The following is a 231,012-nucleotide window of genomic DNA, read 5'->3' as shown; positions in this document are numbered from 1 at the left end:
TCTTTCTGCTTCTCTCTAAGACGACGTGGAAGCATGTGGGTTGGACCTCTTCGCGAGTGCCAGGGGTTCATTAGGTGAAAGGAACGTTAAAGTGATAACTAAATAGAAAGATACTTTCTGTTGTAATTACAGTGCTGTCGGCTAAGCAGCAGCAGTCGGTGCTTATTGGTACTTGTTAGGGGTGCGCACGCGTGTTTTACAAAACCCCTGCTCCCCGGCAGCTCCCCTCGCGGCTGAAGAGGAGCTGCCCGGTTTGGGGAGTTACCGCAGCTCCGGCCCTGAACCCGGATCTCGGCCCCCGCCTGCGGGCTCTGTTCAGCCTGCTCGCCCCTGGCCCCTCTGCTCTCTCGTGCTTTTCCGTCCTGGTGAGGCCCGCTTAATTTCCCTTCCTCTTGTTTTCTCGGCTTCAGGACACGTCCGGAGCCAGCAGATTTCACGTTTGAAAGGGCAGTAGATCAGTGATACATTTTCTAAAAATTACCTCACACAGTAGGTCTCCTTCCTAGAAGAGACGATCGCGCACAGTGATTTTTCTCTCTAATGGTAATAGTGTTGGCTTTTAACCTGGTAAATTATATCCGGTTTTCTTCAAGACTCTTCATTATTTCCCTGGCAGAGTGCTGAGTAACTCTTGGCTGGCCTTTGGGGCTAGAGTCTGCTAAAGTTTAGCCCCTGCCACTACCGGCTGCCCCATGCCAACGTTGTTCCTGACGAACAGAAATGCTGGCTAAGTCAACTGGCCTGTTTTTTAAATTTATTTATTTTTTAGATTTTTAAAAAATTTATTTGACAGAGAGGTCACAAGTAGGCAGAGAGCAAGGGGAAGCAGGCTCCCTGCCGAGCAGAGAGGCCGATGCAGGGCTCGATCCCAGGACCCTGAAATCATGACCAGAGCCAAAGGCAGAGGCTTAACCCACTGAGCCACGCGGGGGCCCCAGCCGGCCTGTTTTTTAAGGGAAAGGTAGATTCTGCGTATTTTTTTTTAGACGTTGGCAGCACGAACAGCCAACAGCCAGAGCAATCACGAGTGTCTTCGGTTAGCCCACCGTGGACGTGGCGGGCCTCCGCACGGCTCCCGTCAAGGATCACGAATATACCTTTACGTTCAGATGCTTCTTCCCCTGGGGTGGAGGTGAGCGAGCGTTCAGTGACACCATGGAGTGTCCAACCCTTCTCCTCACGGCTGTCCGTTTTAAAAACGCCTAGAAGGCCCGACTCAGTGGTTTCCATTTCCCTTATTGGTGTGCGCGCCAGCCGGCAGCTGCAGGGAGAGTGAGCTGTGTCTCGGGTCTCCTGGTAAACTTGGAACCGCTCTTTCTTGAAGCTAAAAAGGCTTCTTGGAGTTAAGAGCTTCCCGTCTGCTCACCTGATGTCTGCTATTTAAAATGATCACGGAGCAGGTGAAACCCGACTCTCCTTGCGTTGCGTGAAGACCAGTTTGCTGACTCTGGAGTTGCTCCTGAGGGTCCTATAGCGTCTCTATCCTGATGACAGAGCCGGGTTTTTCCGAAGATGGGGAGCTCGGTTCCGAGGCGCTGATGAGACCGGTCGGCGGAGTCTGTAGACAGGATGAAGCCTCCCAGCTGCCCATGTCCTCTGTTTTAGAGCACGGCTCTTCCTGAAAACGGGCAGGAAACCAATCAGTTTAACGGGGCAATGGCTATAGAAACGTCCCGTAAAGAAGTTAGTCCTTTTGTTGCCGGACTCTTTATCTGGTTAGGTGATTCCGCTTTTCTTACCTTGCGTTTTTTGTTACAATACACCTGGTGGGGGGGGGGGGTCCTAACATACACACGGGGCATTATATGAATTTCCAACTTAGGGGCGCCCTTCCTTCCAGGCTCGCGCGCAGTTGAAAGCGAAGATGACAGTCTCCTGCCGGCTTAAAGGTGCGGCCGTCCGCGCGAGACGCTGCCGGCGGGTTGGGGAGACGGACGTGGCAGAACGCTAAATCCTGTTATTTCCGCAGCGAAAACGTGCTCGCCTCACCCTGAACTCCTGTCGCTGTCACGGAAAGGTCCTGTCAGGCGGCTGGACTGGATGGTGTAGGAGGCGGCGATGGCTTGGAGGCACTTCTGCTTTCTCCGTTTCACATCTGCCAGACAGGCTGCTGGGGGCTCGGGTGGGTTGTTTTTGGTACGAATGCAAAACTAAAAGCAAAAATGCATTATTGGGTCTTTTTAAAGACTTTGACTCAGATTTGTACTTCATGAAAGGAGCCTGAATATCAAACCGGTTTCTACAGAAACGAGACTGTAGAGAAAACTAAGTGTGTGTTGTGTACGGTGATATTTTATGTTTACCCGATACCTGTGCTAATCTTTGTGCTCAGCTTTGAATTACATGTATGTTTACAGAGGACATTTTTTTAAATAAAAAGAAGAACGGGCGTCTGAAAACTTAAGGTTTTAGAAAGGAGAGAGTTTCTTATTCTTACCATCGGATTAGGTGGTGTGTTCCAGACTTTTGGTGTTTAAATAAAACTTGTAAGAATAAAAGCGCCTTCTGCTGGAATAGCCCGCATCCAGAGAAGTCGGCCGCTTCCCTGCGCTGTCGCGTGTCTATACACAGCGGCCGTTACTCGGCCGTAAGCTCCTCGAGGGCGGGAGCTCTCAGCTTCGTCTGGGTTGCTCTGCAGCACCCGCTGCGAAGTGCCTGGCCAAGGGGGTGCTCCCGACTCACACAGTGACGCACTTCCTGCCACCTCTAACATGGTGCATGGTTCCCTTTTCTAGCACATTCAGAACCGCAAAGACTAAGGACCCGAGGAGGGCCAGGTTCCTTCCTGGGTTTGAGCAGAGGGTCCCTGGTCGAACAGGACCGTGCCGTATCCTTAGCACGACCTAGGCTTCTTTTCCTGAAGGTCCCGCACCGGTGTCGTGAGTTTTTAATACTAGGACAGAGGTTGCTGGAAAACATTCGAAGTGGAGATGATCATAGAAAAAATGAAATGGAGACTTTGGAGGGGGTGTCTGTGTCCGGACGGCGCCGCGGGGCAGTCTTACCTGAGTTTCCGCCCAAGAGAAAGTGACAGGTGCTCAGTCGCTGCAGCAGGCAGCTTGTCGGCCGGTTGCCCAGTTAAGGAAAGACCGCGGGCGTTGCTTTTCCCCACTTTGGACCCCTCCGTGGCTTATACGGTTCTAGCGCTCAGAGTCCAATCCCGTCGCTGTGGGCCTCCAGCGCCGCACACCTGGCAGCATGTTCTGTGATCACGGGGTGACCTCAAATGTGTCGTGTTTGTATGTGGAGCCACTAGTATCCTCTTGGCCACTTTTTTACTCAAATAAATAACAATTGTTTGCATATTGTTTGCATCTCTTATCGGGTTCACATGGTTCGTAGCAAAGTTTAGAAACCACCTTAGGGCCGACCCTGTCCGCAGCGAAGGCAAGTAAGGCCCAGACCTGAGCAGCAGGGGCAGGAGCAGCTGCGGGCGTGAGGACAGTGGCCAGGGGCGACTCCATGAGTCGGGGCGGGGGGCCTTGGGTTTCTTCCAGAAGGAGGGACAAGGAACGTGAGGAAGGAATCGGTCGAGGGTCCGTAGCACATGAAGCCTCGGGTTCTCAACACCGTCCCTTAAATCGTGTCTGCCCAAGACGTCCTACATGAAGTGGCGCCCCGGGGCTTCCACGGGGACGTCCCCGTAACTGTCCTGCGGGAGCCCCCAGGAGAGCGGGACCCAGAACAGGATGAGCAACCAAGCAACGGGGCTCGGTGTAGTAGTAAAACTGCCCGAAGCCGAAGGCAGAGAGAAAACTCATAAGGGAAGACAAAGACAGGTTCCCTTGCAAGGAGGTGTAGTAAGACCCGAGGAGGACTTGCCGAAGGCGATGGCTCGGAGCAAAAGCGGCAGACACTGGCGCGGGGAAGGAAAGGAGCCGCCAAACTGAAAGGCAGAATGCCGCAGGCTCGCCTTTTAAGAATGAAAGTGACGTTTTCAGGCAAACATGGGAAATGATGCATCACCGCAGACCAGCGCTAACGGAGGTTCGGGTGGGCGGAAGGCAGGTCCGAGGAGCGGCCGGGACGGGGCGCGGCGGGGACGGGGCGCGCTGGAGGCCAAGCAGGCGGCAGCCACGCACGCGTGCCAGTCACGCAGGCCCACGAGGCGCTCCGTTCCCTCGACCCTTGCGTGGCCTAGGACCAGGACAAGCGAAGCCGTGTAAGACTCCAGAGTTTTCTCTAGAGTCACCACGTGGAGAGTAGAAGGGTCTATGATTAAGCTAATGCAGGGTGAAAATTAAAGCATGATTTTAAACAACCCGAAATGTAAGAAAAGAGAAAAAATCAATCTAGACGAGGCTGGGAAAATGAAAAGCAAATAACGTGGTGGATTTCTGCCCCGACCCAGCACTAGTCACCATAATTGTGGACAAGCAAGTGGCCCACACAGAGCAGGGACTGTCAGGCTGAGAACGCGTGTCGCTCGTGAGTGATAACCACAAAATGCTTAGTTTATGAACATGCAACATCCAGGAAGTTTGAAAGAAAGGCAGAGGTAGCCGATGTCCCATTCACACCCCCAAGCTTCGTGCCAGATTTCTACACGCGCAAGCCACCCGACACACAAAGCCACTGTTTGACACACTCACTTGTCTTCGATCTGGCGTCCGTGACCAAGTACCGTGGGTGCTCACGGGGATTCCAGACGCCGGTTCCGGAGCCTGGCAAAGGCAAGATGAAGGTGCCAACAAAACCAGCTTCCTTCTGGGGCTCCTCTCTGGGCTCGTGGGTGGCTACAGGCTGTGTGCTCCCTGACCTCCCCCCCCGTGGGTGCGCAGCCCCAATCTGAGTGTGGGGACCCCACCTCCATGATCTCTGATCTTCTCCCGTCCAAGCACCAGCATCACGTTGCTGGTGATGAATTTGCTCTGCTTTTGTTTGCCTGATTAATGTATTTAATTCTCTTTTTAAAAAGTGGTTTGCAGGGGCGCCTGGGTGGCTCAGTGGGTTAAAGCCTCTGCCTTCGGCTCAGGTCATGATCTCAGGGTCCTGGGATCGAGCCCCGCATCGGGCTCTCTGCTCAGCGGGGAGCCTGCTTCCCCCTCTCTCTCTGCCTCTCTGCCTGCTTGTGATCTCGCTCTCTCTCTCTGTCAAATAAGTAAAAAATATCTTTTAAAAAAAAAAAGTGGTTTACATGCATTTTCCCCCATTCTTACGTTTGGAGGGTATTTTCACAGGATATGGTGAGGAAAAGAAGTTCTGTTTCTCGCTTACCCCCAGCACATTAAAACTCTGGTTCCGCTGTTCTCCGGCCTCCACTGTCAAGTTACTTTCCCTACGTGTAATGTCTTGTCTTCTGCCTCGAAGATTCGATTCGAAGATCACATTCACCTCCTTGTCCCTTTGTCGGCACCAGTGACCCAGCGCGGGGCGGGCGGGGTAGCTTCCTGCCTTGGGACCCCTCGCACCTGTGGGCCTGGGGCGGCTCTCCCGCCGTGCCCAGAGGTGGGGGCGAGCTGCAGCCCCCGGGGGGCCGTGGTGTTTGCGGCTGCTCAGGGCTCCCTGGTGTGAACCAGCTTCTCCGACCGGGAACCAGCTCTTCACCCCCATGTCCAGGTTCCCCCTTCCCCGCCTCACCTTCCCCCTCCTCTGTGCTTGCAGAACCGAGGCAGCCTGTTGAGGGGATTCAGGAGTGACAAGGGAGGTCGGAGGTGGCGTGGTGCTGGCGGGCCGCCGGGAGCTGGCAGCGAGTGTGCCTGCGGGCAAGGTCTCCTGGCCTCGAGTCAGCCTCCTGAGGCGAACTCAGACATGGGACGGGGACTCGAAAACGCCGCATCCCTGAATTCCCAGGATCCCAGTGGCCTGCGGACCGGTCCCATGCCCCCGGCTCTAGGAGAGCATCTCCGACGACCAGGAGGCCACCCTCGGGTCACCTGCAGCCTCACGGGGTGGCTTCATCTGCACCAGCCCCCCCGCCCCTCCAGGTCAATACCAGGGTGACTTTCAGCCTCGCCCACGTCGGGAGGGACAGTCCCTGCCGCGGGACCGGCGCTGGCAGAAGCCGGGGAGTTCAGCCGAGACGGAGGAGAGCAGAAGCCAGATGGGGAGCCTGTGATGTGCAAGGGCTCTGGGGCCCCCGGGCGAGGACACCTGTGTCAGGATGACGGGCAGCTGAAGCCTATGGGGCTCAGACGCAGAACGGCGTCCCTGGGAGGACAGAGGTCACTAGCGCGCTAGGACCGGTTCTGAGAGGCCAGAGCCCACCAGCGACCACGTTCCCCAGGAGACCCCAGAGGATGCTCCTTCAGCTCCACAATGGCGGGGCCGTAGGGTCAGTGAGCAGCTTGGTGGGGACTGTCCCCTAGGCCAAGAGGGACTATCAGAGTCCCTGCCAAAGAACTGGACTTGCTGGCGTCAGAGCAGGTGCCGTGTGGGCAGGGGGAGGCCGGGCCAGCGGGTCTAAAGCTTGGGAACTTTGTTTACCACATTCGGCAGTGACAGCCTTGTCACACAGGCTCCGTAGCCGTGGCTCCTGGACCAGGTGAGACAGCTGGGCAGTGCAGGTAGTGTCTGGTTTTAGCCAAAGCTGGGGAGCCAGTGGTCTTCTGTGGCAGTTTGGTGGTCCTTTCCCGAGTCCTGAGTCCACCTTCGGGGTGGATCTACCGAGTGTCCACTCTGGCCCCCACAGCTGGACCAGGCTTCTAGAAGCCCCTGAAACCACTGCCTAAAGCGACACGGGAACTCTGGTGGGTCATAAGGACGTCTGCCACCCTAACGCCGTCTAGGCGGTGGCTGTGGTGGAGGCCAGGGCAGGGGTGACACTCCAGGGACCCGACGCTGCTTCCCTACTGGGCTTCTCTGAGCTCCGCCCTCTGCACGTGGCCACAAAACCTCCCCAGAAGCAGGGCCCCGGCCTGGCTGCGCCCACAGAGGCAGGAACTCAGGGGGGCCGCCTGCTGAGCCCATCAGCTCTCGGGCACCGCCCCCCGCACTCCTCCAGGTGACCCCGACCGATGGCACTTTCCCCACCCCCGCAGCCCTGCCCAGCTTCCTGGGCTCCACGTTATCAACAACGGGCGAGGCAGGCCTCCCATCGCTGCCGGCGTCAGAGCGGGCAACACCACCCCGTCGCGTGGCCACCTCCTGGCCGCCAGCACAGCCGCGCCGCCTCCGTGGGCTGAAGCAGCCCTTCACGCTTCCTCCTGCGGACACCCGATGGCGTCTTCCTCCCGGTTCTCCCCAGTCACGCGTGTGTTCTGCTTAGGCTGATTTCACACATCTTCTGTTTTAACCGTGAACATGGAACACATCCCACAGAGGCCACAGACCGTTAAGCGTGTGGCTACGACATGTGAGCACTGCACCGCGACAGCTCGGGGCTCCCCCCGGAAGGCCCCCCGGCCCCCCGCCTCAGCCAGGCCCCCCGCGGGTGACTTCACAGTCTCTGGTTTCTGCGAACAGTGGACGGATCTAGAGGGCACTGTGCCAAGCGAAATAAGTCAGAGGAGGACTGACCCCGCGTGATCGCGCCGGTGGAATTTAAGAAACAGAACCAGTAAAGGGAGAGAGGGGGGCGACCCCAGAGACAGACCGTTAACCAGACACAGGCCCCGCTGGTGACCAGAGGGGCGGCGGGAGGAGGACGGGCGGCAGGTGCTGGGGATCCGGGGCGCGCCCGTGGTGATGAGCGGTGCCGAGCGTGGGGTGAGGTGCGGAAGTGCTGAGTGGCTGTGTCCTGCACCCGAAACCAGTATAACACTCTATATTAACTAACTGGAATTTAAACTAAAACAAAACCAACCGTGGGAGACTTCTGTGGTTTCCTGTCTGAGGCTAAGACGATGAACAGGACCCAGAACCTCCCTGCAGAGCCTTTTTGGGCCGTTCTCCTGGGGACCCTGGGAGAGGGACCTGCGGGTCCGGGTCGTGTGACACGGGGGTTCCAGGTGCCCTGAGCCACCCCTCGGGGACTGAGCCCTGAGCCCTGGCTTCCTTTGAAGTCTCTCCCGCCTGCTCACCCAGCTCCTGGGCACCTGTCCACGCTAGTCCTAACCGCACCACTGTGCCTGAGAACCTGGTCTGACACTCAAGGCCAAAGAAGGGGAGCGTGCTGGGAGGCCAGGGGCCCCGAGGGCCGACATGGGACTCAGGAACCATCAGAAATAAGGTGGTCTGTCTTTGTCCCTCATCTGTCTTTCTCCATCTTTGTAAAGCAGAAGCTTCGCGATGGCACAGTCCATCCTCTCCCCTTGTCTGCTGTCTCCCCAGTGCCGGGCACACGGGGGGCGCGGGGATGTGCTGAGTGCATGAGGTGGTCACCTGCCTGCTTCCCGCTCTGCTGCCCTGCTGGGCTGCGCCCGGGCCAGGCGGAGCTCAAACAGGCCTCCCTCCTGCAAGCAGCAAGAAGAGAGTCACCCGCCGCCCTTGCTTCTCCTCCCGAAGTCCCGGGACAGAGAAGCCGGTGGGCCCGCTCAGGGTGAGCAGCAGGTGTCACCCCGGTCCCACAGTAGAATCACCTGTGAAGGCTGTGGGTGGGGCTGGCAGACACCCCAAAGGGGCCTCAGCACCCCTGGATCTCCGCTGCCGGGGGAGTAGGGAAGGGAGAGGACAGGCAGGAGGGCCGTCGTCAGCCACGCTGGGAGCCGAGCGCAAGTGAGAGTCTGCGGGACGTTAGATAAAAGATTGGAAATGACCCCAGCAGCTGCTTTAATGGAGATAAGGTCGAAAGCGATCCGTGCCTGCGCAAGTTACCCGATTCAGACTCCGGGTGACCACACGCGCCCTGATCTAGAAATTCGCGAGCCGTTTGCCCTCCAGCCCCAGGGGCCTGGGCCTCTCGGGCCGGGAAGCCCCAGAGCCGGCATCGCCGGGGCGGGAACTGGATGCTCGCACAGTCCAGCCCAGCCGCGCGATTAGACCGGGAGCTGGAGCCGAGGGCTGCAGTTGGGGGGGCCTGGCTGGCGGCAGCCCCCCAGCAAGGAGTGAGGCAGCGTGGCTCTGCAGAGTGACGCGAGGGCCGGCGGGGGCGGGGAGGAGACGACGGCCATTCACTGGGGCCGTTTCGGGAGACCGATGGACACGAGCCGTAGCACACGAGCCGGAGCAGGTTGGGCCGACCCTGCGCTGTGCCCCAGCCCGCCGCACACCCCTCTCGAGGGGTGCGCCCTGGAATGCCCCCCAGTGCATCTCAAGGAAGCCCACGCTGTTCCCCTGGCTGTGGCAGCGCCGCCCGGCCCAGCCCCCCCGCTCCTGAGGAATCCAGGGTGTGGGGGGACACGGGAGGCAGCAGGGACTGGCAGGGACCGGCAGGGACCAGCACAGCAACCCTAGTCCCTGGGGAGCCCCTCCTCGGGGCCATCCTGGCGGTGACGGTGGGGAAAGCAAGCGCCCTCCCCTACCCTGGGCTCAGGTGGAATTCGGGGACCCGGAGGGTGCATGTGGGCGCTGACCCCTCCATGTCACTTGCCACCGGCAGCCTCGGACAAATCATTTAACTTCCCTGGGCCCCGGCATCCTGGTTTACGGTAAAAGCAGCACTGACCTGTGGGGGAGTGGTGGGTTAGGTGAGCTGGAGCCAAGGCCTTCCTCCCCGCGGACGCTGGGCCCTATTTCGGCCTTAATCTGCATGCACTAATCCCCCATACTTGCTCAGCATCGTCCACAAGGCAATGACTGTTTTGCTCATTTTGCAAGGATCCAGAGAGGTTAAGTAACTTGCCTGAGATCACACAGCCACAGAGCACCCAGGCTGCTTGGTCCCATGGCCCAAGCTCTGGGCAGACATCACCTGCCTCACAGAACAAAAAACGCTGATGGGCCGGCGGCGGGGGCAGAAGAGGAGCCGTGGTGTGGCCAGGCCCCGAGAGCCGGGCGTCCACACAATGAGGGTTAGTATGTGAATAAATGAATGTTCTGTGTCTTTGGCTAAGGATTTACATCCAGTGTTTCACCGGAGAGTTCCAGTGCAGTGAGACCACATTCTCTGGGATCTGCAACGACACGCAGAGGAGGAAAGTGGGGGGTTGGGGAAGCCAGCCTCGCCAGGCCAGGGCTGGCCACCTTCCTGGGTTACTGTATCCTGTGATCTGGGGGTGCTGGGCGTGAGCGGGCAGAGTCTCAGCACGCATGGGCGCTTGCAACCTGGCCATGTGGTCTGTAACTGGGGCGACGGGCAGGAGCCCACTCTCGGGGGACTTTCAGGGTAGAGACCCTCTTCCCTATGGGGGTTGGGAAGAAGTGGGGTCTGGGAGGGGAAGGCCCCTGGTGGAGTTTCGGGAGGTGGGACCGAGTGCCTGAACGGGGCAAGGAGCGAGGGTTGAGGGCTGGGTTGCCCAGCAGAAGTCACCCCTGGAGAGAGGGTCCAGGCCTGTGAGGCCCGGCCAGGGTCAGGGTTACGGTCACATCAGGGCTGGAGGGGTTTGGGCCACGCCAGGGTGGAAGGGCCTGAGGCCTGAGGCCCAGAGGACCGGGGCATCCTCAGAGCAAGAGGCTGGAGCTGCAGTCTGGGCCCCAGCCCGGCCTGGCCTCCCGAGGGCCCATCGGCAGAGGGTCCCAGAGCACCGGTCCCGGTGCAGGCGGATCCAGGAGATCAGCAAGTCACTCACCCTCTGTGGCTTCAGCGTCCTCCTCTACAGACGGGAGGTCACCCGGGAGGTGGGAGGAGGGGGAGCTCACGGAAGAGGGTCAACGGCTTGGGCTCCATCAGCCTGGGGTGTTGCTGTCCTGTCCCCCCGGTGTCCACGCCCGTGTACTGCAAGCAGTACAGAGGGGCCGTTTCCCCGGGGCCTGAGAGCAGGCCTCCTGAGGGGTTCTGGCACTTTCTGTTTATTTATTTATTTATTTATTTTGAGAGAGAGAGAAAATCTTAGGCAGGCTCCAGGCCCAGCACGGAGCCCAACAAAGGACTCGACCTCACGACCCTGAGATCATGACCTGAGCCCAAATCAAGAGTCAGACATTTAACCAACTGAGCCCCCGGGGCACCCAGGTTCCGGCACATCTTCAGCAAGAGTTAAGTGTGTCTGACCCCACTGTCCCATGAGGCAGCCAGGAAGCCACCATGGCTATGCCTATTTAAATCAGTTAAAATTAAGTACAGTTTAAAAACCATCCCCTCGGCCGCACGGGCCGCGTTCCCCGCGCTCAGTGACCCGCTGCGGCTCGGGGCGCTACGGCGGGCAGTGCGGGGACTGCGTGCCCAGCAGCGTGAGACGGCGGCTCTGGAGAGGGGCGTGTTCGACAACTACATTTCCTGAGCACTTGCCATGTGCCCTGCACTGGGCCGAGAGCTCTCCTCGTGCCCCAGGGGCAGGGACCGGCACGACCCCTGCTTCGGTCGTAAGCGAGGCTCTGAGGGCCGGTGCCGCATCCCTGCGCCCCACTGCCTCCCTGGGCTTTGTCCGTCCCGGGGCCGCAGACCCCGAGACAAGGCCGCCGTCTCACCAGCTCACCTTGGGGACACGCGACTGCACCCAGCACTCTTTATTGGCTCGGCTGAGTTCCCAGGAGGCCGGGGAGGGCATTAACTCATTTCCCTGCGGGACACCCCTTGCTCGGAGCCCATCAGGGGACTTTCTTGGGCAGAGGATTGACGATCCCGCTCTCTATGTGTTCGAACACCGTGTACGGGTCCTGGTCGGCGTTGAGCGCGATGGCGTGCGTGTAGAGCTCCTCCAGCTCCGAGCAGCTCCGGTAGAACAGCTCCATCTTCAGCTTGACTTGCTCTTCCGTGTCCTGCGGGTTCTGCAGGAGGCGCGCCTGGATTTCCACGGTCGGAGGGGGCTTGTACATGAGATGGTACCTGCGACACGGGGGAGCCGGTGACCTACGGGCTGGCCCGCAGCGCGAGGGAAGAAGGAGCTCTCTGTGGCAGCGCTGACCCGGTTGGCCACTGTCCCACCAGCAGCAAACACGGGCGGTGCACCAGCTGGGTGCACAGCCTCGGCCGGGCCCTGGCACCGCAGAGACGCAGAGCGTGGGCCCTCCCCGGGGGAGGGTGCGGGTCCGCGACAGGTGGGCCGAGCAGACTATTGAGCCCCCACTTGCTGTCTTTCTTTCCTCCCCTTCCTCTCTCCCTCTCCTCCCCCCTCCGAACTCTGCTTATCAAGCGTCTGCTCTCTGCCCGGCATGAGTCTGCTCCTGGCAACGCAAGGCAAGACGGACGAAGTGGGCTCTGTGCTCCGAGCGCTGGGAGCCGCCGGGGGAGCGGCCGTCGCAACAGCGAGTGTGAGCACAGAGGCCAGCGAGGGCCACAGACGGTCCCTGCAGGGAGGGCCCCGGGGCAGGGCAGCACGGAGGCCATTGGACTTGACGTGGGTCAGCGAGACCGTCCCCGGGCAGCAAGGATGAGAAGTCAGCTTGTAGTTTAGAAAAATCCCGGCTTTTCTTTCCCGCCCCTGCCCCCGCCCCTCCTGAGCCTCTACCCAGAAACGTGGCCCTGGGTGCCGGGGACGATGGAAGCTTCTACCCCTTCGTGACTGTGGGCACTTGCGACTACGTTTCTGCTCCAACACGGTGATTGTACTCGGTCGGCCTGGGACTCAGGGTCAGCCCCCAGGTGAACTGGTTCCCGCGACAGCCACCTCGGCGGCGGGCCTCCCCGTGAGAGCAGAGCTCTTTGCGCGTCCCCAGGACACCCGCCTGCCCAGTCCAGCCACGTCACATACTGGGGTCCGAACTGCTCCTCGGGACAGAGTGGGACGAAATTCCCGGCTACTCTTCCAGGCAGAGGGTCCACAGGCACTGCCCAGAGGAACAGACGGGAGGAACCCCCTTTCTAGAGCCTTCTGTCGGTGTCGTCCCCAGACCCAGCCAGCTGTGGCATCATCGGACAGCTAGACGGACAGGGGAGGCTCCCCAGCAGGCCTGAGCCCCGGAGCCCTCAGATAGCCAGCCGCAGGGAGGGAGCCGGGCACCAACCTCTCTCCCGTGACGGGATCGATTCTCCTCAGGGTCAGCCGCTCAATGACAGAATCCAATGGCACATTCAGGAAAAACACCCTACGGGGAGAGAACAGCAACACGGTCAGCCGGAGGGGACCCCGGGCTGGACTCTGGGCCCCTGACACCGGGGCTGGCGTCTTCCCTGCACATGGCTGGAGCCTCAGGAACCCCCTTTCAGGGGCTCCGGCTACCAAGCTCTCCAAGGTCGCCAGGGAGGGCGGCAGGTGGAGGCCTCCCCGCCACGGAAGCCTGGGCTAGAAGGCACCTCCAGCAGGGACGTGCCGCATGACCTCGGGCCACTCATACAGCCTCTCCGAGACTCAGTTTCCTCAGCTGCAAAATGGCTAATGCCGGTTCCCTGGTGTTGGAGATCCGAGGACGGGAAGCGTGTGCTAAGCTCAGCGCAGGGTTTGCTCACTAGAATGTCCCTCTTGACACAGGACAGCCTTCCCGAGAGTTCAGGAGCCCTGGCAGCCGGGCCCTCCCAGAGAGCTGGGGTTGTTCTCAGCGCCCCGACTTTCTCTTTCGCACGGGAACCCTGGACCCGGGGGAGCAGGGCCTTCGACAGCAAGCAGCCGGATCAGAGCCCAGCAGAAGAGACACGGGGCCGTCTTCTGCTAACCTAGTGTCTCCTAAATCCTTACTGCAAATGGCCAAATACAAAACCTGAGGACAGGGTTTCTCAGTCAAGGTGATTTTGCCCCAAGAAGACGTCTGGCACTATATGGGACATCCGTGATGATCGCAAGGGGCAGGGGAGCTGCCAGCATCCAGTGGGGGGAGGCCAGGGACAGCGCTCAGCATCCTGGGAGGGACGACAGCCGCCGCCACAAAGACTCATCCGGCCCCAATGTCAGTGGTGCCGGGGTTGGCAGGTGGGATCGGGCGAAGGCCGGGCTGTCTGGGTGGGACGGTGGGTGGGGGTGATGTTCACGGCGAGCGCCCGCAGCTCTAATCCAGGCCGTGTCTTCTAGCGTAGAACCATCCCGTTTGTTTTTAAAGAATTAACTTCTGGGGGCGCCTGGGCGGCTCAGTGGGTTAAAGCCTCTGCCTTCGGCTCAGGTCATGATCTCAGTGTCCTGGGATAGAGCCCCACATCGGGTTCTCTGCTCAGCAGGGAGCCTGCTTCCCCCCTCTCTCTCTGCCTGCCTCTCTGCCTTCTTGTGATCTCTGTCAAAAAAAAAAAAAAAAAAAAAAGAACTAACTTCTGGAATATTCCATTGCTCACTCAGTGCTCACTCATTCATCCTTTAATTAATCCATGCGTGCATTTATTGGATGCCTGCTGTGTGCCAAGCACTGCAGTAAGCTCCCAAGTTTACCAGCCTGCCATGCGGAACTGGAATACCAGATTCAATGGGGTCATTGTCACGGACATCTGGGTTCAATGACCAATGTGTGCACCTGCCGGGGGGATGACATTAGTGACAACAAGCGCTCCCTGTGTGCCCAAAGCCTTGTTCGCTTCACTTTCAAGTAAGTAAACGCAGACAAGAAGCAGCTCTAAGTGTGAGAAAAATGCACACAGATGAGATTTCCTGCCCTCCCTCTTGGGGTGGAGTCTCTTTGGGATGGCCACGCTGCCTCCTCCAAGTTACAGAATGAAGAAGGCCTCCACCCTGGCCCAGAAATGCCGATTCCGCAGGCACCAGAAGGAGCCCAGTATTCCCCGAGCCTGGGATCCGCTGCCTGGGGGGACCCCCAGCCCAGGACTCTGTGCCGGTGCCCTTGCGGATCCCGTGTCCCCTAGAATCAGAGGCAAACGGTTGACCAGGTGTATTTTCCGGGAGGGGATGTGTCCGTGAGTCTCAGATTCTCAAAGGGGCGCCATTTTTTAAGAAAATAAATGACTTTTTAAAATTTTTAACTGGAGCATAGTTGACACACAATGTTATGTGAGTTTCAGGCCACAACAATTAGAACTATGCTGTGAACCATTCCTACAGCGAGCGAGTCACCACCAGAAGCTCTATTATGACACCATTGACGGTTCTCCCTACATCGATTTCTCATCCCGCACACTTGCGGTTATTGTATAACTGGAGGTTCGCGCCTCTCCATCTCCGTTGCCCATTTCGCCCATCCCCCCTTCTCTCCCCTCCCCTCTGGCAACCACCGGTTTGTTCTCTGCAGTTAGGAGTCTGTTTCTGGGTTTCGTTTGTTCGGTCATTTCTTCTGTCTTCTTTTGTTTAGATTCCACACATGAGTGAGATCATACGGGACCTGTCTTTCTCGGATTTATTTCACTTAGCATCGTTCCTTCTAGGTCCATCGGTTGTCATGAATGGAAGGTTCCATCCTTTTCTCCGGCTGCGTAATATTCCACAGTAGGTCTATAGACCACGTTCTGTATCCAGGCGTCACTGATGGACACTTGGGCTGTCTTCGGGTAAATACCCAGAAGCAGAATGACCGGGCCCTCTGCTAGTCCTATTTTTAATTTTTTAAGGAATCTCCATTCTGTTCTCCAGAGTGGCTGCACGAGCTTCCGTTCCCACCAACAGTGCGCAAGGGCTCCCCTTTCTCCCCTACCAACACCTGTTGTTCTTGTGTTTTTTATTTTAGCCATAATGATAGGCGTGAGGTGGGATCTCCTTGTGGTTTTGATTTGTGTTTCTCTGATGATGAGTGATGTGGAGCTCAATCATGTGTCTGTCCACCATCCGGATGTCTTCTTCAGGAAAATGTCTGTTCAGGTCCTAATGTCAGTTTTAATTGCATTATTCATTTATTTGGTGTGGCGTTGTGGGGGTTCTTTAGATATCTTGGACATTAAGAAGGGCTGACAAGTTTCTTTCTTTTTTTTTTGAGATTTATTTATTTATTTTTAAGAAGATTTTATTTATTTATTTATTTGACAGAGATCACAAGCAGGCAGAGAGGCAGGCAGAGAGAGACGAGGAAGCCGGCTCCCTGCCGAGCAGAGAGCCCGATGCGGGACTCGATCCCAGGACCCTGGGACCATGACCTGAGCCGAAGGCAGAGGCTTTAACCCACTGAGCCGCTCAGGTGCCCCTAAGATTGATTTATTTACTTGGGAGAGAGAGAGAGAACGGAGCAGAGGTGGAGGGAAGGTGTCTCCAGCGGACTCCCTGCTGAGCAGGGCTGGATCTCACAACCCTGAGACCGTGACCTGAGCTGAAATCAAGAGACGGTCCCCAAACCAAGTGAGCCATCCTGGCGCCCTGAAGGGCTGCCATTAAAATCTTGTAATGATTTTACTTATGTGAGAGAAAGAGCATAAGCGAGAGAGACACATGGGGTGGGGTGGGGGAGAAGCAGACTCCGCATTGAGCAGGGAGACTGATGTGGGGCTCGATCCCAGAACCCCGGGATCATGACCTGAGCCAAAGGCGGACGCTTAACCGACTGAGCCACCCAGGCACTCTGAGGGGTACCAATCCTTAAAGATGGTTCTGAGTCACTGATGTGAGTCAAAGCCTCCTGTTTGCTGAGCTGAAGGACACGCCTAGGCCGACTGAGGAGGGAGCACAGCTGGGCCGCTCCCCATGCCGCTCATGGACGCTCCCTGTTTCCCTGGCCTTAGAGATGCCTGGCGATGGGCCTGATGCCCCTGGGGGCCACCCTGGTCCTCTCTCATCCCTGTGCTGTGTGTGAAGTTAACTCACCCCAGGGCTACAGGGCTGGGCATGGAGAAGGCCCAGGTGTGGCTCCTCCTGCCCACAGGAATTGGGTCAGGATGCAAGCTGATCCAAGCCAGGCCAATGAGAGGCTGCACCATGGCTTGCCACAAAGGAGTTTCCTTTTTGCTGGGGCTGCTAAGCTGATGGTGTGGGGCCTGGGGCTGTCTGGGGTCTGCACCCTGAGAGAGCCTACCTGAGAATGAAGCCCACCCCAAGAGAGAGGAGGGACACTGTTTGGGGCCCTGGATCAAGCTGTACCTGAAGCTGACACATCCCTCACTATTTCTCGGACATGAATACATAAACCTCTTCTTTTGCTTAAGCTGGCCTGAGTTTCTGCAGTTGTCCCCCAAAGGACACCTAATAGTCTCTTTGATGCCACTTGCTTCTGGAAAATGTGTAAATTTTTTAAAAATGTGAGTCCCTGAGCCAAACACTGTCTCCTTCAAGGCACGTCCTCTCCCCCCGCCCTTCTTCTCTCAGCCTCATTTTGCCCACACTGTTTGCTTAGGTTTGCTTCTGTCCAGCGGCCAAGAAGCCCCTCTGGTTCCCACTGAAAGCTGCAGCTGCCCCTCCACAGAGCGGGCGCGGCAGCTTCCCCTGCAGCCTGGGGGGCCAGGAGCCATGAAAACCCACTTCTTCCCAGCGTTCTTGATAATGATTTCCATTCACAACGTGCTGCAAAGCAACAGCCACCAAATAAAACATGCGAGATCGGGGAGCGTCTGAACACGGGAGCACCGGTGTTTCAACGAGCTTTTATCCCCCGCGCTCCAAACACGCTGGGCCCCCCTCCCGCCCCCGAGACTTGCGAGGCCCCAGCAGCAACACCGAAACACGGCTGTCACCGCGGCTGGCGGCTGGCGGCGCGGCTCTGGATGCCGACGCCAGTAGAAAGGAAGCCAGTTTGGAAATCCCTGATAATTGATGCTGTTTCGTAAACAAACAAGCCCCAATTGAAAGATTTTTAACCCAGCATATCAAGACTGCTTGTCGTCATTCAAGGGAATGGCTTGTGAAAGGCTGGCGAGATCAGAAGCACAAGGACACCAAACTGGTACTTGAAACAGGCGCTGGGAACAGCCTCGCTGGAGAAGGAGCCGTACTTCCGTGCCGGAAGCTTCTGCTCGCCCGGGGCCTGCAGCCGCCGTGCAGGAGCCGGGTGGCGGGGCGGAGTGGGGAGCCCGAGCCGCTCTGCGGGGACGCGCGGTCCTGTGTGCACCTCGCCTGGCCGGGGTTTTGCGTTCTGCTGCTCGTTTCCTGTCCCACAGCCAGGAGAGGGGGAACGGAGACCACCAAGACAGTCAAGAATGCCTACAGCAGGGTGGCGGGCAGCAGCACCCCTGCAGGGAGTGTGGGGGTGCTGGGACTCACCAGGGGCGGGATCTCCACCGCTTGAGGCCAGTAGAGGCCTCGGGAGGGAGGCGGAAGGTCCCCTGGGAGGCTTCTACTCCCTCGCTACTCAGTGAGGTCCCCGATTCGCAGCCCAGCCCCAACTGGGAGCTCAGCACCACCGCCCGCCCGCCCGGCCGCTGAATTGGGAGTGGACTTGTTCACAAGATCCGCAGTGACTCAAAGACACAACCAGGTTGAAGAAGTGCTGCCCCTTTCCGTGTTTCCAAGATTTGTGGTCACGCCTCTCAGAGCTACCAAACCAAAGCCTCCAGGGGAGGGCCCGGGGGACCTGCCTGACCCGTATTTGTAAATACAGGTGCCGCCTGTGCTCAAGCAGGAGTGGGAACCACAGTGCTAATAATCCCAGGTGTCACCCTTGGCCACGCCCTGGACGCATTAAAGGAGCTTCGAGAACACGGAGGTCTGGTCCCCAACCTCCCAAGAGATCCAGCTGTAATCGGCCCAAGGTGAGACCCGGGAGTGGAGATTTTTAAAACCTCCCCAAGCAACTCTAGTATGTGGTCAAGGCTAAGAACCAGTGCTCTGATCTGATCTGCTCAGTGTATAAAAGGGGGAAACTGAGTCCCAGAGAGGCCAGGGCTCATCTTCCGTCACCCAGGGCAGCTGGGATCTCTTGACTCACCCTCATGATGCCTCCTCCAGCCACTTTGTCTGAGGCTCTGTGTGGGGAGCAGAGAAAGCGTTTTTCTCAAAGGCCTTGACACTTATCATCTGAAATTTATCCAGAGCTAAATTCTCTGAAACTTGAGGGATGGAACTTTCTGGGAACCCATGCACAGATTCGGTAAATTGAGAGGCTACACAGCGACAGACAGACCCTTGTTAACTTCTTGATTCCAAGCTATAAGGCTCCACTGGGGGCAAAACTCTACACAAAGCATCACGGTTTGACCATAACGAGACTCCACTTCGCCCTCGCCGGGGCGGCCAGCACAAAACCCAGCAGGTAACGAGTGTCTCGAGGATATGGAACACTTGTGCCTTGCGAGTGGGAAGGTGAAATGGTGTGTCCACTGTGGACGTCGTCCTGGCCGACACAGGGTCCTGTGAGTCCACCAGTCCACTGCGGAGCGCATATCCAGAACGAGGGAAAGCGGGCGCTGCGACAGACCTCTGCCCGCCCACGTCCGCAGCGGCTTTATGCCCAGGAGCGACAGCCGGGCATTACCCAGACGTCCGTGGGCGGGTGACTACGTTAACAAAATGCAGGGTAGACACACAAGAAAGTACTATTTGGCCTGAAAAGGGAATGAAATCCTGGTACCTGCTACCGTGTGGATGAACTGAAGACACGACCCTCGGCGAAGTCGGTCAGACGCAGGAGGATGTCTGCTGTTTGGTTGCCTTTCTATGAGGCATCCAGGAACCCAACGCACAGAGACAGAACACACGGCGGTGGGCGCCAGGGGATGGGGAGCGGGGCGGGGGGTTAGTGTCTGACGGGGACAGAATTCCAGCTGAGGCAGCGGAGAGCAGCTCCGGGCGTGGAGGGTGGTGAGGTCACTCCGCACCGTGACTGTCCTTCCTGCTATCCAGTCGGATACTTAAAAATGGCTAAAAGAGGGTGCCTGGGTGGCTCAGTGGGTTAAGCCGCTGCCTTCGGCTCAGGTCATGATCTCAGAGTCCTGGGATCGAGTCCCGCATCGGGCTCTCTGCTCCGCCGGGAGCCTGCTTCCTCCTCTCTCTCTGCCTGCCTCTCTGCCTACTTGTGATCTCTCTGTCAAGTAAATAAATAAAATCTTTTTTAAAAAATGGCTAAAAGAGCAAATTCTACATTAAGTATATTTTATCTCAGGAAAACATAAGTGCTATGATGCACTTTATAGATGTGATGGTGAAGGCAGGGGAGGGGTGGTTCTTTGGCCTTGAATAAGCTTATCATTTAATGAGGTTCTTTTTTTTTTTTTTAAGATTTATTTATTTATTTGACACACACAGAGAGAGAGAAAGAGAGAGAGAGATCACAGGTAAGCAGAGAGGCAGGCAGAGATAGAGAGGGAAGCAGGCTCCCTACTGAGCGGCGAGCCCAATGCAGAGCTCAATGTGGGGCTCAATCCCAGGACCCTGAGATCATGACCTGAGATGAAGGCAGAGGCTCAACCCACTGAGCCACCCAGCTGCCCCTAATGAGGTTCTTTTTTTTTTTTTTAAGATTTTATTTATTTATTTGACAGAGAGAGATCACAAGTAGGCAGAGAGGCAGGCAGAGAGAGAGGGGGAAGCAGGCTTCCCGCTGAGCAGAGAGCCCGATGTGGGGCTCGATCCCAGGACCGTGGGATCATGACCTGAGCCAAAGGCAGAGGCTTAACCCACTGAGTCACCCGAGCGCCCTCTAATGAGGTTCTTAATATGCACCTGGGGACAAATAAATGGACAGGCCAAAGAATATGAACCATAGGATAGTACTAATTCTAAAGTAACGATGGCGCCACTGCTGCACAAACACTCAGAAACCAGAGGAGGAGGGAAGAGAATCTGCTTTTTGGGGCAGCCTTTTCCCGATACCCCAAACCAGACAAAGACTGCAGGAAACCATAGACCAGTATCACTCAAGAATACGGAAGTGAGAACACTCCATAAAATGTTCACAAACTGAATCTAGCAACATATGAAGTATGCAAGTAAGTGTGGGTTTGCCTGGGAATGAAAGTCAAAACATCCAAAAATCAATCAGTGTACTTGACCTGACTATAGTAGAGAAGAAAAACTGTACACTCATCTCAACAGGTGTAGGAAAAGGACTTAACAAGATTTTCACAGCAATTCCTGATAAATACTCCAAGCAAATTAGAAATAGAAGGTAACTTCCCCACCCCAATAAAGGATATTTACAAAAAAAAAAAAAAAAACAAACCCTACAGCTAACATCGTATTTAATGGTGTAAGACTCAATGCTTTCCTCTAAGATTGGGAACAGGGCAGGGTTGTCCATTCTCACCAGTGCTATTCAACATCATGCCAGAAAACCTGTTTAATGCAATATGACAAGAAAAGGGAATAAAGTGCATTCAAGTTGAAAGGGAAGAAATAAAATTCTCTATTTGTAGATGACATAATCATCCTAACACAAGTACCAAAGAATCTTCACAAAGGTTACTATAACTAATGAGTAAGTTTAGTGAACTCACAGGGTACAAAATCAATGTGCAAAAAATAAGTTGACTCTCAAGGTACCAGCAACAAACAACCGGAAACTGAGATTTTAAAGTACATTTACAGGGGCACCTGGGTAGTTCAGTCAATTAAGCATCTGCCTTCAGCTCATGTCATGGTCTTAGAGTCCTGGGATCTAGCCCCACATTGGGCTCCCTGCTCAGCAGGGAGTCTGCTTCTTCCTCTCTCTCTGCCCTCTCTCTCTGCCCTCATTCTCTCCCTCAAATAAATTTTTAAAAAACCCCTTTAAAAAAAAAAGTACTGGGGCGCCTGGGTGGCTCAGTGGATTAAGCCTCTGCCTTCAGCTCAGGTCATGATCTCAGGGTCCTGGGATCGAGACCCGCATCCTGCTCTCCGCTCAGCGGGGAACCTGTTTCTCCCCTCTCTCTCTGCTTGCCTCTCTCCCTGCCAAATAAATAAAATCTTTAAAAAAATAAAATAAAGGGACGCCTGGGTGGCTCAGTTGGTTAAGCAGCTGCCTTCAGCTCAGGTCATGACCCCAGCGTCCTGGGATCGAGTCCCACATCGGGCTCCTTGCTCAGCAGGGAGCCTGCTTCTCCCTCTGCCTCTGCCTGCCGCTCTGTCTGCCTGTGCTTGCTCTCTCCCCCTCTCTCTCTCTGATAAATAAATAAAATCTTTAAAAATAAAAAATAAAATAAAATAAAAAGTTAAAAAGTACCATTTGGAATAGGATAAAAATGAAATACACGTAAAGCTAACAAAATAAGATCTGTGCGCTGAAAACGACAAAACTCTGATGGAAGAAATCCGACTTAACTAAATAGGGAGTTATACCATGTTCATGGACTCAGAGATTCAATATTGTTAAAATGTTAATCCTCCCCAAATTACAGATTCAGTTAATTCTTACCAAAATTCCAACAAGGTTTTTTGAAGATTCTACACAAGTTCACTCTCAAAGCTACGTGCAGAGTGTTTCTGGAAGAGACCTGGCTTCAGTGAGGTAGAAGGAGAGCTAATTGATTTCAAGGTCTTCAAGGATTTCAAAGCTGTATAGTCAGGATAATGAGTGTTAGTGAGAGGTTAGACACATAGATTCAAGGAACAGAACAGAGTCCAGTAATAGACTCTCAACAAATATGGCCAATTACTTTTCAGCAAAAGTGCCAGCACAGTACAATTCAATGGATAAAAGTGGTTTTTCACCCAGTGGGGCTGGAACAATTAGACGCCCAAATGCAAATAATGATAATAACAATCTTGACCCAAACCTCATACCATACCCAAAATCTAAGTCAACACAGGTCATAAACCTAAATATAAAACCCAACACTACGGTACTTCTTGGAGAAGATCTTTGTGACCTTGTGTTAAAGATTTCCTAGACAGGACAGCAAAATCATGACATGTAAATGAAAAAAATTGAAGTTAGAGCACATTAAAAATTTCTGCTCTTCAAAAGACATTAAGAAAATGGTAGGTCTACCACAAACCAGGAGAACATATTTGACAAATGTAGACCTGCAGAAAGGATTTGTACCCAGAATACGTAAAAGCGTGATTACGTGCACGATGAATGACATACGGAAGGAGGCACGCACAGATCCCTAACTGCCCTGTATTTCCAGATTTGATCCTGAAATTGGGAAAGTCTGATCTAGGGAAACAGTTTCCTGATAAAAGCTCCAACTGCCTCCCCTGTCTGCTATTTCTGTTCGGTCTGCTGAGCCCACGGGGAGGCCGCGGTGCCATCCTAGCTTTCTGCGAAGCCTGGCCTCAGCCTCTTCCCAAGGCTGGGACACTGGCAGAGCTCACGCTTCTGTGACTGCTTCTATGCTGCAGTGACTTCCGTGGCTTCAGTATAATCGAGTGGACTTCCCTCCAGGGGAATTTGGCAAAGGCCACCCCTGATGCGGGGAACCAGAGAGAAGAATGCAAAGTGACACCGCGCCTTAACACTTGCGACGGTCTGCTCGGCTTTAACTAGAACGTGTGCAAGGGACGCCCCGAGAGGTGCAGCACTGAAGCCGCTGCAAAACCGTCCTCGTATGCCGGCAGCCCATGGGGTGCTTGTAGGGCACAAAGTGGAGTGACCACTTTTTACAGACATGTCAAGACAAGACCTCCTCGTAGTCTAAGGGCAGAGAGAGGTGGCATCTGTGTCTTGAAACAGCCACATTGGGGGCTGGGGAGAAGGAGCAAGTGAATTATGCAGAGACTATCAAAATCTAAAAAAATGAAAGCTGGGCCACCTGTAGGAGGAGTCACACCTCCGAATACGCGAGGCCTGAGCTCTCTGAGGGCAGGCACTGGGGTTGCCTTGTCGTCAACCTTTGTCCAGGACATGTGCTAAGGGCCAAACAAGCACATAGTGAATGGGCGGCGGTTGATTGCAATGCAGGGGATGCCTGACGGAGAAGCACCCCGGCATGGTGACTGCCCCCCGACCCCGTCCTGAGTCACGGAGCCAGGCTGCAGCTGCCCGCACAGCTGTCGTGCGATGCGCCCAGGGGAGCACAGTGTGGGAGAGTTTGGACACACACCCTCCCTGGCGTCTCCAACGGTCCATGGCCAGAGCAGTACAATTTTCACTCTGTGCATTTTTTATTCCGACACGTGTCCAATTTGAACACGAAAGGCCAGACATCGCCGCCGCATCTGAAAACCCCGTGCATCGTGCCTCCTGCCCTCAGGCGGCAGCTGCGGGCTGCCCTCGCTGCCTACTCCCCACTCCTTCAAAAAAGAGGCTCCCGCTGGCCATTTTTTGTTTAAAACTGTGCATAATTGATGATGGCAAATCTACCCGGCTGGGTCTAAAATCTCTCCGGGGCAAGAGAACACTCTCCATGGCTGTCATTAACTGGGAAATTAGCGGCTCGCCTGGCAGCTTCCCAGGCGCGGCACAAAGCGCGCCGGGCTGGATTGAGCGGAATGACCCAGGGATCAGATCCCCGCATAGCCGCTCTCCATTTTAAAGTCGTCTTAAAATTTCTGCCTCCTTCACTACCGGGAAAAAAGAGTAATTCCTTCGCACACCGCCACCCAGATGCTCCCGCGACAGTCATGAAGTGCAAATCACTGGAAGCAGAAACTTCGGCAAACTTGTCCCAAAGAGAAAGGTGCACGCGCCGAGGGCAAAGACGACAGGGGGCGCGCGAAACGCTGGCGGGAGCTGGGCCCGGGCGCGCCAGCCACGACCCGCTCCGTGTCAGCCGCTCTCAGCCTGGACACACAGGGACGACCTCTCTACGGGGTCTTTCTGGCTGCAGGCAGGCCCTGAGTCCAACTCATGTCCAAACGCGTCCCCCGCTCTGAGCACTCACCCGCGCCACCCGCGCCCACGCTGCCCCAGCCCCCGGCCATCCGCTCCAGGTTCGCAGTGTCGCGTGGCCACACGTGTCCACGAGTGCGCTCCGGGTCCACACGGGTCACTCCCTTCTCCCCTGGCCGCCCTTCTGCTCCGGGTCTGTGTTTGAGAGGGCCTGGCTCACGACCCAGCTGGTTTCCTCCGTGCACTCACGACACGATGTTCCTGAAAGTTCCTGGAAACCCGCCGTCTTCCTCAGGCACTGCCGGACCACACCACACCTTCTAGCTTGTACCCAGAGCGTCTGCGTGTGGCCGCACCAACCACCTGCTGGCTCAGGGCCCCTCCGACAGGGAAGGGACATTGTTCCACACTGACTGGCACCGAAGCCCGCCAGCGTGGACACCCGTCCAGACTCCCTGGTCGGCAGCGGTCCCAAAAGAACATCCGAGCTGGCGGACTTTGTCGGTGCCCCGTGGCGTGGCTGACACATGGGTCTCATTCCCTCCTATGGCCAAGCGGTGTTCCGTATGGGCAGACCTCGTTTCGGTCAGCCTTTCAGCAGCTGGTGGACACTGGAGCCCACGCTTCTGAACAAGGGCGTACGGTTGCGGGCCCGGCTGTCCCGCCCGGTGCTGCTGCCCTCAGTGCGAGCCTTGCCCTGGAGCTCGAGGCTGGGCTGGTGGAGCCCAGGCAGGGCCGGCCTCCTGACCCCATGGCTCCCCTGCGCCATCCTGCTTCAGCCCCTCGTCCTGGTTCAGCTGTCAGCGTCTCATCAAGCTTTCTATCATCTTGACTCGGTCTCAGCGTCTGCTTCCTGGAGAACCCAGTCGGTGACATACGGCCCGGGAGGGGTCAGGAGGCTGGCCGTCCTCAGTCCTCTCGAATGAGCGGCAGCTTCCCATTCCCACGGGGCCCCCGCCACACTGTCAGCTCCCAAGGGTAGGGGTGCAGCGCTCCTGGGGCAGGAGAGTGTGGGGGGCGGCCGAGACGTGGGCTCTCAGAGCAGGAAGATCGGGGTTCAAATTCTAGCCTCCCCTTCTGGGTCACCGCAGGCAGCCCTTTTACCCTCTGAGTGTCCCTGTATGAGGATGACAAGGACATAGGACCTCACAGGCCTGTTTCACAGATTAAATACGAAAATCCACGCCCAGTTTTGAGTATACGGCAACAAAATTATATCCATCCACATGGGCCGACGTGCCAGACGCTCTTCTGAGACCCGACGGACCTGTGGTCAGCTCCTCACACAGCCTTACAAGGGGGACATTATCCTGTCTGCCAGCGCAGCTGAGAAAACGGACGGACAGAGAAGCTCAGTCACCCGCCAACACCAGCTACGACACGGCTGTGACGGCTGATTTTTTTTTTTTTTAAGATTTATTTATTTGACAGACAGATATCATACTGGGTGGGACAGGGGGGAAGCAGGCTCCCCGCTGAGCAGAGAGCCCAATGCGGGACTCAATCCCAGGACCCCGAGGTCATGACCTGAGCCGAAGGCAGAGGCTTTTAACACACTGAGCCACCCAGACGTCCCAATAAAGATTTTATTTATTTGAGAGAGAGAGAGAGAGTGAGCGAGCAAGAGCGGGGGTGGGAGGGGGAGAGAGAGAAGCAGACTCCCTGCTGAGCAGGGAGCCCAATGCGGGACTCAGTTCCAGGACTCTGGGATCCTGACCTGAGCTCAAGGCAGACGCTTAGCCGACTGAGCCACCCAGGCGCCCATGATGGTTGATTTCATGTGTTAGCTTGAATGGACCACAGGGCACCAGATATTTGGTCAAACATTTTTCTGAGTGCAGCTGTGAGAGTGGTTTGGAGATTCTCATTTACACAGCAGAACAGAAGGAAGCAGACTGCCTTCCCGGCTGTGGGTGGGCCTCATCCAATCAGCTGAAGGCATGAATAGAACAAAAAGGTTGACCCTCCCGAGTAAGGGAGAATTCCTCCTCTCTGATGGCCTTCAAGAGGGGACAGGACTTCTTCCTGTCTTCAGATCCAGTGAGGTGGGGTGGTATCCACACTTGTGCAACCTCATCCCGCAGGCTTGCGGGACCCTACTTCGGACTCCTTCAGAACAAAGTCTCTGTCTTCTGTCTCTTCCTGGGTCTCAAGCCTTCCAGCTCCTGCTAACTCACCCCACAGAGCTTGGGAGTTGCCAGTCTCTGTATCACATGAGCCAAGGTTCTATAATAAATCTTTTTTCTCTGTGTCCAGGACACATCTTCTTGGTTCTGTTTCTCTGGAAACCCTAACGCAGTGGCAGAGCCAGGATTCAAACCCAGGCAGCCCACTCTGGTGTCCATGTGGCTGACCGCCTCAATCTGTTGTGAATTTGCTAAAAAAGGAAGGAAGCGGGGGGGTGGGGGGGGAGAAGGGGAAAGGGGGGGAGGAGGAAAAAGAGGTGGGGGGGAGGGGGAGACGTAGGTCTCGGCCTCCCACTGCTCAGCACAGACCACAGACTCTGAGGCGTGGCTGAGCTCTGGTTCTCTGGGTTCAGAGCCATCTGGAGTCAATGGCATCTTTCTCCGCTTCAAGCAGGCCAGTGAAAAGGGACTCGAGTCAGGGAACGGGGCAGATGCCAGGCAGGCCGCCTCTGTGCTCGCAGCCCAACCCACCGCCAGACCAGCCCCTGGCGCTGCTCTAGGAGCCGGACTTGGCTTCAAGGACCAGAGAGCTGGGTGTGGAAGATCTGGACCCTTGGGCCCCCTCCTTGTCACCAATCCCCCGAGACAGGGAGGAGAGGGAGGAGCAGGTGAATTCATTTCGAGCTTCCCTTTCTCAGAGCCACTCTCTGCCAGTGAGGAACACGGTGTTAAAATGTGTCCCTGGTGAAGCCTCAGCCTCGCTGCTTCTCTGCCCGCGGTCAGAAGCTCCATTCTGGATTCTCCCACTCTACATTTTAAGGGGCCGCAGAGAAGCTTCTGTTTTAACCCCTTCCACGGCTGGGGTTTTCCTCCATGAATCTCTCCCTCTAAACGTGGTTCACTAAGTAGATGCAATGTTAAGCCTTTGGCTTTCCTTAGTTACTATCCCCATCATCATAGCTACTATCCCATCATCATCGGGACCCTGCCAACGCTTACGTACTCGCTGCACACCAGGCAGCTGCACGAAGCATGTGACACACACGCGTTGTCCCGTGTAATCCTCGCAGGAAGCACATGACCCAGTCCTGTGATCCTGCCCATTGCAAGGGTGAACACCTCGCAGGCCCCCGGGGGGTTAGGTAATGCCGCAGGCTGGGCTCCAGGTCTGGCCGCGCTAGGACCCTCCTTCCTATTTGTAAAATAATTCGGCTTCATGCCCTGCGGTTTTAGAGTATCAGGAGGCTTCTGCTGAGAATCAGGGCCCCGGAAAGTGAGCCCTGGAGCAATTTAGGAGGTGGGGGGCACCCCGGCCTCAAGGTTCATGGGATCCGCCTCAGACCCCCCATGGACCGAAGCCACCACCTCATGTGTGTGGCCCCCCCATTCCCCGGTGCTTGGACCCCCCTCCTCGGTGCCTCATGGGGACACCAAGCACAGCTGCCTCTCAGGGTTAAAGATAAATCACGTGGATTCCAGAAGCTCCTTCATCCCCAATCACAGCTGCCTTGCCTAAGGAATCCGCCACCGTGTTTGTTAAACCCACACTTTAATTACTCCAAAATTATGTTAAATCCTTGCATAAATACTGCAGGGGCATCTTCCGAAGAATTTCATTACAGCGCGTTGGGTTACTGCCAGAGCTCTCAGTGAAAAAGTAAGAGGAGAACAGACACATGCAAAAAAGATAGATATTGTTTTCAAGATAAAAAGGCAAGGGGGTTAGCCTTTGTCAGATCACCCAGGTGTCAAAGAGAAGCTGACTCCTGGGAGCAGAAACCTCCCATTTTACAGACTGAAGGGGAAAAGCAATCCCCTCTGTCCTCCGATCTAATAGGTGTTTACTTCTCGAAAAACCTGAATCTGATTAAATATTAACCGCCAGTGGTATTAATTAACGGGGAAAAGTCCATCAAGAGAACCCCAATATGTTTACAGTGTCCTCGGGAAACTGGGAAAATTCACAATCAAGTGTGTAAATGTTCTAAAAAAGGGTCCTGAATATTTTATGAATATTTGTCATAAAACAGAAATAATAACCACTGTGCAGAGCTATTAGAATTAATATTTATGCTGCCCGCCATGAAATATTCATGGGGACAGAGAAAGGGGGGCCCGTAAGACAAGAATTAATTTACATTGGGCTCGGTTTACCCGCTGGCTTGATGTTTAAAGACGGTTGACAAGCCTCCGTATGAATCCGCCAGTCACTTCCCGCCGTCGGTGGAGTGGAGGGGGTGGGCGCCGGGTCCGGGCGGCTGACAGCTCACAGATTGAGTTTCTGACAGCCCTTAAAAAACCTAAACGGCCCCCCACCTTTTCTTCCTTATCCCATTGCCCAAGGCGCTCTGTTCTGCCACCGTTCACCCGTCTCCCCTTCCATCTGCTGAAATTAACGAATTAATGAGCGCGATACGCTTTACAGTGGGGCCCTATGAATGTTTACAGGCGATTAAATTATAATGCGGGACGGCTGTATAATTCATGAACCAATTAAAGGAAGTGTTAGTTGATTTGATGGGATGAGGACGTACAAAATGCATTTAACTAATGGGGAGCCACGGGCTGCCGAGGGCCGGCTCCCTCTCTCGGATTACGCGGCTAATTGCTGCACTTTATGGGGCTGTCACTGATAGCCATGCATATTTCATTGTTCTCAAATACTTCAATTGTGTGCGTCCGTGTCGCCGCTGTAATACGGAGAAGCTGGGCCAAACTTGGCTGTAGTTACAGTGGCCCGGCGGAGGCCTCGGCTTGGAACCCGAGCCCCGGCGTCGGGTGTCTCTGCCATTAGGTGATTAAAAGGGCTCAGGATGCGACCAGCTTTTGTTTTACTGACAATTCCGGGTGCTGACTTCATGACGGTGGCAGCCCTGGGGCCCTGACCCCCTTCTGGTGCGGGGAGATGGGAGAAGTCTGAAGCCCCTGGATTGTTCCCACCACGTCCACGTCCCGGGAGCAGAGCTCCAAGAGTCCCGCAGAAGTTGAGGGCCCTGGGGGAGTCTCGGGCTTCTGGGTGACCTGGGGGCCCCTGCACCCTGGAAGTGGGTGCGAGCCAAGGGTTTCCTCTGGGCCGACCTTGTCCATCCATACAAGGTGACCACACAGGGCTTCATTAAACACAGAGGCCAACTGCGACCCTGTTGGGGTCTGTTGGCAGAGGTTGGCGCGTGCCCAGAAGGACACTGCAGAGAAGAGGGAATGAAGGACTGAGGTTGTCCTGGTTCTCAGAAAGGCAGAGCACGCTCCACGATCCTGTGGCCCAAGGACAGAGAGGCCACCGTGCCCGACTGCCCGGCTGGGACAGCTGCCCCCCGCCACTGCATACTGGATGCTGAGCTGTGGCAGGAAGCCAGAAAGTGAGATATCCAAGGAGGCCTACGGAACCCCAAGAGCCTCTCATTTGAGGAAGAAAAGGCTGCAGGAACCCCGGGACCCCAGGGGAGAAGGGCCCCAAAACCGTCATCACTTCCAAGGATGGAAGAAGGGCCAACTGTAGATTAGCAGAAAGTAAGCTACTTAAATACCTAGAATATATCTCTTTGGGGCACAAGCTTAGATGGGAACTTGCAGTGGGTAGCAGAGCTAGGTGTGATGCATTCTGGTCTAAAATAAAACAAAGTGCCTACTGTGTGCAACCAACAGTCTTAAGTATTTGGCAGGTGGGATGTTATATTATCTCGCAAGACAGAAATTCATATTCTCGGGACACCTGGGAGTCTCAGTCGGTTAAGCGTCTGCCTTCGGCCCAGGTAATGATCCCAGGGTCCTGGGATCGAGTCCCTCATTGGGCTCCTTGCTCGGCGGGGAGCCTGCTTCTCCCTCTGCCTCTGCCTCTGCCTCTCCCTGCTTGTGAGCTCTTTCTCTCTCACACACGAATACATAAATAAAATCTTTAAAAAAATTATTCTCTGCGCACAAATGGGGAAACTAAGGCCCAGAGAAGCCAAGCATCTTTGTTCAGGCATTTCTTCAGAGTAAACACTAGTGTAAGTGCGAAGATACATAAATAAGACTTCCTGCCGCTGAATTATCTGTCACAGAAGGACACTGGACACCTCATAAATGGCCACAAAAAGAGGAAGTCTTGACAAATGGTGAGACAGCAACATTCTACAGCTTTTAAAAGAAATAAGGTATATCGAGGGCATTGAAATGGGAGGAAAGTGTAAGACACAACCTTAACTCAAAAAAAAAGGATCTGTAACAACCAGGATCATATGCGTCTACTTAGACTTAAGAAGACAAGTAAATCTAGAAGGATCGGCAACAAACCGGCCATAGTGGTTATTTTGGGGGAGGAATCGGGGAAAGAAAGTGTTCTTTACACATGTCTGCCTTTTTTTTTTTTTAACAATGAAAATGTACTATTTTTATAAATAACAAAAACACTAATTAGGGGCACCTGGGTGACTCGGTTAAGTGTCTAATTCTTTTTTTTTTTTTTTTTTTTTTTAAAGATTTTATTTATTTATTTGACAGAGAGAAATTACAAGTACACTGAGAGGCAGGCAGAGAGAGAGAGAGAAGGAAGCAGGCTCCCTGCTGAGCAGATAGCCCGATGCGGGACTCGATCCCAGGACCCCGAGATCATGACCTGAGCCGAAGGCAGCGGCTTAACCCACTGAGCCACCCAGGCGCCCAAAGTGTCTAATTCTTGATTTGGGCTCAGGGTCAGGAGACTGAGCCCTGCCTCGCCTCAGGCTCCATGCTCAGCAGGGAGTCTGCTTCTCTCTCTCTCTCTCTCTCTCTTTTCCTCTCCCTCTGCCCCTCCCCCTGCTCATGCTTTCTCTGGTTCTAAAATAAATAAATCCTAAAATAGAAAGAAAGAAAGAACTTAAGAAAGAAAGAAAGAGGGCGCCTGGGTGGCTCAGTGGATTAAGCCTCTGCCTTCAGCTCAGGTCACGGTCTCAGGGTCCTGGGATCGAGTCCCGCATCGGGCTCTCTGCTCAGCAGGGAGCCTGCTTCCTCCTCTCTCTCTCTCTCTGCCTGCCTCTGCCTACTTGTGATCTCTGTCTGTCAAATAAATAAATAAAATCTTTAAAAAAAAAGAAAGAAAGAAAGACAAACACTAATTATAAAGTCACAAGAAAAAGAACACTAACTATAAAATCACAAGCACAAGGTTATTTTAAAAAAGGAAAAGCATCCCTTTTCAACTAATGGACCAGCGTCACTGGGGGAACACGGGTGCCTGGGCCAGACATTCCCACGTGGATCTCACAATGCACCGACGATGGATTCCTGTGCCTGAGCCTGACCCCCTGACAGCATCGCAGAGTCCTCACTGCATTTCTCGAGTGGGCAGAAGGGGACAGGGACACAACAGGTGCTGGCCTCTGAGAAGGACATACGGCAAGGGGGTCCTGTGTGTGGCCAGAAACTCTTACCCACATGGCAGCCTGCCAGGTGCCCCCGTGTAAGAGGAGCCGGGCGAGAGGGTCTGAATGGCTCAGCCAAAGCCTTCGGTTTAGGGAAATGTATGTTCATTCATTCACTCAACACATGCTTACCCAGTGCCTGCCCTGTGCTAGTCACCGACGGTCGCAGGTGCGTGGATCCGGCGGTGAATGAGCCGGACTTGCTCTTGGCCTGGCAGAGCTGACGCTGTACCGCTCTGACCGAGCGGAGAACGGCACCTGTCCATGGTACTTGGGGCCGATTGGCCGCTCACAGACGAGAACATACCAGCAGCGCGGGGACGAGATGCCAGATGTATTCGGGACACGTGATGGGGCAAGGCAGAAGAAATGCAGCCTGACGTCCTGGGCAGAGTGGGTAGTTTTCCAGCAGCATGGGTGCATTAATCAGATACAATTCACAGCGTTTGCTGTGGGCTAAGCACACCGTATACGTAACGTTCTCTCTCGGAAGTTTCTCCGGGGTGATGGAGGTACCACTACGATGCCCCGTCTGACAAGCGTGCAAACTGGGGCTCAAAGCCGTTGGTGAGCTTCTCAAGGTCCTGTTCATAAGAACAGCAGACTTTGTAAGCTCAGGCGGGTAGAACGCCCCCGTCTGGGCTGTGGCCGCTGGGTACACTGTCTCCCTGCACGCGCGTGCGCAGAACACCTTGTACCGAGCTGTGCCAGGCTCCTCACGTCTCCAGCCTGGCATCTCCCCGAGGATGCAGAGATGCCACCCCACTACAAGCCTGGGACGTGGCTGTTCGCAGTGTCCCTATTCTCCAGATGGGACAACTTGTGCCCTTACTGGCTAGTGAGTGACACAGGGCGACTTGGGACCCACAGCCATCGGACTCTGGCATCTGGGAGCGCTTACCAAGTGCAAGGACTTCTCTAAGTGCCCCACCTGTATTATCGTATTCACTCTTTTTCCGGAGGCAAGTTTGTTCATTTGTTTTTAATGTTTTAATCGAGAAACTCACACAACATAAATGAACTGTTCTAAAGTATGTGATTCAGGGGCTTTGGGGATGTTCCGTGTCCTACAACCATCACCTCTCTGTGGTTCCAGAACATTTTCATCTCCCTGAGGAGAGAGTCAGTATTCACTAACCAGCCACTTCTGATCCCCTGGGTGGCCTAGTCTACTTTCTGTCCTGCTGGACTAGCCTGTTCCGGACATTTCGTTGAGGGATATCATGCAATCTGTGACCTCTTGTCGCTGGTTCTTCACTTAGCATTATGCCTTTGAGGTCACAGTTGTTCCTCATGAACAATTTTCTGAAGCTTTTCTCTAACTCGGCACCCGTTTTACTGATGAGAAAGTGGGAGTCTCGGGGAGAGGAAGCCGGAAGCGTCTGACTCAAGAGCCCATCATCCTACAGCTTCGTGATGATTTCTTAAGATGATTTTTTTCTTAAGGTGATTTCTTTCAAAATGGATTGAAGGAACACTCGCACATGCTTAGCTCAGGTCCTGGGGTGTCGGCTGCTTGCAGACCTCATCCCCTCCCGTGCCCCTGGCTCCTGACTCCCCCCCCCACCACGGCCTCCTTACTGTCTTGGGGCCCACCCTCTGCACAGGCTGGCCCCGGGTCTCGAACGTGCATCTCTTCAGTGGCCACGGGGTCACCCTCACTGGGTTCAGGACTCTGCTGCAATGTCTGCTGCCCGTGCCCCCAGCAAGGAGTGGCTCCCCAGCTTCTCACGCGTCTGCTTTGTTCTCCTTGAAGCCCTCCTTCCTGGGAAACCATTATGCTCATTGTCTGCCCCCGAAGGCAGGTGCCTCCCCTGTCCGTGTTGTTCTCTGCCCTAGTGTCAGCTCCTAGAACCGCGCTGGCACACAGCCGGGGCTCAATAAATGTTTGAAGACTAAACCACGTTGTCCTCAAAAGCCTCACCCTCCGAACGGAGGGAGACTCTGGAGGGTAGGCTGGAGCTGAGGGCCACTGGAAGGATGAATGGGACAACCACTGCCAAGGCCACGGGGAAGCACCGAGACGGACGAACTGCTGAGGAAGGCGGTCACGCGGGGCAGAGAGGGTCGGACCGGCGCCCGCCATCTTTTCAGTCCTTCCGTGACCCACGTCCGCTCCTTCCTTCACTTGCGTGATTGACAGTTGAGTTTTGCCGCTGTGTGCAGGCTCCGGGCCCCTTCCTGTCGCTCCTGTCCCCTCTGCAGCCGGCCTGTCCTCCACCTCCTCTTGGGGCCTTGACGGGCCTCGAGTGCTATCATGTTCTCCAAGCATCTTTCTCTGCAGCATGCAGCAGCAGGGGCCCTACAGGAGACATCTCTGCAGCCTTCCTGGCACAGTTCAAAGGACTTTCTAGAACATTCCATCTCAGGAAAATCCTCATGAGCTACAGTCCAAAAGACCACCCTCTCTTCTCAAATGTCTAAGTTCTGACTTGTGGGCCAGCAAAGACATAGATTCAGATCACCAGGTCAAACAGGCTCCAGCTGGTAAAACCCCCAGAAACCACCCCACCCCCATGGGAGCAGCTTCAGAGAGGGGCTTCCTCAGACCCCAGACCCTCCCGGATCTGCTCCCCCCCTCCAGCTGCATCTGGAGACGCTTAACTGTAGGTACACACTGCACCCTGGACTTCACTGATCGCACTTGGACGGCACTGCCTCACCCAAAGGCCAGTCCTGCAGCGGTGCCAAGAGAAGACTGTCCTAATTGCCCACTGAAAACAAACCCAGGGTTAAACTGCTTATCCGGGTAGGCTCCTGGGTTAAACTTCCTCATGAACCTACCTAGGAGGTGAAACCTGAGATTCTAGATAAAGCTTTTCCACGTCCTTGGCTGGGGACATGGGCCTGCAATTTAAAACTTGTGAGTTTGGGTCGTTGTCTATGAATTAAATCTGTTATTTGAGTCCAGAAGCCTAGGAGTTCTGCGGAAATCTACCCTGAGGGCATCTCTCCCTGTGGTGCCATGCCCAGGCGCTGGTGCTGAGCAAGGCCACGATGGTGGTGCCGAGGGGGGCTGCCGTGGGGGCTGGGAGCATGTGCGGGAGTGCAGCTGGGAGCCTCCTCCAACGGGCCTTCCCCAGTGCCGAACTTGCCACCTCACCCTCCTCCCGTGCTGCTGTGGACCCCGCCCGTGGGCTCCTGCGGAAATGTCCTGCTCCCCCGCCAACGCCCCAGCATCTGGGCCAGTGGTTGGCAATAAGCAGCCCACAACCCGTACTTGTGGGAGAGACAAACAGCCCGTGGGTCCCCGCCAGCCTCCTGCTGTACATCGTTCCCGTGAGGAAGGAGGCAGTTTTCTCCTCTCTCAGCCTTGAGGAGGTAAAGTCACGCAAAGTCACCCGCAAAGTCACACCCCCTGGAGTGTTCTTGTCCTTACCCCCTTACCGCCTCCCCCCCATCATGCACCTATACTACAGAGACCCCGGCAGCGGGCAAACAGGCCCTGCGGGACAGGACCAGAGCTTGGAGGGGGCAGCAGGCACTGGCCCCTGCCTGGCCCCAGTGGTGCCAGAAATTCTACTCGGGAAGGGCTTAGGGCTGCGCCGTGGCTGGATGTGCTCATGGGTCTGCGCAAGGAGCTGCTGGTGGCTTGGAACTCAGAGGGAAGGGGCTCAAGGCATCCTGGGGTCCACCCCGGGCGTGCTCCTCCTTGGAAGGGAAGCCCCCTCTGTGGACTCCAGGACAAGCAGCTTCCTTCCAGGAGGAAAGGCGGTGACCCTCGGTGGGGGGGGGGGGAGCCCAATCCGAGTGGGAATAACTGCCTGAGTGAGTGCAGCTGGGAAGGGCTCCTCCCTCTCTAGGACCCACCAAGGGCACACCCGGTTTAGGGCTCCCTGAGGACCCACCCAGCTCAGCACAGAACTGGGGACAGGGGGAGGATACAGATGCCTCCCTGCAACACCTGCTTCGGATGGCAGAAGGCGGGGGTCGGGAAACGGGAAGTGCCGAGCCGGTTACTGTCTGCGACGTTCCTGCAGGACCTGGGCCTGCACCTCGGCTCAAAAGAGCAATGGCCACTTGCATTTCACTCTCTTTGAGCGGGACAGCAGATGCAAACGGGCCCCACGAGGGCGCGAGTTCTGCTCACTGCCATGGAGCTGGCTCCAAGGACAGGAGGGGCGCGACGGCCTCGGCGGCAGCACCCAGCTCCCTCCCCCCGCGCACGGACTCAGGTTTTGCGGGAAGCCCAGGCCCCATGCAAATGAGGCCACGCGTGGGCCACGCCCTCCCCCTGATTGGACGCCGTGTCGTTAGCCCCGTCCCCTCCCCGGAGCAGGCCACCGTCTCGGGTCCAGCCTCGACCTAGGTCACCCCGCACAGCCAGCCCCCAGCGATCCGCGGCGCGGGGACCCAACGCAGCCTTCGCGCTCCCTCCCCGGCCACACCGGCTCACATCGGGGCCGACTCTCCGATTTAACGCGTTTTCCTCCAACCGCTTACGGGAAAGGACCTGTGGCCAAGGCATTACCGCTGCCCGAGGAGCCCTTCCTTGCTGGTGTTTTCATCAGCGTCCGCCTTGCTGTGGCCGCCAGGAGCCTGCACGCGGTCCTGCCGGATCTCCGGATCGCGGACCGGCTGTCTGAAATACTTCACACTTTTCCTATTTTCTGTGTCAGGGAGCTGATGCGCCACGGTGGGCACGTCCTGAAGGGGGTGTCTTCCTGGCGTCGTGAGCCCTACCCTGCACCCCAGGACCTCCCCAGGAGACCCCGCTGAGGCCGGTGCCCTGGATCCTCGTCTGAACGACCTCGGGGGAGCGCCCACAGGCGGCAGGACCGAGCCTCACTCATCTGCGCGTCTGGAGAGCCTGTGCCGTGTGCAAGAAACACCCGTGCTAGGGCGGAACCACAGTTCACTTTAAAACTTTCTCTGCTCTTAGTAACAAGTTCCTTTCACGCTCCCTCTCCACCAGCTACAAACCACATCTTGCGGGGGGGGGGGGGGGACGGTTGGGGGGGGGTGTTCAGCTCAGGGGCCACACTCCAAAATGTAAACCGAACCTCAACCACCCTCTGACGGGACTCACCGCACCCTGCTGACGTTGACTCCCCAAATCCTGCCGGCCAAGCGCAAGGGCCATGATCATCCCATCTTTGGAGCTTCTGTTTGCACCGGACACGTATCACAGGGCTCACACCACTGTCACTACGTCCACTCTGTATGGTAGGTATGTGACCTGCCCAAGGCCCTGTAAATGGCAAAGCAGGATTTGAACCTGGCCAGTCTGGGCCCCTAACTACTGTTGCGGGGGGCGGCCTCCTCTTATCCTCTTATCCGGCGGGCTGCAGGGACCGCAAGAGATCTGGGGTTTCGGAGCATGTTCTCCACCCGGCAGCCTCCCCTGCACATGCCAGCTGCTTGTGGGCTGACTCAGTGCTGGGTTCCCCCTGCTCCCGATAGGCCAGGGGGACCCAATCCCCAGCCGGCGGCCCCTCCAGCCGCTCAGTGCAGTGATCTGAAGGGCAAGCAGCTCAGCGCCTGGTCTGACGTGGTTCCCCAAAGCGGGGCAGCACTGCGGGCATGTACTCATCAAATTAACGTCTGCACGCCCATAAAGTGGCTCACTCAAGATCATTACCAGTTCTACATATATAACTCACCAGATTGGTATCTGGAGACTTCCGCCTGGCCGACGCTCTCCGTTCTCCTAACCACTCCACAACTAAATGTTTCACAGAGCCATTTCCTCCCCCAAATATTTATGTTCTCGATTGTTTATTAGCCTCTCTATCATGGTCACGATTTTATGAGCACTTTATGCCAACTGTGGACTCAATACATAATTTCAGGTCCCTCGGATTTTAGCCTGGAGCGACACTCGTCTCTGTGGCGCCACAGTGCTTGCTGTGGGTGCCAAGAAAGTGAGAGCGGACCACGTGTCCAGGGGCAGCCACACTGACCGACATCCCACCACGGGCAGGAGAGACACTTCCACAGCTCCCTGGGACGCTGGGAGGGTTCTGGAGCAAAAGGCAAAACTCAGGAGGGCCTCCCCGCTCGCCGGCTTCATTCCTGCAAAGAGGCCATCTCCAGTCCAGCATCCCTGGGAAAGAAGGGCCCGCCGAACGAGACCTTAATGAAATAAGAGGGAGCACTGCCTTGGGGCGCCGGTGGGGCTCAGCTGGTTAAGCAACCGACTCTTGATTTGGGCTCAGGTCAGGGTCTCAGGGTTATGGGGTCGAGCCCCACGTTGGGCTCTGTGCTCAGCAGGGAGTCTGCTTGAGATTCTCTCTCTCCCTCTCCCTTCCCCCTCCTACCCCACCCCCATTCTATTTCTCTTTCTCTCTGTAAAATAAATACATAAATCTTTTTTTTAAAGGTTTTATTTATTTGACAGACAGAGATCACAAGTAGGGAGAAAGGCAGGCAGAGAGAGAGGAGGAAGCAGGATTCCCTGCTGAGCAGAGAGCCCGATGCGGGGCTCGATCCCAGGACCCTGAGATCATGACCTGAGCCGAAGGCAGAGGCTTTAGCCCACTGAGCCACCCAGGCGCCCCTATAAATCTTTTTTTTTTTTTTTTTTTTTTTTTTTAAGAAGAAGAAGGACGCCTGGGTGGCTTAGTCAGTTAAGCGTCTGCCTTTGGCTCAGGCCATGATCCCAGGGTCCTGGGACCGAGTCCTGCATCAGGCTCTCTGCTTAGCAGGGAACCTGCTTCTCCCTCTGCCTGCTGCTCCCCCTGCTTGTGCTCTCTCTCTCTCTGACAAATAAATAACATCTTAAAAGGAGGAGGAGAAGAAAGAGGAGGAGGAGGAGGAGGAGGAGGAGGAGGAGAAAGACTGCCTTGTCCTCTGACCGGCAGTCCCAGCTCTCTTACTGAGCCATAGGGCTGGGCCTGGGGGCCTCCTCTGCAAAATCCAGAGGGAAGCACAGGTCACGAGCCTGTAGCGAGAGCAGGCTATGACTCACATCTACCACACTCCCTCAGGGGACCTAATGGTGACTTCACACCATGTCTGCTGTCAATTCAAAGGTGAAGCGGCCAGAAGGCGGTGGAGCCGGCCCCTGTCTCTAGGCCTTCGCCCTCTGTTCCCTCTGCTTCCTCTGAACCCCTCACAGCAGCTTCACATGCAGCTGGGGGGCCTCAGAGCTCGGGAAAGCCCTCCGTGTCATAACCCACCTGCCGCCTGTCCATCTGCCGCCTCCAGTACAGGGCTCCTCCCCGGAGGCTAAGCTGCTATCTTGCTCACTGACTCAGCACCTAGTACGTGCTCATTAAACAACTGCCAACAGACACTAATTCACACACTCTTGTCTTTCTGACTCCAAAGCGCCTGCCTTTAACACTAAACCTACCTTTTTTAGAAAATGCCAAGGCAAAGCCAGCCAGCAGCTGGTCTCTGGGGAACTGAGTGGACCTACTTCCAGATGGGGCTTGATATCCACGCTCTCCCCAGATGCATATCTGCTCTCACAAAGGATGGGTGACCCTGGCACGCTTCTCCCAACCGGCCGCAGGAGGGGCAGCCTGAGAGCCGAGGGCAGAGTTTCCCGGTACTTGTCTTCTGAAAGGCTAAATGTCTGGGACCCACCCCCATCGCAAGGCAGCTCTTCACAGAGGTGCTGAGATTAGCTTCCAGCTCTTAAGGAGGCAGCTCAGGTCTTTCGAGAAAGGCTTTCGTTCATGATCGGCCTTCATGTTTGTTCATAAGCCTGTCATGTTTGAGTTGTGGTTCAAAGTAAAAACGTAAGTACTTGTCACTACTTACCTACTCTACGTGTAAATCAGGAAGTAGCCACTGTGGGCAATACAACCATTCTTAAAAGGAAACATTTAGGCATACATTAAATCTATTATTGATCCTAAGAGAAACATACGCTCCCTAAAACTTGGGTTATGTGATGTCACATACTTTCCATAGCTTGAGCAGGTGTGTGGCTCCCTGAACTGTGCTATGAACATGGGCGGCTCCAGAACTGCCACGCAGGTTGCTGTCCAAGGTGCCCCGTGGGAGTCCCAAACTTAAATGAAGCCTTTGTTTCTTGGATGGTCTAGTTGTTCCCGACGCACACACCACCTTTGGTCATACAACCTTTCATCTCCACCGGTAAATGAGGAGCTCTCGGGCACTTTGGTAGTGCCCACTGAAAATAAAATGCAACTTCAATCCAGCAATGTCGCGTCTAGGACTTTACTCTGTAGGGGGTGTCTTCCAAATACACAGAGCCCTGCATACATTCACAGTAGTACTCTCTCCAAAGCGAAAGAAAGAAGACAATGTACACGGTTTTCAACAGGGACCTGGTTAAAGAAATGACTGTATAGTCACAGACTGGAACACCACAGGGCCATTCAAAAGAATGAGCGGTGCTATATGAAAAAATCTCCAGATATAGCATTTAGAGAAAAGACCATATGTAGAGTGTATAGTCTATCTCCACATATAGAAAATAAAAGCATATCCTAATGCAGATAAGTTTTTTAGCATACCCAATAAATTATGAACTGTGGTTGCTTCTAGGAAAGGGAGTAGAGGTCTGGGATGAAAAGAAAACTTAATATTTCCCCCATTTTTTATCTTGACACATTTTGATATATAAAAATAAATCATGTAACATGCAGTCACTCAGTCCACAAATATTTGTTGAGCACCTACTCTGTACAACACATGAGTATTTTAAGGGGTTTGAGATATACTGGTGAATAAAACAAGGATTGCATTCTTGAAAATATTTCTATCCGGGTAGATACATTCTTACATATATTAAAACTAACTCCATGGGGTGCCTGGGTGGCTCCGACAGTTAAGTGTCTAACTCTTGGCTTTGGCTCAGGTCATGATCTCAGGGTCCTGAGATCGAGCCCCCCATCGAGCTCCACACTCAGCACAGAGTCTGCATGGGATTCTCTCCCTCTCCCTCTGCCCCTCCTGCCCCCACTTGTGTGCTCTCTCTTTCAAATATAATAAATAAATAAATTCTTAAAAAAAAAAAAACATGAACTCACTTAAGAAATGCATCAGTCTAGCACTGATGAAATGTTCTAGATGTTCCTAATTGATCCCATCTCTCTGTATTCTCCCACCAAAGAAAATCGCCATCATGGATTATTAAAGATGCATGAGGGTACCTGAACAATGCAGGGCTTCATTTGTTTGTTTTGATATCGTGTGAAATATGTTCGTCTTGCATTTACACTCAGGATTATTTTTCTAAGATTCCTCCATGTTGATCTGCATGGCTATGGTCCATCCCCTTCAGTTGTTTCATAGCGCACGGCTGTGGGGCTTGGCGCATTTGCCCAGGATCTTCCCCACCTTTGCGAAGGTGTTTTTCTATCACTCACGGTGCTGCCACAAGCATTCGTATGCAGGAGTGTTTGGGGGAAGGGAAGGTCTCACTGTTATGACTCAATCTGTATAATACTTATAGGACCGTTTGGAGTTTCTATCTCTTCTTAGGTCAACACTGGCAAGACCTTTCGCCAACACCCCACCCCCTGCCATGGATTTATCCATCTTGTATATGTTTCTAGATTTATGGTCATAATGTTGTTCATAATATTTTATATTTATGGTTATGTCCCCTTTTATGTCAAATGTTGTTTCTCTGCACCTTCTCTGTCTTACTAGAGGTATGTCAGCTTCATTGATTTGGTCAAACAACAAACTTTTGGCTCTGTTGTCACTTTGTTTTCTACATCCTAATTTCTACTCCCATGGTCTCTTTCCTGCCACTTCTGCATTTATTATCTTTCTAACCTAAGTCGGAGGTCCAGATGATTGATTTTCAGCTGTTCTTTTGAGATTTCTTTTTCACTGGCTATCCACCAGTAGTCTTTCAATTTCTGACTCCTTTAAGTTGAAAAATTAAGTTAACTTTTAAATTGCAGACCCTATGGCCCAACAATGCCACTCCTTAAATTTGTCCTAAGAAGACCAAACAGACAATGATCATGTCTGCTGCCTGTTGTTTATTGTTTGTAATGATAAAAAAGTAGAAAGCAACTGTCTGCCAAACAGACAGCATTTTAAATCCACTATGGTACATCTGACTACGTAACCATGTACATACACTGTTACTATGTAATAGTTTGTAAAATGTATACTTTACATTTAATGGGTTGTAGCTTTACATAATGATAGAGAAAGATATACACAGTATATCTTACATATAGACGTATACATGATTTTATTTTTTGTTTAAAAAATTCTTTAAAGATTTTATTTATTTATTTGAGAGAGAGAGGACAAGGTGGGGGATGTAGAGAAGCAGAGTGAGAGGGAGAAGCAGACTCTTCCCTGAGCGGGGAGTCTAAAGTGAGGCTTGATCCCAGGAGGACCCTGAGATCACAACTTGAGCCAAAGACTGACTCTTAACTGAGTGACCCAGGAGCCCAAAAATGCTTTGTTTTAAAATTCACTGGAGAGGGGCGCTTGGGTGGCTCAGTGGGTTAAGCCTCTGCCTTCGGCCCAGGTCATGATCTCAGGGTCCTGGGATCGAGTCCTGCATCGGGCTCTCTGCTCAGCAGGGAGCCTGCTTCCCCGCTCCCCCCACCTCTCTGCCTACTTGTAATCTCTCTCTCTCTCTGTTAAATAAACAAATAAAATCTTTAAAATTCTCTGGAGAGCAACCTGGGTTTTAGTCCGGCCATACACCACTTTCATGATTCCTTTTTTGGCTCCATCACCTAAGTTGTGAGCAAAGTGCAGTCTCTGCCTCATGGAGAAGAAGTACAGGCCAGTGGGCAAGTGCCGTGAGGGAGAAGTGAGGGGGTCAGAGCACATGGGAGGGGCTCAGGGCAAGTTCCCCCAGGAGGGCACATGGAAGAGCTCAGCACATTATCCACAGGGGCTGTGGGAGGGGCCAGAGAGGCAGAGCAGTTCTGGGGCCAGGGGATGCCGGGCAGGGTTGGTGGCGGCCACCCCACCCCACCACCCCTGCCTTGGACGCAAGCTCCAGCCTCTCAGCCTCTCTGAGCCCCCATTCTATGGGGGGTAACATAGGGACCTGAACCAGTGATCTCCAAGGATTCTCCAAGGATTTTGCAAGTCTGAGATTCTTTGCTGACATTCACCAACCACAAGGTGACACCATGGTGAGTATGAAACCCCCGGGCGAAGCTGGGAGCCTCCGGCCAAGTGGAACCCACCCCATGAGCACTCCCAAGGCAGGGGACCCAACCTCGCTGTGGAGAAGCTCTGTAATTAAGAGTGGGACGAATCGGAGAGAGAGAGCATAAATGATAAAGCGAGTAGAGGAAATGTGCCGGGAGTACCCAGCAGAAGGGCCTGAGCGAGATTCTGCCGGAGGAGTTTTCTAGAATGGTTCTTCAAGGAGATCAGAGCTGGCCTCTAACTTCCAAGTGCTGGAAGAAAAATCCACAGACAGGGTCCCTGTCTCCCATTTGTGACAAAGACGAGCCTTTCTGCTCACTGCCACTTGCCACTCCTGCGAGGTAATCCGATCGCTGTTAATTAATAAAGCTGTCAGGTGAACCATCCTCTCTGGTCATTAGTATCCTTCCAGAAAGAGAATCCTGCCGTAGCTACCCCATCCGTCCCTCGGCTGGAGGCTCAATTAACTTAATGCTATGCAAATGAGAGGCTCTTCTCATCATTAGCTTATAGCCCACGAATGTTAATCGCATAATTGGGCCTTCAACAGGGTAATTAGACACGATTTCGTCCATTAGTCTTACAAGGCTAATTATTGTTGAGAGGAGAGGGGACGCTCCCAGAGCTCTGCGAGAAGGCGGGCATCTGGACGCGGCATTCATGGGGTGGGGGGGGACGCTGCCGCCAGGCACCCAGCAGCCGGAACCCAGCCGCCCAAGAAACAGGAGGCCCTGGGAAGGCCTCGGGTGCGGGGCATGACGGCAGGGTGGGCAACGGCCCGCCACCCTGGTGCGCTGGGATGGGGGAAAGAAGATGGCATTTGAGGAAGACGCCAGCCAGCCTGCGGCCAGGACAACGCGTTCCAGCCCCCACTCACTCACAGTGAGACCTTAGCCAAATTGCTTCATCTCTCTGGGCCTCAGTTTCTCTCTCTGTGCAGTGTGGGGATGCACTAGGTCGTCTCCAGGGGCCTTCTGGGTTTGACTTGCGTGGTTGTGAAAGCACAGAGCTCTGGCCGGGGCAGGGGGCGCAGTCAGGAGCGACGGAAAACCACGCCAGCTAGTGGGAGGGGGCAGTGGGGGAAGCCACGGGCTCCTTGAGCAACGCGTGGCAGTTACTCCGGTCGCTGTGTAGATGAGACTGAGACGCCTACGAGGAACCTGTGTGAGTTTGCTCGGGCTCAGTGCGTGTTCTACAATCCCCATGCTGAGCTCCATCCCTCAGCACCTCCGAATCTGACTGTATGTGGAGACGGGGTCTTTATCTATTGTTTTTTAAAGATCCAACTTATTGAATTCGAGGAGGAGGAGAAGGAGAGGGACAAGCAAACCCCACGCTGAGTGTGGAGACGGACACGGGGCTCCATCCCACAACCCTGAGACCACGGCCCATGCCGAGATCACGAGGCAGACACCCAACTGACTGAGCCACCCTGGTGCCCCAGGACAGAGTCTTCAAGGAAGTGGAACCCAATCTGGTGTCTTACACCAGGAGGAAATGTGGACACACCCAGAGACCCTGGGAACACATGAACACAGAGAAAACACAGCGTGAAGCGGCAGCAGGTCGAGGGGAGAGGCCTCAGAAGAGACCAACACCTTGACCTTGGACTTCCAGCCTCCAGAATGTAGAGAAAATCCATTTCTGTCTCTCTCTGTGGGGCCTCATTATTGCGGCTCTGGGACATGTCCACGGGCTCCTAACAGGCACCTCCATCTTCCCATGTCTAAAACCCAGCCAGTGGCTCCTCCCCAAGCGCATTGCTCCCACGTCCCTGATCGGCAGAGGGATGGCCAGCCCGTTCTTCCCAGACGCTCCAGCACAAATGGCGGAGTCCTTCTTGATGTCTCTCTCTCCCCCGCGCCCTGCATCCAATCCGAATTGCATCTCTTCTACCTTCAAGATACAGTCAGAGCCTGACGACCTCTCTCCACCTGCACAGCTACTACCCTGGGCCACAGCACCAGATTCCTCAGCTAGTTCTAGCCAAGGGTCTCCCATCTGCCATCCGTGCATCTGGCCTTGTCCTCCTGCATGTGGCCCGCTGTCCACCCGCTCATCTGCTCAGCTCCCCCCGTGCTCCCACCTGACTCAGAAGCCCTGTCCACCTTTGACTACTCACTTCCCACTCTCTCCCCACTCCGTAGGCGGCAACCACCATGATGCCTCGAAAGCACGCCAAGGGCATTCCTGCCTCAGGGCCTTTGCACTCGCTGTCCCCAGGCTCTCACTGCTCTTCTCTAGGTCTTTGCATGATTTCTCCAAGCCTCTGTTAAATTGCACTCTTCTCAGAAAGGCCAGGCCTGGCCACCTTCCACACAACACACCATCTCTTCCTCTGCCTTCCCGCTGCCAATCTTCCCTCCTGCCCCTTACCCTGCTTTACGGTTCTCCCTGGAGCGCAACCTATTATGGATCTGTTGGCCGAATACGGCTTTTTTCATCCCAACTAGAACATAAGCTGTGTGATGGCAAGTGTTAAGCTCTCATTTCCTTCTGGGTTCCTAGAATTTCAGCCGTACCTGCACGTAATGGATATTCTGTGACTACGTGCTGTGTATCTGAATGAAGTCACCCTCATCTTGCAAAGGAAAAAAAAAAAATGACGTTCACAGATGATAAGGCCTGCCCAGCGTCACACAGCCTGAAGGGGACAAAGCCAGGCTTCTTGAGCCTCTTGCTTAAGCACAATCCTGTTAAACTGCTTCCTATCGCGAGAACAATGTACAAGGTCCCAAGAAGGTGCAGAGCAAGGAAAAGCATCAGGGAAGGCTTCCTGGAGGAGGTGGACTTTGAGCCAAGCCTGGTAGAAAAGATAAGATTTGGACAAAAAACCCATGGTGCTCTGAAAGCAGCCACATCATGAGCAAACACTGAGCATTTAGGACAGATACACTCAGGGCGTACGGAGCATGCGCGAGGGGGCTGGGTGGGAGAGAGAGATGCTCCCTCTCCTGCTCCCCACCTTGCCGCTGCTCTGGGAGTGGGACGTCCGGGCCTGGCAGGTCTTTTCTCGAGGCACGCAGCCCTCTCCTGGGGTCCAGAACCCTTGCTTCATGAGACAGAGGCCCGAGAGAGAAAGGCAGGGCAATGTTGGGGCCCCAGGACGGAGGCCATGTCCAGGAGCTGCAACAGGGTGTCGGGGGGAGGGGAGGGCGGGGAATCCAAGTGCATCTGTCCCCAGGGGTGCAGGGGGAAACCTGTAGAAACCTCAAAGCCAACAAAGCAGGGATACCCAGAGTTCCACAATCTTGGAAAAAGTAGAGCTGAACTTCTATTTGTGGAAGACTTTCTTTAAAAGTTTTCCTTTTATTAAATAATGTCCGTGATATTTAAGAAGGAGAGCTTCAAGCTTTTAGACATCTGCCACCTGAATCTGGCAGAGGCCCAGACTTTGACAGCACAAGGCTGGGTTCACCGGGTCAGCATTTTATTTACGCCTCTAAGGAAGATGGAAAATTGAAGTGCGCTCTGATGTCTCCCAAAGTCTCCTTTGGGTAAAGAAAAACAAACATGATTTCTGCAAGTCATCCGGCATCTCGGCCTCTTGCCTTTCTCGGGAAATGACTTTAAGCTAACGGTCGAGCATCCCACCTGCCAAAAATGGGGGCATCTCCATCAGAACCAGACTCAAATGCCAACTACCCCGGGCTCCGCTCTGTGAAAGGTCACCTGTCATTCTCCACCCAGGCATGGAGATTGTACCGGGTCTCCGATCACCGTGGCGGGGGAGGCATGTTTGTCTTCCCTGACGTCTTACTCACCACTGGCTTAGGCCCTCCTATTCCTGGTTGGGTAAAACCCACTGGACCCCTAATAGGAGCTTAGTACCCGCAGGTGAAGAAGAGATTGAGACGTGTTCTGCCTGTGGACAGGAAGACTTGACGGAGGCGGAGAGGGGAGGCGGACACGGGTGGGGGTGGGGGGCGTTTGGCCGTGAAGGTTATCGGGCACTGAAGTCAGAAATGGAGAATTGTCACTTTCTCCCACAGTGACATATTTACCCAGAACGGCGTGGAAATCTTTCTGAGACCTCTTAGGGACAGCAAGGAGTCTACCCGATGCTGTCGGCATGACTGAGTGCTCTCAGAAAATTCTTAGGAAAAAACTTTTTCCTGCTTAATACGTAAATGGAGTTTCAATATACTCCACTAAGACTGTTAGTGTCCGTCCTTAACTAACTAAATTACCCACCAAGAAAATGCCAGGAGAACCCTTGTTATTCATCTGTCCTGTGTCTTCCTAAAGATCCTCAAACGCCTAGCACGGGCCAGCTCTCGACAGCTCCCAGCTCGAGGCTCCCTGGTTCCCGGCTGCCCACACAGGCCATGCACCTTCTGGATCCCCCGCTGCCGTCTGGGACAGCAGAGCCTCCCCTGTGGTGGCTCTTGGTCGCCTGTGGTCGCCTGGGCTCACGCTCTCTCTGGGAATCACCATATTTTTATCCCCCGAAAGACCCCAGAGGCTGCCAGCAAAGGGTTCAAAGGTAATGTACATTTTTGATGTCGTTGCTTCAAAAGTAATTGCTCTTCTGCTCTCAGAGACAGACGACAAACCTAGTAACAGACTGTCATAAACTAAGTTTTAACCCAGGAAAAAAGCAGTGCCGACCTTCCACATTTGCTCAGAATCCTCCTCACCAGACTTTCTTACACAAACACTGGAAATAAGTGGTAAAATGTCAACAGTCCCCAGGCAGGAAAATAACGGGAGAACCTTCCTTTTTCCACTTCAGTTCTGATTTACTGGAAGATTAAAATCTGCGGCCGCAGGGGCTGTGGGCTGTGGCCCTGTCATCACCATTACTGGCCACAACCCGGGGCTCTGGGCCCAGGGGTGCACCCCCTTCCTCGCTCCTGGCCGGGTGAACCCAGCGGCCACCCCTGGGGATCACTGCCTGAACTTACCTCCGACCCCCAGCGCGGCCACCGAATTCCCAGCATCAGCTGTGATTCAAGTTCCCTACAAGGAAGCACAGCCCTGCTCTCAGAGCCAGGGCAGGGCGCCGTCATCCTGGGTGCCCGTGTAATTGAGAAGAACGGAGTGGGGGGGGGGTGAGCCCCCTGGGGGCCAGTGGGTAAGACAGAGTGGACGAGGGGCTTCGCTGCAACAGCCCCAGGACACGGGGACGCACTCTGGTGGTGCGGTCAGAGACGCAGGCTGGTCGCCGTACGGTGGACGCGAGGGCTGCAGCGGTGGCTGGCCTTTGGGCTGGGCTTCAACCTCTCCAAGTCTGTCTGCAAACACGCCTTGTCCACGGACGGTGGAGAAGTGGAGGAGGTGGAATTCGGCCTGCCTGCCTTGGTCAGTCCGCCCCACACAGGGACAGGTGCGACACACGTCTCGTAAGCACTGTCTTGACCCAGTTTTGGAGTCTTGGCTGGGAACTCTCAATCCCCCCAACACAGCTGGCTGAGCCCCCTTTCCCTTATGGGGCCCCCACGCTCCAGCTGCGGACAGCCCTCCGATTTATTCCAATTAGCCCATCCCGCTACCCCGCCCCCTCGCCGCACCAGAAGCTGCCCTCCATGGCTCCGCGACTCTTGCCTGTCCCCAGAGCGCAACCCCCAGCATGGCTCCATGTAGCAGCCAGTCCTCCGAAGTCACAAAACCTTCTGCCTTGCATCACAGTGTCACCGTGTCGCGTCCAGCCATCCGAAGAATCTTTGAATTGTGAAGACCGGCAGGGAATAGGTGATGAAGAGCCCATGTTTCCCAGGCTGGTTTCTCAGCTCCCACACAACCCGCCAGGCTCCTCCAGCCTACAGGGCTTCCTCCTTGTGGACGCCAGGGTGTCTCCAACGGGAGCGCGGTCTGTCTGTTTGCTGGAACTTTCTCCGCCCCCTCCAACCTGTGGCGCACGGTAGCGCTGGAGGAATGAGGAACTAGCGAGCCCCCACCAGAGGGACACAGTTCTCACAGAGCAGCCGGGGCGCCGGCCAGGGCCGCGGAACCTGGCCCTGCTATTTTGGTGAACCCCGATCTCCCTTCAGAAGCTCTGACCTCCATGGACAGGCTTCGGGTCCCCCGTACATTAGGAATCAGCACGGTTCACACACACGGAGCCCTGGTCAGGCCAGGCTCTGCGCAAAGTGCTTTCCGTCACCATCTCATCAAACGTTTCCACCCGATGTCCTACAAGCCACCGCCCCTGTTGTCAGCTGAGGAAGCGGAGGCACAGAGAGGCTGCCGTGGGGAAGTCAGGTTTCGAATGTGAGTCCACCGGCAAGGTCACCTTGGTAGAGAACGTTTTCCGACTCAGAGACCCCTTCCATCTGCATTTTCCCCCCAAATACCTACATGCGACCAGCAGAGGGTGAGGTCAGAGTGGAGGCTTCGTATACCATTTGGTTGCGAAGTACACTGAGGCTCAGAAAGGTCAAGCAGTGCCCTTGACCACTGTCCCTCGAGCCAGAGAGCAGGGTGGTCGGAACAATGCACCTTCGGGGCCAGGCAGGACAGCCACAGAGAAGGCAGCTGCCCAGTGCTGCAGGACAGAGGACAGCCAGGGAGGGAAGGCTGGGGTCCACCCCCACTCCCACCCACACGTGCCATACTTCCATTTCTGCCCTTGACCCCAGACACCCTGCTGAGACCATCACCACTTCCTCCAAAGCTGTGGGGCTTGAAGCTTAAGCCCTAAACTCAAGCAGCCTCTGCCTGAGGGGCGGGTCCTGGCTGCGCCGCCCCCCGTGGAATGAAGTCAGCGGGACCGGGACCCCGGTGCGGACAGCCTCGCAGCGCTTCTGCCGCTAGGACAGGTCTGGTGGCCAGCCGGCCTTTAAGAGAGCTCTCTCTTCCAAAAACAAAGGTGCCCGCAGAGCACACGGGGAATGATATGTATTCCAGCCCATGTCTGGTAAACTCTCCGACTGCGGCGGCAAGGCAGGGTCACTCAGGTTCTATTAGCTCAATTAATGAGGAGTAAGATAAGGCTAACACGCGGCTCGTCGGGCGGCTCAGCACAGAGCTGGAGTAATGGAGTTATTAACCTCAGTCAGCCGCTGAATGGTGCCGCTGATTCCAACTCCATTTCCTGGTTCAGGCCTCCATTAATGGGCTGTTTATTATCCCTAATCCACGTAAGGATCAGCTGCACGGATATGAGAGCTTCCTGCGAGGACCGAGTGATAATAAGAGAGAGAGCGCGGAGGAAGGCAAGAAATTCCCTCTATCTCGCATTTTAATTGTTTTCGGGTCCTACTGCTGCCCCCCCAAGAGATCGTAGCATCCTACTCACTTCCGAACACCCTAGGAAAGGCAAAGCCATTATCCGAGGGTTTCCTCGTGCTGTCCCCGAGCACAGAGTGTCACACGGAACTCAAAAGAACAAGCTTTGCAATCAAATTAAGAGAGCTCTGGCCGAGAAACAACATGCCCGTTCCGGTTTTGCCTTCGTGGTGCCATCTGATTCCATCTTATTTCATTCTCTAAAATTTAACGTCATCAAAACCGAGAAAGCAAACCAGCATTCGGCGGAACAATGTCTCAATACCATTAAAGGCCCCGGCTGTAAAATTTAACGTCATCAAAACCGAGAAAGCAAACCAGCATTCGGCGGAACAATGCATCAATACCATTAAAGGCCCCGGCTGTGATTTTCCACCTTGCCTGGCCCACCAGGGTCTTCTGAACAAAAGGGAGACTGTGTCTGGGTCTATTTCTGGGTTGTTCTCCTATCCCATGTGCCACCGGCTGACTGAGGACTCACCTTCCCCGAGTTCAGCCCACCCTGAGTCTTTAAAAGGTCTTCCATGGGGAAGAAAAGCAAACGGATTGTTATTGGAGGAAAAACATTTTTAGGTATCAGTAAGTTATATGTACCGACCCAGAATGAGTAGACACAGCAACTACTCCCAGAAGATCATCCCTTCTGAGCGTATTTGCCATTTTGGTTTCTTTTTATGGAGCAGGAATTCAAAATCACATGAATGTCTACCGTACATGTTTTCACGCCTCTGACCGTGTAGACGAATCTACAACATACCCATTCGGGGTGCGTGTGGGTATGTGAAAATGGAAGGGGAAATAGGCCCTACATTTTGAATGAGAGTTTGCCGCACCCCTCCAAGCCCAGAGAATCTGTTGGGGACCATAGACCAAGCCAACTCACACTGGCTTCTTGTACCCAAACAGCCCTTTCCAGTTACAAATCACACAGACACAGTCCATTTACTGTCTAGGACCACACTGCTGGAAAGCTGAAAGAATAGTTTATTGACCCATTTGGCAGGTAGGAAAACTGAGATTAAAAGTAGCATTTTCAAGCTAGGCAGCTGGGATAAATGGCAGCCGCCTGGCAGAAAGGATACAAAGTAACAGCTCAGAGCAAAGAGCTGGTTCAAGCCTGGTCTCTTCCAGGTGGTCCTGCTTCTCCAAGCCAAGTGCCTTTTACTGACTAAGACTTTGTGGGGCCACTGAACGAATGAAGTGAGATATAAAGAAAGCAGGTAATTGGCACTCAGAGAGCATCATCATTCTTGTCAAGATCAGGATGTCAACTCAAGACCAGGGGGCAGGAGAACCACGAGAGGAGAAAAGAAGGGGATTCCTGGCAGCACGAGCGGCAGCCCGGGGCCGGCCTGACCACCGAGCAGAGCTGTCCTGACCGGAGCCCCCAGGGCTGCCTTCAAGCGCCTGGCCCCCAGAAATCTGACAAGCTTCCAGAAGCGGCATTTGGGTGTGGGATTTCCAGTTCCTACGGCACGGCGCTGGTGTTTGCCAGCCTGCTCCTCGGAGGAAAGGGCTGTGTGTTTAGCAAAAGCCAACAACACAGCCAGCACCAACTGGGAGTCAAAGGCAAGTTGGGGAGCCGAGCCTCTGCCTTCCCAGGGACAACCAAAACTCCTCTGTGCTCCTCTGGACACAGGGCACTATAACCATCTAGTTTAAAACGTAACAGTGACTAAAAATCCCAAAGCACCACGCTCTCAAAGGAACCCACGGAGCAGTTTCCAATTTGCACAAATGAGCTCAGACACGAAGGAGATAATCTGAAACCTGGCCCTGGGGTGATCTCTTTCTAGTCCCCAAAGTTAGTCCCCTGAGATAGAGAAAGAGACAGGCTGAGCCACAGCCCCCCCCCACCCTTTGCCCTCTTCCCCAAGGATTTGCCAGACATGTGACGGCAGCTCTGACCTCTGGCAGGTGGTGCCCTTGGCCAGAACGGACAGGATGGGGACCTTGGCCGCCCAGCCACCGTGCAGGGGGTGGAGGCGGTCAAGGCCACAGCTTGCCCTGCTCCTCCCTGCGGCACTGAGGGGAAGGAGGGTGCAGAACCCCCCCTAGCCTGTCTGATACACTGCAAACTTCCCAACATCAATCAGAATCCTATACTCCCTCTCCATAGTAAACATTAATTTTAAAGGGAACGGCCGTGCTCCAAACTTGCAGCATGAAATGAATTATTTTACAACTAGGCAGAGGGCAGGTTTCTGGCTACAGCCGGGGGTAGTTCTTTCTTTGTTTCTTTCTTTTTCTTCTTCTTCTCCGCGCACCCCCCGCCCTTTTTTTTTTTTTTTTTTACTATTATTACGTTTTAACAAACTTTATAGCCCATTTTATTGGTTCTCAAATAACTTTTTCTCCTTCTTTGCAACACATCAATTACTTGGTCGGCTTCCCTCACGCTGTGAGGTTGGAATGCAGAGGTTGATACCGCCCGGCGGGAGAGAATTTAGTATTATGCGCCGCGGGTTTATGAGGTAGGAGTCAAACAAAACATTGCATCTGAACACTATCTATTTATTAGCTCTGAGAAGAGATTTATATTTGACAAGGAGACAATAACTTTGTTTTCTGATAAGCCGGCGAGGTCTATTTCTGTGCCCAACCCAGAGCGGCTTCTCCTTCTCCAATAACTCTATTTACTAGCATGAATATATTTTAATAATAAAATTGATATATATGTAAATTTATTTTAATCTAATTTCATCGAACCCTCCTAAAAAAAAAAAAAAAAGAGGCTTTGTAGATTGTTTTCAAATCTGAATTATAGATTTCTGTATCGTATTCCCAGATTGATTTCTAGGCTATAATTCTGTCAAGATTTCCTCCTGGTGTCAAAAACAGCAACACCACAGCTAGAGTGCTTTATAATTGGCATTACAGCTGAACCAGAATTACAGTCTCGATATTCATTCCGGTGCCAGGTGGGCTCATTTTAGAATATTTCTTGCTTTCTTAGCCTGTATCTGGACTTGAAGGTTTATGGCTAAAATTACCTTCTGAATTAATCATAAAAAATGTTAATTGAAAGCTAAGGTTGGGGGAATGGGATAGTCGGAATTGAGGAGGAGAGAACACGCCCTCCGGATGGGAGGGAAATACGGAAAGGTGATTAAAACGGTGTGCAAGATCAACTCTATGTTGTAAACATCTTTTTTTCCCTGCTTGTCCTCTGCCCCGGGGTCAAATAAATTAAATTGGCATTGTTTACTAAGTCTTTAGAAACTGATTTTATTCCATGGTGAGTGGAGAAATATTTACTTGCAAGCCTGCCCTAAATCAAAGAGGTTCTTGAATATTCTTCCCCATGCATTCACACCGCGCCCTCCCCTGCCTGTTGCAGTCCTGGCACCGTCTGGAGGGTCAGTAAATAAAACTGTCGTTTTCTCCCTCAGGGCTCAAAGAAATCGAGTCCTGGATTCTCGCCTCCAAGTCAGTGACCCGCCCCAGGATTCCTTCCAGTGACTGTTCCGCATTTTCCCAGAGTCTTTCATCTTCAGGTAGATGATGGGCTTACACAGAAGCTAGCCCGCTGACAGGTGCCAGAAAATGGAGGCTGGAAACAGCCTTCCGGCCCTGCGGTCCCTGGAAATTTGCTGGCAACACAGGCAGTAAGACAGAAAGCTGGGGCCGTGTGCTCCACAACGAGGCAGACATCTCAGCGCGCCAGCAGGAAGCTCTCCAGCCTCAGCTCTCAGGGCGGAAAGAGAGTAGAAGAGAACGCAGCCCCGGCGGGCGGAGGAAAGCCCCACCCAGATGGCCAGCCCAGAATCTGGGACCATGTCACTTTATCTGGCAAAAGGGACTCTGCAGATGAGATTCAGGTAAAGACCCCGATGATATGGTTAAATTACCCCAGATCCTGGGGGGTGCCCAACTGAATCACATTGGTCCTTAAAACCTGAGAAGTATCCCCAGCTCTGGCCAGACGGAGATATGACTACAGAAAGGGGTCAGCCTGTGCAACGGTGCTGGCTTTGGAGATGAGGCATCCACGGCCCAAGGGCGGTGGGCAGCCTCTGGAAGCTGGAGAGGGCGAGGAAACGGCTTCTCCCCAGAGCCTCCAGAAGGAATACAGCCCTGCAGACTATTGATTTTCGTCCTACAGCACTGGTTGACAATAAATCTGTGTTGTTGAAGCCACCAGGTTTGTAGGGATTTATTACAGCAGCCATAGAAACAAAACTAATACACCAACTCATGCTATTCTTAGGCAAAAGACAGGCCTATTATTCAAAGACAAATGGTTTGTAAAATACAACCATCTTGGGACCCATAGATAGACGCTGCCGAAAAAGGGTCATAGAAGTGAAAAAGGGGGGGGGGGGTAGAAAGAAAAAGGCAATGAATACCCTTTGGAAGAAAAATTACTCCAGGAAACATAGGCATGCTTTCAATAAAAACTTATCAATACACTCAACATCATTTAGGGAGAACAGGCTCAATGATGAAAGAAATTAAAGGGAAAACGAATGAGCGCTAACAGGGTAAAGGGGTAAAATAAAGGGAAACGTAAAAACATTACAGAAATAAAAAGCTGGGGTAATGGGAGAGTAATGCAATAGAAGTTAGTTGAAGTTATGATGAAGGATAGGAAAGAACAAGAGATAAAAGCTATTAGAAAAAAATCTTAGGGGCACTTGGGGGGCTCCGTCGGTTGAGTGTCTGACTCTTGGTTTTGGTTCGGGTCATGATCTCAGGATTGTGGGGTCAAGCCCTGAGTCTGGATCTGCACTGGACGTAGAATCTGCTTGAGATTTTCTCTTTCCCTCTCCCCCTCCCCCTGCTTGCGCGCTTATGCACCAACGTGCTCTCACGCTCTCAAATAAATAAACAAAATCCTAATAAAAAAGCTTTTGTTTATTTATTTGTCAGAGGGGGGGGGGAGCACACAAGCAGGGGGAGCAGCAGGCAGAGGGAGAAGCAGGCTCCCTGCTGAACAGGGAGCTCAACGTGGGACTCGATCCTGCGACTCCGGGATCATGATCTGAGCTAAAGGCTTAATCTACAGAACCACCCAGGCATCCCAATGAATAAAATCTTTAAAAAAAAAAAAAAAGAAAGAAAAAAAAGTCCCAATTATGGAAAACAGAGGGTAACTATCCAACATACACAAAATTGGTTTCCTGGAGAAGAAAACCAAGCAAGTGAACCAGGAAAATAGTAAGATGTGTACTAGAATACTATGATCCTGCAGGAACATTCCAGAGAAAAGCCATCAAAAGAGAAAAGACTAGGACCTGCCGAGCGTAAATGAACTTCAGGGGAGAGAGAGCCCTCACGGGCACCCAGACGGAAGCCGCACACGCCCCTGACAGAAGGCATCTCCCGCCCCCGGCCATTGCTACGGCCTCAGAGACATCAGAGAATGGTGTGGAAACGATACGGGATGCTGATGGCAAGAAATGTGATCAAAGTGTGCTTTACTTTGTAGGACGTTGTTTACAAATAAAGGTAACACAAAAGCACTTTCAAATATGCAAGGAGTTAGGAAGTCGAGCATGTGTGTGGCCTGGCCGAAATGAATCAAAGACAGTCTTTTTGAAGCAAAGAGGCAGGGCGCCTGGTGGCTCAGTTGGCTAAGTGCCCAACTCCGGATTTCTGCTCCCTGGTGATCTCAGGGATGTGAGATCGAGCCCCGCATCAGGCTCTGCGCTCAGCACGGAGTCTGCTTGAGATTCTCCCTCTCCCTCTGCCCCTCCCCCCATTCTTTAAAAAAAAAAAAAAGGAAAGATGAATCAAAATTGGCAAATGGCGAGGTTGAATTCTATAAACAGCTGGTGTTGAAATCTGAATCCGGTTGAAGAGACAGAAATAAAACCTCACGAGTGTAGTAATTATTGCTAAAAACAACACAATTATTATATTTCTAGAAAGAAACCCTTAGTCTTCTTAAAAATAAGAATGGCGTCAAATAGGCTGGGATTCAACACCCGGAGAACGTGCCCATCCTACAGCGGAGAGTGGACGGGCAGGGGGTGAAGAGAAAGCACACAGGGGAGCACGTTCCCTTTCCTCTTCCGTGAGACAGTCAAGATACTCTGTTTCATCTGAAAATGGACAAATTGGGGCGCCTGGGTGGCTCAGCTGGTTAAGCGGCTGCCTTCGGCTCAGGTCATGATCCCAGGGTCCTGGGATCGAGTCCCGAGTCAGGCTCCTTGCTTGGTGGGGAGCCTGCTTCTCCCTCTGCCTCTGCCTGCCACTCTGTCTGACTGTGCTTGTGCGTGCTCTCTCTCTCTAACAAATAAATAAATAAAATCTTTAAAAAAAGAAAATGGGCGAATTGAGAAATACAGTTCAACCTTAGATGTGAAACAAGCAAACCGTGCCGGAGACCCACAGGACCAGAACCAGAGCACCTCCTGCCCAGATCGCTGGGAAGGGCAGAGGAGAACAATCGCAGTAAGAGAAGTCAAAGGAAACACGAACCAGAAAGACACGACGGGGCGCCTGGCCGGCTCAGTCCAAGGAGCGCGCGACTCTTGATCCCAGGGTCGCGAGCTCAAGCCCCATGTCGGGCACAGAGATTACTAAAAAGTAAATAAATAAACTTTTAAAAAAAGATGGGAAACAAAGGAAACCATAACAAAGCATAAAATAAAGTGATAAAGGTAAAAATAAGTGGGATAATTTCAACTATTCAAGGAATAAAACAGCAGGTTGGATAAAAAAAATCTTAATCATCATTCTGTTCACATGATGACAAAAATCAAGGGAAGCGAAGTAGTTGGAAGTAAACGTGAGACAAATGAGTGTGACCACTGCTGAGCTCCAGGTCCAAAGGACGGATGGAAACCTCAACCCTGGTTCCTCCCGAAGCCCCACCCGAAAATGACAGGAGAGGAAGCCTACCTGACAGGACAGAGAGAACGGAGGAAGGGGACACAACCATGGAACATCCGGAGCAGAGAGCAGGTGACCCAGGACAACCAGCTCCAGAGGGCCCTCCCCGCAAAGGCCAAAGCCCAAGCTGGCAGCGGGGAACGCTGAGAACAAACCCAAAAGTCACCAGCAAACTTTTCAGAGGCCCAGGCGCTCGGACCATGCTGGCGCCGGCAGCTAAGATAAGGCCAACTGGATGAGACTCATCTGGGAAGGCATCAAGACCCAGGTCCCCTGCTCTCTCCACCCAGCGGAGCCAATGCCCCTTCTCCACGTGGGCCGAAATGGAAGGTCTATCTCTAGAGCCGGTATAACCAGGTTGTTCGGGCTGGAGTGCCAAGCACAGCTGAGAGCCTGCATCTGTACCAGAATTAGGGAAAACAGGTAAAAAATATGCAGATGGCATTGGGCACGCAACACCTCTACCCACCTGTGGGGCAGCTGACCCGAAGAGGGCCAGGACCCTGCGCCGGCAAGAGGGACAGAGAAGACTTCACGGGACCTTCTGCGTCTGAGACTTTTCTGTTTCTATTACCAATTGTCTTTGCTAGATTTTGACACCGTGTTTTTAATTTTTAAAATCTAAATAAAAATAGCTGTCACCTTCCTGGGGTGGAGGGAAGAGGTCTCTCTACCCTCCAGCAGAAGGCTCAGAATCTGAGCAGGACAGAGGAATCTGATGGGGGGTCCGCACAGATGGCCCCGAGAGATCACTTTTCCATGAAGATGAAGTCTGTGGACACCCATGCACCTGTCCGTTAGCGTCTTAGTCCCCTAGTCTTACAGAGCAGCAAACCACCAAGGGTAACCCAATGCTTGAAAAACAATCCAACAAACAAAAGAATCTATGGAGAAAGAATGAAACCAAGACACACAAAACCTCAACAGGAGCAGACCATGCAGGAGACCATGAACCAAGCCTGTCACGGATGTTCTCAAGACCTAGAATAATCCATGAGACAAGATCAAGAAATTTGTTTTAAACTTTTATTTTTTTTAAATATCTATTTTATTTTATTTATTTGAGAGAGAGAGAGGAGAGAAGGTCAGAGGGAGAAGCAGACTCCCCACTGAGCTGGGAGCCAGATGCGGGACTCGATCCCGGGACTCCAGGATCACAACCCAAGCCAAGGGCAGTTGCTTAACCAACTGAGCCACTCAGGCGCCCAAGATCAAGGACCTTTAAAAGGAACACAATGGAATACTATGCAGCCATCAAAAGAAATGAAATCTTGCCATTTGCGACAACGTGGATGGAACTAGAGCGTATCATGCTTAGCGAAATAAGTCAAGCAGAGAAAGACAACTATCATATGATCTCCCTGATATGAGGAAGTGGTGATGCAACATGGGGGCTTAAGTGGGTAGGAGAAGAATCAATGAAACAAGATGGGATTGGGAGGGAGACAAACCATAAGTCTCTTAATCTCACAAAACAAACTGAGGGTTGCTGGGGGGAGGGGGTTGGGAGAAGGGGGGTAGGGTTACGGACATTGGGGAGGGTATGTGCTTCGGTGAGTGCTGTGAAATGTGTAAACCTGGCGATTCACAGACCTGTACCCCTGGGGATAAAAATATATGTTTATAAAAAATAAAAAATTTTTTTAAAAAAGGAACATTTACAAAACAGAAAAAGAGCTCTTGAATATTATAAAAATAAACACCATCGCTGCCATTAGAGATGCAACAGAAGGGCTGGAAGAAAAGGTTGAGGAGCCGGAGAAAGTAGAGCAAAACAAAATCAACCAACCACGCACATGAGCAGAAGAAAAACCAAAGACAGACACTAAAAGAGAGGAAAGATACTTTTTAAAAATGTAGAGGGCCAGTCCAGGAGATCTAATACACAAACAATAGGTTCCAGAGAACAGGGGAGGGGAGAGGAATAAAAGAAAAAAAAAAAGAAAGAAATCCATCAACAAAATAATTGAAGAGAATGTCCCCGGATGGAAGGACACAGGTTCCCAGATTAACCTCAGGTACAATGGGGCAAATTAGACCCTAACCAAAGAAACGAGTGAAATTTTAGAACTCTGAGAACAAAAGGAAGATCCTACCAACTTCCAGAGAGAGGGAAAAAGGTCACAGACGACGTCGGGAATCAGACTGGCATCAGGTTTCTTCCTGGCGATTCCAAATTGCGGAGGGAGAGTGAGTTGGGTTAATTCCTCGACGGGGCGCCTGGCTGGCTCCGTTGGTTGAGTGTCTGCCTTCCGGTTGGGTCATGTTCCCGGATCGAGCCTCACGATGGGCTCCCTGCCAAGTGGGCTTCTCCTTCTGCCCCTCACCCTGTTGTGCTCGCTCGCTCTTTCTCTCTCTCAAATACATAATCTTAAAAAATATTTAATTCCTCACCAACCAAACTACCCAGCAAGTGTAAAGGTAGTATGTTCAGACGGGCCAAGTCTCAGAAAATTTACCTCCCAGGCAACCTTTCTCAGGAAGCTACTGATGGATAAGCTTGACAAAAACGAGGTAGTAAACCAAAATAAAGAAAATTGGGGGATGTGGGAATAACCCCCCTTCGTGGGAGAGAGGTGAAGGGCATCTTCAGGGATTACTGACTTTAGGAAAGACAATAAGGAAAAAAGGCAAAAGAAACCAGGAGGAGCTCCTTCCAGCACAGCTGGCCTACTGAGGGCAGGTCTTCTGGAAGCACCACACAGCGGTGTGCTGGCAGGTCTGTGTCCAGGACCCCCGCCATTCCCATATGGCTTTGACAGACCGGAACAGAGAACCCACCTCGTGGGTACCAGCGTGAAGTGTTGTTACTGAGGAGGGGAGGCTCAGCGAACGTGGGCGAGTAACCGTCTGTCAAGTCACTCCCATCAAGACGGCTTTTCCCAATGAACACGTAGGAACTGCATAATCCGGCACCAAAACATATAAAGCAAAAACTGCAAGTAGTAAGAGAACAAGAATAAAAACACAGCATAGGGGCGCCTGAGTGGCGCAGTCGATTAAGCGAGGGACTCCTGAGTTCCACTCAGGTCATGATCGCAGGGTCGTGAGATCAAGCCCTGCGTCGGGTTCCCCGCTCAGTGCGGAGTCTTCTCCAGATCCTCTCTCTCTCCCTCCCACCGGCGCGTGTGCTCTCACTCTCCAAAAATTAAAATAAAATAAAATATACATCTTTATGAATACCTATTGAAAAATCATCCACAGAATAAAGTTCAATATTTTTTTTTAAATTAGAGGTTGGACTTCAACAAGTTCCTCATACTCTGCACTAAAATAAAAAACTAATAATGAGAGTTGAACTAAACAAGGAAATCCCAACTCCCTGGAAACTTCAAACTCTCCTAAATGAAATCACAGTTTCTGCAACAATTGACCCCAAATAGCCAGGAACCACCTAATAACCAGCAACATCAGGTTAGAACCAACCAGAGAAAAGTCAAATATGCTCCCCAGGGCCGAGCGCACAGGGCACCCCAATTCCAGCTCCGCTCCCCCAGGCTGTGCCCCAGCAGGGCACGCCCCCAGCCGCCCCCTCAAGCTCTGCCAAACCCAAGTGATCGGCGACTCCCGGCCCAGAGCGAGCCTGGCAAGATAGCTCTTGCTTGTCTTCCTCTGGATCCCCTTCCTGTACCTCCGTAACAGACCCAAGGATGGTGTCCTCTCGAGTTCAGGTGAGCAGAAGAAGAGCAGAACATCCAACAGCCTTGGACACCAGGTCTGGAGCACATGGCCGGCCACTGGGAGAGTGTTCAGCTCATTCTGCAGACCCACATGAAAATGACTATCGGATGCACCAAAGGTTTCCATGTACAAAAGGAAAGTGTGGACGTAATAGAAGGAACACCTGTGGATTGCCTGGCGCCACTATCCCCTGAGGAAGGCAAGACCGTCCGGACTGCCGCTCACGGGCGAGGGAGCTCTCGGCCAGCCAGGTGAGAGCCGGGATCCGAACCGAAGCTTGACTCCCAGTTCACAGGGCAAATGCGGTGGGTGGGGGGAGGTGGCGGCACCTAAGAGACCTTGCACTTGCGGAGCGTGTGGGCTTCTGGTAAGCCGCAAGCTCGGATGGACCTTGTCAGGGTGCCCAGCACAGGGACCTTCCGGGAGGCGGTGTGGACGGGGCTGTGGCCCCCTTGGAGGGGGACAGCTTACCTGTTGGGCTGGAAGCCCAGGCTGTTCAGCATGTGTGCCTGGTCCACGTCTTTGGGGAAGCCGTGCAGCACCCACCCCTTCTGAACGCTGTCCTGTTGGCTCAGGCGATGGCTCAGCACCTTCATGATGATGCTGTCGGGGACTGCGGAGACAGGGGGCAAGCGGTCACTCTGTCATCCCGGGCACCGCTCCCGACCCCACAGGAGTCCGAGGGAGCAGCGGCAATCTGTGCCTCCTGGGTTTCCTAATGCCCTTGACTCTGGATTGAAAAGGTGAAGGTTAGGGTTTAGGCAGACGAGGCTGTGGGAGCACAGGTCCCTCCTAGGCCCCAGCAATTGAAGGAATGTGGCTGAGACAGGAAAAGCATTGGGGTGACCGTGACCCTCCCCGGCCTTGACAAGGCACCATGCCCATCAGCAGCCGGGGCGGGTCCCAGGCTTGCAGCGACATGGGGACAGTCCCCGTCCCCCCAGGATCCAGCTTTTGCAGCACACCAGGCCCCTGGGAGAAGGTTTAGCTTCCCTGGAAAGGGACTGTGCCGGCGCCCGGTGCTCTCCGCTCATTTGCAACAAACAAGCAACCCTTGCTTCCCGCCTTCCTCCGGTTCTCCCCTCCTCGGTGTCTAGAGTCCCGTCTCGAGAGTCCCCGCTCTGGTTATAACCAGAGGCCGCAGCACAGGCTCGCGGAGGATGAGGCACTGGGACGCGTCTTGTTTACATTACCGCAACTGACATTTTTCTGAAATGTATACCTCTCTTTCAGACTCATTAAATGTCCTACGTTGCTGATGTACGGCGTTTTAGCAATTTGCACTGCATCTCCTGCACTTTGCACTCATTTTTCAAGAAATACTTGGTAAATATTACCAGTGTTTGCTGTGGATGTGGTCCCGACAAGCTGGTTTCCCAGAGTTGCCGAGAGGGTGTTTGGCGGCTTCTCCGGGAGCCCCGGTGCCCGTCCTACCGGCTTGGGCAAGTGGCCCTGGCACACACGCCTGAAACTTTCTGAAATGCCCCCAGGCCCACAGCCACGAACACAGGGGTGAGAGCTGCAGAAACAGCTGCTTTCCTCCACGGCCCTGATGCACACGTCACTCCCTCATCACCGAAGGACGCTGAGCCGTATTCCGAGCAATCCGCATTTCCCTCGATCTGTTCCTTCTCCCTTCTTTCAGCCCTCTTCCCCAGTCTCGAGGAACGAGCAGAAACGGGCTTTTACACTAATGAGAACATCAGGCTACCTAACACGAGCAGAAAGTTGATACAGCTGTTCCTGTCTCTTCCCCTGCGTGCACCTGCTGTGGCTCCCCAGTGCTAGGAGAATGAGAGCAGTCGCCCTTCCCACGGCCAGCGGTCCCTGCAGTCTCTGACTCCTGCCTCCCTCCCAGGTGACTCTCCTCCAGCTTCTCCCCAGTCCCTCCCACCAGGACACCCCTCCCCCATGCCTGGCTTGGCGTAAGCCTTTGGACTCAGCCTTCGGGGGCCCAGTGGAATGTGCTCCTGGGGACTGCACCCAGCCTGGCTTAGTACCGGACCTCTGCTTCGCTTGCCGCCCTCGTGGCTAGCCAAGTCTTTGTGTGATGTCTGCCTCTCCCAAAGACAGTGGGTTCCATGAGGAAAGAGACCAGCCCCCAGCATCACTCGTCACTTCCTTTCCCCACAACTAAGCACGGAGCAGCTGCAGAATCAACAGACGGAGCCTTCCCTTCTCGAAAGCTTCGCTGCAGCTGATCAAACATGTTAGAAGCAACTTGCCCAGACTCGGGAGAGCCAGGAGGTGGACAGGAGATAACACAGGCTTGAGGGGCACACAAATCGAGGGTCTCAGCCCCGCCCCGCACCCAGAGATGCCCTCAGCTGGTCACTCAACCTCTCCAACCAAGGGTCCGAGTCCTCATCTGCCAGAAGAGGACGACAGGATCCGTCACCACAGGCTCAGCACCGCACAGAACCGTCCAGGCACGTGGCCAGAACTTTCCAGTTCAGGAGATGTATGTTGGAAAATAATACAAACATCTCCACGTTTCCCTATGGTCAGGGTGTTCTGAGAACAGACTGCTGGCTCCTGGGATGTGGGACTTCAAACAAGCCTTGACAGTTACAGATAGAGCCCTCTGGAGAGATTTAGGGACCTGTCTCAAAACCTTTGTTTATATTCCCAGAGTTGTAAACCTAGGGCCAGCTGCCTTCCATGAGCTCTGAGAGTCATAATTTCAGGCCTTGTCCCCTGTGCTACAGATTCCTGTACACACAGGGTATGTCGGCTCTCGCCACGTCTCCCCATGAGGACTGGGGCTGTGGGGAGCTAGCATTCAGATTACGGCATGAATAAATAATGGGCCTGTTCTCTGACCCAGAAACCCTGTGTCTTGTTTCAGGATAAATAAATATAGATTAAAAACAAAATGGGTTAAGAATGTGCCATATTGCTTTCCAGTCCAGGTCTACCCTCAAAATATTTACGGATATTTTCATCTAAATGAGAAACCAATACAGAAAGAAGGACTTCCCAGTGATCTGTCCAGTGTGGAGCACATGTGGGTCACTACTGTGATACACGGCCAGCCAGAGGGCAAGGGTCCTGCCCCCCTCCAGAAGCCCACATTCTAGTGAGAGAGATAAGTAATGCCCAGATCAAGAACCAGTGCGGAGTCCTAGGTACTATGAAGAAAACACACCAGATGATGGGAGGCTGCTGGTGCGACCAGCTCTAGGACAGCCTCAGGAAGTCACATCCGGCTGAGATTCCAAATCCTGGATCCTGGGCTGCGTGAAGACCCAGCGAGGAGGTTCTGGGCAGAGAGCATGGCAGGGCCCGGGCCCTGAGGCCGGAATGATCTGGACACAGGCAAGCTTCAGAGACAAGACCCATGTGGCTGGAGCAGAGCAGTCTGTGGGAAGTGAGGGTGGACAGGCCCAGCCGGGTGTTCGGGAAGGAAGGGGATTTGGGACCCCACAGGCCATCCTGGGGATGATCAGGTATTGGCCGTCAGTTCGTATCACCGAATGAACATACGGGGGATAATTCCAGCATCCTGCACTTGGCCACACTTGCCCATGGAAAAGCTCATTCTTTGGTATCAGCCAGCGGAGTCCCCGTGTGGGGTCCCTGGGTCCCAGAGATGTGACTGATCAACAGTACAATTTTCTAAGTGCAGGCTCCTAAGGGCAGAAATGGACCCCGTAAGGTCTGCAGAGAGCTCGGGCTGAGGATGTGAATCAAAGTCACCAGCTAACAGCTCCTGCTCTTCAAATTTCTAGAAAGGAAACATCTTTTGCTGAGAGGACCGTGGTTTCCCTCTCCTAGTTCCGGTCCTGCCCCAACCCGCTCTGACCCTCTGACCTGCAGTCTCTTCTGCCAACTGGGAAGGTACCTGGGCGTGCTTTGGGCAGGCGGCAAGGCGAGGGACCACGGCAGGATGTGTGATACGGGAAAACCCAGCAGAAAACTCACCACTTAGTTCCCTGGATTCCTCTCTCAGGGCAAGTGTGAGCTGAGTGCCCGGTGGTTTAGGGGACTCTCCTGGCAGCAGCGGGACCTCCGTGAACCTCAGTGTCCCCGTCTGTGACACCTGCCTCACTGGCTATTGTGGGACCACGAGATGGACTCTTTAAAGATGCCAGATGTACTAGAAGTCTCCTGAAGGCCTGGGTGGGTATAATTTAGTCCCTTCCCAAAGTTTATCCAGATTCCCATCAGACTGCTAGGATGAAACCTCTGACAAGATTGTGTGACCCTTAAATTTCAAACTTTTCAGATTAAAAAAAATCCAACACCTGAGCTTAGATCCAACGTTGGGAGAATGCCATAGGCTTGAAATGGGCGGGCCTGTGCAGGAGGCCCCCTAGGCACAGAGCATGCTGAGCCGTGGGCATCGAGGCCTCGGTTGTGTGGGGGTGAGGGCTGGACTGGGCCAACATTTGTCTCTCCAGTAGTCAGGAGCTGCTGGAAAGCAAGCCGTCCTCCAGGCCTCCCTGGAGCCTGCAGCTTTCTCAGGGCAACGGGGGGGCGGGGGGGGGGGGCTGCGCATGAGGCCCGGAGGCCTGGGGAGTCACAGAGGGAGGGCCCTGGAAGGTCATCCCCTGGACCATTCTTGTTTCAAAGCTGGGAAACCAAGGCCTAAGACGGTCACGGCTCAAGAGACTTCTGCTGGAGAGAAACGTGACTGGACGGAAGGATGGAAGACGGGACCGAAGCACGAGGAGACTTCGTGCGGGGTGGGTGTGTGTGTGCGCAGAGTTCTAGACGGAATTTCCCAATTTGCGTTGGAAGTTAAAACGGAGGGGCGCCTGGGTGGCTCGGTCGGTTGGGTGTCTGACTCTGATTTCAGCTCAGGTCACCATCTCAGGGTCATGAGATCGAGCCCCGTGTGGGCTCCTCACTCAGCATGGAGTCTGCTTGAGCTTGTCTCCTTCCCTCTCCCTCGGCCTCCCCCCCACCCCGCCCTTGCATCCTCGCTCTACATAAATAAATAATTAATTAAAATCTTAAAAACAAATTTTTTTTAAAGTTAAAATGTACCTGCCTTTCGGCCCAGCAGTCTCACTTATGAGAAGTCACACCTGAGAGTCGACAACACAGACAGGAGGCGGCGGGCGCGTAAGGTGCTCATCTCAGTGTCGCTTTCGGTGGTGACGATCAGAAACAAGGTACAACGTCCGCCAGCAGCAGGCAGGTTGAATAGAGGACGGCACGTCCACGCAACGGGACACGACCCACCTTTCACCAAGCCATTTCCACTCACACTAACTTGGAAAGAGGCTCTCACAGAAGGCCGGGGGGAAAAGCCAGGCAACATACTGTGAGTATGATGGAGTCTAACAGAATTATACACAGACACACGTGTACACACACACATGCCCACCCCTCCACACATACCCCACACACATGGGAGAGTGGAGGGGGCCCTCTTCTGCCCTGTGCATCAGACCCAGAGAGGCAGCGGCCCAGGCCGGTACCCCAGCTGGACAGGCAGAGGGCTGGGAGATTCAGGAAGTGCCGAGAGCTCCAAGGAGGGGAAGACAAGCGTTTCCGGGAAGAAGGCGGAGGGCGCGCACCCTGGCTCCGACCAAGCCCCTCTCTTCAGGAGCCAGGGAGACACAGACGCTCAAGTCAGCACTTCTCAGAAGGGCTCGCCATAATTTTGAACCGCTCCTTATTGGTGAATATTTGTTTGCTGCCTCTGTCCCTACCGTCACCCTACCCCCTGGGAGCAGGGACCCCAGTAGTCAGGCACTGTGGAGAAAGGGGGAGCGCTCTTACACTGCTGGGGGGAAGGCACGCTGGTGCAGCCCCTCTGGAAAACACAATGGAGGGTCCTCAAAAGGTTAAAAAAAGAGCCACCCTACGACCCAGCAATTGCACTACTGGGTAGTTATTCAAAGATGCAAATGTGACCCGAAGAGGCACGTGCACCCCGATGTTCATAGCAGCAATGTCCACAATAGCCAGACTGTGGAGGAGCCTAGACGTCCATCAGCAGATGAATGGGTAAAGAAAATGAGGCACATATATATATGTATATATATATTACACACCCATCAAAAATGATATCTCACCATTTACAACAAACGGCATGAATGGAACTAGGAGGTATTATGCCAAGCAAAGTAAGTCAATCAGAGAAAGAAAATTATCATATGATCTCACTCATACGTGAAATTTAAGACAAAAACAGACAAGTATCGGGGAAGGGAAGGAAAAATAATATACAACAAAATCAGAGAGGAAGACAAACTATAAGAGATGCTGCTTTCTAGGAAATAAAAGGAGGCTTGCTGGGGGACAGGTGGGGGGGATGGGGTAACTGGGTGGTGGGCATTAAGGAGGTAATAAGCTCTGAGGGTTGTACGCAACCGAGGAATCACAAAATTCCACCCCAGACACTCATAATACACTGTGTTCATTAACTGAATTTAAATAAAACAAAATAAAATTTAAAAAACAAAGCCAGGGGGGCGCCAGGGTGGCTCAGTTAAGCCTCTGCCTTCGGCTCAGGTCATGATCTCAGGGTCCTGGGATCGAGCCCCGCATCGGGCTCTCTGCTCAGAGAGGGAGGTCTGCTTCCCCTGCCCCTTCTCTGCCTACTTGTGATCTCTGTCAAGTAAATAAATAAAATCTTTAAAAAAAAAAAAAACCAAAGCCAGGCACTGTGCCAGCAACAGCAGGTACTTAACACACACTCTGGACAAATGAATGAGTGAACGGATGGTGACCGCGGGAGCGAGGGAGTGGTCCCCAAGCCAGAAGCTCTTTGGTCCCTTCCGTGTTGGTGGCAGACCGAGGGATTATCCCTCAGAGCCCAGAGCAGGTCCTGAGCCAAGGGGAGACCACCGCGGCCGGCTCTCAGCTCTCCCACTGGGCTACAGCATGACCCCCTGCGGATCGAACAGGCAGTCTTGGGAATGGGAGCTGATGCCCAGGATATCATGAAATAAAATCCCGTTGGGGGGCGTGGGGGGTTCAGACACAACACGGTGGCACAAGCCTGGGTGGGTTCACGGGCCTGGGACAGGTTCCTGCAGCTTTATTTCTATTCTCTACTTTCTGTGCATTTAAAAAGCGGGATTTTGTCGAAAGAAAACTATTTAAATTCCTACAGGAGGTTGGAATGGCCCCTGCGAAACACTGTCTGAAAGGGACAAAGGATGCGATCTCCCCAGAAGGCCCTACTTGCCCCCATCAGTGGCTCTCACTCTGGGGGGACCAGGGTGCTGGAGAGAGGCTCCCTCCCCCTGGTCCTGCACGGGCTCCCTAGAGGCTCTGTCCAGAAGCACAGGCAATCTGGGAGCACTGCTCAGACCCGCCCTGCCACCAGGCCCGTGGCCTCTGTCCCTCACTCCGGAGGAGCTTTCGGAAGAGTCTCCTCCACAGAGCATGGTGCATCCCTCAGCAGGGGCTGGGCAACACAGCCACCGGATGAGACAGAACACAGCCGCCTCTGGACACTGCCTCCCCGTGGCTTGACCTGAGCAGCCCTCCCGGCTGGGCAGACCCCGCCTCCAGCGCCGTTCCTGGGGCCCCCGCCTGCCCATCACCTTTGTCGGGCTGCTGCCTTTCTTTTCCTGAAGGCTATTGACACGTTTTCCCCAAACCACAAGGTCTGACCAGCCAGTTCAGCAAAAATGCGGCTTTTCGGAATAGATCTTGCTGGCTGTGTTCTGCTGAAAGTGGAAAGTCTTCTTGATAATGCTGTCCGTTTACCTTTCTCCTTGTCTCAGACAGAGATTTCCAGCGCGGTCTAAAGTCTTTCTCCACTGAGTCAGGCGCCTCAGGCTTGATTTCTGGGCTTGACAGCTAACATCTCACCCTGCCTATAAGCCATTGCCGACGGCTACCTCTCCAGAAGGTCCTGTCAACCCTAAATTTAGCAAAGTACAAGATATGAATATCCCATTATTTCATAAGGCCACACCACATGCTTTCAGGGTGAGGTTTTTTTTTTTCTGAAGATCTTCCGTAAAAGACTGCGGTTCTCGCATTGACCTCGAGGTTATTAAAATCTCAACCCATTTATTCGCTGCCGGGTGGGGGCGCTTGGCACCGGGAGGGATGGGGGAGCCATGGGTGCAGGTGAGAGGCTCCCGGCCGCACACGGGTCCTACCGGTCCCGACCACGCCACTCGGGACAGCGGGCCCCGCTCTGTCTTGAAAGGAAGGCCCAGCTCAAGCTCCCTGTTGCACATCAATCCCAACAGGAGGAAGTGGCAACTGAGGAGGAACCCCCAGTCAAATGCCCGGAAGGATGGAATCTTCTTTCCCCGCTGGGGGTCTGACGTCTGTCCTCCTCAGGCAAGTCCGGCTCAGACAGCTGCGGAGTGGAAGTCAGGGAGGGCCTGGAGAGAGCACCTAGGTCAGCTCCAGATTTTCCAGGGGAAACCGGAGCCAAGCGGGGGCAGAAGGGACCTGCTGCCGCCGTGCTCCGGGCCCTCCGCACCCTCCTGCTGAGCCACACTGCCCCCTGCTGTCCGCGTCCTCGAACTCCTGCACTGGTGGCTGCTGGTCCCCGAGGGCTGGGACCTGGGACTCAGCTGGGGGTGGGGATGGGGGGACACGCGGGGGCTAGGGCTGCTGGAGCCGGCCCTGAAAGGCCAGGGCAAAAAGTGCAGAAAAGGAAGTTGCTCCCTCCGTCAGGGCTTATAAGGAAAAGAGACCCAAGGCTGATGGATATGCCCAGACGCAGCTCATTCCCTGCCTCCCCACGAAGGCGGATCCGAAAGAGCTGAGGCCCTCCCCACTGGCCCTGCACACTGCGGGCACTCTCCTACGTCCACACTCAGAAGCCCTCTGTCGACCACACACACCCCTCCCTGCACCCCCCCCACACCCCTACAGAGACAGGCTACGCACCCTCTCCCACCCACACACCTACCCACCACACCCCTACACTGCCCACACACCTAGGACACGCCCCGCACCCCTACCTCCTATACACACGACACACCCACTACACGCACGTTTCCACACCCAGCTCTACGTACCCACGCACAGCACGGATACCTCACACCCCGCACCTGTCTACACCCAGTACATGACACACCACCTACCCTCGCCTACACACCCCTCCACACCACAACTACCTCGTAGCTTCTTTCCCTCTTGGAGCCTCCCTTGAAGGGCTGGTAAAGGCGACGTTCGGACGTTCGGCTATCCGCCAGCATTCGCCGAAGACTCAGAATGTGCTTCCTTTCCCCCTTCCCGACACCCCAGCCCAACTCCGGGGTCCTGCCCAGCTGTCCAAGGCCGCGGGTAGACGGGGGTGGTCTTGGAAAGGAACAGGACGGGGAAGGAGAAAGGGCTGCTTTTGTTTCTGTTTTTTGTTCCCATCTCATAGGAAGGCTTGAGAGAAATGGGGCTCCCCCACCCACACACACGCATTTCTTGGCCCAGGACGTGGGGGGCCCCTCTCGAGTCCCAAAGTACTCACTGTAATTCAGCAAAACAAAACTACCATTTCTGGATGACTGTTGTGCACCCCGACCCCCAGACCCACGGTACTGATCCCTGGCCTCCAAGGCCCGCAAGCCCCCCTTGCCGCCACCGCCTTCTGGGGAAGAGCATCTGAGAAAGCCCCGCAGCGCAGGGACCTGGGCCAGGTAGGTCCTTCGCGATGCGTTTGTTTATTATTTACTGCCACCTGCTGGCCAATCGTGGGCGCTGCGCACCAAGTGAGCACTTGGGTGTAAACAGAAGCTTTCTAAACCCTGCACGGGAAGAACCCGGATTGTCGGTCACACCCTGCAAGCGTTCAGCGGGCAGCATAGTTTGCCTCGTTGGTAAACACAGGTCACTTGCTCCAGACAAACTCCTGTCGTGGGCACGAGATGGAACGGACATCAAAGACTTTTTAGGTCCCCAAAGTTGGTACCCTAATGTTGACACGGCTGAACGATAGCATTTAAGGTTGCTCAGCAGACGGGGATGCCAGGAAGTGACAACTTTTTAAAGACTGGGTTTTCTTTTTCAAGTCCGGAGAAGTAAATTAGCCCTGGGCTCTTACCAGTTGGGCGGCTGTCAGCACCCTTCATCCCTCGAAGGACAGCTGCCCCCTTTCATCACTGTCTGTCACTCCCCCTCTGCCTGCCTACCTGGGTGAAAAGCACCCCATGGGTGCATCGCGGCTGAGAGGTGCAGCCCCCAGTGCAAACTCCGTTTGTCTACTGAAGCCAAGGATGAGGGAAAAAAGACCATTTTAAAATAGACATTCTTCTATAAATAAATGGTACTTCACTTAGCAAATTAATAGGACTTTCAGAAAAGGCTCACTTAGGCACACTGTGGATAACGATTTGCTACTTCACCATTCCGATCTTAAAACACACTCTAACGTCTTTGAGTGGAAAATGCCGGTACCTGGGGAAAACCACGAGAGGCAGCCAGTCTACACAGGGGCTGGGCGGGTCTCGGAGCGTAAGGTACTAATGTTTACCCAACACTGCAGATAAAGGGGCTTAAGAAACAAGGTTTTCCTTCCATTTTAATGGAGCCCGGGCTCAGAACCAGCATTTTCCCCACATCTCACGGGGGGGGGGGGGGGGGGGGGGCGAGAATGCCATTACCCACAAAGCAAAGCAAAGTCAGCAAGCTCTAGAGAAATCCAGAAACAGACATGAACCTGTTTTTCTGGGACGGAAAAGACGCGGCGGCACATTAATTAACAAGCATGTGAGCTCGGCTCTGTCCTAGCACGTGTTTGTTCGAATGCAAGTACTGACTCACGTGGTCTTCCCATTTCAGAGATCAACAGACTGAAGTCCAGAGACAAGTAGTGACTTGCCCAAGGCCACACAGCTGATCGCTGAAGGAGCCCAGGTTGAAACCCAGGCCATCTTGCTAAAGCTAGGACATGTGCTCAACCTCTGTGCTCTCTACCTGCCTCTCCGGGGAAGGGGCAGCGTGGACTCCACCCTCCGCTCCGCATTTCTCTCGCAGGGTGCCCTCCGGTGAGTCGCTTTACCTCCCAACTGGGGTTTCTTACTCTTAAAACAGAACTGGACTCTAAGCCCTGATGTGGCACGTGAAGTCATGCTACGGCCCAGCTCCTGAGGATCTAGAAAGCGGTCTGTCTGGCTGCTGCACACAGTCCCGAGAGGCTGCTGATCGATCCTGACCCCAGTGCTCAACTAGGGATGCCCACTCCTTCCGCTGAGAGGTAGGCGCCAACCCTCTCCTCTTGAACTTAGGCTGGTCATACTGACTAGCCTGAAGAACAGAACCAGGTGGAAGGTCACTGTGAGACCTTGAAGCCTGGGTCATAAGAAGCCCCATCGTATGCCCCAACCTCCATCCCAACCCTGGACTCCCTGGGATGTTCCAGAAGCCAGTCACCACATGAGCGGGCTGACCAACCGGAGGCCGCCCTGCTGTGAGAAAGCCGAGGCTACCGGTGAGAAGAGGTTGCATGGAGACAGACGCCTGACCCGCCCCAGCGGCTCCGAGGGTCCCAGTCACCAGGCACAGGACTGAGGACTCTGTCATAGACATACCAGCCCCCGCAGGGGCAGGGAGAAGAACCAAGGAACCAAGCTGACACCAGCACCGAGAACAAGCTCTCGCGCTCGGACGAGTCAGCCCCGTCGACGCCGCGCCAGCCGAGGTCCGAGTCAGCACCGAGGCAAGCCCTCCCTGACATCCCCGTCCACGGAATCAACAGCACGATGGAACAGTCATCATCTGGTGCCCTGAAATTGTGAGCAGCTGCCAAGGGACAAGAACGCACCGAGGTCGGTGCGCACGGCCTGTGCCGGTTCTGGGTTACTGCGGGGCCCGGCACCCGAGGCCGGCAGCAGTCACGGGAAAAGAATATCCAAAATCCACCCGTGAAACAGACGCACGTAGCCCAGGGATCGCCTCCTACTACCATTGCTTCTAGCACGGGGGCCATTGATACAACTGATACTAACTGTATCCCTATTGATACGAATATTATTTAGCTCTTATTACTAAGAGTAAATATCCAGCATAGACACAAGTTCATTTTATATGGCTAACAAACCCGAGGCCTTGGAGCTGTGGAAAGCTCACCCTACAGATGAGGGCACTGTGGCTCTGGGTGGCTTGCCCAAGGTCATGCAGCTGGGAAGTGGCTGAGTCGGGACTGGAATCTGGTGGTGGGAATCCAGAGCCGGAACCGTGACGGCTCCCCTGGCCGTTCGGGGGGTGCTGTGGCGGACCACGTCTCTGGAGGCAGGTCAGGCTGCTTGCTGCCTCCTGCCACCTTCTCTCCCCTTTGTTCCTCCAAACGGGTCTCACCTACACGGACATGCAGGCCGAGAAGCTTGTGGGCCCCGTGCCATCCAGGGCCAACTGCTATGTGCTCCCTCGCTCATTCACGTGTTCATTCATTCATTCGTAAGCCTTAACTGAGCACCTACTATGAGCTCCTGCGATGCCGGTGCTGGAGACCGAGGAGCAGACCACTGGCCAGGCAGACAGAGCCTGAGCAAAACCATGCGGGGTGAGGGCCTGCAGGACAGGCACTGGGGTAGGGACAGGTCCCAGACAAAGGCCGTCTTACCAGCTCCCAGTTGCGACCAGAGGGCGGGGCATGAGGTCAGAGTTCTGGCAGTCCAGGTCACAGGGGGTAAATCAGATACGTGCATTCAAGGTCTGATGTGCAAGATGAGGAGGAGAAAGGTATCTCTCTCCTCCCCTGCCAGGACAGCGGGTGGGACGGAACAGGTGGCTGTGGGCACTTTGCTTTATATTCCGTACGCTTCCGTCACCTCTCACCTCCCACCCCCAGCCCCTGCCCCGCCAATCCCTCTGTACCCACCACCCTTCTACCCCCTTCTTGGCAGAGCAGGTAGACAAGTGCAGGGTTGAAGGTGTGGCCTGGCACTTCCCTCATCTATCACGGCGGTGCCAGGCTCCCTGTGGGGACACCTCAGCCCCCTCCTGGCCAACAAGCCCCAGCAAGTCTCATGCCCTGATCTGTTCTGGGGATGTAGTGACTGTCCGAAGTGTAGGACCACAGAAGGTCACTGGGGCAGCCTCTCCCTGGACGCATCCGGCCCCACTCAGCCCAAGGAGAAAGAAGCCGGTGTCAGCTCCCCATCGAGCACATTCTAAAAGGGAGAGGGGCTGCACCTGCCTCGGGAGTGTGAGCAGCCGCCCAGACGGCTGCACCGGGAGACCTCCAGGCTGGAGAAGACTGGGGCCTCGGGGTCTGACCTGTCGCAGACGATTTCACAGCTGAGTGGGTTGGAAGCCACCGGGGCTGCCCGTGGAGGGGAAATGCTTCCAGAAGCTCTAGTCAGAGTGAGAAGGACATCATGCACCTCTGGGCTCAGCTTAGACTTCGCAGAAATGTCTGGGTTTTGTTTCACTGCGTTTTGTAATCTGGACGGCTGGCACATAGCAAGCCTGGACGAACACTCAGGCCAGCAAAAACATCTGTGGCCACCCCTCTCTGGTGACACCACTGGGTGGTAAGAAGGCACTGGATAAGCCTCACCCTTGGTGGGGACAAAGTTTCATTGAAAGGATGCACCAATGACTGGAGAGCCCCTTGCTGCCTCAGTTTCCCCACTGGACCAGTCATTGAACAAGCAGCTTTTTGACCTTTTGGTGACAAACCTTTTGATGACACCCTGGCAAAGCTTCATTTTTGTAATAACAGAGAGAGCGAATGGGGACCCTTCTGCGACAAAAGTCTAGTTGGAAAAAAGGAGGAGCCGGACCCTCTGGGGGCGGAACCTGTTGATAAATGGGAGGGCTGACCCCTGTTCTGGAACCGTCCTCACCAACGGGCCCTCTGGCCTCCGAACGCAGCCACCACTTTGAGGCCTGCCGCTCTGCTGGGCTCTCTCGGCCGTGGCTTCCACTCAGGCTCAAAAAGGCTCCTACCTAGTTTCCGTAAGGAAATCTTTGTAGCAGTCCCAGCGGAAAAGTCTCAAGTTTGACTTGAAAAAAGGAGCTACTTCAAAAGCATTGTCAGACCGAGGTGAGGGTTCCTTTAAAATGCATAAATTACAGGGGGTGTCCATTAATCAACCCACAGGCAGCCCCGCGGCGGGAGAGCTCTGGGTGGGGGTGCCGCAGGGACCCGCGGGGACACATCCGGGGGAGGCGAAGCGAATAAAATACACGCTGAATAAAAGAGTAAATTAATGTGTTTATTACTTACTGCCTGGACTGCGTGCATGCGTGTGTGTATGTGTGTGTGTGTGTGTGTGTGTAGAAAAATGAAAGAAAAATGTAGAGTTTTTTTCAATAATAAAAAGGGAGTTGCACTGCGGGGCCCCTAGAGCTTGTGAAAAATTAAACTCGACGGATTCAAACTGTCCTATTTCCACTTCAAAAGAGATGAGGCACTGAGCTCTTCCCAACTTGTCTTCAAACGCCCAGCACCCTAGAAAGTTTCTTTAAAAAAATAAAGGCTCCCGTTCCCCCAAGCACTGTACCGGTTACTGTGCCCACCGTCTCTTCCTCTCCTAATTATACCCCTGTGAGTCTATTAATCAACTGGTAAATTATTTAGAGAGCGGCGCGCTGTCTCGCGCTGGTACAAACACGCCGCGCGCAGAGCCCTCCTGCATCCGGGCAGGGGTCCCTCGGGTCCCGCCTCCGCCCGCCGCCAGGCTGCACGCCGCTCGCCCGGGCTGCACCGAGCAAAACAAGCGATGCCGTTCAGCTTACCTCCTCAGACGGGAAGATTTACTTTGTCTTTCAACTCAGCAACTCCTTGCAAGTTTGTAACAAAAGAGAAAAGCTGCTCTATTGTCGAATCTTTCGAGTGCATTTAGTGCCGAGAATATTAATTCCCCCTAAAAAGGGCGGCAGTTAGGCAGAGCTCTGATCCACCGCCCCTGGGAGGCGGATGCATGGAAGGCTCTGGAAACGCTCATGATCCTGCCGGTTTGGGGCCGGCTGGGCTCGTGCATGTGATGAGGGCTGCGTTTGCTGGGCGAGAGGGCTCGTCACCGCAAAGGGTGCAAATAAGCCTCGGATCACCCCCCAAATCTCCTGCCTCCGCTCAGTTCGCTCAGGCCAGGAGGGACCTCCTCCAGACAGCAGTGTCTAGGAAAGAGGAGGGTGTGTGGGAGGGGGCGCAGGGGACACTCGCTGATCATGTCTTCCACGTTACTTTTGCGTCGCATCAGGACTGGTGCTCTTAGGGGAAAGTTCTTACACCAATTAAACAGCTGTTTTCTCACCTGGAAGTCAGGTGAGACTCCCAAAGGAATCTGGGACTTCGGGTCATTGAACTAAATTAGCTGCTGCGGGTGCCGACCGGGTTGGCTGGTGACAGAAGTGGCAGGACTTAGGAGCCCACTGCAATCGGGCCAACAGGCTGGCGGGCGGGTGTTGGAAGGCACGGTTCTCCGTCCTTCTCCTGGAGAGCCTCTTACAGACTACGTCAAATGCCACTGCTGGGGACACGTCCACGCTGGCGGTCCCTTGACCTGACAATGCCGACACGTTCTGAAGGCAACACAGTCGAGTCAAGGCAAACATCTCACACACTTAGGGCCAAAACTCAAGCCAACAAGGACAAGATATGCCTTTGGCTGTTTCTCCTACTCTCCCTGGGTAGGCTTTCTCTAGAGAAAGCCCAAGCGATGTTGGAGAAAGGAAACAATGATCGGAGCCGGGGTAGAAGGCAGCCCTTCTGAACCAAAGAGACAGTCGTGGGCCACTAGTTGAACCCAGCAATCTGGAGGGAGGTCATGTCTCCCGCCACCAGTCTCGGGACCTTGAGTTCTGGCTGAAACACCCAAGGGCAAGGACACGAATCAAGCAGCGCAGACGTCGAGCTGATGGTCTTAGTTGAGGCCGGTGAGGAAGGTTGGTTTCCTTCCAATGGGCAAAGACAGAACAGGTGCCTTCTCTGGGATGCTCCAGGCCTCCAGAAGGAAGAAATCCCACCTTCCACGAGACCCTTTGGTAGGAACGAAACCCCAGGAGGCGCTGAGCACCCCATCTGGAGGGATGACTACTGAGTCACCGCTCATTCAGGCAGAGTTGAGACCTTGGGGCTCCTTTGCCTGATTTCGGGAAAAGAAAGATGATCAGCACACTTGGGCATCACACGCCCTGGCAACGGATCCACCGGCACCACCCCTCTAACTTTAAATGGTATATAAACAGCTGAGAATGGATTTTTTCCCGAAACCCCAGAAGAGTTTTTCCTTGTTTCGTACCCACGTGGAAGTGACAGGAGCTTCCCGGCAGCTAAGCCCGTGTGATTTAAGGCCCAGCCCCATGTGTCATGCACACCCCAACTCCGTTGCCTGTCACAGAGGCTGCCTGCTTGAACACAGTGCACGGAACCCTGGGGAATAAATGGGTTCTGTTCGCTGCAGCTAGAGTGGGAAGGAGTTTGGGAGGTCAGAACCATATATTTTAGAGTCTAGGACACAGAGGAAGCTTCTCCCCAACCCTCTGTCCGTGGCGCAGTCGCCAAGAGCTGGGATCAAGAGATTTAGAATGGACTACGAAGGGCCCTGGAGCCCTCTGTCCAGTAAATGTGGAAAGAAGGGAAAACAAAGGTTATTAATTTTGCTGCTGATTCTGAAGAAGGAGGTGTTGGCAGCAGCTGTGACGGAGGAGAACATAGCTAAGTCTGCAGAGGGCGCGGCTGGGACGTAACATCACGAGGCCCCGCGGTGGGGACTAAGAGGAAGAGGCTCCGTGGGGAGAAGGATGACATCTGGATGGATCCTGCTGCGCTGGCGATGGTGGTGACGGTGACGGTGACCATGACTATGAGGGTGGCCAAGATGCACCACCACTGCAGAGTCACCCGTCTCTGGGGCTTGCGGCTCCGACGTGAGCGGAGAGAGTGCAAGAGCCTGTGGTGGGGGGGGTCCCGGTGAGGGCTGGGCAGGAGGGCTGGCGAGCAGGCCAGCAGCCAGGAGCGCAGGGCAGAGGCCCCAGCCCGGGGGGTCTGATATCTAGAAGGGTGCTGCCTGGTATGGGGGGTGGGGAGGTGGGTTTCTGCACTGGGGCGGACCCGGAGGGAAGCTCTGGTGGTGACATCTGCCAGTTCTGCCCCAGGGTGACGGGGCCTCTGAGCCCTTACAAGAATCTCCATCCCTGTAGCCGAGCTCCTGGAAGCTTCTGGATTTCACACGTGGAAACACATGCAGGGGAGTAGCCAGGCACTCTCCATGTTCCCAGGAATGCTGCTGGCACCAGAGCAGAGATATTTGAAACACGCCTAGGCTTGTGAAGACGGACATCCAACAGGCCTCAACAGGCCCCCAAGAACAATGGAGGGTCGCCACTATCTAGCTCTGCTGCAATTCCGCCAGTGGGCTGCCAGTGTTGGGGGTGGGTGCCTGGTTGCTCTCAGTATAGAGGGGACACCTTCGGAGCCCCGGGCAGCACCTGGGGGAGGAATTCTGCCCCCCTGCCCGTCGCCTCCCTCCTCCTCAGAAAGGAGAGTCACTGGTTGGACCGGCGCGGGCCCTCCAGCTCCCAACCTCCGCGGGCTGGCCTCGCCCCCAGCGGGGTGGGCTGCCTCCCTCCGCCTGCTTCCACTCAGTCAGGGTTCTTCCCCGAGGAAGGTCTGAGGCCCATCTCCCCAGCCCCGTGGCCAGATGTGGCCATTTATCAGGAGGAGGTGTCTCCACTGGTTCGTCCCCAGGCCTGGACTGGGAAGCCACGTGAGCAAGGCCAAATGTATCCTCACGGCCCTGCTGGTCCCGGGGACCCAACGCTCCCCGGGAACGCTGGGTCCGCCTCCCACTGGGCTCCAAACCTGGGGAGCAGGGAAGTGACCTGCATCCGGGGCCCGGATGGGTGACACGAGACTCGGGCTCAGCGGCCCTCAGCGGGGCTGCCGACTGCGGCGACTCGCGGAGAAGCCAAGCCGTGCCCGGCCGTGCGGAGCCTCGGTGTTCCTTCTGACCTTCCCTTCCAAACTGAGTTGGGTCAGAATCATTTACATTTTCTTGCTGTTTCAGCTGGTGGCGAAGCAGGTTCCCGCCAGACCTGGGTGGCCCTAGCGGCTTCGTGAGCGAGCCCCACGCTGTGGCTGTCTCAGAAGCTTCTGTTTGGCCAGTAGAGAGACCCCATGGGTGAATGAAAGTCAGTGCAATCTCTGTTCTCCCTGTGAGATCGGGACCAGTGAAACGACAGAATTCACTGCTTCTGTTAGCAAGAGACGGCAGTGGCTGCTGTTGTGTCTTTAATTTTGTGGGCGGTGCAGAAGGGCCAAGTCAACAGCAGGCACTGAGGAGACAACGGAGAGCAGAGCCCAGCTTTACAGCGACCTGTGGCCCAGGCTCCTTTGGAGTCACCAAAGAACCCAAAGCGGAAGCCAGTTTCATGTCTTGCCCACCACTGGAAAGACCCTGGGGTTTATTCTCAGTGGTCGGGGAGCGAGGCATGTGCAGGTGGTCTGTGCAGACAGTGGGGACAGAGGAAGGGGCTCTGGGAGCCGAAGGGGGTGACAGGAGGTGGCCTCCAGAGGGCGCGCAGCCACGCCTGGAACCCACATCTGGGGTCAGGACTTTCAGCCTCTGGAGCTGTCCGTCGGCAAACCGGTGCTGTTTTCAACCACTGAGCCTGTTGCAGCCGCGACAGGGAACAAGAGACGGCGGGGCACGGAGGACGACACCCAGCGCACCACGCAGGGACGGCTCTCCCCCCCGACAGGTGCTCGGGGGTGTTCACGAGCCTGCGCAGGTACTAGGGAAATCATTATGGTGTTTTTGAGGGAGCGCAAAAGTGGAAACCACCTAAATGCTTATTTTTGGTAACTCCTTATTTTGGCAAGAAAAAAAAAAAGCCAAAAGGACAGAAAAGTTGCAAGAGGAGTCAGAGCTCCCATGTGCCTTTGCCTGCGGTCCACTGTCCGTGAGCGCGGCCTCATCTGTCTGGTCAGTCGTGGTCTTTCTCTCCGAACCACGATAAGCTTGTTAGCAGGGAGTTCAACTGGCCTCCAGTCCATGCAGAGGACAGTTCTGCACCTTAGGTTGCCAAGAACCAGTGGCACTCGTGCCCGTGGATGGGGACCAGCCTCGGGGGAGGGAGAGAGCTCGGACCAGGACTCCGACAGCACGCAAGCCAGGCCCCCGTGTGCACATCAAGTCCCTCCCTGTGGGAGCCCTGCAACCTAGGGACTCCTGTCCCATCTCACCAAGGAGAGGCCGCAGGCTCTGACGAGCGCTGCATGGCTCACAGGGGCAGCTCCAGGATCCAAACCAAACGGGGCAGCACCGAAGCACACGCGGGCTTTCAGTCCTGCCTGGAGCCTCCCGCTTCCATGGCCTTTGATCCACACCCCGTGACGGAGGGATGAACAGACTCACTTGTCCACCAGCCTCTGTGCAGATCCCTGTGTCCAAAGGAGCTGAGCCCGCCTCACCGGAACCTCCCGCTGGGGGAATAGAGCACCTTGAAGGGGGCTTGGGAGAGCCAAGCTAGGACATGGCCCCAGGGGGCCCTCAAGCTGATGGGTTAGGAGCAAGCTGCCTGTTCTCGGGCGTGTCCCCAAAACCCAAAAGATGGCAGAAGACAACCAGCGAGCCCTCCGCTGGGAGGGTGTCCTTGTCAAGACGCACGCCCTCTCGAGGAAAGGGGCAGCTTTCGTCCTGGGTTTTCTCCACAAGAGGCGCTCCCATCAGACTTGGTGACCGCACAGGGGAGTGACCGCGCATGAGGCAAGGGAGGAAGGTGTGGGTGTGTGCAGTGTCGCCCGGGGAAGGAACACCGGGTGCGGAGGGGCGCAGATGTGACCTGGCTGTGCAGCCTCAGGGGCCCGGCCCCTTCTCCGTGGCTCATTTGCAGGCTCAGGAAATCGATCTAGAATGATCTCACAGGCGCCCTTCCTGGGGGCCGACAGAGACTGCTTCAGACGGTAGATCACAGAGGGGCCTGGAAGGACAATGTGGCCCGGCCTCCCTCCTCAAGCCCCTGAGCACCAACAGCCATTCAGCCCTGGTGTCTGCAAAGCTGTCTGAGCCTTCTGGCTCCTGACCTCTGATGAAACTGGAATACTGACCCGCAGTAATCTGGTACACCCAGTAATCAAGGATGTGGGCAGCTGTGTGGCCTCTCCTGGCTCTCGATTTTTGTGCTCTGTTATGAAAAGCATACATTCCCGAGAAACAGAAATACCCCAGCCCTCAGGGATAACACAACATATCTACTTGCCCCTGGCTTGGGGCGGGGCCAGAAGCCAAAGGGCCCTGCCAGGGAACAAATGCAGAGCCTCTGCAGACAGGAAAGCCCAGTGTCCATTTCCCAGCTACTGTCCCCAGGCCGAGCCCCCCCGGGTGCCCGGCGAGCCCCACACAGAGCCATCTGACCCCCAGAGCCCAGGTGGCTGTGGCCGCTGAGCCGCGTTGGCCTACCTGCCATCTCCTTCTGGAAATAGGGCTTGATGAGCTCGCCGAATTTTGACTCGTCAGCGACAGCCTCTTTCAGCAGCTGCCCACAGTGGACTGGGGGAGAGAGGAACAGAAAGACACCCATTAAATTTTCAACAGAAGGAAGAACAAGAAAAAAAGAAAGCCCGGTGCGGCCTGCTGGGGGAGAAAAAGGTCACTGCGAAAAATATAAAAGGGTTTTTCTGAGTGTGGGTGTGTGTCCAAGTGAAAGCAAATATCAAAAAGGATCTGGGGAGTAAAGGAGCCGCTGAGGAGGAAGGTGCAGAATGAAAAGGACCGCAGGTGGCAGAGAACGGATTACACGTGGGCGGTGCAGGGAGGAGTCAACGAGGCGTCACCGTGGGAGCTCCTGCGGGCGTCCCTCCTCCTGGCATCCCGAGGGCGACACTGGCCGGGGCGGAGTGACGCCAGGGGCCGGTGGAGGGGGGAGTGGGGGCACCTGTTCACTCATGTCCACACCGGTGCTGCCCCGGGGAGACCAGGCGAGCTTGCCACCCCACAGCCCTTCCCATGGGCCAAGCGTTTCCGTGGGATGCAGCTATGTTTACAGGACAGATGGACACACTCACAACTGAGGCAGCTTGCTGGGGTTGCCCGGCCCGTAGCTACTAACCCTCTCTGGCTAGCTGGCCCGTGCAGAAAAGAGCCCTCCTGTTGTGAGCCCCATCATGTCTGCAGACCCACGACACGGGCACCGGTGTGCCCGCGCGGCTTGAACAAACCCAGCCCCCATTGTCTGTCCTTGGCAACGAGCTGCTAAGAGCCCAAGCGGGAAGGTTTTGGCTACATTTCCATGATGGGTTGACTGCCCAGTCTTGCTTTTCTTAGCATTGAGATCAAGGGGTTTTCTTCATATATTAAAGAAACCAAACACTACTCCTAAAATTAAGTGAAAATGGTGAGTGTGTAAGAGAAGGATTGTCACTGGGGCGCCTGGGTGGCTCAGTCGTTAAGCATCTGCCTTTGGCTCAGGTCATGATCCCAGGGTCCTGGGATCGAATCCTACGTGGGTTGCCTGCTCAGCGGGAGGCCTGCTTCTCCCTCTCCCGCTCCCCCTGCTTGTGTTCCCTCTCTTGCTGTCTCTCTCTGTCAAATAACTAAATAATAATCTTTTAAAAAAAGAAAAAAGAGAATGACCATCAGCAAAGACTTACCCGCCAGGGGTGACATGCTTGAGTCACTGTGTGGAGGACAGCAGCGTTCATATGGAAAGCGGCCGGCCGTGTCACTCGCTAAAGGAACACGGAGATGATGAAGGCCGACGGGGACGGACATCTTTCTACGTGGCAAGCCCTGTGCCCAGAATGCAAAGAGGTGCAGTGACCCGTCCCAGGTCACAGAACCACTAGGCACCCAAGCTGGGGTTCAAAGCCGTGTCTGTGTGACATCAAACCCACACTTAGCTTCCCATTCTGGCCAGACCTCCTAAGTAGCTTCGGTCATAAAAAGCTATAAAAGCTATAAAACCAACCAAAATGTGTGAAACAACTCTTTCCAGGCACTGGACCGCCGACAGCACAGGGTCCAGACCTTTGAGAGGAGGGAGACACCCAAAGTGAGTCCCACCTTCACCCAGGATTTCTACCTATGAGCACTTTTCAAAGCACAGCACAGCAGAGGGGAAGGGGAGACCAAATCAGAGCAGTGGGAAGCAGAGACTGGATTGGGAACTAGGATTTGGGGACCAAGGGGATGGAGAGAAGGGAGCTGTGCAGAGAAGTAGCTCCAGAAACCCTGGGGTCTTTGGTCAATGCAAAGCCGCACACACGGTGAGTGAGACCCGCCCCCGCCCGGGCCTGACAGAGACAAGCTCCCCCGAGGCTGTGAGCTGAGGGGGAGGCACCCAGTGCTCGGGGATGTTGGCCCTTGGACAGCCAGAGAGAGAGGTGGTGCCGGATGCCCAGCCAGTTGAGACTCTGGGCGTGGGGGCACATGAGCCCGAGAAGAGACACACTCTGGTCTCATCTGAACAAACACGAAAAGTCAGCCTCCATGGGATCACGCTGATCCTTCAGCAAATTAACTGCTTGTTAGAACGCAACTCTTAACTCCATATTCTTCAAGCAGAACTGCACCATCCAGACTCTCAGCAAAGGGAGATCCACAGTGTCTAATATATACTAAAAATCGACTTGAAATGCAAAAACCAGTCCATCGACCCATCCGGGAAGTGTGACCCCTGCAAAGAGAGAAAACAGGCTACAGAATCAGATCAAGAGATGACACGGATGTCGGAACAAGCATACAAGAACAAAACAACAGCAATCGTAAGTATTTTTAAAACTGGAAAGGAAAAGACGGTTAAATGAGTGAACAGTTGGGGAATCCCAGCAGAAACAATGGAAACTATATAAAAGAACCAGATGCAAAGCCTAGAACTGGAAAATACAATATCTCGAGTGGAAAATCCTTGGATAGGCTGCAACCTGTGAATCTGAAGACAGGAAAACGGGCCACAGAAAGTATCCAAACTGAAGCAAAGAGGAGGTTAAGGGAGGCCTGGAAAGAAAGGACAGACCCAGAGGGAGCTGGCAGACAGTATCAGTCAGTCTCGCGTCCGTGTGATCAGCGTTCCAGAAAGCAGAGGGACGTGGGGGACGGACGGAATAAGGACGGAGGGAGGGACAGAAAAAATACATGAGGAAAAAGGTCAAGAGAAGTTCACAAACCGAAAAAAAAAAAAAATCAAAATATGATGAAAAATCTCAATCCACAAGTCCGAGAATCTCCAAGGCCCAAGCAGAATAAACACCAAGTAACCCCACGTTCCCACTTAGGTATTTCATAGTTAGATTTCTGGAAACTAAAGACAAAGAGGAAACACTGAAAGCAGGTGGGTGGGGGAGGTGCTTGGTATGGAGCAGAACAAGGATCAAAACAGTCTCCCAAGTTCTCATCAGAAGCAACGCGCGCCGTAAGACAATGGGGTGACGTGTTTAAAGTGCGAAGAGGAAAACACCTGTCAACGCAGATTTCTGCGTGTGGCAGAAGCGAGCTTTAAGAACGAAGGTGGGATAAAGACATTTCCAGCAGATGAAAGCTGAGTTTGTCGCCAGCAGACCCGTGCTACAAGAAATGTTAAAGGAAGTTCTTTAGGTGGCAAGAGACTATCACATGGAAATGCAGATGGAAACAAACACGTGACGGTGTGTGTGGGACCGACCAGAGCCCTGACCCGTGACGGTGTGTGTGGGACCGACCAGAGCCCTGACACGTGACGGTGTGTGTGGAACGGACCAGAGCCCTGACCCGTGACGGTGTGTGTGGGACCGACCAGAGCCCTGACACGTGACGGTGTGTGTGGGACCGACCAGAGCCCTGACACGTGACGGTGTGTGTGGGACCGACCAGAGCCCTGACACGTGACGGTGTGTGTGGGACCGACCAGAGCCCTGACACGTGACGGTGTGTGTGGGACCGACCAGAGCCCTGACACGTGACGGTGTGTGTGGGACCGACCAGAGCCCTGACACGTGACGGTGTGTGTGGGACCGACCAGAGCCCTTCCCCTTCATTTCTTCCCTTAAAAAAAAAAACAACAACCAAATGACTAAAGCAAAAATAACTGCAACATATTGTAGTGTTTATAACACGTAGAAATAAGATGTCTGGCCAAAAACAACACCAGGGAGGTGGCCAAGGCAAACGGAAAGATTTCCACTGTGGGTTCTCCGGTTACGGTATTAACTCGAGGCACACCCTGAGAAGGACATGAGGCTCTGTGAGCCCTAGAGTGACCAACGAAACAAATCCGAGAGATACAGCTGAAAAGGCAATGGAGGAAATAAAATGCACTTTTAAACAACATCTGGTTACTCCAACAGCTGGCAGGAAAGGAGGAACAGAGAAGGGGTAACAGAAGGCAAAAAACCAGGATGGTAGGCTTGCAACCATACTAAAAAGGTTTAGTATGACTTTAGTATGACTTAAAAAGGAGATGTACTTCAATTAAAAGGCAGAAAATGTCAGACTGGATTTTTAAGAAAGCAAGACCCAATTATATGTTGTGTATAAGACACAGATAATTTAAAAGAGAAAGGACAGAATATATACCACCCAATCCTAGGAGAGCCGCAGGGGCTCCGTGACTATCCGATGAAGTACACTTCAGGAAAGAGCGTTACTGGGGAGACAGTGGAGCGTCTCCCAACGAGAAGGTGGTCACTTCATCAAGAAGAGGCGGCAGTCCTCAGTGTACATGCTCCCAGTACACTGCAAACGACACGGGGCAGAGTGGCAGAGCAGTAGACTCATGCACAGTCAGAGCTGGAGATTTTAACGTATCTCCCTCGCTAAGTGAGAAAACAGTAGCGAGAAATCGTCAAGGACAGGGGAGAACTGGGCAACCCCGCACACACCTCACCCTAGCTGACACTGCTGGGGACTATATCCACCAAGGCCCGGTACATACTCTTTCCAAGTGCACACGGAATCCACCGACAGAGACCCCACGCTGAGCCATAAGTAAGTGTCAGTGAATTTCAAAGGACTGAAATCATACAAGGTGTGTTCTCTGAGCACGACAGAATTAGAGATCAATACTCCTCCCCCAAATCCAGAAAATTCCCCCAAATTTGGAAATTAAGCAATGCATTTGTACATAACACGTAAGTCAAAACAGAAACCATAATGAGCGTCCGACTCTCGGTTTCAGCTCAGGTCGTGATGACAGGGTCCTGGGATCGAGCCCCACGTTGGGCTCTGCGCTCAGCATGGAGTCTGCCTGAGATTACCCGCTTCCCTCCGGCCCTCCCTCTCGTGCTCTCTCTCTCTCTCTCTAAAATGAAGAAATAAACTTAAAAAAAAAGAAAAGAAACCACAAGGCAGATAAAACATTTGGAACTGAATGATAAAACACAACAGATTAAAATTTTGTGAGATGTGGGGAAACAAGTGTTTAGAGGAACTGTGGCGTGTCAGGGCTTCCATTATGTAAGAATGGTTTAAAACCCCGGCTGGGCGCCTGGGTGGCTCAGTGGGTTAAGCCTCTGCCTTAGGCTCAGGTCATGATCCCAGGGTCCTGGGATCGAGCCCCGCATCGGGCTCTCTGCTCGGCGGGGAGCCTGCTTCCTCCTCTCTCTCTGCCTGCTTCTCTGCCTACTTGTGATCTCTGTCAAATAAATAAATAAAATCTTAAAAAAAAAAAAAAAAAAAAAACCAGCCGACGATCACCTAGCTCCACAGTGTCTCCTAACGGCTCCCAGCACCAAGGCTCTGGACACAGTCAGACCTGGAACTGCATGGGCAGGGACTCATCTAACCTTGGTTCACTCCCTGCCCCAGCCGGCCTTGCGCCTGGACGCTTATGCTCCGCTCTGGATCTCTCCACACCTTCTCTGCTCTTCTTAGAGCAAGCACTCAATGAGGACGATTATGACCTTTGTAAAAAAATTTTTTAAAGATTGTATTTATTTATTTGTCAGAGAGAGAGAGAGAGCGAGCACAGGCAGACAGAGTGGCAGGCAGAGGCAGAGGGAGAAGCAGGCTCGCTGCCAAGCAAGGAACCCGATGTGGGATGAGATCCCAGGACGCTGGGATCACGACCTGAGCCGAAGGCAGATGCTTAACCAACTGAGCCACTGAGGCGTCCCTTAAAAAACAATTTCTTTAAATATTTTATTTATTTATTTGACAGAGAGATCACAAGTAGGCAGAGAGGCAGGCAGAAAGAGAGGAGGAAGCAGGCTCCCCGCCGAGCAGAGAGCCCGATGCGGGGCTCGATCCCAGGACCCTGGGATCATGACCTGAGCCAAAGGCAGAGGCTTAACCCACTGAGCCACCCAGGTGCACCCTGATCATGATATTTTAATAAAATTTTTCATGGTTGTCTCTGGTTAGAAAATTTGTACTCATTGCAATAAAAAAATCAGAGTTGTATAATACGCCACCACACAGAGACAGCCAGTTTGATGAGTTCCTTCAGATGGTTTCTGCATGTACGTAACACAGTTTTTTAAACAAAAATGAGATCACGCCTGGAACACGGTCAGTGACTGACAGGCTCGCACCCCTCCCTCACTGAACAGCAGATCACGGACATCGAGTCACTTTATAGGTTTCTTTTTAATTGTCCCCTCTTCGTTTTAACTAACAATGACAGAATGAGTGCTGTACTGGATGGGTTTCCCGCAACTTCCTTAACTGTCTTCTTATTAACAGAGTCCAGGCAGCCCCGGCTTTGGTGACGCACCCGCGCATCTCTCCTTCACCGTCTGGGGGTTTCAGCGGAATCAAATCCACAGAGGGAAGTCACTGGGCCCCGGATTTGCAGGGTTCACACCAACGACGCCTCTGTCTTTCAGAAAGTTGTGCCTTTCTATGTTCTCACCAACTGTACACCCCGGTCTCCCAATCAATCTTGCCGGCCTGAGTGTTGGGCTGCTTGCTTGTTTGGAGCTGTTTTCCTGTCACAGGAAGAGCCATAACCGGGGAGAGGGGAGCCCCGGGGAGCAGGCGGCTCTGGGAGCTCTGGGCACACACAGGCCTGTGCAGAGAACCCTCCGCGGACAGCGCCTCTGCCGACCAGGGAGCCCTCGGATCAGTTTACGGGGTTCTCCTGATGTCTTCAGCTTACCAAGGATGCCTTGGAGAAAAGTGAACTTTCTGAGTTAGCTCAATTACCGAAAAAAGCCCCCCAAAGGCTCTTTAGGTAACAAAGCAGAAACCATGATGAGCTTTCCTATTTTCAGTTTTGGAAGAAATCTAGGCCTGTAATCTCATTCCTTGCGATTGGTACGCGGAAAACAATGTAAAGTGAAAAATGTTTTCCTTGACTGACGGCCTGTGCCAACAGCACACGGCCCAGTGACGGCGCCCAAACCAAGGCTGTGAGCTGTATTACGGGGCTGGGATGAGAGCCAAGGCTTTTAGACGTGCCCTCCGCCGCTCCTGCCCTGGACTTCACCGTCACCTCTATAGACACGTGGGGGCAGGGACAAGCAGGCCAGTGCTCACTCTTACCAAAGGAGCCACAACCGTAGCTGCAAATTCAGCCTTGTAATACTTCAAGAGGTAAAGCCCAAAGAAGGAATTACCTGAGTAATTCAGTTTAAATTAAAAAAAAAAAAAAAATCCGCATTTTTCACCCCGAGGTGTCCAGGGTTTTTCCATGCTAATCAAGCCAGAGTCCGACTGTGCAGTGTCTTCACGAGACTACTGACAGGACCGCTACTGTTTCCATTACTAATCAGAATAATCACTCTGTTCCCTAGTTCATGTTACAGGTACGGTTTTGGCTGCCGCCTCCTGGCTAGTCTGTCAGTAGCTTTGAGATTTCATACTGGAGGACGCCCATTTGAAAAGCATCTTTAGGGATGCCTGGGTGGCTCTGTTGGTCAGGTGTCTGCCTTCGGCTCAAGTCATGATCCCGGAGTCCTGAGATGGAGTCTGGCATCGGGCTCCCGGCTCAGCGGGGAGCCTGCTTCTCCCTCTGACCCTCCCCCTTCTCATGCTGTTTCTCACTTTCTCTCTCACTCAAATAAATAAATAAATAAAAATCTTCTAAGAAAAAAAGCATCTTCGTCGAAACGTTGACACTTCCAGGTTGATGCATGTACATTCGTGTGTGTACACACATGTATTTTGATGGTGTGTCCGCAGAGTTTGGAGGTATGTTTATGCATATTTTTATATTTGGGGCACAGGACTCTTTTCTCTCTTCATAAGTAGAGGTGACTCGGGCTTGTGGGGCATTTCCTGGAGGTGACGCTGCTGGTGAGGGCGGCTCCCGCTTCTTCCTGCTTCCCCGCTCCGGTCCTCCGTAAGGCAGGCTAGCACTCCCACCCGCCGGAGGCCGCCTTGGGACAGGCCTGGAGAACTGATTTCAATATTTTCTCTCCTCCTGGTAAAATATTTATTGAAACTGTACGAGCCAGGAGTCCTCTGGTTCAGAAATCGTTTGCCTGCAAGCACGCTGACGCGGGTTTGGGGGGAGCCAAACGGGACGGGAGAAAATAAATCCACAGCCGCCCCGGATTACACAACAGCTGTGGCTTCCGGGGGGGCCGCCGGGGCTGGAGGACGTGCCCTGCGGAGCCCAGAAGCACGACTGCTCCAGAGGCAGGAACAAATGACGACTGGAAACGTGCTGCCTCTCTGGATGTGTTTTTAGCGGTTAGTGTTTTAATGGACATATTCTTTTCGAGGAACAAAGCTGATCTGTGCAAAGACGGACTGCCTGAACGTCGCTGACGGCAGAGAGCAAGAATGAGAAGCGACACTGACGATCTCCACACACCCACGAGGCGGAAAAGCCTAGGAGGGCGGTGGTGGGGGGTGGCAGGGAAGCCTCCAGAAACAGGGCGCAGCCGGGGCACTCACCGTTGACGAGGCCGTATTTCTGGGCCAGGAGGGCCGCCTGCAGACTTTTCCCACTGCCCACGGGCCCGCAAAGCAGCACCCGCGGGGTGAACGGGGCATTAGATCGATGGCTGGTTTGGACGTAGGTCAGAGCTGGAAAGAGAGGATGGGAGGACAGTAAACTCGGGTCCCGAAGAAAGGGAAACCGGCTTACAGCACCTGTGCTCGGGCAGGCGCTCTCAACAGCCGCAGGTACCTCTCTCGCTCGCAGCTGCGTGGAGACCCACTGTAAGCGGACCCACGATCTTAGCGACAGTCCTCACCATGACGTCACGCACCAGCTCGTGTGAACCGCTGAGCTAAGTGCTCTGCGGACATGATCTCATTCCAGGGGTGCGACATTCCCACGGGAGTTGTCGGGCTCTGGCCCTGTTTTGCCAAGAGCTGGCCGGGCTGGGGGGGGGGCCCTCTCTAACCCGCTGCCCGGGGAACATGTTCTGCCCCTGAGAATAAGCTTGAGGAAGCCATCCCAGCCCCACGCCCCTCCATCCTCAGAAGTGCCACGATCCAGGCACATCTGAAACGCACAAACATTAGGGGCAAAGCCGCCTGCTTACAAACGATGCTTAATTTACAGTAAATAACTAAGTTAATTAGAAGTAATGATCCCCCTGACAATCTCAACATCTAATTATTCTTTTTAAAAACGTGTGGCTGCTGCATGCACTGCAGAGAGATTAAAAAAACAACACAGAGAGAATTTGGCATTCCAATTTTCAATTTATCTGTCTGCATTATTAATTAATAATAATTAATATGCAGACACTCACATTTTTATTTACAATTCCAGGCATGAATTCTTTATGAACGATCATATGAACTTTTAAATTTAATTAAGTAATTTGGAAGTAATTAATGTGTAAATTCAGAATCATGCCATAAGATAAATGCTGTGGCTGTTTATCTTCAGAACGTAGTGTTTGCTACTAAAGACCCTTCCGAGATGCAAAACCACTGGAAAGCGGCATGGTATCCATAGCCCGGATTATTTTAGACATATTTTCTAGACATTCTCCCCCCCAACAGACCGACTGACCCCCTCGGGGAGCAAGGCTGTGCGGTCCCTTTTTGGGACTCCTGGGTGGGGGTCAAGGGAACAGCCGACACAGGGAGCTCAGAAGCACCCCCACCACCACCAAAACAAAACTTTCCTTAAAGAGATTTGAGAGAATATACCAGCAAGGGCCATTGGCAACTGTTGAGGGTCATTTTTATGGTGCCATCTACCCGGCATTGTGTGGAAGGCGGTACTTGGTTGGATGTGGAGACAATTACAAATTATAATTCAGCTGCTCTGGGAGAGAATCGTTCTAACTTTCCCTGGCCTCTCTGGACAGGACCTTGAGTCCCAACAGCAACGATGTCTGGGCTCTTCTCCGTACCCATCCAGCTCTTCTGCTGGACCCATCCCTGTGGAGAGGGATTTGCAGCGTTCCAAGTAATCCTCCCCCAAGCCGATGAGGAAGACACGATTTTTGTTCCCATTTTAAGAATGACAAAACTGAGGCCAACAAGGTACGAGAGTTGCCCAACACTGCACAGCTGATGTATGGTGGGGATGAGATTTGAACACAGGGCCCCTGGCTCTCGAGTCTCGGGGCTCAACCTTTACACACACGCGCACACACACATGCACAGGTACCTGCTCCAGCCGCTGTCCGAGAACCTTTGTTAGTGCTCCAGTGACAGTGCGGGGGTGGGCGTAGGGCTGCTGACCCCTGCTCTAAGCGGACTCAAGACCCTGAGCCGTGTTGCAGGTCGGCCCTGGGATAAGGACGGTCAAGGTGCCCAGGGAGCCTCCCGCCATTTGCATTTACCCTGGTAGAAGACGTCCACGCACGGCTGGTCAGCGTTGATGACTTTCAGGATTTTGGGGTAAGCAGGGAGGATCCTGACGATGTTCCTGTGGTACTCCAGCAGCTTCCGTGCCGTCTCCATCTCCGAGATGTCCCCCGGCACTATCAGTCGGTTCTGGACTTCAGACTCGGAGGGCCAGTCGAAGGTGGTATGATAGATCTCTGCGTGGGGGAGGGGCACGGGGTCAGAGTCACTGCCCCGGGCGTGCTGTCTGGGGGCCGAAGCCTGTGTGAGTCTCGGGCTGCTGATCCACACTAAGCGTGTGGGACGAGCCTGAGCTCTATTAAAAAATCACAGGAGGATGGGGGGCGCCTGCGTGGTGCTGTCGGTAGAGGGTCCAACTCTTGGTTTCGGCCAGGGTCATGATCCCGGGGCTGTGATCCCGGGGCCGTGGGATCAAGCCCTGCGTCTGGCTCTGTGCTTAGTGTAGAGTCTGCTTGGGATTCTCACTCTCTCTACCCCTCCCACTCGTGCTCTCTCTCTCTCTCTCCAAAATGAACACAGAAATCTTTAAAAAAAGAACAAAAGGATAAGGGTTCTCAGTGTAACAGAAGGACGGCTGTGGCTTCTGAGGGCCCCTATCATGGGCCACCTGCACGCAGCTGTCTTCACGGCAATCAGATCACAAGGGAGGTCTCACCCAGGGACAGGGAAGGAAACAGAGTGTTGGTGATGTTGGGCAACTCATCCCACATCACACAGATGGAAAGGGGAGGGCTGGGGTCCTCAAACCCAGGGCGGTCTGCTGCCAAAGCCTAAGGCCAGAGTTCAAGGGCCCCGGCCCCCTGCTGAACTGCCTAGTCTTTGAAAGCGGAGAACCAGCTCAACATCTCCTGGGCTCCTCCTTCAGCCCCTGGGACCCCCATCTCCTCCTTGGCTGGAGTTTATCGTCTCCCAAGCGACGTCCGGCTGCAGGCCCAGCCTGCAGCATCTGATCCTATGTGGCCCCCACGGGGCCTTCTGCAGGTGCCTGAAGTGGAGAAGTGCCTAGTAAATGGCGGGCGGCCTGTTACTCTGATAATCATCAATCATCGACCGTGTCTGAAACTCCACAGAGCGGGGTGCAGTGGAGACGGCATACCTCTCGTTTGAGGGTCGATTCTCTTGCCCAAGTTTCTCTCAATCAGGACGGTGTCAGGAGCGCTCAGCACAACTGGACAGAAAAAGAAGGCGGCACAACCAGGCATGGTGGGGGCAGCAGGTCCCAGACGCTGGAATCTCGTGGGCCAATAACCTGTCTCGTGTCTCTCTTGCTATGGAACGAGACACTAACACAACCACCATCTCCTGCCCCAAGGGTCCTGTAGAGTGGTCTTCTCGGCACCAGACCACGAAGAGACAGTCTCAGGACAGCAGGCAGGCCACCCTTGAACACATACCTAACAATTTTCACTGTAATAACGCTCCAAGGCACATCTTTGTGCGGAACGCCCTTGCCATATTTTGGACTATTTCCAAAAGAGTTTCTCAGATGTGGGATTCCTGGAGAACAAGGAACCACCAGGGTCAAAACAAAACCTCCTTCTTCCAAGAGCTCTCCCCGAATGCCTTTAGCTTTATGAAAATTTCAAGTATGTTGTCCACTTTCCTGCTGGGATCGGACAGGGCTGAGGGTCGGCACTGGGAACAGGAGATAGAGGGCAGATGCTCGCTCATGGGGTGTGGGCACGGCAGCCCTGACCGAGGGGCCCTTCGCAGGCTACTCACTGACGTGTCTGGGGGTGATCCCCAGGGTCTGGATCATCAGGGCCTGCTCCCGAGTTTCAGGGATGCCATCCAGAATCCAACCCTAGGCAGAGAATTTGGAAAGGTGCTCATCTGTCCCACATTGTCGCTCGTTCAGTTTCATTCCCATTTCGCACCATTTTAAAATCTGCTCTAAGTACCTCTTGATTCACACAGAAGATCCTGGAAACAGATTTCTATTTTTTAAATTAAATTTTTCAGAAGGGGAGAGAGGCAGAGGGAGAGGGAGAGAGAAAGTCCCAGGCAGACGCCCCACTGAGCGTGGAGCCTGACACGGGGCCACTCCCATGACCCTGAGAGCATGACCTGAGCAGAAATCAAGAGTCAGACACTTAACCAATTAGGCCACCCAGGTACCCTCTGAAAATAGATTTCTAAAAGTTGGCACCTTCTTTTGTGACTTTTGACACATTCTGCCATGTCACTCTGCAAAACCTACTGGCCAGTGTATGAACCAACCAACAAGAACCTCCGGTCACTTGTTTCCCTGTGTCTTTGTCGACGTCAAGCATGATCCTGGGGAAAATCTGTCTGGCAGCGCAGGGGATATCACTGATGCTTTAGCCTATCTTTTCCCCTCCGAATGTCATTTTTGTCACTGAATGCTGACACCATGCTGGCTCTGGCTTCTTCCTGCCTGTAGACTCTAGAATCATCCTCATGCCATTAAAAACAATAAATGTCTTTAAGTAGACTCTATGCCCAATAGGGGGCTCAAACTTACAACCCTGAGATCAAGACCGCACGCTCCACTGACTGAGCCTCCCAGACACCCCTCACGCCATTTAAAATGTTGTTGCATAATGTTTGTTATATCAAATAGGATATGTCCCTCCTTCTTTTTTCTTATTTTCCCAAAATGTATTCTTCCAAGTAAGCAGCAAAAATATTTTTCAGGTTCAAAAACAGAAATTCCACTAGGATTTCAGAATGACATTAAATACACACATGTATGAAGAACTGACATTTTCCCAATCTCACTGCCTTCCCTTCCCATCATTTGAGTGGATATTTTTTATGTCCCTCAGCGAGGTTCACGTTAAACAGTTTCTAAAAGTCCTCTCACGGGCCAGGAGTCTAGAGTGACTCACACACGTTTTAATGGTTCAGATTTGATGCCCAGATACATGATTAAAGTGAGCTTTGCGAGAGTGAAATAAAGTAGCCCACGGTCTCAGCCTCCCCTCCGCGGTGAGGCGTCAGGTGGCCACTCCGGAGGCTGCGTTTCTGACACTGGCCCCCAGAAGGGGACCTCCTCCCATCCCCGCTGTAGACCCCTCCCTCACATCATTAGGAGAACTTAGTTGCTTACGGTTAGAGAATGGACCTATAGGGGTGAACTCAGATTCATGGTCATTTATAACCCACAACAACCGATTCACAGAACACCGTGTGTTCCTAAAAAGGAACTAACCAGAAAAGGGCATGCATTTCTTCAATATTAAAATATTTAGGTTCCAATGGCCTCCACTGACAGTTTTAAAAAAAACAACCCCAAACTAAACAAATTTACAGAGTAAAGAGTGTTGGAAAAATCAGGCATGCTTTCATTAATTTCTTAAATTATGCAGGAAAACACGCAGCCTATGGAACCCTGGTTTCTAGAGCTAATGAAGCAAAAGTGCAAAAAAAAATTTTTTTAACATCCTTTTGCTCCCTCAAGTCCTTGTTACAGCCAGCCTGGAGCTGGGCTGCCACTCTTAGAAAGAGCAGACACCCACAGAAGCACACGCCGCCACGGGGGCCGGGAGGCACCACATCTGAGAACGCCCTGCGCGCGGCTCTGGGAGCCAGGCCACAATTTCCTGAACTTTGGCTATGTTCAGACCTACTTATTTTCTCTTTATTTGGAGGGAGGGGCTGGGAGCCCACTGATGGCTTCCGGTACCAGGGCTGGGGATTGTTCCGTGCTCCTTTTTGAAGCTGAAAGAAGGTTGGAACTCAGTCTCCACTCAGCACCGAGGAAGGCCTCCGCTTTTAATATTGCATTAAGAAGCAATCATTATCATCTCGCCCATAAACTGCAGCTGATATCAGTATGTGGTCCAGAGCTTTTAGAACTATTCAGGGGAACAGTTCTCACCGACTTCTCGCTGGAGAGAGCGGGCCTTCCAATTACGCAGGAAAAGTGCAGCAAAATGAGGAACATCTCCCTAATTAGCCTGGCCTCACCGGTGCCTCATTCAGGTGCGGATGTGAAATTTTTTAAAAAAGAAGGTGTGGGGCTCAGAAGTGAATCCCAAGCCGCTGGCTCTCCAGGGTCACTCTTATCAGACTCCGGGGGATGGTCTGATCACCCAGGTACTAAGGTCCCGGAGGGACCCCTTAGGGCAGCACTCACGCCCTATTAGCACAGCCCACACTTGGTGGGAAAGACAACCGCGGAGATCCCTCGGTCCCACTCGGCCCAGGTCAGTCCTCCTGGGAAGGAAGGGCAGTGACCGAGGCCTCCTCGGCAGGGAGCTTAGGGCTTGTGGCGTCCTTAACATGGAAGCACCCAACTTAGCGCCTGGAAAACATCTTCCTTCCCAGAGCTCCGGCATTTATAGGGGTTCTGAGCAACTACCCATTTGCAGGACGGACGGCGCTTCCAAGAGAGAACGGCAGTTTGGGTTGAGAGCAAGTTCATGGCTGCAAATTCTGGCAAGGCAGGAAGTCATAAATCAGTAAACAGCACCCGGCGGGTGCCGTGATGGGCCACTCGTTGGGTTCGTGGGCCTGACGACCGGGAGAGGCCGGATGCGGAGGTATCCGTCAATCCCTAATTAGAATACATTATCCATCTTCCTGACACTCCAGTGAAATGTCGGCTCCACTCTGGAGCCGCAGCTTTGTTCAGAGCAGGTTAATTGATATTCTGATGCCTTCGCTCACCATACCCCCGTGGCTTGGTTCTGTTTCATCACACATCAAAAAGGCCGTATGCTCAGGGGCACTCCGTGCACCAGCGCAAAGCTGGAGGTCTGCACAGCTGCGAGGGGTACGGGATCACAGGAGGGACAAGCACCGAGCAGATGTCACGGATGAAAAAAGGGAAAGACCGCAGCCAGCCGGCCGAGGGAGCTTGGCGAGGCCCAGCAGAGCGCGGCCCGACGCGGAGCGGGCTGTCCTGCTCCGTGTGAACACAGGCCTCTTCTGCCCTCCTGACTATTATTAAAGCGCAATTAGCAACTTCACGCCCGAAAACTCTTGCCCTCTGGGTACTCTGCTTCTCTGATGCGTGGCCCCCGGTCACCTCCCCTCGCCTCTGAAGACCAGAGTGGGCTGCTTCCCCCGGGAGGCCCCGTTGCTGGCTCCCAGCTCCAGCGGCAGACGCGGCAGGCTCCACAGCAGACGTTTCCGGGAGCCGACTGTGGATTCCTCCCGGTCCGGAGGGGCCATCTGAGGCTGAAGATTTGGACCTGACAAATCGGATTCACTCAGCTCAAGTCCGAACCAGGGGAAGCATCACCAGATGCCCCATAGACCGGCAGCTACCCCTCTTCTTTCTAATGAAGTATTTGGTGATTTCCCAACATAGGCAAGGAGGGAAACAGAGACACAGGAGCAGCCAGGTAGAAATGCACCTGAAAAGGTCGAGTCTAGCAAACGGCTGTGCTGTAAAGGCAGTGAGAACAAGGAGACCGTTCTGACAAACACACGAGAAGCTCCCGTCGGGGGCCCAGTGCCCCTCCCTCCGGTTCACACAAAACCACGGCACCTTCGCCTTCTCCTCCCAGGGTGGTTTCCGTGTCCAGCGCCTCTGAAGGATGACCCGTAAGAACTTTTACTTCAAAGTTTAACTTCACAAACAATAGGCAACACCTTCTGGGGCTCCTGACCACACTCGGGTTCACCAATGGAGCAGAACAGGTCATTCCCTAATGTGTCATTCCCTGCGCAGGGCTCCGCACCAACGAGGCACGCGCTGGGCTCGGCCCCGCCTTCTGAACACAGCCTACCCGCCGTGCCCCTGCTCGGAAAAGGCTGGACGTGCACGAGTCACTCCTCAAGAACCAGCAGCGCCGAGTCCCGCTCTCGCTTGTCAGTGACACAAGCACGGCACTCCATACACACACGCAGATCCAGGACAATCGGTCCTCCTCGGTCTGTAGGTTAAAGGCCCAGTGAGCTCCAGGGTGTTAAAATTTGGAACAGCACAGATGTGCATGTTCCCAAATAGCTAAAATATATATATATGTGTATATATATATATATATACATATATATATATATATACACATATATATATATATATTTTTTTTTTTTTTTTTCAGATCAAATTCACTTTAAATGTCGCTGGTGCCCCTGGAGCTGCTCTGCAGGGGAAAGCCCACTTTGAAGACCACCCGGTTCTGTCCCCAAATGGACAGGTCCCGCCCCATCTCCAAGGCGGGGATGCACCAAGGTAGCCCCCTGCAGACATAAAGCGCTTTCTGGGCTCACGTCTCCTTCCCAGGTTCAGACACGGGGTTTCCGGTTGGAAATGAAGGACACGGATAATCCAACCGCATCCCGTTAATGGAGCCGCTGCTCTCCAACACTGCACAGCGTGTCTGTGTCCCCCCTCTTCAGAAATGAGACTGGCCCTCTGGGTGTCAGATTATCTGCTGGTGAAAAACGGGGGCTTTGGAATCAGCTCCTGCCACGCCAGTCAGGTGCCTTCTGACCAGTCACCTCAACCTCCTCCCCCAGTGGGCCTTGTCCTCCTTATCCGCAAAGTGGGTGATGCTCTCAGTCAGGCCACAGCTGTTGGGATGATTCAACAGGACCCAAAGCAAACACCCACAACCCACAAGGGGCTGGTTTTATCATTATAAACTTGAGAAAGCGGAATGAGGTTTTTTCTCTACTTACTTGCAAGAAAGCATCCTTTTTAAGTTTGTACAGCTTTTTTTAAAGATTTCATTTATTTATTTATTTGAGGGAGTCGGAGAGACTGTGCGTGCGCACCAGAGCTCGAGTGCAGGGAGGGGCAGAGGGAGAGTGGGCATCTCGGGCAGACCCTGCACTGGGCAAGGAGCCTGACGTGGGGCTCGATCTCACGACCTGGAGCTCATGACCTGAGCCGGAACAAGAGTCAGCTGCTCAACGGATAGGCACCAGGCGTCCCTTTTTAAAGATTTTATGGTTAGGTAATATTTTTTTTTTTTTTTTGGTTAGGTCGTCTTTACACCCAACATGGAGCTTGAACCCATGACCCCGAGATCAAGAGTTGTGCGCTCCGTTGTCCAAGCCGGCTGCACGGCCCAAGTTTGGAGAACTTACTATAAAGGCGAACTCTTGGAAAGAGGAATATGGCCTCCTAGAAAGGAACAGGAAAGCTTTCCAGGTATGGAGGACTTGGGGAGAACACGTTTGGATTAGAACGAGCTGAGTCTGGTGAGTGGCATGGCTACACCGGACCCGCGCCACAGTATTCGGGACCACGTGCCACTGCCCGGCCCAGGGCACCCCCCATGGACAGTTTGCTTCTCTGGAAATGGGAAGAGCCGCACGGGCCAGAGGTTGGGGTCCAGCATATGCGCAAACAGTCATTGTGTTGTTACAGCGGGGTAAGATCCGTTCATTCACTCACTCCCCCATCGATCTGTTAATTCGCTGGACTGTTTGTCCGAGACCCCATGCAGGACATGGTGCTTCCGTACTGAACAGGTCCAGTGCTGCCCTTGGGGGGCGAGGCCTCACCTGCGGCCCCAAGCCCGTCTTAACTCACTTCCTCTCCCAGCTGACCTCTTGACTTGTACAAGGCATCGAATGTCCTCTGTGACTCAAGAGGCATGGACCAGGTGACTGAGTAGGGAAACTGCTAAGATTTATGGCTAACAGAGACATTTTAACAGTAACTAGCCCATTATTAATAATCATGCAGGAAAAACTGACAACAACAGGACCGGCCTGCCTCTGACAGTCTCCGGACATCACGACATAATTTACTCCCGGCCAGGCAGCTGGCTCTCCTGCATGATTCTGCCCGCTCCCTGCCATCGGGAAGAGAAGGGACTAACCCCACATGGCAGCAGGGGCAGCCGCTGGCGGGGAGGGCAGACAAGGAACCTAAGTCTGCTCAGCAGTTAGAACCACCCCCGGGGGATTCCCAAGCAGACCACATAGGTGGAGTGAGGCATCCGAGATCCAGTACTAAAGCTGGCAGAGCCCCAGCCTCATTCTCAGAAGCTGCAGTGTCGCCCCCACGCACAGACCCCAAGTGGCTCCTCAGACCGCATGCCTCCCTCTCCGGGCTCGTCCGCTGAGCCCGGCACGGCCTCAGACCAAGGCAGCCAGTCCTTGTTCCTGCCTCCCTGCAAGCTGGAGTGCTCCCCTCGACCTAGGAACCCCACACTGCCCATCTGGGCCCCGGGCAGGGAACGCACTGGCCACAGATGGGGCTGTGGCCAGGTCCGAATCTTGGCTCTGACCCCACAGCTCTGTCGTCTCAACGAGCCCGCCCCGGGTCTCAGCGCCCTCGTCCACAGTGGGTGCCTGAGACCACTAAACTAGACCACTAGAACATCACTAAAACGACTGCACGAGGTCACGGCGCATTTCCATAAGACTTAGAAAGGCTGAATCCACAGCGGGGTGACTTTATGAAGCTGTGAGGCCAGGTCCCACAAGGCGGGCAGGGCCCTGAGGGACACAGGGCCGCACCTCCACAAGGAGGCCCTGTCCCTCCGCTCCCCACCCCATCCGCGCAGGGTGCTGGCCCCTCTGTCCTTCTGTCTCCCTGGAGAAAGCACCTTCCCGCTCTCACTCCCTGTCTCCCCGCTCAGCTCACCTTCCCGGGGCAGTCGCCCCGACGTGCCGGGAGGCCGGCGCCCCCGCCCGGGTCTTCCTAAATACCTCTCATCTCAGGCCTGGGTCTTCCGCTCCAGAGGCCCCACCCCCTTCTGCTGCTCCCGGGAAAGCCCAACCTAACCAACTGTTGCAAAGAAAACGTGAGCGCACCGATCCTGCCTTCAGAGAACGAGAATTCACCGGTCTCGACACGAGCGAATGCCACCAAGTCTCAGGAAAGGAAAGGCACACCACGAAACGGACACCCGCGCTCGCGTCCTGACCGACACGCTGACTGACGCGCAGGTAAGAGCAGAGGCAGTCTACCGGTCTGCTAATGATTCAAGTCGGGGTAGTGACTACGGTACAGAAGACAGCTGAAAACCACCGTGTGACTCTCCACATGTCTTTCACATCCTACTGGCTGACGGTACTGAGCCAGATGGGGACCCCGGGACCCCTACCTCCCAGCTGCACGGGGCTGTGACGACGTCCCGTCTGCGCGGCAGGCAGAGCTGGGAGCGCCCACCCGTGCCGGCAGGTGGGGTTAGATGCGACGATGCACGTGAAGGGCTCGCCTCCCGTCTGGCGGACGCGGGTGCTGGAGAAGTGGGGGTGCCCGGCGTGCATCCCCGCCCCCGGCCCACAGCACACCACTCGTTGCGGCCGGTTCACCGAGGAGCCAAGGAGAGAAGAGCTTACGAACGAGGGCACAGGAGCGGCCGCCCTCTGCTCTGGCCTCCGGCTGGCGTTTCCGGCTCCGGGAGGTCGGCCTCTGCTCCACGTGGTGGCTCCCCGTCCTGCTCCGTTTCCAGCATCGCCAGGGCCCTCTCTCTGCCGGCACCCAAGTTACGGCTGCTCAGACATCAGACTCGGGGCCGCATCCTGTCACCTGCTTTCCCTGGGACTCACCGGCTCCCTTGACCCCGAGCCCTGCCTCGCCGTGACGCCTGCCCTAAGTTTTTGGAGCAGAGGCCAGACCGCCCTCGGCCGCGCTGCCATCCCAACGGCGTCGGGGCTGGAGGCTCGCGCAGCCCGGGCTTCCGCAGAGCTGTTGATCAATAAAACCGCGCTCCTCAGAGGATGTGCGTGACGTCCGTAAACCCGTGAGTGTCAAAACATGGCAAGGAAACCCCACGCTCCTCCCGCCAGAGGACACAAGACCGGTGATGGATGGCGGCCTGCTGGCGGGAGGAGAAATCAAGCAAACATGGGGGGGCGGTTCTGCGGCTGGACTCGGGCTCCTCCAGCCGCCGGCGCTCCCGCCGTGAACACTGACACGCGTTCTGGGTGGGAAAGCGCACATCTGGGCCTGGAAAGGGAGAAAGCGAAGGGCTCTCCGAAGCCCGCCAGGTGAATCTGAAGCTTCAGGGTCCATGGTCCCAAGTGTGCCTCCTCACGCCCTCCTCTCCCGCGACGTAACTGGGAGCCTCCAGGACACTGAGATGAAGAACAGAGGTCCCCGAGTGCCCCCGCCGCAGACCTTCCTCCAACTGGGGACTCGGGGAGGTCAGCATCGGGCACCAAAGTCTGGTGTCCAACGATGACACTCCTTCTCCAGCCCAAGGAGGGAGATGATGTGAGGCCGGATGTTCTGAACAGGACGGGCTTCTGGAATGGGTCCTCGCGCACAGTTCAGGTGCCCATAAGTCTTAGTTGTTGACGCCTTCGTGGGACAGCTGTGTGGCTCCCGTCAGAAAACGCCTCACACTGGCACAGTGTCTGCGACACACCACGGGCTCCTAAGAGCCAGCGAACCATTACTTGTGTCTTCTCCTGAAGGGCCGACCCCGCTCTTGGCTCACAGCGCTCAGCCTTCGTTTTCACTCTTCCTGACCTCTACCACGCCGAGACCACAGGCCTGACGAGTCGTGGGGCAGGGTGATCTTTCTGGAGCTCACTGAAGCCGAGGCCTGTTTACACCCCATGTGGCCGACGACACGTCCTGGCGGACCAGGGCTGGTTTCCACTCCGGACGTGTGGTGGGGAGATTAGGGAGACCTGACCGACTGCTGGGGACTGGGCAGAGCTGGCTAGAACGGGTGACCCGGGTGCGGACGGGATGATGTCCCGCAGGCTCCCCTCGGGCACATCAGGGACAGACGCAAGGATGCTGACGTCTAGTGTCTATTAGAGCGCAGCGTCGCCTTGGCTGGGGCTCCGAGCATCACAGTTTGAGAAGCAGAAAGACCACGCGGGGACACAGAACGCAGCTCGGGAGGGCACCGGCCTGCTGAGCCCAGAGAGCCAGTTCCTGCCTGGCTCATGATGGAGATGCCTGCCAGCAGCTGGGAGCAGCCCCCTCGGGGCATGAGCTGTGTGCCCGGCTGCTCGGCCTCGTGCTCTGCACCTTTGAGCTAGTCCTCCCCTCCCGAGTGGCAGAGCACCATCCCCAGCAGAAGCTCACAGAATCAAAGAAAAACCAAGGCGCGTGATAACAGCAGAGATGGACTCCAGCAGGTTTTTAAATTTCATTGATTTCTTTTCCTCCAGCCCAACATTTAAAAGACTGCTCATTCTCAACCATGTGGTACTGGGGATGTTCCAGAACTCGCCCGAGTAATGATGCCGACGGCGTGCTGGGCAGCGGTCCGTGCCACCCCCAAAAGCTCACGGGACTCCAGTGCACGGAAGTGGGAAGGAGCAGTCTTCCCCCATCCCTACGTGACCTGTTTTCACCCCCCCCACCCCCGCTCCCCCTTGACGGGAAAAGCGTCTTCACCCTGCCTACGCGGACCTCAGAGCCAGGCGTGGTGCTGAGCACTTGCTGTAGGAGCTCCTCAAATAGGGAGAGCAAGGCAGCCCTGTGGACCCCGGAGCGCACGCCTCCGCCTGGGATCACAGGGATCTCTACAAGGAGACGTGCCAAGGCCTGGGGGGCTCTCCCCACCGGGTCCCCTCTGCTTTCTTCCTAGCTGCTGCCCAGGAGCCCAGACGTTCCCGGGACAGCTCTGGCCAGCAGAGGCAGACACAAGCCATCTGCGGAGCCCATAAATCATGCCCCTGGTGCGCAAGGGCCTCTGGCTTTTCCTGGATGATAAACTCCCCCCGTCTGACAAGCCATGGTAATTGGATACAAGGCTTCCCTTGTCCACCACACAGCTGGGGGCCAAAGGTGACCGTACATCAAAACATTCCCTTTCTCCTCTTAGCCAGGTACTTTCTCGCCCATGACCTTCCAACTTAGTCTGGTTCTGGGGACACAAACGTGCCTTTGTGAAAGGGCTTGGCATGACATCGCAGAGACCTCGGCAGAAGCTGGGCCCCCCAGAACCTCAGTGCGGCAGGGGCTACTGTGCCCAGTTATCCTGGCCACTGGTCCTCTGACTTTAGCTAAGTCCCTTCTTCCATCTGGGCCGCAGTTTCTCCTTCTGTAAAAGGTTTTAGGTAGGATGACTTCTAAATCAATGTTTTTAGAAAAACTGATAATCCTCCCCAAGGCACCATTGCTTTTACAATAAGCCTTCATTGAACGTTGTAAAATCCAGCGTCCTGGTGGCTCCCCCTTGTTCCAGTCCGTGAGCGAGAAGACGAGGAAGGACATAGGTAGTCTAGGCACGGGGCGTCTTGATCGAATTGGAAGATGGTTCTCAAACCTTGAACCCTGGCGTTTCGGGGCCACAGTGCTACTCTTGGGGCACAGCAGTTGAATCTGTCAAGCTGTAGGGGCCAAGGCCAAAGGGGGACCTTGAAAGCACTGATAATGGAAAACAATTTTGGGATGTGATGAGGAAAGTCACTAAACAGGTCTCCCCACGAGTTACATAAAACCACACCAGGGCAACCATCAAAATATTTTCCCCGGAGAAGCCTTGGGACAAACACGCTCCCGTTGTTGAAGCCGTCGTTAGCTGTTAGGACTCAACCGCACGGTCACAATGTATTTTAAGCACCTTCCCTTCCTTGGGCCAACAGCGAATGAGGATAGGATCGCATTGCCCTGGTGGTACAGACTGGGGAATCAGCCAAACTGCGTTCTCTCATCCACGAACGTCATAAATGCTTCCGGAGCTTGGTGTCTGCGCCAGGCACCACGTGGGGAGCACCACGTGGGGAGCACCACGTGGGGAGCACCACGTGGGGAGCTGGGGCTCTGCGCTGATGGGGACGGACGGGGCCCGCCCTGCCCCCACACCGTGCCTGTGCGGGTCTGCAGGAGCAGGAGAGCAAGAGGAGGCCGTGAAGGCCTGTAACAGGGCACCAGGCTCCCTGGGGCTCGGCGAGCTTGGGGGGGTCTGAGGAAGTGACTCTACCTGGAGACTGGGGAACGAGCAGCAGCCGCCCCGCTGCGGGGGTCGGGGCTCGGGCAGTGAGAAGAGCATGCGTGAACCGGGCTTCTGTTGCTGTGGAACACGCACAGTCTTGGTGGCTTAGTTTCTGTGGAGGGACCCTGAGTGCTGCTCAGCCGGGTTCTCTGCTGGGGTCTCGGAGGGCAGCAGTCCGGGAGACAGCTGGGCTGTGTTCTCATCCAGAGGCTGACCGAGGAGGAATCTGCTTCTGAGCTCCTTCAGGCTGGGGCAGAACTCCCTCCTGCGCTCTGGTTTCCCACTGGCTAGAGGCTGCCCACGTGGGCCTCCCCGACAGGCAGCTTACTTGTCATGCCAGTAAGGAGACCCTCTCTCCAGTCCACTTAAAGTCTTAGATCATGGAACATCACCACAGGAATGACCCGTCTTCACCTCTGTCCTCTTCTGTGGGTCCTGCTCCCACTCAAGGGGAGAGGGTTACATGAGGTGTGGACTCGAGGGCAGGGAAGCCACTGGGAGCCCCTCCCCTCAGTGTGCGGGTGAGGCTGGCGGCGGCGGTGTGAAAGGCAGCAGGCATGAGGGGACAGAGGGACGACACTGGGCAGCCAGGCAGGGTAGGAAACAGCCAAGGTTCTCGGCAGCAGAAGACATCATAACGTTTGTTTTAAAAAGACAACCACTTCGGGAGGTCTCGAATACAAACATCTCTCCAAGGGGTGTTGCTTTCAAGGGAGTGTCGACATCAGTCAACTCCAGGAAAGGAGCATTGGCTGGGGGGCAAAAGTTGGGGGACTTGGACTCCTTTTGAATTCTGAACCATAGGAACGCACTGCAGTCAAGAAATAAATTTGTTCACTCTATGTTGAGCAGCCCCCACGGCAGCGGTATGAAGAGGGGGCCAGGAAGAAAGCAGGGTAGCTGTGAGGATGGATTAGGGCCAAAGAAGGAACGCGATCTCTGTGATCCAAACTCTGGAGAGGTAAGACTTAGCATCTCTCCAGTATTAGAGCCTTTTCCTCAAATTTCCTGAGCTCCCTGCCTCATTTCTTAGCTTCCCTCTGCCCTTAGAAACGCGGTCTGAAGAGCTCTCGGATGTCAAGGCCTTGGCTGTCCCTAAAAGAAAGGCCGTGTGTCCTCAGCAGGTAGAGCCCACCTCCTCTTCTTCGTTCCAATACAAAGTGCTAATTTCTCTTTCTCTAACGCATTTGATGGTCACTTCAAACAAATTCTTCAAAGAGATTGCATTAGACCAAAAAAAAAAAAAAAAAAAAAAAGGAAAAGGGAAGAAAAACCCCCAACATTAACTACAGAATCCTGATGGGTTATGATTGCATTACTTTTCCCTGAACGCTATTCCCTGCTTCCTTTTTGTGCTGTAAATTACCAATTCTAGTCCCTGTGTAGCTAAATAATAATAATTACCATATAAATGAATATGCATATGTGTCACTTTTCTCCCTAAAAGCAAGAAAGCCTGTTTATTTTGGATGAGGGTTTGTTTTGTTTCCGAACAACCAAAGCACATAATTAGGAGCCTCACCTCTTGCTCTTGAAATCCTGTCTCCACCGGGAAGAGATGAAAAAGGTACCGATGCCCCTTGAAGCTAAGAAATTTTCAAACAAATTAAAGGAGGTCTTTCTCTGCTCTGCAGGTAACAATGGCTTGGACAGGATCTGAATCAGAATGTGAGGCCAGAAGGGGCTTCAAAGCTCAAAGGCAAGCTTGTCCTTCTACGGACGGGGGACCTGAGGCCTCTTGGAGCGAAGCCTCCCTGGAGGGTCACTGTGCGCCGGTGAGACAAGAACAGAGTGGCCCAATCACGACTCCGTGTTTGCCTTTCTGTTCTGGGACTCGCTGCGGGACCTCGAGCAGGATATGCCACCTCCGCGAGTCTTAGATTCTGCACCCCTCAGTGACGTGAGCGCAGCGTCTGCTCCAGGGGGCTGGGGCCAAGATGAATGAGGTCACGGATGTGGCCCTCAGCCCTACACACCCACCAGTGGTCACCGTCAAGGGGAGGACAATGGCAGCCTCGAGGCCTCAAGACCTGAGTGTGGAGCGGCGAGCAAGGAGCCGGACCAGGCGCCCGAGTCCTTGGAGCAGGTACTCAGCAGAGTACCGACGATGCCCAGGAATGTCATTATACACACTAAACAGATAGAATTAAATCAACCCGGAGTACTGATTATAATGAACAATAGAGTCATACAGTACAATACAACCAATAATGATATCACTTACAACACAACTCACTCATAACACTAATAATATCATCACCATGTCGATGGTAGTGGTAGCTGCCGGCAAGGACCAGGGCTGCCTGGTCTCACCCTGTCCACACCGCAGGGACCCTGTACACACAGTCGAGTGCCAAACTTTTAGATAAGCTCAAGGTTTATAGTCAGTAAATGCATGTTTCAGAAACTATTGTAGGTCACCAAAGGCAAGTTTGGGAGGTCTCACTGAAATCACAGAGAGAACTACCATCTTTACCCCAGAAACCAGGACCCGGTGACTTGCAGAGATTTTCAGAAATTCCATGACCAAACCAGCCCAGTCCAGATGGATCCTGTGTGTGGATCCAGTGCCTGGATCTCTCAGGCACGAGTTCTGGGCAGTTTCTCCCCCCGGTGAAAGGCACCAATGACCCAACCGCACGAGTCCATGCCCCTGAACTCCAGGCTGAACGTTTATGCACCAGAAACATGCGGTAATTTATGAAAATCGCTTACACGAAAAAACACTGTTCTGTCTGTCTGAGGTTCGGTCACGGGAGGATGGGTAATGCATGGCCCGAAGCAAAGCGAGGGTCTGAGTCGAGAGCTGGGTCCCCCGGCAGGATCCGTCACCTTTCTGGTCCCTGCGGTCAGCTGGGCTGCGGCTCTGGGCCTCTCCTGTGCCACAGCGGCCAGGGAAGGCCAGTGCTTGACCTGTGAGTGGAACAGCCAGGACACAGCTCTTCCGGCTCGAGCTCCTGGATCATGAGATGGTTTGGCATCGTAAGCATCTTAAAAGGAAATCCGAACTAGGCGTGCGGAGACCCTGCCACCTTTGGTGACACTGAGACAGAGCACGAAGCCACCCCAACTGGGACAGCAGCATGGCCGGGGTATGGCTGCGGCTGGTCAGGAGCCCACGACCCTCAGGGCGGGCGAGACCCCTGGGGCGGGAACTGGAGAGCTGCTGGTGTGTTCAGAGCCACAGCTGACGGCGAGGACGGTCCTGGTTCGGGGAACTCCCCGTGCACTGAATTTGCCTCACATGCGAGGAGGGCTGTGTCCCTGTGGTTCTGCCTTTTTTTTTTTCTTTTTTCTTTTTTCAAGATTTTATTTTCAAGTAATCTCTACACCCAACATGGGGCTCAAACTCAGGACCCTGAGATCAAAAGTCACATGCTCTACTGACTGAGCCTGGCAGGTGTCCCCCCTCCCTGGCTCTGCTTTTAAATGTAGCCCAACCTGCTGGTGGGTGCGGGTCTGGGTGACTTGGGTACACTCATACCAAAGGAGTAACACCCGGTGTTTGGCCACGTGGGACCAGCACTGCTCTGAACAACGGAGCAGCAGCTTAGCAGAGAAGAGAAGCAGACCCGGATGCCTCCGGACGGCGAGCTGCCATGCAAGAGTTTGGTTTGACTCAGCAAATTCATAATCAATTATGGGTTAACGCACAGAGCGTTTTATATGGGAGAGTGCCAGCTCGGTTCCCTTCACTTAGGGGGGCTCTCGCCTCCCACTTCCTTCCTGATAAGGGATTGTTTCCGCATCTTCCAGATAAAAGAGAGGAAACCTTCAAAAGCGTGATCGATGGATGGGTCAGTTTTAAGAAGAATTGGCCAGAGGTTGGTTGAGTACAGAAGGGGCCCAAGCCTCATTCTGCCTGTCATCCCCTCCGCTAAGACAGTCTCTCCACAGACCACCCCAGCCCCATCTCTGGAGGCTTCTGGAACAACCTGGCTCTCCTGGCCTGGTTAGCAGCCCTCATGGCCCTTCTCACAGCTGGGCCTGCTTTGGTCATTCAATGTTGTCTCCAACTATAGATGGTACTCAAGGCCAAGGGACCACCTTGCTCGTGGGGGGCTGAGGCAGAGGGGAAGGGTCCCAGCAGCAAGGACCATGTGGTGCCTGCAACAGGCCGTCATCTGGGAGGGTGTGTAGCCACACCGGCTTGGGAGCAGGTAACAAGACTTAAAATGAGCCTATGGCTCAGTGGTCTTCCTTCTAACACTGCTGGAGGATAGAAGTTGGCTTTGTGTTTGTGTTGGGGGTGCGGGTAGGTGGCTTTATTTCACCAGGGGTGGGGTGGGAGGGAGATCCTAGACAGAGAGCAGCAGGTTGGCGCCTGGACAGGGACAGGGCTGCCCTGGAGGGCTGCCCCCGGCCTACTGGGAAGGAGACGAGGAGGCCGGCCTCTGTTGAGACCGAAGCCAAGGGGCTGGGGTGGGAGTAAGAATTGGATCTGGAGGAATGGGGGCATCCTCCCTTCCGGGCTGGACACAGAGCCTTAGCTCCTCCTGGCTCACTGGGGCCACGTGACCCCTGAACCCCACTGCCCCCATCCCAGAGGACGGGCCAGATCAGGTGGGACAGGAAGCCTGGGGTGAGAGTGTGGGGTGGGGGTCCACGGTGAGCAGGGAGGAGTCAGTTTTTTATTCAGAACTGAAGAGAAAGGGCAGAAGTATGTATGATCACGTGGAACTGTCACTTAGAACAGGGAGCGGGACCTGTGGCTCCTGGGCCTAGCCCGGCCTGCTGCCCATTCAAGTAAACAAAGTTTTACCGGTACAAAGTGCACCCGTTTACCTACGCACTGTGACGGCTGCTTTCAAGTTACCGCAGAGCCGAGCAGCTGCAACTCGGGGCCACATGGCCTGCAGAGCCCAGGACAGTTACTATCTGCCTTGACAGAGAACATTTGCCTCTCCCCAATGTGTCTGTTTTTATGCCAGTACCATGCTGTCTTGGTATCACAGCTTTGTAGTAAAGCTTGAAATCAGGTAACGTGATGCCCCCAGTTTTATTTTTGTTTTTCAACATTTCCTTAGTGATTCGGAGTCTCTTCTGATTCCATACAAATTTTAGGATTATTTGCTCCAGCTCTTTGAAGAACACGGTGGAATTTTGATCAGAATGGCATTGAAAGTATAGATTGCTCTAGGCAGTATAGACATTTTAACAATGTTTATTCTTCCGATCCAAGAGCATGGAATGGTCTTCCATCTTTTTGTGTCTTCTTCAATTTCTTTCATGAGTGTTCTGTAGTTCCTTGAGTACAGATCCTTTACCTCTTTGGTTAGGTTTATTCCCAGGTATCTTATTCCCAGGTTCTTGGTGCTATAGTAAATGGAATCGATTTTCTAATTTCCCTTTCTGTATTTTCATTGTTCGTGTATAAGAAAGCCACTGATTTCTGTACATTGACTTTGTATCCTGCCACGTTACTGAATTGCTATATGAATTCTAGTAGTTTGGAGGTGGAGTCAGTTTACAAAATCATGCACCACAAGGACATTTGGGAAAATCTCAGCTCATGTGGGAAAAGACCAACTCAGAGGCAGCCAGTTTTGTTTTGTTTTTGTTTTTGTTTTTTAAGCAGGCTCCGTGCCCGGTGTGGAGCCCAATGTGAGACTCGAAATCATGATGCTGAGATCAAGACCTGAGCTGAGATCAAGACTTGGACGCTCAACCGACGGAGCCCCCACGAGCCCCTACTGAAGTATCTGTATTAAGACCCAATAATAACAATGGAGCTCAAACAAGTAAACACACAGGCAAATAGACAGTCTCAGAAACAGAAGACAGGGAGAACCAAATGGAATTCTGGAAACTGAGAAACAACAACCCAGATTAAAAGCTCCCTGGATGGGCCCGACAGGAAACGGAGACAGGAAAGGAAAGCCTCAGTGAGCCTCAAGCAGCTTCCGTGCAATGATCCGATCCACGGCAGAGGGGAGGCCAACAGAGAATGGGGCCCAGCGCCCGCGGAGGGAACCACAGAGCTGGTGCTCGTGGCCCTGGAGCCTCAGGAGACGGAGGAAAGAACAGCACAGAAACTGTTGGAGAAAATAATGGCCCCAAACTGCCCAAGTCTGGAGAAAAACGTAAACTTATAAACTGAAGAAACTCAACAAACCGCCAAAAGACTCAATCCAAAGGAACGCAGGCCGGACTAACGGTGACTGACTGTGAGGGCGACAACAGCCCCCGAGGACTGCCCGGCGGGAGCCTGGGTGGCCGCCCTCCGTCAGACCCCCGCAGGCCGGAAGGAGGCGGGACCCTGTGAGGTTGAGGACGGCAGGACGGCAGGCTGCGGGGGCAGAACTCTGGACCCAGGGACAAATCCCTTCAAGAACGTGGGCTGTAAAGTCTTCCTCGGCGGGTGGTGCGGCGCCATCCACGGCGAAACCCACGCCCACAGACTGAACGTCACCGAGATCTGGTTGGTCTGTTCTCTGGTCTTCGGCAGGTTCTGTGCTGGGACCTGAACCCACGCCCCTCACTCTCCCTTTATCGGGTGGCAGAGCCCCTCTCTCAGGGAGCCCCCGAGCCGCCGCACGCCGGGTTTCTTACCCGCCTGACACAGTCCTCCTCCCTCAGGCGTTCCTGAATCAGACTGACGAGCAGCGCGCCGGACAGTTTCTAAAGGAAAGACAACACGCAGAATGAGGGTCCTAACTCGTATACCGAGCCAAAAAGGACACGTGACTGGTAGGCCAGGGGGCTTAGCTGAGCATTGCAGAACTGGCTGTGTTGACACAAAGCTTCCCCAGTCCCTGACTGATGTCCAGAGGCCTCGGGAAAGCCCGGGCCCACCTTGCAGCCCCCACCCCTTACCCTGAGCCTCCTTCTCCACCGACCACCCCTTTGACAGCCCCCCACCACACGTGCACACCAACCCCCACTCTTGCTTATCCTGTGGCTCCACTCAGATGCTCCCCCCACCCCACCTGAGTGACTCCAGGCTCCCTCGGAGCCTTGGCCCAAGAGCCACCACCTGCAGGCAGTCCTCCCTGACCCTCCCCAGGCCAGGCTAGGAGCCGCCATAACTCTTAACAGTGAGTTCTGTTACTGCTCCAACCACAAGGCCTTCCAGGGGTCTGTCTGCTCACATGTCCAATTCCCCAGGAAGTCTTAAAACTCCTGGAGGAAAGGGACCGAGTCATGCTATCTTTGTACCCCAGACAGTGTGCGGGGGCGGGGGGGCGGGGGCCCATCTCTTTCCAACTCTGCTCAGAGACCTCATGGTGGTAGCTTGAAATCAGCCGTGGGGGAGTCTTTATTCCCTGGGAATGGGTGAATGCTGCGAAGACAAGCTGTTTTCCCCAGAGAGCTGGTTGGCAAATGTTGACCAGCACACCTCTGCCCCAGCCTCGAGTCAGTGCTGAGGAAAGAGGATGCCCTTGCGAGCTGATGAGTTAACGAAACGTCATGTTCCGGAATACATTCAATAAATAGTATTGATGACCTGTTGATTATACCCTTTGTGCTGGGCACTGTGCCCAGCCACATTATTCGATGTTTATAACTCTGGACAACCTGTACTCTCTCTTCACAGACAGAGAAGCTGAGTCTCAGAGAGGTGAAGCCCCCCCCCAGCCAGGGAGGGGCAGAGGCTGAACTTCAACCCAAGCAGGGAAGCCAGAGCCCTGCCTCTTCAGCCTGCTCTCCCTGGGCCCTGCAAAGGCACGGGTGTGGGGGGCGGGGAGGGTGTGCAGGGAGGAAGTAAGGACAGCCGACCCTCTGTCCCTCTTCTGAACTTTCTCTGGCCAGAATCAGCATCCCAATTTTCACAACCAAGTTTGATGTTTCTAACAAAACCTTGAATGCCCCGGAGGTGATGCCTGGAAAACCTACTCCCTCGTGTCCCCTTGACCTAAGATCCCTAAAAGCTGGTGCTTCTTCACAAACACCCCAATGCTTGGCCAAAGCATACTCCCAGGCCAGCCCCGGACAGCATTCCCCGAGCTATGTCAGGGCTGACCGGCCCCCAGGAGGGGAGGGGCTCCTGCCCAGTGCACACGAGGGTCCTCAGGTATGCACTGGGTTCACACAGAGGTGCCCAGCTCAGGTAGTGAGAAATCTACCTTCTGCTCCTTTTTGCAAGCTGGGGAACCCCAGAGTGGGACCATGTAGGCCTGGCAGGGGATGGGGGGAGGCAATTGCCCAAAGTATCCTTAGGGCTAATGGTGACATTTTAGTGACACTGGAGCAAAGCCTAGGTCCTTCATTCTAGAGTCAGCAACTGTGAGGGTCTGGAGACCAGATCCCGCCTCGGGAATGCTGTCATGTCTGCCTAGAGTGCCGTCAGAGCACCTGGAGAAACAGAACCGGGACACCAGAGCCCCTCCAACAGGCCGTACGCTGCCCAGGCTGGCTTAGAAAGGGTACACGTGCCAGTGTGTGCCCACGCCTCACATTGTGTCCTGGCAGTGAGGGTGAGGGGAGTAGACGGTGCCCGACCGCTTCTAACCATGGGTGTTTGCCCTGCTTCAGCGAGCCGGCATAGCTTGCTCCTCCCCACAGAGCAATTCAGAGAGAGGGAACAGGGTGCTGGCGCAGGCGGTGGGGGAACAGTCCCCAAAGGGGTTCAGCTCTGATGCGCTCAGATCCGCCTGGGCCCTCGAGGTAGGGACGCTGAGGCTGCTGGTCTGGGGACCACACCCGGAGGACCACTGTCTTAAAAGCAAACTCAAGTACCCAAGAGCCCTGCCCCACACGGGAGAGGTTGCTGGGGAGGGCGCCTTTCTGCCCACCCCATCCTCCCAGCACTCCTGGGGAACTTACCCCAGCTGGCGAGGGAAGGGGGTCAACAGGGAGTGGCCCTTTCTTGCCCCCTCATGTCCCCTGCTGACCCCCGGCAGAGCCAGCTTCCATGCTGAGGGCCTTTTCCCTTTGAGATCAGTCTCCCGTCCCTGCCGGCACCCATTCAGAAGGCAGCGAACAGGTCCTGGGACGGGCAGGGGTGATGGGGAGAGCGAGACGGGGTGGGGGAGCTGCCAGCCAGCCAAAGAACACGGGTTGAAAGGAGACAGGTCCGGGTGGGGCACCGCACTGCTGGGGCCCGCCCAGCAGGGGACAGGCCCATGACTTTGAGCACAGCCCCTCCTGGGTACCCCCCGCCGCTCCCTGCCTTGGCGCTGTCTCAGGGCCAGCTTTGATGTGTCACATCAGCTGCGGGCTTCCAGGGGGCGCCTCTCAGAGTCCTGCCAAACTGTCTTTGTAGGAATCGGGCTCCCTCCTCCCAGAGCGCTGCCGTGCTCCCACCCCAGCCCCCAAGGCCCGGTGTTGCGGGGAGAATCAGGGACAAACCGGCAAAGCCCTGTGACACCGCCGCCGGTCACAGAGCAGGCCCCGGTCAGACGCAGGGCTCCAGCCTCTCGCCTCCCTGCTTTCTTCTCATCATGGGCAGAGTTGGCTGCACGGGCTGGGCTTGGACCTCTCCTCTCGGTCCAGCTCCCGAAGCCCACCGAGCAGCCGACCTCAGAGGCGCCCCCCATGGACTGACGCGCGGGTTTGCTGCGGTGCCTAGGCGGCCACGTGTGGTGGCAGGTGGAAACCCCGCTCTGCCCCTTCGGGCACCTCCCTTCACTGCTCACACCTGGGCTTCCTCGCTGGGATGACACGAGCCGGAAGAGACCCTGCAGTGACAAAGGCCAACGGACTTCACAGAGAGAACGGCCCTCGGACCTACGCCCTCTCACGGGCCGCAGGCAGCACCTCCTGGAACCTGGAACCTTCCGCAAGGCCCGTTCGCACCGCCGCCTGGAGTGGCAGATGAAGGACACGAGAGAGCGGAGGGTTCCAGCCCCGCGCGCTTTGTCTCAGCGTGGCCTCCGGGACACGGAGCAGCGAGCCTGGAGAGGGCATGGCGGGAGCAGGCGGAGGCCACCCACGGGACGGGAGTGATCCCAGAAATCCTCAGAGACACTGGAGAGCCCTCCATCGCCGGGTGTAGACGGAGGCAGGGCCAGACGGCGCACATTCTCTTCTCTGGATGTTAAAGGAAACAGCGGCCCTGGCAGGCGGGCCATGGCTGCACCGGCTCCACCGGATCTTCACTTTGTCAGCGGGACTGAAAAGAGTAACCGACACGGCAGCTGGGAAGAGCCCAGCTCTGGCTCCCTCCCGTCTGACCCGCCTTCAGAGCCTGCGCCACTGATCCATTCCACAAACTGGCTGTGGCGACCTAATATGACAGCTATGTGCCCAGGAAACCCTGACTGGGTGACAACTGTGCTGTAGTGACAACCACACTGAGAAAGGGGAGCAGCGGGTGGGTGCTGTGTTAGAATTCCCTGGCGAGCGTCTGAAACACCCGCCCCACACGTCAGGATTCAGACCAGTTGAGTCCGGCAGGGCCCAGGAGAGGCTCGTGTGCCACAAAGACGGAACTTCTGGACCAGGAAGCTTCTCGAACATCTGTCCTCCTGCGGGGATTCAGTAAGAACGCTCCTTAGCAATTAAAATATCCCAGAGCAACCACACCCAGCTTCTGTGGCAGAAAAATAACCCTCTTCTTCCTACCACGTCCTGCGTCATTAGAAACCCAAAGGACTCAGTTTTCCCAAACTCCACTGGGTCCTGGGCGGGTTAGGCTTCCAGAAGCCCTGGCCAGAGTCCAAGAAGACGCTGACTCTCAGGCTCGGACAAGCGCAGGGTCAGCACCCGCCGGTGCCTCCTTCACTTTTGTGCCCTGGGCTCCTTCGGGCCGCCCTCTTGCTCCCCAGACCGCCCCCAGGGCTCCCCTACCCAGTGTTTGTGACAGCCAGTGAGGGCAGGCTTAGGGAACGGGCCAAAGTGGGCAGCTGAGGGAAAAGGACGTGAAAAAACAGGATAAGCTGAAAGCAAAAGTGGCCTTGGTCGAGGCGGAGAGGAGCCGAGAAAGCACCTGCTGAGGGACGTGTGCGCACCCAGAGTGCCCTGGGGCCGGGCAGAGGGCACGAGGGGTTGGAGGACCTCGAGAAAGCTGTCTGCTCAGGGAGAGCCTAACCCTGACCGCACACTAAAGAAAGACTGGTGAGTTTGCTTTCTTTCTTTTCTTTTCTTTTTTTTTTTTTTAAAGATTTTACTTATTTGACAGAGGGAGAGAGAGGGTGAGCACACAAGCAGGGGGAGCGGCAGGCAGAGAGAGAGGGAGAAGCAGGCTTCCGCTGAGCAGGGAGCCCAACACGACCCAGGACCCTGGGATCATGACCTGAGCCGAAGGCAGATGCTTAACTGACTGAGCCACCCGGGCGCCCCAGGGCTCCATTTTTACAGGTGCTCTGAGTGTCCCAGCAGATAGAGACTGAAACCACTCCGGATGAAATGCAATGCCGTTTGGGTTTGCTCTCACGACCCAGAGGCGGGGGTGTGGGGCAGCATGCGGAACGAGATGGCTGGGAGCCCAGGCTGCGTGAAGCCGGCGATGGGCCCGTGAGGGTTCTAAGGCCTTTCTCACTGCCTCGGAGTCACACCATAATATTTTACAATAAACAGTTAAAAACAAAAAAAGCTGGTCCAATCCCTCCCAGCCTGCATGGTTTGGTGGCCCTTTGCCTAATTCTGGGCTCTTCCCGTGAACCCTGCAGTTAGGCTAAGAAGGCTTTTCCTAGCACGACCGTGGCTAAGGCCCCACGGAGCCCATCCGCTCTCCCAGCCCAGAGCCCGTGCCTACGAGTCAGTCACTGGTCGGAGAACACTCGGTGGGGGGGGGGGGGGGGGTGGTGGTGACGCAGTCAGCCAAGCCGCCGACAGCACAAGGCTTCCGTGCCCCTTAGCCTGGGCACCCCGCTCCTCCCCTGGGGTTCCCCGGGGCCAGGAGGAGGAGTTAATCTTTGGGTCTCCCGAGGCACTGCAGGAGAGCACACAGCACACAGGAGGGGCGTGGAAGTATTTCCAGACGGGGAACTATCTGGAGATGCCTAAAATGAGGAGATCTTCGTTAACACCAGCAACGCGTAAGAATTCCGAGTAGGAGGGCAGAACCGAGATGAACAGAAGAGGAGGGATTTGAAGGTATTTTCGCTACTTACAAAGAGAGCTGTGAAAGGCTCCAGATCCACAGGTGACTTAAAGACGACCCTTAAGGAGAGGCCATGCCTGGCGACGGCCACCTGTGGCCAGGCCACGCGCAGCTGCCCGACGCACACGGTGCTGGCCCTTCAGGATTTTTTACTCCTTGATCGGTCCTGATGGCCTTGTCTTTCATCTTCCCTCCCCCGTGCTTCTGAACCGCGGAACCCCAACCAGACACCCTTGAAAGCACGTCGATGTGGTCTGAAATATGCCGATAATTAGCGCAATGAAACCCAGGAGGAATTTCTTTAAAATCCTCTCCGCTGTTGAATTTGATAAACCAGATAAAAGCATCTTTATCCTAGAAATAAACTTACCTCCCCTACCCTGAAAAGCTATCTGAAAATGAGAACCGCTTTCTTTCTACAACCATGTTTCTACCCCCAAACACCAGTGTCCACCGCCCCCCCCCATTAAGCACACGGATTCCCACAAGCCAGAGCCAGGGAGTAGGGGGGCCTTGAGGTGACCGTGTTGGGCTGGGGGGACTTGGGGAGGTGATTCGGTCGTAAGAGTGGGGCCCTCGGGAATGGGATTACTGCCCTGAAACAAGACACCCCGGGGAGCTCCTTTGCCCTCTGCACCGTGTGAGGACACAGGGAGCGGACAGCCCTCTCGGGACGCGGCCTCTGCTGGCAGCATGACCTCGGACCCCAGACCCCAGAACTGGGACAAATCAATCCCTTGCTGCCAAGCCACCCGGGCTGTGGTGCTTTGTGATGGCCGCTCAAAAGGCCCAAGAGATCTGCCCATAGTCCAGAGGGGTTTTGAAGAAACATTTCAAAGTTCCTATTTGTATGGAAGGAAACAACATAACCCAGTTCTGTACTTTCCATTCAGAATGAAAGGGTTGAAATATGTGGTTGGGGAGATTTTAGGAACAGAACCCCGAGTGCCCCGGGGCGCCTCCCGCAGCTGTGTGTGAGCGAGACGGAGAGAGGACAGGGAGGGCGACCCGGGTGCCACACAGCGCCCCACAGCGCCAGGGCCGCAGGAGGAAACCCGAGGTACAGCGTGCTGGTCCTCCCCGGGCCGAGACCGCCGGACCACTGCCTTTACTCCCCCTGCCCGTCCGTCCAGATGGGGGCGCGCCATCATCTGTGGACGAAGCCCCGGCCCCTGGGCCTTGGCGCCGTGGGGCTGACCCTGGGAAGAGCGGGTGCAGGCCACTCCGTCAGCACAGAGCGGCCTCCTCACTCTAGGAGTGACCCTTTCTGCCATAACGCCCTCGCCTCCACCCCCACCAGGATGTGCCCTGCTTGAGAACCGTCTCCTCCTGCCGTCACACCACGCCTCTACCTCATTTTGCCCAGCACCCCCCTCACTTCATCCACGAGGAAACAGAAACTATAGCGGGGGGGTGAGGGGAGGGGGGGCTGTGGGAGCTGTCACCCCCTCTCCCCTTCCTGCCTGCCACCGCCCCCACCCGGGCCCCCGGGGCCAGTCCTACCTTCGTGGTCTGATAATGCTTCCTGGCAGTTGCAGCCAGTGAGGAAAATTCTCTGGCGATCAGGTTTTCCATCGTGAGAAGATTGGTGCTCAGGTGTTTGCAAAGCCACATCGCCTAAAGGAAGGAAGAAGACAAGGACATTGTCGTGAAAGCTGGAATGGGGGGGACTCCGTTCAAATGCCCAGGTCCTTCCACGTTCTACTAGAAACGGCCGGAAGCATAATGATTTCTGGCGGGAAGGAGGCCACCACGGGAGACAAGCCCATAGGGTCCCTCCCAGCCCAAGAATGCCGCTTCAATGCTCTCTGTTCTCCCAGCAGCCAGTGATCCCTAGAAAACCGAAGGACGGGCCATGCCTGTAGCTCCCTTGGCATCCCTGTCCCAGTTCTGTGGGCCTCAGAAGGTTTACAACAGGAAATGCAGGGACAGGACCTAAATAGGGGTCACGATCATACTCACTCATTGTTCCTTAGATCGGGACATGACATAGTCTAGCCAAATGAGTGTTTCGTCCATTGATGGCTATATATACTCTATATGGATAAATGCCTTTCCCGGAATAAGAATGCAATAAAATGTTCTCAATGCCAAGATTAAACTGATGACCATTTCAGCATCAGGAGGAGTCAGAAGGCCCTGAAGTCCCCCAGGGCAAGTATGAACCTTAATTCTCTCTGTTGCTTGTACCGGGAGATGTCAGTGATGAAAGCCTTTTAGGGCTCTCTCTGGATTTTACTGTGTGTCGTCTTCCTGCAAAATTAGAGTCTGTGTGTCCCCAGGTAGCGGTCAGAGGCAGGAACAGCGAATTCACCAAAAGGCTTGTAGCTCAAACACCAGCCACGTGCTGTGGGCCCTGACCTCACCAGGAGGCGAAGTGGGTTGCCCCAGCCAAGTTGGGCCTTGATGAGCAAAGCCGTCTGAGTCTGCGGAATTCTACACAGCAAATTCGCCAGAGGTCAGAACGGGGTGAGCATGGTGGGTCCAGAGTGCTGAATGTCTCAAAGACAAAGGCCCTTTGCCAAAGAAGACCTCTCACCCTGAGCGACCTGACTCAGCCTTAACATGGCTTGGGAGCCTGCCTGTCTAGTGCAGAGGCCACCAGCCCGGCAGCGGCTTCTCCAGGCTCCGGGGGAAGGGGTGGGGGTGCCTTTCCCGGGAGATTCTGATCAGGCAGGTCTGGAGGGGAGTCTGGAAGCGGCTTCTCCCAAAGCACCTGTTATTGCTTGCGACTGTCAGGCTTGGGAGCAGTTTTCCAGCAGTGAAACAGCAGATAGGAGTGAAACCTGGCAGCCTGATCCTGAGGGGCACAGTAGAAAAACCACAGAGAGACCAACAAGCAGAAGGCTAGAGGGATGGGCATATGGGCAGACAGAGAGACAGACAGACACTAGGATAGAAATGATGCCAGAGCTTAGCAGACGCGGGTCGGCTTGGGTGAGGCTCAGCCATTCGAGTTCCTCCTCCAGGAAAAGAAAGTGTCACCTCAGCAAGGACCAGTTCGCTTAGTCCACTAGCCAGGCTTTTAAGACAGAGTTCGGGGCGCCTGGGTGGCTCAGTTCTTAAGCCTCTGCCTTCAGCTCAGGTCATGATCTCAGGGTCCTGGGATCAAGTCCCGCATCGGGCTCCCTGCTCAGAGGGAAGCCTGCGTCTCCCTCTCCCACTCCCCCTGCTCCTGTTCCCTCTCTATCTATCTCTGTGTCAAATAGATAAATAAAATCTTTAAAAAAAATAAAGAATAGAAGACAGAGTTCCATCTCAGATGGCGGCCACTGTCCCAAATACTGACACGGGGTTTAAGATCGAAACCGCAGGCAGGAGGAGCGGACCCGTCAGGACTGGGGCTGTCTCCAAGCAAAGACAAGGAACGGTGGGGTGGGAGGAGGTGTTTGCTGCACCTTTAAAGTCGAGAGAGAATCCTCAAAGCACATGTGGTCAATTGAGAAATTCTGTAAAATCTGGGATTCGGGGGTCTGAGTGTCTATGGTGCAGTTTCCATGCCTTTTGGACTGAACTTTCATAATTAAAACCTTAAGAGTGACTCTCAAAAGTCCGTGTCAAAAGTCTCTCGACTCTGGTCCACTTCTAGAAGAAATGTGTTTGAAGGATGTAAAACTAAGGGTGTGCAGGACGGTGGCAGCGGCCTGAGAACGCCCTGGAGGGCACATCCCAGCGGCTGAGACAGCGCTCCTCCCTGGCTGGCCGGGGAGCGGGGAGCGATGCCCTCGTGTCCTGTGCTTTCCAGGGTTTCTGCCAGCGCCATGCCGCCTCTCGTGATGAGAAAGTAAGTTAAGAAGCAGGAGAGGGGAAGGAGGAAGAAAAGCTCGGCGGTGTTGAAAACCCGCTGAGGGGCAGCCTCATTCCAGCCCTGCAGGTAAATGAGATATTACGGTATTACGACACTTCATATGATTCACTTACTATGGTTGTTTTCCCCGAGGCGGGTGGACCTAATATCACAATCTTCGGCACTGTGGGAGAGAAAGATTTGAATGTCACCGCCCGCAATGACAGAGCAACCTCGAGGGGAGGGGGGCGGGGGGGGGGCGGTGCCGCGGTGCTCGGAGGCATTCATTTCTTTCCTCCCCCGGATTTCATTTTCTGCCAGTGACAGGGTCGTTTGTAACGCAGGGGCTCTGAGATGCTCACACCAGCGAGCGAACTCTCTCTGTTTAGAGAGGAAAGTGATCACTGAGATGGTTTATTTTTCTGTCTCCAAGGGGACATGGACACGGTAACTTGTTTGCCAAACTAATAAATATCAAGAACAACTGGGATTTCAAACACCATAAAGCATTTTAAACAGGGACTTTGTCTTGGGGACACGCTCTCAAATAAAGCTGTATTTTATGTAAATCCACCTTCCAAGCTTTTATATATATATATATGTATATACATATATATATATTTATGCCTTTTTATTTAGCAAATTGTATTCCCCATCATTTTACAGAGGGAAATAATGGGAAAAAGCCTGGAGCGTATGGGCCAGATTTATAAAACCCCAGATAGGCAAAGTCTTTGTTTTCAAATGTGGGCATTTCTATGCAAATGGCTTGCTTCAGTGGGAGGCTGGAGGCTTGGGAAGGTTGTTGGCCCCCAGAATTCCTAAAGCGGCTCCCGGACAACTGAGTGGGTGTTGGTCCACTGGAGACGACCAGACCAGCATCCTTGCAAAAGCACAGGAAGGCATGTGTTCTTGGGTCCAAACAGGAATCAGAACGTGGTGTCTGGACAGATGAATCCATGCGGATTCCTCCGAGTGCCACCAGACTGAGCCACCCCTCTACCGCCTGCACCCCTAAATGTGGGAGCCAGGAACACGGAACAGACATTGGGAAAGCAGACTTGTCCCCTCACCACTATTGGCCTGACCCCTGAGCCAAGAGGATGATGACCGGTGTATACTCCGACACATTTGAGCCTCGGATGGCCACATGCAGAGCCCATTCCTGCCAGGCCACCAGAAGGGCACCTCGTCTATGCAGGGACGAGGGACATGCATGACCTTTTAGTTTGGAAGTGGACACAGAGAAGGAGCTAGTTTGGGCCATGATTTAATCATCAGCACATCGATGACCCGCCCAGGCTTTTGTCCAGATTCACAGCACCTTCTCGCTTTCAGGGAAAACATGACCCACTGACTCGCTCCTGGAGCACCTCGTCCTTGCTCGGCGCCGGGAGGGACGCTGCCGAGCGAAGCAGGACGGAGCGTGGGTAACTGCGTTAGACGGGAACCGGAGGGAGCGGCCATCCCCCGTGCCCGTCCCTGACTGGGGAACTGCTCTCTCTCTCTCTCTCCTCGAGAACATGACAGCCTGGACACATGTCATGGCTCTCGCTGCTTCTTTGGTTTTTATGTGTCCCCAACTAATTGCTTTAGAGCACTGTTGTTTCCTACATTTCTAAACGCTTATAAACCTGGTCCATAGCCCCGATGATGTGTGAACTCGCTTCTTAGAAGCCCCAGATCCTTCCTGTTGGTGGTGATGTGAATTAGCGATGTGGGGGCAGGAGGGCTCTGGACATGGCAGCACCAGGGGCAGCTCCTCGAGCCCAGGCTCCCGGACTAATGTTGCCACACTCCAGTTTGGCAACCCTCTGCACGCACATTCCTCTTCAAGGCAGGCTCGGCTGGTGCTCCCCGCCCTTCCCAGACGGTGGACACAGCTTCAGGTATCCTGAGGGCAGAGCCATGGGAAAGGAGCAGCAGAGGGACTGGTCTGGCTCCCGTGCCCTTTGCCCAGAAGCCTCTCTGGGACTCAAGCCACAGGTCTCTGCTCGAGCTCCTCAAAGCTCAGGCAAGACCCAATGGGACTCCGGGCCTGCGGAGCCTGAGGAGAAGGGGAATGAGCTGGGGGACAAGAACATTTGGGGAATGAGTTGACTCCCAAGCCAGGCGTCCATCTCCACAAAGTCATGGGGCTCCCAGGCTGCTGAGGAAACCCTCCCCTTCTGGACTCTAGTAAGTGGCACCCAAATTGTACACATCTATGAAAATGCTTTAAAAGGGGAACATCCACGGCCTTTCTCCCCACCTAATTTCTCACACACATTTATGTGATTAATTTCAGTTTCTTAAAATCTAACACCTTGGAACTCCGGCTCTGCTCATGAGTAATTATTTATAAACAGTGTCATAAAAGGCTGCTTGACTGCCAGGAGTAATCAACTTCTTCAAACCACTTCAAAGGAAATCAAAAAACCTTTCCATCCACAGATCCTTTTGAGGTTTAACTAGGAGCATGATTTAAAATTCACAAGAAAACCCTTAGGTATTGGAGCTCTAATACACAGCTTTCTTGGACAAACGTTTGATAAAAAACGCAACATACCATTATATACACCATCACCTGCTTTAATATTGCCCAGGGCTACTGTAAATGCTCACTTTGTACTAAATCTGCTTTTCTCGAGGCGAAGGGGCTGCCAGCCCCGTGCTGGGGGCTCCCCTCATTGCCTCCTGTGCAAGCTCACCGGGATGAGTCTGGAGCCTTCTCTCCCTCTACACCAGCCACCGGCCACGGGAACCTCTGCCCACGCCACACCATGCCCAGAAAGCAGAAGAGCTGAGCGCCAGCTTCCAGTAAACATAGGCCCCTGCATGGCTGGAAGGAGGCAAGACCACCGCACTCACCGGCCCAGGGCACTGGAAATGCTCACTGGATGTCAGAAGGCCTCCCCTTGTCCACTGTCCTCTTCCAGAACACACGAGAGCAGAGTTAAACTGCTCTCGGCTTCCCCCACTCCAAGAAAACTCGGGAAAGCTCTTCTGCCCAGCCTCCGCTCATTCCCCCACGTTTTGCTTCCCTTGTTGGCAGAAGTCTGGGTGTGGGAAGCAGGGGAACCCACAGGTGTCCCTCTCTGCTCTTCATTTAGTGGTTGGGACTCGAGCAAAAAGGGCAAGGGTGTTCCAACATTCAAAAGAGCGGCCAGCCTAAGGCCTGGGAGAGGCAGCGGAGGGCTGTGGGAACAAATCAAGCCCCCAAAACCGTGGTTCCTGGGATCCAATACCTCTGCTCCCTGGGAGAGTATCAGGCCCAAAACCCCGCGTCCAGCCTCTTGAGGAGAGTAAGAGGCCGGCCCGGCCAGAGTCAGACGCCCCGCGTCTGCGTTCCTCGCCCTGCTGAGGAGCAACGGGACGGGGTAGTGTGGACAAGGAATCAAGGCTCCGAGGCAGGTGGCCTTGGCAAGCAGACCGTGAGTGATGGAGGGGTGCTGAGCACGCTGGAAGGGGGTGAAGGCAGAGGGGAGGCGGCAGAGGTGGCGATCAGGCCAGCCCCGAGCCCAGACAAGACGGTGCTGGTGAGGCGGGCAGGCGATGACTGGGTCTGCTCGGAGCGCGGCGGAGGCACAGTGAGAACCAGCCTCAAATTTCAGCGCCTGAACTTCCCGCAGGGGCGCTGCTGAGGTTTGGGGCTCGGCATTGGTGCACACGGGGCCCCGGTACGCGGACCCAAAAGCGGAATGTTTCAACCGAGCAGGACGAAGCGGCCCCTGCCGCCCCTCCCCGCAGGCAGGCTCCCCGCAGGCAGGCTCCGGGACCCGCCGGCACCCCGCCGACCTGCAGCCCTGTACCCAAGCACAGCCGGTGTACGAGCCAGGACACTGCCGTCTGCGGCAGGACCGCCGGGAAGGAACCCAGCCACCATGCACCCCCGTGCCGGGTAATAAACAGCCCATCAGAGAACAGAGGCCTCTTAGGGGTGTCTCTGTGGGGCACAGTCACCCCACCAGGAACACAAGGAGGCCAGGTGGACAGCTTGAGAAGGTGGTTCTCCCGGCCCTCCGTGCTCCTGGCTCCACACCCACCTGGAGCAAACGGGCTCACAGCCAACGCCAATTCTCCAGTCTCCCTGACCAGAGGCTCAGGAAGGGGGGCACGGCTGTGCTCTCCGTGAGCCACTCTGCTTAGGTGGCTGAAATGGCCCTGGTCCCCGAGCAGCCCCTCTGATGCTCAAAAGCCAAGCCTGAGACAGGTCAGGATCTGGGGGCGGGGCACGCCGAAAAGGCCAGCTGTGCCCAGGGCACCTGCAGGCCGGGGGTCTCCTCCCTCTCACCCTTTCTTTGCAGCTGTTTTTTAAACTGCTCAGCGTCCTCTCTCATCTCAGGTGTGCAAACCCCACCACGGGGCATCTCAGGCCTCTGCCCCGCTCAGCTGCGCCAAGTGCTAATTTCACGGGTATGCTGGTATCTCCTTCAAAGCAGCCAGAGCGCCAATGAAAGAAACATCAAAGCTCCCAGACACCCGTTCTCCCCGACAGCTCACACGGGACGGGAATGAGCCTCCCTCCACTTGGCAAATCAACCGTGGAATGGAGCGCCCCCCACTCTGCTCCCTGGTCCTGAGCGCTGGCTTTGGGTCCAGCCGACCAGCACTTGGACCGACATCTGGGGGAGCTCTGGCACTCCCTAAGGGCACCAGTCATGAGACCATCAGGAAGACCCAAGTGCTGCCTGTCCAGGTAGCCCAGAAACCAAATTTACACCTGACAGGTGAAGTCATCACAGAGCTTAAACCCAACAGGCGAGATCAGATGGGACCCACGAAAGCATTAATAATTGATTCCATGGGCTGTTTGGAGGTTTTCGTTTTAATAACTTGGCAAGAGAATTTTTAAGCTGTGCCCCCCCCAAAGAAATGCAGGCATTTTTCAATCAGCCACCACCCCAAGTTGTCAAAACCCCTCCCCACTCTGCCCAGCCCCGCCCCCCTCAGACACAGGAAGGACAGAGTAGTTCGTAGCTGTCAAGCAGGAGGAGGGGGAGGGGGAGGGGGAGGAGGCCCAATGGCTCACCATTATCGTTGTCCTGTTGCAAGTGCTTGATCATGAATGGGATGGGGTCCTTGGGCTGGTGGATCAGGAGTTGCTCCAGCATGTTCTGTGGGCACAGGGCAGACATCCAGGTGGTTAACAGCTGCATGGGCATCCAGATCCCCAGGCTCAGGCTCAGGCCGCCCAGAATCCTGGTTGCTACCAATATGGGCTATGGGGCCTGATTTCTCCACCACATCCACCAAACCTGCCTTGAACTTGGGATCCCGCCCCTGTTCCAGGTGCCATCTGCTTGGGTCCCCATGAGCAGAGGCATGACGGAAGGGCCGTAGGGTATCGCCAGGGAGACACGTGGAAGGACTGCGCCCCAGCCTCCAAACAGACGGGCCCACTCTCCCCTCTGTCCATCTGTGCTTCCCAGACTAGCCTCAGTTCTCGTGATGCACCATGTTCGTGTGCTCCTCAGAGCCTTAGCAAATGCTGTTCCCTCAGCTTAGAACACTTGTCCCCCTGAGTCCTCCAGTCTCCATGAAAACACACCTTTCTGATCACACTCACTAGATAAATCCTGTCACATGCTCCTGCAGCCCCTGTGTGTCCCCGTTATTGCCTCTCGCTTGTCCCGGTGCTGGGCACACTCACAGTAGGTGCCCAAAGCCGATGTCTGCCGGGGCGCATGGTCACCACTGCTACCCGTGTCCTCCCGGGGTAGGACAGAATATTTACCAGCCTGGGCTCTAAACAGTCCTGGGATAGTCTGGCCATTTAATTCTAAGGAAAAACACCTTCCGCGGTTCCAGAACAAGAGGCACAGAAAGAACTGGGTAGGTAATAGGATCTGCGCTGGCACAGTAAGAAGCTTCCTTTAGGGACATGAGAAGTCCTAGCTCCCCTCTGCGCCTCACCAGCCAGTCCCTTCCCTTCCCCAAGCCTTGGCTTCCCCAGCTGCTGGAAGGTCCAGCTGGCCCAGGCCTCTAATCTGCTCTCACTGTGGAGACAGGGTGAGATGATTCTAGGTGGTTCACCAAGGAGTGGTTTTATTTCACTATTAAACAGTTGTGTATCGAATGTGTATCAGGGAACCTCAGATATCAAGGATATTGCTTAGCAGGAAGTAAAACAGGTTAACTCTTTTTCAATGGGTTGATTTCAAGAAACGACTGCGTGAAAGTGGGATTGTGGTGGTGGTTATGTGAATCGATACACGTGGTAACACGTCCTAGAACTGTGCACACACAACAGGGTAGGAAGGGCAGGTAAACACGGAGATCCAGATCAGGACACCATCCACTGAACTGTCTCGTACAACTGTGAATGCCGAGGAGTGAGGCTCCATGGTCTTCACAGGGGTCCCTGGGGAAGGGTACCTCAGAACTCTACTATCTTTCTAACATCCCGTGGGTCTGAAATTATTTGAAAATAAAAAGTGTAAACCCCACGGAGGGAGCACGCACAGATGACTAAGGACTTGACATCCTGGAGCGAAAGTGCCTGCGGACTGCTCCATTCCACCAGCAGGAGACACAGCGCCCCTGGGGAGCTGCTCAGCCTACCTGTGGCCGTTGTCTTAGACAGGCTGCTTGGTTTCAGAGAACTCTCTCCCCCTCCCTCTGCCAGTTAACACTTCCCAAAGGAAGCCTGTGGTTGCTGGAGACACGGCGATGGTCTGTCTGAGCTCTGCTCTCACATGCGCGGGTCAGAGGCTCAAAGAGCACGGGTGACCCCTCTGGGGATGGGCTGTATCTGGAGGAGCAAATGCTCTGGAAACTGGGCCCCCGCTTCCCTTTGGCCCTCACAACGTTGGAGGGACAGACCTTTCAGTGCAGCTCCCGAAAGCCTTTGCTGGGAGGTGCCGAAGGGCCACCAGAAGAAGCGGGGCTTTGCCAAAGTGCACCCAGGGCCAGAGAGCCCAGTGGAGTCAGACGCCCAGCAAGAGAGGTTGGAAGCGGCCGGAACTCCTGGCCCTGATGAAGACGGGCCACGCGCGAAATGCTGCTGTCCCGGGAGGCAGCCGTCTTGGGGACGGCGATGTCACCTTGAACCTGGACACTCCGCAGCTCAGAAACCACCACTGCAGACAGGCTGGGGACCGTCAGTGCGGGAGGGGCCCCCCGAAGACCAGCTCCTGCAACCTGGCATTGCACCGCTGCCGAACGGAGAAGCGAATGGGACTTGGTTCAGGCCCTGGAGCGGCCGGCGGGAGCCGGGACCCAATGCTGGCCGGGTGGCCCGCCCCCTTCCCCCGTCCTGGGTCCGCAGGTTAGGGGCAAGGGCGTCCTCCGACCGAGTCATCCCTCGGGGCCCGGCGGTACAGGAGTGGGACGCCCCTCCGCGGCGGGGTCGCCGCCGCGCACCCCGCTCTCGCGACGGAGGCTCCCGGCCGGCGCCCGGTGCCGCGACAGGACGGGGCTGCCTCGGTCACCTGCATCAGCTCGAAGACGTGGTACGTCTCCCCGTACTGGGGCATTTCCGGGGGTATGTGGTGCGGGGCGGTGGTCGCGTCCATGCCGCCGTGCCGCGGGCCCGCTCCCTGGAGACCGCGTCGCTAGGGCCGGCGCGCCGCCGCGTCATCAGTACGCGCCCGCTCCCTGGAGACCGCGTCGCTAGGGCCGCCGCGTTGCGTCATCAGCGCGCGGCCGCCGGCCCGCGAGGCTGGAGGGGGGCCTGGTCTCCGGCTCCTCCGCCCGCGCGCTCAGCCGTCGGGGGCCCGGTGCTTCCCCGGGGCAGGTGCTTCCCCGCGCCGGCCTCGCTCCGCCGTCTGCACGTCTCAGCAGGACCCCTCAGGCCGCTCCAGCAGTGGCCTTCTAGGACCAGAGGTGCCTCGGGAGGACCCCCGGGGCTGGGACGCCCACGGTCACGTCAACCCCTCCGACCCCGAACCGAGGGGACGGGAGGCGGGTCCTGCGCTGGCTCCGCCATCGCACGCCGACCCGGGCGTTGGGAGCTCCGAGGGCCGCCTAGCTCTGCTCTCTGGGCCTCAGTTTCCCCGTCTTTAAAATGAATAGAAGTTGGGGAACGGTTTGAAGAAGTAGGGGAGTCCCTGGGACGCGGAGGCCTTGGCTTACGGGGTGGGGCGGGCCTGCCACGTGACCCGATTGCTATGGCACCCACGGGGACAATCGGGCCCGCGGCCCCGCCCCTTCTCACCGACCTCCCCACCCCACCCATCCGCCTCCCCAGCCCCGGCAAGGGCCTCCCCGCCCCTCCGGGGCCCCAGACACCCTCGGAGGCACTCCAGCTTCAGAACGCTCTGTAAGTGAAGGGCGCTCTAGCACCAGCCAGGGTGAAGCGGGCCGGGGGAAGGGAAGGGAGGGGGTCGGGGTCGGGTGGGACGTGGTGGAGGGAAGGAGCGCTGGCGGCGCACCAGTCCCGGTGGGTCAGGGCAGCCTGGCGTCCGACAGCACTGAACTGGGAGCTCTGGCTTTTGTCTGTTGCCATTTTTAGGAAGAGCTACTCTTGGTTTTGAGCCCTCGGTGTTCTTAACAAAACTATGGACAGACAGTCAGACAGGACATCTGACATTGTCAGTACAGATTGCCCCGAGTTCAAGTCCTGGCTCTTAGCCTGGTGAGCCCGCTCTGTGCCTCTTTCCCCCGCTGTGAGGTGGGGCCTATAGGAAGGATTCCAGAGCTAACATACCCGAAGTATGGGTCACTGCTGTGTAGGAAGTGCACAAGGCATAGGGGCTACTATTAGCCATATTACCTCGTTTGACCTTTGCACCTGCCCTGAGAAGTAGGTACTTTCATTCCCATTTTACCGCTAAGAAATTGGAGGATCCGAATGGTGAAAAGTAGTTGGCTGAGTGACTTCCAGTCATGAATGACTTAATGCTTCAGTTCTTGACCGTGAAGCATTAAAATCAGAAGTCCCCTTGAAGATCTTCTAATCCAGACCCCCTGATTTCACAGCTGGATAAACGGAGGTCCAGAAAGGGGGAAATTCTTGGCTAAGTTCACTTGTTAAGCAAAGGCAGAGCCAGGACTGGCATCTTGACTCCTAGCCAAAGCCGTTACCACCAGCCACTTGCCCAGAGACATGCCCTCCAATGGCAAAGGCTGCCATTCCTCCTCCCCTCAGAGCTGCTTCCTCGAGGCATGCACCTGGGTTGGCTCGTGAAAGCCAACCACAGAGACAGCTAGGGAAGAAGAGGGAGCTGCCTCCCCCCAAACAAAGAGCACAACAACCAAACCCTCAATTTGCACTGGAGAAGTTCAGTTTGCTTCCTGGACATTTCTGAAATGACTTGCCTTTCTCCTCATTTATTTTAAGCCTTAGGCGCTTTTCGTACCACGATTTAATCTTCCTTAGCAGCCTGGAAAAATACAAATCAATTAAAGCCTAAAACCTATGGGGTAATCATTTTTTCCTTCCTCCTCCCCCAGATCGAGAAGTGCCTGCACTCTGTGCCTTTCATCCACACTGATTTGGCTGCAGTGAGTCTTGTTCAAGGGCCGATCACTTTGGATAGCTTGTTACAGCTCTTCTCACGACATTCCTGGCGTGCATGTCACAAGTCGCTAGGATCAAGAACCAAGTCAGTTTTGCTCTCAGGGGCTCTTGGGGCCACCAGCCAAGGTAGTGCTGTAACCTTAGAGAACTTAACCTCCCCGGGAAGCCCCAGGAGGGCGGCAGGAAGTTAGACACATAGGGAAGCCCCGTAGGGGATGGGGAACAGAGAAAAGTCTCAACAGGAGTGGAAATAAGGCCCAGGGGTCCAGCCAGTAGGTGGGACAGTAGGAGGGTTCAGGCAGCTTTTCAGGACTTTGGTATTCCCTCAAGCCAACCCACCTGCTCCCAGCCCTGGTCAGTCTGATGTCTGGCATGTCTGTCTCTGGACCATGACAGAGTGGGGAGGGAGCTATCCGAAAGCCCAGACTGTAAGTCAGGCAGAGCTGAATGCAGAATCCTGGTTTGCTCACTTCTCCTAGCTGGGTAACCTCAGCTTTGTCATCTGTCACTTATAGATAATCATGGTTCCTTCATAGGTAAGGACTTGATGCATGGCCAGGGTTGTCCAAGGGCCCCCTGGAGGGTATCTGCTGTTAGATGGGTTGGGTGGGTGTTGAGGATTTCCGCGAGGGCTGGAGCATGGCGCTAGTCGCCCCATCCCTCCTGCAAAGGACCCTCTTGTAGACTGTGAAGCCCTTCATCCCAACACACCCGTCCCACTGCCCTGCTTCCTTTTCTCTTTAGCATCTAAAACAAGGTTTGTTTACTCATTACTTTCCGTCTCCCACTCTGAAAGATAAAATCCCTCCAGGGAAGGGGATCTTGTCTCGATGCTGTGTATACCCAGCACTCAAAATGGTGTCTTGCATATGGGAGGCATTGCAGAATGAATGAACGAATGAATTTATGACATGCTTCTTACCCCTTTTGGCTTCCAGTGGTTTTCCTAGCTTTGTCTGGCACTTGGGGTCCCTCGGCCTTACCCTGTCCAGTGCCTTTTGTGCTTGCTCACAATATTGCCACATAACCCCCTCCCAGCCTCTAGCCAGGGTCCCTGCCCCTCTGCCCACCCTCCCCGCCTCTCTCTCCTTTGAGGTTAAGCCCTCAGCAGCCTCTGCGGCTTTCAGGGTGCACAGCACACCTGCCGTGGCGTGCTCCCGTGATTGTGCACACACAGCGCTTTGACCGCCCTGGCAACCAGACACTGCCGCATTCCGGGCCCTGGGCTCCACACCTGCCACCTGCCACCTCACCACCTCAAGGCTGGAGGCTGGCCCTGTCCTCTCCCAACAGCATGTTGGCCCTCGGAGGCTCACCCCGAGGCTGGCAAGAAGTAGGGAAACCAGGATTTGAACCCGGGACTATGGGACTCCAGGGCTTGGGTTCTTAACCACCCACCACAGCACTGAGTATTAATGAGGGAAGGCCAGGCTGAGAGCACGTGCTCCCCCTCCTCCCCAGAGACCCACCTGTGTGCTGGGCTCCGACTTTTCTAGGCCTTCAGCCCCACGACACCTGTAAGCCCCAGGCCCAAACTAGGCAAACTGAGACAAGGCAGTTGCTAGTTACTCTCCCCTGTAATCAGGACGAATAACATTTTAAAAAATCAAAATAAATGGAAAAAATCCATCGAGAGTCGACTATTAAAAATTTAAAGACGGGATCAATATTGCTTGTTCCCAGCACTGGGTCCCTTCCTGCGTTTATGTAAAATTCAGGTACTTTGTGGACTTTTTTGGTATTAACTTTTATTTCTTCAAATAGCATGTGAAATATTTTTACCTGGCTCAATTGTTGGGCTCTGCGGTGTCCCCCGAAATTTCACACTGCGTGGCTCACCGGCCTCACCCACCTGGTGAGCCTATGCCATGGGAGGCCCAACCTAAAACCTTGCCGCATTTCACCACGTCCGCCCCCACCGCCTCTGGGCAGGGGATAGGGGTCCTTGGCAGGTGGTCCGGGTGTCTGACAAACAGCGGGCCCCCACCGCCTCCCCACAACCCAGGCTCCCCTTCCCGCTCACCCACAATGGGCAAGGGACTGAGTGGGAGACACCGGCGCCCTTACCGGCCCTGGCCCAGGTCCCCCACGCCCATGGAGCCGCAGTCGCTGGGAGCGAACAGGCATGGTGGCTCCCAGGGTGGGGGTGGGGGGCGGAGTTGGGCACGGCTCCTGAATGTTCTCGACCCACTGAGGTTCACAGGGGACCGTTATCAGGGCCCATCCCGCCCCCTTCCCCCGGGGCGTCCTGGAGGCCACCTTCTCGTCTGTTCTTGCATTTCCTTCCATCCCTCTTCTTGGCATGGAGACGCCCTCCCTGCTCCAGCCCTGCCATGGGTTCCGGATGCTAAGGGAGACACAGCAGAAAGAAACGGCCTCCTGTCTCCCTCGGGCTCATTCCTCTCTACCTGGGGCCTGCCAGGAAGCCTGGAATGTCTCCGGCCCCACCCGGCCCTTGCAGCGACTCACTTGGACCCTAGCCTGGCTCAGCCTCCTCTGACCCCCGCTCACGCAGGGCACAGGAAGTGCAGGTGCCTCGTGGCGGAGGCGCGGCGGCTGGGGCAGCCTTGAGGACTCTGGTTCAGTGTCAGGAAGCCTGGGACCTAGGCTGTGTCTGACAAGCTCGCTGTGACACCTGGACTTCAGTTGCCCACCCCCGGAGCTAAGGGGGGGCGTTCACCGCCTGGGCTCTCTTCCGGTTCTGGCCTTCTGGGACCTGGGACCTGGGCTTCTGGCATGGGCTCAGCAAAACCATGATGTCACAGAGAGCAGAAGCCACAGCCTTCTCTGTTCACAGAAGATTCTAGACACCTTGTGGACTACCTGAGCCACACCAGGGACAGTCTGTGAGGCACCAAAAGAGAGCACGCCCCGCGGTGTTCATGTTTCCCAACAGGCTCATTCCCCCAATGCACGTGGGAGGCAGGGAGTAGTTGCCGACGGCCAGCCCCTGCCCTGAGAATGTGCTGGCCTGAGATCAGGGCTCCTGACCCAAGCACAGAGCAGGGAGACTGCATCTTTTCACACTCGACCCCCTAGTACAGGCTCTTCCTCTGCTTGGCCCACTGGAAACAATCCCTAGACTTTCCCACCAATTGCAAAGAGGCAGATGTTTTAAAATGATTTGGTCCAAAGGGATAGTCACAGATTTAATTTTCTGTGATGTGTTTTGTGATCCCCTCTATGGCTGACAGCACAGGAAGGCACTGGAGGCTGTGTGTGTGTGTGTGTGTGTGTGTGTATCTCCACGGACTGGAGAAACTGGGGACCAGAGTAATCTTGCCCACACTTGAGGGAAGAAAGTCACAGCTGATGACAAAGAACATGTCCTGGGAGCGTACAGGGACGTGGGCCAGGCTCTGCTCTGTCTTGAACGGCCTGGAGGATCTGCAGTGAGCACGGTGCTCCCCGCCAGGGGGCCTAGGCAGGCTGGTCTGGGACTCCAGAGCTGGGTGCGCAGCCTGTGCCCGGGGGCCTCACCCCGCGCTCTTCCTGCGCACAGATCCCCCTTCCCCTGTGAGTGACGGCGGAGGACGACCATGAACGAGGTGAAGGAGTCTCTCCGGAACATCGAGCAGAAGTACAAGCTCTTCCAGCAGCAGCAGTTCACCTTCATCGCCGCTCTGGAGCGCTGCAGAGAGAGCGCGCACGACAAGATCCGGCCCATCTCCAGCATCGGCCAGGTGGCGGCTCCCGGGCTGACGGGCGGTGGGCGCAGGTTTCCTGGGCGATACCTTGTTTAAAAGATGAAACTGAGGCCCGGAGGGGGCAAGCGGCTTTGTGCCAGAGACGGGACTCACAGCCTAACTAGTCGAACGAGCCAGGCGTCCCCTCCCCAGGCCCGTGAGGAGGGGTTCCAAACACGGGCTGCAGACTGGCGGCCAGGGTTCAGGTCCCGGCTCGGCACCACGTGCCCTCTGTGACCGCCAGCCCGGAGGCACCTGTGCCTGGTTGTCTGCGCTGCAGAGTGAGAACCTCCGGGGCGTTTGCGGATTTAGGGAGATCACGAGGGAGACTCTCAGCCAGCGTCTGACGCCTGTGGTCCTGGCTGTCCGACGCTAGTGGGGTCTGAGAAGCTGCGAGGGGCCAAGCACATTGCTCCACCCTCTAGCCCCATCTGCAAACCTTTTCACTGAACCTGGTGTCCTCGTGGGTTAGCTGCCATCCCAGTGTGCTCTGCAGAACTTGGAGGCCTGGAGACCGAGCTCACCTTCCAGCCAGTAGTGCACACCTTCCAGACAGTAGCACACACCTAGGGACGTCCCAACTGCAGACATGCTGCGGGCCCACGAGTCAGCGTGTAGAAGGCCAGCGGCTCACGGGGTGGGGCGGGGGCGGGCACTAGAGCTCCAACCTGCTTAGGAGTAGTGCACAGACCCACAGAGAGCAGGAGCCCTGCCAGCAGCATCCTTCAGAAACTTTCTTCTAATAGATGTAAAAGCCTCTCTCGATTTTTTAACTTGAACATTTTTTAAACCTACAGAAAATAGCCTCTTTCCCCTGAACTATTTGGAAGTCAAGTAGCTACATCCTTTTTGTGGCCCATTCCCCAAAGGCTCAGACTTCCAAGGCCACTGGACAGGTTTTCAGTGTCAGGAAGGAGCATCTGAGACCCTCACCCTGCCCCAGCCTCTGCTCGACTCTGCATCAGCGCTCAGTGGCCCCAGCCCCTCATGGGCACAGGGAGTGGCCCTCTCGCCTTCAGTTCAGCAAAGGCCCTTGGTACACAGTGGCCCCAGGGTTTGACTCTCCAGGGGAAGCGTGGACTCTGGGGCCTCACCCTGCCATCCCCGGACCTGGGTTACCCAGAGGTGACCGACGCACACACACCAGTAGCCCAGTGACTCTGTTGGAGTCACCCTGCAGGCCAGGCCCCCCTTGCCCTCCGCGGCAGATAGGGAAGCTGCCAGAGCCTCTGCCCCAGCACAGAGCCGCTGCACTTGGAACCACTCAGATCACTGGGGAAGACCTCCCCTGGCAACAGAAGGGCAACCAGCAGCAGCCAGAAAACCCTGGTTTAGACATAGAATGTTCTGGCTGCTAGAGGAGGGAGGTTGATCCCCGGCCACCCGCTCGTCACAGGTAGGGCCTGTGTTTGGGAAATGGGCCGGTGAATCCTGCCTGGACGGGAACCAGTTCCTTCTCGGCCCAAGGCCAGGCCTCCTGGCTTGCCTGACCTCAGAACCAGAGCGGTGGGGGCAGTGGGGCCCGAGGTTGCCTAGAGAGGAAGAGCCCCTGCCCAGGAAGGACCTCGGCTCCCCGCCAAGGAGTGGGTTGAAAGTGGGTCAGCTGTCTCCCCATTCTCAACACCTTTAATGACCTGAGAAAGGCGTCCCAACTCCTGCGTCCGGAACACGGTCACGGGGAGCTTTCATTCTGTTTTGGCACTTAAGTGCTTCCTCCTAGAGTCGATGTCGGGGCGTGTGGTGTGAGGTAGACTACATTTTCTTCTATGGATGATCCCTCTCCCGGCTCCACTGTCCCCGCCTTCCTCTGCCTTGGAAACACAGGACAATGAATCTTCAGAGGATTCTAGTGTCTTCTCCATGCCCCGCAGTGGGTCCCGCTTGGGCCTGTGGCATCCAAGGTCAGGGAGCAGTGCTCTCTGCTTCAGGTGTTGGCGGGGCTCAGAGCCCGAGCCAGGGCAGGGGGTGCTGCCTGGCCACATTCACTGCCGGCAGAGCAAGTTCTTCACCTCTGAGCCCACGACGGTCACGGGCAAACAGAACTGCAGAAGGCGCCCGGTGCGCGGGGTTTCGGGGAGCGAGTTGTGCGCAGCGAGGCCCGGCCTGCATGGCGCCCGGGACCCTCCGTCAGTGTGACTGCAGGCAGTGGCTCTGCGTTTAGACGCTTCGGGGTGACCGGTCCCCGCGGCTCCGGGAGGGTGGGAGGGCCGGGGTGTGGCGGTGCCCCAAGCTCCCGCCGTGCGTGCCCTCGCAGGTGCAGAGCTACACGGAGCATTACTGCAACAACTCCACGGACCGGCGGATTCTGCTCATGTTCCTGGACATCTGCGCGGAGCTGAACAAGCTGTGTCAGCACTTCGAAGCCCTGCACTCCGGCACCCCGGTCACCAACAACCTGCTTGAGAAATGCAAATCCCTCGTTAGCCAGAGCAACGACCTGAGCAGCCTCAGAGCCAAGTAAGTCGCTTCTGGGCCTGTTCCAGTGGCCTGTGCGCTGGCGCAGGGGAGCGAGGCGGGCTGGGACGGGAGGGGCCCTGCAGGAGGGAGCAGGCTTCCGGGGAGAGGGCAGGTACGTCCCACAGACAAGCCTGTGGCGACGGTCCGGACCCGCTGCCCCAGTGGGAAACCCGGGCCCACCGGCTTACTGGAGGGGCCAACCCCACAGGCCGCTTTAGAGCGGGACCCGAGCCCTCTCCCTGGAGCTGGCACTGGGCGAAGGGAAGGGGGTTGCAGGGCCCAAGTTTCCCAGAAGCCCACTGAGAAGCCCCAACTAGAGCAGTGTGTGCGGCTCCCTGACTCCATGCCCTGGCGGCCCTCAGCCCAGGGCGCCCTGCTCTGGAGCACACTGTTGCGTTATCGGGCTGGAGAGGAGGTGGCGGGACGAACCAGCACGTTTTGGAGCAGTTACAGGTTTCCAGCGTCCCTGACTGACAGTGGTTTGAGTCCTGCCCCTCGCAGCCGGATCAGCTGGGGCTCCTGGGCCACGAGCCCGCCGAACCACATGGTTCGGTAAAGACTGCGGCCAGGCCCGCACGGCTCGAAGCCTCCCCCGGGGACTGTGAGGGGCGTCCAGGACCAGAGCCTGCCCCCGTCTGCACGGAGCCCCTCCTGCCCCCCGCAGGTACCCGCACGACGTGGTGAACCACCTGAGCTGTGACGAGGCCAGGAACCACTACGGAGGCATCGTCAGCCTCATCCCCATCGTCCTGGACTTCATGAAAGAGTGGGTCGCCCACTCGGAGAAGCTGCCCCGCAAAGCCCTACAGCACGTGAGTGAGACCCGGGCACACCAGGAAGCTGCCGGTGCGGCCGCTCGTCCTCCCTGGACCGCAGGCTCCCAGCCTCGGTTAAGAAAGCACAAATGTAGGCCACTTATAAGACAGCCCCAGGCCTGGGGGAAGGACAGAGGATGTTCCAAACCTCCCTGGAGACCACCCGGCGGGAGACCCTGACTCAGAGCCGGCAACCTGGCGCGGCCCGTAGGGCGCTTGGTCACTTAATTCGGTCTCCACCGGCTGATCCATCCTTCGGTCCCCGCACTCCCTGCCACAGATGAACCCCGGAGAGCTTGCCCAATGTACTGTCGAGAACCTCTCTCCCTCTCTTTCACTGCTAAGCAATCCCCGCCTCTGAGTGTCGGGTTCTGTGCCAGCGACAAGGACCCCACGTCCAGTGTTGTTGCAAGAGGGTGTCCCGGGGAGGCTGCAGAGAGCTGGGGCCAGCGGCCTGCCCGGGTGCTCTGGGGGTTCCCAGCCCGCACCCGGCCAGGCCTGGCCACGCTGCAGGTCCAGCTTTCGGGCTGAGCCGTCGAGCTGGAGGCCTGCCGGCACCTTTCCCGCCACTGCGGCAACTGCAGGCAAGGCCCGGCTACTTGGCCTGCGGGGGCGCGGAGGGCCAGCACGGTGGCCTTCCTCGGTGTGATCAGGTCTCCGGACCAAAACCCAAAAGGGAACGAACCTGCCTTTGCTCTCCTTTACTTGGGAGGGGGAGACCATGAGAGAAGCTGGAAGAATTCTGACTTCGTGGCTCCTGTGCAAGGACCGTGTCCTGCTGTCCACAACACAGGCCTGGCCCCGACGTTCTAAACTGTGTCTCTGGCTTCTGAGCCTGCCGGAAGTGCCGGCTCACTGTCGGCTTTTCCCTTCGCAGGGGGCGACCTAGCTTCTGTATTCTTGCTTCCTCGGGGCCGACCGACAAGAATAAAAAGTGTTCTCCCACTTTTCTGCCTGGCTCGGGTTCCTGAGAATTACTCCTTACAGAGAGCAACGTTCACCCTCAGACCTCAGAGGACACTGGCCGGTGGCCTCCCAAGCAACGGAAGCACGGGCCGGGAGCACCCACCGCAGACTCTTGCTCTGGGGGCTCGGGCCGAGGCCACAGCCCGGCTCCTGACTGGCCTTCCGTAGCTAGAAGCTGTTCAGACAAGAATCTGAACAGACACCTGAGCTTTCCAGGTGGAATAAACACCGCCACCTCTGAGTCTTTCTCTCCGAGAGCTGCTTCTGCCATTAACACGGGCGGAGCACACCGGCTTCCGGAGCAGCTGGAAGTGGCTGCTCCAAGGAAGAGATGGAGAGGCCAGGCTGGTCGAACCATTGTTTGAGGTGGTTCCCCGCCTCCCTCCAAACCCCTGACAGCATAAGGGGAGGAAGGCGGGGGTGCCGGCGGCACTTTCCCTGGCGCGCTCACAGCACGTGACCAGTAAGCTCTCCAGGACTTCTGTGTCACCTGGGCACCTGAAAGGCCTGTATTTTTTTTTTTTTAAGATTTTATTTATTTATTTGACAGACAGAGATCACAAGCAGGCAGAGAGGCAGGCAGAGAGACAGAGAAGAGGAAGCAGGCTCCCTGCCAAGCAGAGAATCCGATGCGGGGCTTGATCCCAGGACCCTGATGAGATCATGGCCTGAGCTGAAGGCTTTTAACCCACTGAGCCGCCCAAGCGCCCCTCGAAAGGCCTGTGTTAAAGCCAATGGCCCGCCAACCCAGAGGGAGGCGAGTGCACTCCAAGCACGAGGCAGGACAGCAGCACGGGCCCTGCAGGCCACCCGGGAGAGCCTGGGCGGGGATAACCCAGGTCACCCCCCCATGCCACCCAGCCCATCAGTGGGGGAAGGTGGGAACTGGAAGCAGAGACAGGATCTGTGGCTGTGGGCCAGAGAACTGGCTGGCACAAAAAGGGTCTCAGAGAGACAAAAGGCAGATTCTACTAGCCAGCATCTCCTCCAGCCACCGTGGTGACCAACCAAGCCAGGCCGGAGCCTTCTGCATCCGTGGGCGGGTCCCCGCTTGGCCTAGGAGCCCCTCAGAGGCCAGCGTGAGTCACTTCATGTTAACACAGCAGAGTAGTGCAAAACAATAGATTTTTATTTGTTCACAGTTAAACACAAGCAACTGCCTTGACATTTTAGAACATTCTAAGAAGGACAGCAAACCCTCTCGATTCCAATTCCCGTTCACTAAGATTGTACCATCTTCTCTCGCGGTTCTTGCTTATGGCATCTGACGTGGATTGTTGGACATGCTTTTAAGATCAAGGCGGGAAGGTTTAAACCTTTTGACAAGAGAGGACTTTCTCAAATTTAACTAAAAGCAGTCAGTTAAAAAACCCTTTTTTTTCACTGATGGGACCCCTTTCAACCGCACGTGAGCCACATGTGGCTGATCCATGATTGAATTACAAAACTAGATTACGTCTTAACAAAATCTGTTTCTCCGTTACATACTTATTATGGTCCACAGAAGTCTCCCGAAAAGTGATCACTGATTCTTCCTCGTGCAAAACGCCCGGCCACCTCTGACCAGCCGGCGTGTCTGCGGGTGGCCTCCTGTCCGAACACTGTAGCTAGTGGGGGAAGGGAGGAGAGGTGGATCTGGGGTGCTCAAACTCACAGGGGTCTCCTCTACAACATCTGTCCCAGTGACTCAACTAGCCTACGTCTCCCCGATGGACGATGTGGTGGCGGAGGGAAAGGAGGCAGAGGGCTCCTCCGCAGTGGCAGACCCGGGCACTCCCTACCCCTAGCAGGCTTCCCTCGTCGCTGTGGCCCCCCTTCTCAGGTGAGCGCATCCAGACCGGAGGACAGCGAGGCAAAGATGGGAACCCGCTCTCCCCGCGAACGTCAGAGCGGCACTGATGGGGACATGAGCCACATGGGGACAAGGGTCGCAGCAGCAGCCTCGAGGCCAGGCCCCGACCTACACGCGCGCTTTCACCTATCCAGACAAGCGTCATCGAGGACGACCGATGGCACCACGGCGCCGGGGGTGGGGGGTGGCGGGGCGCACGTTACAGAAGTCTGGGCAGAGACAGACACAGACGTGCTGGGGCCGGAGACGTGGGTCAGTTTCTAGCAGGCACCTGGACAGTGGAAACGAGCAGAGGGAGCTGCGCTGGCGGGGTCATTCCACGAGACCCTCTCGTCCCTGCAGATGTGGGCAGCATCAGGCTTGTCCCAGGACCACTCTGAGAGGGGCTGGCCTCTCCGAGAACATCCCCAGGCTGGGTGGCCCTCCACCCGGACCGCGGCTCCAGACCAAGCCTCTGCACCGCCCACGCCCTGCTCAACCCGCGTGGCTTCCTCCCCCCACCGCCGCCTGCGCGTGGCACTTCCGCGCTCTCCTTCTTCCGTTCCTTCTGGCTTCGAGTGGCACGTTCTAGTATTCGGTACAAACCCCACTGGCTAATCACAGCACATGCTATATTCTCTACACAGAAACACCCACGTTTTCATTCGGAACTGGGAGTCTGAACCCCAGGGCCCAGCTCAGGGATCCCGTCGTCACAGCCACCATGTCAATCAACCCCATCTACACCACGAGACTTTGGCCTCTTGTGACGAAACCACTGGAAACGGGGACAGCCCACGGTCTGGAGTTTCCTGTCCTGACATCCTGATCTGGCCCCATGATGTGCCGGCCTCTTGGACCACGGTGGCACGGTGGGCTCGCCATCCGTGTCAGTGGTTCCCAGGTTCCCTGCTCAGAAGAGCTGGCCCCTTTCCGCCCCACACGGCATACGCATTCTGGTTCACACAGCAGCTGCCCCCACGGAGCCTGCTAAGAGCCCCCAGCAGCTGGAACACTCTGCTGACCACGCTAGGAAGGCCACAGCAGCCTCAGCTGCACAGAAGCCTTTAAAACCTCCTACCCAAGAAATGACCTGTCTCCTGCCTTTGGATTTTTCTTTCTTGTGACCAGATCTTTCTCCCAATGCTATCCTAACAATTTCTGTAGATTTTGTGGCAGAACCCTGTCAAAAGCTTTTTAAAAATCCCTCAAAGTCCTGTCTGAGAGAGGTCCGTGTGCTTCCGTCCCACAGTGGACTCGGGAATGTACTTTCTCTACGGAGAGCCCGCAGCCACTCCGCCCCGCTGCCCGCCATCCCCCCACCCAACCCCCACCCCCAGGATACCGTCGTGCTACTTTTGAAAACAAATTTCATGCTGCCCAAGAAGCAGACTCCAACCCCAGGGCCCGAGCTGACCTTGGTTCGTGTCGGCTGAGGATCAGAGCAGGTCCCACACACCGGCCATGTGGCTCTGGGGCAGGCAAGTCCGCCCCGAGTGGCAGGGCGGAGGCAGCCCGAGCCTGACCTGGGTCAACACCAGCTGCTGCGCGACCGTCTGGAGACCGGCTCTGCCCCAATGCTAACTGCTCTGCGCCATCCGCCCTGGCAGCTCCCAGAGCCGGCTTCCCTCCCTCGCATACCTCCGCCGTCACCCTTCCGTCCTCAGAGACTCGCTGCGGCGCAGTCAAGTGACCTGTTGACTCCTGGCAGGTTTATTGTTTTTAAAACCAAGCTAAACCTTACTATGGACTTGAGTCCCTTGTGGCATAACACCCTAAGTGTTTAGACTGCGTACCTCAACACCCTGAGGCCTCAATCCCCCAGCCGCGGCCGAATAAAAAGCCAGGCCCCCTAGAACTCAAAGGAAGCCGAGCGCAGCCCCCTTGGGTACGCCACGGTCACTGAGCTGAGCAGCCACCAGGGCCCGAGGGATGTGCCAAGGGCCCTGGGCCGAGACACCTGTCCTCAGAGCCTTCCGCGCAGGCCGCGGCCCACGCCGCCACACTGCCACCTCACTCCCTATAGTCGTACGATCTGCTCGGCTCTTAAAAATGTTTTTTTTTTTTTTCTTTACATCAGCCTCTGCCTTTGCCAGTTAATCAGGGAAAAGGCTTTGATTTAAATGCCTGGTGTCTTTGTTCCACGGCACAGGTCCCTCGGGTTGGGGGAGGGTAAGCATTCTGACCTGGTTTCAGTAGGAATCCAGTTAACATTTTTTTCCTTTCTGAATTTGTTCGTGTTTGCTTTTCTAAAACTGAACTAGGAAATAGGACATGCTCAATTTCAAGCTCTCCTTTGGACAAAACTGAATTCACCACGGGCGGTTACCGCTAGACCACACAGGACGTGTGGCGGCCGCTGGCGGCACAGGCCGGGCAGGCAGGCCGCTGGGTGCACCAGGAGATCCTGTCCTGATGAGGTCTCGCGCTAGCGCAGTTGTGGCGACACAGCGTCTCTCGTGACCTAGGCCCCTCTGGTTAGGAGTGCTAGAATATCCACTACAACCCTAAAAAGAAGAGACCTTTCCCCTCACGTGCTGAAGCGTCTGTAAGCAGTAAGATTTCGTACCATTACAGTCCATCCTTCCCCACCGCCCCACGACCGAACCCTCGTATGCTTTTAACTAAAAGAATAAAGGAGAAAAACCAAGTTCATCGGCTCTTTCCTACCAGTCTCCCCCTGCCTCAGCTGGGACACTAAGCAACAACTCTTCAGCTTCTAGCTTCTACCTCTGGAGCCTGTGTTCAGAGGCTGCTGGGGTCCCCTCCCCTGAGCATGTGCGGGCAGCCTGGGGTGCATGTCAGACCGCCTTTGTCAATGCTCACCGGGACTCTACCCTGGAAGGCTTGGCCACTACCAACGTGCGAAAGGGAAGCATCATCAAGCTCGCCATGGGGTTGGCCCTGGAAAGTTCGGCTGGCGTGAGAAAGCTGTTACCTTTTTAGTGGTCTAGAACCAGCAACAGCAAGGCGGCTCCAGCAGCCTGAGAAGCAATGGTCATTTAAATGCTGAAGAAACTCTTTGGACCTTCAGAGCCTTTCTGCGGCAGCATCGCCGAGAAGCTGACATAAACGAGAGGCTCACGGGAACACGAACAGAGACAGGCAGACAGACCGGGGTAAGGAGTTGAACCCCGAGGCTCAGTTAGCACAGCCCTGCCCGAGGGACAGCTTCTCGTCCACAAGGGCTTCTCGGGCAACTGCTCAGCCCCCCCTGCCTCCTGCAGGGACTGGGTTTCACCATCCCCACACCAGCCTGGTCGGAACGGTCCCAGCTTTCCAGCAAACACCAAATAAGTAAGAGGTAGCGGGGAAGGAGGGACAGAGCATTCCCAGAGGGGAAGGGCAGTCTCCACGGCGCCAGCTCCAGACGCCTCTTACCAACACACGGTTTACATAGAACTTTCTAGAAAGCTTAGCAGAACTGCCAAAGAACAGAGGGCGAATAAACCACTGTTTCCCTAGAGCTGCTGCTTCAGGGGCTGTGCTTCAGAACCAAAAAGCAGTGACAAGGTCTCACATGAGGTCAACCAGCTTCGCAAGCGACCCCCCGCGGAAAGGGACAGAACCAGACTTACCTGCAACACCACAGTTACCTGGGCTAACGGAGAGCCAACCCGTTCTCCGAGTGTCAGGAAAGGAGAGTGTGTGTTAGACTCAAAGATTCAATCTGGCCTCATATTGCACAGGTTCAAAGGGCGCGACCATTGCGGGGGAAGGAAGAAAATAAAGCTACTGAGGAAGGCAAACTGGCCCTCGGATTAGTCCACACTGCTGGGTAAACGAAAGACAGGCTGGGGAGTGGGCTGAGGGGGGACATTAAGAGGCATTTCAATGCCAGATCCAAAAACCGTTCTGTGTTCAAGTCAACTGTCAAAAGGACCTCCATCCCGTTGCCACCGCGTGCGCTAGCCACCCAGACCCCGGAAACAGGAAAGCCTGGGCACGTGCATTCACACCTCCTGTTCTAAGCCAGCACCCTGCAAGTTAACACTGACGGACCGTCATCCTTCGCTGTGCTCATGATGAGCCTCGTTGTAGTCCATGATGTGCAGCTGTCCAACACTGTCCGGGTTCGGGGGGGAAGGGTGCGGGCCATCAAGGTTCAGGGGGGTCTTGGCTTCCGCACCCGGGTCTCTGCCCAGTTCTGTCTTTAGCGTCTCGGAAAGGCTACTGATGGTCACGCCGTCTTCATCACACTGGCTCTCACTCTTATTACGAAATAACTCTCGTGCCTTCATGCCTAGGAAGCTTTTTGAGCTGGGGAGGGAGCCGACAGTCGTGGGGATGCTGGTGGCGGACCCTCCCATGGCAGTTTCCCACCGACTGCTGAACAGGCCTGCCCTCTGGCTGGGGGGTTTCTCCGGGGTCGAGAGCTCGCTGCCGCCACCGCTGCCACTGCTACCTCCACCCCCTCTACTTGCGCTGCCGGCCCCGGGTCGAGGGGGCTTGGTCTCGCCATTGTAACCAGATGCCTCTTCGTTGTGCCCTGTTACAGAATCCGGGCAGCCGTCCTTGCAACAGGCAAGCCTGTAAGAAATCCAGGGAGGAGAAGGGGGCGGTGTTGGCAGCGCCTGGGGGGATGGGAGGCGTGCGACTACGCGGGCTCATGCAGACACCGAACTCTACGCTTTCGAGCGGGAAAACCTGAGCGTGAGGCCTCGGCAAGAGACACCGAGTCTCAACGCGGGACGGGACATGGAGACACACGTGTGGGCACTTCCTGTGACCACATCCTGCAATTCAGGGCCAAGGACAGGGAACCAGAGAGGCCACCGGGGATGGTTTCTCACACCCTGTTCTGCCGCTGGTGGCTCAGGGACAAGGCTGCTGCTCCCGCCTCTTTGCTCCTACCTTTCTTCTGCCGCTTCGGCTGCTTCTGCCTTTTCTTCTTCAAGTTTCTTCAGGAGGCCGTCCTTCTCCAACCTGCCGTATAAATCTAAGATCTCCAATTCAAACACTTGGGTGATCCTTTTCTGAGCCTCATACCTGCTCTCCGCCGCCTGCAGCTGTCCTCTGAAACACAGACCACCCCAGGATCTAGGAAGCCCCGCTCACAAAAGAAACCATCATCGCGGAAACCCGTGCCCACCGAAGTTACCTTGCCTGGACTTTGACATCTTCTAAATATTTCTTCTGTTCCAAGAGAAGGTGGTCTTTCTTGGCCAGGTGAGATTCCAGTTCCAAAATCCGTTTCTGGGAGGTATCAAGCCTCTGATTCTGCTGGAGAACGTGGCTTCTGTTTTTTTCTAGTTCTTTCCGACAAGCAGCTTTCATCATCTCCACCTCCTACAAGAGGGGCTGGAGTTAGTCCCCGAGGAAACAAGCGTGCTACCTTCGTTGTGCAAAAGCAAGGCTCTGCACACTAAGAAGGCGCTTTGGGGCACTGCTGCTGGAAATCTGAGGTCCTACAACTTGCTGCAAAGAAAGCTGGCAAGAAGTATTAATCTAGTAGTCCTTCCTTGAAATCCGCCCCTGAGGAAATCATCTGAAACATGACTAGGCATTGTGCACAAAAAGGTATCACCGTATCACGTGGTAGGAGGGCAAAAAACCGGAAGTGCTGTTAAGTCTAACACCAGGAGAAGAGTGAGTTAAAATACATTTTATATCTCTAAGTTTTTAGTAAACTTACAGTTTATGTATCTGTAAGAAAAAGATTTAAAAAATAGACTTTATATAAAAAACACGCAAACGGGAGATCAACTATGTCAATGTGACATTCACAGACACCAGAGGAAGCTACCCCGATACCGTTTCTTTCAACATAGTGGGGTCGCGGCTGATGTGTCTTCCGTCAGGCTCCTCTCCCCACACACCAACTGAGGGAAAGGCTGCGGGCACAGCCCAGTGGGACAGGCTCGCTCAGGCCACGCCGCACATGTGGCTCGGGCACCCCGAAGGTCTAGAGATCCCGCCAGGCAGATGGCTGCCTGCTGAAAGACCAAGCCAGCTGAAACCAGAGCAACTCAACTAACTAAATAAAATCTTTAAATAAAAAAAAAAAGGACAGAAAACAAGGAGCAAGGAGATGGAACTTCCATGGGGGTGTCCCTGCCTCGAAGACGACCAGTGACTGCTTTCCTGGAGTGGACCTCCACAGACTGAAACTCAGGACTGGGCACCGGATCATGGCCGTTCTAGCCGTGCCCGAGGGCTCCAGACTTCAGCACAGGTGAGGTGAACCAGCCTCTGTCATCAGTGACAGGAGTTCTTTATGGAGAATCAAGCCGACCTCTGGACTAGGAACATCCATGCGCCTCCATGAACCCTCACAACCACCGCAGGTTGTCCTACCCCACACCTACCAGCCATGCCCAAGCTGATTCTCCGATACCGCCCTGCCTCCCCACTTGACTGAACAAGAGGAAACCTGACTCCAGGTCCGAGGGCAAATTCTGACAGGTCCAAGGCAATGACTGAGCTAGGGATGGACACAAAACACAATCCTGGCCAACAGCAAGGGTGGGAAGTCTGGTAGAGGGTTCCTGGCAATGTTTCCTCACTGACAGACCCGCAGGAAGCGACCTCTCCTCTTGCAGGGGAGATTGTGGTGTCTGACTTCCTAAGACTGCCATTCCTGTGGCTCACACCTTGCAACCATCGGCACAGGCAGCCAGAGGACAAGGTTGCTAAGACAGGCCAAGTGGTGCAGGAGAGTGGAAAAAACGGGACACTTTTTTTTTTTTAAAGTAATCTCTATGCCCCACATGGGGCTCAAACTCACAACCCCAAGATCAAGAGTCACATGCTCCTGTCCATCTGTCCATACTCTTGATCTCAAGGTTGTGAGCTCAAGCCCCACGTGGTGTATAGACATCACTTAAACAAATTAAAAAACTAAAAAAAGACAAAACCTTAAAAAATTTTTTTTAATTCTAAAAAGACAGGGGCATGCTCTACAGACCGAGCCAGTCAGGCACTCAGAACCGGGCTCTTAGATACTGTCCCTACACTGACTGGGCCAGCCCGGAACCCACCGGCTTTCAGACTTCTTGTCAAGTGAAGTAATGCTTCTTTTTGTTAAGCTGGGTTAGGGGCGTCTTGGTTCCTGCTTACAACAGTGGACACCCCAGCTGCTACAAGTCAGGGTCATCACATCCACGTAGGGACTGTGAAACAGGGTCCAGAGAGATCAGGTGGCTGTGGGAGGTCCCAGAAGTCCAAGTGCTCCAGCCTAAGGCAACAGCACAGAGGCCAGCCCAGCTGACTTCTCTCGGCAGATGTCAGAAATGCATTTCGGTCAGCATTTTCAGAGGATCTCCTGTCTCTTAGGTCTCTTTTCCCCTTGTTCTTTTCCAAGCCCATTATACCTCGAAAATGAGTGCTAGCTGGTTTCTAGAAAGTTCCACATTTAACATCCTTCTAAAGGGAGTCTGAATCTGAGAGCTGAGAGGAGCTGTGAAATAAGGAGTAACTAACTCTTATGAAAATTACATCTCTCTGCTGCTAAGACTACTTTCTACATTTGGCCAAAAAGCTTTACAAAGCACAAACCCAAGAAATCCTAAAAAGTAAGCCTGTGTGTGATGGAGAAGTTAGTGACAGGAGGCATCCGAGCATTTACTATTAAAATCCCATCCCAACTCATTCCCAGCTCATTCACTAACATTACCTGAGGCTATTTATAAAGTGACATAAAACCTCTGCCTCAACACCATTGGTGAGACACTAATTAGTGTAAGATCATGCCAATACTGGCCTTGTTGCCAGGACTGAACCGCCATCTGCTGAAATTAAATTCAACATTAAAAGGAAGAAAAAATATGTATAGCAGTATATACCCACAGTCCCAAGCGTTATGTTCAACAGAACTGGCTTCCTATCCTTTTTTTGTTTCTCTCTCTCTCTCCCTCCCCCTCTCGAAGCGGGCACTGGTGAGGGAAGACAAACCCTTTATCAGCTACTCTCTACCAATTACCATGCGGCACTTTCACTTACCCTGACGTCACTGAAAAGCCAGCCAACCGGGGGAAACAAGCTCGCACGACGGCCAAGGAGGGCTCGTCCGCGGGGCCACAACCATGCTGTGTGGCCGCAGACCCGCTGCCTGGGTCCTATGGGCTCCCCGCGCCCCGGGCGTGGCTCCCCGAGCCCCCGCATACCTTTGTGGTATCCGAGTGCTTGCTCTGCAGTTGTTCCAGATACAACTCGTTGACCTCCCCGAGGACCAACAGCTGCCGGTTCAAGAACTCCATCTGCTGCTGCACCGACTCGCTGTTCGAGAGCTAACCAAAACAGGGCAGGCAACATCAGCGCCCCCGTGGCCCACAACTGGCCGGTGTGCGCACACAGGGGCCGGCTTGCACCTCCGGGTGTCAGTGCTACAGGACAATAAACTCCCACGGTTTCAAATCCCCTAACACAAGTGCTAGTGGGGAGGAAGGCGTCCCACGGCAACTTCAAAACGGCGCTGAGCGAAGGGGAAGCAGTGGAGAGTCGCTACATCAAGTGGCCGCCCACGGGATGCCTGCGGAGGACAGGCGTGTGTGACCTTCCCCGCGGGGATGAGAGCCCAGGATTAAAGCCCAGGAAGACGCACTTGCTCGTACATAAACTGTACAGAATGTGGTGAATCCCAAAACAGGAGGGACCCTAGCTCAGGAGCATTTTGTAAGCAAACTTCCCACGTTTATGTAAACGAGGATCTAAGAGAGGGTTCCCAGGGGCACACACGGGCCCAGGGGCAGGCCGGGTGCTTCTCCACTGCAGAACCTGTCCTGTGCATTGTGGGGCGGGTCGCAGCACCCAGGTCCCTGCCCAGTAGCACCAAAATACTCCACACATTGCCCCTTGCCCCCGGGGCGGGGTGGTGGTGGGGAGGGGAGGCTGGGGTGGGAGCCGACGCTGGAGGCACGCAGACCACGGCCTCACCCCGTCTGGAGGAAGAACATCAGGTACAGGTATGAGAGGAGACCCAGCCTGCCCCGCGGCTTACCTTCTGGGACACCTGACTGAGCAGCAGCTCCGTGTGACACACCTTGCTGTTGGCCTTCTTCAGCTCCAGACGCAGCTCCGCGATCATGTTCCTGCAGTCCTCCAGCTTCGTCTGCCCGGAGAGACGCGCCAGCAAGTTACCCACTGCCTCCGGCCAGGGCCCCACCCCACCCGGCCGTCAGTCCGTGGACAAGTGGGGGAGCCCAGCTTCACAGCTGCTCCACTATTCTTGGGTCACCAGGATTTAGTTTCTTAGTTTTAAAAATCAAGTTATGGCTGATTTCTGAGTTCCTGATTTGTTTAGCAAAAGAACAAGAAGCTCTTAGATCTGCAGTCCCCAAACCAAGCCAACCCACACGGCTGGGGCGGGGAGGTGTGAAGTGTCTGAGGGAAACACAGCGACACCTGCCGCTCGTCATGTGAACTGCACGCTGGAGGCCGCGGAGAGGGAGTAGCAGCCGCGCTAGCGAGGGCAGGGGATGTAGGCACGTCTGCGAAGCAGGGATCTGGGGTTTGCTGGGATACAAAGCACTGTGTGAATACCAGCGTGAAATGGCAAAAGAGGGCATCGGTGTCCAGTGTGACTCCAAGGTCTGTGCCTCTGCGGTGCCCAACGGGGACACACACAGCACTGGTGAGTCATGGTGGTCGTTTAAAAACAAAATCTACAACAACGTAAACTTGGGTCTACAGTCCTCAAACAGCTGCTGTGGGTTGTCGGGGCGTAAGGACTAAGTTGTTCAGATCTGCTTAAAAGCACAACGGTCAAGGGTTTCTTTTTGCCTTGGAATGCCAGGGAAGTGACCAAACTGCCACAGGAGCTGCGTACGACCTCAGCTGGTGGGGGAACTTTGGCCCGAGATGCCATCTATGCGCTGCCGCATCAGAGAGAAAAGCCCTTCCTGTCGATCGGGCTGAGCGAGGTGCCTCCAGCTGCCCAGACCCAGGGCTGCCGCCCGTACCTGCAGCTCCTGGCTCTGGTTGTAGAACTCCTCGCGGTCGTGCTGCAGCTGTCGGATCTGGCTGTGCAGCTGGGCCACCATCGTGTCTCGCTGCTCCTGCAGCTGGCTGTACCGGGCCTGCTCCTTCTGCACGCTGACCTTCCAGATCTGGATGTCCTTCTCTTGCAACTTCAACTGGTCTTTCTAGCAGAGAGCAAAGACGTGATCATTTTAGCTGCCTCCCGGCAGGGGTAATAAAGCACCCGCGTCACCAGTGCTGACGGCCACACGCCACCCTGAAGCTTTAACCGCAGGCACCGCAGCCATCAGCTCGCGACTCTCCAGCCAGACTTGCAGGCCGGGGCCACCAACCTGCCAGCGGCACAGGGATCGGGAGCCACTGGAAGAACCTCTCTCAGGTGCCAGTTACTCCCAACACCTTCCGAAGTCCTAACCGCCAGTGCTGGCCCAAGACCTCTAATAAAACACCAAGCAGCCAGGTCCCTAACACCCTGGCGGTGAGCACGGAGTCTGGGGACCTCCTCAGGCAGAACGGCTGCAAAGTGGCTGCCGGTTCACCCCTCCACCCCGTTTCGCGGAATGGGTAACAGAGGCTGCGGAGGCTGAGTGACTTCTCTGAGGGGAGGAACGACAGAGCCCCTCAATCTGACTGGCTCCCCCCGGTGCTGTGAGATTTTTGTCACAAAACAGCTTCAGGAGAGCTGGTTTCGCATTTGGAGGAACAAAATCGCGCCTCTGACTCTGTGACCATCGTAGGCGATCACAAGTACACACGGAAGCCACTTGTCTCACCAGGGCCATTAGGTCACCCTTAGAGACTGAGCGACCACCCCGAGCCGCGGCGGCACATGGAGCCGGGACCAGACACCTGGGGCCTGAACCGGGAGCCGCTCCTTCCAGAAGATGGAGCCGGCGCGAACCCCCGAGCCCGAGGCGAGCCCTGCCCGCGGGCCCCAGGGGCTCACCATGGCCGCGTTGTGCTCCTCCAGGGCCGCCGCCTTGACCGCCTTGCGGAGGAGCCGCCTATTCCGGAGCGCGTGCTGCTGCCTCTTGAAACGCTCATACAGTAACTGGTTGTGCAGCAAGAGCAGCTGGTTACGGAGGGTGCGGATCTCATCTGAGGGAGGAGAGCCTGATTTTAAAGCAGAGGGAAGGTGGCAGAGAGGCCTTTTACAGACAGTTCCGTCACACCCCGCCCAGGTCAGCCAGCTTCCGAACTGCGCTTCTCACAGCAACAAGTCCCCGCTCCCTCGGCAAAGGCCGCCTGCGTCTCAGCGACGGTCGTGCATCAGGAGAGGGGAGGGTGACTGACTACCGGCCGCCCTCTGAAGGAGCACAGAGATCCTGAGAGCTTCCTGACTCCTCCCCGCAGACCCAAACCACACATACGGTTCTTCAAGGCGCCCTCCTGCCCCCCATGCTGTGTCCTCCCCCGGGCCCAGCTCCCGCCACCGACCTCACTGGGCTCTTTCCTACGAAAGCCAAGCACGAGGTCGGCGCTTTCTGCACTTCCAGCCTCAAGCACCTGCTACGTGCCATTTTCCAGAAGTAGAAAATGCTAGCTTTACAACATCTGAGGTATTAGGGGCCAAGGAGATATGCTGGCTGGAGCAGCAGCCAAGGGGGACCTGTTCCTACAGGGCACGCCTCCTCCAAGGACAGAAAAGGCGACAAGCACGCAGGATCCACGTGGGCTGGTCTGGAGTGCAAGTAACAACTTTACCTCCAAAGTGGGTCCAGTCGACAGACTTGCTGGGTAAAGACAACCTAGGAAGGAAGGTGCGGGGGGGACAAAGTTACCGAGCTCGCCCGGACAGCCTTCTCGGGGCTGTTCATTGCCGCAAGGCTGGATCACTTCCTTGCAGTCAAATGCAGCAACAGCCTAACGAAGCTTCAATACCCAGGTGCCCAGGGTGTCAGAGGTGGCGGTGCACAGCGGACAGGGACCAGCACACCCCCTACGCACAACCGCAGCGGACGGGGGCTGGCACACCCCCCAAGCATGACCAGCTCCCCAGGGCGCAGACGTCCTCCCTTGGAGCTCGTGCCATGGCCGATCTCTGCTCGGCTCTCCGAGGCGACGGAGCGCCCCAACATACTGCCAGCTACTTCCTACTCAATGTGCCGTGTACCTGAGCCATGTATCTGAGGTGCCATATACCTGAGCCCGTTACACCAAATCTCACTCAACAAGAGAAATCTCTGTCAAATTCCACCTGAGATCATGACGTTGAAGAAAAATTAAAACCAAGACCTTGTTTAGCAAGAGCCAAGGACTCGAACCCTGGAACTGGTGGGATTCCCTCGCGCCCCCCCACCCCGATAACGGTTGGAAAGGGCCATAGAGGAAGGGTGGGGACAGCGGCTCAGGCCTCCCGGAGGCAAGCCTGTGCGCGAGCGCGGGCGTGCGGGAGGGCTCGCCCTGAACCACTGACTTGCTTTCCATCAGAGGAACTGCATTACCTACGGCTGCAGGAGGACACACCGGGACAGGGATTCCTAGGTCACCCGGATACCAGGCACCCCCCCTCACGCTCTCAGAGCACACAGCCCCGCAGGGCAGCCCCCGGGTGAGCTCGCCCAAGCGCCCTTGCAGGACAGCCCCACTGGGGCTGGCGGCCGCGCACGGGCAAAGGCAGCGGCTGGAAGGACAGAGGGCAGCCGGCCGCCGCCGTGAGCACAGAGGATGAGCCCCACTCCCCTCGGGCTCGGGCCGAGCCTCCTGCCGCGGGCGCGGGGACAGAAGGGACGCCGCGACGGGGCCTTACTTGCTCAGTTCCTTGCTGTGCGCGTCCGCTCCCTGCTGGACCAGCCTGTCCAGGACTTCCGCGGGGGAGGGCGAGGGCGGATAGTCTTCCTCTGCGTTTCCTTTTGCTTTCTTTAACAGTTCCTTGGTCTTCTTGCTGACAAAATGATGGGCGGTCTTTGGCAATGCCACCTCAAAAAGATGATCGTAAGGGGGAGGCTGCCCACTTCCAAACCCCACTCCCCTCTGAGGCGGAATTTTACAAGGGCTGGGAGTGAGGATGCTGGTCTCCAGCGAAGTCTGGCGCTCCCTGTGCCCGGCAGGGCTCTCGGCGGCGCCTCCGCAGGGCGGGTCTATGGGAGTAAAGGCTTGCTTTGGTGTGTCAGGCCCAAGCTTGTCCAGGGAGGAGTTTAAAGGCTCAGGGTTCACACTGGCGCCCTGAGCACCAGAGGTGGCCGAATGGTTCTTGCGAGGACAGCCCGGGAGATTGTCCTGGTAGAAGGGAGAGTCAAAGCCTCCTCGAGGAACCAGGGGCTCAGTCTCGGCCGTCGTGATCTCGGACAGTTCTTTAGAGATGGCCGCTGAGGGGCGGGAGGGAGACAAGAGCCAGCACTGTGAACGCGTCACCTGGGTACGGCCGGGCCGCGCAGGGCTGTGTGCTGCCAAGGGCCACGTGGTGCGACACTTAAAGGGCCACCCCTTTCCTTGGCATAGGACCCAGAATACACCTCCCACCTTCTTCCCCCAAGAGAAGAAAAACCAAGCAAGCCTGAGAGAGCGGACACTCGGTCCCGGTTTCAGGGCGCGCTGAGAGCTTTACCATCCTGCAGTAATCTCGTACGAGCCCAGAACCCCACACACTACCTTCTTCTTTAGCTTTCTCGATGCTGTCCTCTTCGGAGGCGAGGTCTCCTAAAAACCCTGGAAGGTCACTTAGAGCGACAGAACCTTTGCTGCCAGGTAACTCTTCTAAGGAGAAACGAAAACAGCTCAAGTCAAAGAACTACACGGTAACCCCCCATCTGTGAAAGCGCTCGCCCCGCGTGGACGGCGTCCGTAAGCGTTCTTCCTGCCGTGTGAGGCGAAGAGACTAGAACCAGCGCGCCCCGCCCCGCCCCGGAGCGGCCCCAGAACACAAGGCTACTGCAGGGAGTCTAATTAAAGGTACTGAAAACCATAACCCCACAGAAAATAAAATTCTCCATTCTCAACACCCGAGAAATCAGCTAAACACCACAACCTGACCGGCTCAAAATGCACGTAACAGGTACTTCACGGCAAGAACTTAAGGGCTTTTTTTGATGTTATTATTAGGTTGGTTTTTGGACTTAATTACGCCTCACTACCTCTGGCCTTCATCAGTGTGTGGTGTTCCCCAATTTCCCTGTTTGCACACATAACCCAAGAAGAGACAAGCAAGGTCTAGGGTTACGCAGAGACTTTACCTAGTCCTCTGTCGTTTGGGAGATGGTGCTGTCTATGTAGACAGGGCCTTGCTGAATCTGTTTTTTCTTCCTGAAAAGATAGGTACCACTTATGTCATCAGGCAGAAAACTGTGTATGTGTTCTCTTGTGTAAAAGACATATCCTAAAAATCTAAACTTTAACACATTATAAAAGAGTTTAACATTTGGCTCAGTGGTTTAAGCACTGTTTGGTCTCAAGTACCTTCATAGTCTTAAAAACCAGGAGTCCCATGAGCTTTTATTTATGTGGTTCTAGTACAGTTACTACACTAGAAATCAAAACAAACATTTTAAAAATGTCTACTGATTCACTTAAAAAAAATAAATCCAAGGTGCCTGGGTGGCTCAGTTGGTTAAGCAACTGTCTTTGGCTCAGGTCACGAACCCAGAGTCGCGGGATCGAGTCCCACATCAGGCTCCAGGCTCCACGGGGCTCTGCTTCTCCCTCTGACCTTCTCGCCTCTCAGGCTCTCTCTCACTGTCTCTCTCTCAAATAAATAAATAAAATCTTTAAGAAATAATAACAACAATAATCAATCCATTATATGTAAACATAAATGATACAAATTCTTAAGAAAAATAACTACAGTTTCCACAACAATACACACAAAGTCAGTGAGATGAGTGAACCTCTTCTGCCTTCGTGCTCCCTCTTCCGTGTCTGGCTGAATGGAAGGAAGCCGGAAGCTCAGACCAGCCTCTGCGCTCAAGCTGCTGCACTGTGTTATTTTGGCTAAAGCATACGAAGGAACTTCTAAGCCCCAGTGTTAAGTAGTTATAAAATGACTTAACCTTTGATGACTTGACAAGGAGTCATTTCTCAGGGGTTACCACGTGAAATCTGAAAGCAGGCCACACCACCTTTCATGCTATGTTCGAGACCGCGGGGGCACTCTGGGCTCTGCACTTTTGCCTATGGCGGCTCTGGACCATCGCACAACCGGACACTTAGAAGATCCTGACTCGCCCCGTTGGGCTTCCCAGTGTGGAAATATTCACCACATGACATAAAAAACTCGATTATTCACCGGCTCCCTAGAACTTTTCAATCTCTTCACAAAAGTCTCGGGATACCATCAAGCTCATAGCGACAGAGATCAGGTTTGTCGTACTCTAGTTTTACCTGAAAACTGAATTTTGCCACCAGCAGCAAAGCCTGTCCATTGTTTATTTTGAAGTGACAGCTGGTCATGTAAGTGCAGCCTGTCCCACGCCCGGGTCTAAACAAGCCTCGGCCGTCGGTCGGCTGTCCCTTCACATCACACTGGCACTCCCCAAGAAACACAGCTGGTCTAGCCATCAACTCAAGTCACAGCACCAGGGTCTGTGATGGATCCCCTATTTTCTCTCAAAGAATATTAAATAGGTATGTCCTCAAGGGTCACGATATACTAAAATAAATCCTTCTTACTCCTTTCCATGAACACTCTTAAGGCACTGGCATTTTGGCTTTTTTATCTTTTGTTCTTTCAAACCGAAGATACACGTGACAGAAGGTGGCGTGCACCAGACAGTTTGGTGCCAGCCCTGATCTGTGCGGGGGGCCGGCCCTTCTCCCCCGCATCGCTCTGTACCACGAGTGCAAACGCCAACGTGGTCAAGAGGGAAAGGGCAGATTGGTATTACTATGAAAGCGGACGAGCTCCTGGGTCCCCCGAGAGGCTTCTGGAGCTCCAGGGTAAGCACTCAACACTCTGAGAGCTGCTGACGAGTCTATATTCAGTTGCCCTGATCCAAACCCAACACATACCCGGTCCAAATTCCATCTGACATAACGAGCTTCGTGCCCAAAGTGAGGCCACATTTGGGTCACCGAGCTGGGGCAGAGGGAGCACAGACACGCTGGCACGTACCTTCTTGGGGGGTGTGGCTGTGGCCGGCCGCAGGGAAATGGGCACGTAGTCGTCTGAGGGGCAGAGCGGGGCGGGAGGGGGAGACGTTGCTGGGGTTCCCAGAGGGGTTCCTTTTCCACCTGCTCACAGGCAAGGACAACATACACACCATCACCAAGCCTATTAGAAAACTGAATCTTTTCAACCTGCCTGCGACAATGAAGAAAGCCACTAGAGTGAACTTTCTAGGCGGCTTGAGTCTTTTCTTTTTTTTTTTTTTTTTTGGTTCACTTTCTAGGTTCTGAAAACCCCCAAGCTTTGTATGAACTGTCAACCACAGGCTGACTGCTGCAAGCAGCCCCAAACTCACTGCTGGATTAAGAGACAGTCCCTCGTCACACACAGCAGGCCCAGACCGACCCTCCGAATCCCACCGAATCCCACCTCAGACGTACATACCAGTTGTACCAAAGACTTTACTGTAAGGGTGTGACAGATCAGGTGGTACATTTCCAGGAGACGTTGGAGGAGTGGTCATACCACAAACCGAAGATGGGCTCCAGAGAGCAGCCTGGGGAGTTAATGAGGTGGGTCAGCAGTGAGAAAGAGCACCAAGGCACCCCTAAAGGCCTATACTCATGACCGGACAGAAAAACTCATCTTATTAAAACTTTATTATGATGCATTTTGTAAATCTAGACTCCAAGAGAAACCCAAGTGGCAACAGTAACCACCTTTCCTAATACAACGTATCCTTAAAAATAACTCCTAAAATGAGCAGGGTGAGATCTTCCCAACCAGATGCTAACTCCCGACCCCAATGGTCCGCTTCACCAGCACGCAGAGAAGCAAGCAGGCGCACTCTTTCACACCATACTTGTGGCGGCTCAGTCAACAGCCGTGTCGATGGGGGACTCAGAGTCTGAGGTGGCTGCCCGGGCGTATTTAACAACGTCAGCCGAGCGCTGGAATACGGGGTCGAGGTAGCACTCCCTACAATGAAAGGCAAAGTGTATGTGAGATTAGTGTGCGATTTTAGATTATCCTGGGGGGAAAAAAAAACGGCCCCCAAACCATACGATAACATTCATATTTCTTAGATAACTGAGGGGACTCCTGACGTCGTAGGGACAAAGTTAACACTTCAATGCCTTTTTAAGTGTTAAAAAGGATAGCTATTTGGAAATAGCTCGGTAAGGTTGTTCTTTTGTTTGGTTTTTAAGATTTTCTTTGTTTAGGGCGCCTAGGTGGCTCTGTCGGTTAAGCGTCTGTCTGCCTTCAGCTCAGTTCATGATCCCAGGGTTCTGGAACCAAGCCCCATATCAGGCTCCTTGTTTAGCGGGGACCCTGCTTCTCCCCCCGCCTGCCGCTCCCCCTGCTTATGCTTGCTCTCTCTCTGTTGCTCACTCTGTGTCCAATAAATGAAATCTTTAAAAAAGATTATTTAGGGGCACCTGGGTGGCTCAGTGGGTTAAAGGCTCTGCTTTCGGCTCAGGACATTGGTCTCTGAAGAAAGACCCTTGATCCCAGGGTCCTGGGATCAAGCCCCGCATCGGGGTCTCTGCTCAGCGGGGAGCCTGCTTCCCCTCTCTCTCTGCCTGCCTCTCTGCCTACATGTGTTCTCTGTCAAATAAATAAATAAAATCTTTCCCCAAAAAAGATTATTTATTAAAAATTGATTATTAAAAGATTATTTGAGCAAGAGCGAGCGGGGAGGGGGGAGGAGGGGGGAGAGGTAGAGGGCAAGAATGTCAAACAGAGCCCCCCAGAGTGTGGCCCCAACTCATGGCTCAACCCCAGGACCCTGGGATCATGACCTGAGCCGAAATCAAGTCGGACACTCAACCAACACAGCCATCCAGGCTCCCCAAGTTCAGGAAGGTCTGATGTCAAGTTAAGCTTCAGGGTAACTTGAAAAAGCATAGCCTGGATGACACCCCTAATCGGTAGTACCTACAGATAAGCCTGGCTTCTCTAGAAACCAATTCTCAACTGTCCAGATTCACTCAAACTGTGTCCGTGAGTGCAGCAGCCGAGGGGGCCTCACTGCAAGCGTCTAAAACAAAGACCCCCTGTCGGGGTGCTGCCAGGAAGGCAAACCCTCAGGTCCACACTCCTCGTTCTGTGTTAAAGACCCATCCCTGGTCCGCTGGCGTACCATCGTACGGTAGGAGGCCAAAGATGTGGGGCTCCGAATTAAACTTGAAAGAGGGGTTAGTCAGGAGAAACTGGAGGCTTTAATTTTCAGCATCTGGGAAACAGTTCCTACATGCTGCAGTGAGTCTCACCCCAGGAAAAGAAAAATTAAGTGGATATAAATGAGCCATGCTTTCCAGAGACGAAGCCGAGGTCACTCTTACCACAGCTATTTTGCGTGTCGACGTAAGGGCTGGCGGCCACATCGGCCGCACGATGAGGAAAGCGCGCGGACACCTGCGGGGACACGGAGTCGCCGTCTTCGTATGAGGCTTCTGCGGGGTCCAGAGAGATTTTGGCACACTCTATTACAACATCGTGTGTTTCTAATCTCTTCCACCTAGAAGAGGCAACGACAGTTAAGAAAAGCAAGCTGTAATCCATTTAATCAAACACCCAACTCTCAAGAACGCTAATGCAAGGCCAGGCACAGAGCCAGGATTAGCGACGGACAAGGCAGAACCACCCCACCAGCCCAAGCATTACACCGTGCTTACTAAGAATCAGGCATCCATTTTCTAAACCTCCACCTTCCCTGTTTAAACTGGGCATATCAGGTTATCAGAACCTCATCCGAAGCGAAAATGTCAACAAACAACTGGGCAGAGCCTCCAAAGAGAGCACAAACTATGCCGGTCACTGGGGGAGCTTCTCCCCCAGACCAAAGGTCATCAAAGGTCCGGGGAGGCCTGGAAACTGCTGGTGGCTGCGGTGGGATTTAAGGTCTCCTGTCAGAGCCTAGGGGGTCCTACCCCATCTCTAGACCGGCAATATGGCGCAGAAAGACTCAAACCTCGAGGAAGTCCATGAGGACATTTTTTTAAATCAGCCAAAGATTCCTGTCATATGACCCACAGTTCCACTTCTAGGATTTAAGCCTGTGGAAATCAACACACAGCAAGATACACAACAATGCTCAGCACAGCTCATCACAGAAAAAAGAAAAGAACCCAAAATCACACCAAGGGGATATATTCTATAGAAGAAAAATTATTACACCATCCTAAAAAGCTCTCAGCAGGTCACTGGCTGCCAAGTGTCAGGAAGGAGACTGACCACAAAGGACACAGAGAAACCTTGTGGGCGTATGACACATTCTGTATCGTGAGTGTGACACTTGTCAAAACTTAACAAACGGATGAATCTTATTGTATGTCAACCATACCTCCCTAAAGCTGATTTTATTTTATTTATTTTTAAAGATTTTATTTATTTATTTGACAGAGAGAGACACAGCGAGAGGGAAGACAAGCAGGGGCAGTAGGAGAGGGAGAAGCAGGCTTCCCGCCGAGCAGGGAGCCCAACGTGGGCTCGATCCCAGGACCCTGGGATCATGACCTGAGCTGAAGGCAGAGCCACCCAGGCACCCCCTAAAGCTGATATTAAAAGTCATGTTTACTAGACTCAGCGGTTTAAGACGGTCAGGATAGTGAGCTCCAACGAATAAAGATTCAAAACTACTCAGAGCTACGCCACGAGAGAGAGACGAGGGCACCAAGTGTTCAGATTAAAAGACCCGAAAGTCATGGGCGATGTCCTTTCCCTTCTCACCTCTCCAGTATTTGCCAAGTGGTCTACAAAGCCCTAATAATGAATACACCAGAGACCTGCTCCAATATGAACTTTAAGACGGCGTAATTTCGCTATCCAGTTATCCAAGGAAGCAGGAATCCAGCAAGACTCATTTTCATGTTCCAAATTTCACAGAAAAATCGGCACTGCACTAAGGGCACGCCATGGATTTACCCCAACAAAACATCAGCTTCCATACAATCGCTCTAGAAAACGCACCACTAGATCTGAGACGGTGACGATGGGATACCAAATACAGAACCAGAGAGCCCCCAGGGCACGGGCAGCATCCCTAGGGGGAAACCCTTTCACATCAGCACCGCCCCTGCAGTCTGAGCGGGTGCTCCCTGCCCGGGGTTCCTGCGTGCTAAGGGCAGCCGCCTCCCCAGGTACTCCCAGCACCAGGGGCGAGGGGTGAGGGGACAGCACGGGTCAGGACGCTTACGTACACGCAGGAGCCTCGCTTTTAGAGAATCCAGTGGACTCACAACACAGTAGAATATACATTTACATGTCTGAGTTAATCGGACTTATGCTATTTCCTTGGTTCTTAAAAGCATTTTTCACATCCAATGTCTCTGAAACTGAGAAGTCAGATCTAATTAGTTGTGTGTTAGTTTTTGTGGCATTTTTTTCTTTCTCAGACGAACCCAAAATAGAAGGGCTCCGTGACATCTTGCATTTGATGAAACAGGGCTGTTTAAAGAGTCAGTTAAAAGGTCCCTCCCGCGTCCTTCCCCTCAACCACTTTCCCGGTCTGTCGGCGGAACCGGCACCCCGCCTGCACATTATTTTGAAAGAATGCGCTCTACGCTCTGAATTTCCCGTATGCGGATCGTACCCATCCCCTGCAGACTTCTACTAGGGCCAGCGAGGGCGCAGGCCGCGTCCGAATAGCCTTCTCACGCCTCCCTGCTCTCAGCAGACGTATCATCGTTCCGTTTTCTTCAAAATTAGTTTTCAGAAATTAGAGTGAACTGTAAGATTTCCTTTTCTGTTAGACTCAGTTTATCCTGGAGTTTGGATTTTTCTGTTTCTCGTCCTCAGTCCTCTGTGTTTCTATTACAATCTTCCTAACCGGACTCAACAGCTCTGAAACAAGGCCTAATACAACTTTTACACGACGCTGTGCAAATAAGCCCTGGAATTACCCCCCCACCCCCGCCTCCCGCCGCACTAGCTCCCCTCTGGAGGCCTCTCTCTCTCACTCCGCCGAGACTGGTTTGTTCGGAGGGCTGCTATGCAGTGCTACCCAAAGACTTCCCGTGACCACGATCCAAAGTCAAGTGTCAAGTCCCCCTTGCTTCCTGGGCTCAGTCTCACCGGATTCCACTCTCATTCTGATAGAGCGCAGGCCCCAGTCGCTAGCTGACAAGGGGGTCTATGGGAGGTAAATGTGACGGAAGCTGGGCGCTAGGTAAGCCCCTTTGATCAGGACAGGCATGTCCTTCAATATCCTGATTGCTATATTTCTTTGTATTTTTCATACTTGTATTGGAGATTTTCTTCTATTATGTTTTCACAAAAGTTTTCTCCTCTCTTTTTCCTTGAATGTTGGCTTCTTGGACTGATGATTTTAAGTTTCTTAGTTCTCTGCTCAGAAAACATCTCTATCCACTGACTCTGCTTTCTGAGATAGTCTTAACTCTACCTTCTGGTTCTTTTGTTGAAGTCTTGACTTGAGCCCTCATTTTTCACTTTCAAGGGTTCTCTGTCTCTGAATGTTTCCCTCCATGGCATTCTGACCTCTGCGTGTACTCAAATGCCGCATCTCAGTGGCTACACAGATACTTTCCTCCTCTCTCTGTATTATGTTTCTTTCTAGCTCCCTTTCCTTCTCTTTATGTTGGTCTCTCTCTCTCTCTCTCTCTTTCTCTTTTTTAAAGATTTTATTTATTTGAGAAAGAGAGAGCACAAGCAGCGGGGAGGGAAGCAGAGGGAAGAGCATACTCCCCGCTGCGCAGGGAGCCCAAGGAGGGACTCAATCCCAGGACCCTGGGATCATGACCTGAGCCAAAGGCAGGTGTTTAACCGACTAAGCCACCCAGGCACCCCTATCTTGGTCTCTTGTCTTTTGTGATAGAGCTTTCCTCGAAAGCCAGATGACCCCTGTCTACCACCGGAAGCGAGGCTCTCTAGGCTGGCCTGGAGCCTTCCAAGTTAGTATCACAGACTGAACATATGCATCCATTATACAACCTCCCCAACCTACCAAGTCTACAGTATGGATTCGATTGTTTTTAAATATAAACCTATGGGAAGGAGGAGAATGGGCGAAGACAGAGCAGCACGACAGGCTCCTGAAGCTAGAAAGCAGACAGGCCAGAGGCAACCTATGTAGCACATCCAAGGAAGCAGAACCCTAAGCCCCCATTGTTTCAAACCTAAAAGTCAACCCGACTCACACCGCAGGATCCTTAAAAAGCTAAAAAAATGTTTACACGTTGAGGTGCCTGGGTGGCTCAGTGGGTTAAGCCTCTGCCTTCGGCTCAGGTCATGATCTCAGGGTCCTGGGATCGAGCCCCACACCAGGCTCTCTGCTCAGCGGGGAGCCTGCTTCTCCCTCTCTATCTGCCTGCTTCTCTGCCTGCTTCTGCCTACTTGGGATTTCTCTGTCAAATAAATAAAAAATAAAATAAAATAAATATATACATATATTCTGCCTGCCTCTCTGCCTACTTGTGATCTCTGTCTGTCAAATAAATAAATAAAATCTAAAAAAAAAAAAAAAATGTTTACCCGTCAAGTACTTCTGGCACGGGAGGTAAACGGCAGGTAGGTGAGGACAGCTAGCGCGGGGAAGACGGGGTGAGAACTGTTTGCGGGTCCCGAGATCCCCTTCCCACCTCTACACTCCTGGGCAGCAGAAATCTGGGCTATACTCTGGAGAGAGTAAAACAGATTTTCGGGACTGAGCTATTCCAGAAATAGTTGAGGGCACTTAAGTGAGCCATGTCCATTCTGAATGCCAAGACCACTAACCTCGCTCACCACCAGGCTCTTCCCTCCAGCGGCAGCCAGATACATACACACACACACAACCACATACACGTCTCTCTCACACACACACACACACCCAGGAAGCTCAGAGGTGACAAGTCCCACCCTGTGGACAGCTTTTTGGTCTCCCTACCCAGACACCCGCAGATTACCAGATCTTTGCGGAAAGCCTCAAAGACTTCAAAAGAAAGACAGTGTACAGATTGCACGGGGAACAAACAACTCCCAGATTCTCGAAGGTGTGCGCATCCATGAAACCTAAGACAGGCGACTACAAAGAGGAGCACTGAGAGACCCATGAAAAGGTCTTAGATGCCCAGAACAAGGCACGAGGAAGGAAACTTACAACAGCATTAAAAGCTAAAGATGAGGAAACCTTCAGAAAGAACAAAAGAGCAGAGAGAAAAAACAGGAGAGCAAAGAAAAGTAGAGGACACTCAAGGAGGCCCCGATCTACATTCCAGCAGCTCCAGAAAGACAGACATATCGGAAGGAAGGAAATCAAGCACAAGATAATTAGAGAAACTTTCCTAGAACCTGAAAGAAAGAGTTTCCAGATTAAAGAAGGAGAGTAGGTTCTGACGAGGCAATGTCGGAACATGAGAAGAATACAGGGAGGGCTCTACCGGCTCCCAGAGAAAAACACAGCCAACACGGCCAACACAGCCATGAGAAAGAAGAGCCTGGGGTCACAGCAGCAGCACTGGCAGCAAGACGGGATGTCTGAATAAAGCCTTCAGGCTGCAGAATGAAGGGCCCGGAAGTCTGTACCAACCACATGGCTGCTGGAAGGTACACTCCCCGAAGACAAGAGCAAACCCAGAAAAGAGGCAGGAGACACAGGGGATGGGAGGTCCTGCACAAGGCACGGATCCGGCAGGCGGGCAAATAGACAGGCATGTGGCGGGCCATCACCCTCGTCCCCGCACTGTCTTCTTGATGGGGGGACGCAGTGTGCAGGTGACCCCAGCCCGATACATTGTTTCTGCTCAGTCTGTCCTAAGTGAGCACTGATGAAGGCCCTGCTCTCCCTTCCCTGCCGGGATCCGCGGTGCAGACAGACCCTGCCCTGACCTGCTCCTGGAAGCTGGTCACCGTGAGCCAAGAGGCAGCACACGAGCGGTCTTCGTCCTCTGCCACGTTTCAGCAGCACATCCAGGAACCGGCCTCGCTGCAGGCCCTGCCAGATGCTCTGACTTGGGGGAGCACTGTCTCAGGTCTCCCCCGTGCATGACCTGGCCCACTGGCGCCCCCCGGTCCGGGGCCCTGCAAACTCTCAATGAAGGGGAGCCAGATGAGGACACGAACACCGGTGTCTTCCTCTCGCCTCCCGGGAACCCTCATCTGATAGCGACAGGACCGGCCCTTTCCTTCGCCTGGTTCGACTTCCCAATTCACTTTCCAAAAGCACAACAATACATGGGGTAAAACTTCACAGAAAAGAAAGAACGATTAACATAAAAGCAAGACCGGGCATTTCTTTGGAGTGGGGCAGGGAATGGGACAAAGACGGGGGCTAGCAGAGGGAGAAGCTGGCTGGTGGCTGCGGGCGCAGGGACTCCCGTGACGTTGCTGCACTTCACGGGCGCAGCACGTGTACCTGTCCCCGTGCCCGTCTCTCTCACACGAAGCTGTTTCGCACCAACTACGGCTCCATGTGGCAGAGGGAGGGCTTGTGAGGGGAGATCAGGCAGTAAACCAGGTTTTTCAGTGGGAGATCCCCAAATGTCAGTTATGTATGGACAGGTTTCCCCAAAAAGCATTCCGTCTTCTGCCAGCGGGAGCATCTGCCTAGCTGCCAGCCAGAGAAGGGGGAGGAGGGAGCTGGGCCTCTCAGCGCTCCGTGCGGGAATCACTCCCCGCTCAGCTCTGCCCGCCCCACCCCGGCATCCTCAAGCATCCTGGAATGGGAAGTCTCTGGGAAGTCTCCCAGCTGCTCTTCCCCCGGGGAATAAACCTGGAGACTTCTTGGGGTCCCCTGAAGGGCGCCTGGCCACCTGCAGGGGCGGCTCTCCCCTCGACATCTACGCTTCCCATACCCCACTTGTTTCCAACCACACGCCGCTCGGCCTGCCTCACAGTCACCGCTACCACCGAGCCCATAGCCTTCCGGGGGCTCCGCGGGCCACGTGTCTGCCCTGTAACCGCCTCCGCTCCCTGGCAGGAGCTGTTAATTCTGTACGTGAGGAGTGTGTTTCCGACAAGTACGAAGTTTGAGCTGCACAAGCCCGTCAGAACAGTGACTCTCTACGTAGAAGAACCTGTATTCCCAAATAACCCCAGAGGAGGGACATCGCCTTGATCACATGACTAATCTGTCAAGAGACGCTGTGAAATTCTGAGTTGCCAGCCTCATCTCTATACCTTCGAGGGTCCAGTTCGTGGTCCTTGGATCCAGTCACTAATTCCGGGTGAATTCGCACGTGCTCCATCATTGGCTAGAAGAGTAGGGGTTGACAAATTATAAAAGGTTAAATTTCTGTGGCATCTCCCCGCAACAGAGTATTAGTTGACAATAAAAAGGAGTCCTGACACCTGCTACAGCATGGATGACCCCTGAAACATTCCGCCAAGTGAACGAAATCAGTCCCAGAAGACCACGTACTATGTGATCCCCCGTCTGGGAAGCGCTCGTCAGAGAGGCAAGTCTACAGACGCAGAAAGGACATCAGTGGTTGCCCAGGGCTGGGGCTGGGGGCAGAGCCAACTGCTTTTCAAAATCTGTCCCCTACTGAATGCACGGGTCCCCGCCGCAGCGCGTGCACACGGCACGCGACTTTCCAATGAGCAGCCGTCACTCACCCTGACCACCTCTTCGAAAGTGTCCAAGTTCTCCTTCATACTGTAGTGAGAGCGTAGAAAGGAGACAAAGTTGCAGGGGTACATTCCGTAGAGGCGATGAAAGAGAGCGTAAACACTGGCGTGGAGATGGACAAGATAGATCTCTGTCACGTGGCCTGAAACAGGAAATCACGGACAGGAGACTCAGCCAGACACAAGCAAAGGTGAGCATGCGGCCACCAGCGTGACCTGCGGTCGACTGCCCCCACCTCGCTCCACAGATAACGAATGTTTCTCTAAAAGGCAAATCTGAACACACCAAACACCCCTATTTAAAATCTATCAGGGGCTCCCTACGGCCTTTGGATAAATTCCGATCTACTTAGAATGACCCATAAGCCTCCGACAGATGTAAAGCTCCTCTCCGGTCTTCCCTCGACCCTCTCACAATGCTGACCTAACTTTCTCATGATAATCACTCGCCCTAAAATCTGTTCTTGTTGCTTTTTATTATTATTATTTTATGTAAACTCTATGCCACACACGGGGCTCAAACTCAAGACCCTGAGGTCAAGGGTAGCGTGCTCTACCAACTGAGTCAGCCAGGGCCTCCCAGTCTGTAATGATACTTCTCCACTCTCGAATTCAGCATGAATTTCTTGAGCTTCTTGAACAGTCCTGTCTCCCTCACCTCTGCACCCTTAGTGCCTAGCACAGTGCTTGGTGCAGGACGAGCATTCAAACATTTGCAGAACAAATGTGAGAGATCCTTTTGAAATCAGGCTGTAGTCTTAGCTCTGCAGATTTGTAACTAAGGAGTGAAAAAACTATTATCCAGAAACTAGCTTAAAGCTCTGAGAGTGGGAGAAACCCAACACTTTGTCCATCGCACCTCACCCAGACCCCACGGAGAAGCCCGAGTCCACCGGATCCGCATGGCTCTTCCACAATAATGCACAGACCACTCCTCTGCCCCCAAGAGCGTCCTAAGTAACCAGCATCACCTGGCTCTTGCACTTATTATTTAATCCCGTACAGGAAGCCACATATCTGGTGTGACATGGCTTACACACTTCATCTTTCCGACATGAACAGCTCGTGCTGGGCTTCCGAAAGACTCCAAGTATCACGTGCTTACAGCTGTGGAATCACCTGATAGAGCCTGACTCCCTGCCAGGATGGGGGGAAATCCCACTACTACAGAACAAGGACACCGATTCAGGACCCACCGCATCTTCCCTCCTTCACATGCAAGAGACGGGTTTCTCAGAACCCGAGGTTTGTCTTCTGTGACAAGAGACCAGCAGAGTAAGACAAAAAAGGTGCCACAAGCCTAGTCTTGTATTGCTGTGACCCAGACCGTGAAGGTATTTTGAGAGATGGAAGTTTACCAACAATGAGAAGGTTTTACATCCTACCAGTTTCTCTGACAACTAATGCTCTTAAGCCAACAGAATGAGGAAGGTGTCCAACAGCCGGGCTTCGTATTTGTGCCTACAATGAGCAGGCACACACACACCCAAGGCACTCCTCAGCTGCTGGTGACCACCACCCCCTCGAGCCACGGAATTCTACACGCCTTCCTTCACAGCCCATGACCTGTTGATCACGAGTGAAAGCATTCACTTGGCAGGGAACAACAGGTACGTAAGGACATCTTTACCTGGTTTCTTCAGGCACCACGACGAAAGACGGCCGAAAATATCAAAGAAATCATGAAGGTGCTGCTTCCCCGACTGTGGAATCATGGGAAGCATGGTGATCAGCACTAGGACACCTGTTGTGAGGACGATGACATCGGTATCCATCTGCAGAAGGAACGGCCAGGCAGGGAGAGCCGTCGGTCAGGCACAGCGTCAGGACCAGCACACCAAGGTGCTGCTCTAAATTCCACAGGGATCACAAATTACAGGTCCCCTCACGGACTCATGTCCCTATCCCTCACGTCTCGGGGGGAGTGACATGGATCGGCTTCGACTGTAGTGAGTCTACCAAGATCACTTCTGCTGCCTCCGCACAAAGCTATATGGGAAACAAACTTCACCTTGACCTGGGGATGCCCAAGTCCTCCAGCCGGCGGACACTCTGCCTATAGCACATGGACGGAAGCATGACGAGCTGCCTTCACCAGAACAAAGGAACATGACAGTTTCCGTTCATGTAACCAAATCTTCCCTTCGCTTACTTTTTGTTAATCCTTTTAAAAAACACTACACAAGTAATGTAATACAGTATTTTTTAAAGGATGACAACAGAAGTCATCCTTTAAAAAATACTGTAAAGAAGAAATTAGCATAGTGCTAACAAGTCTCCTTAATTGCTCACCTTTATAGCAGCATTTACAGATCAGCAAATAAAAGAAGAAACGGTGACCTCTGACCATGTCTATAGTTTAAATATCAAGTCATATAACTTCAGGCTAATTGATGATATTTAATACCCAATGGATAATAAATCAACTCGGCATAGCTACAGCGGCTCACCTGACCCATAATTAAATCATGAATGTTGGCCAAGTAACTGGAATTCAGATTTAAGAAACAAAATATTAATCGGAAGATTACCATGCAGGCTAAGACTTCATTATTACTGTTAAAAAAGAAAAGGAAATCTACGAGTCTGGAAATAAAGCCTTAAGTAGATTTCATTTTACGTTAAGCACTAAGCCTTTTGTCACGGCCAACACCTGTCGAGTAAGAAGAACATAAAATACTGGTAGGAGAATCAAGAACACATAACCAATTCCAGTACAAAGGACTAACCCCAATTTGCTTATGGTAATACTCTAACGGATGGCCTGGATAGCAGCCCATGAGTGACTGCCGAAGCTTACCCTTTTGGAAAAGGGAAGTGTTCTACAACCTGAACTGAACTGTGCGGCCTCAAGATGGAGTTCTATTCTCACCAATCCACTCACTTAAAAAAAAAAGTTAAGTTGTTCCAATTTCCCTTGTTTTTTGTCAACATTCAGTCCCATGTTTTTAGGAAGCCCTAGCAAGGCGACTCCCACCTCCAGGGGGAATGACATGGCAACCCCGCTGCAGAGACACAAATCAGTTGCAGGGTGCTATATCGGACGACCCAAAGGTGCTGCCCACCGAGAACAAACACTACTGGGTATTTTCACGTCTCTGTGAGGTAGAGGCAGTTAGTATTAGCCACACTGTCTTAGTCTACAGCTAGGAAAGGGGTCCGGGAATTACAAGAGATTTAGCTAATAGCCTGGAGTATTTCAGCAAGCCACCATCAAAACTAAAACCCCAAAGTTCTATTTAGGTTTTGACTTGCTGTGTAGAAAAATACACTACATTTAGTGCGAAAGGCAGACTGCGACCCTGGAGGCCTTGCATTAACAAAACCTTAATTATGGCTGCAACCAGCACCTGCTCCTAAATGGTTAAACAGAGCTGGCAGCCACTTTTCCCCGAGCTAAAAGAGAATCCGGGCTTCCCCCAAAGAGAAACCAGATGTTTTAACGGAGGGCAGACTAGACAATGACGGAGATAAAGACGGAGGGAGTAACGTCACGTTGAACCATATCTGCTTCGACAAAAGGCGCTCACCATCACAGGGGCGCACAGAGAACGGACCAAGCCCCAACTCTGGACGATGTGCCAGTCGAGGAAAGCCAAATGCTGAAAGGTTCTAAACTCTCAAAGTTCAAATCTAGCTTACTTGCTTTAAAGTTCCCCAGAGTTTCAGAAACAATACTCATAAAGGCATTTCATTCAAACCCTTGCAAACATCGTACCTTGAGACATTTGAGTAAAGAAGGCAAAAGAGGTGCTTGGGAGAATTTGTGCTTCCACGGCGGCTGCAGCCTGATGACATGCCCCAGCAGCGACAGGGCGGACAGCCGAGAGGCGGCTCTGCCCATGCACTCGTTCATTTTGTCCAAGAGGTGCTAAAAACGTAAAAGATCAGGAGAAAGAGGTCTCAGTAAGGCTGGGTGGGGGTGGGAAGAAATCAACGGAAATCCTCATGCGAACGCAGTAGGGGACACCAACAGACGTAGCTATAACGTATGCCAGTCCCTTGAGTTGCCATGGATGGGAAGCAAAGGCCACAAAAGATCTTTAAAAATCACAGTGGCACACCAAACACCGCTAAGTTTTGCCAGAGAGAGGGCAGCAAGCTGGCAAGTCCTGAAAAAGATCCCATGATACACATGTGCAAGTTGGGGGGGGGGGGCAGACTCCCTCACTCCTTATTAAAGTACAAATAAGCTACTTCTTCCAATAAGCGCTGGCCCCAAGCCTGCGGCAGGTTGTTGACGCTGTGAGGGGATCCAGCTGGAAGCAGTTGCTTATGGTACCATAGCCCTGTCTACACAGTTTGGCCCAAATATAAACTGGGTAGTCTAGAAATTAAAATTCAACAGAACAAAATATACTGGAAAAGCACACAATGGCTGGGTCTTCAAATCCTGGTGAAGCCACTAGCATACAGAAACTCAACAGGTGGGGCTCCTGGGTGGCTCAGTTGTTGGGCAACTGCTTTTGGCTCAGATCATGATCCCAGGGTCCTGGATGAAATCCTGCATCGGGCTCCCTGCTCGGCGGGGCATCTGCTTCTCCCTCTCCCACTCCCCCTGCTTGTGTTCCCTCAATACCTCTCTCTCTCTCAAATAAATAAATTAAATCTTTCAACAAAAAAGAAAGAAACTCAACACTTCGCCGAAGTGTGCAACAGCAATGCCTTGTGAGCTATTTCCCACCAACAAAAATAAACACTAAGGAGCCCTGCACGAGCCTGGTGCTGGGCAACAGGACTCCACAATTAGGCCCATTAGCTGTCTGGATCCACAGATTTTCCCACACCGATTAAGTCCAAAATCCTACTCAAAGCATGGATTTAAAGACGGGCACCTTACGGGTCAGGCTGTCATTGCACAATGACAGGAATGGAATTATAGGATTTCTTGGAATAGCAAGAGCTTAAAACACCTCTGGAATACGTTTTATTTTGTAAACTTCTCGGGACACATGGGTTCTGCCAATTATTTCTCTCTGCAGTTGCAATCTGGGAACAGGATCGTCTGTGGCACAGAGAGGCGGAAGGAGCACGCTCTCGACAGACTGCACGGGCCGGGGGGTGCACACAGGAGCCGTCGCACGGGCCAGGGCCGGACTGAGCAGCCCAGCCCTGATGTCCAGCAGTTACCTTGTCGTGAGGCTCTTGCAAGGTAGTCAGGATGTGCAATACCGGCTGAGAATTCGTTTCCAGGTAATAATCCACCAAGGTGTTGACGAGCATCGGACCACGGTCTGAAGAGAGGAAAAGGGACGAGTTATTTCCTTTAATATCCTCAACTCGCCTCAAATGGCTGTCGGGTCATGAAATCCAGAAAGTGTTTCTTAATGCTTCCAAAGTTACGTGACATTCTATTTCTACCCGTCAATCCACTGAGGTTTAACAATAGGATGATACCAGATTAACCTGCCTGAACATCCACGAAAGCACTGAAATGCTGTCTTCTCTTACTGATTGCCATCTTTGATTATAAGACGGTAACCATGTCCACGGATAAGGGTTCAGATGACGGGAAAGTAGAGAAGACGAAAGTCCTCGCTACGGGCCTCTCTCAACCCACTCCTCAGAGACCAACATCCCTCAGTCTGGTCCACGGGCTTTCCAGCCTTTTTCTGGAAAACCACACACGTGCGCATGTGCACACAGAGCCCCCACGCCCACGAACACAGTCTGAGCGTGTGTCTTCTTCTACTTAACAACATGTTGCAGACACCCTCCCGCGTGGGCCCCTCTGACCTTCTTCAGTCTCCCCGCGGACCTGGGGCCCCACTGCTCGGCTCTACAAGACTCACTGAACCAGTCACTTACTGGTTTTCTCTAAACTTCACTCAAGGCTATAATGAAACACAGACTCTTGTCAGTGGGACACACGGTACAGGCTTGTGGGACGATGGGTACTCCAAAAGGCTGAATACTGAGTTAGTCTCCTGCCAACAGCACCCATTTCTGTGATCAATAGTGGGTTTCTGTCAACCCAGTAAGCAAAGAAAGAGAGAGGTCACCCATTTTTACACCAGAAGTCGCATACGTGATTTCCACACGGCATCTGCTTGAACACACTTGTGGGGGGAGCAAGAGAGGTGAGGCGACACAAGAAGGCAGTGACTTTGAAGCTGGGCCATGGGGTCATCACGTGATTCTTACTTAGTAAGTCTGTGTGTCTATCTGAATATTTCCGTAATCGAAAGCTTAAAGCACACAGAGAGTGAACCCAGCAATAGCTGCTCTTTTCTCAGTGTTTTAGAAACTCTCCTTGGAAGATGAAAACCAACATCAGGAGACTGTAGTCACCCCCGGGTCAGTCTCTTCTGATGCGCAGATGGGCGCGAACAGGCATGGCCCCGCTTACCAGAGCTGAGGTTCTCTTTAAAGACAGCTGTCACTTCATCACGCACACTCAGCACGGGGGAGTCCAGCATGGACAGGAGCTCCCCGATATTCGCTTGCTGGGCCATTGTCTTACACGGCTGCGCCGCGCCAGGTCCGGGACGTGCACTAGCGACTCTGCGGGCTCTTCATTGGCGCCCCTACCAGACTGAGAAAAAGGAAGACACACAGTGGGACAAAATGGCCCCGTTTCTCCTCATAAAAAAACTGCCTGCAAGACAAACCAGAGCATGTGTTCAATGCAGCGAAAAGCCTGTCGTCCAGAATTCTGAGGAAAGAAGCCAGGGTGTGAGCATAATTCTACATCGGACAAACTTGCGAAGAGGACATCTATGGAACGCACCCACCGGAGAGAGACCGGGACACCGCCGCCAGTCGGAACTGTCATGGCAACTTAATGCCGGGACCACAGCACAGTTTTTTACTTTGATTCCTTCTTCCGACTCTGCCTTGGGTTTTGGCTAAGACTGTTTCCATCTCAAATCATCAATCTAAAAACTAGAAGAAGGCACGTGGGTGGCTCAGTGGTGAACCGTCTGTCTTCGGCTCAGGTCACGATCCCAGGGGTCCTGGGACCAACTCCTGCATGGGGCTCCCTGCTCAGTGGGGAGTCTGCCTCTCCCTCTGCCTGCTGCTCCCCCTGCTTGTGCTCTTACTCTCTCTGTCAAATAAATGAATCTTTCAAAAAATAAATAAATAAAAAGTAGGTGAGCTATTTTCAGAGAAAGAACTAAAAACATACTATTTTCCTCTTGACACTTCCATCAATGCCTGGAAGCTGGTCTAGCTTATTAGGTCACAAGACCTTACATTCGATACCTCATTTGAATCAGGGACCACATCTCGGTATTTCACACAAACCCCTCGCCCCAGACATCAGTCACTTCTAATGCCACCGGTCACAGGCAAGAGGCATGAAAAGGGGGACAAGGGTAAATCTATCCCATTCAGAGACTCCATTCCTGCTGGGGGCGGAGTCGCTGACTGATCTTTATACAAAAAAAAGCAGCTCGGGGCGCCTGGGTGGCTCAGAGGGTTAAGCCTCTGCCTTCGGCTCGGGTCGTGATCTCAGGGTCCTGGGATCGAGTCCCACATCAGGCTCTCTGCTCAGCAGGGGGCCTGCTTCCTCCTCTCTCTCTGCCTGCCTCTCTACCTGCTTGTGATCTCTGTCAAATAAATAAATAAAATCTTTAAAAAAAAAAAAAAAAAAGGCAGCTCATTCTCCAAGTGTCACTATCCATATTTACAATGATTTCTTTTTCTAAAGGTCTATTCTCAAAACAAGCACAACCAAGGATCCTTAAGAGATAGACCCGCACATCCTTCCCAAACATCAGTGAATCCAGTCCTTACACCAGTATCACGGGGCTGGTTCTTTGGTCCCCATTTTATGGGGCGAGAAACAGAAACAAAGCCATCTGCCTGGGGTTGCAACGCTAGCAAGAGGCAGAACCAGAGAACTGAAATTTGAACCTAGATCTGCTCGACTACAAAGCCCTGAGCCCTTCAACATCAAGCAAACTCGTGGTTTTGATCCTTGAAGCAATTCTGTGAGGTAAGCAGATATCCTCTCTTACAAATGAGAATATGGAGTCGGAAAGGATAAATAACTTTGCCAAGGTCACCCGGTAAAGCAGCACTCGGATGGCTCAACTCCCAGGCCCAGGGCTGCGACTGTCCTTGGTGGCCATGGTGCTTCCTCCATGCTGCTCCAAGGGGCTGAGGTAGAAGCCCTCCTGCTCCAGGGTGGGCCCAGGCCACCTGGGGTGCCTCTTAGAAATGCAGTGTCTTGGCCCATTCCAAACTGACCTTGGGGCTTAGGAACCTGCATTTTAACAAGCACCTAGGGAGGAAACGCTATACTAAAGAAAAAGCCCACTGAAGAGTTAAGCGCCTCCTGCAAGAATGCAAGAATGCCAAATTTAAGCACCAACGGCCCAGAAACTGGTGAGTATTAACTATTATCTATGCTCTTACTAAATTACAACCCTGCAACAGCCACTGATTTTGCTGTCCGTGAATCTACATGCATTTCTGATAGCTAATCATGGCGTAAGAAGTTGCAGGCTCACACCCTTGAATATAAATCTTACAGGTAAATCACGAAGGGATTCCATTTCACAGGACTTACAACTGGCAAAATTTTCTTGTAAGAGTTCAGAGCTGAAAACAGACAGAAATTTCACCTTGTGAGTTGGATTAAATTAATTTTACACGTGAAGAAAATACCAACCTGTCAGGATTTATTGTCCACGGAGAGAATAAAATGAGAGAACATACTCATACACTCTGTGCAAATAAAGACTCCGAGCAGGGCCCAAGAAGTATCAGAAAGAAAACAGTAAAAATCTTGGGGCCACCACTTTCAAGAGGACTTTTTCATAGCATACTCATCTGGCTAGCCCTCACATTCTTTTCTTCTTTGGATAAATCACAAATGATTCTCGGGTTTAAAGGCATTTTTGTCCCGAAGTTTGGTTTTTGTTCCAGTGAAATTGCTACCTACCTAGTCTCAGTCTAGTGAGACTCTGAGTTTCTATATTGTGTATTCAGAAGGCAGTTATGTCAGAGCTGGTTCCCCAATCCAGGCAGCCCAGAACACGGGGGAGGAGTTCCATTCCAAACAAAGATGGCGCCCGTCCAGTCAACTTGGCCATAGTCAGGGCTGACCAGCTTGGGCCAGTTCGCTTGCTTTTCAGTGTGTGAATGTCATTTGAGGTGTCAAAAGTCTGGTTTCTGGAGATGCTCCTTCCAGATACTTTATAGAAAGCAAAAATAAGGTTTCGTTCTAAACCACAGTGGTACATTTCTGGCAACAAGCTTTTCTCTTTGGTTCTAAAATTCTACCTTTCAACCACATTTTTTAATCCTCCCCCAAAATATAAATCTTGGATTTCAGGTGAGGTTCCTCATGTAAGTGCCCCAAAGTTTAAGGGTTCTGACATTCAGAAAGGCTCTCCCAGAGCGTTTAATCATGAGCTTTAGAATCACTCCCATGAGCGGAGTATCTCTTCTTCTAAAACTCACTCAAGTATTTCCCGAGGGCTCCGTGCAGGGCACTGAGAAGGAAGAGCAACTCAGCACACACAGTGGAGACCTGACGTGGGAGGAGGAAGGGGGCAGGGCTCAGTGGGTGCACCGAGGGGCGAGGGGGCCTGCTCAACCTGCACATGGGGCCGGCGGGTGAGGCACACCCACGTTAGACACACCGTCCAGCCTGGGGAAGGTCGTCTGGGAAGTCATGTGAACGTGGAGACCACAGGCACGTGCAGCATCGACTTACAGCGGTGAAGGCCTCTCTTCCATTCTGGAATAACCACGTACAGAACATAGGAGGTGAGAGAGGCCGGAAGTCAATGCCAGGTGAGTACAGCTCCATACGGTACGTGCCAAAGCAGCATTCCTCTAGGTGAGTGTCATCTTCAACGGTCACATGTCACACTACAGTCTACAGATGACACTACTCGCATAGGGAGCCACGATTTTCAACAGCCACTCCCACTCCAAAACCTGTCACTCTGCAGGTCTCCTGGATCTCAGGAAAACACACATCCATCCGTCCAAAGGGAACACTGCGGCGACGTTCTCGACTTCCCGGCTCCCCAGCAAACCCCCTGGTTTTGCTATCCCCTTCATTGTGGGCCCAATCCAAGCCCCAGTACCTCCCAACCTACTCCCCTACGATGCATCTGCCACCAAAACACCACAAACACTGAAATATGGACATCAGAATCCATCCCTCTCCTGTTTAGAATCGTGCAATGGCTTTCCATGGAGGCACTAAGAGCCGAACCCCATGAGTGGCCTAAAGGCTCCATGTGCTTTGTCCAGCTGTGAACCCCCCACCCTCTGTCTGCTTCCGTCTGCGCCACTCTGCCCCATCATCTCTCTGTGCTAGTCCCAATGTCCCAAAAGCCAGGAAAACTGGTTCCTGCTCGAGGCCTCTGCCCCGGCACCTCTCTCCCTGGAATGCTCTCCCCCAGATCCCTGCTTGGCTGACTGTCTTTGCGGTCTCTGCTCAAAACGTCACCGTCTCTCAGGTCTCTCCTGACCACCCAATTGAAAGCAATAGAGGCATGGTTAGTGACCACCTTTGAACAAACCAAGTTTAAACTTTACAGCTGGTCATCGGACTCAACTGACCAGAATACTCAGTACGATCACAACATGTGGGGAAAATAGCGATTCACCCAAGTTTGACTTGAGTCCCTACATCTGGCCAACAACTGGCTTTGGTCTTTAGAATGTCTGAAACTTGAACTGTCAACTGCCTATTTCGGCAGCATTTCTAGCGCCCTTAAGTGTGTGTGATCAACAACTACACGTCGTTACCATGATACCTTACGCGCGCGTTGTCCACAAGGTGCACAAGGCATACGTTGAGAATTACTGTTAAACATCTGAATGTTCACTTTTGAATAAAGGTAAACCGCTTTAGCTGTAACATCCAAGTTTTGTGTTTTATAAGTTGAAACTCTGTCAGTTTAAGTACAAATGTATACTGATAAAAAAAATAAAAGCTCTTTTAGTTGATCAATGTGATTTTTTTCATTCAAAAACAATCCAGAACTTTCAAATGACTAAATATGTTAACTAGCAATACGAATATTAAACATACCTTTACAAATAAGAGTAATCACTCTTTGTGCCAAGTATTTATAAAAATTTTTATGATAGATGGCTAAGAGAAAATTATATTTTAATTCTAAATTTTATAGAATTATCTTGCAGCATTTATTACAAACAAAATAATCTTTTAAAACTGCATTTAACTTACAGTCTTAATTAGTCTTTCAAGAAAAAGTCATATTTGGGAATATTTCCCATCTCATGAGGATGAATAAAAAATAAAATGTCAATCTGTCACCTCAATTTTATGACATGAAGAAACCCAAAATCACAGTCAGCAACATCCATGATAAATCATCTTCGAGCCAAACAAAGAATATAAAGAAAACAATGTTAGTGAAAACTGAAATCCTCCTAACACATTTTACAGTCACTAATCAAATTCCTAAACAGACCTTACAAAAATGTCTTAGGAAGACAATGGCTTGTAGTTTTGTGTCTGTGAAGGCTAAAAATGTAAACAAAAAGCTTATCAACATGACGGCCACGGGTTGTCAGCAATTATTAGCAGCTCGGGGCGCCTGGGGGTCTCAGCGGGTTAAAGCCTCTGCCTTCGGCTCAGGTCATGATCCCGGAGTCCTGGGATCGAGCCCCGCATCGGGCTCTCCGCTCAGCGGGGACCCTGCTTCCTCCTCTCTCTCTCTGCCTGCCTCTCTGCCTACTTGTGATCTCTGTCAAATAAATAACAAATAAAATCTTTAAAAAAGGGGGGGGGGGTGCAGTCAAGAGAGCACAGGTGGATTTGCACAGCCGGGGCTGAGCGTCTCTGCACTAGGCAAATGATTTGCTCCAACACAAAGTCTCCGATTTCGTTTAGGGTGAAAACCAAAGCTCGCTGCTGGACGGAACTGGTCTGAGTCACAGGTCCACCAAGTGCAGCTACACCACCTTGGGAAACTCAGCCAACATCTCAGCCCCATCCCTCATTTGTAAAATGGGGCTACACCGCAAGTGTCGCTGTGAAGAAGAAAATGAGTAACACAGGCAAGGAAAGCGCTCAACACAGTGTCTGGCACTGAACGAGCACTTCATAAACCCTGGGTCATTTGACAAAGTACTTCATGCCATGAAAGGACCAGGTCCTAGCAAGTAGCTAACTCCAGAACTGTTAAATCCTGAGTGCAAACACACACACACACACACACCCCTGCACAACTGTACAGGCGAGCAATTCCCTTCTGTCCTCTCCCACCACTGCACCGAGTTTGTACCTTACCTGTTCTGGGGACAGCTGGTGCTTCGGTTTCCAGTGCTGTCAACCTGGTGTCTTTCATGGTCACTGAAGGGAAAAAACACATGTACTGTACACAATAATCTTACAACGAAGTGAAATCCCCGAGGCACCCCGAGGGAGTTTAGGGTTCACCTGGGTCGACCTCCTTCCTGCTGCAGCCCTGACAGGTGGCCAGCCAGTTTCTACCAGAATGCACACTTACAACAGCGGGCACACGTGCCGCTCTCTGTCTACATTTCTGAACAGCTGGTTGCTGGAAAATTCTTTATATTGTGCTGAACTTGTAATCTCTGCCTTTTGTTAGCTATTTACTGGAGCTATAAACAAATGGGCAGGATGGGCTCTCGAGTCCTAGAGTTCCAAGGTACAATCCCAGCTCTGCCATGTATTAGCTGGGCCACTTCCGGCAGTTTCTCTCAGGTGCCTAACGTCGGACCTTGTTACTTCATCTGGAAAGCGAGAAGAATAGCGGCCTCTACCTCAGAAGGCCGTGTGGGGTTACACAAGACGATGCCTCAGGGAGCCCCGGCACAGCACGGGGCACGGCACGGAGTCATCACCCAAGCGGCCCCGAGCGCAGGAACAGTGCCCGGTGCAAAGCACTTAGTGGGCTTCCCTCTGGTCGCCCCCCCATGCTCCCCTCCCTCCCTACAGCCCCGCCCCCCTCGCCTACCCACTCCCAGACTAAGCATTCACCCCCACAGTCTCAGCTTAAACATTTGTCCCATCACGCCTGGGTGGCTCAGTCGGTTGAGCATCCAACTCTGGGCTTCGGCTCAGGCCGTGATGTCAGGGTTGCGCGATCGAGCCCCAAGTAAGGCTCTGTGCTCAGGGGCTGTCTGCTGGAGACTCTCTCCCTCTGCTCTCCCTCCCACTCACACATGGGCGGGCACGTGCGCTCTCTCACTCTCTCTCAAATAAATAATCTTTAAAAATATATGTTTTTGCCCCATCAGAGGCGGCTTTACTTCCCCCCACTCCCATGCCCCAGACGAGGTCAGGTCCCCTGTCTTATTTGCTTGGCAGCCTATATTTCTTTGTGTCACTTACCACAACCCAATTAAATAAGCGTGATTAGTTACTGAACACGTCTCCCTCACTGGAACAGCAGCTCCGCCCGGGGAGAGAGAGCAGCTCAGTCAGTGCGGCAGATGTAGCGGCCACCACGGAAGCCGTTAGAGTAGTTCTTAAATAAACGTATGAGGATGAATCCTGGCCTTCAGAACAGCACGACCGTCATCTGATCCCTCCACAGGACAAGCATAAAATATCTGTGGACAGCTGTCATGTCTCTCCCCTCGTCCTCTCTTTACCGTATTTCCTGTCTAAATGATCTCCTATTAAGTAAGCACGTTATATACGTCTCTACAAATATGTTCCAATTCGCCTTTAAAATGTGGGCCATTCCGGCTATTTTTAGGGACAGTCTGGCCACGAGATGGTAAGTTCCACGAGGACAGGAACCATCTGTCTGGTCCCCCAGTGGACACCCGGGGCCGACTGCAGCACGTGGCACCCGAGAGGCAAAGACACCATGCGTGGTCCAGCAAAGGTTTCAGCAACGTCTCCGGTCGCCGATCCAGGGCGGGAGGCAGAGGGCAGAAGCGGAGCCTCGGGCGCTGCATCGGTCCAGCGGGTGAGCGCGGGCCAGCCTGCCCACAAGCCCTTCACGACACCACGATGCCCGAAGCCCTGCTCGAGGACGGAACAACTCTCTCGCTATCAAAATCTCGTGCCCCAGACAACAGGTAATTACATCTCCCTGTGGAGCACACTCTAGGCATTAAACAGCAGTGGGTCTTGGTGGCATACTCCAACTTTACGTCCGCTGCTGGGAGGCAAAGGGCCAGCCAGATCATTCAGACAGGGAGTGCCTGCATGGCCAGTGAATCAAGAAAAGAACTAAAGGGGCGCCTGGGTGGCTCAGTGGGTTAAAGCCTCTGCCTCCGGCTCAGGTCATGATCTCAGGGTCCTGGGATCGAGCCCCGCATCTGGCTCTCTGCTCAGCAGGGAGTCTGCTTCCCCCTCTCTCTCTGCCTGCTTCTCTGCCTACTTGTGATCTCTGTCTGTCAAATAAATAAATAAAATCTTAAAAAAAAAAAAAAAGAAAAAGAAAAGAGAAGAGCTAGAGTTACAACACAGATGCCTCCGTTATCCAGGACCTCAACATGAGCTGTCGGTCCAGCAGGTCACACAGACTTTCTGCTACAATTCATCCTAGTTGGATCTTTTACCTGAAAAGGAACGTCCAAGGCAAGGGTAACGCTGGGACATACGCGAGAGGAGCTCTTGCAGCCGCCCAGCCAAGACCGCCATCCTAGACAAAGGGATTGGCCCAGGAAATCAGAACTTTTTTGTCCAATGCCCAACATTAAGACTTCTTAAATTCTTGATCGCTGGGCCAAAAAATGGTAAATGGTAATAAACTGTCATCAGTCTAAGGCTGGCCTGTTAAAGGCTACTTGCATTATTTATATTTTTAATTATTTATTTACTTAATCATTTATATTTAGATCCTGCCCTATGGAGTACTACTAGCTAAAATCACTCTGGTCAGTCAAGTGAGATGTGACCTTGAACTTCTGATAGGAGGTGAGGAATGCCGAAGGCTCTCCTCCAGGATCTGTACCCCTAAGGGGCGTGGCAGGGAGCACCTATCACAGCCTAACAGGATCAGGCCACACTCTTTTCTTCAAGAGCCAAATTAAAGAAGAAACAAGCCCCCAGATCTAGATTTTTCCTCTTTCATATCTGACCCAAAAGCTGTGTTCTCACCTAGAATCGACACTGTGATGGCACTTCCTACGGGCAGCCTTTCTGAATAAATTAATAAATAAATAAATAGCGCGTGGGTTGGAAGAAGAAGAGGGTTCTGTGCTATTAGTAATTTGAGGTTAAAGAGCACAGGTCAGGGCACCTGTGCCCTGCTCAGCTGGTTAAGCATCTGTCTTCAGCTCAGGTCATGATCCTGGAGTTCCAGGATCGAGTCCCATATCGAGCTCCCTGCTCGGCAGGGAGTCTGTTTCTCCCTCTGACCTGTTGCATTTCATGATCTCTCTCTTTCTCTCTCTCTCTCAAATAAAAAAATAAATCTTAGAAAACAACAACAACAACAAAAAGCACAGGTCAATTTGTTTTCATAGTTCACCTTAATTTGATTCTTAAGGTGTTTGCAGATAGATGGCTTATATACGTAGGATTACACATGAACCTAACACGGACAGCTTCACAGCCACGGACAGTTGTCACTGGCAGGACCCATACACACGTTTTCACATCTCTCTGCACTAGGCCAGATGCAGTACAAGCCGTGAGAGGGCTAAGAGCTATCTACCTCCTTATGAAACGCTAGTGGCAGGCGCAGAAAATGCTCTTACAAAGTATTTTATCTGAATATCAGCTGCACGTCCAGACTTTTGGAAGGCCAGTACTGTGTGTGGCCTTCTGTCCTAGGACTCCCCGGAACTGTACACCACACGGCCTGAGATTTTACGCACAGCTGTCTACAACAAGTACAGGCAGGCAGATGCCCTTCGCCACACCTGCTGTCCCGACTCGGGTTTTTCATCTATAAATTCGAAGACGATTCAGATAAGGTTCAGGCACAGACTATTTCAATATCAAGTACAGGACAGGCAGAACAGAACCATCCCACCATTGTGTTAATAACAAAGATAACAGTAATAATCATACACTAGGACACTATTGTGTTCAGCTCCAGCTCAGTAACGGACTCAGGTGATTTCTTAGGACAATATTCTATCAAGTGAACAAAGCCACCTTCAGCACAAAAGCATCCAAAAAGGATAAGATACTAGCTCCGATTGCCTCTTCCCACACACACACAGAAGGAGAAGCAGGTAGGAAACACTACTTTGTATGTCAGAGGGAAGCAGCTGATGGCAAAACCTGCCAAAAAGTGTAGTCGTGGGTGACTTCCACGGTCTCGCAGCTGCGGGCCCTCTCAAGGTCACATGAACTGGGGCAGGGGAGCTCCAGATTTGCCAATCAGAATATTTTGCCATCCAGGCCCTTGAAGGACAACTCGCTGAAGCTTATACCCTATTTCAAAGGTGAATCTTGTCAAACCTGCCAGCAGGGACAGAGCTCAATTTCAGTGAGATACCGCTCTTCTCTAAATGTTTCTTTTAGCCTGAACAAAATTATTTACTGAGAAAATAAGGTCACACAGATACCACGTATGCTTCAAAGAGTCACTCTACTAGCTTCCCCTAAAAGAAATCTGAGCAAACTGTTAAGATTTCTTTAAGTTTCAAGTTCATGGAACTAAAACAGAAATACCGTAGGGAACAAGGACACAGGGTTCGACGGACAGTCTAGGCCAGCGGCTCCAAACGCAGTCCTTGTACCAGCAACAGCAGCATCACCTGAGGATTTTCAGAAATGCACTTGGACCTCGAATCACACCTCCGAATCAGAAACTCTGGGTTTCTGATTCAGTCTTCTGGGTCATTCTGATGCCCACTAAAGGCTGAGAACCACTGGTCCAGGAAGAAAAAGGATGATGCCAAGAAAACACTAAAAACATATATTTAATAAATAATTTTATAAATACTCTGAGGTTCACAAGGGAAAAAAAAAATACATAATGCATAAACCTTGGAAAAAAGCCCAGTGGAATTCTGCCAGGTGCTAAAGGTACCAACACAGACTGAATGCCAGGCCTGACAAGCATTTAGCAAGTTCCACACCTGAGATCTCCACTTCTGATTTTTTTAAATGTGGCATTTAAGGCTGAATTCCCAGGGAAGTGTAAAGAATCTTTCAATATAAAAATTTAACAAGAGGATTTATAATACAAACAGCACACAGGTCCACCTTTAAAAGGCTTGGGTCTTTCCTACCTACCGGTTTTTTTTTTTTAAAAAAAATTGTTTTTAATAAAGCCCAAGTCCGTTTTTAAGAGGAGCAATCTATATAGAATAATCAGGTGCGGGGCACCTGGGTGGCTCAGTGGTTAAAGCCTCTGCCCTCAGCTCGGTCATGATCCCGGGGTCCTGGGATGGAGCCCCGCTTCCCTTCCTCTCTCTCTGCCTGCCTCTCTGCCTACTTGTAATCTCTGTCTGTCCAATAAATAAAATCTTAAAAAAAAAAGAATAATCAGTTGGGCTGCAGGCTGGGTCCATAAAGTTCCTGAAGGGGTCTGCATGAGCTATTTGATAGTCATGGGATAGGAAGGGATACTTGGTTCAAAGCTTCCCACGGATTTTCAGAGGGGAACTGAGGCCCCCCTAAAAGTTAAGAACCACTGACCTATGAATCAGTTTGTGAGATTAGCATTTCACGTCGTTTATCAACATGAAAGATGAAATGTTTGGGCTCTGAAGTCAACCAAGAGGGTTCAAATCCCAGCTCAGAGGGTGAATAAGTGACCTGAGGCCTGTTTCTTCATCTCCCTATCCTATCCTATCTCTTAAGGTTGTGGCGAGAGTTCAAGGGCATCAAGCATGTCAAATGCTTAGCACAGTACTAGCCACGTAAGTCCTCACCAAATAAAAAGGCTTACAACAGTACTGCTACTGAACAAAATTTGTCCAGTATTGCTGGGTCCATAAGGCTTAGCAGTCTCTCCATGTAACAACTTGTATGTGAAACATTGATAAAACAGTTCCAGAACTTAAAATGGATACACTTTGCGTTTGCTACTGTGCTCCTTGAACCACTCAAAGTAGCACGATCTCACCAGCCGCCTGCAGACGTGAAGGTCACTACATCTGTTCTTCCTTATCACTCCCTACTGGGCTTTCCGTCACCAAAAGACAAAATTGTCCCTTGTTACTCAAATACTTCATGGTGTCTTTACTTTAGAAAGTGATCTGTTGAGTTCTAGGCCAGTAACTACCATGCCTTGTTTTGTATCAAAGCTAGGTTTTTAATGCACTTTACTCATTAGATGACATTCTGTTTCATCCATCTGCTACCTTTTGCTACTTCCCTGGACAGAATAAAAGTTAGCACTGCACAAGGGACAAGAAGAAACTAGCAAGGTCCTAACACCATATACCTTTTTTATATAAAAAAGAGTATTCCCATTTTGGGGGGGAGGTATTTTTTTATTTACTCCCTCAAAAAAACCCACACATAGACATTAGGTATTAAATGACTAATTTGGGGGCACCTGGGTGGCTCAGTGGGTTAAGCCGCTGCCTTCAGCTCAGGTCATGATCTCAGGGTCCTGGAATCGAGTCCCGCATCAGGCTCTCTGCTCAGCAGGGAGCCTGCTTCCCTCTCTCTCTCTGCCTGCCTCTCCGTCTACTTGTGATTTCTCTCTGTCAAATAAATAAATAAATTAAATATGTTTAAAAAATAAAAATAAAAATAAAAAAATAAATGACTAATTTCTTGTAAGTATAGGCTTAAAAAGTAAATCAGAGAAAGAAAAATCTCAAATTGCTGAGAGGAGACCTCTTTCAGACCAATTTAAATGCGAAAAATTAGTATTGTCATGCAAACTAAATTATACTAAGCACTGAGGGAAAAAACTCAAATGTGCATGTATGCTAATTATACACACTTTTTTAAAAAGCAAACAGCTACAGGTTTGAATGTTATTGAGTACATTTTGCTTTCACGCTTAATTTCAGCTACTTATATGACAAACAAAATTAATCTCCCAAAGAGAGACTTATAATATAATGAACTTACAGGGAATTACCTTCTTTAAAAAAATCATGTGATATAAAGGAAAGGAGAAACAAGTCATCACTCAACGGTTCAGGCTAAGAGTCACCAATTTGCTTAGTTATTATAAACCCATTAACACTTGGATTCAATTTACTCAGAATGTTTAGCTGAAGCCCCAGGAGGACTTGAAATCCCAAAATTTATCAGAAATCGTCTAATTCACAATTCAACTCTCTTATCTCAAAGATGAAGAAACAAACTCAAAAAACTTCAATGGCTTTTGAAAAGTCAAAAGCTATTTGATTTTTAGGAAAAGCTTAAAATGGCTGATGTGTTGTTGTTTTGGGTTCATCTGCATCCAAGAGTGTACAATTAATTCCAGGAAAAGCTAATTTTAGTCAGCTATGGCTCTGGAACCGGGAAAAGAACATCCCTGTACCCTAACAAATGGTGAAAGAAGACAGAGCTACAAGATCAAGTCAGCTGTAATTCAGAGCCCAAAACTCACCCACCACTACCCACACCAGAGTTTAGAAACTATTTTAGGAAATGTCTCTGCAATACATTATACATTAAAGGAAAAATAGCCAAATTGATACTTGAAACCACTGGTCTTCAACTTCTGGTGTACATGAGAATCACCTATGACTTCTTCCAAAATATATTTCCAGGGTATCCTTGAAGACCAAATATGTAGGGTCACCTACTACGAAGCCAGACATCTGTGCATGAAGGTACTGGTGAACATTACTGCTTTGAGATCTCTTGTTCCCCGCATTTTCATTATTCAGTAAACACCACATAGACAGGTATGTGTCTGATTTGTCCTAGTAAGACTCCTCCGGTTCAGCTCACAACGGAAACCAAGCATGCACAAAAGGCATCAGGTTACACCACAACAGCAGCAGTCCTGGATATCTTTGCTCTTAGCCCAGGGAGGGAGAGTACAACTGAGTCACAGGACTCGACACACTCCAACTTAACCGAGGTCAGTGAGAAAGCTGTAGCCGCCCAAGAATCGGACTAGGAATTTAGAAACATACCAAGTCTTTATGACACCAGGAAATGCACGAAGTGAAGAAAGCTTACCTCATCTACCCTTCCAGGCACGTGATGTAAGAGTGTTTTGGATAAGATATTAACTTTAGTAAGAGGATATTTTCATTTTACATCTTCTATAAATACCCCTTAAGTTTACTCCAGGTGGTTGGAGGAAGATTCTGCAGCTCCCCAGGGCAATAGCGAAGAATGTTTCAGTGTTTCTGAGGAGCCTCATTTGCCTGATGCATGACTGTTACAGGGACATTTCCCTGCACAACCCTAAATCAGCTTTTGCATTTGCATATTCCAGGTTTACTCAGGAATGTTCAACTTAAGAATCACAGGTGGTTGTTCAGTAAATCAAGGGCTCCCAGAAGATTCGGTTTTATGATGCTTCCTGAAATTTACAGCTCCACTTTGCCAGCAGGTTCGAATTCAGATGACTCCAAGTTGATCCCAAAATTATAAATCAAAGTATCTCAGAAGAGTATTATTCTATTTTAGTACTTTTACAGCTTACTCTGTGTAAAGTGAAGTGCTATTTCTACGCTTTCCATAAAAAAAACTAGCAAGGATTTTAGTAGGCCTTCTTTCTGCAGTAAACGCATCAGTTTTACAAAAACATCAAACACTTGCCAGCCTAATTTAGACTAACATATTTACAAGCACAACACTGCCATCCCAAACGAGGCTAGAGTATACATGCACCTGCAGCTATGTACCTATACAGCTAAGGTATAGAAGCTGATGTACCCCTCTTCGAAATTACACACACACACACATACACATGCACAGGCACACTTGTGCACAAACTCTGGCCAACTGATTAACAGAATGACAGGCTGGCTTTGGTCAAATCACAGATAAATGAGAGTATAACAGATGAATGTGAGTGTAAATCATGACAGGAGCGCCGCCTTGGAACCCTCGGCAGAGCCCCAGACCCCGATTCCAGCCCTGGCTCAGATAAACGCAGGGGTGTGACCTTGGGCAAGTAACCCTCATCTCTCTGGGCCTCAGTTTCTTGACCCGGGAAATGGAGGTGTTAACAGTGGCCGCCTCTTCCCTTTGTCGCAAGCCCTAAAGGAGATGATGACTGCCGAGCGCTTCCCTAGCGAGTACTCCAGACTCGCGAGCTGTTGTTATTAGGGGACCGCGCCCCCTCCCAAGCAGTCCCACCCCCAAATCCAAAACACACGAAGCGACACTCTTCAACAGGAAACACAAAGAGCTTTAATTCTACCAGCTCTCCCGGACTGCGGGCTCTCCATCTCCAGTTCCTCAAATGAATGAATGAGCGTCTAGGAGCGGCTCTGCAAACAGCTGTCTCTCGAGGCTCCCCTCTGCCGACTTGAAGGTAACTGTCTTTCACCACCAATTAAACACCCACAAGCGCACCCGGAGGGAGGCCCCTAGTCCTGCCAGTTTCAGCGGGGACACCGAGTCCACGCGAGTCCCCGAGGCCCACAGGCAGCCTCCATTCATTCTCCTCCCCACCCCTGACCCCTCTCCTGAAGCCCCAGAACCAGCCGCCCTCCCCCCACCGGCCCTTCCCCTCCCGCCAAGGGTCCCTCCCCTGCCCCCCCCGCACCCCGCGAGAACCTGTCACCCCACAAAGTGAGGGGCTGGCGAAGGGGCCCACCTCACCCCTGCCCTCGGCACGGCGCCCCGGGGGTGCAGCCGTCCCCTCCGCCGCCGAGGAGGGGCGAAGTGCGGGCCCGGCCCGCCTCTCCTCCGCAGGGACTCGCCAGCTCTGCGGGGCCCCGCCAGAGGTAGCGCGTAATAAGAGGGAGGGGAAAGCTCTCCGAACACCCCTTCCCGGGGTTCCCTCTCCAGCAAGGGAGCCCCTTGCCCCAGCCCCTCGGGGCCTCCCAGACCGGGGTCATGGTGCCAGGGCTGCCCCGAGAAGCCCCCATGAAAAGAAGGGGGAGACACCCCCATACTCACCCACCGTCTCCTCCCCCTCAGCTGTTTACCTCACAGCTCCTCCAGCCTACAGGGCGCCGCCATCTTGGACGTACAGCACCTCCCCCCGTCGTGAAATGTCCACGGCCGCTGCAGCCTCCGCCACGAAAAAGAGTTCCCAGTTGGGTCTGGCCTGCCTCTCGACCCCAGCGACAGATGACCGCAGCCGGCAGCCCCGTTGGACGGAAGAGGCCTTCCTGTTCATTAGTGATAATGCGGGTCGGTCGAGAAAGGACCCAGGAGAGTTTGGAAGTCAGGGGGGCGGGGACGGGCGGAGGGATCCCGAAAGGAGGGCGCTGAGAGATCTTGTGACTCCGAAGGAGGCGAAAAGAAGGGCCGGCGCGGCGGGAGGAGCCACGCGAGGGAGCGAGGGGCGGGGCGGAGGTCACGTGCCAGGCCCGGCGGGAGGGGCCGTGCAAGAGGCGTAAACAAGGTGGCGGGGCTGGGTGTGGTTGGGGCGCCTGCTGCCGCCTTGTCCCGCGCCGTTCCTGCCCTTGCAGACCCGGGCGCCCCCCTGGGGTCTCTCTCTGCCCCGCCGCAGAGATGCGAGCCTGTTTCCCAAAGAGCCACTGGGGCCCGCGTGGGTGAAGGGTCAGCCTTGGAGCTTTGGAAGAGCGGCAGCTCGCCCAGGCAAGGAGGGAAAGCAGCACCGGGGCAGCTTCTTTCCTTTGCAGAATATTTGCGGGAGCCCGCCTTGCTAACACTGCAACGTGGTCACCACGGCTGTGGGAAACAACTACCCCGATCAGAGCAGACAGCTTTAAAATAAACAGCCTTAGCTCCGCTCCTTCTGCTTAGCTCTGTGAATCTAACAAGTCTGGAAGCCCTCAGCCTCAGTTTCTTCTTCTGTGAAATGGGCCGATAGCCTTCCTGAAGTGAGGATTCAAGTCCCACGCACAGGAAATGCTCAACAGGTGCTGTTCTGCGTCAGAGGCGGGCGCAGTCAGCGCTCTGACCCATACAAACAGTGACAGAGCAGAGGAGTCGAAGGGTGGGTTGTGAAAGGTTTTTTGAAGGAATGGGCATCTGCTGGAGTTTTCAAGGAAAAGTAGGTTTCTGTGACGTGGAAATGGGAGAGGTGGTTGGAAGGAAAAGGGCATTTCAGGCCAAAAGCACCAAGGAATCAAGAGCCTGGAGGCAGCAAATGCTGGGTGACTTAGGGGACTGGCAGGTTTTGTCATAGGAACAAGTTGGGTCACAATGCAAGTCAGCCTGTGATTTAAGGGGCCAGGTGCCAGACACCACAGTGGGTGCTGTCAGAATTCCAAGGGGCCTAGCGGGGTCCTGAGTAGGGCGGCTGCTAGCTGTATGGCGCCTTTGTGAGAATTAGAGACACCCCTTCTGGGCCCACAGGTCATGTGAGCAGAGCCCAGGATGTATTTCAGCTCCTACCCTCCCACTCCCAACCCTCCTGAAGGCCTTTATACAGTGCACAACCTTTATAGCCGTGCTGACTTACAGGGGAGATGGGCATTGAGCTGGGGATTCATCCAGTCTAACGTGGTGAAGAAGGCCTTGGGGACAAAGCCAAGAGTTCTTGATTCAAATTTGGATGTAGGTTTCTGCCACTGTAGCAACTAAGTTAGCATTAGTTTTCCTCGTCCACAGCATGGAGAATGATAATGACTGCCTAGTGGGGATTTGAGGCTGAATCAGTGAGACACGAAGACATAACTAGGGTAAAACCTGCTTCAATACATGTTACTTTTGTTCCTGTGTTAATTGTGCCCATGGCCGACATCCATCACTCCCAGGACCTGGTCCACCAAATGCTAGATTCTGTGTAGCCACAGAGCACAATCAGCTTGGGGTCCAGAGATGAAAAGGTTGGGGGAGATTGGGAAGGATTTGATTTCTCCCAGTTCCGCCAGTCCACAAACCATTTTATAGGAACGGACTCCTGCCTTTGTGTTCATACCAGGGCAGGGACCCAAGTGCATTTGGAGATTTCTGAGTCTGGTGATTAGAGTGTTCAGGTTAGGGGTGGAGTCGGGGGTGGGGGTGGGGGGCGGCGGGCAGGCACTTCTCCAGAGCTCCGACCCAGGAACCTCCCTCCCTACCCCCAGTTTTCCTTGGCTCTCTGACCTCATCCTGCTGGAATGTTCTCCGTGGAAGGGAGCAGTGATCCATGGAGCTCATCCACTGCTGGCCCTCAAGGGGGCCCTCACCACATTCTTACTGTTTATACAGTGTCTGGAAGAAGGATGGTCATTGTTCTCTCAATGTGGACCACCAGGGGTTTGAGAGAAGAGGGCAGAGAGAACAGGCAGAGGCAGTCCGGCCACCATCCCTTGCCACTCTCAGTTCGGGCTGCCTGGATATTTTCTCCTTCTCTGGGATTAAGTTTTGTCATTTGCTGAATAGGTGTTAATGAGACCACTACCTTCCAGGCGGCACCCTGGAGCCTCCCTGTGGCAGGAGCTCCCCCGCTGGGCTTTCTCCACCAGTCCTGGTTCGCCTGTCTCCATGTGACAAGAAACAAAGGAGCTGAGCCTGTGTTTGCAGGGGGTGCTGCCTCTATGCATGTGACAGACTGGAGTCCACTACACTTGCCTGGGCAGCGTCTCCCCCTCCCCTTCCTGGGGCCACCACAGCACCACCCTCAAGCCACAGGCACCTGGGCCCAGTCTAGCCAATCCCAGATCCCCATCCTCTAGCCAAAGTGGTTGACTGTTGGACATGTGACTTGAGCTGGACCAATCAGGGTGCTTCCCTGGGTCTCTATATGGATGCGAAAAGAGAGATTGTGTCTTTCCTGTGGGGTCACTAAACCAGGGTGAGGAAGCTGTGACCTTCCACTTCCCCGTGTCCTACATCAAGCCCTGAGAGAAGTCCAGCCAACAGATGGAGAAGACCTACATGACAACAGCGATAGAGATGGAAAAAGAAATCTGATTTGCTATCTCCTGAGTTTTCAGAGTCCCCAGAGGCTGGATTTGCGCTGGCCTCCAAGTGCCATGAGGCAACAGCTATTTTGGCCGACGCTGGTTTTGGGTATAGGTTTCTCTCTTCTGCAAACAGAAGGCCTCCCAGGTGCAATGAGATCTGACGGCCTTTGAAAGGACACCACCAGTACAAAATACTTCTCCCTCATCCGCTGGCGTGGTCCTCTTGCGGGCTTTCAGCCCCTCGCTGTCTAGCCCTGTGTCCGAAAGACGAAGACAATAAATGTCTACACTACACTATATGACTCCATAGCTATGTATGTATGTACTTTCAACTTATGTAAATGGTTTATGTCTCAGATGGCAATCTGTCTCTTACTTTTCTGCCCCACTCACCATTGTTTTGAATCTCATTGCTTTGTGTTCATGTAGCCAGAAGCTTTAAACTGCTGACATTTATTCAGTGACGCAGATCTAACCTGATCTACTCTCCACTCTCCCAGGGAATGACAGCCACAGTCCCACCAGAAACAACGCTGTGAGAAACATCACTGTCCTTGTTCCCTTATGGATAGGGCTGAGAATTTTGGGGGGATGCATATTCTAGGAGTAGAACTGGTGGACTGACTTTTTGTTGTTGTTGTTGTTTTTAGAGAAATTGTTTTAGCTTTATTGCGATATAATTGGTATACAAGGAATTGCACACATGTAATTGTCTGTATCCGGATGCTTGTGGACATATGCATACAGCCGTGATACCATTGCTACAACCAAGGTACTAAACATATCCATCACCTCCAAAAATTTTGCACCGACTTAAAACCAAATTGTGCCCCAGAAAGACTGCCCCAGTCTACACCCACTAGAAGTCCGTGGCAGTGCTCACTTCCCTGCCAACACTTGGCATTGACTAGCTCTTTCCTTTTTTCAGCATAATAGGGCTACAGTGACATGTTCTTGTTTTAATTTACCTTTCTCTATTAGTGAGATAGAGCATTTCTTCACATTCTTGTTAAGCTTGTGGGTTTCTTCCTCTATAAATTGCTGATTCTTATCTTTTGACCATTGTCGCAGCAGAGTTGATAGAGTTACTGTCATTCCCGTGTTGATCTGTGGGAGCACTTCCCCTGTTCTAGCAACGTGCCCTTTGTCGGCTACAGATACTCCCCGTGTCTCCCCCAGTCTGTTATCATCCTAATGACTGTATTATACTTTGTTGGAAAGGAGACATTAATCCTGATGTTATCAAATTCATCTCCTTTTTTTTTTTTTTTTTTGAGACTTATTCTTTGGGTTTTTGAGGTTTTGTTTAAGAATGCCCTTTCCAACCCCTGTCTTGGTCAGGAAGGAAAACCGGCCGCCGGTGTGCAGCACAAAAACCAAGTTGTTCAGTGAGGTCAGAGGGGCCCAGAAGAGTGGGGATCCTGGGTCTACAGCCCAGCTCTATGGCCTGGAGGAGTCGCTGAACGAGTTCAGTTTCTCCAGCCAGAGATGGGGATGATGCCCATGCCTTAACCACCTGCTTCAGAGGGTTGCTGGGACAGTGCAGCATGAGACCCAGAGCACCTGCCACAGTGTGGGCGTCGATAAACATTGTTTTTGCTCTTACCTGCTGTATGAGTGTCCTCAGCTGCCCTACCAAATTGCCGCGAGCGGGGTGGCTGAGAACAGTGGAAATGTATTCTCTCACTGGCCTGGAAGCCAGAGTCTGAAGTCACGGTGTGGGCAGGGTTGGCTCCTTCTGGAGGCTCTGATGGAAACTGCATTTCATGCCTCTCTCCAGCCTTGGGATGGTGCCGCAGACTTTGACGTTGTAGCAGGGTCACTCACTTCCCTCCTTCGGTCATCACGTGACCTTCTCCCTGGGTGTCTCCACACGGCCCTGTTCTCGGTGTGTGTCTGCTTCTCTTCATATAAAGACACCCGTCATTGGATTTGGGGCCCACATTAAGTTAGCCAGCATGATTTCATCCGAACTGCACTGCCTCTGTAAAGACCCTCTTTCCAAATAAGGCCACATTCTGAGGTTCCAGCTAGACATGAATTTGGTGGGGGGGGGGGGGACACTATTCAATCCCCCGTGCCTGCTTTTAAGGAGCACAGAATCCAGTGTTGAGATGGGAAAGGGACCGACGGTACCGCGACTCAGAGCCAGGTCCAGCCCAAGACCAACCTGCAAAGTGCCGCAGACAGACAAAGAGGTCGTACTCAGAGTCAGGGTGATGAAGGCCGCTTACTTGGTGGGGGTGGGTTACGAACTTTTCTTGTGGTTGGATCAGGAATTTGCTGAATGGTGATGGGGCAGAGGGACTAAAGGAGGAACACCCAGTTTGAGCAAAGGCATTCCAGCAAGACCGGCTGTATGCTTGATAAACGGTCAGGTTTAAGATATGCGTGAGACGGTAGATAAAGAAGCCAGCAGATGGAGGGCCTCGAGCTGAATAAGAAGCCTAATTATACCTGGAGGCGGTGAAGAGCCCCTGAAGGTTTGAGAGTCACCTGTTGGATATTGTTGAATGTTTCATCCTGACTTTGGAGCTTGCTCATTTGACCGAAATGCTGGGCTGGCTGTCTCCTTGGGCAAATCCCCATCACACCTCTACTTGCCGCTTGAAATGCAGTGTGCAAGGCCACATTCCAGAATGTTCCATGTTAATCTCACGGCCACCATTGAGACACCCCCCCCCGTCCTGCACCCCACAAAGCACGGACATTCACGATTAGAGGTTCTGTGTTAGTTGTGCCTCCTCTGAAGAATATGCAGTGATCATTCAGAAAGTGATACGTGTAGATCCCTACCTCACACCCTATGCCAGAATCAACTCTTAAGGGACCGAAGCTCTCAGTGTCAAAAGTGAAATAATACAAGTGTTGGAAGAAAACAACATGAGTGAATTTTTTGTATTCAGGGGTGAAGGGGAGGGGAAAAAAAAACCCTTTATAAAAAGGAAAAAAGTCGGGGCACATGAGTGGCTCAGTGGGTTAAGCTGCTGCCTTCAGCTTAGGTCATGATCTCAGGGTCCTGGGATCAAGCCCCGCATCTGGCTCTCTGCTCAGTGGGGAGCCTGCTTCCTCCTCTCTCTTTGCCTGCCTCTCTGCCTGCTTGTTATCTCTCTGTGTCAAATAAATAAATAAAATCTAAAAAAAAAAAAAAAGCCAAAAAGTCAGAAGCAACAAAAGAAAAGGCCAACAAATTAGAAAGCCTCCCCCAAACAAAACGAAACATCTTTCGCATGGCAGTAAGAAAATAAGCAAAGTCAGAAAATAAATAAGCTGACTGAAAATATTTGCAACTTATAGCATGAGCCTCCTAATAGGTACAGAGAACTTTTAAGAATCTCTTAAGAAAACACAATTATTTCATAGCAAAAAAAGAGGGGGCAAAACACACGAACAGAAAGTTCACAGAAAAAGAAATGTAATTGAGTTCAGACTTCTGGCCTCTAGAACGAGAGGGGACATAAGTTTCCATTGTTTGAAGCTACCCAGTTGGGGTCATTTGTTACAGCAGCTCTCAGAAACTGAAACACTGACCGCAAATAGGAATTTCTGTAATTTAATAATACGTTTTTATTTAATAATAAATAAAAACCAGTGATTCAATAGCAATAATCCAACATAAGGGGACAAAAGAAGAGAGAAGAGGAAAAAGATCTAATTATGCCAACCCCTTACGATGAAAATCAGCAGTGAACGAGAAAAGTTCATCATTTACATTCTCATTGTTGGAAGAACCCGTGGTTCATTCACACATTAGGAAGGAAAGCTCTTCTGTAAAGAAGAGGAAAAAAAAAAAAGCCAGGTAACAAGCCCAGGAGGAATGGTAGGATTCGTAGAATCACCATTTGCAGCTTCCAGGGAAGGGGCTGACTCAGGCAAGGACCAGCAATGGGTGCCAAGGCCATCAGGGGGAGGAAGAGGATGGTTTTAAGGACGGTCCTACCTCATAGATTGCCTCTCAGCTCACCCTTATAATGGAGAGACCCGGCTGTCAGACTTAAACCAGCTGACCAAGCTGCACATCATTGTGGCAGGGCGGTGGCGGGGAGGCAACCTGACATGAGGGTCGTCCAATACCACACGGCCCATAGCATCACAGGGGAAGTAGCCATCCTAAAACGTCCCACCAGAGTCTACTCAAGCCTTGGCCCCAACTTTCGGTTGGTATGCGGGGAGGTACAGGTTAAACGGCACCATGAGGAATCAGACAAACCCACAACGTGGGACCGTCCGCCAGACTGGTCTGGGCTCTTATAAGGGAAAAAGAAAACCCCAAAAGCAACAACAGAAATCAACATCGAAAGAAAGGGGTGGTGGGCACTGTTGTGTCACAAAGGAGAGTAAAGGAACAAGCAAACATAGCGCTCGGAATGGGACAGGATCCTGATTCTGAAAGGATTCTAAAAGAAAATTGGGGGAAACTGCGAAAATGTGAATATGGACAGAATATTTGATGGGATTGGGGGATATCTGATAATTTAGTAACTGTAGTAGTTAAGTGATGTTGCAAGAAATATCTGTGTTTCAGAGATACATGCTCGAGCGTCTGTGGGCGAAGCGTCATGACGTGTGCAGTACACCTTCAGAATATTTTATCAGAACAAAACGTATTTGGACAAACACACATATGCATCTAGAGAGATAAACCACACTGGGCAAATATAACCACTCTCGAAGAACAGTGCTGGGTATATACGTGTCCATTAGACACATTTCATTTGCTTTCCTGTTGGAAATTTTTCAACATAAAAACTTGAAAAAATCTTCGAAGATCGAAAAGTAATTGGAAAAGGCAGTGAAGGAAAATTCTGATCCCAAGATGGTGAAGTCCCCCAGACTCCCTGCACCTTCTCTTTCCCCGTCTGTGGAAGTGGGGGCTTGGGTGGGATGGATGGGCTGTAAAATGTGGCAAAACGCACATAATGCAGCATTTACGGTCTTAACCCCTTTTAAGTGGCCAGTTCAGCGGCGTGAGGCGTATTTGCAACGCTGGGCGGCCGTCAGCCCCATCCCTCTTCAGACTCTGTCATCTGGCAAAACTGAAACTCTGTCCCCAGTGAACATTAACTCTTTGTTTCCCCTTCCCCAGGCCCTGGCACCCTCCTGCTTTCTGTCTCTGTGATCCTGACTTCTGTAGGTCCCTTAGATACACGGTATCCAACAGGACGTGTCCTTCTGTGTCTGGCCGGTTTCGCTCGGCGTGGTCGTGTCTCCCAGGCTCTCCCATGTTGTCTTGTGCGTTGGGATCTCGTTCCTTTGAAGGCTGAACAATATTCCACTGTATGGGTAGACCACGTCTATTTTTTTAAAGATTTATTTATTTACTTGCCCTTTGCAACGATGTGGCGGGAGCTAGAGGGTACTATGCCGAGCGAAATCAGTCAATCAGAGAAAGACAATTATGGTTTCACTCACGTGTGGAATTTAAGAAACAAGACAGAGAAGCGTAAGGGAGGGAGGGAAAAATAAAACAAGCCGAAATCAGAGAGGCAGACAAACCATAAGAGACTCTTAATCATAGGAAGCAACCGAGGCTTGCTGGAGGGGGCGGGAGGATGGGGTAACCGGGTGATGGACACTACGGAGGGCACATGATGTGACGAGCACTGGCTGTGATATGCATCTGATGAGCCCCTGAACTCCATTTCTGAGACTAATAATACGTTATATGTTAATTAACTGAATTTAAATAGAAATACATTAAGTTTTTTAAAAAGAAAAAAAGATTTATTTATTTATTGTAGAGAGGTGGGGGGGCCAGAGGGAGAGGGAGAAGACCTGAGACAGACCCCCTGTTGAGCAGGCCCGATGGGCTCGATCCCAGGACTCTGAGCTCATGACCTGGGCTGAAAGCAGAGGCTTCACCGACTGGGCCACCCCAGACTGGTTATTGCTGTACTCGTCAGTAGACACATGGGTCGCTTCCCCGACTGGATTGCTGTGAACACTTCGGCTGTGAACGTTGAGTACAAACAGCTCTTTGAGTCCCTCCTTCGGATGCTTTCAGGTGTACGCCCAGCAGTGGAGCGGCCGCATCCGGGCAGGAAGAACGCTTTCCCGCTTTCCCAAGGAGGCCTGTGCGTCCTCTTAAATCTGCAAACCGGTGAACGTGCAGAAGTGCATGGCCGTCCCTCCGTTCAAGGACGTACTGTCCGAGTCACGAGGGCACGCGGTTGCCCCCCTCAGCCTGGCATCTAGATCACTTTCTTAGGCGGAGACAAAGGTAGCTGGCACGTCCATGGAGGTAGCCGGCATATGCAAAACAGATATAAACAGAGCAAAAGCCCCAGGAGCCTGTCTCCTGCGGATTCTGTAAGGTGTAGCCTGCCTGCTGGATGGTTCCAGAGCGGATGAGCGAAGGATCGCCCTCACAGCTGCGTGGACTTGGTCACGGTGCCCAGCACTGCTGGGGGTGGGTTCTCTGTTTCCCATCATCTGCCCAGTAATTCCAAGTGATGAAATGCTCCCGCAGACGCCAAGGGCAGGCTTGTGAATCCCCTCCACCCTCTCTGGCCCAGGTTGATGGTCCCAAAGCTCTCGTCCTGTCTGCAGCCTCTGGGTGAGTGTCCTGCGAGCATCCAGGGGACACAGACCAGGAAGTCCTCAGGAGTGGACAGGGCAGTAACCAAATGTCAGGTGTTTCATTAATAATCAACCACCATGTAAATTAGCACTGCCCACCTGGTAGCAATCAGGCTGACCCTGCCCTGTTTCTGCTCCTGGCTGTGTCCCTGAAGAGAGAATCAAAGAATCCCATCACCGGTTAACAAATATTTCTGCTGAGAAATGATCAGTCACAGCTCTAGAGGGTTTAAATATGGTTTTGCCTGTATCCACTCATTTGCTACCTACAACAACTCCAAGGAAGCATTATCCTTAGCCCCATTTCACAGATGTAAAGTCTGAGGCTCACGGGAGGCTAGTAGTGCCTGTTCAAGGTCCTGCAGCTGGTGGGTGTCAAGACCTGGCTGCAATCCTAGGTCTGGAGGCCAGTACGATGCTTCCATTTCACTCCAGTGACTGGAGAGTTGGACATCCTCTCTGGAGTTACGTTTTAGAAGACACAAGTAACACACTTAGCTTGGAGGTGATAAAACAATGATCCCCACTTTCAAGGGCTTTCAAGAAGGTTGAGGGAGCCAGGGTCCCAGTCCTGGCTTTGCTTTTTAGAGTTCTTTTTTTTTTTTTTTTAAGATTTTAGTTATTTATTTATTTGACAGAGATCACAAGTAGGCAGAGAGGCGTGTGTGTGTGTGTGTGTGTGTGTGTGTGCAGGCTCCCTGCTGAGCAGAGAGGATCATGACCTGAGCCAAGGACAGAGGCTTAACCCACTGAGCCACCCAGGCGCCCACTTCTTAGGGTTCTTGAGGCCTCAATTTCCCCTTCTGAAAACTCGGGGGCTGAATGGGGGTATCTGTGGTTCCCCCCCCCCCCCGCCCCGCCTCTCCAGTCCTCAGTGTAGGGTTTCACATTTGCTCGAGGGAAATCGCTGGAAAGTCTCTGAGGAGGTTCCCAGGGAGAAGTCACGGGGTGGCTGGAGCAGGTCGGCTTCTCGGTCCTCGGCTATTTCCTGAACCTGGGAACGGGGTCCCCACGTGCCCTGTTGGACACCCCTGCCGGGTCTGCTGGGAGGCACCGGACAGGAACCAGGTCCCGGGGCTGCTCGCCCACACCCCTGCCTGAGCAGAGCACCCCTCCCTCCGTGCTCGCCTGAGGCTGACCCCCGGCTCTGCGAACTGAGTGCAGGGCAGACTCCAGCCGCGCGGTCCTCCCACCGCGGTGTCCGGTCCCCACCACGGATTCATGGACGCAGGGCGGGGGCGCGCACGGATCCAGGGAGGCCCTGCCCGACCGCGCGGGGCTCAGCAGCAAAGGGCCCGCAGGGATTTGTTCCAACTGGAAAGCACCGCAGGCGCAGACACGCTTGTGGAGAGGGGAGGGGTCTGGGGCCGGGGGTTGGGGGGCGGAGCAGAGGAACTAAAAGAATACACATCACGGGGAAATGAACACTCTTACCGTTTTCTTCATTCTCCGACCATATATCACTCTTGGGATTTAAGCAGTACTTAGGTGGACGGACGGACGGACGGACGGACCCACGGGTCTCCAGGCTGGGTTTCGTCTGGAGAAAAGGGGGAACGAGCGCCACCGTGCGGCGCTCTGGTTAATTGGAAGCGCGGGGGCGCCCGGGGGGTGGGGTTGCCGGCCCGCAGGGCACTGCCATACGCTGCGTTTGCCAGCGGGACTCCGCCACCTCGGGTGCCTGCGGCTCCTGGCAGGGAGCCTGGGCTGGGGAAGAGCTCCACCGTCCCCTGAATTCTCTGCAGGGCAGAGAACGGGAGATTTTCTGGTAGAGGAGGATGGCCCCGGGGCGCAGGGGCGAGCTGGGCGCCCCCAACCCCAGGGTAAGGACCATCTGGTCCATCCTGGAGGGTTCCGGGGTGGGTCGGCTCAGCTCGTGTTCGTTGCATTCTGCGTTCTGTGGCCATTCTGAGCCAAGACTGGAGAAGTGCCCAAGGTTAAACAGCTCATGCCCGCGGGTGCCGGGCCCAGAGCCTGGCTCCGGCTGCTGCGCACCCAGCACAGCACGGTCACCCGCCTCCGCTCCCTCATCGCTTCCTCAGACCTTCCCCAGGCCTGCACTTGCCTGGGGTATCAGCACAAGGGGTAGGGGGCTCTGCACACTGCCGGGCCTAGCAACGGCTCTCGCCGCATGCCCATCACCGAGGTCAGCCTGTGCCGCAAGAGGACTCCGTAGCACTCCTGCCCCTAGGTGGTTGCCGATCCCATCAGCAAGCCGCCGAGTGCCCACCGACAAGGAATCCAAGGGCTGCCGGGGTGGCCCCTGGGATTGCGGGCATCTAGGAAGGCTTCCTGAAGGAGGTGAGAGCAGAACTGGGCTGCAAAGGAGATCGCAGGGAAGAACATTCCGGACATGGGGAACAGGAAGGGCAGAGGCAGGGGCTGGGATTTGGCCTCTAGCTAGAAAGAAGGCAGCATGTTCAGGCGACAATTAGATGCTTGGAAGGTGGAAGCCGCGGCCCAAACACCTTGCTGGCCTTACTCAGTGTGGTGGCACCCGCTCCTCCCTCCCCAAACTCAACCTGCCTCCTCGAGGTTTGGGCCAGAGGGGGGCCAGTCCTGGCCAATGAGAGACCCATATCCCTCCCACCGGCCACAGTGATTGGGGCAGGGATGATGCTGTGTGACTGGGCTGGGCCAATCGGAGTCATTCTGGGGCCTCCTGCCCCAACTACAGAGAACCCGGCTAGTTTTCCACTGGTGTTTCTCAGCTGGTAGGACTACAGCTGGCAGTGCTGGTGATCTCAGGCCCAGAGAAGAAGGGAAAGCTGCGAGATGGAGAGAGAGAGATGCACGCACGGATTCGGTCATTCGTTCGTCCATTCACTCTGTAAAAACATCACTGGTGTCGACCATACACTGTTGTCAGCCTTGGAGACTCACTGGGCTGTGAGCCAGGGCAAACGCCACCCCTGATCTTGGACTGCTTATATTCTGTGTGGGCGGTCAGGCCAAATGAGAGATCAGTAAAAAGGTAATAAATCAGCAGGACATCTTCAGATAATTATGGCTGCTGCAAAGAACAAAGGGTAGGCTGACGGGGCCGAAGCCGGCTGGGGTGGGAAGGTCCTGCTTTAGTTAATGGCCAAGGAAATCTCTCTGCTGAGGTGACATTTCAGCTGAGATCTGAATGAGTCAGCCATGAGGAGATCTGAAAGTTAGGCCATCCTAGCAAAGGGGACAACAAATGCAAATGTCCTGAGTGGGAACGAATGAGATCCAGATCCAGACAATACCATCTGAGCATCTGGATCCAACCATGCCTGAAGCTGAAACTTTTCAGTGACATGAACTAATTGCTTTGCTGTTGTTATTAAACTAGCATCAGAGAAACTGCTGTTATTTGAAAGAGGTCTGACGCTGTGAGAAACACTGAATGCGGCTCTCTGAAGCTGGATTTTGTGTCCTGTTAGGTAAAGGGAAATCACTGAAAGTTTTTAAATCAAGGAGGAATCTTCATGATCATGCTCCTTCTTTCCTTTTAGGTTCATCTCTCCCTCCCCTTCCTCTACCCTCTACAGCCCACCGGTACATGAATGTGGTGCTGTCAGTTCCCCAAAGGTCCTGCCTCCAGCTCTTTGCACATGCTGTCCTTTTTAGACACTTTCCCCTACTTTTTGTCTCCCAATCAAGTCGGCCTGGCATCAACCTAGATGTCGCTTCCATTGGCTTCATTAACTCTCATGACTCTCCACGTCTGTGCTCATTTCCCTGTGTTCCATGATCACATCACAGCGCTTATCAGCCTAGTTTGTAAATTCCAGGGCACTGTGTCTCACCCGCTGGACCGGGAAGGCGCTCACGATAGCTCCCATCTGGTTCTTGTTGGAAACCCCAGCATCTGGTACCCAACAGGCACTCGATAAACATGTATGATCTAAGAGAGTTATAGACTGAATGTTTTTATCCCCCAAATTCATGTTGAAGGCCCTAACCCCCAGTGTGATGGTATTTGGCGGTGAGGACTCTGGGGGGTAATTAGGTTAGATGAGGTCCTGAGGGTGGGCCCCCGTGATGGAATTAGTGTCCTTACAGGAAAAGGAAAAGAAGCCAGAGTTTAAGTTCTCTCCCACTCTCTCCCACTCTCTCTCTCTCTCTCTCCCTCTGTCCCTCGCTCCTCTCTCCCAAGTGAGGACTCAGCAGGAGGTGGCCTGCTGAAAATCAGGAAGCTTGGGCGCCTGGGTGGCTCAGTGGATTAAGCCACTGCCTTCGGCTCAGGTCATGATCTCAGGGTCCTGGGATCGAGTCCCGCATCGGGCTCTCTGCTCGGCAGGGAGCCTGCTTCCCTCTCTCTCTCTCTCTGCCTGCCTCTCCATCTACTTGTGATTTCTTTCTGTCAAATAAATAAAAATAAAATCTTTAAAAAAAAAAAAAAAAAAAAAAAAAAAAAAAAAAAAAATCAGGAAGCTTGTCCTCACCAGAAGCAGAGTCTGCGGCACCTTGTTCTTGGACTTCCTGGTCTCTGCAAGAAATAAATGTTGTTGAAGTCACCTGGTCTGTGCTATTTGGTTATGGCAGCTTGAGATGACGAACACAGGGAGGAAAGGAGGAGGCAGAGGGAAGAAGGAGGAGTCCGGAACAGGCCAGGTACCAGCAGGAACTGGATTACATGGATTACATGATTGAATGAATTACATGGATTACATGATCGAATGAATGGCACCAGAATGCTACAGTGATTTAGCCCTAGGGAGAAACTAATGGAGGCACTTCATCTGCAGGGCTGCCTGCTAAGGGCAGTGGTGTGGGAGGGGACCCCGAGCCTGGGAGGTTCCAGGCCGCAAACTGCGTGCAGGCGGCTGGAGGCGTGGACACTGCCCTCCCACAGAGTAGTCTGCGTGGCTCCAGACAAGGCCCGCTCTCACTTCCGGGCTGGGGTCCTGCTCTAGGAAGGGAGTCCCTGCAGTGGTTACTAAAGGAGAAAGATAAACATCCCAAGTGAGATCACAACCCCAGAGCGGCGTCTACCCAATACAGCTGCGCTACCCCAAACCGCCTTATGCCCCAAATGAAGAAGTGGTTGGCAAGGTAAACCGTGGAAAGCATTAAATCTGTTCATAAAAGCCGCAGGAGAATTGGGGAGGCACTTAAACAAAATAACAGCGGGTGGAAAAAGAAAGGCCTGACAAGCGAAGCGCAGGGATGCGCCTGCACAATGCAGGGAGAGTGGGAAGAAATGGGCGTTTTTTCTTACATCCTTGGATTCTTTCTTAAGTTTTCTGCGTAATGACAAACAGGGCCCGTTGACTGTCGGCAATGTGGAACATCCAGAGAATATTCCAGATGCCCCCACGCTCTCTCTCCGAGGCCTCCTCGGGATGGTTGGAACCCAGGACCCCCAAGCCCCGGACCCCCGTGGCATCGCTCAGGCCCGGCTGACCTACAGCCTGGACCCGGCCGCAGAGGAGCCTCACCTGAAACCCCCTTTCTCCTCATGCCCGGCGGATCTGCAGTTTAAGAAGGGGCTTCCCATGGCCAAACTTGTTTTCTTGTCTCGGGAAACCTAATCTCCCCAGCCCTGGGCTGCGAGAGCATGCAAATCAGCCTAACAGTGCCCCGCTCTGTGCGCTCTCCCCTTATGCAAATCCTCCTGAAATAAATCAGGCTCGAGGGGCAAAGGAGGGAGAAGGTGGGGGGTCGCGGGGTGGGGCTCGGTGCCAAATGGGATGTGAGGGCCCAGCAGGGCTGGGCCCGCTTCCCCGGTGACCGAGGCGGGCCGCCGCCATCTCCTCCGCGGCCGCTAGATGGCGGCACACGCAGGGCCGGGGACGGCCAGTGCACCTGCCGCGGGGGCCGGAGCGCGCTGAGCCGCCCGCCGACGCCGCCCGGACGCACCTCGGCTGCTCCTTGACCTCTTCCGGGGTCCAGGCTGGGGAAGCGTGAACTCGGCTTTTCTTCCTTTCAAAGGCCACCTCTGCAAGGACAAGAGGGACCTCTCTAAGGGCGGTCTGCCGTGGCTTTGGAGCAGGCTGCCCCTGGCTCAGGATGGAGGGGGGACAGACGGAGACAGAGGAAGGAAGGAAAGACAAACAAAGTTACGAGTTTATGCAAAATCAGGTATATAAATGCTTAAAAAAAAAAAAAAAACTTCAAGTTTAAAAACCGAATGAGTTAGCCATTTCTTTCTCTTCCAGGAGGCGTTCGTTACAATGTCTGGGCGCAGAGCGAGGCTCGCGGGGTGAAGGGCCGGCAGGAGCCCAAAGTCGGAGCCCGGGGAAGCTTTGATAAGCAAATGCAGCCCCGCGCTCGGGCGCTCTCTATTGGCTGTTCCTTCACCGCCAGATTTTGACACAAATAATCAGATTGAAAATCAAGGAGGGGAACAGAAGAGGAAAAAAAAAAAAAAACCAGAGAGAGTGAGAGAGAGAGTTAAAAAAAAAAAAAAAAAAAAAGGAGAAGTATCTATTTGAGCAGAGAGTCCGAGGTTGACAGAGTGGAACCGATCCCCGGAGGCTGGGAGGTTCCCACCAAGACCAAGACCACATCCAGGACCAGACAGACGACAGAGCTGGGGACAGGTGAGTGCTGTCATCCCAGCCTCTTCTTTTGAAATTTGCATGTCTCACTTAGATTGTTTCCAGGCAGGTCACCCAGGCCCTTTGGCAGTTACAGGAAGAATAAGGGACGGGGATATCTCTCCCACAAGATGCCCTTGAACCCAGCAGAGAGGAGGCAGTGGGAGGCAGAGCCCTGTAGGGGCTTTTCCAAAACTGGGTCAGGTCTGACCTGGATCACCTGTGTGTGTGAGGTCATACCCTCAACCCTAGCTCTCCCAGGGACCTGGGCAGAGCGTGGGGTGACGCTCATTCAGGCATCTGGCTTAGGGTGGCCCTGTCCCTCCATCACCCCGAGCTTCCCTTGTCTATAAGATCAGAGTGAAATTGAGAGAACTCTGAGGGAAGTTCTACCACCAGCAACCCATACTCCCCAGTGCCCTTCACCCAAGTTCCTGGGGCACTTTGAGAGGGAGTGCCCTCCCATCCAGGGCCCCATGAGGGGAGAAGGGAAAACGCCTTGTCCACCACTCCCAGCCCCTAGCCCCCAGCCCCCAGAAACCGGAGGACTGCAGAAGGGCAGGGAGCGTCTCAGTCTTTTCTACCTAATTTTGGGAGGAAAAAGGCTGAGTTTAGAGTCTGGGCATTACGGCGAGGTGCCCACCCTAAACTAAGACGTGTTAAGGGAGGGGGTGATCTGCAGAAGAGCTGTGGGTATGTGCTTGTGTACATTTTTCTGCAGAGAAGGTCCACAGCTTTCATGAGTTTCCTGGAGGGGGCAAATTAATTTGCAGGCTCCGGACATGAATCTGATAGGAGCTAGCTAAGTTGTACCTGCCCACGGAGGCTCACACCTCCTGACTAGTTCTCAGCAGGCAATGAGTGGGTAGAAGATTTCAGTCTTAGCGAGGTGGCAAGTTTCTTTTCCTTGGAGCTGGTGCACAAGAGACCCTTTAAAGAAGAAGATGTGTGAGGTGTCTTCAAACTCAAGACTCGGGGGGTCGGTGTGCTGGTTGCCCTGCAGAAGGTGCTTGGAAAGCATCAGAAAGCCATATCTGCCTTGGGTTTGATGGATGGAGTTACTCAAAACCAACGCAGAACATTTCCTCGAGGCTTTCGGGAGGGTGGATGGGGTTGGGGTGCTCTTGGAGACCACGAGGACTCCTGAAGCTTCTGAGATCAGATCGCTCCCAGGAAAATAGCCTGATCACCTATGATCTCGTCCCTTTTCAGAAAAAACAGAAAACCTTACCCCTCCTTAAATTAGAGGGAGGTGTTTTTTGTTCATTTGTTTTCAGGAATTCAAACCAGTGGGAGCTGCTCCAGTTCAGAAATGTCCAGGAAATGTTTTGTTCACTCGTTTCTGCTCTTTTTGTAGTAAAATATACATGCCGGGACCATGATCTTTTTAAACGTTTTGAAGTGTACAGTTTTGTCGCATTAAATGCACTCAGTGTTGGGCAACCGTCCCTACTCTCCAACTCCAGAACTGTCTTCACCTTCTCAAACTGAAACTCTGTCCACATTAAACACGAACGCCCCTCCCTTGCCCACCCCCACCCCCGCCCCGGGCCCTTGGCTCTCACCACTGTCCTTTCTGTCTCTATGAATCCGACTTCTCTAGGGACCTCGTATAAGTGACGGGTCCTACAGCAACCCTCTATTTGGGACTGGCATATTTCACTTACATGGTGTCCTCAAGATTTATCCATGTTCTAGCCTCTGGCTGTCTTCCTTTTTCAGGCCATATCCGAAATGGATATGCCGCATTTCATTTCTTCATCATCTGCTGATGGACACTGGGGATGCGCCCATCTTTTGGTGACTGGGAATCACGCGGCTGTGCATTGGGGGTTCCAAATATGCCTGAGTCCCTGCTTGCAATTCTTTTGGGTCTAAACTCAGAAGTTGATTTACTCTCTTGTGACACTGCAGTCTGTGAACTTAGGAGGAGACATTTGAGAACCGCTGGCAAATCTCAAATAAAAATAATGACCCCTTTCTGCCGGGGCCCCTAACATGAAACAGACCCATTTCCCCTAACTACTATGTGGAAAGGGGTTTTTGTTTGTTTGTTTGTTTGTTTGAGTCACGTCTTTAAATATAAAGGAAGTCCATAGGGTCCTCGGTCACTGACTCTGAGAAACAACAGTCTTACCCAACCCTCCCAAAAAGGGAACCCGAGTGATGAGGTTCTCAGCCAAGGTAGGTCCGTCCTGTGCCGAAGGTCAACAAAATGTGCATGGGATTTTAGAGCAAAAGGGAAGTTTAGAAATCTCTTAGTCCAACGGTCCCTTTTGAGAGATAGGAAAGCCAAGCCCCAGGTGGGAGGCAGACGTGGCCAAGTTCAAGGTCACAAGGTCAGACTCAGCCCCACGGGAGGCCTGTGGCACCTTGTTGTGCCAGAGTCACCAGGCTGTGGCTCTGAGTCCAGCTGGACGTAGGGGTGCGGGGCCGAGATTCTGACTCGAGGTCAGGCCACCCTCTATCGGGATGGAGGGTTTGGAAGAGATGTTAACAGCGAGTCTCCTTCCGGAGACTGATACCATCACGGCCCCTGTTTCATGAAGAAATCTTTGGGTTCTTTCACAATCTGTGCTCTGTGCTCTTTCTCAGAACGGTCCATGTGAATCAAAACGGTGTGGTTGTTAATTAACTACAGTATAGGTGATTGGTTCCCTTTTTTTTTTTTTTTTTTTTTTAAAATACACTAGCCAAAAGGAAGTTCTCCTGGTGTGTTCGGCCCCCACGGGGAGCTTAAGGACTGGAAGCCCTGGGGTTGGCTCTGCCACTCTGCCAGGCTTGGTGGAGAGAACATTCTAGGGAGTGGGGGTGGGAGACTGGGGGCTCTGAAGGGAACCGGAGAGCGGACCCTGAGCATCCATGAACTTGTGTTGTCCTGACTTCTGAGCAGTTGACCTCTATGGTGTCCTCAGGCTCTGAGCCCAAGGGAAAACTAGAGCTTCTTGAAGGAGGTCTTTCTCTCTTGCTTCTCCGTCCAAACTCTCTAGGAGCCCATGTGCAGCTTGTGGGTTCTAGAAAAGACAGCGATCAAGGGAATATGATTTTTCCATCATCTTGCCCCACCAACCAGCCTTCTCTCCCTGCCCCAGGCAGTCCGTCTTCATGGGTGGTTGGAAAGACCCCAGGTGCCGATGGTAAGAGCCCTGGGCCAGGAGTCAAGTCCCAGCAGGACAGGAACACAGGGCCTCAACGAGCCACTTTTCTCCCTCAGCCTCAGTTTCCCCTGTGAGCCCAGAAGACAATCACTCTACCCTTGCCCCAGTGGGTGTCAGTTTGATGGCATAACGCTCATCATGAGCCCTAGACACCGTTCTTAGCACATAGGCGGACTTCCCTCTGTGCCAAGTGCTGACCCCGTGTCTTTTCACTCGACAGAGGCCGGGAGGCGGGGCCGGGGGCAGCCTGGGATCTGCCTGGGATCAGGAGCCAGTCTCCAAGCCACATTCCTCCTTTGTGAAATGGAGCAGTAGCCACTCAGCTCCCAGGTCCGAACTCACGGAGTTAAGGCTACACAGATCCTGGCTACAAGAAATATCTCTGGCCATTCCAACAGTCCCATGCCTAGCTTCGGTTCTCCTTGGCTTGCTACTAAAATACTCTGCACAAAATAATAGATCATCTTTTGATAGTGAGACCGTGGCCCTCAGAGCCTCCTCTAGAAAAAAGGGCAAGACCACACAAACCCCACCTCCCCTGGCATGTGTGGGTCTCCTCTGGCTTTGCCCAGGGTCCAGCCTCCTTAAGGGATTCCTGGAGCCAAGAGTTAGAAGGGGGAAGCAAAGGGGGTAAGAGGAGCCCTGGGGGAGGGGGAGGAGGCAGAGGAAGACTGCCCCTGGCAGATAAGGCCACCGCGGGCTTCCCGACAAGCCTGAGAGAGAGAGGAGGCCAGGCAAGCCCAGGAAGGGCACAATCTGACAGCTGGACTGGACCCCTGCAAGTCCCACCTCTTCTTTTCAGATCCCAGAGGCGAAGAGCCTGGAGCGTGTCCCTGCTCCTGGTCCCGGGCTCATCCCTGTCCTCAGAGCACAGCTGCTGTGGGCGGGGTCCTGGGGCTGCAACCAGACAGGACAGGACAGGACGTGGGCTGTGCCTGCCTTCCTGAAGCTTCTTCTCCTGCAGGCTGTGATGCCATCACCTGCTCAGGGTCCTGCGGCCCCAGCACCAGGCTGAGCACTTCGCACGCCTCTTTGTAGCAGAGGTCCTTCCTGCCCCAACACGGCCAGGAAGATGGCTTTTGATTTGGGCACAGCCAGGCGTCCCTCTCCTGCCTGGCTTGGGGTCACGCTGGGGGGAAGGGGCGACTCCCTGGGCCTGCTCCAAAGGCAGGGCTCCAGGCTGCCCTCTCTAATCTGCCTCCTCCCAGCCAGCTCTTCCCTTGGCCTTATCACCCAGCCCTGGCTGCTGTTGGAGCAGCTGTAATCCTTTTCCCGCGCTTGGCCCTACGGTCCCTGCAGCCCTGCAGGGCGGCTGGCCTGGGGAAAGGGGCTCCAGCTCTGAGGTCTGGGAATGGGACCAGCAGAGGAGCCACCAGGAATGGCATTGGTGAAGTATTTCCTGAACTCCTGCCTGGGCCTGGCCTGGGGGTGGGGAGGAGAGAGGACCACTCAGATGTTCTCTGTCTCCCAGGAGCCTTCAGCAGAGCCTTAAGGACGTGTAACATCTGGCAGGGGGGGTGGGGGCAAGTGTCAAGGTGTTCAGGCTGGTCTGGCTCTGCCACCGCCCAACCCCCACCCAAGACAGAAAGCAGGTCCCTTTCCTGATTTCCGTGTCTTCCCCCACCCCCTGAGCAGTGGGTCCGGTGACCACTGAGCTGAGCTGGGCTGCCCACTGCTTCGTTCTCACAGGTGCCAGACACTAGCCTCTTCCACCACAGGCACAAAATGCCCTCCGGCTTCCCAGCGGGGTGACATGGGGGAGTCCTCTCAGGCCTTGAGCCCCACATGCAACTGCAACCCCCTCCTCGACCCCCACTCAGAGAGAGAGAAGCCTGGATGCTGTGCCTTACAGAAAAGGGAGTCGGCCCAGAGAGGTCAAGTGTCTGCCCCAAAGTGCACAGTGGGTGAGCTGCGAGCCTAAGCATCCGGCTCATACCCCAGCTCCGACCGCTCCTTCCATGGCCTCCGAGTGCTGCTCCCTCAGGGGCGCGAATGCAGATTTCTGGATGGGGGGACCACCGTGTGTCATATTTGAAGACACCCCTGTCCTTCCTTCTCTGCTCTCGGTGCGATTCAGGGCATGTGGGTAGAAGACTGACCGTGGGGGTGTTCTAGAAGGCGGGCGTATTAATTTCCTAGCGAGGGAGGCATGGGGGGAGGTTAGGGTTTGTAGCCACTGCAGCAAACTACCAGAAACCAGGAGGCTTCAAACAACACAAAATTTGTTTCTGGAGTCTTAGAGGTCCCAACTCAAGGTGTCCACAAGGTCGGTTCCTTCTGGAGGCTCTCGGGGAGTTCGTCGCGAGCCTCTCTTGTGGTTTCTGGTGGAACCAGCGATCCTCTGGGCTCCTCGGCTCATAAGCGCAACCCTCCCAGCTCTGCTCCTGCCTCCAGACGGTGTTCTCCCTGTGCGTCTGTGTCTTTGGGCCCAAGGCTCTCGCTTCTTATAAGAACCCCGGACATACTGGGCGTAGGGTCCGCCCTAACTCAGGCTAACCTCATCTTAGGTAAAATCTGCAAAGACCGTGTTTCTGCAGAAGATCGCATTCACAGGTTCTGGGAAGACAGAAGAGAGGGATTCATTCATTCATTCAACACTCATTCGGCGCTTCTGGGGGCACCATTGAACTCAGGACAGTGGAATCCGGTGTCAGGAAAAGGCTCTAAAATACAGAGGCTGTGGCCCTTCCTAACTGTTCTTCCCCTCACAGGTGTGGGCGCACACTTACCATGCCACGCTCCTTCCTGGTAAAGAGCAAGAAAGCTCACACCTACCATCAGCCCCGCGTCCAGGAAGATGACCCGGTCTGGCCTCCTGCCCTTAGCCCCGGTGAGTCAGCTCTCCCCCTGTGGCACCCACCCAGGGCTCCCTGCCCCCTGTGTGGGGGAGGCGGCGGCATCCCTTCTGCAAATGCAGAAGCTCAGTAAATGTGTTGAATGAATGAAGAATGAATGAATGAATCCCTTTCTTCTGACCCCTTGAGATGGTGGGAGCATCAGGATTGGAGCTGGTCAGTCCTAACCAGACTCAGAAAACATCTAGAGCTGTTGGGTGCTCAGAAAGCTAGCACTGGGCCAGGAGTTCTCCCTGGCGAGGGGTTCCTTTCGGCCTCCACCCTGCTGCCACTATCCCGGGCAGGGCCCACGCACACGAGCGTCTGGGGGCAGCAGCAAGTGCGTCCCTGGGTCCCCTGGTGTCACGGATGGTCTCGTCTCCCCACAGCAGCCAGGGACCAAGTCCTGAGCAATGATCCTGTCTTCAGCACCCTGTTCCCAAACCACTGCTTGACCTGGACTGACCTCAAACGCGAGTCAGAGCTGGAGCTGGACCAGAGCATGACCAGGACGCCCTTGGTGCCAGGTACCCCAGCAGGGACCCCAGCCATTCCCCACCAGCCAGTGCGAGTGGAATGGAGGGGGGATGGGCTCATGGAAGCAGGGATCCTAGGAGTTACGGAGTCAGGATAGACCGACAAGGCCATCTGGATACAGTCTGGGCTCTCCAGCTTCTGCTTGGACCCAGACCCTCTCCCACAGTCAGTGTTTGGGGCTACACACCACAGCCGTCAGCTTGAGGTCAGTAGGTGGAGAGAGGTAGGGAGCAGTGCCCTAAGTTTCAATGAATCAGCACCATACGTGTGTCCCACTCTCCGCAGAGGGCCCTGCTGTAATGCCCCGATCCCAGGACAGGGACTCCGACTCACCCCCGTTCTACAAGCCCAGCTTCTCCTGGGATGCCCTGGCCTCGTCCTACGGCCACAGCTACCGGCAGGCCGCCTCCACCATGCAGTCTGCCTTCCTCGAGCGCTCCGTCAGCCTGTACGGCAGCCCTTTGGTGCCCAGCACAGAGCCGCCCCTGGACTTCAGCCTCCGCTGCTCCCCGGGCATAGACACGTACCACTGTATCAAGTGCAACAAGGTGGGCAGCTGGGGTGTGGGCGGGGTCGTGGGCCCTGCTCCGTGTCCCCTCCCCGGGTCCCTGGCAGCGGGGTGCTCCCTGTGCTGTGAATCTTGGGTCCTTCGGTGGGACCGAGGGTTCAGAATGCTCGTCCTCACCGTGGTTCGCTGAGCCCGGGGATGCGGACAAAAGGCTCCACGAGGCTGCATCACTGGTCCCAGAGCACACAGCAATCTGACGTCGGTGCCAGCCTTCACGTGCGACTGTGGTAGACTTCCAGCCATTCAGCCCCTAGCTAGGGCCAGGAAGGGCCTTTTACATGCTCCCACAGCCCCCGTTTTCTAGACAAGAATCCAAACCACAGAGAGGGAAAGGGACCTTCCCAGGACACACAGCAGTTCCAGCGGAATCGGCACTCTGGTGCTTCTCCTGCTTTATGCCCATCTGTGCCTGGGTGTAGAGGGGCTAGGGGTGGCCTTGGGACCCCAGGCCCATCTCCCTCTCCTCAGCCCCCAGTGGCCTCATGCTCTGCCCCCTGCCCTCAGGTGTTCTCCACTCCACACGGGCTCGAAGTGCACGTCCGCCGCTCCCACAGCGGGACCCGGCCCTTCGCCTGTGACGTCTGTGGCAAAACCTTCGGCCACGCCGTGAGCCTGGAGCAGCACACGCACGTCCACTCCCAGGTGGGCAGCAGGCCAAGCCCAGGACACCCCCCCACCTCCCTCTGTGTCTCCCACAGGAAGCCTCGGGGCTGTGGCCGGACCCCTCACCCTGCCCCTGAGGGCGACACAGATCGGGGGTCCTTTATTCCCTCCTCTGGGTCCCCAAAACCCTCTTTTAAAAATTATTATATCATACATACTTTACCTTGTTCTTGATAATGAATAATCGTGCTTTAGGGCCAGTTACCTTATCGTTGCCCAACACCCACTCTTAACTGACTTCCCTCCCCGGTGGACCAAGTGTGCTGCGGGGAGGGCTCCTGGCCCAGGGAGATGCTCAGAAATGATCGGCGTGGGCTGTGTGCGCAGAGCCAGGGTCCCCGGCTTCGAGTTTTAGGATCTTGGAGTCAGGCTTAAATGACCCTCTTGTCCCACTTAGCTTCTCAAATATTCCATTCCAGGGAAAGTGCCCCAAATGACCTGAGCTGCTAACACCAGGAGAGGCGGGGTAGGGCCATGAGAGCTCTCAGCTGTGAGCGCTCACCCCATGCTAGTGGTTGGCTCAGCTCTCTACCCTCTGAGCTCATGACTGCTGTTCTCATGTACAGATGGGGAAACTGAGTCTCAAGGGGTTAAATGACTTGTCTAAGGTCATGCAGCCTCGAAGTGGCAGAAGCCAGAAACAGGTCCCAATAATACAGACTCTTAACCAAAGCCTTGCAAAGCCCATGACCATGTCCCAGGTCAGTCGCTCTATCAGTCAGTCAACAAACCCGTGGTGAGGCTCATTTTGCATGGGATACTGTGAAGGTTGCAGGGGAAAGCCCGGAGGAGGCATCTCAGGCCCCAGGCCTCGGTGCCCCCTCTTGGGATGCAGAAATGGGGGTCTCTGGGTCTTGCTCTGCCAGGACCCGTTCTCGAGGCCCCCCCAACGAGTGTCCTGTTCCTCAGGGGATCCCGGCAGGGCCCGGACCTGCGCCCGGCGTGGCAGTCCCGGGTCTCGAGGCCCCGCCCTCGCCTGACCCCCCGGGGCGTCGTTTCCTCCGGCAGGAGCGCAGCTTCGAGTGCCGGATGTGCGGCAAAGCCTTCAAACGCTCGTCCACCCTGTCCACGCACCTGCTCATCCACTCGGACACGAGGCCCTACCCCTGCCAGTTCTGCGGCAAGCGCTTCCACCAGAAGTCCGACATGAAGAAACACACCTACATCCACACGGGTGAGGCGCGCCCCTCGCCGGCCCCGGGGCTCCCCGGCCGCGCCGCACCGCACGGCCCAAGCCGCCTCTCCCCGCACCCCCCCATCCCACGCGTAAAAGGCCCCGCTGCAGGCAGGGGTGCGCTCAAGTTACAAAGCGAGGGGCGCTCCCCTCCACGCCGGGGGCTGGGCGCTCCTTAACTACACTTTGCGTGGGAAAAACCCCGGGAAGGAAGGAGCCCCAGTGTGACCGCGGGGGGAGTGAGACCAGCAGGTGGATTCGCCGTCTGCTCACTCCTCCCCTCGTTCCCTGCTCGGCTCCTGGACGCGGTCCCTGCCTGCCCGGGGTGCAACCAGGGGCCTTGTGTTCCTGGCTCCCTTTCGTAGTTCTTTTCTAAAGCGCATGTCAGGCCGAGGTAACCCGGCCCAGTCCGGAGCACGAAGGCGGGGCGGCCGGGCAGCGGGCCTGGCGCCGACAGCCCTGACGCGGCCCCTGCTGCCCCGCAGGTGAGAAGCCCCACAAGTGCCAGGTGTGCGGGAAGGCCTTCAGCCAGAGCTCCAACCTCATCACCCACAGCCGCAAGCACACTGGCTTCAAGCCCTTCAGCTGCGAGCTGTGCACCAAGGGTTTCCAGCGCAAGGTGGACCTGCGGCGGCACCGGGAAAGCCAGCACAATCTCAAGTGAGGCTGCACCTGCCCCAGGCTCTGGCCAGGCTGCCCTGAGGTCCCGTCACCCAGGAGGAGGCCACCCTCCTGCGCCGAGATCCCCCATCTCCTGGGCAGCGTGCCCTGGGGTCCCCTGACCCAGAGGGAGGCCAGGCTCCTGTGCCTAGATCCCGGGTCTCCCGGAGTCAGTGCTGGGCAGGAACCGTTCAGCTTGGTTTGAGACTCACAGAATTGCTGTGTGACCTCCAGCAAGCTGCTTTCCCTCTGGACCAATGTTTTCCTGCTGTAAAATATGGGAACTGGGCTGGGTCTTTTTTGAGTTGAGATTGTTTAGAAGTCTAAGAGCTTGGGCTACTTCCCCCGGGCAGAGCCCAGGAAGCCAGCAGAGCCCCCTGCGAACAAGGATGTCGAGAATAGTCCAGAATAGGATTCCAAACAGAAATTCCCCCTGCCTGCTGCCCACTGTGCTGGAACCTGGTTTTGAGTGGGTCTCTTTCATGGACAGCATGGGTCTCTGCCATGGACAGCCAGAGCGGTTTCCTGCCCCAATGGGAGGCCTCATTCCCCTCTGCTTCAGCCAGATGTGCCGGCTGCCCCCCACTTCTGACTGGCCCGCAGCTGGTCCCTAGGGTTCTGGCTCTGCTTTCAGGCCAAGGGGCTGGAGAGACAAGCAGTCATGCTCTCAGGAATAAAAAATAAAAATAAAGACACAGATTTATTTACTCTTGACCAGTGTTTATTAAGTGTCTCTTGGGTGCAAGTTAGGGTTTGGGGAGGGATGGTAGGGGGCTTGGAAGGGCAGAGAAAGCTGGGGCACCTGGCTGGCTCAGTCGGTTGAGCACGTGACTCTTGATCTCAGGGTTTTAAGTTCGAGCCCCACATTGGGTGCGGAAATTACTAAAAAATTTAAAACTTAAAAAAAAAAAGTCAGAGAAAGCTCTGGAGTTGCTGGCCGAGAGGTTGGGAGAGGTGGACTCAGACCAAACTGGTAAGTGAGGAAACAGAAGCGAAGGGGCCCCCTGGGGCGAGGCTCCTGCCCTCGGGGGCTGTATCAGTCTCCGCTGGCGGCTGTAACAAATTGCCGTAGGGGTAGTGGCTTAAAACCATACAGCTTATCCCGGTCCAGTTCTGGAGGTCAGAAACCCAAAATGAGTCCTGGGAGCAAAACCCAGGGTGGGGGCAGGGCTGCATTCCTACAGGAGAGGCCGTGGCCGCTTCATCCTTCTCCAAAGCGGGTAGCTCCGACCTCTGCTTCCACCACCCGCCTCACTCTTCTGCCGGACCTTCTTGTCTTCCTCTTGGAAGGACCCCTGTGACCCCATGGGGCTCGGTGGGATGATCCAGGGTCATCTTCCCATCTCAAAGTTCTCGATGTAATCACCGTCCAGTGCTGAATGAAGGCCCCCAAGGATGCCATCCTCGTCCTAATCCCTAGAGACTTATATGCCCACAGGGACTTTGAAATAGGACTCGCTTAAGCTTGGTGCCACCCTCCACTAGCTGTATGATGTGACAGAGCTTCCTCGTCCATTGGGAAGTTTCCCCGAGACCACGCGTGCACAGCAGTGAGCAGGGCTGAGCACGTGCTAAGTGCTGGCTGGCCACGAGTAGCCGCTGTTGAAGTCCTGCCCATCCTCTGAGGCTCGCTGAAATGCTGCCTCCTCCAGGAAGCCTCCCTTGGCTTCCACCTGAAGGCTCTCCCAGCTCTGAGAGCAGAGTTCCTCGGGCTCCCCGCTTACAGCTCAGGACCCACTGAACCTGCTATGGGAGTTACATGTGTCACTTTGTCCTCTGCTAGAAGGCAGTCTCCGGTGCCCTCAGCACAAAGCCCACACCCGGTCCCCCCACCAGGCACTTCTAAATGAGTCTTTCCAGGTACTGACCGGAGTGCAGGTTTCCCACACATCGTCTTGAACCCGCACAACCCTCTGCAAAGAAGGTATCATTACCCCATTTTTCAGAGGGGGTTATTGGAGGCTCAGAAAGGTTGGCCAGCTTGCCCAAGATCATGCAGCAGGCAAATGCAGAGCTGGGGGGTGCCTGGGTGGCTCAGTGGGTTAAGCCGCTGCCGTCGGCTCAGGTCATGATCTCAGGGTCCTGGGATCAAGTCCCGCATCGGGCTCTCTGCTCAGCAGGGAGCCTGCTTCCTTCTCTCTCTCTCTGCCTGCCTCTCAGTGTACTTGTAATTTCTCTCTGTCAAATAAATAAATAAAATCTTAAAAAAAAAAAAAAGGCAGAGCTGGGATTAGAATCTGATTCCAAGGCAAGATGGTCTTGGAGCCTCTGTTGACCTTCCTCCCAAAGACACACACAGATGCTTCCCCAGAGATCGTTCTTCTGCTGTGAATCTGTGGGGTTCTGAGGCCTTCTGGGGGGCGTGGCAACCTCCCGTCTCCCCAGCTGGGGGTCTGGCCAGGCAGGACCCCTACTCTGCTTCATTCCAGAGGCTCCTTCTGTTACTCCAGGCAGAGTGCCCCATCAGGCACGCAGAAGCAGGGGTAGGGGGCTGGGATTTGCACAGGGGTGTGGTCTGGCCTCCTCTGAAGGCTCCCCGTTTGTGGGAGCCTTGGAGACCACATGTTCCCTCCTCTCCTCCTCTCCATGGACGCAGTGGAGCCCAGAGACAGGGAGCCACACATCGGGGCCAGGCCTGGGTGTCAGGGACAAGGAAGGGTGCTGGGCGTGCGCGCGTGTGCGTGCATACACACACACACACACACACGGATGGGAACTGCTTTGCATGCTCTTTGTTTGCTAAACAAAACCACGCCACTATTAGGATTTTGGCCACTTCTGCAGCAGGGCAGGGCGAGGAAGAGAAACTGGCTGAGACAATGCGCCTTTCTTCGTCCACGGAGGCTCCAACGATCAGCTCCCCCCCCCCGAGGGCCCCCACGCTGTGGGGTTTGGGGGCCACAGCAGCCTCGGAGCCCTGGAGGCCAGAACCCCATTTGCACATAGCTGAGAAAGGAGGCCAGGGTGGGGCAAATGAACCCTGCGTCCCGGGGGAGGATTCAGCCCCATATGGAAGGCCCCGGCTCAGGGCTCCCGTGAGGGACTGTGGGCTGCTCTGCGTGTGCCCTGAGCCTGAGAGTAAAGCCGCTTGCCCCTTCCCAACCCCAAGCCCTCCCAGGGCTGTCACAGGAAGGACAGGCGTCAGGGCAGGGCTGCGCTCCCTGGAGGAGGCTCACAGAGGCCAGCACTTTGCAGGCCATGAGCGCCCCGTCCAGATTCTGTCAGGAGCAGGGGGCTCGGCAGGTGTGCACAGGAACGTCAGGGTCTTATCCGCCACCTGCCACCCCCCTTCTGCTGCCTATCTGCTCTGAAGTCCCCACCGAGTGAACATGTGTAAACTGGAAAGGCACTGTCAAGCCCTGTGGTGACCGCCCACGGCCTGCCTCTGCCACGTAAGGGGACAGACACCCAGAGGGGAAGGACCTGGCCCAAGTCACACTGCCCATTAGCAACAAGGTCCCTCGGAAGCCAGGCTAGTGGCCTTTCCCCCAGGGCTGTGGGACGGATGGCACAACTCTAGGGGACTCTCTTTATATAGAATCCAGGGCATGTCGTGGCCTCCGAAATGACAGGGTGACCGCTCCCTGGCCCAGCTGAGGGCTGGGGGGCTGCGGCTGGGCCTCGGGAGACCTCCAGATGTCCCCAGCAGCTGCACCGGCACAGCAATTTGCTCAGCAGTGGGTAACAAAGTTAGCAATGTTAAGAGCACGCTTTAATACTAAAATAAATCAGCTGCGTTAGGGAACGGAATGCAACAACTGAATTAATGTTCAGATAAAATGTCCAGTTAGCGGTGGCAGCGTCAGGCCACATCACCCCGGGACGTGGCCACATCCCACACGGCAGCCCGCCGGGGCCCCAGCTGGGACCCGGGCCCCTGACGGACAAAGTGGGAGGTGCCCAGCAGAACCCTCCATGGAAATAACTGATAACGATGGAAATGCGTCTTCCAGGGTCAGCCCAGGCTTCTGTGCTGGCTGAGTGGACACCGGCCTGTCCCGGCCTGTCCCCGCCTGTCCCCCCAGAGAGTGAGGCGGGGTGGTCTGGAAGAAGGAGAGGGACTGAGGTGAAGAGGCAGGGCCTGGTGCTGGGGCAGGGGAGGAAGTGGAAGCATCTAGAAGAATAGGACCTATTCTGAACGTTCCCGAGAAACCAGATGTACATGCCTCCATCCCCTCAAATGAAGCCCTAGCCCTTCCCCATGACCTAGCCCCCACTGCCCTGCATGGGCTCCCGCTCAATGTGGGGACACACCACTTCAGAGGGAAGGAGCGGGGCAGATAAAGGGGTGGGGGTGGGCAGGGGATCCAGGAGACGCGACCAGAGAATGATGAAAATCTGGGCTGACCAGAGGTCTATGAAGCCCACTGGCCACTCATGGCGGGACAGAGCCTGGTGCCAGCCCCAAACAGCACAAGGGACCCAAGACCCACCAGAATGTTCTAAAGGCACCCAAGCCCTTGACTGATCTGGAGAGCAGGCAAGGAGCCCAAGAGACATTTCAGCTTTAGAGAGAGGACCCAGTGGACGGGTGCGTGGGCGGGCGGTGTGGCCCAGGCTGGTCAGGGAGTGGAGGGCTCCCCAAGAAGAAAGGGGAGACACACGGAATAATGGCAAGGTCATTCTGAGCCACTTTCCCGGAATTCTAAACCAAGCAGCAATGTCTTCCTCCCGGAAGGCCTTCAGAGAACTCTCAATGCCTCAGACACGCATCTTTGCCCACAGGGTTCCCTCTGCCAGGAGCGCCCTCTTGCCTCCCGGGAACCCTCTCTCAGCTTCAAACCCAGCTCCAGTGCCTGAAAGTTGTCAGCCACATGTGCTCTGCCCATGACCTCCAGGTCACTCCAGGAGTTCTCGTGAAGGAAATAGTCACGGGTGGGTGCTCAGATTAGCCGCAAGAGCATCTTCTGGAGCCCACTGGCAGTGGGGGGAGAAAGCCCGGAACCACCCTGAGCGGCGGTGCGTCCGGACGACGGGCTGCATCCAGCCACTGAGATGGGCCTGGGTGCTTTGGAAGGACGGACCTGCCGGGGCCCCGGGGTCTGCCCGGAGCCAGATGCCTGTTTCAGCACAGCTCGTTGGTTCCCTAACAACAAGGCAGTGTCGTACCTTTGCAGACCCTTAAGGAAACGGATCTGAAGAGAACCCACCAAACCAACGATCACAGCCGCCTTTGTCTGGGCTGCACCCTCGGGGCTATTTCCGAAGGAAACTTGGATCTGTGTGTGTGCGTGCGTGTGTGTGCGTGTGCGTGTGCGTGTGTTTATATTTTTCGACTGAAAAAATTGAAGAGAAAATAGATTTTGCAGAATAAATGTGTCAGCATAGGAAGCTGTTCACGGCGTCTGCAGCGGAGCAGCGGTCTGAAAATCACCACCCGATTCCACTTGGTCCCTCGCGCACCCGGAAGGAAGTTTGCGAGGATAAGCGGCAGCGTATCGACGCGCCACGAGCTGCTGCTGAGTAAAGGAGTCGTGTGCACTCCTTCCCCCGCAGTTTTCAGTGTGTGTGTTTTATTCTTCTGTAGTGGGCACGCATGATAACATTATCACTGGCAGTAAAAAAAGGCTCCCTCGGCTCAAACATCCTTTCCCTGCTTTGAGGTTTGCCTTCCCGCCCCTCCCCCCAGCTGCCGGCCCAGGGCTCCCTTATGCGTCTGTGCCCAGCACCACAGGCGGTTCCTTTCTCCTGACAAGTGCTGGAGGCCTTGCCCCTGCCCCCCAAGCCTGCGAGCCACCTCGCAGAGGGCACTGGGTCCAATCCTTTGTCCCAACACTCAGCTTGGGGCCCAGCCCCTAGCCCGTGTCCAGTTAAGGCTAGGATGGCTGGTCGACCCCCTCAGGGCCCCTGGCTCCTCCGTGACAGGTGGGGTGGGACCCCGAAGGGGAGGCCCCTGGCTTGGGAGCAACGGAAGCAGACCCCAGACACGCAGCTCTTCCTCCTGGCCCTGGTGGGGGGCTGTTCCCTCCCACCCACCTCCCTGGTGTCCAGCTTCCAGGGGCCCCCCGCCCGGAGCCAGGCAGGACGCGGGGTTCCCACGCAGGAGGAACAGCGGCAGGAAAGCAGGAGGAGGGAAATCTGAGGCAGGAGTGCGGACAGAGCAGCGGAGCTCAGGCTTGGCCTGATAACTTTATCAGACGCTGCCTGCTGCCAACCGTCCGTAAGGAGCGCGACGGTGGGCTAGGGCAGGAGGGCGCTCCCGGCTGATAGCGCCTTCCAAGTGTTATCAAGGGCCTGCGGCCCAGAGAGCGGGAAAAGGGGAGCAGGACAGAGAGGGAGAGAGAGACTTGCAACCACTTCACCCCAACGACAAGAGCCAGGGAGGAAGAGGCCCCCTGGGCTTCCTTGGAGGGGACCCTCAACGTCCCAGGCACACCCGCAAATGGAGCTAGGATTAGCCCCATCGGGTGCAGAGTGGACACCCTGCTTCTCCCCGGGCACAGAGCGGTGCTGATGCTGCCTAGCCCTTCTGCAAGGCCTTTTTCTGGAAGGTTCTTTATCCCCGAACACATAAGGGAACAGGAGGGCATTTCTTTCCTATTCCCACCTGCAGTCTCGGGGTGAGAGTCGGGCTCAGGTCAGGCGCCAAACGCCCAGCCTGGAGCCAAATACCTCATCATCCCTGCCTGGCGAAAGGAAACGGAGTCTCAGCGAGTGTAGACGAAGGGTAGTGGGGATGAGAGGCTGAATGACACCCTCAGGTCGGGAGAGGCGCCAAGACCAGCTCTCCACCTGTACGGAGAAGCCACTCCTGCCGGAGTCCGGCTCCCCGGCCCTAGCTCGGGGCACAGGGAGCCTGACCTCAGCAGCAAAACTACCCATCGGGGGTCAAGCAGACCCCAAGGTCTGCGGGGCTACACTGGGGGGCGAGGGCGGCATCACCATAGATTTTTAAAATTCCCTTTTCTAGAAAGACTTCTTCTGGGTTTTCCATGATGTGGGGGTTTTTTGGCAGGAGGGGGTGGGGGGTGGGGAGAAAGGTGATTCGTTTAAGAGGGACAAGAGAGAGAGCAAGAGCTCGTGGGGGCGGGGTAGCCAGCAGGGACCTCGCCTCTGCCCAGCCTGGGGCACCAGCGGACGGCCAGGCCTGTCTGTGTTTACAGAGTGGATGGCCACGCTCCCTAGGGTGCCCTGTGACGGTCCAGGCCCATGACCTTCCAGAGGCACAGACGGATGCGTGCCACCTGCCAGGCACCAGCTAGGCCCGTGGGGTATTCTGACACCACATCTGTCCTCCTGGAGCTCAGTGGGGTCGCTGAGGAGGGACAGAACAGGAGTGAGGGTGACACGGGGACCTCCCGTCCCACGGGTGGCCCGGGCGGGCCTCCCCGAGAGGGGCTAGTCGCTGCCTCCTGTAAGAGAGAGGTGGGGACAGAGAGAGCCCCAGGCAAGGTGTCAGGAGGCTGCGACACCACTCTGGCCCCCGCTTCAGGGCCTCCCCTTCTGTAAAATGACACCCGTGGCCTTGGGAGTCTCTAGACTCTGTCTGCCCCAGGGTCTCTCCAACTCTCAAAGAAGGGGATCGAGGGGTGGGCATGGCCCCGGGCAGCTTGCCCATGCAAGGGCCCGTGGGGCACATGGGGGCTGGCGAGGGTCCCCACACGGGGCGCGGCCTGCAGTGGAGGAAGACAGAAAGGCGGCGCCCACCTCCTCCTTGTGGCCTGTGCTGGGCGCTCCTGGCAATGAGCTAGACCGTGGTACTGCGGGCGGCGAGGCGAGCACACGCGGAAAGGGACTCCATGGGCGAGGCACCATCACCCCAGTGTTCCTGGGGAGGACACGGAGGCGGGGGTGGAGGAGGGGTGAAGTGACTTGCAGGTCCCCAGGCGGTCACCAGGGCCAGCCCCTGCACACACAGCTGGGCCCGGAGCCACTGCTCTTCCCACAGGCTGTTCCGAGGAGCTCCCGACTGGCTGGTGGCTCTGACCTCGGAGGACAGGCCCGGGCTCCACGGGCTCCCAGGGCCCAGGTGTCCGCCCTGCTGTCGCGAGGACTGACCCGGGCTCCTCTCCTGGGCTGTCCCCGCTGACAGCTGGAGACGGACACCAGAATGGAGCTCGGAGCTATTTCTGCAGAGTGACTTGGGACTTCCTCCCAGAGCTCTTAAAAATAAAGGGGTTATCGTGGCCCTCAGGCTCCTTCCTCCGCACCAGGAACCCTGACATGATTTCTGGGGAAGGCCCGAGCCCCCAGGCCTCCCTCAGCCCAGCGACGACTTATCTCTGGGCTCAGTTGGACAGCAGGAAGGCAGCCAAGCGACCACCGCGGGCAGCTCTTCCTGCCCCAGAAGCCCCTTTTGGGAGCGGCAGGGGATGTGGCCACTGACTCAGGGGCGTCAATCACCCCTCTGCCCCGGCCTGCGGTCGCCTACCACACTCTGGGGGGAATCAGAAATCAGGGAGCAGAGAGCATTCTGGGGAAGTCCCGGCTCATCCAGCCTGGCCTCTGGTCCAGACCCTCCCACGACGGGTGTCCAGCAGGACCCCTGTCTCTGTAAACAGCCCACTGCCAATGCTGGGGGCATAACTGTCTCTTCCAGACGTCTGAAAGTCAGACCGCCGTGCAGGAGGAGTGAAGGCACCGTGCAGGGCTGGGCAGGGCCCGGGCTGAGACCACCTCTCCCTGCCCCTGGCTCAGCTCTGTGGCAGAGACAGGGCCGGGGGCCTGCCCACACCCTCCGGGGCTCTCCTCCCGTCTTGCAGATCTCAGACTTTTAGTCCCAAGAGAGGGAAACTCTTGGGGTCAGGAGGAGACAACCCGAATCTCCGTTCCACAGCATTCGCTGGGTGTGCACTCTGGGCCCTGGTGGGGTAAGACCTAGGAGAAGGGGCACCTAGGGGACTGTAGGAGGCCAAGGGGCTACCAAGCCCAGACCCTGGGGCCGGAGGAGTCTTCCTGGAGAAAGCAGACATCTGAAAGACAAAAAGGGTTTGATAGGGGCGCCTGGGTGGCTCAGTGGGTTAAGCCGCTGCCTTCGGCTCTGGTCATGATCTCAGGGTCCTGGGATCGAGTCCCGCATCGGGCTCTCTGCTCAGCGGGGAGCCTGCTTCCCTCTCTCTCTGCCTGCTTCTCTGCCTACTGTGATCTCTGTCAAATAAATAAATAAAATCTTAAAAAAAAAAAAAAAAGGGTTTGATACATCAAAGTGGGGGAGGACTGCCCCAAGCCAAGGAACCAGTGGTACTAAGGCCCTCGGAGACAAAGGCCTCAGGTCAGCCCCTGGCTCCACTCCCAACCTGCTGGGGGTCTAGGGGGCCAGCTGGTGCCCTTCTTGGGCCGCAAGGGCCCAATGTATAAAGCTCGAGTGCTTTAGATGGTCCTGGGAGCCGTCCTGTGGGGGCTCAGGGTCCCACAGCCAGGCCCCTGTGGCTCTCAGGCAGCCCACCTGCGGCCCAGTCCTCCTCTGGCCTCCTTTGGGAGGGAGACTGGGGCTTCCAGAGCGGAGTGTCTGGGAGGCAGCTCTGCAGGAGCCAACAATCTTAGCTGGAAACCGTCACAGCCCTGGGTTTCCTCCAGGCCGGCCCCCAGCGCCCCCCTGCCCGGCCTCAGACTTATCACTGCCCTCCAGCTGCCTCGCCCCCAGCCCCCTGCAACCACCTCCCCGGGATGATTCAGCAAATCTTCCCTCCCGGTGGGGGGTGGGTAGGGACAAGGGTGAAAAAATCACAATGTCAGATTACAAAGCCCCAACCGTAGGGCAGGGCCCTGGCAGGGAGATAAGGGGCCCTGCTCCCCGCCCTCAAAGCCCCTCTGGCAGATAAACCTTCTAAAGCCGAGGGGGGCTGCTGCAGGTGTGGGGTGCAGAGGCCTGGCCTCGAGGAAGTCTGGCTGAGAGAGAGAGGCCGTTGGGTGGCCCTGCCAGGGCTGAGGGCCCAGGGCCCGCCACCACGCAGCCAGCGGGACACAGAGGAAGCACCCGCAGCCACGGGTGCTGCTGCTGTCCTGTCTCCGCCCCTCGCAGGGACAGCAGAAAGGGAAGGGCGGGGGCTTCCGCAGAAAGTTCACCGAGGGTACCCACTGATGCCCGCCACCCCCGGGGCCCCCCGCCGGCGTGGCCTGCAAGCCGTGCGGAGGAAGAGAAGGCACCTGTCCTCATGGGGGCCGGGAAGAGCCTGGAGGAGCCATGATGCCATTGATGGCGCCTGAGCCTCCCCCAGGGAGGACAGGGATAGGCCAAAGGTGACGCCCCCACATCAGCTCTGGGGATGTCTTCAGAGGTGATCCTGACTCTCCAGGCTGGAGATGGGCCAGACCTGGGCTGCCCTAGGGCCCCGACTCCATCTCCCGAGAGCTCTGGACATGGGGAGGAGGCTGGGGCGTGAGAGCCGGCTTCCTCCGCCGGTGTAGACGATGGGCTTTGAGCTCGGGCCTTAGGCTGGACTCTGTCACCCGGGGCAAGTCCTTTCTCTGCCCTGGGCCCATTGCTTGTCTGTAAAATGAGAGCTGCCCTGGAGACCCGGCGTGCACAAGGCCCCCACAAGTGGCCCCAGACAGACTCTGGTCTCTAATCCAAGGCCCAGAGGAGGGGGGGGTGAGGCTCTGGTTGGAATGGAAGTGACTTTCAGACAAGGGCTCACACGGTACACGGCACACAGGGCCAAATGTCCCGCTGTCCTAGTGTTTGGCTGCCTCTCCTGCTTTATCTGGGGAAGCCTGCAGAGGTCATGCGTCGGGGGACGGTGAGGCCAGCTAGTGTGGACTGTTTAAATCCCCAGTTGGAACTCCTCGGAAGCCCCCTGGGACATTGGGGGAAAACCCTTTCTTCCTCCGGGGCCTTGAGTTGCACCAGAAAGAGAGGTGGTCAAGACGAGGTCTACGCTCCCTTCACTCTAGAGTTTTGCTAAAACTCACCTGCCTGTTGGCCGTGTGCTTGGCCCCAAGGGGCTGAACCAGGAACGAGGCTTCCCAGAGGCATGGTGCACGTCTGATCTATTCCTACACCGGAATACTACTCCGCCTCAAAAAGGGCCGGGGCGGGGGGATGGGGAGCTGGTTTTTTTGTTTTTTTTGTTTTTTTAAGAATTTATTTATTTATTTGACAGACAGAGATCACAAGTAGGCAGAGAGGCAGGCAGAGAGAGAGAGGAGGAAGCAGGCTCCCCGCTGAGCAGAGAGCCCGATGCAGGGACTCAATCCCAGGACACTGAGATCATGACCTGAGCCGAAGGCAGCGGCTCAACCCACTGAGCCACCCAGGCGCCCCGGGGAGCTGGTTTAATAGGACCAGAGTTTCGGTTTTGCCAGATGGGAGAGATTTGGGTGTTTTGGTGCTGGTGGCTGTCCCCCACCCCCACATCAAGTGGGTACTTTTAACACCACTGAACTGTATACATACAAATGGTTAAAATGGCAAATTGTATGATCTGTAAAAAGCTGACGGTTACAGTGTGGCCTTGGTGTTTGCTGAACACAGGCTTGAGAACAGGAGCCCAGGCCTGAATGGCTGGCAGTCCAGGTGGAGAGGCCCCTCCGCGGAGGCCAGCAACGCCAGGGGGCCCTGATCTGGGCTGGAGCCCGAGGGACCTGCAGGGCTGCGGGAGAGCCTGGGGGGCGGGGGGTTCTCCCAGGGGTTAGCCACAGGGCACCCAGAGGCGGCAGCTCCGGAAGCCCACGCCCTTCTCTTCTTTCTCCCAGATGGGCTTTGCCTGCCTCTGGGCTCTTGGAACAGGGCTCCCTCTGCCCGGAAGGCGGTTCCCTCAAGTTCTCACCGACTCACTCCTCCATTCCAGCCTCAGCCCCCACCGGCACGACTCGCGGGTCCCTGTGACGATCCCACGTGATGCTGATCATGACCGTCAGTAAATAACTCGGACGTGCCACCGCTGAGAACGTTCCGTGCGGGCCTCCACGGCTTCCCAGCACTCGGCACGTAGATACTTTCAGTGGATGAATGGGTGGGTGGGCGGATGTGTGCCTCGTGGACGGGTGGACGGTGGTTGGTTAGAAGGATGGACGGACGGATGGATGGATGGATGGGTGGTTGGGTGGACGGTGGTTGGTTAGATGGGTGGGTGGGTGGGTGGTTGGGTGGGTGGGCAGACAAATGAATGGGCCTGGTCCTCCCCATCCTGAAAGGGCTGATGCACAGTGAGGGCTCAGGGGTTGTGACAGGTGGGGCTGGGGGTGAGGGGTGCTTTCTAATCTTTTGCCCCTTGACCTGAGCCTGCACGGGCCATGACCCTAGGCCCCTTGCCCCCCACATCCGTGAGAGGGCGCCAGGGACCGCAGCCCAGAGCCGCACCAGAGGGCAGCACCCCCACCCTTGGGTAGACAGAAGGGCCCTGCCAGCCCACCGGCTGATCTGATCAGACTGGAAGGCCCATCCCAAATGGCACCCTTGGTCCATTATGAGCACTTCCCATGTAAACACTGGGTGCCAAGTGTCCCTCCCAGGGGTAGAACTGAGGCACAGTCTTGTCCAAAGTAGAACTTTAAAGAACTTCTGCCCAGGGACGCCTGGGTGGCTCAGTTGGTTAAGCAGCTGCCTTCGGCTCAGGTCATGATCCCAGCGTGCTGGGATCGAGTCCCACATCAGGCTCCTTGCTCGGCGGGGAGCCTGCTTCTCCCTCTACCTCTGCCTGTCATTCTGTCTGCCTGTGCTCGCTCTCTCCCCCTCTCTCTCTCTGATAAATAAATAAAATCTTTAAAAAAAAAAAAAAAAAAAAAGAACTTCTGCCCAAAGTCTTTCTAATCTGAAGGCAAGCCCCGCCCACGCGGTCGAGGGGTGTCCTGGCTTTGACCTTTCTCCTGGGACCTGACCCACGGCCCTGGCCAGCCAGCAGCATCTCCGCCTGCACTCCCGGCACCCTCTGCCCCCTCCCTCCCTCCCTCCCTTCTTCCAGGCTGTGGCCCCAAATGCTGGCACACTTGACTGCACAGGTCATTCCTCCTGGCTTCTGAGGGTCCCTGAGCCCCCAGACCAGCCAGGCTCAGGCTGGTGCCCCGTCGCATGCTGAGGGGCTCTTTCCTTAGCCCTCCTGATGACACGTCTGTCTCCCTGGGAAACCGGCAAGGAGACCCGGCCTCCCACCGTCAGGCCAGGGAACACGGGGTGGAGGGTCAGGGGGCAGCCAGTGTGCCCCATGCAGGGGCCTCAGAGTGCGAGGACACCCCTTCTTAGAGGTCAGCCTGAGCTGAGGGACAGGGTAGGGCAAAGGCGAGCAGTCCCGGGGAGGGGTTGCCAGGAATTTGGAGGGGGGGGGAGTACAAAAGCTGTCTGGTGGGAAGGCGTCGGGAAAATCAGGGGGAGCTGGACCCCCAGACTCCCTGCCGATAGGGAAGGGCAGCAGGGGTGAGGCGGCCAGCGGGTGGGGGGGGGCGGCGGGGGTGTGGTGGGGGGTTGGATTTGCGACCGAGGGGAAGCAGCGCCCCCTGGCTTCTGCAGGGGGAACGCGGGGAGGCCCTGAACCCGGCCGGAGCGGAGGCTGCCCCAAGTGGGTCAGGCAGCCCCTCCAGATGAAGAGCTCCTGGGTGTCGGGAACCCCGGCAGGCCGGTGCTGGGGGAAGACCCCGCGACCCGGAACCGGCCGGGCCTCACCCAGGGAGCGATCATAAACAGAGCAGGCCCGGACCGGGGAGCCGTCCGCGACCGGCCGCGGAGTCACAGGTGCACCCGCCCTTCGAGCCGGCAGCGCGCGCAAGGACACACCGCAGTGATTCATGGCTACACCGCGTTTGCCAAAGGTCGGAAACAACCGAAGTATCCCGCAGAGAGGGCTGGAAGGAAACCAGGGCCAACCGTACAGCGGGAGAGCGGGCGTCCGGTCAGAAAAATGAGGAAGCGCCGTGTGGATTGACTGGGGGGGGGGGGGGGGTCATCCCCGGGGTCATCCCCGTGGTCCACTGTCCGGTGAGAAAGGACGGTGCGGAGGGCGGGGACGCGAGCTGTCATTTGCGGTCACTAATTTATAGCTGGCTTGAATAGATGAAGGGTCCTAGTATCTCCCCAGGAGAGCCAGGAAAAGCACGTGCAAATGTTTACTCGAGGGGAAACAGAGTAACAACTGTGTGGGTTAGCGGCTCACTTTAATAAAGGGGGTGGAGGAAAATAAAATATGCATATGGTATATATAATTTTGCTTAGAACCCTGCAGATTATCTTCAGGGAGATAAACAAGAGAAACAAGAAACTGATAAGATGAGTCAATCTTCGTGTCTGGGGAAAGGAGTTGGAGGGGCTTTTCTCTTCGTAGGTTTAGCGTCCTTCGGATTTTGAACCCTGGGTATGGAGTATCATTATGCGTGGAGGAAGCACGTCAGACACCAGTGAGGGGCTGTTTGCGGGCAGGGGACGCTGACGGGGACGTGAGCTGTCCGGGGTGACGGACGGGGAGGGAGGAAAACATGGCGCCCGGATTCAGGGGACGGGGCGGACCACGCCCGCTGGATGGGCTGGGGGACCGGGGAGCCTGGGGACTCCAGGGTGACACCCAAATTCCTGGTGTTTCTATTCCTGAGAAAGGACCCCTTAGGGTATCATTTGTCTTTTTCCCCCTTGACTGTCCAGGACCCATTCTACCTCCTTCGTGGAGAAATTTCCCCTCGTGGGTGGTCTCGGGAGGGAAGTCACCAGGATCGCCTAACATGTCCACGTGAGCCCTGAGCTCTCCACGCGACCAGCCCACTTGGCGGGGTGATTCACTGCAAAGGGCACCAGGGAATTTCTTGGGTGACTGAAATATTCCCTTTCACAATCGAGGTGGTGATTACACTCATATTTGTAGACAGACGGAACGACACACTTAAACAGGGTCTATTTCATTGCATATAAATTATACCTCAATAAAGTTAGATTTAAAAGTAGATTTATTTTTCATATATAATACTCTCGTGATATATATTTTATATGTAATATATTAAAACATACATATATACACACAGTTACAATGGCACAAAAGGCAAGAGAGGTCTAAACCTGTCTGCATTGTTGTGGAAACAGTGAGAGCACTAATTTATATTTGACTTTAATAGAACAAGGATTCATACGATAATCTCTAGGGTAACCAGTAAAAGCATGTGCAGCTATTTATTAGAGGGAAAATAGAATAATACAATATGATTAGCATAAAAGAGGAAGTGAAAGGGGAGGGGAAGACAGAACAGGCGGGTCAGGAATATAAAAGATTTACACCAGAACAGATCAGCTTTGCTTTAAATATAACACAATTGAATACTCCGGACCAAAAACAGAGGGGAGTAGGAGGAAGACCAGACTCCATCCTGCTTAAAAAAGACAAAAATCAAAGCCCACAGAAAGTAAAATGACAGAAAACTATATATATATATAAAACTGTATCATGAACCAAAGCAAACCTCCTGTAGTGACAATTTAGACTTTCCTAGAGACGAAGAGGAACATTTCATGAGCATTAAAGGCCCATTCGTCAGGTGCACTTAACACTTCCAAATTTACGTGTACACGGACACACGGACCTCAGACAGAAACAGAGCCAAATCACACACCTGAGAGAAGACGAGACAAAGTCATGATTACGCGGGAAATTTTAACACATCTCTGAGACTGAGCAGATGCGTGCGTGCGCGTGCGCGCACACACACACACACACACACACACACACAGTGGGTGCCCACACGCACGTACACCCAGGAAAGATGTAAGACATCGCACCTGCCACATTGTCTTCAGATGGACCCAGAATGCTTCACAAGGCTGGCTGTGTGCTGGGTCATAAAGCAAGTCCCAATACAGTTTAATTTTAATTTAATTTTTTAAATTAATTCATTAGTTTGTTTATTTAAGAGCAAGTCCAAGCAGGGGGCGGGGGAGAAGCCGAGGGGGAGGGAGAGGGAGAGAGAACCCCGCGCAGACTGAGCACTGAGCCCGGAGCCCGTCTCGGGGTTCCATCCCACGGCCACGAGATCATGAGCTGAGCCCAAACCGAAAGTCTGGTGCTGAACCGACGGAGTCACCCAGGAGCCTCAGCAAGTCCCCAAACATTTTAAAGGAGGGTTGAAATCATGTAGAATTTGTTCCCTGACTACTGTGAAATTGAGCTAGAAGTCAAGAACGGAAAAGATAATTTTAAAATTCGAGCAAGAGACTTCTTTTTTTTAAAGATTTTACTTATTTATTTGACAGACAGATCACAAGTAGGCAGAGAGACAGGCAGAGAGGAGGGAGCAGGCTCCTGCTGAGCAGAGAGCCCGATGCAGGGCTCCATCCCAGGAGTCTGGGATCACGACCTGAGCTGAAGGCAGAGGCTTAACCCACTGAGCCACCCAGGTGCCCCAAGCAAGAGATTTCTAAAAAAAATCTCATGGGTCAAGGAAAACCATCACAATGGCTATTTGGATACATGTTCAAGTGAGGGGACAGGGACAGGGACAGGGAGAGACGGAGCGGAGTGGGAAGGAGGGGACAGAAGGACACCCTGACAGGCAGGACAGACTTTGGAAAAGATCCTAAGGGAAGTTTCGCGCTTTTTAACAAGTTTTATTTATTTATTTGACAGAAAGATCACAAGTAGGCAGAGAGGCAGGCAGAGAGAGAGGGGGAAGCAGGATCCGCACTCAGCAGAGCGCCCGATGCTGGGCTCAATCCCAGGACCCCGAGATCATGACCTGAGCTGAAGGCAGAGGCTTTAATCCACTGAGCCACCCTGACACCCCGAGAAGTTTCGCTTTAAAAAAAAAAAAGATTTTATTTATTTATTTGTCAGAGGGAAAGATAACATAAGAAGGGGGAGCAGCAGCAGGAGGAGATGGAGAGGCAGTCTCCCCGCTGAGCAGGGAAGCCCAACGGGGGGCTGATCCCAGGATCCTACGCTAAATGGAGTGAGCCACCCAGGTGTCCCCAGAGGTCCCACTGTGAGCTAGGATTTAGAAAGCTGTGAATGACCCCGTGCTGCCACGTAGCAGTGAACAGCTCGGGACAGTTCTGAGATTGGGGGGGTGGTGCTGGAAGTGTACACGTTGGTAAGGTCCTCGTCTACACCAAAGAATACAAAATTAAGAACACAAAATTAGGTGGAAAAGCAAATCACTATTTAGAATGAGGGGAAAAAAAACCTATGACAAATGATAAACAATTCTATATGACATCTAAGTATCCAGGAAAAAATTTATACTAATCAAAGGCTGGACATCGCCCTAGAACACCTTTTCCCACATACTTTATAGCTACATATTCGTTGTCCGCCTTCTCATACGTACAATAATTTTTGTTAAACATTTTTTGGGGGGCACCTGAGTGGCTCAGTGGGTTAAGCCACTGCCTTCAGCTCAGGTCATGATCCCGGAGGCCCAGGATCAAGTCCCATCCGGCTCCAGCTCCGAGGGGAGTCTGCTTCTCCCTCTGACCTTCCCCCTCTCATGCTCTCTCTCAAATAATAAAATCTTTAAAAAAAATAAAATTTGGGGGGAGGGCATCTGGGTGGCTCAGCCAGTTAGATGCCCACCTTCAGCTCAGGTCATGATCCCCGGGTCCTGAGATTGAGCCCCGCATCCCAACATCGGGCTCTCTGTGCTGCGGGATGCCTGCTTCTCCTCTCCCGCTGCTGCTCCTCCTGCTTGTGCTCTCTCTGTGTCAAATAAATAAAAAAAATCTTTAGAAACTTTCTTTTTGGTAGTTATTTTAAGTAAGCTCCATGCCTGACTTGGAGCTGGAGCTCACGACCCCGAGACCAAGCGGTGCGCGCTCTTCGGACTGAGCAAGCCGGCCCTGGACAACCTGTAATGTTTTCTGCAGAGAGGATGGAAAGTCTGGCTATCAAAATCCGACTTCTGTTCCTGCCGGTTAGAACTCCCTTTTTTTCAGCTTTGCAACTTGGCACAGAGAACGCTGTAGCAAACGGAGGTCAGATATGCTGGAGAGCGTAGAACACGCTACGTTGCACCCAGACATGCAGGCTCCCCACAGTACCGCTACAGAATCGAGCCCTTCACAGAATTCCAGGAAATTCTATTTTGTGCGATTCCCATGAAAACCAAACAGAAACGTAGGTCACACTTGTACTTGTTCAGTCTGCGCTGTCACGTCCGGACAGAGAGCTTCCATTGCCAAGGGTTGGCCAGAACCACGTCCTCCATGTGCCATCACGGTGGCCTGTGTTCCTGGGTCATTCCCACGCAGGATGGCCAGCAACAGCCCGGCTGTGGACCACACGCGTATTCCATGGAATCCAAACCCAACGGACTCCCGGCTGCACTTCCCCTTCGTCAAGTCCCTTAAATGCCTGTGACCCCTTGGATGCCTCCCAACACGAAGGCAGGTGCGACGGAGGGCAGGCCAGGTCGGTAATTGTGGTCGAAACGTCTTACTTCTAAAGAATTTTATGAAAGCGCATGCCGGTGTGAACACGATGGTTAGGCACCTCCCAGAGGCACCTGCAGTCGAGGGACCCTGGCGTTTAGATTTTATTAGCTTCGCTGCAAATGTACCTCTGCTTGGCGCGCATGAGAACATTTAACTTGGCCACGTAAACGCTGTTCGTGAGGCAACTCTGAAGCTCCCTCCTGCGTGCATTTCGTTTGGTTCCGCTCTGGGATGCCGAGCTGACCGGGAAGGCCAGTGATCGGGGCAACCGTTCGCCCCACTCGCGGCTAAAAGGAAAACAGAAGCCCCTGGGCGCGCTCCGAGGTTCCAGCACTTGGGCGCGCGGTTGGACCCGCGGGAGGATTTCGGGACCTGCGCATGCGTGTAAGTGGGTCGGAGAAGAAGCGTGGCCTCCCTGCGGCCGGACGAGATCGGAAGCAGGCTGCTGACCCCTCCCCCGCACCCCCAGCGCAGGACAGTCGCGAGGCTCCGTTCCCCGCGCCCCCCGCCCATCTTCCTCCTTCCGCGGCTGCTTCGCCTTCCTCCAGGTGTCACGGGCACCAGTGACCACCAGGTGGCGGTGTTGCCCGCGAGAACGCTCTGCTGCCACCTGGTGGCCCAAAGTGAACACTACTGTCCACTTCGAAGGGTGCGGGGCCGACCCAGTCCTGGCTGAGGAACTGGAAACACCTACTGTGACCTACTGCGTGCTTCCCAGACTGACCCAGGGGCCCAAAAAGCAACGTTCAGATCCCGGGGCCCACAGAAAACATTTCCCAGGAGCGCCCGGGGGGCTCCGTCGGTTAAGCCTCTGCCTTCTGCTCAG

General features: G+C 54.2%; 4 protein-coding genes and 2 long non-coding RNA genes across 22 annotated transcripts; 3 read left to right on the top strand and 3 right to left on the bottom strand.

Annotated features, from left to right (window-relative positions):
* Nucleotides 1-11,406: 11,406 nt before the first annotated feature.
* On the bottom strand, nt 11,407-127,296 carry AK8 (adenylate kinase 8). Its single transcript, XM_032307121.1, has 13 exons — nt 127,126-127,296; nt 124,725-124,809; nt 119,848-119,897; nt 117,430-117,543; nt 110,493-110,561; nt 92,881-92,962; nt 92,255-92,326; nt 91,134-91,334; nt 89,278-89,409; nt 80,923-81,012; nt 61,118-61,259; nt 12,862-12,942; nt 11,407-11,743 (listed from the first exon to the last, which is right to left on the bottom strand). Exons 1-13 carry the CDS (start codon nt 127,207-127,209, stop codon nt 11,506-11,508), a joined length of 1,440 nt encoding a protein of 479 aa, XP_032163012.1. The 5' UTR covers nt 127,210-127,296; the 3' UTR covers nt 11,407-11,505.
* A 49-nt stretch (nt 127,297-127,345) lies between these two features.
* Nucleotides 127,346-137,038, top strand: SPACA9 (sperm acrosome associated 9). Of its 9 annotated transcripts, XM_032307127.1 has the most exons (7): nt 127,346-127,519; nt 127,884-127,955; nt 128,148-128,270; nt 129,089-129,281; nt 132,658-132,838; nt 135,096-135,298; nt 135,963-136,402. In XM_032307127.1, the coding sequence occupies exons 5-7, from the start codon at nt 132,695-132,697 to the stop codon at nt 136,291-136,293; spliced, it is 678 nt and encodes a 225-aa protein (XP_032163018.1). In that variant the 5' UTR covers nt 127,346-127,519; nt 127,884-127,955; nt 128,148-128,270; nt 129,089-129,281; nt 132,658-132,694; the 3' UTR covers nt 136,294-136,402. The 9 variants fall into 9 exon arrangements, with proteins under 9 accessions (XP_032163018.1, XP_032163017.1, XP_032163019.1 ...); XM_032307126.1 differs by lacking the exon at nt 128,148-128,270; XM_032307131.1 differs by lacking the exon at nt 128,148-128,270 and adding an exon at nt 136,991-137,038 and having other exon boundaries at nt 127,352-127,955; nt 135,963-136,110.
* A 5,536-nt stretch (nt 137,039-142,574) lies between these two features.
* TSC1 (TSC complex subunit 1) lies at nt 142,575-186,453 on the bottom strand. Of its 5 annotated transcripts, none has more exons than XM_032306763.1 (23): nt 186,348-186,453; nt 176,668-176,730; nt 170,785-170,970; nt 169,566-169,669; nt 168,154-168,306; nt 166,066-166,210; nt 164,424-164,578; nt 163,986-164,059; nt 157,214-157,389; nt 155,731-155,846; nt 155,313-155,424; nt 154,875-154,993; nt 153,001-153,070; nt 152,420-152,524; nt 151,578-152,136; nt 150,533-150,576; nt 149,775-149,941; nt 148,810-148,992; nt 147,849-147,959; nt 147,016-147,138; nt 144,012-144,199; nt 143,765-143,926; nt 142,575-143,440 (listed from the first exon to the last, which is right to left on the bottom strand). In XM_032306763.1, the coding sequence occupies exons 3-23, from the start codon at nt 170,888-170,890 to the stop codon at nt 142,915-142,917; spliced, it is 3,498 nt and encodes a 1,165-aa protein (XP_032162654.1). In that variant the 5' UTR covers nt 170,891-170,970; nt 176,668-176,730; nt 186,348-186,453; the 3' UTR covers nt 142,575-142,914. The 5 variants fall into 5 exon arrangements, with proteins under 5 accessions (XP_032162654.1, XP_032162653.1, XP_032162657.1 ...); XM_032306762.1 differs by having other exon boundaries at nt 186,319-186,414; XM_032306766.1 differs by having other exon boundaries at nt 149,775-149,926; nt 186,319-186,414.
* An 8,509-nt stretch (nt 186,454-194,962) lies between these two features.
* On the bottom strand, nt 194,963-199,970 carry LOC116570122. Its single transcript, XR_004277290.1, has 3 exons — nt 197,238-199,970; nt 196,070-196,262; nt 194,963-195,952 (listed from the first exon to the last, which is right to left on the bottom strand). It is a non-coding gene; the product is annotated as an uncharacterized LOC116570122 (long non-coding RNA).
* A 1,704-nt stretch (nt 199,971-201,674) lies between these two features.
* On the top strand, nt 201,675-212,627 carry GFI1B (growth factor independent 1B transcriptional repressor). 5 transcript variants are annotated; one of them, XM_032306768.1, is made up of 8 exons: nt 201,688-201,860; nt 201,938-202,321; nt 208,188-208,306; nt 208,703-208,837; nt 209,133-209,395; nt 209,920-210,057; nt 210,988-211,252; nt 211,738-212,627. In XM_032306768.1, the coding sequence occupies exons 3-8, from the start codon at nt 208,207-208,209 to the stop codon at nt 211,914-211,916; spliced, it is 1,080 nt and encodes a 359-aa protein (XP_032162659.1). In that variant the 5' UTR covers nt 201,688-201,860; nt 201,938-202,321; nt 208,188-208,206; the 3' UTR covers nt 211,917-212,627. The 5 variants fall into 5 exon arrangements, with proteins under 5 accessions (XP_032162662.1, XP_032162659.1, XP_032162658.1 ...); XM_032306767.1 differs by having other exon boundaries at nt 201,690-201,860; nt 208,700-208,837; XM_032306770.1 differs by having other exon boundaries at nt 201,721-201,860; nt 208,700-208,837; nt 211,087-211,252.
* A 9,029-nt stretch (nt 212,628-221,656) lies between these two features.
* Nucleotides 221,657-223,731, top strand: LOC116570361. Its single transcript, XR_004277408.1, has 2 exons — nt 221,657-222,091; nt 223,547-223,731. It is a non-coding gene; the product is annotated as an uncharacterized LOC116570361 (long non-coding RNA).
* The last annotated feature ends 7,281 nt before the right edge of the window (nt 223,732-231,012 follow it).

Source organism: Mustela erminea, chromosome 12, assembly GCF_009829155.1.
Source record: "Mustela erminea isolate mMusErm1 chromosome 12, mMusErm1.Pri, whole genome shotgun sequence".
Classification (NCBI taxonomy): Eukaryota; Metazoa; Chordata; class Mammalia; order Carnivora; family Mustelidae; genus Mustela; species Mustela erminea.
Note: the sequence above shows the minus strand (reverse complement) of the source record. Positions and strands in the feature narration are given on the sequence as shown.

Excerpts from the sequence above, each read along its gene's own strand:
- AK8 (XM_032307121.1), bottom strand. The coding sequence starts at position 127,209 with ATGGACGCGACCACCGCCCCGCACCACATACCCCCGGAAATGCCCCAG. Across the intron at positions 117,544-119,847 it reads CCTCGGGGAAAACAACCATA|GCGATGTGGCTTTGCAAACA; the intron begins GTAAGTGAATCA and ends TCCTTCCTTTAG. Across the intron at positions 110,562-117,429 it reads AGCATTATCAGACCACGAAG|AAACTGTCCGGCGCGCTGCT; the intron begins GTAGGACTGGCC and ends TCTTTCCTTTAG.
- SPACA9 (XM_032307128.1), top strand. The coding sequence starts at position 132,695 with ATGAACGAGGTGAAGGAGTCTCTCCGGAACATCGAGCAGAAGTACAAG. Across the intron at positions 132,839-135,095 it reads CCATCTCCAGCATCGGCCAG|GTGCAGAGCTACACGGAGCA; the intron begins GTGGCGGCTCCC and ends GTGCCCTCGCAG. Across the intron at positions 135,299-135,962 it reads CTGAGCAGCCTCAGAGCCAA|GTACCCGCACGACGTGGTGA; the intron begins GTAAGTCGCTTC and ends TGCCCCCCGCAG.
- TSC1 (XM_032306763.1), bottom strand. The coding sequence starts at position 170,890 with ATGGCCCAGCAAGCGAATATCGGGGAGCTCCTGTCCATGCTGGACTCC. Across the intron at positions 166,211-168,153 it reads CTTTACTCAAATGTCTCAAG|ATGGATACCGATGTCATCGT; the intron begins GTACGATGTTTG and ends TTCCTTCTGCAG. Across the intron at positions 164,579-166,065 it reads GTGGTGCCTGAAGAAACCAG|GCCACGTGACAGAGATCTAT; the intron begins GTAAAGATGTCC and ends TTCCTGTTTCAG.
- GFI1B (XM_032306767.1), top strand. The coding sequence starts at position 208,207 with ATGCCACGCTCCTTCCTGGTAAAGAGCAAGAAAGCTCACACCTACCAT. Across the intron at positions 208,307-208,699 it reads GCCTCCTGCCCTTAGCCCCG|CAGCCAGGGACCAAGTCCTG; the intron begins GTGAGTCAGCTC and ends GTCTCCCCACAG. Across the intron at positions 211,253-211,737 it reads ACACACCTACATCCACACGG|GTGAGAAGCCCCACAAGTGC; the intron begins GTGAGGCGCGCC and ends GCTGCCCCGCAG.